General features: G+C 38.6%; 2 protein-coding genes across 2 annotated transcripts; one reads left to right on the top strand and one right to left on the bottom strand.

The window, feature by feature from the left end:
• Positions 1-64,925: 64,925 nt before the first annotated feature.
• On the top strand, positions 64,926-77,889 carry BOLA1 (bolA family member 1). Its single transcript, XM_053695945.1, has 2 exons — positions 64,926-65,018; positions 77,334-77,889. Exon 2 carries the CDS (start codon positions 77,351-77,353, stop codon positions 77,786-77,788), a length of 438 nt encoding a protein of 145 aa, XP_053551920.1. The 5' UTR covers positions 64,926-65,018; positions 77,334-77,350; the 3' UTR covers positions 77,789-77,889.
• A 14,743-nt stretch (positions 77,890-92,632) lies between these two features.
• SV2A (synaptic vesicle glycoprotein 2A) lies at positions 92,633-256,227 on the bottom strand. The gene is made up of 12 exons (XM_053705415.1): positions 255,648-256,227; positions 181,480-181,660; positions 175,564-175,715; positions 174,869-175,002; positions 173,484-173,573; positions 172,343-172,453; positions 171,137-171,225; positions 153,105-153,269; positions 141,429-141,562; positions 137,421-137,624; positions 93,284-93,443; positions 92,633-93,035 (listed from the first exon to the last, which is right to left on the bottom strand). The coding sequence occupies exons 1-12, from the start codon at positions 256,225-256,227 to the stop codon at positions 92,852-92,854; spliced, it is 2,184 nt and encodes a 727-aa protein (XP_053561390.1). The 3' UTR covers positions 92,633-92,851.
• Between the last annotated feature and the right edge of the window lie 32,131 nt (positions 256,228-288,358).

Genomic DNA, 288,358 nt, shown 5'->3' with positions numbered 1-288,358 from the left:
TGTTTACATGGCAGAAGATATAATCTTTTTTGTGTGTTCTGATTCTAGACCTAGTAGATTAACTAAAGTACCATTATCCTTACAGGTAGATATTTAATATTGAAAAATTGGAAAGATCATATTGCTCCGAGTTTTTCATTATTTATCAAGGAAATTCAATATCAGATATTATTTGAATCTCATTATACAAAGTTCTCAGCCGAATCTAGGATGAGATCTTTCTTAATGGACTGGTCCCCTATTATTAAATCTTTTCCATTACATATTCAAACACGTATATTATCTCCATTTTTAAAATCCATATCATTTCTAGAGTTAGTAGTGGCCAATCTTTTCCCAATATCATGGTTATCGTAGGACAATTACGTTATGGTTATGCTATAGTAGGATAAATACCTATGTAATTTAACTTATACAGGGAGTGCAGAATTATTAGGCAAATGAGTATTTTGAACACATCATCCTCTTCATGCATGTTGTCTTACTCCAAGCTGTATAGGCTCGAAAGCCTACTACCAATTAAGCATATTAGGTAATGTGCATCTCTGTAATGAGAAGGGGTGTGGTCTAATGACATCAACACCCTATATCAGGTGTGCATAATTATTAGGCAACTTCCTTTCCTTTGGCAAAATGGGTCAAAAGAAGGACTTGACAGGCTCAGAAGTCAAAAATAGTGAGATATCTTGCAGAGGGATGCAGCACTCTTAAAATTGCAAAGCTTCTGAAGCGTGATCATCGAACAATCAAGCGTTTCATTCAAAATAGTCAACAGGGTCGCAAGAAGCGTGTGGAAAAACCAAGGTGCAAAATAACTGCCCATGAACTGAGAAAAGTCAAGCGTGCAGCTGCCAAGATGCCACTTGCCACCAGTTTGGCCATATTTCAGAGCTGCAACATCACTGGAGTGCCCAAAAGCACAAGGTGTGCAATACTCAGAGACATGGCCAAGGTAAGAAAGGCTGAAAGACGACCACCACTGAACAAGACACACAAGCTGAAATGTCAAGACTGGGCCAAGAAATATCTCAAGACTGATTTTTCTAAGGTTTTATGGACTGATGAAATGAGAGTGAGTCTTGATGGGCCAGATGGATGGGCCCGTGGCTGGATTGGTAAAGGGCAGAGAGCTCCAGTCCGACTCAGATGCCAGCAAGGTGGAGGTGGAGTACTGGTTTGGGCTGGTATCATCAAAGATGAGCTTGTGGGGCCTTTTCGGGTTGAGGATGGAGTCAAGCTCAACTCCCAGTCCTACTGCCAGTTTCTGGAAGACACCTTCTTCAAGCAGTGGTACAGGAAGAAGTCTGCATCCTTCAAGAAAAACATGATTTTCATGCAGGACAATGCTCCATCACACGCGTCCAAGTACTCCACAGCGTGGCTGGCAAGAAAGGGTATAAAAGAAGAAAATCTAATGACATGGCCTCCTTGTTCACCTGATCTGAACCCCATTGAGAACCTGTGGTCCATCATCAAATGTGAGATTTACAAGGAGGGAAAACAGTACACCTCTCTGAACAGTGTCTGGGAGGCTGTGGTTGCTGCTGCACGCAATGTTGATGGTGAACAGATCAAAACACTGACAGAATCCATGGATGGCAGGCTTTTGAGTGTCCTTGCAAAGAAAGGTGGCTATATTGGTCACTGATTTGTTTTTGTTTTTGAATGTCAGAAATGTATATTTGTGAATTTTGAGATGTTATATTGGTTTCACTGGTAAAAATAAATCATTGAAATGGGTATATATTTGTTTTTTGTTAAGTTGCCTAATAATTATGCACAGTAATAGTCACCTGCACACACAGATATCCCCCTAAAATAGCTATAACTAAAAACAAACTAAAAACTACTTCCAAAACTATTCAGCTTTGATATTAATGAGTTTTTTGGGTTCATTGAGAACATGGTTGTTGTTCAATAATAAAATTAATCCTCAAAAATACAACTTGCCTAATAATTCTGCACTCCCTGTAAGGTTAGAATAGAGGAATAGCGGAGAAGGGTTTTGCAAAAGGGATTTTGCAAGTAAGTGTGTGTGGGGGGGGGGGGTATGGTGGAGAAGGGCAGTGATCTAGGAGTAATTTTTCCCCTTTTTTTTTTTTTTCTCTCTCCTTGTACCACCCGGTGTTAGAATGTTTTAATGTTGAATTTGTTTATGTATGAAAAAAAAAATGTTAAAATTCCAGCAGATTATACAGCGTAGTTCTGAATATAATTTAAGCGCATAACGCCCCATTATATTAATAATATTCCAGTGCCCGTATACCTTTCTGTTTATATTGTCTGTTATTAATATGCATTATCGGGCCCTGTGAGGTGCATGATGTTCAAAATGTGAATGGTATCGTTTTGTCTGCTGGTGGTAAATAAAGATTAAAAAAAAAAAATAACAAACAAATTATCAAAAATAAAAAAAGATATTCCTATTCTAATACCCATAAAAAACACCCCAAAATAAAAAACCTAATCTAGAATAAAATACCAATGGCTCTTAAAAGAGCCTTTTGTAGGGCATTGCCCTAGAGATATCAACTTTTTTATTGAAAAAAAAAAAAATACAAAGACCCACTAACATTACAAACCCCCCAAACCCACAAAATTAAAAAAAAAAACTATCTAAAAAAACCTAAGCTACCCATTGCACTGAAAAGGGCATTTGTATGGGCATTGCCCTTAAAAGGGCATTTAGCTCTTTTATTGCCCAGACCCTAAGCTAAAAAAAAAACCCAACAAATAAACCCTTAAAAAAACCTAACGCTAACCCCCTGATGATACACTTACAGTTTTTGAAGTCCCGCTTGAAGGATCTTCATCCAGCCGGCGAAGTCCTCATCCAGGCGGCAAAAAAGTCTTCATCCAGGCGGCCTCTTCTATCTTTATTCAGCTGGCGCGGAGCAGGTCCATCCTGAAGACATCCGGCGAGAGCATCCTCTTCATATGGTCACCGCCGTACACTGAATCTTCAATGCAAAGGGACGCGATTCAAGATGGCATCCCTTGCATTCCTATTGGCTGAAAATCAGCCAATAGGATTTAAGCAACTCTCATTTTATTGCGCCGTTTAGTCAATTCAAATATAAAGTGTTTATATTATCTGACGCAGTTAGGAAAAAACAGTCTGTGAGAATAGTTGCTGTAGAGAGAGATCAAAGTTTTTAATAGCGAAACATCGTCTGTTGTCTACTTTTTTAGCAATATTAGCTTTTTTATCCCAAAAGCTTTTTTAAAAGCAATAGAAAAGCCTGCTGATTTTTTTTTAAAAGTTTTTTTAAAGCTTTAGTTGTCATCAAAAAGAAAAAAAAAACGTTCGTAAATGTCATCTCAAAAGCTTTTTTAAAAGCTACACAAAAGCAAGCAAATTAATTTTATAAAGCTTTTTTTAAAGCTATAGTACTTAAAAAAAAATTTGTCTGAATAGTGTGTTGCTACATAAGTAGCTTAGTTATATAATAGAAATATTTTTAATTTAGATATATAAGATATACTTATTTTTTTTGTAATTTAAGAACAAATTAGTGTATATTTAGGAAAGTAGTCTGTACAAATTGGTTGATATTTCTACTGCAGTTGAATTTATATAAGAAAGTCTTTGCAAATAGGTGTTGCTACATCTGTAGCTTATTTATATTATATATAGATTTATATATATTTTTTAAAATATATATATATTAAGGACAGTAGTCTGTCCAAATATGGTCTATTATTATATATATATATATATATATATATATATATATATATATATATATATATTTATTGAATATTATATATATATATATATTTATTGAATATATTTAGGACATCAGTTCATCAAAATAAGGTGTTTCTACACCTGTAGATTAATTTATATATAGATAAAAGCAGTTTTTCCAAATACATTGATGCTACTTCTGTAGCTTTATTATATAAATAAATATTGTTGTTACACCTGTAGCTTTATTATATATAAAACATATTTTGGATATATTTTGGATAGCAGTCTATCCAAATAAGGTTGTTGCTATACCTATAGGATATATATATATATATATACATATTTTAAATAAGTCTGGCCAATTAGGGTGTTGCTACACCTGTAGATTAATTATATAATATAGGACAGCAGAGCAATCAAATAGGGTGTCACTACACCTGTAGCTTAATTTATATATAGATAAAAGCAGTTTTTCAAAAAACAGTGTTGCTACATTTGTAGTTTAATTATATAAATAAAATATTGCTATATTATATATAACATATTTTGGATATATTTAGGACAATAGTTCATCCAAATAAGGTTGTAGCTACACCTGTAGGTTACATATATATATATATATATATATATATATATATATATATATATATATATATATATAATTCATTAAAATTATGGGGGGAGATAAAAAACTAAAATTAAAATCCTCCATGTCTCAAAATTAAATCAATGTGAATATTTGCATAGGAAATTAGCACATCTAGGCAAGATTCCCCACTCGCTTTTCTCCAGAAATACCTCATATACAATGTTACCAATGCACAAGAGAGTTCTGGGTAAGATATGAGTTTCATTCTTTTTGGAACTCATCAGTAGGAGATAGATTTCTGGTTGCTGCATTGGTAAAGCTATTTTCAAGGTTAAACCAAAATTCATTAAAATGATGGGGAGAGATAAAAAATTGAAATTAAAATCCTCCATGTCTCAAAATTAAATCAATGTAAACATTTGCATAGGAAATTAGCACATCTAGACAAGATTCCCCGCTCACTTTCCCCCAGAAATACCTCATATACAATCTTACCAATGCACAAGAGAATGCTGGGTAAGATATGCAAATTTGATATGCAAATTCTCAGTTTTTTTGCTTCAAAATACTGTTTTAACACAGCTATCCTTTTAACAGGATTATTGCAGCAAACTAGAAATCACTCACTAGACAGCCTGTTTCGTTCTTTTTGGAACTCATCAGTAGGAAATAGATTTCTGGTTGCTGCATTGGTAAAGCTATTTTCAAGGTTAAACCAAAATTCATTAAAATTATGGGGGGAGATAAAAAACTGAAATTAAAATCCTCCATGTCTCAAAATTAAATCAATGTAAATATTTGCATAGGAAATTAGCACATCTAGGCAAGATTCCCTGCTCGTTTTCCCCCAGAAATGCCTCATATACAATGTTACCAATGCACAAGCAAAAAAACTGAGAATTTGCATATCTAATTTGCATATCTTACCCAGAATTCTCTTGTGCATTGGTAGCATTGTATATGAGGTATTTCTGGGGAATCTTGCCTAGATGTGCTAATTTCCTATGCAAATATTTACATTGATTTAATTTTGAGACATGGAGGATTTTAATTTCAGTTTTTTATCTCCCCCCATAATTTTAATGAATTTTGGTTTAACCTTGAAAATAGCTTTACCAATGCAGCAACCAGAAATCTATCTCCTACTGATGAGTTCCAAAAAGAACGAAACAGGCTGTCTAGTGAGTGATTTCTAGTTTGCTGCAATGATCCTGTTAAAAGGATAGCTGTGTTAAAACAGTATTTTGAAGCAAAAAAACTGAGAATTTGCATATCTAATTTGCATATCTTACCCAGAATTCTCTTGTGCATTGGTAACATTGTATATGAGGTATTTCTGGGGAAAAGCGAGTGGGGAATCTTGCCTAGATGTGCTAATTTCCTATGCAAATATTTACATTGATATATATACCCCTTATAGATTAATTATATATAGGACAGCAGTCCATCCAAATATGGTGTCACTACACCTGTAGCTTCAATATATATATTAAATAACTAATAATATTTTTAAAAAACATGCCCCCTAAAAGAAAGTTATCTTTAGAAGAACAATCTTATGCAAAAAGGAGGTGAAATCAGAGGGATAAAAATGACTGTTAAGTGACCATTTTAAGGAAGCAAAAGCAGTTCAGAAAAGAAAAGAGAGAGCAAATATGACAGAAAATCAGAGACATAAAGAACAACAAAGAAACACATTTGCTCATAGAAAAGCACGTGCAGAAAATGAACGATCTCAAACAAAAAAACAGCTCAGCATAAGCAATACACAAAGGGAACGTAAAAGCAAACTTATTGCAAGTCGTGTTCAATGCCATTGTACATATTTTGCAAAACATACTCAACTCATTGCAGCAATTGTGAGATATGATGATTCATTTGATCATCATAACTTTGGAGAGCTAAATTTTATATGCACCAACTGTGATGCAGTACATTTTCCAAAAGAGCAGCCATCAGACAAACTATTTAGTCAATGCTGCAGCAAAGGAAAAGTAACTATTGAATCTATTAAAGTCGATTCTTTAATACAAAGCCTAATGACAGGAACTCAAAAACATTTAAAAAACCTTCACAAAAACATTAGATCTTTAAATAATTCTTTAGCATTTGCTTCAATGGGGGATATCACAGAACTGGATCACTTTATCCTTCCAATGAGAATAACCGAAAGTTTGCACAACTATATATTCTTGATCCTGATGAGGCTGCACAACAGCGCCTTATGATTAATTAAAATGCAAATTGCAACCCTGAACTAATGACTGAGTTGAGTTCTTTTATGGCTTTAAACAATCCTTTTGCAGAAGCATGTAAAATGTTGTATGAATTAGAACAGGAATGCTTAGAAGATGCATCTCAAAATGGTGTTATACCTGCAACTGTGACCATGGCAATAGTACAAGATCGTAAAAATGATCAGCGTAGATATAATGCTCCTCTGTATAATGAGGTAGCTATTATTTTTCAAAATGCAGATGGTGAACCTCCTCTTGAGCGAGAACTTATTATTCATTGTCGAAGTCCAAACAATGAAAAAAAAAAGAAAGGATAAGTATTTTAGATCCAAATTTGGAGTCAATGTTGTATCCACTTCTTTTCCCTTTTGGGGACCAAAGTTGATCATCTAAAATGAAACCTAATTACAACCCTACTACTGTAACAAACATAAGAAGTCAATCTTTAGCAAAGCCAAGTGAAAGGGTTGCACAAATGCAATTTTATGGGTACATGCTTTCCATCCAACACAAGTTTAACCCATTTCTGAGTGCTGGCAAATTGACCCAGCAGTACTTTGTAGATGCATACGTTAAGACAGAAGATAATCGTTTAAACTATGTTAGAGAAAATCAGTCTTAATTGAGGATTGAAAAGTACACAGGTCTCATGGACCATCTTCAAAGTGCAGCTGCAGACCAGGGCTTACTTCCAGGCAAAGCAGTTACACTTCCATCTACATTCCAAGGTAGTCCAAGAAACATGGTACAGAATTACCAAGATGCCATAGCTATTGTTAGAAAGTATGGGAAGCCTGATTTTTTTCATAACCATGACATGTAACCCAAAATGGTCTGAAATTGTTGTTAATCTCAAAGAAGGTCAAGCAGTTGAATTTCATCCTGATTTAGTGGCAAGAGTTTTTAATTTAAAACTTCAAGAACTTCTTGATGATATCACAAAAAAACATGTTTTGGGTAAACCAGCTGCCAGAATTCATGTAATTGAATTTCAGAAACGTGGATTACCTCATGCACCTATTTTGCTTATTTTATCTGCAGAAGATAAGTCTAGAAAAGCTGAAGTAATTGATTTTTATTATTAGTAGTATAGCGCCGCCAAATTCCGTAGTGCTGGGTACAATGATAGCTGATGATGGTACAATTGATAGCTTTATACAATAATGGTACATTTGATAGCTTTATTTCTGCTTAAATACCTGACATTCAAGTCACACCGGTTACATGCAATTTTTACCAAGCACATGATGCATGGGCCCTGTGGGGAGCATAATCTAAGATCTCCATGTATGGTTGATGGTGTTTGCTCTAAGCAATTTCCAAAATCCTTCTAGGAAAAAACTTTGATCAATGTAGATGGTTATCCCCATTACAAGAGATCCAAAAAAAACTGTTTCTATTGAAATAAATGAAAATGAATAACTCTTGGGTTGTACCATACAACCCATAGTTGACATTAAAATACAACTGCTATATTAACATACAAAACAGTGCTTCCATAAAAAAGTGTAAAGTACATATTCAATTATATTTATAAAGGGCATGACTGTGCTAATATTGCAATTAAAGAACATGAAACTCTTCTTCATGGTGAGATAACTTCCTTTATGGATTCCAGATATCTTAGTTCTCCAGAAGCAGCATGGTGACTTTTTGGTTTCCATATGCACCATCAATCGCATACCATTGTGCGATTACAAGTTCACCTTCCTGGAGAACAGCCAGTATATTTTACTGAAGATAATATTGGAACTGCTGTAGAAAGAACACAATTAAGAGACACAACTTTGACTGCTTGGTTTAAGTTAAACCAAGAAGATTTGTCACCTCATGCATTTCTTTACACTGATATTCCTCAGGATTTTGTTTTTCATCAAAAGACAACAAAATGCAAAAAAAGAGTACAAGATTGAGCAAATTACTCTATTGGTCGCATGTACTCTGTAAATTTAACTTCAGATGTTGAGAGATTTTGTTTATGATTACTTTTACTCCATGTTAAAGGAGCAACTTCTTTTGAAGATATCCAAAACAGTTGATCAAATTCAATTTTACACATTTAAAGAAGCAGCTCAAAAACACTGTCTTTTTGTAGATGATCAATCATGGGACTTAACTCTGCATGAAGCTGCAAGTGAAATGATGCCTCGACTGCTTAGAGAGCTTTTTGCTCATATTTGTGCTTTAGCATCTCCACCAAATGCTAAAGAGCTTTTTGAAAAATACAAAGAAAAGCTCTTTGAAGACTTTTCAAGACACCCTGGTCACACACCAGAGTGTCAAAATTGTTTAAATTATGCTCTTAGAGATATTCAGGATACCTTGATTGTTAATGGCAAAAATTGTCAGGATTTTGGTTTACCAAATCCTCTAAACAATTTACCAAAAAATCCCATAGACCTCTAGGATGCTTCTTTTGAAAGTTATACTGGAGTCCAAATGAAGGCATCTTTTAATGATCTTCAAAGATAAAATTTTGAAGAAATAATTTCTGCATCAGAAAATGACACTTTACCACAAAGTTGTTATTTCCTTGATGGTCCTGGTGGTAGTGGTAAAACCTACCTATATTGCTGAGGACATTTAGAGGAAACAGTGAGGTAGCATTACCAGTTGCTTCAAGAGGTATTGCGGCAAATTTGCTTGAAGGTGGACGAACATACCACTCGCAGTTTAAGTTGCCAGTTCCTTTGTTGGATACTTCAACCTCTTCCATGAGGCAAACCTCTAATGATGCGCAAATAATCCATACAGCAAAGATTATTATTTGGGATGAATCTACCATGTCTTCCAGTGATGCACTCAGATGCGTCAACAAACTCCTTCAAGAGTTGATGAATAACAACAAACCTTTTGGAGGAAAAACAATTCCGCTCGGAGGTGATTTCTGACAAACTCTTCCTGTTGTTGCACATGGAAGTAGATCAGCTATAGTTGAAGTCAGCATACAATTCAATCCACTCTGGCATAAGTTTAAGGTTTTGAAGCTGACAAATAATGTAAGATCTGTTGATCCTGAGTTTAGCTCTTGGTTTCTAAAGCTTGGATATGGAATACTCACAAACGAGCATAGCTTTCATGAAGATATCTTTGAAATTCCACCTCAAATGATCTGCAAAGACTCCATTGTAAAGGAGATTTTTGGTGAACAGTTAAAAGATTCTGATGCTTTTAAGTTTGCCAAAATGGCAATTTTATGTCCAAAAAATAGTGATGTTGACAAGATCAATGAAGAAGTTCTTAGTTTGTTAGAAGGTGAAACCTCTACTTATTTAAGCATTGATTCTATTGATGATGAATCACAGGAAGACAGGGATAATTTCCCAGTTGAGTTTTTAAAATAATTGTCTCCTTCAGAAATGCCAGTTCATAAACTCAATCTTAAAATTGGCAGTATTATTATGCTTTTGTGTAACCTTAATACTAAGAGAGGTCTCTGTAACGGCACCAGATTGGTTGTGAAAGCTTTACGGAAAAACTTAATCATTTCTCAAGTACTAACAGGTACCGCTGAAGGGCAAAATGTCTTTATTCCTCGAATAGACTTAGCCCCAAATAATACAGAACTTCCTTTTATATTACGAAGAAGACAATTTCCAGTTAAGTTGGCATTCGCTATGACTATTAACAAGTCTCAAGGTCAAACTTTAGATAGAGTTGGCATCTATTTGCCTGAACCTGTTTTCAGCCATGGTCAGCTTTATGTAGCTTTCTCTCGAGTAAAAAGCTCTTCTGATGTAGTCATAGATGGACAAGAACAAGGTTACGTATTAACAGGAAGTGATGCCTGTTTTACAAAAAATGTGGTCTACAAAGAAATATACTCAAAGTAGACATAATTAGAAGAGCATCAATTTTGGATATATTTAGGACAGTAGTCCGTTCAAGTTGGATGTCGCTACACCCTGTATCTTAAAAAAAAATAAATATATATATATATATATAATATATATAAATAAAATAAGTGTGACCAAATAGGGTGTTGCTATACCTGTAGCTTATTATATATATAAAATATTTTTATATATTTATTACAGCAGTCCATAAAAATATGGTGTTGCTACACCTGTAACTTAAATATTTATGTAAAAGCAGACTTATCAAATAGGGTGTTGCTACATCTGTAGCTTAAAAAATAAATAGACTGCCCTCTGGGCAGGCTTATCGCCTAGTTATCCAATAAAACAAAACCAGAAAGAGCAGGCAAATTGTAAGGTATTTTATGGTACTGTTCCTTTAACTATGCACCTTCCTCCCTATTTAAGGCTGCCCTTCAGTAACTGCCTTGCTGGCTTATTGAAGATGAACCTGCCTATTACTGATCTGACTGACTGAATTTCAGAGCTATTCTCCAGTACTCCCTTCTACCCTACTCTGTTAGTACCTGTGTCTCCCAGGCTGTCTCGATCGGGTTGCTGACATCATCAGCTATGGACCTGGAGTCTCTCACATTCTCCCTGCAGGTCATGGACACAGCAAACAACTCTTCTGTTCCAGCTTGGCCTGGATTCTTAGGTACGACACCAGCCTCACAGTTTGACTTATGCCTGCTATGCCTGCAGACCCCACTTGACACAGCCTCCATTGGCAGCCTGTATTTATGGAGTGAATACTTTCAGCCTTCTAATTATATTCTACAGGTACACTCGCCTTCCCTGCTGTTGTGTGTGAATTAACAGTGTTTACACACGCTGTCAGGTAAAGGCAAAACTAAGTCACAGAGTTAACCCTACAGCTTCAACCTAGGTTACCTCTGTGACACAAATAACAGTTTATGTCTAATGTGTACTTAGTTTCTATGAGGCTATCACAACAGGTACTCCAAAAGGTATATTTACATATTTAGCGAAAGCAACTTAATAGCTGAGTGTGATTTCAGTTTATTACATATTCAGTTTATTACATAATAAGCCAGCCAGAACATTTAGGTCTACGAGATAACCATGCACTCACAATAGACAGTATACATAATTATAGTCAAACCAATCCAATAATATGGATCCTACTCTTATCACTAATCAGATACAAAGTTTATCCAATAGGATAGATATTTTAACTAACTTGTTTCATGAGTTACAGGTGGAGAATTAGGCCTTAAAAGCCTGTCTAAGGGAGGTGCTCTCATCTAAAACTCCACCTGCAGATACTCACCCAGAACCACTAGTATCACGACCAGAAAAATTTACTGGTAACCGCTCCCAGTTTAGGGAGTTCAGGAATTCTTGTACGCTAATGTTTGAATTAAAGCCCAAAACCTACCCTACAGACAGGATAAGGGTTTTGACAGTGATTTCCTATCTCAGAGGTGAGCCTAGGGCCTGGACGGACTCTTTCTATGAACAGCAGACTTCTATCCTAGGTTCTCTAGATGTTTTTTTCTGAGATGTCTATTCTATATGATGATCCCTTCAAGCAGATCTCTGCTGAAAACTCTCTTAGATCTTTGAGACAGCAGAAGAACCCAGTGGAGTCATACATTGCTCAATTTAAAATTGCTGCCACAGATTCTATGTGGAATCATGTTTCATTAAAGAATCAATTCCGTTTGGGGTTGTTGGAGGAGATTAAAGATGAGCTCTCTCGTACCGGCATTCCTGACAGTCTTGGACAACCAATGGAGAAGACCAGAAGGAAGACTCTAAACTTATGCATGTACCGTGCATCCCCTGCACATGTGGTTAGGGAGTGCCCTGTCCTATCCAAACAAAAGATGGGTAAGAGATCTAATCTCCATCTCAATTCTGATGTTGAAACTACCACAACCACTTATATAACTGTGCCTCTTCTCTTACAGTGGGAGCATCACAAGATTAAGGCCACTGCCATTATCGGCACAGGATCTTATGGAAATGTTATGCACTTGGGTTTTGTGAAGAGAAATAAAATACCACTTGTCACTAAGCAAAATCCTGTCTCTGTCAAAGTCATTGATGGTAATTTACTTATATCAGGTCCAGTCACACATCAAACTACCAAACTTCATCTCATTACAAACGCAGGTTATTCTGATAAGTTATCTTTTGACATAATAACTTCACCTCTGTTTGACCTTATACTGGGCATAAATTGGTTATGAGCACACAAACCCTCTATTAATTGGATGACCCTTAGTCTCGTTTTCCCCACACCTCCTCCTGAGGGGGCTTGTAACGTTAATCCTACCATTTCACAGGGAACTGACAATATTTTACCAACACATTACACACAGTTCTCTGATGTCTTCAATAAAAAGGAAGCAGAGACTCTGCCCCCCCCCCCCCCCCCACAGGGCTTATGATTGCCTGATTGATTTACTGCCTGGAGTCTCTATTCCTTTTGGGCATATCTACCCCCTCTCCAAACCTGAGCTAGAACATCTAAAGAGTTACATTGACGAGAACTTGAGGAAGGGTTTCATCAGGCCCAGTACATCCCCAGCTGGAGTCGGCATCTTTTTTGTCACCAAAAAAGATGGTTCCTTACGCCCTATCGTGGATTATAGGGAGCTCAACAGACGCACAAAAAAGAATAGGTATCCGCTCCCCCTTATCCCTGAGTTAATAGAAAGATTACGTGGTGCCTCTATTTTTACCAAGTTGGATCTTAGAGGTGGTGCATACAATCTTATCAGAGTAAGAGCTGGAGATGAATGGCTTACTGCCTTCAGGACCAGATATGGCCTGTTCGAATATATGGTAATGCCTTTCGGTTTATGTAATGCTCCCGCTACATTCCAATGTCTCATCAACGACATTTTCAGAGATATTCTGAATGTTTACATAGTTGTCTATTTAAAACTGTAGCAAAAAAGAGAGAAGCGCAAGACACCAGATCTCCGTGCAGTGTTAAAAACACTTTTAATCAGCTCCTAACATAAAGTAATACACTCATAAGATAAAAAACATATATGTGCTCTTAGTGCATTGATGTGCACAAACATATGTGGAAGTACAGGTACATCTATTTTTACATTGAAAACTTTTTGATCTATCTGCATTCCTTGCTAATATGAGGACACGTAACACAATTCTTGATCTTACATTTGTAAAGGCCTGGGGATGCACTTAACCATTGTAACGGTTCTTTAGCCTTTTTAAGTCCCCTTAGTTTCGTAGGTGCTAAATAATTTTTAATATCCTTATTTTTTCTAAATCTAATTTCTGGTTGGGGTCCTAGAGTTTTCTTGAGGATAGGATCTAAACTTAAAACCTGCCAATGTTTTTAAAGTATATTTTTTTTCTGATAATGTTGGGCATTATATTTTGTTACAAATTTAGGTACAGATTTATTCTCCAGGGGCTTATTTTTCTTTTTATCTGAATTTTTGATGAGGTTTGCTCTTGTCATATTGTCTACTTTTTCTTTCATGTTTTTGAGTAATTCCTCATCATATCCCTTTTCTTTAAATTTATTTGTTAAAATTTCTGCCTCCTTATCAAAATCATCTTTTTCAGTGCAGTTACGTTTTACTCTCTGATATTGGCCTAGGGGTATGTTACTCTTCCATTGTTTGAGATGCCCACTGTAAGCATTCAATAAGCCATTGCGGTCAGTTTTTTTCCTATAGTTCTTCACTGCTACTGTATCGGTGTTATTTAAATTCTTGTTCCTAAAAAGCTTTAGATATAAAAAGTCAATTGAAATTTTGGAGCAATTATGGGTAAACTTCAGATTATAATCATTATTATTTAGATATTTAATTAGATTCTCAATTTCATCAGGTGGCCCCTGCCATACCATTATAATATCATCAATGTATCAAAAATACAGAACACTATTTCTATTATATGGATTCTCAGACCAAACATATTCATCCTCAAATTGTGACATGTATATATTTGCGTATGATGGGACAAAAGTCGTCCCCATCGCAGTTCCCTGTATTTGTTTATAATATACATCCTCAAAAAGAAAATAATTATGATTTAAAATGAATTTAATACTATCCACAATGAATTTAATTTGGTTCATGGGAAGCTTACCTTTTAAACATTCTAATTCTATTTTTGCTTGACCTTTATCATGGGGAATGCTCGTATATAGAGCTGAGACATCGCATGTTACCCAAACAAAGTTTTCTTTCCATTCCATGCCTTCAAATTTATTAATAGTGTATATAGTGTCTCTCAAAAATGATTTTGTTTCCTTGACTAAAGGTTGTAAAAAATAGTCAATGTATTTCGAAAGATTGTCGCATAGCGAACCAATTCCAGAAACAATTGGTCTTCCCAGGGGATGCGAAGGATCTTTATGTACTTTCGGCAAGTGATAAAAGCATGCGATTTTTGGATACACTACATATATGTAGTTAAATTAATTTATATTAAGTATCCCCTGATCCTTCGCATCCCTGAGTAGATCCCATAGTTCCTTTTTATATTGGGTAGTGGGGTCTAATTTTAAAGGTAGGTATGTAGTACTATCTCCAAAGTATAGGCTTCTTTAAGGTAATCTTGCCTATCTTGTACTACTATCCCACCCCCCTTGTCTGCACTCCTATAAACTACATTGGTATCTTCAATAAGGGTGTTTAGTGCTTTTCTTTCTCCAGGATTTAGATTATCTCTAAAAGATTTTTTGTTTGATTCAATATTTTTAGCAAACATTTTTTCCAAATCTTCACATATTAGTTTATTATACATTCTGATCTATTCACTTTGGGTATTTTGAGGATAAAAAATAGACTTACATTTTAAAGGGCAGTGTTCTATTTTTTTATCATCTTCCTCATATATTGATAAATCCAAAGGTATTAATTCTGAGCAGACAATACCTATTATTCATATAGGGTTTGGTTCCGCAGGGTGTTGCATGTTACTTTCTTCTTCAGAGTGGCTTTGTTAAACAAATGTTTTTATATGTGTCATCTGGTATTCTAGAGAAGAATTGATAATTAGTAACTGATAATAATAATAAAAAATCTTCCTGAAAAGAGTGCTGAATTCCCTTTCTTTTACACATAGACTCTCATATCTATAGTGTCTTTCTTTTTATTTTTAAAAAAATATTTACTATTGGGTCTGCACCATTAAGATAATGATAAGGTAAATAATCAAGGTATACCAAATAGTAGTTCTTGAGCTTGCTTACTGTACATTAATCCTCTTCCAGTGGTAGACTAACCTAGGTATTCCAGACAACCACTTTTTCTAAGCATATGCTCCCTTGAATAATTATAAAGTTGTGGATATCCAAGTAATTGTATCCATATTTTCATATTTATATATATTTCTTCTCTGGGGTACTAGGGCTGCCTTGCTGTCGGCATTGCAATCATGGCGTTTGTTTTGTCTGATGAACAATGGGAAGCAGATCTGTCTGAAACATTATCTAGCAATGTCAATATTTTTTCCACAGAAAGTGGAAGTGAGCATCCAATTAACATACATCAAAGTTTTAAAAAATATAGAAATTTGTTGGTGAAACAAGTCAAGATTCAAGCTGAAACTTCAAGCTTGGAGAATTATGTCAAAAATAAAATAATCCCCCGAGGTCTACGTTTACATTTGGATCTAGGTACTGGATTGAGAGAGGATGATGGGGGTGACATTTTTCTCAAAGATTGGAATCAAAGTCTATCAGACTGCTCTTTAATTTTGATGGGTAAAATGGTAGATAGGAATAAAGTTAGATTGGAAAAAATAAAGAATGAAGTAGATGTTTCCCTGAAAGAGGTTAATTTATTTAAAGGTGACAAGAATTTTGTAAAACTGAATGACAATGTCAAGGATGTCATAGGTAGATTGCAAACTGATATTAAGTTACGAAAGAGTCGCAAACTAGCAAGAGACTAGGATGATTTCAAGAAAAATAAGGTGTACTCATTTTGTCATAAAAATTTTATGACAAATGATTCTGGAACAGATTCCTATGATTCTGGAATGATTCATATGATTCTGGAACAGATAATTCTGATGTAGATACTGACCTAGGGTCAAAAAAACGACAAACGACAAAGTGGAAACGAAGGGGAGGTAGGAGACGAAAAGAAAAAAAGTGTAGATATACATTCACAAGAGAGGAGATACCAAACTCGGTACAGCAGAGCGGGTTATCAAGATCAGAATCGGATGAGAGGTCAGGGTTAAAGGAGGAGAAGAGGGAGACAGAGGGAGTTTTAGAAAACCAAAAGAGGGAAAATAAACTTCAGATTGTCAATTTATCATCCTTTGCACTTAACTTAGCTCACATTGAATTGTTGCAAAAAGGGCTTTCATTTTGTCCTAAAAATTATTTTGATAAATTTGAATTTCTTAAAGATTTACAGTGTTACGCAAGAAAGATAATCTCACAAATATATAAAAGTAAAAATAAAACACATTTTTTAAATGCTGCAGATTTGGATGAGGGAGATTCTGCAGCTTTAAATAATTTACAGAGTCTTCTAGAAGAAAACTCTGAAATCTTGGAGGAGGCTGTTGAGGTTGATGAATTACCAGTAAAGACTCATTCAAATTTTAAAGTTAAATCAAAATATATGCCTCCTCTTTCGCTAGTACCAGCAGTGCAACATTTTGTTAAAGCTGTAGAGAAAGACATTGATAAAATTGTATTTACAGGAGTATTGAATGACAATCTAAGTAAAAGAGAGAGACAAGCTCTGATTGAGCTTGAAACTGCACCTAACTTAATAATAAAGCCGGCCGGAACTTAGTTTTATTGGATTAAATAAAACGACAATTATCTGATAGAGAACAATATTTAAAATTACCCTCTAATCCCATTAAAAAGGTACAATCCAATTTATTTATGATGTTAAATGAGGCAAAATCAAATGGTATCATCAACATTGATGAGTTTAAGTATTTATACCCTATTTATCCTATCATGCCGGTTTTATATTGCATTCCTAAATTGCATAAAAATATAAAGAACCTCCCTGGGAGACCAATAATTGCTGGTGTAGGCAGTTTGACGGAAAAAATTGGTATTTATGTTGACTATTTCTTGAGACCTTTTCTTGATACGTTACCTTCCTTTGTCCTAGATACACCAGATTAGCTAAGGAAATTGGATGGGTTAAATATAGGGGATGATACTTTGCTAGTTTCACTAGATGTAGAAAGCCTATATTCTTCCATTCCTCACAAAATTGGACTTGAAGCCTGTGGCTATTTTTTAAATAGTCGAGGAGTAGCCTATAATGCCCATACTAAATTTGTACTTCAGCTAATGGAATTTGTATTAAATAATAACATCTTTCTTTTTGATAATCAGGTATGTAAGCAAATACGAGGGACAGCAATGGGGGCAACATGTGCCCCAACGTATGCCTGTCTCCATCTTGGAGTCTGGGAAAATCAGATAGTTTTTGAACAACATAGTGAATTTACTGACAAATGTGTACAGATCTGGCTCAGATATGTGGACGATATTTTCATGCTTTGGAATGGTCCAAAAGATGACTTGTTGGCATTTATTGACATATTAAATCATAATGATAGGAATATTTTATTGACATGTCAGTGTGATGTCAGTGAGATTATGTTTCGAGACATTAAGATTAAGAAAGAAAAAGGTCTGATTAACACTGAAAATTATAGGAAACTGACTGCCACTAATAGTCTTCTCCTAGCCTCCAGTCATCACCCAGAGGCTTTGAAACAAGGAATCCCAGTGGGTCAGTTTCTTCGAATTCGAATAAACTGCTCAAGTAAATCTACCTTCGAGAGACATGCTATTGAAATGAAGGATAGATTTAGAGAAAGGGGTTATTCAAAGAGATGTATCACAAAGGCATATAAAAGAGCAAGTAGTAGTAACAGGGAAGTTCTACTATATACTAGACATGATAATCTTATTAAAAACAAAGAAAATATAGATGTTCCGAGGCTGGTTACCAAATTTAATTGTCATTGGAACACAATTCAAAAAATATTGAAAGATAATTGGAAACTATTGATTGCTGACGAAAGAGTTGCAGAAGATGTTAGTCAATTTCCAGTCTTGACTGCACGACGAGCACCAAATCTCAGAGACATATTAATACACAGTAACTACATAGCATCACAAATAAACTGGTTATCAAGGACAAAGATTACAGGTAGTTTCCCACGTGGAAGGTGTGTTACTTGTGAATTTATGGAAAGGTCCAAGAAATTTTCTGTTGATGGGAAAAAGTTCTGCAACATAAGGTTTTTCTTTAATTGTAATACTGAGGGTCTAGTTTATTTTCTCCACTGTTCTTGCCCCCTATTTTATATAGGTAAAACAAAGAGAAAATTCATAGACAGAGTAAGGGAACATAGGGACAATGTGAAAAATAAAAATATGGATAGCAGTGTAGCTAGGCATTTTTTAGATTATCATGAATGTAATCCTGAGTCACTTAGATTTATTGGGATTGATAAAGGTATCACCAATGGAAGAGGTGGTGATGATGATAATTGCCTTTTAAGAAAGGAATCAAGATGGATATATAATTTACAAACTTTATCACCCAGAGGTTTAAATGAGAAAATAGATTATTCTTGCTTCCTAGGGTCCAAACTTTTAGATGTAAGAGGATAAATGAACATATTGTATACTTAATTAAAATGATTATATGCGTGCCTAATATTAATGGCATTATTTCTTCGTTCTTCTTTTTCTCTTTTTTTAAAAAAGAATGATTATCTTTCTTTTATATATATATATATATATATATATATATATATATATATATATATATATATATATATATATATATATATATATATTCATGCATAGATCCCAATATAATTCCTGACCAGACAATACCTATTATTCATATAGGGTTTGGTTCCGCAGGGTGTTGCATGTTACTTTCTTCTTCAGAGTGGCTACGTTAAACAAATGTTTTTATATGTGTGTTTTTTGGCACTGATTAACCCCCTTTTTTCACTTTAGGGCCTAGATTTGGAGTTTGGCGGTAGATGGGCTGTTAACGCTCCGCGGGCTTTTTTCTGGCCACACCATAAATTTAACTCTGGTATCGAGAGTTCAAACAAATGCTGCGTTAGGCTCCAAAAAAGGAGCGTAGAGCATTTTTACCGCAAATGCAACTCTCGATACCAGAGTTGCTTACGGACGCGGCCAGCCTCAAAAACGTGCTCGTGCACGATATCCCCATAGGAAACAATGGGGCTGTTTGAGCTGAAAAAAAACCTAACACCTGCAAAAAAGCAGCGTTCAGCTCCTAACGCAGCCCCATTGTTTCCTATGGGGAAACACTTCCTACGTCTGCACCTAACACTCTAACATGTACCTCGAGTCTAAACACCCCTAACCTTACACTTATTAACCCCTAATCTGCCGACCCCGCTATCGCTGACCCCTGCATATTATTATTAACCCCTAATCTGCCGCTCCGTAAACCGCCGCAACCTACGTTATCCCTATGTACCCCTAATCTGCTGCCCTAACATCGCCGACCCCTATATTATATTTATTAACCCCTAATCTGCCCCCCACAACGTCGCCTCCACCTGCCTACACTTATTAACCCCTAATCTGCCGAGCGGACCGCACCGCTACTATAATAAAGTTATTAACCCCTAACCCGCCTCACTAACCCTATCATAAATAGTAATAACCCCTAATCTGCCCTCCCTAACATCGCCGACACCTACCTTCAATTATTAACCCCTAATCTGACGACCGGAGCTCATCGCTACTATAATAAATGGATTAACCCCTAAAGCTAAGTCTAACCCTAACACTAACACCCCCCTAACTTAAATATAATTTACATCTAACGAAATTAATTAACTCTTATTAAATAACTTATTCCTATTTAAAGCTAAATACTTACCTGTAAAATAAATCCTAATATAGCTACAATATAAATTATAATTATATTATAGCTATTTTAGGATTAATATTTATTTTACAGGCAACTTTGTAATTATTTTAACCAGGTACAATAGCTATTAAATAGTTAAGAACTATTTAATAGTTACCTAGTTAAAATAATAACAAATTTACCTGTAAAATAAATCCTAACCTAAGATATAATTAAACCTAACACTACCCTATCAATAAATTAATTAAATAAACTACCTACAATTACCTACAATTAATCTAACACTACACTATCAATAAATTAATTAAACACAATTCCTACAAATAAATACAATTAAATAAACTAGCTAAAGTACAAAAAATAAAAAAGAACTAAGTTACAAAAAATAAAAAAATATTTACAAACATCAGAAAATTATTACAACAATTTTAAACTAATTACACCTACTCTAAGCCCCCTAATAAAATAACAAAGACCCCCAAAATAAAAAATTCCCTACCCTATTCTAAATTAAAAAAGTTAAAAGCTCTTTTACCTTACCAGCCCTGAACAGGGCCCTTTGCGGGGCATGCCCCAAGAATTTCAGCTCTTTTGCCTGTAAAAAAAACACATACAATACCCCCCCCAACATTACAACCCACCACCCACATACCCCTAATCTAACCCAAACCCCCCTTAAATAAACCTAACACTAAGCCCCTGAAGATCTTCCTACCTTGTCTTCACCATCCAGGTATCACCGATCCGTCCTGGCTCCAACATCTTCATCCAACCCAAGCGGGGGTTGGCGATCCATCATCCGGTGGCTGAAGAGGTCCAGAAGAGGCTCCAAAGTCTTCCTCCTATCCGGCAAGAAGAGGACATCCGGACCGGCAAACATCTTCTCCAAGCGGCATCTTCGATCTTCTTGCATCCGGTGCGGAGCGGGTCCATCTTGAAGCAGGCGACGCGGATCCATCCTCTTCTTCCGCTGTCTCCCGACGAATGACGGTTCCTTTAAGGGACGTCATCCAAGATGGTGTCCCTTGAATTCCGATTGGCTGATAGGATTCTATCAGCCAATCGGAATTAAGGTAGGAATATTCTGATTGGCTGATGGAATCAGCCAATCAGAATCAAGTTCAATCCGATTGGCTGATCCAATCAGCCAATCAGATTGAGCTCGCATTCTATTGGCTGTTCCGATCAGCCAATAGAATGCGAGCTCAATCTGATTGGCTGATTGGATCAGCCAATAGGATTGAACTTGATTCTGATTGGCTGATTCCATCAGCCAATCAGAATATTCCTACCTTAATTCCGATTGGCTGATAGAATCCTATCAGCCAATCGGAATTCAAGGGACGCCATCTTGGATGACGTCCCTTAAAGGAACCGTCATTCGTCGGGAGACAACGGAAGAAGAGGATGGATCCGCGTCGCCTGCTTCAAGATGGACCTGCTCCGCACCGGATGCAAGAAGATCGAAGATGCCGCTTGGAGAAGATGTTTGCCGGTCCGGATGTCCTCTTCTTGCCGGATAGGAGGAAGACTTTGGAGCCTCTTCTGGACCTCTTCAGCCACCGGATGATGGATCGCCAACCCCCGCTTGGGTTGGATGAAGATGTTGGAGCCAGGACGGATCGGTGATACCTGGATGGTGAAGACAAGGTAGGAAGATCTTCAGGGGCTTAGTGTTAGGTTTATTTAAGGGGGGTTTGGGTTAGATTAGGGGTATGTGGGTGGTGGGTTGTAATGTTGGGGGGGGTATTGTATGTGTTTTTTTTACAGGCAAAAGAGCTGAAATTCTTGGGGCATGCCCCGCAAAGGGCCCTGTTCTGGGCTGGTAAGGTAAAAGAGCTTTTAACTTTTTTAATTTAGAATAGGGTAGGGAATTTTTTATTTTGTGGGTCTTTGTTATTTTATTAGGGGGCTTAGAGTAGGTGTAATTAGTTTAAAATTGTTGTAATAATTTTCTGATGTTTGTAAATATTTTTTTATTTTTTGTAACTTAGTTCTTTTTTATTTTTTGTACTTTAGCTAGTTTATTTAATTGTATTTATTTGTAGGAATTGTGTTTAATTAATTTATTGATAGTGTAGTGTTAGGTTAATTGTAGGTAATTGTAGGTAGTTTATTTAATTAATTTATTGATAGGGTAGTGTTAGGTTTAATTATATCTTAGGTTAGGATTTATTTTACAGGTAAATTTGTTATTATTTTAACTAGGTAACTATTAAATAGTTCTTAACTATTTAATAGCTATTGTACCTGGTTAAAATAATTACAAAGTTGCCTGTAAAATAAATATTAATCCTAAAATAGCTATAATATAATTATAATTTATATTGTAGCTATATTAGGATTTATTTTACAGGTAAGTATTTAGCTTTAAATAGGAATAAGTTATTTAATAAGAGTTAATTAATTTCGTTAGATGTAAATTATATTTAAGTTAGGGGGGTGTTAGTGTTAGGGTTAGACTTAGCTTTAGGGGTTAATCCATTTATTATAGTAGCGATGAGCTCCGGTCGTCAGATTAGGGGTTAATAATTGAAGGTAGGTGTCGGCGATGTTAGGGAGGGCAGATTAGGGGTTAATACTATTTATGATAGGGTTAGTGAGGCGGATTAGGGGTTAATAACTTTATTATAGTAGCGCTCAGGTCCGCTCGGCAGATTAGGGGTTAATAAGTGTAGGCAGGTGTCGGCGACGTTGAGGGGGGCAGATTAGGGGTTAATAAATATAATATAGGGGTCGGCGGTGTTAGGGGCAGCAGATTAGGGGTACATAAGGATAACGTAGGTGGCGGCGCTTTGCGGTCGGGAGATTAGGGGTTAATTATTGTAAGTAGCTGGCGGCGACGTTGTGGGGGGCAGGTTAGGGGTTAATAAATGTAATACAGTGGTCGGCGGGGTTAGGGGCAGCAGATTAGGGGTACATAGGTATAACGTAGGTGGCGGTCGGCAGATTAGGGGTTAAAAAATTTAAATCGAGTGGCGGCGATGTGGGGGGACCTCGGTTTAGGGGTACATAGGTAGTTTATGGGTGTTAGTGTACTTTAGGGTACAGTAGTTAAGAGCTTTATGAACCGGCGTTAGCCCAGAAAGCTCTTAACTCCTGCTATTTTCGTGCGGCTGGAGTTTTGTCGTTAGAGCTCTAACGCTCACTTCAGAAACGACTCTAAATACCAGTGTTAGAAAGATCCCATTGAAAAGATAGGATACGCAATTGACGTAAGGGGATCTGCGGTATGGAAAAGTCGCGGCTGAAAAGTGAGTGTTAGACCCTTTAATCACTGACTCCAAATACCGGCGGTAGCCTAAAACCAGCGTTAGGAGCCTCTAACGCTGGTTTTCACGGCTAACGCCAAACTCCAAATCTAGGCCTAGGTTATGGGATATATGTATTTGTGCTTTGCTGACGGCATGTGTCGTCGGGTATTCTAGAGAAGAATTGATAATTAGTAATTGATAATAATAGTAAAAAATCTTCCTGAAAAGAGTGCTGAATTCCCTTTCTTTTACACATAGACTCTTATATCTACAGGGAGTGCAGAATTATTAGGCAAGTTGTATTTTTGAGGATTAATTTTATTATTGAACAACAACCATGTTCTCAATGAACCCAAAAAACTCATTAATGTCAAAGCTGAATAGTTTTGGAAGTAGTTTTTAGTTTGATTTTAGTTATAGCTATTTTAGGGGGATATCTGTGTGTGCAGGTGACTATTACTGTGCATAATTATTAGGCAACTTAACAAAAAACAAATATATACCCATTTCAATTATTTATTTTTACCAGTGAAACCAATATAACATCTCAACATTCACAAATATACATTTCTGACATTCAAAAACAAAACAAAAACAAATCAGTGACCAATATATCCACCTTTCTTTGCAAGGACACTCAAAAGCCTGCCATCCATGGATTCTGTCAGTGTTTTGATCTGTTCACCATCAACATTGCGTGCAGCAGCAACCACAGCCTCCCAGACACTGTTCAGAGAGGTGTACTGTTTTCCCTCCTTGTAAATCTCACATTTGATGATGGACCACAGGTTCTCAATGGGGTTCAGATCAGGTGAACAAGGAGGCCATGTCATTAGATTTTCTTCTTTTATACCCTTTCTTGCCAGCCACGCTGTGGAGTACTTGGACGCGTGTGATGGAGCATTGTCCTGCATGAAAATCATGTTTTTCTTGAAGGATGCAGACTTCTTCCTGTACCACTGCTTGAAGAAGGTGTCTTCCAGAAACTGGCAGTAGGACTGGGAGTTGAGCTTGACTCCATCCTCAACCCGAAAAGGCCCCACAAGCTCATCTTTGATGATACCAGCCCAAACCAGTACTCCACCTCCACCTTGCTGGCGTCTGAGTCGGACTGGAGCTCTCTGCCCTTTACCAATCCAGCCACGGGCCCATCCATCTGGCCCATCAAGACTCACTCTCATTTCATCAGTCCATAAAACCTTAGAAAAATCAGTCTTGAGATATTTCTTGGCCCAGTCTTGACGTTTCAGCTTGTGTGTCTTGTTCAGTGGTGGTCGTCTTTCAGCCTTTCTTACCTTGGCCATGTCTTTGAGTATTGCACACCTTGTGCTTTGGGGCACTCCAGTGATGTTGCAGCTCTGAAATATGGCCAAACTGGTGGCAAGTGGCATCTTGGCAGCTGCATGCTTGACTTTTCTCAGTTCATGGGCAGTTATTTTGCGCCTTGGTTTTTCCACACGCTTCTTGCGACCCTGTTGACTATTTTGAATGAAACGCTTGATTGTTCAATGATCACGCTTCAGAAGCTTTGCAATTTTAAGAGTGCTGCATCCCTCTGCAAGATATCTCACTATTTTTTACTTTTCTGAGCCTGTCAAGTCCTTCTTTTGACCCATTTTGCCAAAGGAAAGGAAGTTGCCTAATAATTATGCACACCTGATATAGGGTGTTGATGTCATTAGACCACACCCCTTCTCATTACAGAGATGCACATCACCTAAAATGCTTAATTGGTAGTAGGCTTTCGAGCCTATACAGCTTGGAGTAACACAACATGCATAAAGAGGATGATGTGGTCAAAATACTCATTTGCCTAATAATTCTGCACTCCCTGTATAGTGTCTATCTTTTTATTTTTTTAAAAATATTTACTATTGGGTCTGCACCATTAAGATAATGATAAGGTAAATAATCAAGGTATACCAAATAGTAGTTCTTGAGCTTGCTTACTGTATATTAAAAAAGTGGTTATTTCCATATTATCTCTTTCATCACTTTGTACTCCCTCACTGCTTAAACTTTTTAAGATCTGTAAGGTACCTGAATCATTTTCATTAAGAGATTGTATTTCATTATTTCTGGTAAAATAACGTTTCAGGGTTATATTTCTTATATACCGTTGAACGTCTATGAAAATCTCAAATTCATTGGGGGAGGTTTGAGGTGCAAAATTGAGACCTTTGAATAATAATGATAGTGAAATTCTTTTTAGATAAATTAAAAATTTGTTTTAAATTTTCACCTAATTCCACCTTTTTCTGTCTCTTTTCTCTAAGTTTCCTTCCTCCTCTATTTCCTCTGTGTTTTCTAGAGGTCTTTTTGGTTTCCTCGGTGTTAGTGGGTATGATTGTACATGTTGAGGGGTATGTTGTTTTCTGATGTAATAGGGATTGTCTCCAAGGAGGAGTCTCTAAAAAACTATTCCTAGAGTTATTTCCTATATTTTTAGAGGTATTAGTTTTTGTGTTAACAAAAAGTACATAAGAGCAAATAAAATATTACGTAAGTGAAAGGAATAAATGGTTCTTCAAAGAAAAAATATATATATATTAGTAACATATCATATAATCTAAGAGAGGAAACATGAAGTATGCATATAGTATGCATACTTATTATCAATGTATCAAGTTGATTATCAAAGTTTTGTATGTCTTTGCCTAATTCTCTGCTCCAAGTTACACAATGTAAGACCTCTTATGTTCTATATGCATACTTCATGTTTACTATCTTAGATCATATGATATGTTACTAATATTAATATATATATATATATATATATATATATATATATATATATATATATTCTATGAAGAACCATTTATTCCTTTCACTTACGTAATATTTTATTTGCACTTATGTGCTTTTTGTTAAGACTTTATAGCTAGATGTGATAGGCATTTAATGAGATAATTAGTGTTCAGGTGATAATCTGAGAGGTGTGTTTTGTTTTAACCAATTAGCAATGAGCTGTTATTTTAAATAGTGTGTGTTAGGCATACCTAGTCAGGCTATGAATACGGCTACAAGCCGAAACGCGTAAGCCATCTGGTAAAAGCTTCTCTGTATCATTTTTGTTGCTGTGTACTCCATTAGAAGTTATGACTTTTAAGGAACTGGACTTTCCTCTTTACTTACCTATATACACATATAAACACATAAATATATATGTATATATTCAACATACATATATTTAAACTTTGCTGCACTAGGTTCTGTGCTGTGTCTTCAGCATCAGAACGAGGCTCCCATTGGAGCCTATGGAAGCGCGCTCTCGTTGGCGCAAAGTTTCCCTGCAATTGCGCTTTACTTTTAATACCAGCGCACATTTGCGTGCACTGGTATCACAAGTGGAGCCGAAATATAGTGCTTGCGAAAGTGCCATTTTGCACTCCACTTGTAACCTGGCCCTTTGATTGGCTGTGGTTTCAAAGAGCAAATATAGTTATTTATTTTGCAAAAAGAAGCATAAATGTGCAATTTCTCATACATTTTATATGCTGCAGCTGGTATAACGAGTTATGGGTAACACATCTAGGGAAAAAATATTTTACAGTTAACTGTCCTTTTCAGAGACATGAAACCCAAAAAGTTGATTTCATGATTAAGTACATATACTTTTAAACAACTTTCCAATGTACTTCTATTATCAAATCTGCTTCATTCTCTTTGTATTCTTTGTTGAAGAAGCAACAATGCACTGCTGGGAGTTAGCTGAACACAGAGGGTGAGTCAATGACAAGAGGCATATATGTTCAGCTACCAATCAGCAGCTAGCTCCCAGTAGTGCATTGCTGCTCCTGTGCCTATCTAGGTATGCTTTTAAACAAAGGATACAAAGAGAAGCAAATTCGATAATACAAGTATATTTAAAAAAAAATAAAAAATTTGTTTATAGACTGTCCCTTTAAGCCTGACATTTTAATTAAATTATAACAAAATTACAATCTTTGGTTAGCAAAAGTAATCTATCCCATGTACTGAAAAGTACTATAATATTCCACACTATGGCCTAGATTACAAGTTGTGCGTTAGCCTTAAAAAGCAGCGTTGAGGTCCTAACGCTGCTTTTTAACGCCCGCTGGTATTACGAGTCTTGCAGGTACAGGTGTACCGCTCACTTTTTTGGCCAGACTCGGAAATACCGCAAATCCACTTACGTCAATTGCGTATCCTATATTTTCAATGGGACTTGCATAGCGCCGGTATTACGAGTCTGACCAAAAGTGAGCAGTAAACCCTCTCATGTCAAGACTGGTACCGCATTTAAAAGTCAGTAGTTAAGAGTTATACACTAAAACTAGCATAAAACTCTTAACTAAAGTGCTAAAAGTACACTAACACCCATAAACTACCTATTAACCCCTAAAACGAGCCCCCCCCCCCACATCGCAAACACTAAAATAAATTTTTAAATATTATTAACCCCTAATCTGCCATCCCTAACATCGCCACCACCTACCTACATTTATTAACCCCTAATCTGCCGCCCCCAACGTCGCCACCACTATAATAAAGTTATTAGGTGTTAGGTTTTTTTTCAACGGGCTCTCCCCCATTGATTCCTATGGGGAAATCGTGCACAAGCACGTTTTACTTGCTCACCGCTAACGTAAGCAGCGCTGGTATTGAGATGAGATGTGGAACAAAATTTTGGTCTTCCCTCACTTTTTTGCGGCTAACGCCGGGTTTGTAAAAACCCGTAATACCAGGGCTGTCTGTAAGTGAGCGGTGAGCATAAACTGGTCGTTAGCACCGCAAAGCCTCTAACGCAAAACTCGTAATCTAGGCGAAAGTATTTAGCCATGGTAACATGTTTGCCCATGAATTGGTTTAAAAGAACAAAACATACAAATATGTCATTCATATTTTCAAGAAAATTCCTGTCATGTTCATGATTCAAAGCATATTTTTGAGAAGAAAGTTGTTGGCAGAAAGGAAACAGTATACAGGGCTCCAACTACCCAATAGACAGAATGTAACCCTATATTTTTTTATAAAGTACATACCTTAAAGGGCCATAATATCCAACACCTAGATTACGAGTTTTGCGTTAGAGGTTGTGCGGTGCTAACGAGCAGTTTATGCTCACCGCTCACTTACAGACAGCGCTGGTATTACGGGTTTTTACAATCCAGACAAGAAGTGAGCGTTGAGCAAAATTTTGCTCCTTACCGCACTCCAATACCAGTACTGCTTATGTTAGCGGTGAGCTGGTGTAACGTGCTCGTGCACGATTTCCCCATAGGAATCAACGGGGAGAGCCAGCTGAAAAAAAGTCTAACACCTGCCAAAAAGCAGCGTAAAGCTCCTTAACACAGCCCCATTGATTCCTATGGGGAAATACATTTTATGTCTACACCTAACACCCTAACATGAACCCCCGAGTCTAAACACCCCTAATCTTACACTTATTAACCCATAATCTGCCGCCCCCGACATCGCCCCAACCTACATTATATTATTAACCCCTAATCTGCCGCTCCGGACACCGCCGCCACCTACATTATACTTATGAACCCGTAATCTGCTGCCCCCAACATCGCCGACACCTACATTATATTTATTAACCCCTAATCTGCCGCCCCAACATCGCTGCCACCTACCTATATTTATTAACCCCTAATCTGCTGCCCCCAACGTCGCCGCCACTATAATAAACATATTAACCCCTAAACCGCCGCACTCCCACCTCATAAACATTAGTTAAATATTATTAACCCCTAATCTGCCGGCTCTAATATCGACGCCACCTACCTACATTTAGTAACCCCTAATCTGACACCCCCAACGTCGCTGCCACTATATTAAAGTTATTAACCCCTAAACCTAAGTCTAACCCTAAACCTAACACCCCTAACTTAAATATAATTAAAAGAAATCTAAATAAAATTACTATAATTAACTAAATTATTCCTATTTAAAACTAAATACTTACCTGTAAAATAAACCCTAAGCTAGCTACAATGTAACTAATAGTTACATTGTATCTAGCATAGGGTTTATTTTTATTTTACAGGCAAGTTTGTATTTATTTTAACTAGGTACAATAGTTATTAAATAGTTATTAACTATTTAATAACCACCTAGCTACAATAAATACAAAAGTACCTTTAAAATAAAACCTAACCTAAGTTACAATTACACCTAACATTACACTACAATTAAATTATTTCCCTAATTGTAACTTAGGTTAGGTTTTATTTTACAGGTACTTTTGTATTTATTTTAACTAGGTGGTTATTAAATAGTTAATAACTATTTAATAACTATTGTACCTAGTTCAAATAAATACAAACTTGCCTGTAAAATAAAAATAAACCCTAAGCTAGATACAATGTAACTATTAGTTATATTGTAGCTAGCTTAGGGTTTATTTTATAGGTAAGTATTTAGTTTTAAATAGGAATAATTTACGCCTAGATTTAGAGTTCTGCGTTAGCCGTCAAAACCAGCGTTAAGGGCTCCTAACGCTGGTTTTGGCTGCCCGCTGGTATTTAGAGTCAGTCAGGAAAGGGTCTAAGGCTCACTTTCCAGCCGCGACTTTTCCATACCGCAGATCCCCTTACGCCAATTGCATATCCTATCTTTTCAATGGGATCTTCCTAACGCTGGTATTTAGAGTCTTGGCTGAAGTGAGCGTTAGAACTCTAACGACAAAACTCCAGCCGCAGAAAAAAGTCAGGAGTTAAGAGCTTTATGGGCTAACGCCGGTTCATAAAGCTCTTAACTACTGTGCTCTAAAGTACACTAACACCCATAAACTACCTATGTACCCCTAAACCGAGGTCCCCCCACATCTCCGTCACTATAATAAAAAATTTTAACCCCTAAGCTGCCGACCACACACCGCCGCCACCTACATTATCCCTATGAACCCCTAATCTGCTGCCCCTAACATCGCCAACACCTACATAATATTTGTTAACCCCTAATCTGCCCCCCCCCAATGTCGCCGCTACCTTACCTACACTTATTAACCCCTAATCTGTCAACTGGACCTCGCCGCTACTCTAATAAATGTATTAACCCCTAAAGCTAAGTCTAAACCTAACACTAACACCCCCCTAAGTTAAATATAATTTTTATCTAACGAAATAAATTAACTCTTATTAAATAAATTAATTCTATTTAAAGCTAAATACTTACCTGTAAAATAAACCCTAATATAGCTACAATACAACGAATAATTATATTGTAGCTATTTTAGGATTTATATTTATTTTACAGGCAACTTTGTATTTATTTTAACTAGGTACAATAGCTATTAAATAGTTATTAACTATTTAATAGCTACCTAGTTAAAATAATTACAAAATTACCTGTAAAATAAATCCTAACCTAAGTTACAATTAAACCTAACACTGCACTATCAATAAATAAATTAACTAAACTACCTACAATTACCTACAATTAAATCAACTAAACTAAATTACAAAAAAAAAACACTAAATTACAAAAAATAAAAAAAGATTACAAGAATTTTAAACTAATTACACCTACTCTAAGCTCCCTAAAAAAATAACAAAGCCCCCCAAAATAAAAAAAATGCCCTACCCTATTCTAAAATAAAAAGTTAACAGCTCTATTACCTTACCAGCCCTTAAAAGGGCCTTTTGTGGGGCATGCCCCAAAGAAAACAGCTCTTTTGCCTGTAACACTAAGCCCCTGAAGATCTTCCTACCTTATCTTCACCCAGCCGGGTATCACCGATCCGTCCAGAAGAGGGTCCGAAGTCTTCATCCTATCCGGGCAGAAGAGGACATCCGGAAAGGCACACATCTTCATCCAGGCGGGATCTTCTATCTTCTTCCATCCGTCGCGGAGCGGGACCATCTTGAAGCAGCCGACGCGGAGCCATCCTTCTTCACCGACGGACTAACGACGAATGAAGGTTCCTTTAAATGACGTCATCCAAGATGGTGTCCTTCGAATTCCGATTGGCTGATAGGATTCTATCAGCCAATCGGAATTAAGGTAGGAAAAATTTGATTGGCTGATTGAATCAGCCAATCAGATTCAAGTTCAATCCGATTGGCTGGTTGGATCAGCCAATCAGATTGAGCTTGCATTCTATTGGCTGATCGGAACAGTTTATGGGTGTTAGTGTACTTTTTAGCACTTTAGTTAAGAGTTTTATGCTACGGCATTGTAGTGTAAATAAAACTACTGACTTTAAAATGCGGTACCAGTCTTGACAGGAGAGGGAGTACTGCTCACTTTTTGGCAGACTCGTAATACCGGCGCTATGCAAGTCCCATTGAAAAAATTGGATACGCAATTTACGTAAGTGGATTTGTGGAATTTCCAAGTCTGGCCAAAAAAGTGAGCGGTACACCTGTACCTTCAAGACTCGTAATACCAGCGGCCGTTAAAAAGCAGCGTTGGAACCGGCCAACGCTGCTTTTTAAGCCTAACGCACAACTCGCAATCTAGCCGCAAGTGTTTAAACACTTGAAAGTGATATAGTATAGCTGTAAAAAGCTGACTATAAAATATCACCTGAACATCTCTATGTAAAAAAGAAAGATATTTTACCTCAAAAGTTTCTCAGTAGCCACATCCCATTGTAAAGGACTTCTAAGCAGCAAATCAGTATGTCTGTCCCGGACAGCTAAGGGAGTGAGCTTGCATGCACACTCATTTTATTTACCTATTCGGCTTAAGGAAGTTTACAATGAAATCGCATGAGAGTTAAGTCAAATCTCATGAGATCACAGTTAAAGAGTTCATGACCTCAGCACTGCTGATGCTGATTGGCTGCTGTTCATTTCTTCAATTTTTTTTATTTATTTTTTTACCTGCAGCTGGGCAGCAGCTGAGTATAACTTTTTACACAGAACTTACTCTGCTGAGCTGAGGAGATAGTGAGGTAAAATATCTTCCTTTTTTACATAGAGATGCTCAGGTGATATTTTCCTGTCAGCTTTTTACAGTTATACTGCATCACTTTCAAGTGATTTAGCATATGAGTATTATGTCCCTTTAAGTAATATAAAATGCTGCAGATGTTGTGCCTAAAAGTGTATCTGTAAATGTATGGGAGTGGGAGAGCTCCTTGGGGTGTACAAGTTTGGATAGTGCTCTGTGTGTTTCTGGATAAGGGAAAAAAAAGCATCTGCTAAAAATGAGTAAAAAAGTGTTAGAATGCCTGGTGGGTCTGCACAAGTGTAGGAAAGCACCTGGGCATGTGCATTTAGGTGGGAGGAGCTCCTGTGCATGTGTGTGTTAGGGAGGAGCTCCTGTGCATAAGTGTGTTAGGGAGGAGCACCTGTGCATGTGTGTTAGGGAGGAGCTCCTGTGCATGTGTGTGTTAGGGAGGAGCTCCTGTGCATGTGTGTTAGGGAGGAGCTCCTGTGCATGTGTGTTAGGGATGAGCTCCTGTGCATGTGTGTGTTAGGGAGGAGCTCCTGTGCATGTGTGTGTTAGGGAGGAGCTCCTGTGCATGTCTGTTAGGGAGGAGCTTCTGTGCATGTGTGTGTTAGGGAGGAGCTCCTGTGCATAAGTGTGTTAGGGAGGAGCTCCTGTGCATGTGTGTGTTAGGGAGGAGCTCATGTGCATATGTGTGTTAGGGAGGAGCTCCTGTGCATGTGTGTTAGGGAGGAGCTCCTGTGCATGTGTGTTAGGGAGGAGCTCCTGTGCATGTCTGTGTTAGGGAGGAGATCCTGTGCATGTGTGTGTTAGGGAGGAGCTCATGTGCATGTGTGTGTTAGGGAGGAGCTCCTGTGCATGTGTGTGTTAGGGAGGAGCTCCTGTGCATGTGTGTGTTAGGGAGGAGCTCCTGTGCATGTGTGTGTTAGGGAGAAGCTCCTGTGCATGAGTGTGTTAGGGAGAAGCTCCTGTGCATGTGTTAGGGAGGAGCTCCTGTGCATGTGTGTGTTAGGGAGGAGCTCCTGTGCTTGTGTGTGTTAGGGAGGAGCTCCTGTGCATGTGTGTTAGGGAGGAGCTCCTGCGCATGTGTGTTAGAGAGGAGCTCCTGTGCATGTGTGTGTTAGAGAGGAGCACCTGTGCATGTGTGTGTTAGGGAGGAGCTACTGTGCATGTGTGTTAGAGAGGAGCTCCTGTGCATGTGTGTGTTAGGGAGGAGCTCCTGTGCATGTGTGTTAGGGAGGAGCTCCTGTGCATGTGTAATAGGGAGGAGCTCCTGTGCATGTGTGTGTTAGAGAGGAGCTTCTGTGCATGTGTGTGTTAGGGAGGAGCTCCTGTGCATGTGTGTGTTAGGGAGGAGCTCCTGTGCATGTGTGTGTTAGGGAGGAGCTCCTGTGCATGTGTGTGTTAGGGAGGAGCTCCTGTGCATGTGTGTGTTAGGGAGGAGCTCCTGTGCATGTGTGTTAGGGAGGAGCTCCTGTGCATGTGTGTGTTAAGGAGGAGGTCCTGTTCATGTGTGTTAGGGAAGAGCTCCTGTGCATGTGTGTGTTAGGGAGGAGCTCCTGTGCATGTGTGTGTTAGGGAGGAGCTCCTGTGCATGAGTGTGTTAGGGAGAAGCTCCTGTGCATGTGTGTGTTAGGGAGGAGCTCCTGTGCATGTGTGTGTTAGGGAGGAGCTCCTGTACATGTGTGTGTTAGGGAGGAGCACCTGTGCATGTGTGTGTTAGGGAGGAGCTCCTGTGCATGTGTGTGTTAGGGAGGAGCTCCTGTGCATGTGTGTGTTAGGGAGGAGCTCCTGTGCATGTGTGTGTTAGGGAGGAGCTCCTGTGCATGTGTGTGTTAGGGAGGAGCTCCTGTGCATGTGTGTGTTAGGGAGGAGCTCCTGTGCATGTGTGTGTTAGGGAGAAGCTCCTGTGCATGTGTGTGTTAGAGAGGAGCTCCTGTGCATGTGTGTGTTAGGGAGGAGCTCCTGTGCATGTGTGTGTTAGGGAGGAGCTCCTGTGCATGTGTGTGTTAGGGAGCAGCTCCTGTGCATGTGTGTGTTAGGGAAGAGCTCCTGTGCATGTGTATTAGGGAGGAGCTCCTGTGCATGTGTGTTAGGGAGGATCTCCTGTGCATGAGTGAGTTAGGGAGGAGCTCCTGTAAATGTGTGTGTTAGGGAGGAGCTCCTGTGCATGTGTGTGTTAGGGAGAAGCTCCTGTGCATGTGTGTGTTAGAGAGGAGCTCCTGTGCATGTGTGTGTTAGGGAGGAGCTCCTGTGCATGTGTGTTAGGGAGGAGCTCCTGTGCATGTGTGTGTTAGGGAGGAGCTCCTGTGCATGTGTATGTTAGGGAGGAGCTCCTGTGCATGTGTGTGTTAGGGAGGAGCTCCTGTGCATGTGTGTGTTAGAGAGGAGCACCTGTGCATGTGTGTTAGAGAGGAGCTCCTGTGCATGTGTGTGTTAGAGATGAGCACCTGTGCATGTGTGTGTTAAGGAGGAGCTCCTGTGCATGTGTGTTAGGGAGGAGCTCCTGTGCATGTGTGTTCGGGAGGAGCTCCTGTGCATGTGTGTTAGAGAGGAGCTCCTGTGCATGTGTGTGTTAGAGAGGAGCACCTGTGCATGTGTGTGTTAGGGAGGAGCTCCTGTGCATGTGTGTTAGAGAGGAGCTCCTGTGCATGTGTGTGTGTGTTAGGGAGGAGTTCCTGTGCATGTGTGTGTTAGGGAGGAGCTCCTGTGCATGTGTGTGTTAGGGAGGAGCTCCTGTGCATGTGTGTTTTAGGGAGGAGCTCCTGTGCATGTGTGTGTTAGAGAGGAGCTCCTGTGCATGTGTGTGTTAGGGAGGAGCTTCTGTGCATGTGTGTGTTAGGGAGGAGCTCCTGTGCATGTCTGTTAGGGAGGAGCTCCTGTGCATGTGTGTTAGGGAGGAGCTCCTGTGCATGTGTGTGTTAGGGAGGAGGTCCTGTTCATGTGTGTTAGGGAGGAGATCCTGTGCATGTGTGTGTTAGGGAGGAGCTCCTGTGCGTGTGTGTGTTAGGGAGGAGCTCCTGTGCATGTGTGTGTTAGGGAGGAGCTCCTGTGCATGTGTGTGTTAGAGAGGAGCTAATGTCTGTGCATGTGTGTGTTAGGGAGGAGCTCCTGTGCGTGTGTGTGTTAGGGAGGAGCTCCTGTGCATCTGGGTGTTAGGGAGGAGTTCCTGTGCATGTGTGTGTTAGGGAGGAGCTCCTGTGCATGTGTGTGTTAGGGAGGAGCTCCTCTGCATGTGTGTGTTAGGGAGGAGCTCCTGTGCGTGTGTGTGTTAGGGAGGAGCTCCTGTGCGTGTGTGTGTTAGAAAGGAGTTCCTGTGCATGTGTGTGTTAGGGAGGAGCTCCTGTGCATGTGTGTTATTGAGGAGCTCCTGTGCATGTGTGTTAGAGAGGAGCTCCTGTCTGTGCATGTGTGTGTTAGGAAGGAGCTCCTGTGCATGTGTGTGTTAGGGAGGAGTTCCTGTGCATGTGTGTGTTAGGGAGGAGCTCCTGTGCATGTGTGTGTTAGGGAGAAGCTCCTGTGCATGTGTGTGTTAGAGAGGAGCTCCTGTGCATGTGTGTGTTAGGGAGGAGCTCCTGTGCATGTGTGTGTTAGGGAGGAGTTCCTGTGCATGTGTGTGTTAGGGAGGAGCTCCTGTGCATGTGTGTGTTAGGGAGGAGCTCCTGTGCATGTGTGTTAGGGAGGAGCTCCTGTGCATTTGTGTTAGGGAGGAGCTCATGTGCATGTGTGTATTAGGGAGGAGCTCCTGTACATGTGTGTGTTAGGGAGGAGCTCCTGTGCATGTGTGTGTTAGGGAGAAGCTCCTGTGCATGTGTGTGTTAGAGAGGAGCTCCTGTGCATGTGTGTGTTAGGGATGAGCTCCTGTGCATGTGTGTTAGGGAGGAGCTCCTGTGCATGTGTGTGTTAGGGAGGAGCTCCTGTGCATGTGTATGTTAGGGAGGAGCTCCTGTGCATGTGTGTTAGGGAGGAGCTCCTGTGCATGTGTGTGTTAGAGAGGAGCACCTGTGCATGTGTGTTAGAGAGGAGCTCCTGTGCATGTGTGTGTTAGAGATGAGCACCTGTGCATGTGTGTGTTAGGGAGGAGCTCCTGTGCATGTGTGTTAGGGAGGAGCTCCTGTGCATGTGTGTTCGGGAGGAGCTCCTGTGCATGTGTGTGCTAGAGAGGAGCTCCTGTGCATGTGTGTGTTAGAGAGGAGCACCTGTGCATGTGTGTGTTAGGGAGGAGCTCCTGTGCATGTGTGTTAGAGAGGAGCTCCTGTGCATGTGTGTGTTAGGGAGGAGTTCCTGTGCATGTGTGTGTTAGGGAGGAGCTCCTGTGCATGTGTGTGTTAGGGAGGAGCTCCTGTGCATGTGTGTGTTAGGGAGGAGCTCCTGTGCATGTGTGTGTTAGAGAGGAGCTCATGTGCATGTGTGTGTTAGGGAGGAGCTCCTGTGCATGTGTGTGTTAGAGAGGAGCTCCTGTGCATGTGTGTGTTAGGGAGGTGCTCCTGTGCATGTGTGTTAGGGAGGAGCTCCTGTGCATGTGTGTGTTAGGGAGGAGCTCCTGTGCATGTGTGTGTTAGGGAGGAGCTCCTGTGCATGTGTATGTTAGGGAGGAGCTCCTGTGCATGTGTGTTAGGGAGGAGCTCCTGTGCATGTGTGTGTTAGAGAGGAGCACCTGTGCATGTGTGTTAGAGAGGAGCTCCTGTGCATGTGTGTGTTAGAGATGAGCACCTGTGCATGTGTGTGTTAGGGAGGAGCTCCTGTGCATGTGTGTTAGGGAGGAGCTCCTGTGCATGTGTGTTCAGGAGGAGCTCCTGTGCATGTGTGTTAGAGAGGAGCTCCTGTGCATGTGTGTGTTAGGGAGGAGTTCCTGTGCATGTGTGTGTTAGGGAGGAGCTCCTGTGCATGTGTGTGTTAGGGAGGAGCTCCTGTGCATGTGTGTGTTAGGGAGGAGCTCCTGTGCATGTGTGTGTTAGAGAGGAGCTCCTGTGCATGTGTGTGTTAGGGAGGAGCTCCTGTGCATGTGTGTGTTAGGGAGGAGCTCCTGTGCATGTGTGTGTTAGGGAGGAGCTCCTGTGCATGTGTGTTAGGGAGGAGCTCCTGTGCATGTGTGTGTTAGGGAGGAGGTCCTGTTCATGTGTGTTAGGGAGGAGCTCCTGTGCATGTGTGTGTTAGGGAGGAGCTCCTGTGCATGTGTGTGTTAGGGAGGACCTCCTGTGCATGAGTGTGTTAGGGAGAAGCTCCTGTGCATGTGTGTGTTAGGGAGGAGCTCCTGTGCATGTGTGTGTTAGGGAGGAGCTCCTGTGCGTGTGTGTGTTAGGGAGCAGCTCCTGTGCATGTGTGTTAGGGAGGAGCTACTGTGCATGTGTGTTTGTGAGGAGCTCCTGTGCATGTGTGTGTTAGAGAGGAGCACCTGTGCATGTGTGTTAGGGAGGAGCTCATGTGCATGTGTGTGTTAGGGAGGAGCTCCTGTGCATGTGTGTTAGGGAGGAGCTCCTGTGCATGTGTGTGTTAGAGAGGAGCTTCTGTGCATGTGTGTGTTAGGGAGGAGCTCCTGTGCATGTGTGTGTTAGGGAGGAGCTCCTGTGCATGTGTGTGTTAGGGAGGAGCTCCTGTGCATGTGTGTGTTAGGGAGGAGCACCTGTGCATGTGTGTGTTAGGGAAGAGCTCCTGTGCATGTGTGTTAGGGAGGAGCTCCTGTGCATGTGTGTTAGGGAGGAGCTCCTGTGCATGTGTGTGTTAGAGAGGAGCTTCTGTGCATGTGTGTGTTAGGGAAGAGCTCCTGTGCATGTGTGTTAGGGAGGAGCTCCTGTGCATGTGTGTTAGGGAGGAGCTCCTGTGCATGTGTGTGTTAGAGAGGAGCTTCTGTGCATGTGTGTGTTAGGGAGGAGCTCCTGTGCATGTGTGTGTTAGGGAGGAGCTCCTGTGCATGTGTGTGTTAGGGAAGAGCTCCTGTGCATGTGTTTTTTAGGGAGAAGCTCCTGTGCATGTGTGTGTTAGAGAGGAGCTCCTGTGCATGTGTGTGTTAGGGAGGAGCTCCTGTGCATGTGTGTGTTAGGGAGGAGCTCCTGTGCATGTGTGTGTTAGGGAGCAGCTCCTGTGCATGTGTGTGTTAGGGAGGAGCTCCTGTGCATGTGTGTTAGGGAGGAGCTCCTGTGCATGTGTGTTAGGGAGGAGCTCCTGTGCATGTGTGTTAGGGAGGAGCTCCTGTGCATGTGTGTTAGGGAGGAGATCCTGTGCATGTGTGTGTTAGGGAGGAGCTTCTGTGCATGTGTGTGTTAGAGAGGGGCTCCTGTGCATGTGTGTGTTAGGGAGGAGCTCCTGTGCATGTGTGTTAGGGAGGAGCTCCTGTGCATGTGTGTGTTAGGGAGGAGCTCCTGTGCATGTGTGTGTTAGGGAGGAGCTCCTGTGCATGTGTGTTAGGGAGGAGCTCCTGTGCATGTGTGTGTTAGAGAGGAGCACCTGTGCATGTGTGTTAGAGAGGAGCTCCTGTGCATGTGTGTGTTAGAGATGAGCACCTGTGCATGTGTGTGTTAGGGAGGAGCTCCTGTGCATGTGTTTTAGGGAGGAGCTCCTGTGCATGTTTGTTCGGGAGGAGCTCCTGTGCATGTGTGTGTTAGAGAGGAGCTCCTGTGCATGTGTGTGTTAGAGAGGAGCACCTGTGCATGTGTGTGTTAGGGAGGAGCTCCTGTGCATGTGTGTTAGAGAGGAGCTCCTGTGCATGTGTGTGTAAGGGAGGAGTTCCTGTGCATGTGTGTGTTAGGGAGGAGCTCCTGTGCATGTGTGTGTTAGGGAGGAGCTCCTGTGCATGTGTGTGTTAGGGAGGAGCTCCTGTGCATGTGTGTGTTAGAGAGGAGCTCCTGTGCATGTGTGTGTTAGGGAGGAGCTCCTGTGCATGTGTGTGTTAGGGAGGAGCTCCTGTGCATGTGTGTGTTAGGGAGGAGCTCCTGTGCATGTGTGTTAGGGAGGAGCTCCTGTACATGTGTGTGTTAGGGAGGAGGTCCTGTTCATGTGTGTTAGGGAGGAGATCCTGTGCATGTGTGTGTTAGGGAGGAGCTCCTGTGCGTGCGTGTGTGTGTTAGGGAGGAGCTCCTGTGCGTGCGTGTGTGTGTTAGGGAGGAGCTCCTGTACGTGTGTGTGTTAGGGAGGAGCTCCTGTGCATGTGTGTGTTAGGGAGGAGCTCCTGTGCATGTGTGTGTTAGAGAGGAGCTCCTGTCTGTGCATGTGTGTGTTAGAAAGGAGCTCCTGTGCGTGTGTGTGTCAGGGAGGAGCTCCTGTGCATGTGGGTGTTAGGGAGGAGTTCCTGTGCATGTGTGTGTTAGGGAGGAGCTCCTGTGCATGTGTGTGTTAGGGAGGAGCTCCTGTGCATGTGTGTGTTAGGGAGGAGCTCCTGTGCATGTGTGTGTTAGAGAGGAGCACCTGTGCATGTGTGTTAGGGAGGAGCTCCTGTGCATGTGTGTGTTAGGGAGAAGCTCCTGTGCATGTGTGTGTTAGAGAGGAGCACCTGTGCATGTGTGTTAGGGAGGAGCTCCTGTGCATGTGTGTGTTAGGGAGGAGCTCCTGTGCATGTGTGTGTTAGGGAGGAGCTCCTGTTCATGTGTGTTAGGGAGGAGCTCCTGTGCATGTGTGTGTTAGGGAGGAGCTCCTGTTCATGTGTGTTAGGGAGGAGATCCTGTGCATGTGTGTGTTAGGGAGGAGCTCCTGTGCGTGTGTGTGTTAGGGAGGCGCTCCTGTGCGTGTGTGTGTTAGGGAGGAGCTCCTGTGCGTGTGTGTGTTAGAGAGGAGTTCCTGTGCATGTGTGTGTTATGGAGGAGCTCCTGTGCATGTGTGTTAGGGAGGAGCTCCTGTGCATGTGTGTTAGAGAGGAGCTCCTGACTGTGCATGTGTGTGTTAGGGAGGAGCTCCTGTGCATGTGTGTGTTAGGGAGGAGTTCCTGTGCATGTGTGTGTTAGGGAGGAGCTCCTGTGCATGTGTGTGTTAGGGAGGAGCTCCTGTGCATGTGTGTGTTAGGGAGAAGCTCCTGTGCATGTGTGTGTTAGAAAGGAGCTTCTGTGCATGTGTGTGTTAGGGAGGAGCTCCTGTGCATGTGTGTGTTAGGGAGGAGCTCCTGTGCATGTGTGTGTTAGGGAGGAGCTCCTGTGCATGTGTGTGTTAGGGAGGAGCTCCTGTGCATGTGTGTTAGGGAGGAGCTCCTGTGCATGTGTGTTAGGGAGGAGCTCATGTGCATGTGTGTGTTAGGGAGGAGCTCCTGTACATGTGTGTGTTAGGGAGGAGCTCCTGTGCATGTGTGTGTTAGGGAGAAGCTCCTGTGCATGTGTGTGTTAGAGAGGAGCTCCAGTGCATGTGTGTGTTAGGGAGGAGCTCCGGTGCATGTGTGTTAGGGAGGAGCTCCTGTACATGTGTGTTCGGGAGGAGGTCCTGTGCATGTGTGTGTTAGAGAGGAGCTCCTGTGCATGTGTGTGTTAGAGAGGAGCACCTGTGCATGTGTGTGTTAGGGAGGAGCTCCTGTGCATGTGTGTGTTAGGGAGGAGCTCCTGTGCATGTGTGTTAGAGAGGAGCTCCTGTGCATGTGTGTGTTAGGGAGGAGTTCCTGTGCATGTGTGTGTTAGGGAGGAGCTCCTGTGCATGTGTGTGTTAGGGAGGAGCTCCTGTGCATGTGTGTGTTATGGAGGAGCTCCTGTGCATGTGTGTGTTAGAGAGGAGCTCCTGTGCATGTGTGTGTTAGGGAGGAGCTCCTGTGCTTGTGTGTGTTAGGGAGGAGCTCCTGTGCATGTGTGTGTTAGGGAGGAGCTCCTGTGCATGTGTGTTAGGGAGGAGCTCCTGTGCATGTGTGTGTTAGGGAGGAGGTCCTGTTCATGTGTGTTAGGGAGGAGATCCTGTGCATGTGTGTGTTAGGGAGGAGCTCCTGTGCGTGTGTGTGTTAGGGAGGAGCTCCTGTGCGTGTGTGTGTTAGGGAGGAGCTCCTGTGCATGTGTGTGTTAGGGAGGAGCTCCTGTGCATGTGTGTGTTAGAGAGGAGCTCCTGTCTGTGCATGTGTGTGTTAGGGAGGAGCTCCTGTGCGTGTGTGTGTTAGGGAGGAGCTCCTGTGCATGTGGGTGTTAGGGAGGAGTTCCTGTGCATGTGTGTGTTAGGGAGGAGCTCCTGTGCATGTGTGTGTTAGGGAGGAGCTTCTGTGCATGTGTGTGTTAGGGAGGAGCTCCTGTGCATGTGTGTGTTAGAGAGGAGCACCTGTGCATGTGTGTTAGGGAGGAGCTCCTGTGCATGTGTGTGTTAGGGAGAAGCTCCTGTGCATGTGTGTGTTAGAGAGGAGCACCTGTGCATGTGTGTTAGGGAGGAGCTCCTGTGCATGTGTGTGTTAGGGAGGAGCTCCTGTGCATGTGTGTGTTAGGGAGGAGCTCCTGTGCATGTGTGTGTTAGGGAGGAGCTCCTGTGCATGTGTGTTAGAGAGGAGCTCCTGTGCATGTGTGTGTAAGGGAGGAGTTCCTGTGCATGTGTGTGTTAGGGAGGAGCTCCTGTGCATGTGTGTGTTAGGGAGGAGCTCCTGTGCATGTGTGTGTTAGGGAGGAGCTCCTGTGCATGTGTGTGTTAGGGAGGAGCTCCTGTGCATGTGTGTGTTAGGGAGGAGCTCCTGTGCATGTGTGTGTTAGGGAGGAGCTCCTGTGCATGTGTGTGTTAGGGAGGAGCTCCTGTGCATGTGTGTTAGGGAGGAGCTCCTGTACATGTGTGTGTTAGGGAGGAGGTCCTGTTCATGTGTGTTAGGGAGGAGATCCTGTGCATGTGTGTGTTAGGGAGGAGCCCCTGTGCGTGTGTGTGTTAGGGAGGAGCTCCTGTACGTGTGTGTGTTAGGGAGGAGCTCCTGTGCATGTGTGTGTTAGGGAGGAGCTCCTGTGCATGTGTGTGTTAGAGAGGAGCTCCTGTCTGTGCATGTGTGTGTTAGGGAGGAGCTCCTGTGCATGTGTGTGTCAGGGAGGAGCTCCTGTGCATGTGGGTGTTAGGGAGGAGTTCCTGTGCATGTGTGTGTTAGGGAGGAGCTCCTGTGCATGTGTGTGTTAGAGAGGAGCTTCTGTGCATGTGTGTGTTAGGGAGGAGCTCCTGTGCATGTGTGTGTTAGGGAGGAGCTCCTGTGCATGTGTGTGTTAGGGAGGAGCTCCTGTGCATGTGTGTGTTAGGGAGGAGCACCTGTGCATGTGTGTGTTAGGGAAGAGCTCCTGTGCATGTGTGTTAGGGAGGAGCTCCTGTGCATGTGTGTTAGGGAGGAGCTCCTGTGCATGTGTGTGTTAGGGAAGAGCTCCTGTGCATGTGTGTTAGGGAGGAGCTCCTGTGCATGTGTGTTAGGGAGGAGCTCCTGTGCATGTGTGTGTTAGAGAGGAGCTTCTGTGCATGTGTGTGTTAGGGAGGAGCTCCTGTGCATGTGTGTGTTAGGGAGGAGCTCCTGTGCATGTGTGTGTTAGGGAGGAGCTCCTGTGCATGTGTGTGTTAGGGAAGAGCTCCTGTGCATGTGTTTTTTAGGGAGAAGCTCCTGTGCATGTGTGTGTTAGAGAGGAGCTCCTGTGCATGTGTGTGTTAGGGAGGAGCTCCTGTGCATGTGTGTGTTAGGGAGGAGCTCCTGTGCATGTGTGTGTTAGGGAGCAGCTCCTGTGCATGTGTGTGTTAGGGAGGAGCTCCTGTGCATGTGTGTTAGGGAGGAGCTCCTGTGCATGTGTGTTAGGGAGGAGCTCCTGTGCATGTGTGTTAGGGAGGAGCTCCTGTGCATGTGTGTTAGGGAGGAGATCCTGTGCATGTGTGTGTTAGGGAGGAGCTTCTGTGCATGTGTGTGTTAGAGAGGGGCTCCTGTGCATGTGTGTGTTAGGGAGGAGCTCCTGTGCATGTGTGTTAGGGAGGAGCTCCTGTGCATGTGTGTGTTAGGGAGGAGCTCCTGTGCATGTGTATGTTAGGGAGGAGCTCCTGTGCATGTGTGTTAGGGAGGAGCTCCTGTGCATGTGTGTGTTAGAGAGGAGCACCTGTGCATGTGTGTTAGAGAGGAGCTCCTGTGCATGTGTGTGTTAGAGATGAGCACCTGTGCATGTGTGTGTTAGGGAGGAGCTCCTGTGCATGTGTTTTAGGGAGGAGCTCCTGTGCATGTTTGTTCGGGAGGAGCTCCTGTGCATGTGTGTGTTAGAGAGGAGCTCCTGTGCATGTGTGTGTTAGAGAGGAGCACCTGTGCATGTGTGTGTTAGGGAGGAGCTCCTGTGCATGTGTGTTAGAGAGGAGCTCCTGTGCATGTGTGTGTAAGGGAGGAGTTCCTGTGCATGTGTGTGTTAGGGAGGAGCTCCTGTGCATGTGTGTGTTAGGGAGGAGCTCCTGTGCATGTGTGTGTTAGGGAGGAGCTCCTGTGCATGTGTGTGTTAGAGAGGAGCTCCTGTGCATGTGTGTGTTAGGGAGGAGCTCCTGTGCATGTGTGTGTTAGGGAGGAGCTCCTGTGCATGTGTGTGTTAGGGAGGAGCTCCTGTGCATGTGTGTTAGGGAGGAGCTCCTGTACATGTGTGTGTTAGGGAGGAGGTCCTGTTCATGTGTGTTAGGGAGGAGATCCTGTGCATGTGTGTGTTAGGGAGGAGCTCCTGTGCGTGCGTGTGTGTGTTAGGGAGGAGCTCCTGTGCGTGCGTGTGTGTGTTAGGGAGGAGCTCCTGTACGTGTGTGTGTTAGGGAGGAGCTCCTGTGCATGTGTGTGTTAGGGAGGAGCTCCTGTGCATGTGTGTGTTAGAGAGGAGCTCCTGTCTGTGCATGTGTGTGTTAGGGAGGAGCTCCTGTGCGTGTGTGTGTCAGGGAGGAGCTCCTGTGCATGTGGGTGTTAGGGAGGAGTTCCTGTGCATGTGTGTGTTAGGGAGGAGCTCCTGTGCATGTGTGTGTTAGGGAGGAGCTCCTGTGCATGTGTGTGTTAGGGAGGAGCTCCTGTGCATGTGTGTGTTAGAGAGGAGCACCTGTGCATGTGTGTTAGGGAGGAGCTCCTGTGCATGTGTGTGTTAGGGAGAAGCTCCTGTGCATGTGTGTGTTAGAGAGGAGCACCTGTGCATGTGTGTTAGGGAGGAGCTCCTGTGCATGTGTGTGTTAGGGAGGAGCTCCTGTGCATGTGTGTGTTAGGGAGGAGCTCCTGTTCATGTGTGTTAGGGAGGAGCTCCTGTGCATGTGTGTGTTAGGGAGGAGCTCCTGTTCATGTGTGTTAGGGAGGAGATCCTGTGCATGTGTGTGTTAGGGAGGAGCTCCTGTGCGTGTGTGTGTTAGGGAGGCGCTCCTGTGCGTGTGTGTGTTAGGGAGGAGCTCCTGTGCGTGTGTGTGTTAGAGAGGAGTTCCTGTGCATGTGTGTGTTATGGAGGAGCTCCTGTGCATGTGTGTTAGGGAGGAGCTCCTGTGCATGTGTGTTAGAGAGGAGCTCCTGACTGTGCATGTGTGTGTTAGGGAGGAGCTCCTGTGCATGTGTGTGTTAGGGAGGAGTTCCTGTGCATGTGTGTGTTAGGGAGGAGCTCCTGTGCATGTGTGTGTTAGGGAGGAGCTCCTGTGCATGTGTGTGTTAGGGAGAAGCTCCTGTGCATGTGTGTGTTAGAGAGGAGCTTCTGTGCATGTGTGTGTTAGGGAGGAGCTCCTGTGCATGTGTGTGTTAGGGAGGAGCTCCTGTGCATGTGTGTGTTAGGGAGGAGCTCCTGTGCATGTGTGTGTTAGGGAGGAGCTCCTGTGCATGTGTGTTAGGGAGGAGCTCCTGTGCATGTGTGTTAGGGAGGAGCTCATGTGCATGTGTGTGTTAGGGAGGAGCTCCTGTACATGTGTGTGTTAGGGAGGAGCTCCTGTGCATGTGTGTGTTAGGGAGAAGCTCCTGTGCATGTGTGTGTTAGAGAGGAGCTCCAGTGCATGTGTGTGTTAGGGAGGAGCTCCGGTGCATGTGTGTTAGGGAGGAGCTCCTGTACATGTGTGTTCGGGAGGAGGTCCTGTGCATGTGTGTGTTAGAGAGGAGCTCCTGTGCATGTGTGTGTTAGAGAGGAGCACCTGTGCATGTGTGTGTTAGGGAGGAGCTCCTGTGCATGTGTGTGTTAGGGAGGAGCTCCTGTGCATGTGTGTTAGAGAGGAGCTCCTGTGCATGTGTGTGTTAGGGAGGAGTTCCTGTGCATGTGTGTGTTAGGGAGGAGCTCCTGTGCATGTGTGTGTTAGGGAGGAGCTCCTGTGCATGTGTGTGTTATGGAGGAGCTCCTGTGCATGTGTGTGTTAGAGAGGAGCTCCTGTGCATGTGTGTGTTAGGGAGGAGCTCCTGTGCTTGTGTGTGTTAGGGAGGAGCTCCTGTGCATGTGTGTGTTAGGGAGGAGCTCCTGTGCATGTGTGTTAGGGAGGAGCTCCTGTGCATGTGTGTGTTAGGGAGGAGGTCCTGTTCATGTGTGTTAGGGAGGAGATCCTGTGCATGTGTGTGTTAGGGAGGAGCTCCTGTGCGTGTGTGTGTTAGGGAGGAGCTCCTGTGCGTGTGTGTGTTAGGGAGGAGCTCCTGTGCATGTGTGTGTTAGGGAGGAGCTCCTGTGCATGTGTGTGTTAGAGAGGAGCTCCTGTCTGTGCATGTGTGTGTTAGGGAGGAGCTCCTGTGCGTGTGTGTGTTAGGGAGGAGCTCCTGTGCATGTGGGTGTTAGGGAGGAGTTCCTGTGCATGTGTGTGTTAGGGAGGAGCTCCTGTGCATGTGTGTGTTAGGGAGGAGCTTCTGTGCATGTGTGTGTTAGGGAGGAGCTCCTGTGCATGTGTGTGTTAGAGAGGAGCACCTGTGCATGTGTGTTAGGGAGGAGCTCCTGTGCATGTGTGTGTTAGGGAGAAGCTCCTGTGCATGTGTGTGTTAGAGAGGAGCACCTGTGCATGTGTGTTAGGGAGGAGCTCCTGTGCATGTGTGTGTTAGGGAGGAGCTCCTGTGCATGTGTGTGTTAGGGAGGAGCTCCTGTGCATGTGTGTGTTAGGGAGGAGCTCCTGTGCATGTGTGTTAGAGAGGAGCTCCTGTGCATGTGTGTGTAAGGGAGGAGTTCCTGTGCATGTGTGTGTTAGGGAGGAGCTCCTGTGCATGTGTGTGTTAGGGAGGAGCTCCTGTGCATGTGTGTGTTAGGGAGGAGCTCCTGTGCATGTGTGTGTTAGGGAGGAGCTCCTGTGCATGTGTGTGTTAGGGAGGAGCTCCTGTGCATGTGTGTGTTAGGGAGGAGCTCCTGTGCATGTGTGTGTTAGGGAGGAGCTCCTGTGCATGTGTGTTAGGGAGGAGCTCCTGTACATGTGTGTGTTAGGGAGGAGGTCCTGTTCATGTGTGTTAGGGAGGAGATCCTGTGCATGTGTGTGTTAGGGAGGAGCTCCTGTGCGTGTGTGTGTTAGGGAGGAGCTCCTGTACGTGTGTGTGTTAGGGAGGAGCTCCTGTGCATGTGTGTGTTAGGGAGGAGCTCCTGTGCATGTGTGTGTTAGAGAGGAGCTCCTGTCTGTGCATGTGTGTGTTAGGGAGGAGCTCCTGTGCGTGTGTGTGTCAGGGAGGAGCTCCTGTGCATGTGGGTGTTAGGGAGGAGTTCCTGTGCATGTGTGTGTTAGGGAGGAGCTCCTGTGCATGTGTGTGTTAGGGAGGAGCTCCTGTGCATGTGTGTGTTAGGGAGGAGCTCCTGTGCATGTGTGTGTTAGAGAGGAGCACCTGTGCATGTGTGTTAGGGAGGAGCTCCTGTGCATGTGTGTGTTAGGGAGAAGCTCCTGTGCATGTGTGTGTTAGAGAGGAGCACCTGTGCATGTGTGTTAGGGAGGAGCTCCTGTGCATGTGTGTGTTAGGGAGGAGCTCCTGTGCATGTGTGTGTTAGGGAGGAGCTCCTGTTCATGTGTGTTAGGGAGGAGCTCCTGTGCATGTGTGTGTTAGGGAGGAGCTCCTGTTCATGTGTGTTAGGGAGGAGATCCTGTGCATGTGTGTGTTAGGGAGGAGCTCCTGTGCGTGTGTGTGTTAGGGAGGCGCTCCTGTGCGTGTGTGTGTTAGGGAGGAGCTCCTGTGCGTGTGTGTGTTAGAGAGTAGTTCCTGTGCATGTGTGTGTTAGGGAGGAGCTCCTGTGCATGTGTGTTAGGGAGGAGCTCCTGTGCATGTGTGTTAGAGAGGAGCTCCTGTCTGTGCATGTGTGTGTTAGGGAGGAGCTCCTGTGCATGTGTGTGTTAGGGAGGAGTTCCTGTGCATGTGTGTTAGGGAGGAGCTCCTGTGCATGTGTGTGTTAGGGAGGAGCTCCTGTGCATGTGTGTGTTAGGGAGAAGCTCCTGTGCATGTGTGTGTTAGAGAGGAGCTTCTGTGCATGTGTGTGTTAGGGAGGAGCTCCTGTGCATGTGTGTGTTAGGGAGGAGCTCCTGTGCATGTGTGTGTTAGGGAGGAGCTCCTGTGCATGTGTGTGTTAGGGAGGAGCTCCTGTGCATGTGTGTTAGGGAGGAGCTCATGTGCATGTGTGTGTTAGGGAGGAGCTCCTGTACATGTGTGTGTTAGGGAGGAGCTCCTGTGCATGTGTGTGTGTTAGGGAGAAGCTCCTGTGCATGTGTGTGTTAGAGAGGAGCTCCAGTGCATGTGTGTGTTAGGGAGGAGCTCCTGTGCATGTGTGTTAGGGAGGAGCTCCTGTGCATGTGTGTTCGGGAGGAGGTCCTGTGCATGTGTGTGTTAGAGAGGAGCTCCTGTGCATGTGTGTGTTAGAGAGGAGCACCTGTGCATGTGTGTGTTAGGGAGGAGCTCCTGTGCATGTGTGTGTTAGGGAGGAGCTCCTGTGCATGTGTGTTAGAGAGGAGCTCCTGTGCATGTGTGTGTTAGGGAGGAGTTCCTGTGCATGTGTGTGTTAGGGAGGAGCTCCTGTGCATGTGTGTGTTAGGGAGGAGCTCCTGTGCATGTGTGTGTTATGGAGGAGCTCCTGTGCATGTGTGTGTTAGAGAGGAGCTCCTGTGCATGTGTGTGTTAGGGAGGAGCTCCTGTGCATGTGTGTGTTAGGGAGGAGCTCCTGTGCATGTGTGTGTTAGGGAGGAGCTCCTGTGCATGTGTGTTAGGGAGGAGCTCCTGTGCATGTGTGTGTTAGGGAGGAGCTCCTGTTCATGTGTGTTAGGGAGGAGATCCTGTGCATGTGTGTGTTAGGGAGGAGCTCCTGTGCGTGTGTGTGTTAGGGAGGAGCTCCTGTGCGTGTGTGTGTTAGGGAGGAGCTCCTGTGCATGTGTGTGTTAGGGAGGAGCTCCTGTGCATGTGTGTGTTAGAGAGGAGCTCCTGTCTGTGCATGTGTGTGTTAGGGAGGAGCTCCTGTGCGTGTGTGTGTTAGGGAGGAGCTCCTGTGCATGTGGGTGTTAGGGAGGAGTTCCTGTGCATGTGTGTGTTAGGGAGGAGCTCCTGTGCATGTGTGTGTTAGGGAGGAGCTCCTGTGCATGTGTGTGTTAGGGAGGAGCTCCTGTGCATGTGTGTGTTAGAGAGGAGCACCTGTGCATGTGTGTTAGGGAGGAGCTCCTGTGCATGTGTGTGTTAGGGAGAAGCTCCTGTGCATGTGTGTGTTAGAGAGGAGCACCTGTGCATGTGTGTTAGGGAGGAGCTCCTGTGCATGTGTGTGTTAGGGAGGAGCTCCTGTGCATGTGTGTGTTAGGGAGGAGCTCCTGTGCATGTGTGTGTTAGGGAGGAGCTCCTGTTCATGTGTGTTAGGGAGGAGCTCCTGTGCATGTGTGTGTTAGGGAGGAGCTCCTGTTCATGTGTGTTAGGGAGGAGATCCTGTGCATGTGTGTGTTAGGGAGGAGCTCCTGTGCGTGTGTGTGTTAGGGAGGAGCTCCTGTGCGTGTGTGTGTTAAGGAGGAGCTCCTGTGCGTGTGTGTGTTAGAGAGGAGTTCCTGTGCATGTGTGTGTTAGGGAGGAGCTCCTGTGCATGTGTGTTAGGGAGGAGCTCCTGTGCATGTGTGTTAGAGAGGAGCTCCTGTCTGTGCATGTGTGTGTTAGGAAGGAGCTCCTGTGCATGTGTGTGTTAGGGAGGAGTTCCTGTGCATGTGTGTGTTAGGGAGGAGTTCTTGTGCATGTGTGTGTTAGGGAGGAGCTCCTGTCTGTGTATGTGTGTGTTAGGGAGAAGCTGCTGTGCATGTGTGTGTTAGAGAGGAGCACCTGTGCATGTGTGTTAGGGAGGAGCTCCTGTGCATGTGTGTGTTAGAGAGGAGCTCCTGTGCATGTGTGTGTTAGGGAGGAGCTCCTGTGCATGTGTGTGTTATGGAGGAGCACCTGTGCATGTGTGTGTTAGAGAGGAGCACCTGTGCATGTGTGTGTTAGGGAGGAGCTCATGTGCATGTGTGTGTTAGGGTGGAGCTCCTGTGCATGTGTGTGTTAGGGAGGAGCTCCTATGCATGTGTGTTAGGGAGGAGCTCCTGTGCATGTGTGTTAGGGAGGAGATCCTGTGCATGTGTGTGTTAGGGAGGAGCTCCTGTACATGTGTGTTAGGGAGGAGCTCCTGTGCATGTGTGTTAGGGAGGAGATCCTGTGCATGTGTGTGTAAGGGAGGAGCTCATGTGCATGTTTGTGTTAGGGAGGAGCTCCTGTGCATGTGTGTGTTAGGGAGGAGATCCTGTGCATGTTTGTGTTAGGGAGGAGCTTCTGTGCATGTGTGTGTTAGGGAGGATATCCTGTGCATGTGTGTGTTAGGGAGGAGCTCCTGTGCATGTGTGTTAGGGAGGAGCTCCTGTGCATGTGTGTGTTAGGGAGGAGCTCCTTTGCATGTGTGTGTTAGGGAGGAGCTCCTGTGCATGTGTGTGTTAGGGAGGAGCTCCTGTGCATGTGTGTGTTAGGGAGGAGCTCCTGTGCATGTGTGTGTTAGGGAGGAGCTCCTATGCATGTGTGTGTTAGGGAGGAGCTCCTGTGCATGTGTGTTAGGGAGGAGCTCCTGTGCATGTGTGTTAGGGAGGAGCTCCTGTGCATGTGTGTTAGGGAGGAGCTCCTGTGCATGTGTTTGTTAGGGAGGAGCTTCTGAGGTAACTCTTGTTCTATCCAGTGAGACTACTTTACCCTAATAAAACAGAGAAGCAAATATTTTTTAATCACAAACATTTATCCCATGTGTTTCTGAAGTGTCGCAGTTAAAATTATGATGTGCCACGTAAAGTGCCATGAAACTCAAATTTTTTCTTTCATGATTCAGATACAGAATACAATTTTAAAGAAACTGTAAATCTTTCCCCCTCTATTACAATATTAGGTAATCATTAAAATCTTAACGATTTGAACTTAGTTTGCAGAGTATAAGCGCTACGGAAGCGTTTTAAAACAGGTTCAAATAATTACCTCTTTCAACATCCACTATCCGCCCATGCAGCCGCTCATTCAGATACACAGAATCTCAATGCACAACGAAGCATTGAGATTCTGTGTATACGGCTGAAGACTGAGATGTAATGCGCACGTGGAGAGGGAACGCGCGCTGTCAAAATTGCAGAAGACGGACGTTCGCTCCACTGTTGGCTGCAGGGGCTATGACGGTAAGTATTAAAAAAAAAAATATTTAAAAAAATAATTGAATTTGTCGGTGGATCGAAGATGCGTTATTTGGGTAAGTATAAAATACTTTTTTAAATGCTTCCACTGCGCTTTTGCTCTGCATAGTAAGAATATTCAGTATATTAACTTGTATATTTTAATTTAATGGGAACTAGAGTTAAAGGTTTACTGTCCCTTTAAGAAAATTTCCAATTTGCTTTTAATATCGAATTTGCATTCTTCTCATGTTATTTTTGGTTAAATAGATATCTAGATAGGTAGCGTGCACGTGTCTGCATCACAACATGACATTAAATAGTGCTGCCATCTAGTGCTCTTGCTACATGCTCCTGTGCATGTGTGTTAGAGAGGAGCTCCTGTCTGTGCATGTGTGTGTTAGGGAGGAGCTCCTGTGCATGTGTGTGTTAGGGAGGAGCTCCTGTGCATGTGTGTGTTAGAGAGGAGCACCTGTGCATGTGTGTTAGGGAGGAGCTCCTGTGCATGTGTGTGTTAGGGAGAAGCTCCTGTGCATGTGTGTGTTAGAGAGGAGCACCTGTGCATGTGTGTTAGGGAGGAGCTCCTGTGCATGTGTGTGTTAGGGAGGAGCTCCTGTGCATGTGTGTGTTAGGGAGGAGCTCCTGTTCATGTGTGTTAGGGAGGAGCTCCTGTGCATGTGTGTGTTAGGGAGGAGCTCCTGTTCATGTGTGTTAGGGAGGAGATCCTGTGCATGTGTGTGTTAGGGAGGAGCTCCTGAGCGTGTGTGTGTTAGGGAGGAGCTCCTGTGCGTGTGTGTGTTAGGGGGGAGCTCCTGTGCGTGTGTGTGTTAGAGAGGAGTTCCTGTGCATGTGTGTGTTAGGGAGGAGCTCCTGTGCATGTGTGTTAGGGAGGAGCTCCTGTGCATGTGTGTTAGAGAGGAGCTCCTGTCTGTGCATGTGTGTGTTAGGAAGGAGCTCCTGTGCATGTGTGTGTTAGGGAGGAGTTCCTGTGCATGTGTGTGTTAGGGAGGAGCTCCTGTCTGTGTATGTGTGTGTTAGGGAGAAGCTGCTGTGCATGTGTGTGTTAGAGAGGAGCACCTGTGCATGTGTGTTAGGGAGGAGCTCCTGTGCATGTGTGTGTTAGAGAGGAGCTCCTGTGCATGTGTGTGTTAGGGAGGAGTTATTGTGCATGTGTGTGTTAGGGAGGAGCTCCTGTCTGTGTATGTGTGTGTTAGGGAGAAGCTGCTGTGCATGTGTGTGTTAGAGAGGAGCACCTGTGCATGTGTGTTAGGGAGGAGCTCCTGTGCATGTGTGTGTTAGAGAGGAGCTCCTGTGCATGTGTGTGTTAGGGAGAAGCTCCTGTGCATGTGTGTTATGGAGGAGCTCCTGTGCATGTGTGTGTTAGAGAGGAGCACCTGTGCATGTGTGTGTTAGGGAGGAGCTCATGTGCATGTGTGTGTTAGGGAGGAGCTCCTGTGCATGTGTGTGTTAGGGAGGAGCTCCTATGCATGTGTGTTAGGGAGGAGCTCCTGTGCATGTGTGTGTTAGGGAGGAGCTCCTGTGCATGTGTGTGTTAGAGAGGAGCACCTGTGCATGTGTGTTAGGGAGGAGCTCCTGTGCATGTGTGTGTTAGGGAGAAGCTCCTGTGCATGTGTGTGTTAGAGAGGAGCACCTGTGCATGTGTGTTAGGGAGGAGCTCCTGTGCATGTGTGTGCTAGGGAGGAGCTCCTGTGCATGTGTGTGTTAGGGAGGAGCTCCTGTGCATGTGTGTGTTAGGGAGGAGCTCCTGTTCATGTGTGTTAGGGAGGAGCTCCTGTGCATGTGTGTGTTAGGGAGGAGCTCCTGTTCATGTGTGTTAGGGAGGAGATCCTGTGCATGTGTGTGTTAGGGAGGAGCTCCTGTGCGTGTGTGTGTTAGGGAGGAGCTCCTGTGCGTGTGTGTGTTAGGGGGGAGCTCCTGTGCGTGTGTGTGTTAGAGAGGAGTTCCTGTGCATGTGTGTGTTAGGGAGGAGCTCCTGTGCATGTGTGTTAGGGAGGAGCTCCTGTGCATGTGTGTTAGAGAGGAGCTCCTGTCTGTGCATGTGTGTGTTAGGAAGGAGCTCCTGTGCATGTGTGTGTTAGGGAGGAGCTCCTGTGCATGTGTGTGTTAGGGAGGAGTTCTTGTGCATGTGTGTGTTAGGGAGGAGCTCCTGTCTGTGTATGTGTGTGTTAGGGAGAAGCTGCTGTGCATGTGTGTGTTAGAGAGGAGCACCTGTGCATGTGTGTTAGGGAGGAGCTCCTGTGCATGTGTGTGTTATAGAGGAGCTCCTGTGCATGTGTGTGTTAGGGAGAAGCTCCTGTGCATGTGTGTTATGGAGGAGCTCCTGTGCATGTGTGTGTTAGAGAGGAGCACCTGTGCATGTGTGTGTTAGGGAGGAGCTCATGTGCATGTGTGTGTTAGGGAGGAGCTCCTGTGCATGTGTGTGTTAGGGAGGAGCTCCTATGCATGTCTGTTAGGGAGGAGCTCCTGTGCATGTGTGTTAGGGAGGAGATCCTGTGCATGTGTGTGTTAGGGAGGAGCTCCTGTACATGTGTGTTAGGGAGGAGCTCCTGTGCATGTGTGTTAGGGAGGAGCTCCTGTGCATGTGTGTGTTAGGGAGGAGCTCCTGTGCATGTGTGTGTTAGGGAGGAGCTCCTATGCATGTGTGTGTTAGGGAGGAGCTCCTGTGCATGTGTGTTAGGGAGGAGCTCCTGTGCATGTGTGTTAGGGAGGAGCTCCTGTGCATGTGTGTTAGGGAGGAGCTCCTGTGCATGTGTTTGTTAGGGAGGAGCTTCTGAGGTAACTCTTGTTCTATCCAGTGAGACTACTTTACCCTAATAAAACAGAGAAGCAAATATTTTTTAATCACAAACATTTATCCCATGTGTTTCTGAAGTGTCGCAGTTAAAATTATGATGTGCCACGTAAAGTGCCATGAAACTCAAATTTTTTCTTTCATGATTCAGATACAGAATACAATTTTAAAGAAACTGTAAATATTTCCCCCTCTATTACAATATTAGGTAATCATTAAAATCTTAACGATTTGAACTTAGTTTGCAGAGTATAAGCGCTACGGAAGCGTTTTAAAACAGGTTCAAATAATTACCTCTTTCAACATCCACTATCCGCCCATGCAGCCGCTCATTCAGATACACAGAATCTCAATGCACAACGAAGCATTGAGATTCTGTGTATACGGCTGAAGACTGAGATGTAATGCGCACGTGGAGAGGGAACGCGCGCTGTCAAAATTGCAGAAGACGGACGTTCGCTCCACTGTTGGCTGCAGGGGCTATGACGGTAAGTATTAAAAAAAATAATTGAATTCGTCGGTGGATCGAAGATGCGTTATTTGGGTAAGTATAAAATACTTTTTTAAATGCTTCCACTGCGCTTTTGCTCTGCATAGTAAGAATATTCAGTATATTAACTTGTATATTTTAATTTAATGGGAACTAGAGTTAAAGGTTTACTGTCCCTTTAAGAAAATTTCCAATTTGCTTTTAATATCGAATTTGCATTCTTCTCATGTTATTTTTGGTTAAATAGATATCTAGATAGGTAGCGTGCACGTGTCTGCATCACAACATGACATTAAATAGTGCTGCCATCTAGTGCTCTTGCTACATGCTCCTGTGCATGTGTGTTAGAGAGGAGCTCCTGTCTGTGCATGTGTGTGTTAGGGAGGAGCTCCTGTGCATGTGTGTGTTAGGGAGGAGCTCCTGTGCATGTGTGTGTTAGGGAGGAGCTCCTGTGCATGTGTGTGTTAGAGAGGAGCACCTGTGCATGTGTGTTAGGGAGGAGCTCCTGTGCATGTGTGTGTTAGGGAGAAGCTCCTGTGCATGTGTGTGTTAGAGAGGAGCACCTGTGCATGTGTGTTAGGGAGGAGCTCCTGTGCATGTGTGTGTTAGGGAGGAGCTCCTGTGCATGTGTGTGTTAGGGAGGAGCTCCTGTGCATGTGTGTGTTAGGGAGGAGCTCCTGTTCATGTGTGTTAGGGAGGAGCTCCTGTGCATGTGTGTGTTAGGGAGGAGCTCCTGTTCATGTGTTTTAGGGAGGAGATCCTGTGCATGTGTGTGTTAGGGAGGAGCTCCTGTGCGTGTGTGTGTTAGGGAGGAGCTCCTGTGCGTGTGTGTGTTAGGGGGGAGCTCCTGTGCGTGTGTGTGTTAGAGAGGAGTTCCTGTGCATGTGTGTGTTAGGGAGGAGCTCCTGTGCATGTGTGTTAGGAAGGAGCTCCTGTGCATGTGTGTTAGAGAGGAGCTCCTGTCTGTGCATGTGTGTGTTAGGAAGGAGCTCCTGTGCATGTGTGTGTTAGGGAGGAGTTCCTGTGCATGTGTGTGTTAGGGAGGAGTTCTTGTGCATGTGTGTGTTAGGGAGGAGCTCCTGTCTGTGTATGTGTGTGTTAGGGAGAAGCTGCTGTGCATGTGTGTGTTAGAGAGGAGCACCTGTGCATGTGTGTTAGGGAGGAGCTCCTGTGCATGTGTGTGTTAGAGAGGAGCTCCTGTGCATGTGTGTGTTAGGGAGGAGCTCCTGTGCATGTGTGTGTTATGGAGGAGCTCCTGTGCATGTGTGTGTTAGAGAGGAGCACCTGTGCATGTGTGTGTTAGGGAGGAGCTCATGTGCATGTGTGTGTTAGGGAGGAGCTCCTGTGCATGTGTGTGTTAGGGAGGAGCTCCTATGCATGTGTGTTAGGGAGGAGCTCCTGTGCATGTGTGTTAGGGAGGAGATCCTGTGCATGTGTGTGTTAGGGAGGAGCTCCTGTACATGTGTGTTAGGGAGGAGCTCCTGTGCATGTGTGTTAGGGAGGAGATCCTGTGCATGTGTGTGTAAGGGAGGAGCTCATGTGCATGTTTGTGTTAGGGAGGAGCTCCTGTGGATGTGTGTGTTAGGGAGGAGATCCTGTGCATGTTTGTGTTAGGGAGGAGCTTCTGTGCATGTGTGTGTTAGGGAGGATATCCTGTGCATGTGTGTGTTAGGGAGGAGCTCCTGTGCATGTGTGTTAGGGAGGAGCTCCTGTGCATGTGTGTGTTAGGGAGGAGCTCCTTTGCATGTGTGTGTTAGGGAGGAGCTCCTGTGCATGTGTGTGTTAGGGAGGAGCTCCTGTGCATGTGTGTGTTAGGGAGGAGCTCCTGTGCATGTGTGTGTTAGGGAGGAGCTCCTATGCATGTGTGTGTTAGGGAGGAGCTCCTGTGCATGTGTGTTAGGGAGGAGCTCCTGTGCATGTGTGTTAGGGAGGAGCTCCTGTGCATGTGTGTTAGGGAGGAGCTCCTGTGCATGTGTTTGTTAGGGAGGAGCTTCTGAGGTAACTCTTGTTCTATCCAGTGAGACTACTTTACCCTAATAAAACAGAGAAGCAAATATTTTTTAATCACAAACATTTATCCCATGTGTTTCTGAAGTGTCGCAGTTAAAATTATGATGTGCCACGTAAAGTGCCATGAAACTCAAATTTTTTCTTTCATGATTCAGATACAGAATACAATTTTAAAGAAACTGTAAATCTTTCCCCCTCTATTACAATATTAGGTAATCATTAAAATCTTAACGATTTGAACTTAGTTTGCAGAGTATAAGCGCTACGGAAGCGTTTTAAAACAGGTTCAAATAATTACCTCTTTCAACATCCACTATCCGCCCATGCAGCCGCTCATTCAGATACACAGAATCTCAATGCACAACGAAGCATTGAGATTCTGTGTATACGGCTGAAGACTGAGATGTAATGCGCACGTGGAGAGGGAACGCGCGCTGTCAAAATTGCAGAAGACGGACGTTCGCTCCACTGTTGGCTGCAGGGGCTATGACGGTAAGTATTAAAAAAAATAATTGAATTCGTCGGTGGATCGAAGATGCGTTATTTGGGTAAGTATAAAATACTTTTTTAAATGCTTCCACTGCGCTTTTGCTCTGCATAGTAAGAATATTCAGTATATTAACTTGTATATTTTAATTTAATGGGAACTAGAGTTAAAGGTTTACTGTCCCTTTAAGAAAATTTCCAATTTGCTTTTAATATCGAATTTGCATTCTTCTCATGTTATTTTTGGTTAAATAGATATCTAGATAGGTAGCGTGCACGTGTCTGCATCACAACATGACATTAAATAGTGCTGCCATCTAGTGCTCTTGCTACAGTATAACATTGTTGCAAAAGCACTGCCATATAGTGCTGCAGACACGTGTATACTCATGGATAACAAGAAAATTAAGAACATTTGATAATAGAAGTAAATTGGAAACTTATTAAACATTGTATGCTCTATATGAATATTGCATTTTCTGCTTCAGAGAACAGGAAATGCACCCTGTTTACTTAAGACTCACCCAATTGGTTTTAGCAGATAACAAATGCAAAACAATGCATTTTATCTTAACATAATGACCATGGTTGCCTTGTCAGCTGGGTACTCAAGCTCAGATTGGCTCATCCAGTTAAGGCTGGTTGTGGGTGGAGTTTGGCTATTGAAAGACAATTGCAGCAAACAAATGTTTAGACTTCCGCTGATCTGGCAGTTTTTCACCACTTTCTGTTGAACGTTTGTTATTATTGCTTGTTTTTTGTTACTCTCTGTTCTCTCTTGCATTTTGTATGTTTATGTAAAAATCTAATAAAGTTTAAAAAAAATAAAAGTTTAGACTTTGCTGATAACAGAAATGTCTTGTGTAGGTATTAGGGTCCCTTTAAAAATGAACCCCCTCTGCATTGTTTGTTTATCTAATCTAATGTCTTTATCAGGTTGTTCTATATATGGTCTGGAAAATAAAAAGCATGACCTTCCAGTGTTTATTGACCTATCATGTCATGTGCCCATAATACCAAACCAAACATCACTTGGATATGTGTTTTTAAAGTGAGGTATTTGCTTGTGATTTGAAATTACTCCTCTACCTCTCCCAACAACACACACAGCTCTAGCTATGAGAATTATTTATAAAGCTCAAAGCTGATGTCAAAAGAAACTCCTTCTTTTCTCCAAAATTGACATTTTTTTGTTTTTTTTCAGGAAGTCTAATTTATAAGTTACTAGGTCTAGAATGATGTATATGTAAGTTTGTGACACTTGTGCAGACATTGGCACCCTTTATAGGCTTGTCCAACATAAGGAACAGGGGCCACAGAGTGGCCCTCTATAACACTTTATCTTGCCATCAAATATAGAAGAATAGTATAATCTAAAAATAAATACTAAAATCACTATGCAGTAACCATTGCAGCAAACAGTCTCTAAGATATTCCAATGTTTTCTTTCATATCCCTGTTGCCTGTATTATGTGACAGCAATCAGCCAATCACAGACTCATATATGTATATACTATGAACTCTTGTACATGCTCACTAAGAGCTGCTGCCTTAAAGGGACAGGAGAGTCAGAATAAAACTTGCAGGATTCATTATGCAATTTTAAGCACCTTTCCAATTTACTTCTAGTATCTAATGTGCTTTGTTTTCTTTGGAATCATTTATTGAAAAGTGTACCTACTAGGTAGCCTAAGATGCAGCATTGCACTATTGGGTTCCAGGAGCTGATTAGTGGCTGCACATATATACCTCTTGTCATTGGCTCACCTCGTGTATTTAGCTAGACTCCCAATAATGCATTTTTTTATCCATCCACAAAGGATCCCAAGAGAATTAAACAAATTTGGAAACAGAATTGAAAAGTTATTTAAAGCGACATGAAACCCAAACATTTTCTTTCATGATTCAAATAGAAAATACAATTTTTAGAAAGTTTGCAATTTACTTCTGTTGTCAAATTTGCTTCTTTCTCGTGTTATTTTTTGTTGAAGAGATACCTAGGTCGGTAGCGGGCACATGCCTGAATCACTACATGACAGGAAACAGTGCTGCCATCTAGTGCTCCTGCTAATGTATAACAACATTCTTATAAAACTGCTGCCATATATTGCTGCAGACACGTGCACTCTCCTGAAATTACCTTTCTGCTTTTAAACAAAGGATACCAAGAAAACAAAGAAAATTTGATAATAGAAGTAAATTGGAAAGTTGATAAAATTGTATTCTCTATCTGTATCATAAAAGAAAAGTTGTGGGTTTCATGTCCTAACTGTGCACAATTATTTAATGTCATGCTCTATCTAATTCATGAAAGTTTAATTTTTACTTTCATGTCATTCCAAGCAGAATACTGTTTGTGCTTAAGCCAGGAAGGATTTTTAATTAAAGGGACAGTCTACTTGAATTTTGTTATTGCTTAAAAAGAAAGATAATCCCATTATTACCCATTTCCCAGTTTTTCATAACTCACACTATTATATTAATATAATTCTTACCTTTGTGATTACTTTTGCAGACTGCACCATTATCTCAGAGCTTATTACAAACTTTCGTTTTAGACAATTAGTGCTGGCTCATGCATAACTCCACAGAAGTGAGCACAATGATATCTATATGGCACACATGAACTAACACTTTCTGGCTGTGAAAAGATAATAAAATGCACTGAGATATGAGGTGAACTGCAGGGGCTTAGCTTTTTAAAGTATATTAAAATAACAATGTCGGTTGTGCAAAGCTGGGGAATGGGTATTAAAGGGTCAAATATCTTTATAACAATAAAAAAAACTTAAAATGCTGATGATTTTCCTCTAACACTACAATAAAAGAGAGGCATCACAGCACCATACCTCCAAGCAAATAGTGATACTTGCAAATATAAGTTTGCACATTTGAAGGTCATTTACATAAAATAAAATACAAAGTGTAAGAACTTTTGGTGTCAATTATTACAATTTCTAAAGTATGCACACCAGCCCTCATAGTGAAGTCAAATCTGGTGTGAAAATGTTGAACACGCAGATATAAAAGTGTATCATTTTATTTTATTTTTTCCAAATGGCAGATTTGATTAAAGTGTGTTTACTTTCTATATAAATGATATAATATAATCAAATCTCTATGACAGAAAGAATTTAAGGAACAATATGGTAATCAAAGCTCAAATTTCTACATACAGCTATGGATTTGGGTCACTAAAATGTAATGAACCTTTCCAAACCTAGCACATCAGTGGAACTGGAAAACGAAACAATTAGAACGTTTTTTTTGTTTGTTTGTTTTTTTTTTTGGGGGGGGGGGGGGGGGGGTTTAACTCACTTATGAGGACATTATAGACCTCTAATGTATTTGTTACAAAATTGTACTTTATCCCACACCCATAGAGAGACCAAAAGCACAATATTTCACGAAAGCAAGACGTTTTTTATGCGCTTTTAAGAATATAAACCACTCCTCATGAATGTAGTCTCTTTTTTAATAGCCACTTTATAGTGCTGTATAAAATAATAATTGTAGGTTACTCTCCTATTAGTAATAATCTATTCTTTTAATCGGAGTACCTTTAAATATGAAGATTTATTTTGAATCAATAAAATGATTCTAAATATGTCCCCTTGTTAGAAACTTTACAAAATGAACTCAATACTTACATTTTATCTGCAAAAATGTTTTACTTTATCCTAAGATGCTAATCACAGAGAGAAACTCTCAGCACTCCACTTGCTCACAACCTCCTCACTAGGGACAGCAAACTGTGATACTCCTCCTACAGACACAAAGCAAGCTGCTGACTGAGTAGGGAGTAGAATACATAGCATTTCTTTTGTTCGCCAACAATGTGTGTACTGAACATGCTTCTTATATTGTCCACAAATGTTTTTGTTATATAATCTTTACACAAATATGCTGTGCTCTTTTAAATGCAAGATTATCAAAATACCTTTCTAATTTACATTGCTCTATTCCAGTATTGATCAGATTAGATAGTTTTATAGATGATAGATGATAGATAGATAGATAGATAGATAGATAGATAGATAGATAGATAGATAGATAGATGATAGACAGACAGACAGATAGATAGATAGATAGATAGATAGATAGATGATAGAAAGATGATGATAGATTAGATAGATAGATAGATAGATAGATAGATAGATAGAAATATAGATATATGATAGATAAATAGATTGATAGATAGATAGATAGATAGATAGATAGATAGATGGATAAATAGATAGATGATAGAAAGAAATATAGATATATGATAGATAAATAGATTGATTGTTAGATAGATGATTAGAGATAGATAGATAGATGATGATAATACATATAGAAAGGCATACAAAAATAAATTTCTAATTTAAATTGTACTATTTCAGTATAGATCAAATTAGATAGATAAATTATACAGATGATTGATAATAAGATAGATGATATATAGATAGATAGATAGATAGATAGATAGATGATAGATAGATAGATAGATAGATAGATAGATAGATACACAAATAGATAGATAGATAGATAGATAGATAGATAGATAGATAGATAGATAGATAGATAGATAGATAGATAGATAGATGATAGATGATAATACATATACAAAGGCATACAAAAATAAATTTCTAATTTAAATGGTACTATTTCAGTATAGATCAAATTAGATAAATAAATTATTATTAATTACAGATGATGGATAATAAGATAGATGATAGATAGATAGATAGATAGATGATAGATAGATAGATAGATGATAGATAGATAGATAGATAGATACACAAATAGATAGATAGATACACAGACAGATAGATAGATAGATAGATAGATAGATAGATAGATAGATAGATAGATAGATAGATAGAGATTGATAGATAGATAGATAGATAGATGATACACAGAGACATTCAAAAATATCCAGATATGTTTCAAATTGACATGGTACTATTTCCGTATAGATCAAATTAGATATATAAATACAAAGGGATACATTAAAACACAAAACTAATTCATTTACATTGTATGATTTCATTATTTCGCTACAAATTATGCTGAGTCCATCTGTCACATCTACAATTGCCTAAATTTAACATCCTCCTAAATACACTTTCTGCTCTTAAACTACAACCCCTATCTGTAACAGTTACACTTGGGATTAAATGAATTAATATTTTGTAATATAGCAATGTAATACTCAATTGAACTGCAAGAAACTGACTTCAGATGTCTGGTGACTTCATCATAAGAATATAAACATTATACATTTAATTTAATGAATAACAGAAATGAGCTCATTATTAAATTGTATATTAATAATTACATAATATAAAACAAATTCAATTTTAATCAAATTCATTTTATTTGAATAACAATGTATATGGAAGAAAATCAAATTACTTATTCTTAAAACAACAGTAGATATTTTTCATGCATCGTATCCCTATTTATTTCTAATGCAATACGACAAATTAAGGTTTACATTTATATGGTTAATGGTTTCGTGTATGGTTTGATGATTAATTTGTAAATGCTATGTTGTGTATATAATTAAGTTGAGTTGCCTGTATAGATATTGAATCAATTTTTATCTAACCCAAAGATTAAAAAATAATAAGAATTTTGCATTGTGGAACATTACTGGACTGTTATATATTTAATTTGTATGGGGAAAAAAAACTTTTGTTTTAATTATTTTAGTGCATTTAATTAATATACAAATGCTTTTATTAATTAATTAATTAATATATATATATATATATATATATATATATATATATATATATATATATATATATATATATATATATATATATATATATATATATATATATATATATATATATATATATATATATATTAAAACATAACTCCTTTTGCTTCAAGGGTCAGTTTCGCCAGTGATGAACAAATTTGCTCACAAAATGCAGAGATATTGTGATATTCACACGTTTCTGAAGATTCCCAGTGAAGTGTATAAGGTAACGGGGATTTAGGAATGCATTGTTGGCACTTAGGCATTTTAGCTGAAATGAAAAAAAACTATTTAGTACAATGTGTATTATTTTGTAAACCTGACTTAATATGACATTTTATATAAAAGTCCAAATATTTATGTCATAAATATTAAGCATTTTATATAATCCTATTTTATTTAATAAACTTTTACATTACTATAACATAAAACATCATCTTAAACATTTCTCAAAAAAGTAACTGTAATTGTTACATAATAATTAATCTATCTACTGTTCTACTCTACACACAAATATATATATATATATATATATATACATACATACAGACACACACACGTATATATATATATATATATATATATATATATATATATATATATATATATATATATATTATAATATATATACATGATACACACACATATATACACACACTCACAGTTTTTTAATATGAAGGGGAAAGTGATGTAAATGCCATATATCAATTAGTATACATGAATTTCTCTGTTTTCTATACGATGTAGGTGTATCTGGCTGTATTTAAATATAACATAGCACTAATAAGTCCCAGCTGCCTTAGATCTCTCTCCCAGGCAGAGTTTGAAGTCATTTTGATGAATGAACAGGTTTCCCAGAATAGAATTTTATTGGGTAATGGTTATGGACCACACATGCTTGGTACAAGTAAAAATAGGAACAAATTCATGTACTTAGATTTTAGATAAGAATTTTTTTCCACTGAAGAATTTCAGAAACATATAATAATATATTTCATTTGTCAATGCACTGGAGTCCTGGACAGTTCTAAACCTTCTCTCATTTTGTCTAAGTTGTATCTATCCGTCTGACTATCATCTATCTATCTATCTATCTATCTATCTTTATGTATCTTATATATCTGTAAAAAATATTACTTTTTAAAAATAAAGTATTTTTAGCCTCTAAACCTTTTTTTAATCACTTGCTTCGTTGTGAAATAATCTGCACACACCCTAAATTTCCCTGCAATTATAATTGTATTTGACATCTAATCTAGTTTTGTTATAAAAACAGGAAGAATCAGAATTGTCATCCTTGTTTTGCAGAAAAGCTCAATAACATTAAGTGCATCAAATCATTGAAACCATTTGCTAATAAATGTTGGTGTGAAACTCGTTTATAAATATTTGTTCTATCTCTAAAATGTAAAAATACTAATATTACTATAATTATTGTACAAACCTATGTAGTTCAAGGCGTTATGCACAAATGTAGTTACAGATATTAAATGTGTATATGGTGTATATGGCGCTAGAAACCAGCAGGGATGCTGTCTATAGGGTACAAATACCCTTGTATATTTGTTTTATATATATATATATATATACAATATATATATATATATATATATATATATATATATATATATATACACACACACACTAATAATAATGTTCAATTATATTGGACTTTAGACTTTGGTTTAATGTATTATCACTTACAGAAATAATACAAGGCAGAATTATACTTGGATTAAAATTCTGTTTAGGGAAGTCATCTCTTTAATATAAAATGTCAAATTATCTAATAAATCTGACAGTGTAACAGGAAGGTAGCAACAGGGTAACGACAAAAGGTAATAGAAAGACAAACTTGATACAATTCCTGTAAAAGTGATAGGAATAAATACAATAAGAACAGCCTCTGTGCCTATGCTGTGGAATGAGCATGGAACACTTTTTGGGTACAAAGTGAATGGACATTAGACAACCTAATTAGGTCTGTTCGGTTCCCTGCCGCCCCGTTGTATTTTGCAACAAAATATACAGTCATTTCTGAAAATCAACTATTTAATTCGCATGCAATAGCACTATACCGAATCATACAGTGTAATGGAATATCAGGGTCGAAAAATAAAGATAATTTTACTCTTCTCCTAATAATACTCATAATGGGACAACATAGTAATGAGGCAACTGACAATGTCCCATAGAAAACTCTATAATAACGAAATGTACTCAGGCAACTAGATAAAAAGACGTTTTGACATTATATGTACAATGCTGCCATCTAGCGGGAACTAATACAAACGCACACATTAAAAAATATTCTAAGGTTTGTACAAAACTGCCTGCGAAATTATACAGTTCTACGAATCTGATTATTATGTAAACGCTACAAATATAAACAAAAAAGTAATTAAGCGTGAATGCAGCAAAAACAGTGACTTTCAATCTGTCATGTGACCTATAGGGGTGCATGATGGAAGCTGAAGTTTTTCTAGCGCTGCTGGATGCGTTCGCTCATACCTAATGCTGAAGAATTTGACTACATTTCCCAGCATCCTTAGCAACTTCCTATACAATGAAGGACATGAGAAGTGAAGTGCGTGGTGCTGTTTCCATTTGAGTCAGAGAAATTGGCTGCAGTAAAGCCGCTCAGGTACAGTGCAGTAAAGTTATAATGTATGTACAGAACCGCTGTAGTGACCACACGCCTGAATAATCTAAAATACGCGGTCAGTAACCAATGATTGCTACTGAAATACATTTTGCAACCGTATTTTAACCCTATAAATTTGGGCTTAATTTTTTTAAAATTAAAAAATGGCAGATACAATGCTCGCTACAATGTGCTAAACCTCTGCTCAGACTGCTCTTTTCTGTGTACCTCTGTAGGTGAGGAGTTAAAGATGCTAAAACCATTGCTGGCGCATTATTGGTTACACCAGGTGCCAAACATGCAGGAGCTTTCAGCTTACAGAGAAAATGCTTCTAGTAAACCTGTGCATTCAACCCACTCAGCATTTAGCAGTTTGTTGTGTTAAAGGGACACTGAACCCACATTTTTTCTTTTGTGATTCAGATAGAGCATGACATTTTAAGCAACTTTCTAATTTACTCCTATTATCAATTTTTCATAATTCTCTTGGTATCTTTATTTGAAATGCAAGAATGTAAAGCTTAAATGCTGGCCCATTTTTGGTGAACAACCTAGGTTGTCCTTGCTGATGGGTGGATAAATTCATCCACCAATCAAAAACTGCTGTCCAGAGTTCTGAACCAAGAAAAAAGCTTAGATGCCTTTTTTTTTTCTTCAAATAAAGATATCAAGAGAATGAAGAAACATTGATAATAGGAGTAAATTAGAAAGTTGCTTAACATTGCATGCTCTATCTGAATCACACAAGAAAAAAAATTGCGTTCAGTGTCCCTTTATCTACCTCCTAATTATGATTCACTATATTTTTAAATATCCAAATTATACTATATTAAATAATATGGTAAGCAGTGCTCCCTCTGAACAGCATTACAGTATTATGCCTTCAAAAATAGGGTTGGTACAAGGGACAGTAAACACCTTGATATTTTAAAGTGATGGTAAAGTTTCCAATTTGTATAATCATATCCGTAATGGAAATAATATTTAGATCAACTTTAAAGGCTGTGACACACTGCAAGCGATGCGGCGCAAGGCGAAGCAGATGCTTCTCATCGCTTCTGATGTTCAGATATTTGATCTCTGAGCGCTCAGCTATGCGACCTGATGCAGCAGAGTGCTCAGAGATTAAAAGGCAGGACACACTGAGCGCGCATAGCTGCATGTACAGTGTGTCACAGCCTTTATTCACGCTCAGGCCACCCACTTCAAAACTGTTTTCTTTTTGTGTGAGCTAACAGTTTGAACTGTAATCCAATTGGCACTCTAGCTACAAAAAAATTGTTTGTAGTACCTGTCATGAGATGCAGGACACAGCAAAGATGGTACAATTCTATTTTATTGTAGAGCATGGAAACACACATCTGGTAGCATTGATTTCACTAAGTAGCTGTGACACAGACCAACGGACCTAAGCTCCTCCCCCAATCTTGTGACGTCACTTCCCACTCTCATCACATCTTCCCCCTTTTTCAAAGGACGAAGCATACATTTTTTTTTTCCCCCATTTGAATATAACAAATAACAAGGTATACAACAACAGTTTTGTATAGTATATAACAAATAAGTTACAGAAAATATAAACAACATGAATTACATCCTGACTTGAACATCGGGGTAGACTACCCTAGTCCACAGTGACCATGGGATTATTCTGCCCATACTTCCGGTCGCTGTTCTAACTAAAGTTAATCCCGATATCGGGCCATAAGTTTCACCACTCTTCCGCTTTATGTAACTCTACATGAACTGTCCTCTGATACAGAAGAAGGTGATTGAGAGTCTGCTGGAGGCAAAGACATATCCCCGCTGTGATCTTGCTGAGGGGAAGGCACCCCTTTTAAAACAGGGGATCCCACCGGCGGTGGTACTGAGGCATCCAGTTCCAAACTATCAGGTACAGGCTGAAGATGTTTTCGATTACGGCGTGTAACTGTCCCTCCATCAGTAAGGACTGCATAAGACCTTGGTTCTGGAGAGCGTCCAGTTACCGTAGCAGGCGTCTTCCATTTCTTCTCATCATCCAGTTTAATTCTGACACTTTGCCCCGCATTCAGCTCCTGCAAGGGCCTCACAGAATGTCTCCTGTCGTAGAAGAATCAATAGCCCCTTTTTCCCTCTTCATCCCTCCTAAGGACTTCATCCCGAGGAATAGAACTAGTTGGCTGGAAGACACCCACAGAGGGTAAGGTGGTGTGAATCTGGCGTCCTAGCATCAACTGTGCCGGGCTAAACCCCGTGGCTTGAATGGGAGTCACCCTATAGGACAAGAGGGCCAGGTACGGCTCAGATTACTTCAAAATGAATTTTGTTGTTTGAACTGCCCTTTCAGCCATTCCATTAGCCTGCGGGTAATGTGGACTTGACGTGGAATGTATAAAATCATATTCTCTGCTGAAAGAACTGAACTCTGTTGAAGCGAACTGCATTCCGTTATCACTCACCAACCCCATTGGTATGCCCCACCGGGTGAACAAGCTCTTGAGACGAGTGATTTCATTCAAAGGTGCAATTTCCAAATACCTGGAATAGTAGTCGATCACGACTAGGAACGTTTTCCCGTTCAGTTCGCACAAATCAGCAGTTATTTTCTGCCACGGGCCTGCAGGCAGCGGAGTAGAAATCAAGGGCTCCCTTCTCTGAGTAGGCCGGCGTTCCCGGCAAAAGGCACATTTAGACACATGACTTGCAATGTCGGAACTGATTCTAGGCCACCATACAGCCGTAGCTGCCCTTTCTCTGCACTTTGTAATGCCAAAGTGGCCATCGTGAATCCTGTTTAACATCTGCCTCATGCTTACAGAAATAACGATGCAGTCCTGGAACAGCACCAACCCATCCAGCTCCGTAAGCTGCGACCTCTCTGACTGATAAGAACTTAAAGACATCCAGGCTGCCCGACTCTCGGGCCAACCTTCTTTTATGTACTTTATAACTTCTTGAAGGTCTGTATCTAAATATGTCTCTTTCTTTATTTGTTCTAGTTTCCCTGAAGAAATGGACTTAGAGGCCAGAAGTGAATCTACATACGCTTTTACATCCGATTCCGTTGAAGGCTCTTCAGCAGCAGCCAGAGGGAGCCTGGACAGTGTATCCGCCACAACCAGTTGTTTCCCCGGCACATGCACTGCCTGAACGTTGAACCTGAGCAGCCTCATTTGAAGTCTCTGACATCTTAGGGGTGTTTTGTCAATATCATAGGAGTTGATTAGAGGGACTAGCGGTTTATGATCAGTCTCCAGACTAAATTTCTCTAAACCCACTAGGTAACGCTGAAAGCGCTCACAGGCCCAAACTGCAGCCAGGCACTCTTTCTCAATTTGAGCATATTTTGACTCAGCAGCCGTCAGTGTGCGGGAACAGTAGGCGATGGGCTGTAGTTTGTTTTCATTCAGCTGCAGGAGGGCTGCCCCTAATCCATAACTGCTTGCATCAGCACTAACCACAGTCTGGAAAGATTGTGGAACCCCAACACTGGGACAGACCCCAGCAGGGACTTGACCTGCATAAAAGAGTCTTCCTGTGAAGGTCCCCAGGCAACATCTTTCTTTAGCAACTCTGTGATAGGGTGTAGTATTGTGGATAAATCTGGAAGGAACCTGCCCACATAATATGCAAGGCCCAATATTTGTCTCAGCTCATGTACATCAGAAGGACTTTTCATCTGTTCAATAGCACAGATTTTCTCGGGGTCTGGCTTGATGCCATCACCATTGATGATATGCCCAAAGTAACATAACTCAGCTTTCCTAAAATGGCATTTCTCTTTGTTTAACGTCAGCCCGGACTCTCTGATAGTCTGCAACACACAGCTCAATCGCTGATCATGTTCCTCCAATGTAGACCCATACACTAAGATGTCGTCCATGACGACTGCCGTGCCCACGTGGTCTCTTAGGAGAGAATTAATTTCTCTTTGGAAGATTTCAGGAGCAGAGGATATCCCGAAGGGGAGTCTGCAAAAGCAAAACTGACCTACCGGTGTAATGAAGGTAGTCAGTTTGCGGCACTTTGGATCTAGAGGTATCTGCCAGAAGCCACTAGAAGCATCCAATGTAGAGAAGAACTTCGCCCCAGCCAATTTCGGAGCTATGTCTTTAAGTGTCGGCAGCACATATCTCTCTCTCTCTTCACCACCTCATTCAGCCTTTTCAAGTCTACGCATATGCGTACCTTCCCGTTTTTCTTCGCAACAGGCACAATGGGGACACACTAGTCAGTTGCTTCAACAACCTCTTCAATAACCCCCATATTCTTCATACGCAGAAGCTCCTTCTCCACTTGAGGCATGAGCGGGAACAGAATTCTACGGGGAGTGGTAATGCTGTATGGGACTGTGTCACCTTTAAGTGATATACGGACTGGGTTGCAATACAGTAGGCCCAATTCACCAAACATATATCGTCTGAGATTTCATTCACTCTGGCTACTAGGCCCAAACCACAGGCTGCTTTTCTGCTCAATAAGTTGTTAACACACTGACCCCTAATCACATGCACCCACATGGTGAATTTCCTTTGCTTGTACACACAGCTGGCAAGAAATTTACCTGCACAATCAATGCGGCCACCAGGACTACAGACTTTTGTTGTAACTTTCGCCAGCTGGGGCTGTCGAGGCAGTTTCATGAATGCTGCAAGAGACATTACAGTGATGTCTGGTCCTGTGTCAATCTTTAAGGCAACTTTGGCTCCCTTTGCAGTAAGAGTAACCCTCCAATCATCTCTCTGGACCCGGCCGTTCAACAACAGACCCCACAAAGGACATTTCTTGACCCTCCTGGTCGCTATCCAACTGCATCTCCTTAATATATTCAGTCTTACACACCACTTCAAAATGGCCCATCCTGTTACATTTTCTACATCTTTTGTCTTTAGCAGGGCATATGACACTTTGATCATGGGCACGGTTGCACCGTGTTCATCGGGCATCTGCTGCCCTTGATCTACCGCTCACACTGTGCCTTTCACTAGCAGCTCTCCTGAACTGCTGCACTTCATCCACAATACTCTCAGACCTCAGATCAGCACTTTGCTTTTTCACCAGTTCACTCTGGCGGGCCATCCTAATAGCCCCATCTAATGTTAAATCAGACTCTTAACTGTAGCTTCAGTGAGACTTCAGCATCTGCAATTCCTATGACTATTCTGTCTCTGATTTGCTCTTCTTTAGTAACACCAAACTCACAGAATTCAGCTAGTTCATACAGGCTGCGCACAAATGACTACACAGATTCTCCCACATGCTGAGCACGTTTGTGAAAACAAGCTCTCTCATGAATCACATTTCTTTTGGGCACAAAGTGGGCTCTGAGTTTATTCATAACTATTTCAAAGTCAAATTCTTCCCCTTCTTGGAAAGTAAAGGCATTGAACACTGGCTCCACATCTTTCCCCATAAAGTATAAAAGAAAATTAACTTGTACTTCACCACTCTCCTTGTCCAGCTTGGAAGGAATCCTGAAGCGCTGAAACCGCTGACGCCATGTGGGCCAAGCTGCAGGCTGTGAGAAATCAAAAGGCTCAGGTGGGGTAAACTTTGACATCGTCATCGATCAGGAAACAGAAGCGCAGGCAAGAACTTCTGACACCATGCCATGAGATGCAGGACACAGCAAAGATGGTACAACTCTATTTTATTGTAGAGCATGGAAACGCACATCTGGCAGCATTGATTTCACTAAGTAACTGCGACACAGATAAACGGACCTAAGCCCCGCCCCCAATCTGATGACGTCACTTCCCACTCTCATCACAGTATCGTATGACTAGAGCGCTGATTGGAGATAATTTCAAACCATTAGCTCACCAAAAATAAATATTTTTTTAAGTAGGCCGCCGGAGCGCAGAGTATTATCATTTCATAAATTATATATAATTTTTTTTTTATTATTTATTTAAAATAACATATCCAGTCTTTAAGCATGCAGCAGGTACCAGTTTTAAAGGAGTATCCACCACCAGTGTTTCGTTTACTGAGCAACTGGGAGGACCCAGCCTGCCCCGTCGTTCATTGCTCCTACTGTAAGGCAGGCCACTCTATATTTTTCTCTAGCTACAACACACACACCTGGCTGGCTGGATGCTGGCTCCTAGATGTTGAACATTTTTGTTAAACCCTGCAGTTCCCTCACATTGTTTTCGCTCAGTTCTTCACAGAACACTCTTTCATTGTAACTGTGGTGTTCTAACCTTTCCTTATACTAGTTCTCTATTATGGATTAATATTGGCATAACATTTCTGCAGAGAAGTCACTCTGCGGCTTTGTGGTTCACTTTTTTTCACAAAAATTGCAGAATGCTGAGAGAGCGCAGCCATTTTTTTCATAATCTGCAGTACCGTATGCAAGCTTTTTACATTTACATAGTGTGCTGCGGTATTTTCAAAGAATAGATGACGGTTATTTAGATATTGTCACAAAACACAACGGCAATAAGACTGAGGTAAAATACATTTGTAATACATTTATTTTCATAACTAAGGCTTTCCAGAAATTAGAGAATTTACATTTTTATTCAGACTAATATATGCTTAAAACCTGTTTATCTGATTGTATTGGCTGCAGTATTTCAATTTAAAAGTGCACCCAGTGTTCTGTCGAAATTTGCTACCTTGATTTGCGCATGCGCACAATTACGTAATCACACTCCACATATTTTTCAAAAGAATGTGTGGAATGCGATTACGTAATTACAAGCATGCGCACATTGTTGGGTAGCAAATTTCGAAGGAGGATGAAATTAGTCCTCGCTTTTCCATGTGGCCTCAGAATCTCCTAGGTTTGTTATGGCAAAGCTCAGTCGGGGTAGCAAATTTTGACAGAACACTGGACCCCTGCTAACTTTACTGTCTCTATTGAAGTTTTCCTTTCCAGCTAACTCCATTACTTTGTATAGGAGGTATCTTCCAACTCTCTTAGAGAATTCCCTGAGAGCAGCCCCTGTAAGTGTTGACAAGGCTTTTCATGTTCCATCCAGCAAAGTTTTTCATCACATCCTTGGCTCATCAATGTTACCTTTCTGCTCCTTCTATTTACCTAGTTATTTGCACAGAGACTATAGGTGATGATGAACGAGAGTATGGTCTGATATTTATATAGTTAGGACTAACATTAAAGGGACAGTAAAGTCAAAATTAAACTTTCACGATTCGGAGAGAGCATGCAATTTTAAAGAACTTTCCAATTTTCTTTTGTTATCAAATTTGCTTAGTTCTCTTGGTATCTTTTTATTGAAGAGTAAAACTAGGTAGGCTTATAAGAGCTCAGGAGTGTGCACGTGTCTTTATTACTTTATGGCAGCAGTGTTTTGCAACATTATTTGTAGCTCTGTTATACAATGTTGCAAAACACTGCTGCCATAGAGTACTAAAGACACGTGCAGACTCCTGAGCACTTACAAGCCTACCTAGTTTTACTCTTTAATAAAATACCAAGAAAAAAAAGCAAACTTGATAACGGAAGTAAATGGGAAAGTTGTTTAAAATGGCAGCTCTACCCGAATCATGAAAGTTTAATTTTGACTTTACTGGTGTTTCTTTAATATTAGTTATAGCTGGTTGTTTGCCATGGTCTCAGTTGTGCCTCTTTTTTTGTTTTTCCTTGCAACAACTGGCGATAGACACCATAAATGAATATTGTTTTGGAAGGCAAAGAGGGTACTTGAAGGCTTTTATAATAGGTTCAGATGGCAGGTGTTGAAACAGGGAAAGAACTCCCTTGCTCCATAGAGACATATTTTTTTTTACCCTTAATAGTGTTCTCCCCACAACCTTTTACAGTGGGTATTGAAAATAATCACATTTTGTTGCTTTGCAGCCTGAAATAAAGACAGACACAGTTTTGGTTTATTCAGTTGTAATTCCTCAGTGCAACTTATAACATCCAAGTGTAAGAAATAACACCAACATGTCAGGCAAAAATAAAGACAATTTGGGGGAACTTCTGGGCAGCGGCCATGATCATTCGCATAGCTGCATGCTGCTATAGCTTTTCTTTACAAATTCATCCCTCAGCATATTGATTAATGTAACTTTTTGCAAAAGCTGTTTTACGTTTTGGAAGCTATAACTTTTTTACCTAGAATCACAAGAATTGCTGCTGGCATCGGCGCCTGGAGCCGTTTCAAGAACTCGGTCTTCACTATACCCCTGGCAGGGCGCTTTTGGCCCTGTCGTTAAGCTGCACTGTGTGTGTCTTATTTAATACTGTACCAGTCCAATATATATTCAACAGGGATTTCATAGCTATATAGATTGGTTGGAGCCCAGAGAAGCCATTCTACTTAAAAGGTCAAAATAATTGCGAGCAAACATTTCTCGCGGGTTGAGAGTACACTAGCCGCAGCCTGGAGTAATGACGGCGATACAGAACAGCATGGTCAATGTTACCTTAGTAGCACCTATATTGGAATCCACCAAAGAGAGTGAGAAACTTTCTGTTACATTGCAGACTAACATACCACAAGTGGACAAACATCACCTGGATAGAGCACTCGCAACAACTCTGCCTGAGAACCACGTGGAGACTGAGGGTCAAAAATCTATACATAAATCTAAAATAGGCTTGAAGTCTGGCCCAATCAAATTGTTGTAAATATTCAGTACCCTTCCTAGTAGGCGTAAATCTAGAAATCCAAACACTAAACAATTCTGGTTGCTCCTGTGTAACAAGACGGTGCTGTTATCCACCTATACTGTATAATTATTTACGTAATGTGAACCAGGCCAACTTCAATTTTACTTACCCAAGCCTCTTTACTGATTCACATCGCAAAATGTATATAATGTGAATAATGCTGTAAAGGTTAATACTATTTGTGACAGTTTATTGGTATGCTATGATAACGGCAGGGTAGAACAGTGGGTGATATGAGAGATTTTTGTGGAGATACATGTTTGTATTATGTGCCGTATAGGGACGTATAACCATCTGCTTTTACACTCTGCAGTTAGATGGTACTGGTAGGAAGAGACCGTGGCGATATAGGTTTGATGTTTATATTTGCTGACCATAAGATAGAGACAAGTTTTGATGACAACAGAACGATTGGGGGTGTTGTCAGTACTTTTTGATATATGATTGGTGATCGTGCAGTAAACTATACGTGTCTTCTTGCTCCACCAATAATACATGGGGGAGGCTTCCAGGAAGTGGAGGCTTAGGATGAACCTTTGATGATTGGTTAATATCGGGGGGGGGGGGGTTGAGGTCCCCCTTTGTGATTGGTCCTTAGTTACAGAATTGGAGTTTGCAATAATAAAGGTGTTTGTTATATTAAGTTTTATGGGATTAGGATTCCCTGCAGGCCTAGCGATATTGATATACACATTTACACTAGTTATTTTAGCAATTGGGTACACTCTCATTATATTATATATTATTGTTTTAGATCTATGAACACATTGTTAGCCTATCAGAACCATTGTTTTTTTCTGTCTTTGCACACGGACAGCCAGGATTGGCTGAGCTGAAGGGGAGGGTTTTCACTTGCCTTTAAAGGTTTGTCATTTTTCACAGTTGTTTGTCAGAGGAAGGGACTGTTTGTCCCGAAACGTCACATAAATAAATACTTTAACACAGACGGCTGAAGACCAGTGAGTGCTTAATGTCTGAACCTATATATATATATATATATATATATATATATATATATATATATATATATATATATATATATATATATATATATATATATATATATAAATATACAGGGAGTGCAGAATTATTAGGCAAATGAGTATTTTGACCACATCATCCTCTTTATTCATGTTGTCTTACTCCAAGCTGTATAGGCTCGAAAGCCTACTACCAATTAAGCATATTAGGTGATGTGCATCTCTGTAATGAGAAGGGGTGTGGTCTAATGACATCAACACCCTATATCAGGTGTGCATAATTATTAGGCAACTTCCTTTCCTTTGGCAAAATGGGTCAAAAGAAGGACTTGACAGGCTCAGAAAAGTCAAAAATAGTGAGATATCTTGCAGAGGGATGCAGCACTCTTAAAATTGCAAAGCTTCTGAAGCGTGATCATCGAACAATCATGCGTTTCATTCAAAATAGTCAACAGGGTCGCAAGAAGCGTGTGGAAAAACCAAGGCGCAAAATAACTGCCCATGAACTGAGAAAAGTCAAGCGTGCAGCTGCCAAGATGCCACTTGCCACCAGTTTGGCCATATTTCAGAGCTGCAACATCACTGGAGTGCCCAAAAGCACAAGGTGTGCAATACTCAGAGACATGGCCAAGGTAAGAAAGGCTGAAAGACGACCACCACTGAACAAGAAACACAAGCTGAAACGTCAAGACTGGGCCAAGAAATATCTCAAGACTGATTTTTCTAAGGTTTTATGGACTGATGAAATGAGAGTGAGTCTTGATGGGCAAGATGGATGGGCCCGTGGCTGGATTGGTAAAGGGCAGAGAGCTCTAGTCCGACTCAGATGCCAGCAAGGTGGAGGTGGAGTACTGGTTTGGGCTGGTATCATCAAAGATGAGCTTGTGGGGCCTTTTCGGGTTGAGGATGGAGTCAAGCTCAACTCCCAGTCCTACTGCCAGTTTCTGGAAGACACCTTCTTCAAGCAGTGGTACAGGAAGAAGTCTGCATCCTTCAAAAAAAACATGATTTTCATGCAGGACAATGCTCCATCACACGCGTCCAAGTACTCCACAGCGTGGCTGGCAAGAAAGGGTATAAAAGAAGAAAATCTAATGACATGGCCTCCTTGTTCACCTGATCTGAACCCCATTGAGAACCTGTGGTCCATCATCAAATGTGAGATTTACAAGGAGGGAAAACAGTACACCTCTCTGAACAGTGTCTGGGAGGCTGTGGTTGCTGCTGCACGCAATGTTGATGGTGAACAGATCAAAACACTGACAGAATCCATGGATGGCAGGCTTTTGAGTGTCCTTGCAAAGAAAGGTGGCTATATTGGTCACTGATTTGTTTTTGTTTTGTTTTTGAATGTCAGAAATGTATATTTGTGAATGTTGAGATGTTATATTGGTTTCACTGGTAAAAATAAATAATTGAAATGGGTATATATTTGTTTTTTGTTAAGTTGCCTAATAATTATGCACAGTAATAGTCACCGGCACACACAGATATCCCCCTAAAATAGCTAAAACTAAAAACAAACTAAAAACTACTTCCAAAAATATTCAGCTTTGATATTAATGAGTTTTTTGGGTTCATTGAGAACATGGTTGTTGTTCAATTATAAAATTAATCCTCAAAAATACAACTTGCCTAATAATTCTGCACTCCCTGTGTGTGTGTGTATATATATATATATATATATATATATATATATATATATATATATATACACATACACATACACATACACACACACATACACACACACACACATATAAACGCCATTTCTGCCAGATATATGTAGAAATATTTATTTATGAATAGATAGAACATATTCTGCTAAAAATTTGAATGGAAATTGGAATGTGACATATTTATATTTTCATGTGATTGGGTTTGCGCATGAGTAGGGTGTTTGTTTTTTCCCAACTATTTTTTTTTGTTGCTACGTTGACTTGTGTGGAAGAATACGTTATCGCACACATGATAATCTAAGTTGAGCTTCTAACACGTGTAGAGCGAGCAAGCTAAAACAGTTTACTTTCAAATTGTAATACGAGCGCTGTCTGATGCGTGCAAAAAAATTATAGCGGAGTTAGTGCTCGAGCGGGAGAGTTAAATACCACTCCACTTGTAATTTGGCCCTTAACGGGCACACCACCAGGCTAAAATTTAAGCTAATATTATGCTACAATTAGGTAATATTCCCCCCCCCCCCCCCATGTTTGTTGCACACATTATCATTAAAACACTGTATAATAAATTATGCAATCGAGGTGTGCTTTGGATATCTTAAAGCAGCGCTTCCTAATTTTTTATTTTTTTTCACGTGCGACCCGTATTTATAGTGTTGCAGGTTTTTTTTTTTTTTTTTTTTTTTTTTTCTGTAATAGTCCAAATCATGAGACACAATTTGCGTTTTTTTTCTTGTCCCTTTTAAACCTTTAAGTAACTTTAATAAATAACAGAAATACAATATTGCATAGTATTACACGGCCCCCACCTGGCTACTTCATTATGCCACCCGGCTGGCAACTTTTTTTTGGGAATAACACTGCTTAATACGATAAACCTATTGCTGTATTTATTCTCATCTTTGCATTGAATATATTATTATTATGGCTTGCATTTTGCTAAGTTTAGTTTCCCTTTAAAGTGGGAAATTTTTCTGTTCTGTGAGATTAGTTTGAATTAATTATGCATTTCTCTCTCTTACAGCTTTGCTACCATTTCCAATGCTGCCTTTGCGTCTCCTACAAGCTAACAGACAGGTTCCTCGGGCGGTAGTTGCTTTTCAGTATTCTATGTCACAGTGTAACATGGAGAAGCCGGTGGAATTGTCCATCAGGACAAAACTGACTGACAACCTGGAGCCCACACACCTAGAAGTGCTCAACGAGAGCTCCATGCATGCTGTGCCCAAGGGGTCCGAAACCCACTTTAAAGTTATTGTTGTTTCTGATGTGTTCAAAGGGAAAAGTCTGATCCAGAGACACAGACTTGTGAATGAACTTCTAAAGGAGGAGCTGGCCGGCCCTGTACATGCATTGTCCATCCAAGCAAAAACCCCTCAACAGTGGGAAGAGAATCCGAGCATTAGCACAAGCCCAGCTTGTATGGGGGGCTCCAAACATGACCCTGAAATGAGCAAGAAGCTTAGTAGTCAGGTGTAACTTGCTGTTTAAACCGCTAAGCCAACAACATGAGCAAGTTTAAAAAGTAGCTGTGATTAAGTGGATGTGGCTGTTACTGGATAATAAATTAAGTATTATTATTTCTTTTCTTTGGTTTTATCTGACATCTAAGGATGTGCCCAGTTGTTTTGCTCACTAATGGAACTCAAAATACTTCTTTTTCTTCTTTGCTGCATCTGAAATTGGATATTTTAAGAAGTATTACAGTTTTTGGAAATACATTAGTTTCTTTTTTGAGCTATAGGGGCTTTTTGCTCTCAGCCTGTACAGCTATGTGAGCTGTCATTGTTAACCATTAAAGTCAGAATTACACTTTCATGATTCAGACACAGAATGCAATTTTAAAGGGACATGAAACCCAAAATTTTTCTTTCATGATTCACATAAGAGAATATAATTTTAAACAACATTCCAATGTACTTATTTTATTTCATTTGCTTCCTTTTCTTATTAACCTTTGCTGAAAGGTTTATCTAGGCAAGCTCAGGAGCCGTAAAGAACCTAGGTTCTAGCTGCTGATTGGTGGCTGAATATATATACAGATTGTCATTGGCTCACCCATGTGTTCAGTTAGAAACCAGTAATGCATTGCTGCTTCTTCAACAAATGATACCAAGAGAATTAAACAAATTAGATAATAGAAGTAAATTAGAAAGTTGTTTAAAATTGTATTCTCTATCTGAATGAAAGAAAATGTTTGGGTTTCATGTCCCTTTAAATGACTTTTTAAATTATTTATATTATCAAATTTGTTTTTTTTTCTCTTGGTATACTTTGTTGAAGTGTAGGCTCAGGAGCAGCAGTGCACTACTAGGAACTAGCCAGCCATTGGTAGCTGCACATATATGCCTCTTGTGATTGGCTTACCTGATGTGTTCAGCTAGCTCCCAGTAGTGCATTGCTGTTTCTGAACCCACCTAGGTTTACTCTTCTACAAATGATACCAAGAGAAAAAAGCAAATTAAATAATCGAGATTAACTGGAAAGTTGTTTAAAATGGGAAGCTCTAGCTGAATCATGAAAGTTCTATATTGAGTTTGCTGTCCCTTTTAAGCATGAAGATTGTAGTTTGCAGTGCACACACATGTTTCCTGCTAGTCTCAAAATAAATAATTTATAGGCATGTGCATCCAGAAGGAAACCAATAGTGAAGATAACAGCCGCTAGGGACCTTTGGCTCTTTTTGGAGCCTTTTTTTTTTTCTTGTGGAAGTGCAATACACTAAGATATGGATTTGCACATATCTTAGGGTGCTGCACTTTCACAAGAAGAAATGCGGCTCTGAAAATAGCCAAATGCTGCCGGCGGCTGCCATCTTCCTTATTAGTTTCCTTCTGGATGCACGTGCCTAATCATTTTAGTTATATATGTGACAATGTTTGTTTTCTTTATTTATGTTTTAAATAATTTTTATTGAAACATTTCGATTTTAATACAACACGTCTAGTCATTCCTTACGTATAAACATAAGTATCAGATCATATAGCACTTAATACAATTTGAAGTCCATGTTGCAGTACATAAAGCCACCTATCTCCATGACCTCTTGTCTTGTCTTCAAGGCCCATAATGAGCTCTTGGTGCATATTGTCCAGATACTTTTTAACGTTAACGTTTGTCTCTTTGTATCAAACTACGTTAGCATCCAAGTTAACATAGTCCACATTAAAGAGGATGACTGCATAAATTCACATCTTAAGGGATGGGGGAAATCGGAGAACTAAATAATAGTAACTATAAAAAATAAAAATAAACAAAATTTGGATGTTAAAGACTCAGTAAAATTTATGAATCAATATACAGAATACCTTGGAAGCTTCCACATACTGCCCCCTCCTGTAAGTGTCATATATCCATCTGTCGCTATCTACGTGTCTAATTGGAGTAACTCATTCCATTTCTAAGATTCCAATAAAACCACACCTCATCATTGGATTCCGTAGTACCCATCGACCAGGCCGCAGCATCATACATGGAGTGTGTGAGTTGGATGTTGTTCTTTATTTCATTCCATGGATGGGTACCCACCTTCCAGTATTTTGCTATACATGTTCTTGTTGCGGTACATAACATTTTAATAAAGGTATTAATGGGTCTATTAAACTCTCTAATACGATCATGAAGTAGGGCTTGCCTAATGGTGAGTTGTATTTGTTCCTCTAGTAAGTAGCTGATCATGGAAGAAAGTGATCCCCAGATCTTTTGAACTTCCCCACAATCCCACCACATGTGCTTGTATGTTCCTATTTCACCGCACCCTCTATAATACAGTCTGGACTTTATTTGGCGTCGTATGCAACATTCTCACAGGGGTCAGATACCATCTAAATATCGTTTTCAGGGAGTTTTCTCTTAAATTTGCACTCACTAGACCTCTAGTGGATGAGATGAAAACATCATACCATGCTTTTTTTTCTATAGTGAACTCCAACTCTGTCTCCCACTTGTGCGTTATTTAGTTTTTGTATGCATCTACTAGACTTTGTGTAGCTATATATAGTTTGCTTATGGCTTGTTTTGGTCTAGTTTGTGCACAAATGTTTTCTAAGATGGATCTAGATCCACTGGCCACTGTTTTGAGGAATTTATGCAAGGAAGAGGAGAATTGGAGCTATAAATACCAATGAATTTTAATAGGGGACCCCTTTTCCTGGATCTGAGAGAGTGTCATTATTTTATTTTTTATTAGAATATCTGCTACCCTATACAAGCCTTTATTTTCCCATTTACCTACATCTTTTCGAAAATCCTCCTTCAGTAAGTATCTAATTGGCATCAGATTGGACCTGGCTGGCCACAGTCCCCTTCTTCGATGCAAACTCTAACCAGATATGCCTAGTGAAGTCTGTCACAGGAGTTATATACATTCCCAATTTTCAAGTTGGAGGTTTGTCCTCCCATATAATTGCATCAGGAGTATCCCTACCTCCCAAATCCACCTCTAATTTTATCTAGATGGCATCCTGCTTTGTTTTACCTAATAGCGCATCTTGAGCCATTTCTGCAGACCTGTATTAATCGATTAAATTAGGTACTCCCAGTCCCCTTATGCTTAGGTGTGTTTCATCATATTTTTATTAGATATTCTCGTTGCGTTTTCCCCCCTGATAAATGCTAGTAGTTCTGTTTCTAGGGCTACAAGATCAGCGTATATGAGCTTGATCGGAAGGGCCCTAAAAAGATACAGCAGACAGTGCAAAATATTCATCTTGACTGCTGATATTCTCCCCAGCCAAGAAAAGTTGTGACTTTTCCATTTCTGGATGTCTTTTTTATATATATAGTTTTATAAAGTGGTGTGTTGTTAAATTTGTATAAATGTTGGGTCTGGGTTGTGAGATGTACTCCTAAATATTGAAGAAATTGTTTATTCTGGTGTAATTCAAAATTGATTTCCAGAAGTTTTTTTCTTGATGGGTGATCTCTATAGGTAACATCTGACATTTATCTAAATTAATTTGATATCCCGAAATTCCTGAAAATTTATTTAGAACATCATATAAATTGGGAAGGGACAAGAGCGGTTTAGTGATAGTGAGCAGAATGTCATCCGCGAAAAGAGTCAACTTGTATTCCGTGTTCTTCATTTTAACACCCAGGATGTCTATGTTAGCTCTAATTCTTGCCGCAAGGGGTTCAATACAAAGCGCAAATAATAAAGGGGATAGCGGGCATCCCTGTCTCGTGCCATTTATTATTGGGAACAAAGCAGATCTATAACCGTTTGAAGATACCTGGACTGTTGGAAAAGCATATATTGCTCTCAAAGCATCTACAAAAGGGCCCCCAAAGTTCATGTGGTTTAGTGTCGTCGTCATATAACGCCAATCTATTCTATCAAACGCCTTCTCCGCATCCAACGAAAGGAGCAGAGAAGGCGTTTTTGATTCATTCAAATAATGAATTATATTTACCAGGCGCCTAATGTTATCCGGGGCTTCCCGATCTTTAATAAAACCCACCTGGTCCATGTGGATCAGTCCAGGTAGCATATGTTTAAGTCTGTTGGCCAGAATTTTGGTGAGAATTTTCAAATCTTGATTTATAAAGGAAATTGGGCGATAATTTGAGCACTTCTTAGGGTCTTTGTTTGGTTTAGGTATAACCACAATTTTGGCCTGTAGCAGTTCAGAAGGGATCGGATGTCCCTCCATGATATAGTTACAGAACTTAGTTAGGTCAGGTATGAGATTGTTTCTAAATAGTTTATAATATTCACCAGGGAAGCCATCTGGGCCTGCCATCTTTCCTGGTTTTAAGAGCTTTGATTGCTAAAACTACTAATTTCGTTATGGGAGCATTTAGGTTTTAACTATCTTCCTCCGATAGCTTCTCTAAGGGAGTGGTTTCTAAAAATTCCCTTGTGGATCTCTCCAATTCTGGAGTATGGTCCACCTTCTTCCCATTATATAATTTTCCATAATATTATGCAAATGTGTCTACTATGGCTTGGGGGTGAGAAGTTAGTGATTTATCAGATTTTTCAATAAGTGGAATGTTTACAGTTTTATTGCGTTCCCTAATTTTGTGAGCTTAGAATTTGTCTTGTTTGTTGGCGTAAATGAAATATTGCGCTTTCAGTTTTGTGATAGCCCTACACGCCTGGGAGTTCAAAAGTTTAGTTAGAGATAGTTTTTTTTTTTTTTGTTTTTTTTGTCGTGTCTGTAAAATTGAGTCTTGTCTGGTGAGTCTGTGCTGTGGTTCTAAATGCTCTATATCTTTATATAGTTGAGTCATGTGATTTCTCGATTGTCTAATGTGGAGACTTTTTTCCTGAATTAGTAGTCCTCTGATGACTGCTTTGTGGGCCATCCAGGTATAAAGTGGGTTATCAGTGGATTCTACATTTATGTTCCAGTATTCAGTAAGATGTTGAAAAGTTTTAGCATATTCCACCGGATCCTTATGAATCACTGGGTCATATGGCCACGATCTAGCCCTGTGATAGTCGCAGACCCCCTGTAATTGTAGTGAGACTATGGAATGATCCGACCATACGCAGGAGTGTATAGAGGAAGAGATAAGAACTGGTTGTAAAATTTGGCTGCAGTAAATATAGTCAAGTTTGCCGTAGTTATGTGCTGCAGAATAGAATGTGGTGTCATTTGTGTAACCATTTAAAGTGACCCAAGTATCTATCAAAGAGTGGGACCTTAGGGAGTGTTGGACAGATTTAATCATTCCATTACGCCTTTGGTCTTTATTCGATAAAGATCTGCCCTTCTTAGCCTGTATTGTAGACATGGGGATGTTAAAGTCGCCTGCTAACACAATCTTAAATTGTGACCATTGAGTCAATACATGTGCTATATGGTTAAAAAATGTATGCTGGTTTTCGTGGGGCGCATATATATTGCATAAGATTATGTCTCTGTTATTTAGCTTCCCCTTCACTATAAGGTATTGTCCCTCTGCTTATGTAATTGTGGATAAAGTTTACTGAGGAGTGAATGAGTATAGAAACACCTCTTTTAGTCCCTGCCGTTGCATGATAGTGTTGTGTATAACGTCTAGCCCAGTAGAAGGGAATCTGAGTTGCAACAAAATGAGTTTCCTGCAGAATATATTTGCTTTGAGTAGTGTATTGATTAAAAGCGGTGCAACGCTTAACATCTGTGTTGAGTCCCCTAACATTATGTGAGATAATGTTTAAATTACTTAACATTTTGAAGTGGGGTAGAGTTTTCTAATGTACCTTGTGGTATGAGGGATGTATTCCTGAACAAACATTGAAGGATCCTGTGATAACCTTTATCGTTAAAGTCTAGTGGTGAGCTTCCTTTAGTCTTGACATCCACTAACATACTATAAAATAAATTATTTAAAGGGACAAACAACCCAAAAAAAATCTTTTCATGATTTAGATAGAGCATACAATTTTAAACAACTTTACAGTTTACTTCTATTATCAAATTTGTTTAATTCTCTTGCTGTCATTTGATGAAGGAGAAGCAATGCACTACTGGTTTCTAACTGAACACATGGGTGAGCCAATGACAATTGGTATATGTATGTCTGTATGTATGTGTGTATATATATATATATGTGTGTGTATGTATGTATATATATAATGTGTGTGAATTAAATAATAGAAATAAATTGGAAAGTTGTTTAAAATCGGATCCTCTGTCTAAATCATGATTTTACTGTCCCTTTAAGAATCAGTACATTTGGAACATTGCTAAATCTTTATTTGTAGAACCAGTGTCAGGAGTTAGATTTTTCTTGTCTGACGTTATCAGCAGGGGACTTGTTTGATACTTTGTCCTGTTGCTTTATGTATACACAGGTACAAATAAAATGCTGTTCATTAGATTACATTCTGACCAGATTTCATAACAAAGCAAGAGCCTATTAGTCTGGTAAAGCCTTAAAGGGATATGAAACCAATTTTTTTTCCAATGGCATGGAGAGTCCACGAATCCATTCTAATTACTAGTGGGAATTCAACTCCTGGCCACCAGGAGGAGGCAAAGAATACCACAGCAAAGCTCTAAGCATCCCTCCTACTTCCTACAATTCCCCAGTCATTCTTTGCTTTTGTACATCATGGAGGTGTGCAAAGATGGTGTGTGAAGAAATTAGAGTTTTATCCTTTAATGGGTAGTTTCCCTGCAAGCAAGGCTTAGGGTAAATCATGTGACAGCCATCAGCCAATCTCAAAATGCATATATGTATATACTGTGGATTATTGCACATGCTCAGAAGGACCTAGTCCCTCAGAAAGTGTGCATATAAAAATATTGTTTAATTTTGAATTTAGTGTTATGTGGATTAGTGTGAGCTCTAGCTTTGCAAACAAACACAGACCATATGACTTCACATTTGTGTACATTTATTTTATTCATATTGTTGCTCTCACTGGAATTGATCATTGCACAATGGAGGATACCGATTTCCAGAGAGCGAGGAATCTCACACAAACCTTGCACAGCACCGTTTCAGCATGACAATAAAATAACTCTCATATAACTATTCACTTTTTTATAGACAAAATGGATCTTTTTTTGTTTTTTTCAAGACGACAATTGTATTTTTTTTTTCAAATCTCTTTGTTCTTTACAAACAGCTAAAAACTACATCACAGTACAGATTGCAAACAGACAGAACTACATATGAGAGGACCAGCTACGACGAATAATGGATATGGTACAAAAATAGTTATTAGAGACTGGAGGAGTACTGTGGTAGAGAGGTTATTATTTGTGCTCAGAAGTACTCTGTCTGTGATAAGATTAAAAAACCAATGTGCAATATAGGCCTTCATTATAATTGTGTGCTAAGAATGCTCACGTGAATATCACTTTGCTTAACTTTTGTTTGGGTTGATCTACATATTTTTATATACAAACACCATTGCATCCCAACATTTGTGACTAGGTATTAGGGACTCAGGAGGTTGGGGTGAGGGGACATTGCTGTTTGAAGGCGTGGCTATTTGGGAGGAGGTGGGGTCTTATGTGGATAGTGGACTGGATCATGGGTGTGTCTAGTTGGTCTGTAGGCGTGTCTGGAGGCTTATGGGTAGTCTGTGGGTGGGACTATTTTGCAAATAGGGACATATGGGTGACAGTGGGACAGAGCTTAGAGTTAGGGACTGTTTCTCTAAAATAGAAAAAGTTGTGTGGTCTGCCATTGTCTGCATCTTAAAGGGACAAGGAAGTCAAATTTAAACTTTCAACTACAATTTTTTTATTTTATTTTTAAATAGCATGCTCTGTACGAATCATGAAAGTTAAAGGGGCATGAAACTCAACATTTTTCTTTTTTGATTCAGACAGCATACAATTTATAAAAAGATCCAGTTTACTTCTATTATTACTATGTTAAAGAGATATCTAGATAGATAGTGTGCACATTTCTGGAGTGGCACATGACAGGAAACAGTGCTGCCACCTAGTTCATAGTTATGAAACTGCTGCCATATATTGCTCCAGTCACGTGCACGCTCCTACAGCTTCCTGCCTTTTTTTACAACAAAGAATAGCAGAAGAACTAAAAAAAAATGATAAGTAAATTAGATTTTTTTTTTAAATTACACTCTGAAACATGAAAGGACATTTTTGGGTTTATATCCCTTTAGTTTTGATTTCCATGCCCCTTCAAAAAGAGTGTCTGACTACAAAATTCTCCTACATTTAAAATAAATGTGTCAACCCCTAATTTAAAATTGAATTATTCATGTATTAAGAATTCTTTACTGCATGCTTCATAGTAATCTGATTTACACTCTTGTAGCAGGCGATTCTATTTTAATAAAATGTGTTTTGTAAGAGTAGCGGTGTCTATGAAGCACTGGTATTCTCCTGCACAATCTTACTTGGTCAGAGAGAGAAGATACATTTGGATTTCAACTTGAAACAAACTTTTTAATATAGGGAAAAGTATTAAAAGTTACAATTTATTAGTTTAAAGTCTATCTATTGAAAATTATCGTCTATTAAAACCCTAGTAGAGAGAATATTAAAAAGGCACAATAATTTGTATATTTTATTCAAATGGCACCAATGTATCTGTCAGTGGAATCATTTGGCACTTATGTGGGATGTATTATTTGTTGCAAAATGAAGAAGCTCCACAGCACAGTGAAATTCAGCTCACTTTATTCCAGAGTGTGAATCCAACAGACAGCAACGCTTCGGGCTCTCAACCCTTACTCATGCTATATGAATCAACCATCGTTATATACACTTATATAGCACACTAGTACCAATATGTTCCTTAGTTACCTATTCAAATTTACCTGTACACATTCCAAACTGTACCACCTAGTGTACCTTTAAAAACATCACATCAGTTTAAATCAGTGACTCATAGTATACATATATATGTATAATATGATTCACTGATTTAAACTGATGTGATATGTTTTTAAAAGTGCCACTAGGTGGCGCAGTTTGGAATGTGTACAGGTATTTTGTACATGTAAATTGGAATAGGTAACTAAGGAACTTGTTGGTACTAGTGTGCTATATAAGTGTATGTAATTATGGTGTAATCACATAGCATGAGTAAGGGCTGTTGGATTCACACTCTGGAATAAAGTGAGCTGAATTTCACTGTGCTGTGGAGCTTCTTCATGTTGTGATATTTGAGGCCTGCAGTGGTTCTTTTGCTTTCCATGTGCACTTGCATTAAAAAAAGGACTTAAGCTAATTCCTATTTATAATTTGATTTATTATTTGTTAACTATGCCTCTTTGACTATGCATAAAATTCACACTCTCGTGTAATATCACAGTACAGATTAACTTGAAACTCATTCAGTATACATTGAAGCAAATATTTGAGTATAATAATACATGTTGTCCCTTCTGGAGTGTCTCTTTTGTACATTATACAAATATAGATATTTATATTATGGATTTAAAGGGATATGAAACCCAATTTTTTTTTCTTTTGGGATTCGACAGACCATACCATTTTTTTTTTAAAGTTTCCAATTTACTATTATCACATTTGCTTAGTTCCCATGGTATTCTTTCCTGAAGAGATACCTAGGTAGGCATCTGGCGCACTACATGGCAGGAAATAGCGCTGCCATCTAGTGCTCTTGCAAATAGATACCATACTTGCAGAACTGCTGCCATATAGTGCTCCAAAAAAACAAGCTCCTAAGCATATATCCCTGTTTTTCCACCAAAGATACCAAGAAAAATTGATAATAGAACTAAATTAGAAAGTTCTTTACAATTGCATGCTCTATTTAAATCATGAAAGATAAATGTTAGACTTCATATCACTGTAATTTAATTCTTAGTACTGTTTGTGAGAAAATCTCTTCATTGTTCTAGTAAACATGGATATTTTAAAATTTTATTAATTTTCCTTATTTGTGAGTACTATGTGATCCTTTCACTTTAACCATTGTTAGTATAGTCTGATTGGGTAATTTCAAATGAGTAGTATTTTTGTTTTCTGGCAAATTTCAAAGTTTGTTTCACCCCCCACCCCGTATCATGTGACAGCCATCAGCCAATCAAAAAACACATGCATATACTGTGCATTCTTGCACATGCTCAGTATGAAATGTTTATTTTAATTGTATGCACTTTCTGTATCATGTGAGTTTAATTTTGACTTACAGTGCCTTTAAAAATGAACACTGTTCATAATAGGATGCATATAAGTGTAAGAATAAAGTTTGTTTGTTTTTAGTGATAATGAAATTTCTTTGGAAGGGAGGGGGGGGGGGGTACGTTGTTAACAGCCAGAGAGCTTCCTTGAGATGCAGGGAGCAGATTTTTCTCTTTTGTATTCATAATCTGTTTTTTTTATAATCCTCTGAACCACTGTACCTCTCCATCTCTATTACAAATGATACCCCAAAACACGGCTAAAACTATTGCATCATCAGTTATTGAAGAACACATTGTTACAGCGGAGACAAAAAAAAAAAGTATAAAAATATTTGGCAATAAATGACAAGGTGACGTATATACGACACAAACTGATTGTCACAATGTTGTTCATGACAGGCTGATGACAATTGGTGCGGTTTATCTTGCTTATTTCGATAGTTTTTTAGTCACTGCTATTTTAGTCCATTCCAAGCAAGACATTTATTTTCCCTTTTTAAATCAACAGGATCTAATGTAAAACTTCAAGACATGTCTGATCTTGAGTTCATACACCGTGTCATCAGTGACGCAAAACAATTAGGCAAAGAAAGGTCAGTCCGTAGTCTCCAAACCATAAATATGCAGTATTTGCACATCCATGTGCATTTTGTTTATTTACAAAACTGGTAAAGATGAATGCATTGCCACACCATATTACAAGATTTCTATATGTTCCGGATACCTGTAAATATTGTGTTGGATTGCATTGTGATTATTTGTTGATCCCAGTTCCAGGAACCTGTTACTCCATAAATATTTTGTAATGTGTTTAACATTTGGCTACTACAAAAGGACTGACATGTATTGTGAATCAATGCATTGCAGGCCTTATTGGCAGCCATTTTGTTGTAAAGAGTAGGTTTAGATATCATTTATTACATGGATTTACTAGCAATACACCAGTCTTTTAAATGAATGGAATTCAACAGAATACACCTGAAATTTAAACATATTACAACCATGTTTTTATTTATGTTGATACAATATTTGTCTATATAGGGTTATGATAAATCTGTTAATGTACAGAAGTGTTGATCACATCAGAGAAGCAGACAGATTGATGTCAGCCACGGGCAGTTGTAAACACAGACATGTTTGGGTAACCACAAGGCAAATAGTTAATTTTTATATACTGTTCCCAATCTTCTCTTCAGCAAAGACACAACTATTGTAAACTGACTTCTGATTCTCCAACATACCAATGTTTTGCTAGACAAATAAAGCTTTTATTGAGCTGCACTGAAGAAAACTCAGTGAGTCAAATATTAAACAGCAGGTGGCAGCAGCGAGTCCTGTGTACAACAATATCTGATAAAGTTACCTTTCTAACATCATTTTATTTTAATGGGCGCATGTTAACCAATAAATAGTACAGTTCTAATATGCTAACATATATTAACTATATTAAAGATCTTTGCACTAGAATGTGCTTTATTACATTTAAAAAATAACACATAATTACATTTTTGTTTTGTTTACCCTAAATTTAAGAGTGGATATGTAATAGAGAGGTGACATTTAATAAATCATTTTATATGCAAGTTATATATCTCATCCAAAAACTGAATGTCAGACTAACTCAGAGAGAACTGAAAAATACAGTTTAAATTAAAGGGATACTGAACCCAAATTTTTTTTTCTTTCATGATTCGGCTAGAGCATGCAGCTTTTTAATTTACTCCTATTATCAATTTTTCTTCGTTCTCTTAGTATCTTTATTTGAAAAAGCAGGAATGTAACGCTTAGGAGCTGGCCCATTTTTGGTTCAGACCCTGGATAGCACTTGCTGATTGGTGGGTACATTTAGCCACCAATAAGCAAGCTTTACCTAGGTGCTGGACCAAAGATGGGCTGGTTTCTAAGCTTACATTCCTGCTTTTTCAAATAAAGATATCAAGAGAATGAAGAAAAATTGATAATAGGAGTAAATTAGAAAGCTGCATGATCTATCCGAAACATGAAAGAAAAAAAATTGGGTTCAGTATCCCTTTAAGTTTCAGTTCTCCAATAAAAAAAAAGCTTCCTCATGCCTTCTGATTCATTCCTGGTCTGCATTACTGGCTGATAAAATCCAATGTCTGCTGATGTGAACTGCCATGTATACTGCAATGATAAACCTACAAAGCATATGGTATTTCTATATAGGATTCCTACTAACTACAGTTTGCTCGCTACTAAGTAGTGCAAGATACATTAGCTTAATACCTACCATTAAAAAATAATTATCTCATTGTTTACATTTCTGTACAGGTCAGTACATTATTTTGCTTTAAACTACCGACATATATATAATTATAGATGACTTATTTAGATTTGCAGTCAATGCATAGCCGCAATGCAATATAATAAAGTAGAAGGTGAAGCGAGGAAGGTTGCAAAATGCTATCCTTAGCGCTTCCTGTTTTTATTAAAATTACAACCCATATTCTGTTTGTTGTTGTAAAGAATTTCTATACTTGTCAGTCGCCCTCAGTTTCTATGGAAAAAGAGTAATAAAATCCCTATGCTATGCAATTAGAAATATCTAGTATGACTGTGCTGTACATAGAAGTATTAACATTATATTGAAGCCAATATGGGCTGTTTGGAGAACATCAGGTTATGTTTTTTACTATCTCATCTTCTATTGGTAAAATTGATTCAGCATTAGAAAATATTAACAAAAGATTGTAGAATGGCCATTTTACATTTTCACTGTAACTTGAACATATCTACCCATCCAATTTGCTAAAGCAGATGTGCTCAAGAGATAGGTTATATCAGGGGTGTCCAAACTTTGCTCTCCAGAGGTTTTGGAACTACATTTCCGATGATGCTCAGCCAGCATTTTATCTAGCTGAGCATCATGGGAAATGTAGTTCCAAAACCTCTGGAGAGCAAAGTTTGGACACCCCTGGGTTATATGATCTATCAGAGGATCTCTAAGGACCAGAAGATCACAAGATCATTGTGTGGTTTCCTATTTTACCCCCCTCATTTTGTAGAGATAATAATGTGTCATCTGGTTTGCAGAAATGTGCCTTAGTCAAGTATATTCTATAGTACTACACTGCCTTTGAAGAGAAAAAAATAGGTGTTTTGCATAATAAGCAAATATTATGTAAAATATATCTGCATAGCACAAAATAAATTCCCTTATGTTCATCACATGACAAAATTTATAGAAACGCAGATACCATGTCCGTCGAGTCTTGGTATCCCTGTCCGTGAGGAAATACAGAGTGACACAAAAGATGTTGTAATATAATTGTGTTCAGATTTTAGAATGTTTAATAAAAGGCGTAGTTAAAAAATGGAGAGGGCAACACTACACCAGAAACTTTTTATATCAAATGTGCAAGTTATTATAAGTTTAAGTTTCTTTATCTCTGTACAGGTGATTCAAAATAATTTCACCTCAACACCTAGAAGTTAATAGCAAATAAGAGCCAGCCTATACTTAATAAACCACCTAACTATGTTGGTTTTAAAGACTATTTGTTAATTTGATGTCTTATTATTTTATTATGGACAGTTTTACACATCCAACTACATTTCCTGCTAGATTTAATACTCTCTGTCGTAATTCTATTATTCATGCATAGCGGTGGTCTTGCAATACAAGTAATGCAGTATTCCAAAAATATATCACAATTCTGGTCTTCAATGGATCATAATAGGACAGCCTTTAAAGAACTATTTTCTTAATTACTAACAAAATGGCTGAACCAATGATGAGCAAAAACTCACATAAATGGCTTCTATCTGACTAGAGATGTTAGATTAACATTTAATAAGAAGCTTTTGGCTACAATTCTACTTCAAGTGAAGCCCTCTTTTTCAATGTATATATTAATATTTTGAGTCACAAAATAGTCACAATTTTAGTGTGTGCACGATATGCTTAAAACAAATTAAACTTAATAAATTTATAAATAAATAATAAGTTGGTCCACAATATTTTTCTACAACCCTAACAGTGAAAAATATTATTTTCTATATATTGATTACTTTTTTCTATTGTTCTCTTGTGCACTGTTATTTATTTTTTACCTTGGTTTTTAGAAAGCTTTTTTATTATTAATTGATGTCCACCCTTGCTTTGTGCTTTCGAGACGCAAAGGACAAGTGTGTGGACTAAAATTTATATTTAAAAAAGTGTGCCAAAGTTTTTAGGAATGTTAAGTCTATTTCTTTTTTAATTGTTTTTTTGTTTGTTTTTTTCTGTTATGTTTTGCTGGCAATTTGGTCCCATTTGTCTTGTGCACAAACAATTGTAATAAGTTAATTTTAAAGTTTTTAAAAGGTGCCAGCTAAAGAATCGTTTTTTTATCTATCTATTTTTACTGCCCATAGTCTTATTAATATGTTTTTTTATACCATAAACAGTTTAAAAATCTTCATAATTAAGTCTTTTTATGGTGAATTCATGGACAGGTACTGCTGTCTACCATAAAAATATGGTGACGACATAGGATAAATATATTTTTTCTGTATGCTGGTATGAATTGTGTGTAAACATGTGGAGACAAAGACTTTCCAAAGTATTTATATTAACTTTTTAAAGATGGCATTTTGGCATCAAGTTTGTGCTTGATTAATTATAAAGGAGGTGGTGTTTGAAATTGCTATGTAGATATGCAATAATTCCATATGAATTCTATATTTCTAACAGCAAATTATATCTCCAGTTACTGTAGATTGCCTGAAATATATGCCCCAAATACTATATAAGCATTACTTTAATTGAAATTTTGGTAAACCATCATACTGTCATCTGTCAATCATCATCGTTAATTCAAATAATCCTTAAAGGTGCCCAACAGCTAAGAATAGACTCATACAATTTTTTTGGGAAGAGGGTATGGGGAAGGACCCCACAAAGAAAATTAAAAGACATTTCACAGTGTCTACAAATCTAATCCTTTTTATAAAGTTGACTCTCACTGAAGCACCTGGCCTCGTGTCTCCGGAAGTTTGAGGGCTAGAAAGCTGCCAAGTGCCAAAGCAGCGGATGCCAGCAGAATGGGCACTGCCTTGGTCACACCAACAAAGGAGGCGAAGATGCTTATTCCCAACACAGCAGCCAGTTTGCAGAGGGCATTCAGGAACCCAAAGGCAGTTGTCCTGGCAGGGGATATAGCAAATAAATATTAGAAAGTTTCTTGAAATAAAGGAAAATAAATATGTGCTGTGTCGTGCCTGTTTGTGTGATGAGAGTGAGATAAATGTAACAGTAGCGTATATTAAATCTGGGGACTAACTGTCTCAGACGTGACTTTCTTGTTGACATATGTATACAATGAATTACCATATTGGGGCATATTTTGTGTGACGTAATTTATCCATGTGAAATTTCCAATGACAGTTTGTACCTCTTGTCAGATGGGTAGAGCTCCACCGTCAGTACATCAAGTGCATTCCAAGAAGCAATACTGACTCCCCCAAAGAGACAGAGCAAGGCAATCATGGCCGACTCACTGTTCCCAAAGAATAGGAAGAAGCAGCTAATACATGACATGACACTGGACCCAGCTGAGGACACAAATGCAGTTAAATTAGTTATTAAGCTAAACCTAACATGGAAAAAACTTATTTCTGTCACTATAATAAGGCAGGAAACATTTCTGTGGTGCTTTATTTAAACAACAGAGTGACATTCAGAGAGAGTTTGAGACTGAAAAAGGTAAATATAGAGATTAGAAGGTTCAGATAAACCAATACAGAGATAAAGAGACCGTCTACTCCAGAGTTTTTATTGTTTAAAAAAATAGACAATTCCTTTATTACTTATTCCCAGTTTTGCATAACCAACACAGTTACATTAAAGGGACAGTCAACACCAAAATTGTCATTGTTTTAAAAGATAGATAACACCTTTATTACCCATTTCCCAGCTTTGCACAACCAACATTGTTATATTAATATACTTTATAACATTTAAACCTCTAAATTTCTGAATGTTTCTAAGCTACTACAGGCAGCCTCTTATCTCATACCTTTTTATTTGCTTTTCACATCTAGAGACTGCTAGTTCACATGGGCCATATAGATAATATTGTGCTCACACCTGTGGGTTGTGGATGACACTGCACTAATTGGCTAAAGTGCAAGTCAATAGATAATAAATAAAAAAGTCATGGGATAAGGGTTGTCAGAAGAGGCTTATATACAAGGTAATCACAGGGGTAAAAAGTATATTAATATAACCATATTGGCTGTGCAAAACTGGGGAATGGGTAATAAAGGGATTATATATATATTTAAACAATACATGTTTTTGAGTTGACTGTCCCTTTAATATACTTTTTACCTCTGTGATTACCTTGTATCTAAGCCTCTGCAGACTGCCCCTTATTTCATTTATTTTGAAAGACTTGCATTTTAGCCAAGCAGTCATAAATAACTCCACAGGAGTGAGCACAATGTTATCTATAGGGCACACAAAAGGGAAACGTTCATACGCAAACGTGGCCGCAGAGGGCAAGGTAAATCTACCAAAGTGGAGAGACTTAAGAGATTAAGCAAGGGAATTTTTAATCTATCATCCCACAAACTTTCAAATGAAGAAATTGCCATTTTAGGCAGAGGCCTTTCTTTTAGTCCGTCTAACAAACATAATTTTTTTGAACTATTTGTTGATTTAAATAGGTTTGTAGGTAAACTGTCCCTGCAAAAATATTTTTGGAATAAAAAATCCAATGATAGGAGTAGTATTCCCATTCTGATGGACAATATGAATGAAAGACTGAGATCAGAGGATATATTGACATGTGATCCAAATGACCTATCTGAACACCTGTTTGAAGGATATATACAGACTGATCTCAAGCTTCCATCTGAATTCAATCCCCCTAATAACTGCCCATCACTACAATTATTTCAAACACTCGTCCTTAAAGACTTCAATGAGATCCCTAAAGGTATCTCAGGAAGATTGAATCTAAACTGTTTCGAGAAAAGAGCATTAAATTGATTGGTGTCCAATAAAGAGATCATTATAAGAGGAGCAGACAAAGGTGGAGGAGTAGTCTTACAAGACAGATAACCATATACTTTTAGATAAGGAATACTATAAGAAACTGACCATTGATCCAACTACTAATTTTATGAAAAAATGATTAAACTTATAGATGGGGCTTTTTTGGAAGGAATATTGAACAAAAAAGAATGTGAATATTTAACACCCTCCAAACCTAATACAGCATATTATTATGACCTCCCTAAAATCTATAAGATTTTAACATGTCCCCCTGGTAGACCCATCATTTCGGGCATTAGTAACCTTACATGCAAACTTTCTCAATGTATTGACTATTTCTTGAAAAAAATGGTGGTGATGCTTCCTTCCTACTTAAAGGATTCCACAGATCTAATAACCAAAATCTCAAAAATTATGAAAAACTATTAGAATTTATTATGGTTATCATGTGATGTTTCTGCTCTCTATTCAAATATCCAACACACATTAGGTTTAGAAGCGATTAGTTGTTATTTGGACTCTGACATTTACATGTCTGACAAACAAAAGTTTTTTTTTTGCTGGAAGTGATTAGATTTGTGCTCCAACCCAATTATTTCATATATCAATAGCAGTTTTTCCTGCAGATCAAAGGTACTGCCGTGGGCACCAGGTTTGCCCCGAGTTTTGCTAACCTTTTGATGGATTCATATGAAGATAAATACATCTACTCTTCTAACTACTGCGTTAACCTGGTGTACTATGGCAGATATATAGATGATCTGATTTTTATTTGGGAGGGTGGAAATGAATTAACCAACACATTTGTGGAACATCTTAACAATAATGATATTTTTTTATCATTTACTGCTAAGATAGAGGCACACCAAACAGACTTTTTGGATTTGGTGTTATATTGGAACGATGATGGTCATGTTGCAACCAAAACGTTTTTCAAGGAAGTCGATAGCAAAAGTAATCATCACTTACCCTGGAAACAGAATATTCCCTTCAACCAATTTTGTAGAGTAAGAAGAAACTATTCAGATTTGAAGTCTTTTGAAGAACAGTCTTAAATATTAAAAGAGAGGTTTTTAGAGAAAGATTATCCTTTAGAACTTATAAGTCAGGGGTATCACAAAGTTCATAATATGGAAAGGCACAAACCTTTGCTTTTCAAAAACAGAAATTGCAAAAATGTACATATCGCTTTGAATAAAAGATTCATCACCAAATATAATAGCAATCATCAAATTATTAGGGACATTCTGAACAAACATTGGTTTGTTCTTACTTTTGACTCTACTTTTCGGAAAATCCTCAAAAAAAACCTTTAGGTATTTTTACTAGGGCACTGATCTTTAAAAATATACTAGCCCCTAGCAAGGTAGTTACTAGAATCATGTGGGATCATCTTTTCACTAAAAAAAAAAATTGAGTAGCGCAATTGTGTGTTTTTAATTTGCAATCAATTTTGAGCCAATGAAAAGTTTGTATCTGCTTTTAAATAGCAGGAGTGAACACAGCACTATAGGCTATGACTACGGCTTAACCGCCGAAACGCGTAAGCCCAGTGCTGCGCTCACTCTGCTAAGCTGTAAGGATCTCCTTATTTGCAACTGTTTGCAATTTTAACCGAAGAAAATAAAGGTCAAGTTTTACTTTTACTTTTGGTGTGGATGATTTCTTCCTTTTGATGATCTATCTTGTTATCCTGACATCCACTGCCTATATTGCTGTATAATGCACTTCCTGCTAAACAAGCCATTCTGCAAGACCCGGAAAACCCGCTGACGTCACCCGGAACTACCGGGCCACTTGTAGAGCACTTCCGGCTGGAGACGCTGAAGGAGGCGGAGGGTACTGAGGAGCAGTTTTGCCCGTGAGAAAAGCAGTCCCTCGTTCTCGGAAGCCAGAAGACATAGGTGAAGGGTAAGAAAGCACGCATTCAGTGCTAAAATTGCCGTATTTCAGTTCAACATAAAGACTAGTCTTTTCAACTGGCGAGTAACTGACATTCATTTGGGGTTTGTGCACTTTTTGGCTGTTCGTATGTTTATATTCAGGATAAGCACTGAAGTTGCTAGTTCATTGATTTGATTCGCACTCTTTCTTTATATTGTATATATATATATATAGATATAGATATATAGGACCCGTCCAGGGCCTCTTTTTGGTTTTTCAATAGCTGTCATTGCTGTTCACAATAGTTCGTTCTACGAACAATATTTGTTTCGATCTATACCTTGGTTTGACATCAGTTTTGCAAGTGTAATACCTCTAACCGAGTTTGTTTATTTTATTATTATAATTTTTTTTATGTTACTAAGCAGATACCGCCATCTTTCTGGCATATATTGGGATAATTTCCAATACTGTACATGCCGATTATTGTTGCCTCTTCTCCTAGTTTTGGATATAGGTGTTTTAATGAGTCATTTACAGATATATCCCTCAAACGAGAGCATATTTTGATTTGCATCTCTACTGTCCATGCCAGTCCCTAGTTGTACAGGCTGTGATTGGATGCATTTTGGACATGTTCTCTAATGGTTAATGGACGCCGGAGAGGGGTATTTAAGTCTCAGAACAGATAATGAAACGGTAAATCTGAGAAACGCGTTGTGAGCTTTTTATTCAATTTGTTTTAACTTGTTTTTAATAAAATACCTGTTTTTACAATTTCTCACTGTTTTGAGCCATATATGAGAATGAGACTAACGGAGCACTGATTGGTTTGGGCTACCTATACCTTACTAGTTCTCTGCTCGCATATCCGTTTGTTGCAGCTGATAACCCAGGAGAAAAAGTTTGCTAGGCGACTTCCAATGGCCCAGTCTGCCAAATTTGCACATATATGCTTTGGAATCTGTGAGTGTGTTTCTTCACTTATCAGTAAATCGTTACTGGAAGATATCACACCATTGGGGTGCCCTCTTCTTTTGTGTTTTTCACACATGGACTAGCGCTGTCTATCTGTGAAAAAATGGACTGAGATAAGAGGTGGCCTTCAATGGCTTAGAAATCAGTTTATCAGCCTACCTATGTTTAGCTTTCAGCAAAGAATACAAAGAGAACAAAGCAAATTTGATGATAAAAGTAAATTGGATGGTTGTTTAAAATTGCATGCCCTATCTGAATTATGAAAGTTTAATTTTGACTAGACAGTACCTTCAGCATATTATTCAAGAAATGTAATGTCTGTTCATTTCAAACATCTTTCTTTGTACTAACATGAAATATATCTTTTTAAATTAATATTCCTAGACACAGTGTTAAAAAACAATATAAAATACAAAGTCAAATGTGATTATATTGTACTCAGTAAAATGACAGTTTTATTCACTTTGAATGGCAGAATATGAATGAATACAAACTGAAATGACTGAATTTATTATATATATATTGAAGCCTGATGAAACAGACAGCAGTCTGAGAAACGCGTTGCTTGTTCTTTTAATATCTAGTGTCATGAGACACTGAGATTTTTATTTTATTAATAAAATTTGGTTTTATGTAAACCTCTTTGTGAGAGTCTGAGCTCTGTCAGTCCGGCAAGACATTGGAGAAACCAGTTTCCTTGCAGTGTCAGTGAGCTGGGACACTGTGAGATCCCAGTCTGTTTGATTTAGCACAATTGGGTTCTGCTCCACTTGTGAGTACCTTTTTGATTACCTAACAAATCTCTTTCACCAACTGTATTACACTAGGAGGCGCCTTTGTCTTTTTGTGATTTTTTTCCCAGAGAAAACTTGCTCTTAGATCCTGATTTCCCTGACAAAGCAGCTGACTCCAGTCATCATCTGTGTTCCTGATCATTGATCATCCTGGTATTTGATCACATTCATCATTTGGGACTATTCCCACCCCAATTGGGACATTTACCATCTATATAACATTGCAGAAGAAGACAGCATTTCCAGATAAGAACCTTTCAGGAATTTCTTATTACTGTATTTGCTATTATTTGTGTTGTATCCTATGTTTCTCATAGTCCCATATTTATAAGAATTGTTTCTTTTTTGTTTACATTATTCTGTATAGTATATTTTATTATAGTTATTATATGTAATATCTTGTTCTCTTCTCTCTTAGCCCATTTACATAATAATCATATAAGGTCCTGTGCGCCCCCTAGTAGTAACACACCCTTAGTGTTACTGATTGTTTCTTTTGAATTTATTATAATCTGTTTTCTTTGCTGTGTTAAATTCAATAGGTTCAGGCTGAATATTGTATTCTTTGGGAGCGTTTAATGTTATAGTCATGCTATAAAAAGCCAGAGAGGTTAATTTGTGTAGATATTTTTAGAGCTTTTGATCATATTTTGTCCATTTTTATTTTTTTTAGATCAGTTTATAGAATAATACTTGCAATCAATTGCAAACAGTCCCTGTATATATTTCATATAATATACATCTATAAAATTTATATACTATCATTTAAAACTGACCACAACTAGCCACAGTAAAGGAGATAAGATTAATATATTCAGGAGTATTTTCAAAGAGTATGTCCCTGGACTGCAAACTTTGCTAACAAATTTCCAGTTAAAATGCTTTCAACCACCAGGTCATTTTCAGTTGAGTGTTTAATTGCTGATATATACTATACTTTTACTGTATATAAATAAATTACTGTTATTTCCTTTTAACCCCTTAATGACCACAGCACTTTTCCATTTTCTGTCCGTTTGGGACCAAGGCTATTTTTAAATTTTTTGCGGTGTTTGTGTTTAGCTGTAATTTTCCTCTTACTCATTTACTGTACCCACACATATTATATACCGTTTTTCTCGCCATTAAATAGACTTTCTAAAGATACCATTATTTTCATCATATCTTATAATTTACTATAAAAAAAATATAAAATATGAGGAAAAATTGAAAAAAAATACACTTTTTCTAACTTTGACCCCCAAAATCTGTTACACATCTACAACCACCAAAAAACACCCATGCTAAATAGTTTCTAAATTTTGTCCTGAGTTTAGAAATACCAAATGTTTACATGTTCTTTACTTTTTTTGCAAGTTATAGGGCCATAAATACAAATAGCACTTTGCTATTTCCAAACCATTTTTTTTCAAAATTAGCGCTAGTTACATTAGAACACTAATATCTTTCAAGAATCTCTGAATATCTATTGACATATATATATATATATTTTTTAGTAGACATCCCAAAGTATTGATCTAGGCCCATTTTTGTATATTTCATGCCACCATTTCACCGCCAAATGCGATCAAATAAAAAAAATTGTTCACTTTTTCACAAATTTTTTCACAAACTTTAGGTTTCTCACTGAAATTATTTACAAACAGCTTGTGCAATTATGGCACAAATGGTTGTAAATTGTTCTCTGGGATCCCCTTTGTTCAGAAATAGCAGACTTATATGGCTTTGGTGTTGCTTTTTGGTAATTAGAATGCCACTAAATGCCACTGCGCACCACACGTGTATTATGCCCAGCAGTGAAGGGGTTAATTAGGGAGCATGTAGGGAGCTTTTTGGGGTAATTTTAGCTTTAGTGTAGTGTAGTAGACAACCCCAAGTATTGATCTAGGCCCATTTTGGTATATTTCATGCCACCATTTCACCGCCAAATGCGATCAAATTAAAAAAAACGTAACATTTTTCACAATTTTAGGTTTCTCACTGAAATCATTTACAAACAGCTTGTGCAGTTATGGCACAAATGGTTGTAAATGCTTCTCTGGGATCCCCTTTGTTCAGAAATAGCAGACATATATGGCTTTGGCGTTGCTTTTTGGTATTTAGAAGGCCGCTAAATGCCGCTGCGCATCACACGTGTATTATAGCTAGCAGTGAAGGGGTTAATTAGGTAGCTTGTAGGGAGCTTGCAGGGTTAATATCACATTTAGAGTAGAGCTCAGCCTCCCACCTGAAACATCAGACCCCCTGATCCCTCCCAAACAGCTCTCTTCCCTCCCCCACCCCACAATTGTCCCCGCCATCTTAAGTACTGGCAGAAAGTCTGCCAGTACTAAAATAAAAGCTATATTTGGTTTTTTTGTGTGTTTTAAAAAAACCATATTTACATATGCTGCTGTGTACTATCCCCCCTTAGCCCCTAACCTCACTGATCCCCCCCAAACAGCTCTATAACCCTCCCACTCTAACTTAATCTGCGCCATCTTGGGTACTGGCAGCTGTCTGCCAGTACCCAGTTTAGAAGAAAACATGCTTTTTTTTCATTTTTACTAATTTTTTCTGTAGTGTAGCTTCCCCCCACACCAAACCAACCCCCCACCCCTCCACGATCTCTTTTTGTGCTTTTGCACAAACAAGATTTGGGCATTTCTTATTAAAGATATTTTCCGTAGTGTAGCGGTTCCCACCCGCTCCCGCCCGTGCACGCGCCCGCCCGCCACCCTCCGTGCACGCGTGCGCGCCCGCGCGCACCCCCTAACGTTCCCGCCCCCGATCCCGCCCCCCTTGACTTCACAACACACACCGATGGCCGCCCACCCGCCTCCCAAGCCGGCTCCCACCCACCAACGATACCGGCCATCGATGTCCGGTGCAGAGAGGGCCACAGAGTGGCTCTCTCTGCACCGGAAGGCCATGTAAGGTTATTGCAGGATGCCTCCATATCGAGGCATCACTGCAATAACCGGAAAGCAGCTGGAAGCGATCAGGATCGCTTCCAGCTGCTTTCCACACAGAGGACGTGCAGGGTACGTCCTCAGGCATTAACTGCCTTTTTTTTGAGGACGTACCCTGCACATCCTCGGTCATTAAGGGGTTAAAGGCTCAAGGGTAAAAGACCAATTAATGTGACTCAATGGGCTCAGCTATCAAAAAAATAACTTTAGAAAATAATCTACTGACTGTCTTTGAATTATGTTTTTAGTAAAAGGTAGAAACCACAAAAAAACTACCCATGTAACATCAAATATAAATAATAGGTTGTTTTGTATTATGGGGATTTAATGTCACCTTGGGGTTCTTGCAAAAGCACTAGAGCTACATAACAATGTGAATGTTTACAAAGTCCATCACGTTATGCCCTCATTCTTATTACATGCATCACACCCATCACTCAGTTCCCACATTAAGTCCCTATAATCCTGTATCCACAGGATACACCACAGAAACGTCTTTAACTTTAATGTTAGTTGTTTCCCGCCATTGCAAGAAATTCTTCCATTCCCTAAAATTCTAAAAGCGCTTTCCATGTTTTAAAGGTACAACTACAGTAGTATGGTTACTACTCACCATGCTATTGTTTTCCCTCCTGTATCTGTAGCTCTCTTTAAACTCATTACAAAATACAGTTGGTAAAACTCTGCATTTTATACTGGGCGCCGCCATCTTGTAGCTCACATATTGTTGCATCCTGTGATAGGAGCAGTGCACTTTCACAGATCTGCTTTTTGACAGCTGTACCTTGCACATCAGTTTAGCTCACATTATAGAGAGAAGAAGTGTTACATTTTTGCAATTTTTTTGCACAGTTTAAAAGTTACATAACAAATAAGCTCAAAAGGAGAGAGAGGATAAAAGAAACCCTCAAGATTGGGGTGTGTTAGCACTCATTCCTACTAAATAGTAAAGTTTTAAAAAGTTGAATTTTTATTAATTTCAGTTTTAAAAACCCCCACACATATGTAATGTGATTAAATGTATGAGTCAGGGAGGCCTTATATATAGAAAATTACCTATACAACTTACAAACTAAAGTCACCTTGCCCCCCTGTTTCCTGGCCGATAACTGCTTCCTCGGCTTCAGGTGACAGGGACAAGAGACCATAAACTAAAAGTTAAAAAGTTAAAACCAAAAATAGTGCACCAAGGTGCTTACTATTTACACAACAAACGCGTTTCGGCTGTTAGTGGCAACCTTTTTCAATGTAGCATAGACAAGCCGAGGCCCGGGTGCCACCCATTCTTATAGTCCTGAGCAACCGATGAATTGACCAATCACGCACAAGGGACGAGATACGCCCCGTTAATCACCAATGGCTGACGCCTAAGAGAAGGCTTGTATTCTATAAGGTATCTGATTGGTTATGACTCTGGTATGAATATCCTACGGTCATTGTAATACTAGCATCGTTACGCTAATGATTTAACCCATTTATTTACGATTGCACATCAGATATAATAATCTTATAGTAAGTAGCCTACATAATCATGTGAGACATTCTCCTTGTGGCGTCTATTTTAAACGAGCAGAGATTTGACTAGGTTGTCATTTATCACATTAATAATAGTTTGTGCCTGTACCATAAGTTAGCCAATGGATGCGCTTCTCTCATTCACTCATGTTCTCTACGCACTCCTATTGGTCTTAATGGAAGACATAAGACGATTTTAGGGCTATAATTGTGTAGAAATGTCCGTTTGTGATCAAAGTATTACAGATATAACATATAAACCTTATAAAGCTTATATTTTACCTAGAACTTGGAGGTACATTTCCCACACATTATACTGTGGCGCAAGTGAGAAAGGTCCCTGTACAAATGAACATGTTGTGTTATTAAGTTGGCATCAGCAGTATTGAGCTAGTGTTTGGTGCTGTAGTCATGGTAATGAAAGACGCTATGGGAACACCTTGGGGCAGTACCACAAAATTAGTATGAAAATACATATAAATATGGTGTGTCCTTAAGTTAAGTATTACCCTAAAGCTGACATAACCATGGATTGGTCACATGAATGTATAAATTATACATTAATGCGGTTGGCTGGGGGTACTATGGGCGGCACAAAGATTATATTCCAATCTTTATTTTGAAAGTAAGATGAATCAAAAATGATATAGGATTTATCTGTGAATTCGCATATAGATACAAATTCACACACCATCCAATTAATGCTATTACCTGGCACTAGAGTTCAGTTGTCCTAGGGATAACATTGGTGCTCTATATCATCATATTCAGTAGTAATAAAGAATTAGAATAATTCAGATCCAATTAGATATTATATGACATACAAAAATTCATCCATAATTTGGTTGTTATTATAGGAATACCCAATAATTGTTTGCTTCATTCATACCATGAGGGGTAACTGAATTTAACCTAAAAATCCAACCTGTTTCTTTTCTTAGTAACACATTTTCTGTATCACCTCCTCTAATACCTGGTTTAACCCTTTCAAGGCCCCAGCATCTAAAGGAGTTTGGTTTTCCAGAATGTTTTATCAAAAAGTGTTTGGCCACACTAGTTATCTGTTTGCCCTTAAGTTGATCTTTTTCTGCATTGCGTATATTGCACAGATGTTCTGTGATTCGTGTTCGTAATTTGCGGGTAGTCATCCCAGTGTAAATTAAATTACATGAACAGGAAAGGCAATAAATTACGTTATCACTCTGGCAATTTATGTGAGTCTTTATTTTCCATTTTTTGGAAAACCTATCAGTAATGCAGTCTTTTCTGATCATGTATTGGCATGTTTTGCAGTGACCACACGGGGTGGATCCTTGGTGTATTGGTTTCTTGTTCCTATTTCTGTCAAAATGACTCATGGTAAGATTGTCCATAAGGTTTCTACCTCTTCTAAAAGTTAGAGATGGTCTGTCTGGTATCAGTTTTTTTAGACTTTCATCACTTTGTAGTATGTGCCAGTGTTTATGGACAATAGAACTGACTTGATTATTCTGTGTGTTGTATGTCGATATGAATCTGATAACATTGGATTCTGAATCACATTTAATGTTAGGTTTTAAAAGTTCTTGTCTATTTTTGTTTAAAGCTTTATTATATGCTCTGGCAAGTGATCTCCTAGAGTAGCCCCTTTTGAGTAATCTGTTCTTCAAATCCTGTGCTGACTCCTTGTAGGCAGAAATATCTGTGCAATTTCTCCTTAGTCTTAAATATTCTCCATAAGGGAGGCTCTTTATAGTGGAAGGATGATGGTTACTTGATGCGTGTAAGATGTTATTAGTGGCAGTGGCTTTTCTGTATGTTTCTGTCACTAATCTATTATCACACTTGGAAATAGTTAAATCTAAAAATTCAACTTTTTCTGTACTCTCACTGTGTGTTAGATATAGACCAAATGGGTTGTCATTAAGCATCATGAAAAATTCTCCCAATATTTCTAATGGGCCTTCCCAAACCAAGAGAATATCATCTATATACCTGGACCAGTGGGAGATGTATTGCGTGTACTGATAGTTGTTATCACTGAACACAATCGTCTCTTCCCACCAGCCCAGGTATATATTCGCGTAAGTCGGTGCACAGGATGTGCCCATTGCGGTTCCACAAACCTGAAGAAAGAAATTATCATTGAACACAAAGTAGTTGTGTGTTAATATGAACTTGAGTAGTCTGATGATAAAATCTTTCGTTTGTGTGTCCATATTTTCTTCCTTTTGTAAGAAATAAGCAATAGCTTTTATACCCCATTCAGTTTTTATGCTCGTATACAGGGATTCGACATCACAAGTGACAAGTGTTGACTGCTGTGTTATTTCCAGTGTTTGTATTTTGTTTAAGATATGCATAGTGTCTCTTGTATACGATGGTAATGCGACTACTATGTGTCTTAATTTTATCAGCCAGAGCAGTATTAATAAGTTTACAGTTTTGTGTCGGGTTTCCCAGTAATTTCTTGTAATTGGTTTTATTACATAGTTGTTTCATGGCTTCCTCTACGTACATAGTGGTTGGCCATATTACTATGTTACCCCCTTTATCGCTGTTTTTAATTTGGACATCTGTCCATTTGGTCATTTCTTGTAATGCTTCTATTTCTGCTTGGTTAATGTTACCTGTGGAATATCCACTGTCTTTTATAGTCAAAATGTCATTACAAACTAGATTCAGGAATGTAATGGCCTGAGGAGAAATATGGCTGGGTGGGACAAATTGAGATTTGGTTTTTAGTATTTCCCTCCAGTTATTATTACTGGATTGATCAGTGTCTTCACTTGTCGTATTTATATTTTCCTCTAACAAAGCCATTAGGTCATTTAAAGCTGTTTGATCAGCAGGGGATAAAGTACTGGGATCTTCTGTATTTGCAAAATACTTTCTGAGTAAGATCTTCCTAACAAAAAAATGTGTGTCTTTAATGGCCTCAAACTTATTAATTTGGTTAGAAGGTACAAAGGATAACCCTTTCTTTAGCGCAGATATATGTGCAGATGTGAGTACTTTATTAGATAGATTTAAAATATTCAAATTATCAGCTGCATCATTATGTGTTATTTCTTTTTGTATGATTGGTTCTTGTGAACTTGCGGTTTCTGGTTGAAGTGGACCTGTCTCCTGGTTTGCGGATGTTTTGCCTCTACCTCTCCTGGTCCTACGTCTAAAGGGAGCTTATTAATGTTAATGTGTGGTTTAGGTTTCTGTTTATTCTTATTCACAAGGATGGACTTAGGGAGACCCTCAGAGTCTGATGCTTCTGTGTCTGGAGATTCATATTCTATATCAGTATTTTCTGAATCTGATGTTTGGTTACTTCCCTTTTTCCATGAATACACTTTCCCTTGGGAATAATCATTTAGATCCCTGTCAATCTTTTTCTCTTTCCTTTCAGAGATAAATTTGGCAAATCTCTCCACATCATTTTTTATTTTTTTGTAAGATTTCTGAAAATCCTCTCTTGTTTCATATAGTTTGAGATCCTCACTAAGCTTATTGATTTCCTGCGTTACAGAACCCAATTTTTCAGTTTCGTGTTCTATCAAATAGCCTATAAGCTTAAGTGAGCATTCAGTTAGTGCTTGCTCCCATTTGGTCATCAACTCTGGTTTCAGATTGTAAAAAGAAGGGGATAATTTAAGGCGTAGACCTCTGGGTATGACATTATTTTTATGATAAAAATCATACATTCCTAGGTTCCATTGGCCTTTAATTTGTTTCTTCCTTATCTTTTTTAAATCTTTTAAAGGTTGTGACCATTCACCAGATACCTCTCTTTCAATAGTACTTTTATTATTCAGGTCAGAGGTAAGTTTGTCTATGTCCTCTGACCATCTCTGCATTTCTGCGGGTCTCCCTAAGTCCATCCTTGTCAATAAGAATAAACAGAAACCTAAACCACACATTAACATTAATAAGCTCCCTTTAGACGTAGGACCAGGAGAGGTAGAGGCAAAACATCCGCAAACCAGGAGACAGGTCCGCTTCAACCAGAAACCGCAAGTTCACAAGAACCAATCATACAAAAAGAAATAACACATAATGATGCAGCTGATAATTTGAATATTTTAAATCTATCTAATAAAGTACTCACATCTGCACATATATCTGCGCTAAAGAAAGGGTTATCCTTTGTACCTTCTAACCAAATTAATAAGTCAGAGGCCATTAAAGACACACATTTTGTTTGTTAGGAAGATCTTACTCAGAAAGTATTTTGCAAATACAGAAGATCCCAGTACTTTATCCCCTGCTGATCAAACAGCTTTAAATGACCTAATGGCTTTGTTAGAGGAAAATATAAATACGACAAGTGAAGACACTGATCAATCCAGTAATAATAACTGGAGGGAAATACTAAAAACCAAATCTCAATTTGTCCCACCCAGCCATATTTCTCCTCAGGCCATTACATTCCTGAATCTAGTTTGTAATGACATATTGACTATAAAAGACAGTGGATATTCCACAGGTAACATTAACCAAGCAGAAATAGAAGCATTACAAGAAATGACCAAATGGACAGATGTCCAAATTAAAAACAGCGATAAAGGGGGTAACATAGTAATATGGCCAACCACTATGTACGTAGAGGAAGCCATGAAACAACTATGTAATAAAACCAATTACAAGAAATTACTGGGAAACCCGACGCAAAACTTTCTTGAAATCTATTGTAAACTTCTTAATACTGCTCTGGCTGATAAAATTATCGACCAAAAAGAATATAAGTACTTAACTGTCAATAACCCTAAAGTAGCCACAATGTACCTACTGCCCAAAGTCCATAAAAATATCTCCTGTCCACCAGGGAGACCCATTGTCTCAGGTATAGGGTCACTCACAGAGAAAGCAAGTAGATATGTTGATGCTAGGTTAAGACACATAGTAGTCGCATTACCATCGTATACAAGAGACACTATGCATATCTTAAACAAAATACAAACACTGGAAATAACACAGCAGTCAACACTTGTCACTTGTGATGTCGAATCCCTGTATACGAGCATAAAAACTGAATGGGGTATAAAAGCTATTGCTTATTTCTTACAAAAGGAAGAAAATATGGACACACAAACGAAAGATTTTATCATCAGACTACTCAAGTTCATATTAACACACAACTACTTTGTGTTCGATGATAATTTCTTTCTTCAGGTTTGTGGAACCGCAATGGGCACATCCTGTGCACCGACTTACGCGAATATATACCTGGGCTTGTCGGAAGATACGATTGTGTTCAGTGATAACAACTATCAGTACACGCAATACATCTCCCACTGGTCCAGGTATATAGATGATATTCTCTTGGTTTGGGAAGGCCCAATAGAAATATTGGGAGAATTTTTCATGATGCTTAATGACAACCCATTTGTTCTATATCTAACACACAGTGAGAGTACAGAAAAAGTTGAATTTTTAGATTTAACTATTTCCAAGTGTGATAATAGATTAGTGACAGAAACATACAGAAAAGCCACTGCCACTAGTAACATCTTACACGCATCAAGTAACCATCATCCTTCCACTATAAAGAGCCTCCCTTATGGAGAATATTTAAGACTAAGGAGAAATTGCACAGATATTTCTGCCTACAAGGAGTCAGCACAGGATTTGAAGAACAGATTACTCAAAAGGGGCTACTCTAGGAGATCACTTGCCAGAGCATATAATAAAGCTTTAAACAAAAATAGACAAGAACTTTTAAAACCTAACATTAAATGTGATTCAGAATCCAATGTTATCAGATTCATATCGACATACAACACACAGAGTAATCAAGTCAGTTCTATTGTCCATAAACACTGGCACATACTACAAAGTGATGAAAGTCTAAAAAAACTGATACCAGACAGACCATCTCTAACTTTTAGAAGAGGTAGAAACCTTATGGACAATCTTACCATGAGTCATTTTGACAGAAATAGGAACAAGAAACCAATACACCAAGGATCCACCCCGTGTGGTCACTGCAAAACAGCCAATACATGATCAGAAAAGACTGCATTACTGATAGGTTTTCCAAAAAATGGAAAATAAAGACTCACATAAATTGCCAGAGTGATAAAGTAATTTATTGACTTTCCTGTTCATGTAATTTAATTTACACTGGGATGACTACCCACAAATTACGAACACGAATCACAGAACATCTGTGCAATATACGCAATGCAGAAAAAGATCAACTTGAGGGCAAACAGATAACTAGTGTGGCCAAACACTTTTTGATAAAACATTCTGGAAAACCAAACTCCTTTAGATGCTGGGGCCTTGAAAGGGTTAAGCCAGGTATTAGAGGAGGTGATACAGAAAATGTGTTACTAAGAAAAGAAACAGGTTGGATTTTTAGGTTAAATTCAGTTACCCCTCATGGTATGAATGAAGCAAACAATTATTGGGTATTCCTATAATAACAACCAAATTATGGATGAATTTTTGTATGTCATATAATATCTAATTGGATCTGAATTATTCTAATTCTTTATTACTACTGAATATGATGATATAGAGCACCAATGTTATCCCTAGGACAACTGAACTCTAGTGCCAGGTAATAGCATTAATTGGATGGTGTGTGAATTTGTATCTATATGCGAATTCACAGATAAATCCTATATAATTTTTGATTCATCTTACTTTCAAAATAAAGATTGGAATATAATCTTTGTGCCACCCATAGTACCCCCAGCCAACCGCATTAATGTATAATTTATACATTCATGTGACCAATCCATGGTTATGTCAGCTTTAGGGTAATACTTAAATTAAAGGGACATGAAAGCCAATTTTTTTCTTTCGTGATTTAGAAAGAGCATGTAATTTTAAACAACTTTCTAATTTACTTCTATTATCTAATTTGCTTCATTCTCTTGATATCACTTGCTGAAAAGCATATCTAGATATGCTCAGTAGCTGCTGATTGGTTGCTGCACCTAGAGGCCTTGTGTGATTGGCTCACACATGTGCATTGCTATTTCTTCAACAAAGGATATCTAAAGAATTGAGCAAATTAGATTATAGAAGTAAATTGGAAAGTTGTTTAAAATTGCATGCCCTATCTGAATCATAAAAGTTTAATTTAGACTGGACTGTCCCTTTAAGGACACACCATATTTATATGTATTTTCATACTAATTTTGTGGTACTGCCCCAAGGTGTTCCCATAGCGTCTTTCATTACCATGAGTACAGCACCAAACACTAGCACAATACTGCTGATGCCAACTTAATAACACAACATGTTCATTTGTACAGGGACCTTTCTCACTTGCGCCACAGTATAATGTGTGGGAAATGTACCTCCAAGTTCTAGGTAAAATATAAGCTGAGGTTTATATGTTATATCTGTAATACTTTGATCACGAACGGACATTTCTACACAATTATAGCCCTAAAATCGTCTTATGTCTTCCATTAAGACCAATAGGAGTGCGTAGAGAACATGAGTGAATGAGAGAAGCGCATCCATTGGCTAACTTATGGTACAGGCACAAACTATTATTAATGTGATAAATGACAACATAGTCAAATCTCTGCTCGTTTAAAATAGACGCCACAAGGAGAATGTCTCACATGATTTTGTAGGCTACTTACTATAAGATTATTATATCTGATGTGCAATCGTAAATAAATGGGTTAAATCATTAGCGTAACAATGCTAGTATTACAATGACCGTAGGATATTCATACCAGAGTCATAACCAATCAGATACCTTATAGAATACAAGCCTTCTCTTAGGCGTCAGCCATTGGTGATTAACGGGGCGGATCTCGTCCCTTGTGCGTGATTGGTCAATTCATCGGTTGCTCAGGACTATAAGAATGGGTGGCACCCGGGCCTCGGCTTGTCTATGCTACATTGAAAAAGGCTGCCACTAACAGCCGAAACGCGTTTGTTGTGTAAATAGTAAGCACCTTGGTGCACTATTTTTGGTTTTAACTTTTTAACTTTTAGTTTATGGTCTCTTGTCCCTGTCACCTGAAGCCGAGGGAACAGTTATCGGCCAGGAAACAGGGGGGCAAGGTGACTTTAGTTTGTAAGTTGTATAGGTAATTTTCGATATATAAGGCCTCCCTGACTCATACATTTAATCACATTACATATGTGTGGGTTTTTTTAAAACTGAAATTAATAAAAATTCAACTTTTTAAAACTTTACTATTTAGTAGGAATGAGTGCTAACACACCCCAATCTTGAGGGTTTCTTTTATCCTCTCTTTCCTTTTGATTAATTAAAATTGTGGGGTTAGCACCGGAAATACTTTTCCTTTATTCCACTAGCTTACTTTATCTAGTGCCAGTTCTCGACTCCAAATATAATAACACATAAGCTGCAAGATGGCGGCGCCAAGTGTGAAGATGCAGAGCTTCACTAACTAATACTTGTAAGTGGTTTAAATAAGATAATTACTTTGAAGACAGCTGCAAGCACAGGACAAAACAATAGCATAGTGAGCAGAAGTCATGCTACTGTATTTGTACTCAGTTTAATGTCCTTTTAAATGTTTTAAGATGACCTAAAAATCACTGTTCCTCCTCTTCATTAAGATAGTAGAGCCCTAAACTTTGTGGAGTGTTAATGCACCTGATCCCATCGTCAGTCTTTTCCATTGAGGGTTCCTTGTAAAAATCCTCCATATAGCAGTTAGAGACACTGAGAAATGTCCTTGAATTTCTAGATTTTGGTGAAAATGCTGATTGTTTATGGTTTCCATGGAGAATGAACACTGCATTGTAACAATTAAAATAGAATAATTTGACAAATCCAGAGAAAGGTTTAAGGTGGTATATTTTTGAGCAGTTATTAGTTTGACAGTTGCTTTTAAAGTGTCCATTGGCAGGAACTCTTTGTGGCAGTGGGTTATGGTGGGAGGGAGTGGAACCCACAGGCCTAGATTTAGAGTTTGGCGTTAGCCGTCAAAACCAGCGTTAGAGGCTCCTAACGCTGGTTTTGGGCTACCGCTGGTATTTAGAGTTGTGTAGGTAAGGGTCTAACGCTCACTTTCCAGCCGCGACTTTTTCATACCGCAGATCCCCTTACGTCAATTGCATATCCTATCTTTTCAATGGGATCTTTCTAACGCCGGTATTTAGAGTCGTGGCTGAAGTGAGCGTTAGAACTCTAACAACAAAACTCCAGCCGCAGAGAAAAGCCAGGAGTTAAGAGCTTTCTGGGCTAACGCCGGTTTATAAAGCTCTTAACTACTGTGCTCTAAAGTACACTAACACCCATAAACTACCTATGTACCCCTAAACTGAGGCCCCCCCCCCACATCGCCGCCACTCTATTAAAAAAATGTAACCCCTAATCTACCGACCGCACACCGCCGCCACTTACATTATCCCTATGTACCCCTAATCTGCTGCCCCTAACACCGCCGACCCCTATATTATATTTATTAACCCCTAATCTGCCGCCCCCAACGTCGCCTCCACCTACCTACAATTATTAACCCCTAATCTGACGACCGGACCTCACCGCCACTATAATAAATGTATTAACCCCTAATCTGCCTCACTCCCGCCTCAATAACCCTATAATAAATAGTATTAACCCCTAATCTGCCCTCCCTAACATCGTCGACACCTAACTTCAAGTATTAACCCCTAATCTGCCGACCGGACCTCACCGCTACTCTAATAAATTTAGTAACCCCTAAAGCTAAGTTTAACACTAACATTCCCTAAGTTAAATATAATTTAAATCAAACGAAATAAATTAACTCTTATTAAATAAATTATTCCTATTTAAAGCTAAATACTTACCTGTAAAATAAACCCTAATATAGCTACAATATAAATTATAATTATATTGTAGCTATTTTAGGGTTTATATTTATTTTACAGGCAACTTTGTATTTATTTTAACCAGGTACAATAGCTATTAAATAGTTAAGAACTATTTAATAGCTACCTAGTTAAAATAATAACAAAATTACCTGTAAAATAAATCCTAACCTAAGTTACAATTAAACCTAACACTATACTATCATTAAATTAATTAAATAAAATACCTACAATTAAACCTAACACTACACTATCAATAAATAAATTAAATACAATTCCTACAAATAACTACAATGAAATAAACTAACTAAAGTACAAAAAATAAAAAAGAACTAAGTTACAAAAAATAAAAAAATATTTACAAACATAAGAAAAATATTACAACAATTTTAAACTAATTACACCTACTCTAAGCCCCCTAATAAAATAACAAAGACCCCCAAAATAACAAAATGCCCTACCCTATTCTAAATTATGATATACCTGTAAATTTTAAAGAATTTGTTTCTGATTCTATTATGAAGGCTTTGTCTGCATTTCCACCTTCTAATAAACATAAAAGGTCTTTTAAAACTTCTCATTTAGCTGATGAAATTTCAAATGACCAACAACATAATAATTCATCCTCTTCTGATGAGGATCTATCTGAAACAGAAGATCCTTCCTCAGATATTGACACTGACAAATCTACTTATTTATTTAAAATAGATTATATGCGTTCTTTATTAAAAGAAGTGTTAATTACTTTGGATATTGAGATAACCAGTCCTATTGACGTTCAGTCTAATAAACGTTTAAATGCTGTTTTTAAACCTCCTGTGGTTTCCCCAGGTGTTTTTCCCATTCCTGAGGCTATTTCTGATATGATTTCTAGGGAATGGAATAAGCCAGGTACTTCCTTTATTCCTTCTTCAAGGTTTAAGAGATTGTATCCTTTACCAGCAAAATCTATAGAGTTTTGGGAAAAGATCCCCAAAGTTGATGGGGCTATTTCTACTCTTGCTAAACGTACCACTATTCCTATGGAAGATAGCACTTCCTTTAGTGATCCTTTAGATAGGAAACTTGAATCTTATCTAAGGAAGGCCTATTTATATTCAGGTCATCTTCTCAGACCTGCTATTTCTTTGGGTGATGTTGCGGCTGCATCAACTTTCTGGTTGGAAAATTTAGTTCAACATGAATTGGATTCTGACATATCTAGCATTGTTCGCTTACTGCAACATGCTAATCATTTTATTTGTGATGCCATTTTTGATATTATCAAAATTGATGTTAGATCCATGTCTTTAGCTGTATTAGCTAGAAGAGCTTTGTGGCTTAAATCTTGGAATGCTGATATGACATCTAAATCTAGATTACTATCTCTTTCTTTCCAAGGTAATAATTTATTTGGTTCTCAGTTGGATTCTATTATTTCAACTATCACTGGAGGAAAAGGAGTTTTCTCTTGTTAAGTGTATCCAGTCCACGGATCATCCATTACTTATGGAATATATTCTCCTTCCCAACAGGAAGCTGCAAGAGTCCACCCACAGCAAAGCTGCTATATAGCTCCTCCCCTAACTGCCATATTCAGTCATTCTCTTGCAAGCCTCAACATAGATAGGAGGTTGTGAGAGTCTGTGGTGCTTTCTACTTAGTTTATTCTTCAATCAAAAGTTTGTTATTTTTAAATGGCACCGGAGTGTGCTGTTTATCTCAGGCAGTATTTGGAAGAAGAATCTGCCTGCGTTTTTCTATGATCTTAGCAGACGTAACTAAGATCCATTTGCTGTTCTCACACATTCTGAGGAGTGAGGTACTTCAGAGGGGGAATGGCGTGCAGGTTTTCCTGCAGATAAGGTATGTGCAGTAAAATATTTTTCTAGGAATGGAATTGACTAAGAAAATACTGCTGATACCGAAGTAATGTAAGTAAAGCCTTAAATGCAGCGATAGCGACTGGTATCAGGCTTATTAATAGAGATACATACTCTTGTAAAAATGTGTTTTAAAACGTTTGCTGGCATGTTTAATCGTTTTTTAACATATGTTTGGTGATAAAACTTATTGGGGCCTAAGTTTTTTCCACATGGCTGGCTTAAATTTTGCATAGAAACAGTTAACTGAAGCTTCCCACTGTTGGCTGTGGCAGTTTGTTGTGTCTGTTTTTAAAAACGTCTATGTCATTTTTTTATTTTTTTTTTATCTGTTTTTTGCATTAAGGGGTTAATCATCCATTTGCAAGTGGGTGCAATGCTCTGTTACCTTATTACATGTACTGTAAAAATTTTGTTTGTTTTACTGCCTTTTTTTTTCACTGTTTTTCAAATTTTGACAAAATTTGTTTCTCTTAAAGGCACAGTAACGTTTTATATATTTGCTTGTTAACTTGATTTAAAGTGTTTTCCAAGCTTACTAGTCTCATTATTAGTCTGTTCTAACATGTCTGACATAGAGGAAGCTCTGTGTTCATTATGTTTTAAAGCCATGGTGGAACCCCATCTTAGAATGTGTACCAGATGTACTGATTTCATGTTAAACAATAAAGATCATTTTTTGTCTTTAAAAACATTATCACCAGAGGATTCTGTCGTGGGGGTAGTTATGCCGACTAACTCTCCCCACGTGTCAGACCTTTTGACTCCCGCTTTAGGGACTCACGCTCAAATGGCGCCAAGTACATCAAGGGCACCCATAGCGTTTATTTTACAAGACATGGCAAAGGTGGTGAATAATATTCTGGCAGCAGTATTAGTCAGACTACCTGAAATTAAAGGAAAGCAGTTAGCTCTGGGGGTAGATACAGAGCATACAGACGCTTTAAGAACCATGTATGATACTACCTCACAATATGCTTAGTCTGTGGGTGATTTTTTTTTTTACTCAGGGAAGATGATTTAACCTGATTCTGATATTTCTACATTTAAAATTTATGCTTGAGAACCTCCACTTGTTGCTCAGGGAGGCTTTGGCTGCTCTGAATGAATGTGTACAATCGCAGGGCCAGAGAAATTGTGTAGACTGGATAAATAATATGCAGTGCCGGTGTGTACTGATGTTTTTCCAATACCTAAAGAGGTTTACTAAAAATTTTTTAATAAGGAATGGGATAGACCAGGTGTGCCGTTCTCTTCCCCTCCTATTTTTTAGAAGAATGTTTTCTAATAGTTACCACCACACGGGACTTCTGGCAGACAGTTCCTAAGGTGGAGAGAAGAGTTTCTACTCTAGCTAAGCTTACCACTACCTCTGACGAGGACAGTTGTGCTTTTTAGATCCAATGGATAAAAAATGTTTATTCAACAGGGTTTTATCCTGCAGCCCCTTGCATACATTGCTTCTGTCACTGCTGCTGCGGCGTTCTGGGTTGAGTCTCTTGATGAGGCTTTACAGTTAAGCGACTCCATTGGATGAATATATTTGACAAGCTTATGCTAGCCAATTCCTTTGTTTTCTGATGCCTTGTTCATTTGACTAGACTAACGGCTAAGAATTCTGTTTTTTACTATACTGGCGCGCAGAGCGCTATGGCTTATATCATGGTCAGCTGTCGTGACTTTAATAAATAAGCTACTTAACTTCCCTTCAAGGGGCAGACCCTATTCGGGCCTGGTTTGAAGGAGATTATTGCTTATATCACTGGAGGAAAAGGTCATGCCCTTCCTCAGGATAGGTCTAAATCAAGGGCAAAAAAAAAAAAAAAAGTCTAATTTTCGTACCTTTTAAAAACTTCAGGGCAGGTGTGGCATCCTCTTCCTCTAAGGCAAAACAAGAGGGAATTTTTGCTCAGTCCAAGGCGGTCTGGAGACAATCGGACCTGGAACAAAGATAAGCAGGCCAAGGAGCCTGCTGCTGCCTCTAAGGCAGCATGAAGGAACGGACCCCTATCCGGTAACGGATCCTATAGGGGGCAGACTTTCATTCTTTGCCCAGGCGTGGGCAAGAGATGCCCAGGATCCCTAGGCATTGGAATTTATATCCCAGAGATATCTTCTGGATTTCAAAGATTCCCCCCCAAAAAAAGGGGAGATTTCGCCTTTCACAATTATCTGCAAACCAGATAAAGAAGGAGCCATTCTTACATTGTGTACGAGATCCATCCAGTTCCAAGAGAGGAACAGGGACAGAGTTTTTACTCAAATCTGTTTGTGGTTCCCAAGGAGAGGGAACCTTCAGACCTATTTTGGATCTAAAGATCTTAAACAAATTCCTCAGAATTCCGTCATTTAAGATGGAAACTATTCGTACCATCTTAACTATGATCCAGGAGAGTCAATAGAGGACTACAATGGATTTGAAGGATGCTTATCCTCACATTGTGATGCATAAAGATCACCATCGTTTTTCAGGTTTGCCTTTCTAGACAGGCATTACCAGTTTGTAGCTCTTTCCTTTGGGATATCTACAGCCCCAAGAATCTTTATGGAGGTTCTGGGGTCGCTTTGGCGGTCCTTAGACCGCGGGGCATAGAAGTGGCCCCTTATTTAGACGACATCCTGATACAGGCGTCAAACATCCAAATTGCCCAGTCTCATACGGACGTAGTACTGGCATTTCTGAGATCACATGGGTGGAAAGTGAACAAGGAAAGAGTTCTCTATCCCCAATCTCAAGGGTTTCCCTCCTAGGGACTCTGATAGATTCTGTAGAAATGAAAATTTACCTGACGGAGTCCAGGTTGTCAAAGTTTCTAAATTTCTGCCGTGTTTTTTTCATCCCATCCGCGCCCTTCGGTGGCTCAGTACATGAATGAAATCGGCTTAATGGTAGCGGCAAGGGACATAGTACCGTTTGCACGTCTACATTTCAGACCGCTGCAACTATGCATGCTCAGTCAGAGGAACGGGGATTACACAGATTTGTCCCCCTGTTAAACCTGGACCAAGAGACCAGAGATTCTCTTCTCTGGTGACTATGTCGGGTCCATCTGTCCAAGGGTATGACCTTCCGCAGGTCAGATGGGACAATTGTTACAATAGATGCCAGCCTTTTAGGTTGGGATGCAGTCTGGAACTCCCTGAAGGCTCAGGGATAGTGGACTTAGGAGGAGACCCTCCTTCTAATAAATATTCTGGAACTGGGAGTGATATTCCATGCTCTTCAGACTTGGCCTCAGTACATCATACTCAGTCGGACAATATACACGACTGTGGCTTACATCAGCCATCAAGGGGGAACAGAAGTTCCCTAGCGATGTTAGAAGTCTTACAATAATTCACTGGACAGAGACTCACTCTTGTCTATCAGCTATCCATATCCCAGGTGTTGAGAACTGGGAGGTGGATTTTCTAAGTCGTCAGACTTTTCTTCCGGGGGAGTGGGATTTCCTCCGGAGGTCAAGACCAAGCAGGAGAGGGCTTTGGTGTTTTTGACAGCGCCTGCGTAGCCACGCAGGACCTGGTATGCAGATCTGGTGGACATGTCATCCTTTCCATCACGGTCTCTGCTTCTGAGACAGGTCCCTCTACCTCAGGGTCCTTTCAACCATCTAAATAGAATCAATCTGAGATGGACTGCCTGGAGACTGAACGCTTGATGTTATCAAAGCATGGCTTCTCCGAGTCAGTCATTGATACCTTAATACAGACATGAAAGCCTGTCTCTAGGAAAATTGAACATAGATATGGTGTAAATATCTGATTGTTATGAATCCAAGGGTTACTCATGGAGTAAAGTCTGGATTCCCAGGATATTATCTTTTCTCCAAGATGTTTTTGAGAAAAGGGTTGTCAGCTAATTCCTTAAAAGGGGACAGATTTTTACTCTGTCTATTTTTTTGCACAAGCGTCTGGCAGGTATTCTAGACGTTCAGGCAATTGGTCAGGTTTTGGTTAGATCCAAGCCTGTGTTTAAAACTGTTGCTCCGCCATGGAGCTTAAACCTGATTCTTAAGGTTCTTCAAGAAGTTCCGTTTGAACCTTTTTTGTTCCATAGATATCAATCTTTATCTTGGAAAGTTCCTTTTGGGTAGCTAATTCCTCGACTCGTAGAGTCTCCAAGTTATCTGTGTTACAATGTGATTCTCCTTTTTTTTTTTTTTAACTTTTTATTTATATCCAACAGAGTATACATTTATATGTATTTACATATCTCAGCTCCATACCGAGCAATACAGTAAAATTAACAAACAAAAGCCAATCAATACACAGTTAGGTAGAATTAACATTGATAATGGTATATTAAAATAAACTCTTCTACTGTTCTACTAACTGCTACCAATAGATTATCATCTGTAGTATAGTTGTATACAATGTTGGGGTTTTTTAGGAGAATTTCTCACACATAGAACATAGAAAACGCAAAACAGAGAAAAAGAAAAAGGGAAGAGAGAGAGAGAGAGAGAGAGAGAGAAAAAAAAAAAAAAAAAAAAAGAAACACCAATAACCTCCGAGCCCGCAAGGCTCCCTCTTAGGGATGATAGCTCATAAATTTATGGAATATCTCTAAAATTCCTTATCCATGATCCTGGAAATACTTGAAGCAGGACTAACTCAGCAAAACTAATGGAAGAAACAAATGGAGACAAGATCAGCTGCTGAAGTTGCAATGTATAAGTTTTAATGATTGGTGCCCAATCTGTCAGAAATATCTTAATTTTTTTCTCTGTGGCTTGTGATAGATGAAAAGATTCATATAAAATTTGAGATTGAATCCCTTTAAGAATTACCCCTAAACTAGGGGACTTCTTAGCGATCCAGGACTTAAAGATGTTATATCTAACAATTAGAATAATGGTATTCAAAATCCGACTTTTGGAGTCTGATATGGGATCCCTTATCAAGCATATAACCTCTTGCAGAGATAACAAATAATCCCCATTATAAAGCCTATTAAACCAAAACTGGACTTTCTGCCATAGTTGTTTTATTTTAGGGCAGCTCCATAACATGTGAACAAGATCTGCTACACTGTATAAGCACCGCGGGCAATCGGCCTTCTTAAGAGGGTAGAATTTCGCTAGCCTGGCTGGGGGTAGATAAAATTTATTCATTAATTTAATATGAGATTCTTTCCAGTTTACCGCTATAGGATATTTAGCTACCAATTTACAACTACCTGTAATCATCTCTTGATCAATTGTAGGGATAGAATTGATCCATGAATTAACCAGTTTTTCACTCAGCAGAGTGCCCTGCTTAGCAAGCATTATATCATAAATTAATGAAATTGAAGTATCTCCAGCTATAAATTTTTGAATAAAGATTTTAACCTCGGACCACCCAAACCTAATTGAAGAATACCAGCTTTGAGAGGTAATATAATGACGGACCTGGAAATAAGCAAACCGATTCCCTCTTCCTAATGAATATTTTGATAGAATGGTTTCCCATGGAAGGATCTGGCATTGATCGTCCAATAACTGGACAATATCCTTAAGGCCTCTGTCCTGCCATTCCAGAAATACTTTTTGATCTATTCCTGGCAAAAAACACGGGTTAGCTCTTATAGGTAAGAATTCAGAAAAAAAGGGATTCAATGCCAGTATGGTACAAAATTTCTGCCATGCGCTTATCGGGTTTTTAAAAGATTGTAATAGAAAAACTTCTCGTGGTAGTTCTTTTAGTGGACAATGTAAAAGTGCCTTCAAAGACCAAGGATGGATCAATCTAGATTCCGACTCAAGTGAAGTAACCCTATTTGTTTGTGCTATCCAATCTATAGCTATTTTGGACAAGGTTGCAATATTATAATATCTGATGTTAGGGAAAGCTAACCCCGCATTATCATATTTTTGAGACAATTTTTCCAATGATATACGTGGTTTTTTGGCTTTCCAAATGAACTTGGAAAACCAAGAATTCAATCTATTTAAGTCTTTATTTGTAAGAATTAAAGGAAGATTTTGTAAGGGATATAGAATCCGTGGAAAAATTATTGTTTTGATCAGATTAATAGATGCAGCGATAGATAAAGGGAGAGCCCTCCATAACTCAAGATCTTCTTTGATCTTCTGGAAAAGTGGATCAATATTGGCTGAGTACCAATATTTGGGATTTTTATGAATCTCCAAACCCAAATATTTTATAGCAGAGACTGTGCGGAACATTGAATTAGTTTGTCGATTAGCCTGCTTGCCTAGCCACATAAACTCACTTTTATCCAGATTAGACTTAAATCCCGCGAAGGAGCTGAACTCCTCCAATATATTTATAACCTCAGGAATTGTGTCTCTGGTGTTCTGTAGACATATTAAAATGTCGTCCGCATATAGTAAAACTTTTAGGTTTGGGTCTAGATCTGGTATTCCCGGAAGGGTTTCTCTCAATCTAATTGCCAACGGCTCAAGAGCAATATTGAACAAAAGGGGCGAGAGCGGGCAACCCTGTCTCGTCCCTCTTTCCAATATTATCCTAGGGGAGAGCGTCCGATTGACCAATAAGTAAGATTCTGGTTTCCAGTGGATTTTCTGGATGAAGTATAAGAACTTATCTGCAAAGCCAAATTTCTCTAAGGTTTTAAACAGATGGGCCCAAGCTATACTGTCGAAAGCCTTTACTGCATCCAAAGTAAGGACTGCATTATCATTTGACCTTTTTCTATCTTTAAACTGATCGCTATTCCAACTAAAATCAACCAACGTGATTAATCTCCTAATATTTTTAGTAGAATTTCGTGCAGACATAAATCCGACCTGATCGGGATGTATAAGTTTGTCCAGGCACCCTGTAAGTCTAGTAGCAACAATAGACATTAAGATCTTATAATCCGCATTAAGGACGGAAATTGGCCTATATGAAGCTGGATCTTCTGGGTTCTTCCCTTTTTTCAAGATTAATGAAATATTTGCCGCTGTAAACCGAGCTGAGATTGGTTGATTAGAGATATAGTAACAGTTAAACAGTTTCTCTAAGACTGGAGATACTTCAGCCGCTAAACATCTATAGAACTCCGCAGGAAACCCATCAGGGCCTGCGGCTTTCTTCAGTTTAGATGCACTAATAGCTTTTAATATTTCTTCAGAAGTAATCGGGGCATTCAAAGATTCTAAATCTTCTTGCTGTAACTGAGGAAGGATAACCTTATCCCAAAAATTAGCTTGATTAATGGAGTTACTTTCCTGTTTAGAATATAAACGTGTATAATACTTAAAGAAAACTTCACATATCTCTTCTGTATTAGTATATCTTTTATCGTCTTCCTTAATACAAGAAATCAGGTTTTTCTTTTTCCTTATTTTGACTAATCTAGCTAAATTTCTTCTGTTATGTGTGATCAGTCCACGGGTCATCATTACTTCTGGGATATAACTCCTCCCCAACAGGAAATGCAAGAGGATTCACCCAGCAGAGCTGCATATAGCTCCTCCCCTCTACGTCAGTCCCAGTCATTCTCTTGCACCCAACGACTAGATAGGATGTGTGAGAGGACTATGGTGATTATACTTAGTTTTTATGACTTCAATCAAAAGTTTGTTATTTTAAAATAGCACCGGAGCGTGTTATTACTTCTCTGGCAGAGTTTGAGGAAGAATCTGTCAGAGTTTTTTTACTATGATTTTAACCGGAGTAGTTAAGATCATATTGCTGTTCTCGGCCATCTGAGGGAGGTAAAGGCTTCAGATCAGGGGACAGCGGGCAGATGAATCTGCATTGAGGTATGTAGCAGTTTTTATTTTCTGAATGGAATTGATGAGAAAATCCTGCCATACCGTTAAAATGACATGTATGTATACACTTCAGTATTCTGGGGATGGTATTTCACCGGAACTACTCTGTTAAGGGTCACTAATCCTTTTTAATAACTATTTATCATGTTAAACGTTTTTGCTGGAATGTAGAATCGTTTACATTGCTGAGGTACTGTGTGAATAAATATTTGGGCATTATTTTCCACTTGGCAGTTTTTTTGCTTTAATTGTGACAGTTTCGTTTCTCTTCACTGCTGTGTGGGAGAGGGAGGGGCCGTTTTTGGCGCTCTTTGCTACGCATCAAAAAATACCAGTCAGTTACTTTTTTTTTTTCCTGCATGATCCGGTTCATCTCTGATAGATCTCAGGGGTCTTCAAACTTCTTTGAAGGGAGGTAAATTCTCTCAGCAGAGCTGTGAGAATTCTTATAGTGACTGTGAATAAAACGTTGCTTTGTATTTTTTATGTCAAATTTAATTATTGTTATTTTACTAATGGGAACAAACCTTTGCTAAAAGTTTTGTTATTTTAAAGTTTGATGCTATAACTGTTTTTCAGTTCATTATTTCAACTGTCATTTAATCGTTAGTACCTCTTTGAGGCACAGTACGTGTTTTGCTAAAAAAGATTATAACCAAGTTGTAAGTTTTTTGCTAGTGTGTAAACATGTCTGACTCAGAGGAAGATATCTGTGTCATTTGTTCCAATGCCAAGGTGGAGCCCAATAGAAATTTATGTACTAACTGTATTGATGCTACTTTAAATAAAAGTCAATCTGTACAATGTGAACAAATTTCACCAAACAGCGAGGGGAGAGTTATGCCGACTAACTCGCCTCACGCGGCAGTACCTGCATCTCCCGCCCGGGAGGTGCGTGATATTTTGGCGCCTAGTACATCTGGGCGGCCATTACAGATAACATTACAAGATATGGCTACTGTTATGACTGAAGTTTTGTCTAAATTACCAGAACTAAGAGGCAAGCGTGATCACTCTGGGGTGAGAACAGAGTGCGCTGACAATGCTAGGGCCATGTCTGATACTGCGTCACAGCTCGCAGAGCATGAGGACGGAGAGCTTCATTCTGTGGGTGACGGTTCTGATCCAAACAGATTGGACTCAGATATTTCAAATTTTAAATTTAAATTGGAGAACCTCCGTGTATTACTAGGGGAGGTCTTAGCAGCTCTCAACGATTGTAACACCGTTGCAATACCAGAGAAACTGTGTAGGTTGGATAAATACTTTGCGGTACCGGCGAGTACTGACGTTTTTCCTATACCTAAGAGACTAACTGAAATTGTTACTAAGGAGTGGGATAGACCCGGTGTGCCGTTCTCACCCCCTCCAATATTTAGAAAGATGTTTCCAATAGACGCCACCACTCGGGACTTATGGCAAACGGTCCCCAAGGTGGAGGGAGCAGTTTCTACTTTAGCTAAGCGTACCACTATCCCGGTGGAGGATAGCTGTGCTTTCTCAGATCCAATGGATAAAAAATTAGAGGGTTACCTTAAGAAAATGTTTGTTCAACAAGGTTTTATATTACAACCCCTTGCATGTATCGCGCCGATTACGGCTGCGGCAGCATTTTGGATTGAGTCGCTTGAAGAGAACCTTAGTTCATCTACGCTAGACGACATTACGGACAGGCTTAGAGTCCTTAAACTAGCTAATTCCTTCATTTCGGAGGCCGTAGTACATTTAACCAAACTTACGGCTAAGAACTCAGGATTCGCCATACAGGCACGTAGGGCGCTGTGGCTAAAATCCTGGTCAGCTGATGTTACTTCTAAGTCCAAATTACTTAATATACCTTTCAAGGGGCAGTCTTTATTTGGGCCCGGTTTGAAAGAGATTATCGCTGACATTACAGGAGGTAAGGGCCACGCCCTACCTCAAGACAAAGCCAAAGCTAAGGCTAGACAGTCTAATTTTCGTCCCTTTCGGAACTTCAAAACAGGAGCAGCATCAACCTCCACTGCACCAAAACAGGAAGGAGCTGTTGCTCGTTACAGGCAAGGCTGGAAGCCTAACCAGTCCTGGAACAAGAGCAAGCAGGCCAGGAAACCTGCTGCTGCCCCAAAGACAGCATGAACCGAGAGCCCCCGATCCGGGACCGGATCTAGTGGGGGGCAGACTCTCTCTCTTCGCCCAGGCCTGGGCAAGAGATGTTCAGGATCCCTGGGCACTAGAGATCATATCTCAGGGATACCTTCTAGACTTCAAATTATCTCCCCCAAGAGGGAGATTTCATCTGTCAAGGTTGTCAACAAACCAGATAAAGAAAGAAGCGTTTCTACGCTGCGTACAAGATCTGTTAATAATGGGAGTGATCCATCCGGTTCCGCGGTCGGAACAAGGACAAGGGTTCTACTCAAACCTGTTTGTGGTTCCCAAAAAAGAGGGAACTTTCAGGCCAATCTTAGATTTAAAGATTCTAAACAAATTCCTAAGAGTTCCATCGTTCAAAATGGAAACTATTCGGACAATCTTACCCATGATCCAAGAGGGTCAGTACATGACCACAGTGGATTTAAAGGATGCTTACCTTCACATACCGATCCACAAAGATCATCACCGGTATCTAAGGTTTGCCTTCTTAGACAGGCACTACCAGTTTGTAGCTCTTCCATTCGGATTGGCTACGGCTCCAAGAATCTTCACAAAGGTTCTGGGTGCCCTTCTGGCGGTACTAAGACCGCGAGGGATTTCGGTAGCTCCATACCTAGACGACATTCTAATACAAGCTTCAAGCTTTCAAACTGCCAAGTCTCATACAGAGTTAGTTCTGGCATTTCTAAGGTCGCATGGATGGAAAGTGAACGAAAAGAAGAGTTCTCTTTTTCCTCTCACAAGAGTTCCATTCTTGGGGACTCTTATAGATTCTGTAGAAATGAAGATTTACCTGACAGAGGACAGGTTAACAAAGCTTCAAAATGCATGCCGTGTCCTTCATTCCATTCAACACCCGTCAGTAGCTCAATGCATGGAGGTGATCGGCTTAATGGTAGCGGCAATGGACATAGTACCTTTTGCACGCCTACACCTCAGACCTCTGCAATTATGCATGCTAAGTCAGTGGAATGGGGATTACTCAGATTTGTCCCCTACTCTGAATCTGAATCAAGAGACCAGAAATTCTCTTCTATGGTGGCTTCATCGGCCACACCTGTCCAGGGGGATGCCATTCAGCAGGCCAGACTGGACAATTGTAACAACAGACGCCAGCCTACTAGGTTGGGGCGCTGTCTGGAATTCTCTGAAGGCTCAGGGACTATGGAATCAGGAGGAGAGTCTCCTTCCAATAAACATTCTGGAATTGAGAGCAGTTCTCAATGCCCTTCTAGCTTGGCCCCAATTAACAACTCGGGGGTTCATCAGGTTTCAGTCGGACAACATCACGACTGTAGCTTACATCAACCATCAGGGAGGGACAAGAAGCTCCCTAGCAATGGTGGAAGTATCAAAGATAATTCGCTGGGCAGAGTCTCACTCTTGCCACCTGTCAGCAATCCACATCCCGGGAGTGGAGAACTGGGAGGCGGATTTCTTGAGTCGCCAGACTTTTCATCCGGGGGAGTGGGAACTTCATCCGGAGGTCTTTGCCCAAATACTTCGACGTTGGGGCAAACCAGAGATAGATCTCATGGCGTCTCGCCAGAACGCCAAACTTCCTCGCTACGGGTCCAGATCCAGGGATCCGGGAGCGGTTCTGATAGATGCTTTGACAGCACCTTGGAACTTCGGGATGGCTTATGTGTTTCCACCCTTTCCGCTGCTTCCTCGATTGATTGCCAAAATCAAGCAGGAGAGAGCATCAGTGATTCTAATAGCGCCTGCATGGCCACGCAGGACTTGGTATGCAGATCTAGTGGACATGTCATCCTGTCCGCCTTGGTCTCTACCTCTAAGACAGGACCTTCTGATACAGGGTCCATTCAAACATCAAAATCTAACTTCTCTGAAGCTGACTGCTTGGAAATTGAACGTTTGATTTTATCAAAACGTGGTTTTTCTGAGTCGGTTATTGATACCCTGATACAGGCTAGGAAGCCTGTTACCAGAAAGATTTACCATAAAATATGGCGTAAATACCTATACTGGTGCGAATCCAAACATTACTCATGGAGTAAGGTTAGGATCTCTAGGATATTGTCCTTTCTACAAGAAGGGTTAGAAAAGGGTTTATCAGCTAGTTCATTAAAGGGACAGATTTCAGCTCTGTCCATCTTATTACACAGGCGTCTGTCAGAAAATCCAGACGTCCAGGCCTTTTGTCAGGCTTTAGCTAGGATCAAGCCTGTGTTTAAAGCTGTTGCTCCGCCATGGAGTTTAAACTTAGTTCTTAACGTTTTACAGGGTGTTCCATTTGAACCCCTTCATTCCATTGATATAAAATTGTTATCTTGGAAAGTTCTGTTTTTAATGGCTATTTCCTCGGCTCGAAGAGTCTCTGAGTTATCAGCCTTACATTGTGATTCTCCTTATCTGATTTTTCACTCAGACAAGGTAGTTCTGCGTACTAAACCTGGGTTCTTACCTAAGGTAGTTACTAACAGGAATATCAATCAAGAGATTGTTGTTCCATCCTTGTGTCCAAATCCTTCTTCAAAGAAGGAACGTCTTCTACACAATCTGGATGTAGTTCGTGCCCTCAAGTTCTACTTGCAGGCAACTAAAGATTTTCGCCAAACTTCTTCCCTGTTTGTCGTTTATTCTGGACAGAGGAGAGGTCAAAAAGCTTCTGCTACCTCTCTCTCTTTTTGGCTTCGTAGCATAATACGTTTAGCCTATGAGACTGCTGGTCAGCAGCCTCCTGAAAGAATTACAGCTCACTCCACTAGAGCTGTGGCTTCCACTTGGGCCTTTAAGAATGAGGCCTCTGTTGAACAGATTTGCAAGGCTGCAACTTGGTCTTCGCTTCATACTTTTTCCAAATTTTACAAATTTGACACTTTTGCTTCTTCGGAGGCTATTTTTGGGAGAAAGGTTCTTCAGGCAGTGGTTCCTTCTATATAATGAGCCTGCCTATCCCTCCCGTCATCCGTGTACTTTTGCTTTGGTATTGGTATCCCAGAAGTAATGATGACCCGTGGACTGATCACACATAACAGAAGAAAACATAATTTATGCTTACCTGATAAATTCCTTTCTTCTGTTGTGTGATCAGTCCACGGCCCGCCCTGTTTTAAGGCAGGTAAATATCTTTTAAATTATACTCCAGTCACCACTTCACCCTTGGTTACTCCTTTCTCGTTGATTCTTGGTCGAATGACTGGGACTGACGTAGAGGGGAGGAGCTATATGCAGCTCTGCTGGGTGAATCCTCTTGCATTTCCTGTTGGGGAGGAGTTATATCCCAGAAGTAATGATGACCCGTGGACTGATCACACAACAGAAGAAAGGAATTTATCAGGTAAGCATAAATTATGTTTTTTAGCGGAACTACCATGGAAGCTTCTGAAATATAGATTAATTTTGGTCTCGTCTTCTAGATGTTTTTGAGCTATAGATATATCCCTTTCCTTTCTTATCGCTGTATAGTTATCCCAGTTCCTAGTAGATCGATCTCCATGGTATTTTTTATAGGCATTTTGGACCTGTTTAGTAATTTGTAGATCTCGTGCACGTTGTTTCTTGTTTTTAATATCTAGAAATGACATAATTTCACCACGTAATACCGCTTTTGAAGCCTCCCAAAAGGTTTCAATCTTGTGAAAGTAAGAGATATTACGAGTACTATAATCCTTCCATGCCTGTTTTAACCAATGAATATATCTAGGATTATTATAAAGATAACATGGATAAAAAAATGCCCTAGGCATTTTATTTTTATTATTATCATGGGATTTCAGAGTTAAAGATATAATTGAGTGGTCCGAGGTCACAATCTCCCCTATTCCAGCCTCCAATTTACAAATTGAAAGTGATTCGGAAATTAAAAATAAATCTATCCTGGCAAATGTCCTGTGTGCCTTAGATTCACACGTGAAACCTAATAAGTCCGGATTAAGAGATCGCCAGATATCGGTAAGGTGTAATTTATGGCAAAATTTGGTGAAGTATTTAGAGCTTCTCCTATTCTCAGGAAAATTCTTCCCTGAGAATCTATCAATTTCTGGACACATAACCAAGTTAAAGTCTCCGGCTATTATAAGGTTCTCGTTTATAAAAGGGAACAATTTAATTTTAATACTCTCCCAAAAGTCTCTGCAAAATTTATTCGGGCCATAAACATTACAGAGCACATATTTAATTTTATTAATAATAATTTGAATTAGCATAAACCTTGCAGCTGTATCTGTCTCCATCTGTATAACCTTATACTCCAGGGCTTTATTAATCAAAATAGCTACTCCACATTTTCTCCTGCTCGAAGAGGACGCAAATACCTCTCCCACCCATTGTATCTTAAGTTTAGCAACTTCCTGCTCTGTGAGATGAGTCTCTTGAATAAAAGCAATATCTGGTTTTTGTTTAGCCAATAATTTAATAATCAACTTACGTTTCATAGGAGAGACAATCCCCCCTACATTCCAAGATAGAAATTTAATATCCATTACCGAGCCTTAACTACCAGACAGATAGAGGTTCCCCTTGCGGGCCCGTAGGAAAAGAAAAAAAAGGAAAAAAGAGAAAAGAGAGAAAAAAAAAAAAAAAAAAAAAAAAAGATAACGATAAAAAACCAAAGAGCCTGATTCTTTTTCAGTAATGCATTCAAAAAACGAAAATAAAGGACTTTATCTGCTAATACACTCTTCATTTATACGGGACCAGGTAACCGCCTGAACTAAATAGGTGGTATGTTATTGTTCATTTAAAAAATTTTTAACCTCTCCCTTCTCTCGAAAGATTTTTCTTGCACCATCCTGTTCAACAATTACACTGGCTGGATATACCATCCACGCATTATAGCCTTTATCAATGAGTTGCGAGCAGAATGGTGCCATTATCTTTCTTTTTAGAGAGGTTTCTGCCAAGTAATCTTGAAATAATAAAATTTTGTTATTTCCAAACATAAGTGGTTCGGTTCTTTTTTTAAATAATCTAAGAAATTCAACTTTATCTTGATAATTCAAGATTCTGAAAATACACATTCTGTTTGAACGAGATCCCTCAAGATGGGGTTTTTTTATGCCTGTTCTGTGGGCTCTTTCTATAACTATGGGAAGCCTCTGTTGTGGAATACCTAGAGCCTGAGGCAGAGTAAAGGATGTAAACTGATATAAATCTTGAAATTCTGGAATCTCAGGTAGACCAATAATTCGAATATTATTGCGTCTGGAACGATCTTCCAGGTCGTCCAGACACGATTGTAAATTAGTAATTTTAGAGCTCTGTTTAGATATAATATCAGTTTGGCCATTAGCTTGGTCTTCTAGCTCAGATACTCTGTTCTCCATCTCTAGCATTCTATTAGAAAATTGTTTCACTTCTATGGATAGATTAGAAATTACTGATGAGATTGTGCCTAACTCGGCCTTTATTATTTCAAATTGTGGTGTGAATAAATCAGTTAAATGAGAGATTAGCATCTGCGTGTCATTTATATTAGAGAGTGTCTCGCTAGAGCTATTTAAACTAGGGTCGCCCTGTCTAGTTTTTTTGTCTTTGGCTTTAGCCGGCATCCTAGGCGAAGATGCTTTAGCTTGGGTTACAAATTTTTCCATAAAAGGCAAGAGAGAGAACAAGAGGGGAGAAGGGGGGTGTATGTGAAAAGGTGCGAATTGACTATTACCTGTTGGGAGAAGTGAAAAAACACAAAAAAACAGGGGAGAGTGAGAGTGAAAAGGTGAAAATTAACTACTTTCTATTGTGAAAGGTGAAGATATCGTGAAAAGAAGAAAAAAAAAAAAAAAAAGGGGAGTGTGAGTGAAAAAGTGAAAATTAACTACTTTCTATTGTGAAAAGTGAAGATATCGTGAAAATTTTTTTTATCTGCTTCCGGTTGTGAGGAGTGAGAGTATTGGGGAAAAGAGAAAAAGAAAATGAAAAGGGAGGAAAAAAAAAAAAAAAAAAAAAAAAAAAAAAGCCCCTACAAGAACCCCCCAAAAAAAGCGCTCCAATTGAGTGTGTTACCACCAATGGTAGTGATGTGTAGGAGAGAAAAGAAGAAAGCTATCTACAACTTTCGATAACTTTGAAAAACACAATTAGTGACGCGTGTTATGAGACATGTGATATTTCCCAAAGGGGAACAAAAAATTCGAGTATGTGAAGAAGTTTTCACCCCTTTCCCCCCCTCCTCCCTCCCCCAACCTCTCTCCTCCTTTTTATATGTATATGGATATATACCTAAGTAAATGAATGTGGTTAGAGAAAGGAGAAAATCTTAGATACCTAATTTTAGCAGCTGTATAGTAAATTTTGGTAAAAAACTGTATAAGAGGTTTCAATATTAGAGTATATCGCCAGTCCTAATTTAAACACCTTCTTTAAGAGAAGATATTTCAAAGCTATAACCTTGATTTTATATAGACCAGGAACAATCAACAACAAAAAAAAAAAAAAAAAAAAAAAAAAAAAAGGAGAGAAAAAAACACAATAAATGTCCTTTCAAAGGATTGATTCCTCAGTAAGTCCTTCTGCAAAGAAGAATTTTTACAGTTCCAAGTGGTTAAGTTGCCTTGATATTTTAACAAAGAGGCACTGTAAAGCAGTAATCTAAATAGAATGATCTTTATATGAGGGTAGAGAACTGTCTTTTCTTGACAAATGTCCTGATAGTCTCTTGACAACTTAAATCCAGGGATATCCGAGTAGTCTCACTTCAGATTTAAATGGCAATACAGGATATTAAAGAAACAAAAACAACAGTACCTTGGCTTCACCAGTCACTTCGAGGACGGTTATCGTTGCAATAGTAAACAACCTGACAAGAGCCTGGCTAGACGATTTCCTATTCCTTCCACAGTTGCCCGATAGGAGAAATCCCCTTAGCGTCAGCAGCGGAGATTGGGCGAATAAAGAGGCACAATTTCTTGTGTTTGTTTTAATTCAAGCAAAAGTAATACTTTGAGTTTGTTTCAGGGCAACAAGACAACAAACTCTTATCCATACAGCAATTGTGAGTGCACTGCCAACCACCAAAAAATAGACGCACTGAGGTTTCACAATTGCTTGCTTCTCTCTTATCCCCTTCAGATCGGATTATGTCTAGCCGTTCTCTTATCGACCCAAACAGGCTCCTGTAATGCTCCGCAGATCTACACGGGTCTGTGCTTGCTCCGATCGTTCTCCAGAGCGTAAGGACCCGGCCTTTACACACCTCTACTTTCTTATTGGGTAAAAGAAAGGAGGCTCGACCTTGATACTGATGCCGGACTGGCCCACGAACTTCAACTGCTACAGACCTGTTTATCAAGTGCCGGTCGCTGTAATCCTGTGTAACCCTGGGATATTTCTGGCCTTACGCGTTGCCCTAGGGGGCACATCTACCCCACAACGGCATACTCCTTCCTCTTGGCTTGTCTTCATCCCGGGTCACCACGCTGCTCCTCGCACACTGCAGCGCCGCAAAACACCTGTGCACCCCACCGGCTGCCTGTTACTGCAGCCTGGGTCTCCGCTTTGTATAAGGTAAGTAGCAAGTCCGGGTATTAGTAATGAAAAAATCCTTAGCAGCGTAGTGAAATTGTGGCTCTGACCACGAGCCGAAAATAAGGTCAGTGGAGAGTTTTTTCCTGCCGGGGCCCGATAGAATCTGCCCTGCTCCCTAGGGTGCTTGACCGCACCAACAGCGGGAGATTGGCCACTGGGAAGAGATGGATAAGGCTGTCTGTGCACCGTGCTCAATACACCACGCCAGGTTCAGCGTGCTACAACACACAGCACCTCCCACCGGAAGACTCTCCTCGCAGTTTGTCCTTAGAGAGAGTTCGCCATGTGATTCTCCTTATCTCGTCCTTCGTACGGATAAGGTAGTCCTGCGTACCAACCTGGGTTTTTTCCTAAGGTGGTATCTAACAAGTACATCACTCAAGAGATAGTTGTTCCATGCTTGTATCCTAATCCTTCCTCAAAGAAGGAACGTCTATTACACAATATTGGACGTGGTTTGTGCTTTAAAGTTTTACTTACAAGCTACTACAGTTTTCATCAAACGTTCACCTTGTTTGTTGTCTATTCTGGACAGAGGAGAGGTCAAAAGACTTCAGCAGCCTCTCTGTCTTTTTGGTTAAAAAGCATAATTCATTTAGCTTATGAGACTGCTGGACAGCAGCCTCCTGAAGGGATTACAGCTCATTCTACTAGAGCTGTGGTTTTCACTTGGGCCTTTTTTAAATGTGGCTTCTGTTGAACAGATTTACAAGACGGAGTCTTGGTCTGCGCTTCATACTTTTCAAATTTAACAAATTTGATACCTTGCTTCTTCTGAGGCTATTTTTGGGAGAAAGGGTTTTTTACAGGCAGTGGTAACTTCCGTTTAAGTACCTGCCTTGTCCCTCCCATCATCCGTGTACTTTAGCTTTGGTATTGGTATTCCATAAGTAATGGATGATCCGTGGACTGGATACACTTAACAAGAGAAAACATAATTTATGCTTACCTGATAAATTTATTTCTCTTGTAGTGTATCCAGTCCACGGCCCGCCCTGTCACTTTAAGGCAGGTAATTTTTTCATTTGAACTACAGTCACCACTGCACCCTATGGTTTTTCCTTTCTCTGCATGTTTTCGGTCGAATGACTGAATATGGCAGTTAGGGGAGGAGCTATATAGCAGCTTTGCTGTGGGTGGACTCTTGCAGCTTCCTGTTGGGAAGGAGAATATATTCCATAAGTAATGGATGATCCGTGGACTGGATACACTACAAGAGAAATAAATTTATCAGGTAAGCATAAATTATGTTATTTTAGTACTGGCAGACTTTCTGCCAGTACTTAAGATTGGGGTGACAATTGTGGGGTTGTGGAGAGAAGAGAGCTGTTTGAGAGGGGTCAGGGAGGGATCAGGGGGTGGGATGTGTCAGGTGGGAGGCTGATCTCTACACTAAAGCTAAAATTACCTCTACAAGCTACCTAATTAACCCCTTCACTGCTGGGCATAATACAAGTGTGGTGCGCAGCGGCATTTAGCAGCCTTGTAATTACCAAAAAGCAATGTCAAAGCCATATATGTCTGCTATTTCTGAACAAAGGGTATCCCAGAGAAGCATTTACAACCATTTTTGCCATAATTGCACAAGCTGTTTGTAAATCATTTCAGTGTGAAATGGTGGCATGAAATATACCAAAATGGGCCTAGATCAGTACTTTGGGTTGTCTACTTAAAAAAAAATATATACATGTGAAGGGTTATTCAGGAATTCCTGACAGATATCAGTGTTACAATGTAACTATCGCTAATTTTGAAACAAAAATGATTTGGAAATAGCAAAGTGCTACTTGTAGTTATTGCCCTATAACTTGCAAAAAAAGAAGAACATGTAAACATTGGGTATTTCTAAACTCAGGACGAAATTTAGAAACTTTTTAGCATGGGTGTTTTTTGGTGGTTTTAGATGTGTAACAGATTTTGGGGGTCAAAGTTAGAAAAAGTGTATTTTTTTTATCCAATTTTTTTCATCATATTTTATAAAAACAATTATAGTAAATTATATGATATGATGAAAATAATGGTATCTTTAGAAATATCATTTAATGGTGAGAGAAACGGTATATAATATGTGTGGGTACAGTAAAAGAGTAAGAGGAATATTACAGCTAAACACAAACACTGCAGAAATGTAAAAACAGTCCTGGCCCTTAATGGTAAGAAAATTGAAAAATGGTCTGGCCACTAAGGGGTTACAGGGAAAATCTAGTCAAAATGAAACGCTCGTGATTCAGATAGGTCAAGCAATTTTAAACAATTTTCCAATTTACTTTTATCATCAAATTTGCTTTGTTCTCTTTGTATTCTTTGTGGAAAGCTAAACCTAAGTAGGCTCATATGCTAATTTCTAAGCCGTTGACCTGACTCTTATCTCAGTACATTTTGACATTTTTTTGGCAGTTAGACAATGCTAGTTCATGTGTGCCATAGATACCATTGTGCTCACTCCCATGGACTTATTTAAGAGTCAGTACTGATTGGCTACCATGAGTGTCTGTTAAAATAACTGAAATAAGGGGGCAGTCTGCAAAGGCTTAGATACAAGGCAATAACAGAGGTAAAAAGTATATTAATATAAAAGTGCAATTACAGGGGGGCGGAGCCTATAGCTGTTGCGGTAGGACGTGTGTCTGTGAAGCTCCTGGTCTTTCAAAGTTATTTTAGAGATATTTTTTAACTATAACTTAATTTACTATTTTGGAACCATAGCTATATTCTTCTGTGTTGTCCAAGCAGAGACTAGAGGCACCTTACACGTAACAGACTACCTATGCTCTTCAGCTGACTACACTGCAGCTAGCCACAAGACTGAGAGGCCTCTCTAGACTGATAGTGCCGTCAAAGCTGCCGCACATATACCCCCCCAGGACCCTGGGTTATCAAACCAGTTCTATAGTAACTGGACAGTTCTTAGATCCCTGTAATATCTAGCTTCCTTTCACAATGGCGACCGGCACTCATGGTATGCTGTTGGAGATTGAGGCCCTTCTACAATCGCACTTTGAGGAAATCACTAGAGTTTGGGATACTGAAGTAGAGAAGCTGCATTCTCTTACAAGATCTATCGCTTCTAAGACAAGTAAAAGTAACACGGTTGAGTCGCTTGGAGGCGAAAACCAAAAAGAGTCAAGTATTACGCAGAAAATTTTGGCATATCCGCCATTGAGGATTGCTGATACAAATACCATTTCCATGCATGCCGGAGAGGCTGTGGAGGAACAGAGGACACAAATAAGCAGAGCCACTGTACAGATCATCCAGCCTATCCCCCGCCACTACGAGAGATTACAAATGAATGCGCAGGCACCATGCCCTCCTAATACCACCATGAAAGAGACCTTTGAAAGTGAGCAGAATGCTGAACTGCAGAACAGTAACAGCGAGGACAAACTTATCCCTGACCTAAGTGCTGGGATTGAGCAGTATTGTGTTGGGGAGGCAATAGAAAGATCAGCACAGTACTTACCCAAAGATGTTGTTACAATCCAGCGATCCCTATACAGCCATGCCCCAGACGCCAATGACATTACACCGCCGTTACCGGAGGTGGCCAGCCAGCCTCATTTAGCCTGGCCGAGACGTGCAGAGGAGGGCGGTGGGCTCAACCGTAGTCATGGCTTCCTAGGTTCTCCAGAGGCAGCGGATCTGCATGTGTGTAACAGAAGGCATGTCCCGGCACTTACTCCTAAGCTTGAAAACGGAGAAGTGAGTAGAGAGAAGCTCCCAACATCACTGTCAAGGCATCAAGGCCTGTCGCCCACCGGAGTGATAAGTGCGCTCTATCATCTGCATCTTGCTGGGAGTGGTAGGCAGAGCACTTGCAGGGGGAACACGGCAGCATTTTTCTCCTGCCCTGGAAACTTATTTTGCAAGGTCAGCACCTTGGTCTTCGAGCGGAACGGAGTTGGGTAAGCTGAATCAAGTCAATCCGAATGACAAGCCGCTTCAGGCTCTGCATACCCCTGCACCCATTGGATTTAAACATCCTGTTTGCCCCTTTATTTAGCGATAGCTATGGTATAGCGAAAACTTACCCCAAGTCACAGGATGACAAGCAAGATATTTCCTGACCAAAACGGTTGGTGGGCGCTGTTGGTGCTCCCTTCCCCCATAAACTGCCCCATGACTATTGGACTTCCAGCTGGCCCATTGACTCATGAATGCCATAGCTCTCTATTATATTTACTTGAGATGCATGTTGTGTATAAAATGGTTAAAGTGCTTATTAGTGTGTAGTAACTGTCATGTTCATTTGTGCTAATACCTAGTGAGTGCAGTTTTTCTGTTATAGATCGCTATAAGCCATTAAATTCATATATCCCCATACCCCTTAAGCCCTTTATAGGTCCCACTCATTTTAGTAGAAGGGCTAGGAGTAATGCGATTTCAATATCCCTATAAGTCTGCCTATGTTATAGTATGTTGACTCGCTGACCTTAACACATTAATTTTGCTGACTAATTCTCATAACTGCTTAGCCTTGCTGTCTTGTTACCTATATAAGTATTTATGCTAGTCACTCCACATAGTTTACTATTAGATGCGATCAAGTAGAACATAGTCTGAGAATTTGGGACCTCTATATACGTACCACCTCTATATATTCATCTTTAATGGTAGACGTACTTTAAATCCTCTTTAGGTATTTTAGGTTTTGGTACCTCATTATTCATGTTATGATGTACACATAGTTAAATGTTAAGGACTAGCCTACAGCTGTATTATACAAAGCTAGTTGTCTAGTGATTTATATGCTCGATAGTACTTGCATGTATATAACTTAACTTTTTGTTCTAATGTCCTGTTGAAATGTTTAGTATGATCTGACCTCTACACTATACCGTTAACCCTGTTAATTATGGTACCCTTACTGCCGTTGCTATTATCTAGTTTGCAAAAACAGGGAATATGATGTATTATAATCATGGCCCAAAAGTGGCCTTCGAGATTTATTAGCCCCCCTTCTCTATGTCACACGAATATGTATAGGCCCAAGAGTGGCCTTTTGTCTAATGGGGGAACGCTAAAATATAAAAGCGAGGTTTAATTTAGGTTTGTCATATACTTTACAGACACTGTTTTGTGTCCTGGAATACTGGACAATATTTTGTATTGGATGTTATTTTCTTGTATGTCATTATCATATTTTTTCATTGATCGTTTATTATTTCTCTTGAAACCTCAATAAAAACTTTTTAAAAAAAAGTGCAATTACAATTCTGGAGTAGGCTGTCCCTTTAAGTTGTGTAAGGGGCATATATGTGTTTAAAGACATAGTTATAAACAATCAACATTGCAATAATAAAATGCTCTAACACATTACAGTGTTTTCGTTTTGTACCTTTATGCTCCTTCAAGTCTTTAAAATGATGTGACAGGTAGCCATTTTGTTTTCTGAAAAAAAAGGTTAAAACTACTTACCCAACATACGCAGTCGGCCAATTTTATCCATGAGCAGAGCAGACACAATATTGCCTGGTAGGACTGCCAAGGTGCCCAGAAAGCTCACAAAATAGATCATGTAGGCATTATTATCATCGCTGAAGTCCAGTTGGCACCCTTCCTTGCTGTGTAGAAACGTGCAGTTTGTGACATTGCTGTTGATGAATTTGTACTTAAATAAGTCTGCAATTCAAGAATAAGTTATGAATATTATTTAGATGTTCTTAAATGTGCAAAATATAATATTAATGCATTGGAATTAAAGCAATTATAAATCCCCATCTAAAATCTACCTCATGGAAACTAAGGGTACTGCAAGAAATGAAAAGATAGAAAAAGCTGATCCTTCTTGCATACCTTACAGCATTTGTCAGCTGGTATATCAGATGGGGGGGTGGTAGGGGGCAGAGTTGGAATGGCATGGAGGGAGGGAGGTTGGTCTGTGTAACTCAGAGGTAGAGTTAACGTGGTACTGGTTGACGGAGTCAGAATAAGAGTAAGTTGTGGGCAAGGGTGTGGCTGTTGAGAGGGTATGAATAGGTATCCTTGGAATCACATGGCAATATTTTTTGTATTTTAAATACATGGGTCAGCCCTGCTGTGTGACCAGTTATCTGATTTCTACCCATAATAGTAAATTGCGTAAATTATTTTAAAATATCCAACCAATACCACTATCCTATAGTGGGCTAGATTATGAGTGGAGCGCTATCTTAACATGTGCCCATACAGGGCACACGTTAAATAACCAGCCATTTCAAGTGGTTGGTAAATGCTTCAGAGAGCTCGCGGTTTCACTTTACACTTACGCAATTAACTAGAGGTTAAACCTCTGGTTAATTAAAACAGTTGCCCCAATTCCCCCCAAATAAAGAGGATAGTTATTTAAAATAAATAAAAAATATGAGCATCTTTATTTTTTTTATTTTTTTTAAACTGCACAAAGCTGTTATAAGGGGTTGAAGTGAGGGGATAGAGGTGAATGGGGGACTGTGTTTTTACTGTAAATATATATGTATATGCTTATATAAATATATATTTATGTGTTAATATGTGTATAGACACATATAAACACATAAATATATATTCATATACATATATATTTTTATTTTGCTGCGCTAGGTGGATTACCGTGCCTGACGGCATGGGAACGAGGCTTGCATTGGAGCCTGTGGAAGCGCGCTCTCGTGAGCAAGTTCATGTTTGCATCGGGCCTGACTTGTAATAGCAGCGCACATTTACATGCGCTGATTTTACTGACTGGTGCCCAAATATCATGCTCGCGAAAGCTCAATATTGCACTCCACTTGTAATCTAGGCCAGTATGTACATGCCTTAGTATTGTGAATAGGGAAGTGTCTGATGGTCATTTAGCATACCAAGCATTCAGGTACATATCTTTACAGATCAGTAAACTGTATACAACAGTAGTTTTTGTTAAAGGGACAGTACACTGTAAAATTGTTTTTCCATTAATGTATTCAATTCAATGACTTGTTATGCCAGATGCAGAATATTTGAGAAATTGCATTTTCGGGTTTATATGTGTATATGAAGTAGCTGGTTTGTGCTTTGAAACCACAGCCTATTACAATGGGTTGAAGTTAAGGGTAATATCAGATCTCATTATGTTATAACTTTGTGTAAAGGAGCTAGTCGGCAGCTAGATAGACCAGAGAGAACGGAGTTGCAGTAGTCAAAGCGGGAAAGGATGAGAGAGTGGATTAAAATCTTATTTGTGTCTTGTGTAAGGAAATGTCTAATTTTAGAGATGTTTTTAAGGTGGAAGCGGCAGGCTTTAGCCAAGGACTGAATGTGAGGAGTGAAGGAAAGGTCTGAGTCAAGTGTGACCCCAAGACATCGGGCATGCGGGGTAGGGGTAATGATGGCATTATCAACAGTTATAGAAATTTGGGGTGGAGATTTTGGAAGAAGGGGGAAAAATAAGGAGTTTAGTTTTGGAGAGATTTAGCTTAAGGTAGTGAGAGGACATCCAAGATGAGATATGAGAAAGACAGTTGGTGACACGGGTTAATAAGGAAGGAGGTAGGTCTGGTGCAGAGAGGTGGATTTAGGTGTCATTGGCATACAAATGGTATTGAAACCCATGGGACTTTATTAAGGAACCTAATGATGACGTGTAGATTGAAAAGAGAAGGGAACCGAGGACAGAGCCTTGAGGTACCCCAACAAAAAAGGGGTAACAGAGCAGAGGATGCTCCGGAGAAGGCTACACTAACGGTACGGTTAGATAGATAGGAAGAGAACAACTAGAGAGCTATGTTGCAGAAGGATTGGAGGGTTTGGAGCAAAAGAGGGTGGTCAACAGTGTGAAAGGCTGCAGACAGATCAAGGAGGATAAGCAGAGAGATGTGGCCTTTGGATTTTGCTGTAAGTAGGTCATTGGTAACTTTGACAATTGCTGATTCTGTGGAGTGATGGAGACGAAATCCAGATTGCAGTGGGTCAAGAAGAGAGTTTAGTGTAAGGAAATTGGATAGACATGCATATACTAGCTTTTCAAGGAGCTTTGAGGCAAGACGGAGTAGGGAAATAGGGTAGTGGTTGGATGGGGAGGTTGGATTGAGGGTGGTTTCTTGAGGATAGGTGTGACCAGTGCATGTTTTAGAGATAAGGGAAATATACCAGTGCTGAGGGAGAGGTTGAAAATGTGTGTTAGTATGGAGGTGAGGGTAGAAGAGCGGGAGTAGCTGTAAGGGGATGGGGTCGAGGGGACAGGTAGTGTGGTAGGAGGACAGTATAACGGCAGAAACGTCTTCCTCAGTAACAGGGGCAAAAGAGCTAAATTTATGGGTATTTGGGTTTTGGATGATTGTGAGCTTTTGAGGGGGTGGGAGATTGGTAGTATGTTGAGAGCTGATTTAATTTCTGATGGAGCCAATTTTGTTATTGAAGTGGCTGTCAAAATCTTGAGCTAAGAGAGAAGTTGTATTAGAAGGTGGGGGTGGGCGGAGAAGAGTATTGAACGTGAAAAACAGACGTTTTGGGTTAGAGGAAAGAGTAGAGATAAGATTAGAGAAGTATTGTTGCATATAAAGATTAAGGGTAGAATAGTAGGAGTTCAAGATGAACTTGTAGTGAAGAAAGTCAGCTGAACTGCCGCTCAGCAGTACGGGAACATCTGCGTAGGTACAGTGCCTGGGAGGAGGATGAGAGTGTGGTTTCTGAGCTATGGTAGGAGGGGCCAAATTGTCAATGAACGATGTATGGTTGGAGTTATAGTGGCAGATAGATTAGTCAGGGCAGGAAAAGGAGGTGATGGAAGAGAGAAGAGTTTCAAGAAAGCTAGTGAGCTGCTGCTGATCTAATGACTTAGTGCTTCTGTGAAGTTTGGTGTGAGGGGTAGAGGGAGGGGGAGTTGTAGGGAGGGAAGGGATGTTGCAAGTTAGGAGATGATGGTCAGAAAGAGGAAAAGGGGAGTTTGTGAAATTTGAGATAGTGCATCAATAGCATATACTCCAGTGTCTAAACTTTCAGTATAGGTGGCTATAACACAGGCTAAATCAGCTATTTCAAATGCTGAAATAGGAGTAAAGGAGCTACTTGTAAACAATATAATACACTCTAGCAGATAAAATGGATCATTGGGAATAATTTAAAGGGGAGAAATTTTTTTGGGTGAACTGTCCCTTTAAGCAGATGCTATGTAAATTAAGTTAAAAGATAATGTATGTGTATGTAAATGAGACTAATGTTTACTGGCTAAGAAAGACAACTCTCATAACTCTAATAGGGGAAAGAGACAAACTTCCACACGTCTGACAAGAAAAAAGCATTTAATTTTTTTTTTAAGTACTATACTGTAATACATTTTAAAATGATGTCTGTTAGATGTGACAAAGAAATATAGTATTTTCCATTAATTGGTGCAATTAACACATTTATCTGTGTTAATATTTAGGCAGGAATATCAGCAATGTTTACTGAAAATAAATTTAAAACTAGACCGTCAGGAAGCACAATTACCTGTGTTGAAGAACATTGATGAAACAAAGGTACAGTTTTTGAAGAAAGTATTACTGGATGTTATATCTTCAAAGAAGCAATCTGAGAACAAGGAATCTTCAAATATGACGGATTTCATTTTCAGGCCAATAAATCTGTGGAGAATAAGAAGAGCTTGTTATGATCGATTTATGCCATGGTTTTATAGAGAAAAAATTAATATTCTGAAGCTCTGCAGACAGAAAAAATATTTAATAACCTAATTTTGATTTCCTTTGTTTTATGTCTGTATTTACTGCAAGTAGATTATCTGCTTTTTCACAGCACTGTTATTTTATTAGTGACTTATAATAGTATTGGTTATTATTAGAAAATTTAAATCAGTAATATATCATACATATTGGGCCAGAGCTAAAAATGCAAGCAGTATATGGAGTGTTTGTTTGTGCTAATACACTGCTAGATTACGAGTCTTGCGTTAGGGTTAAAAAGCAGTGTTGGCCGGTCCCAACGCTGCTTTTTAAAGCCCACTGGTATTACGAGTCTTGAAATGACAGGCTCACCGCTTACTTTTTTGTCCAGACTCGGAAATACTGCAAATCCACTTATGTCAATTGCATATCCTATATTTTCTATGGGACTTAAAGGTTCTTGCCTGGGTGACCTGCGGCTTTAGGATAGTGGTAAGTGTGCAAAAGTTTAGTTCACAGATTCTCAGGAACAAAACACTTACCACAAGTTTTTTCAGGAGGTGCATTGGTTTGTGCAGCCAGGATCTCCTCCCCCAAGGGAGAAGTCAAATTAGTACGTATGGTAGCCAAAATATGGTCAGGAGGTATAACAGGAGAAGGTACAGACTCCTCCTTGGACAAAGGCAGGTAGGAGACCACATAATTAAACCGAGACAAAAATAGCGCCCATCTGGCCTGTCGGGGCGACAAACGTTTTGCTTCAGATAGATAAGTTAAATTCTTGTGGCCAGTAAGAATGAGCACTGGCACGCTAGTACGCTCGAAAAGATGCCTCCATTCCTTGAGTGCCAAAATTATGGCCAGTAATTCCCTGTCGCCAATTTCATAATTGCACTCCGCTGGAGACAATTTCTTAGAGAGGAAACCACACGGATGCAAGGAACCGTCAGGCATAGGACGTTGAGACAAGAGGGCACCTACTCCAGTCTCAGATGCATCAACCTCAAGAATGAAAGGCAGGACAGGGTTAGGATGAGCCAAAACTGTAGCGGCAGCAAAGGCAGTCTTAAGACTATCAAAGGCCTTAATGGCAGTAGGGGACCAATGGAGTGGATCATTCTCTTTACGGGTCATGTCTGTGATAGGTTTGACCAAGGAAGAAAAGTTTTTAATAAACTTTCTATATTAATTGGCGAACCCCAAAAAACGTTGAATAGACCGAAGACCAACTGGGCATATAACGTGTCAGGATCCATGGAGAACCCTGCAACGGAGATAACATAACCTAGGAAGGTTACTTGAGTCTGATAGAACTCACATTTCTCGAATTTACAAAACAGGCCGTTCTCACGTAGTCTCTGAAGAACCCATGTAACATCAGAACGATGAGCCTCAAGTGTGGGTGAGTGTATGAGCATGTCATCTAAGTACACCACAACACACTGTTGCAACATATCTCGTAGGACATCGTTAATAAATTCCTGAAAAACAGCAGGAGCATTACATAGGCCAAAGGGCATTACAAGATACACATAATGCCCGCTCCTGGTGTTAAATGCTGTTTTCCATTCGTGGCCCTCCTTAATCCTAACGAGATTGTACGCTCCTCTAAAATCAAGTTTAGTAAAGACCGTAGCGGAATAGGGTAAGCATTCTTAATGGTAAGACGATTAAGACCCCTATAATCGATGCATGGTCTTAACTCGCCACCCTTTTTCTTCACAAAGAAGCCAGCCCCTGCAGGAGAGCAGGATTTGCGGATGATCCCCATGACAGAGCATCGGCAACATACTCCTCCATAGCACAATTCTCTGCAACAGACAGAGGGTACACCCGGCCCCGAGGAGGAATGGCTCCGGGTTGCAGGTCTATGGCACAATCGTAAGACCGGTGAGGAGGCAATGTACCAGCACACACCTTGTCAAAAACGTCTAGCAACTCTCGGTACTCCTCTGGCAATTGAGATACTGAAGAAGTGCACAAGACTTTAACTGGTTTCCGAAGACAAGTGGAAATACATTGCAGGGACCACGACAAAATTTCGGACCTGCGCCAGTCGAGACTGGGATTGTGCTTTTGGAGCCAGGGATAACCCAGAACAACCGGAAAATGCGGAGAGTTTATCACCTGGAACTGGAGGGTTTCAAAATGTAGAGCCCCAACAGCCATGGACAACGGAGCAGTTTCATGAGTAACGAGTGTGGGCTGAAGGGGCCTGCCATCAATGGCCTCAATAGCAAGCGGAATGGACCGAGGCAAAACAGGAATGGAGTGCTTTGATACAAAAGCACTGTCAATGAAATAGCCCGCAGCACCGGAGTCAACAAGAGCCTGAGTGACTATGGAGGCGTCCACCCAGGAAAAGATAACCGTGACCAAAGGTTTCTCCTTAAGCGGTTCCAGGGATGAGGATAAACCACCCAAGGTCTGCCCCTGACAGGACCTTAGGTGTGAGCATTTCCCGGCCGTGTAGGACAAGACTTTAAAAGGTGGCCCTGTAACCCACAATAGAGGCAGAGCCCCTCCCTCCTCCTAAAGGCCCTCTCCGCCACGGAGAGACACGTGAATCCCAACTGCATCGGCTTAGCAGTACCTGGTGACTCGGGACCAGGAGGCATGGGAGGAGAGGGAGGCATGGGTGGGAACGAACACGTAGGAGACAAAGGAACAGGAGGCTTCCGCAAGCGCTCCTTGAATGAGGGCCTCTCTCTGAGTCTGATGTCAATTAGGATCAAAAAAGACATCAATGCCTCGAGATCCTCTGGTAAATCTCTAGCAGCAACTTCATCTTTAATCGCATCAGAGAGCCCATGAAAGAAGGCGGCAACAAGGGCTTCATTGTTCTAACCTACCTCTGCGGCAAGCGTACGGAACTCAATAGCATACTGAGCAACAGATCTTTTACCTTGCTGAAAGCTTTCGAAAGGAGGCCACAAATTCAGGGTAATTTGAAATCACAGGTTTATTAGTCTCCCACAAGGGATTAGCCAGGCAAGAGCTGTGTCAGAGAGTAACGAGATGAGAAATCCCACCTTAGCTCTGTCAGAGGGAAACGTCTGAGTTAACATCTCAAAGTAAATGCCCACTTGGTTCAAAAACCCTCTGCACTGAATAGGATCGCCTCCATATCGCTGAGGTAGAGGTGCAGAACCGGAAATGCTCCTGGTAGGCATAGGTGCAGCAGCGGAAACAAGAGCAGCCATAACTTGCGGGACACTTTGGTCCAAATGTGCAGTGTGAGTCAGCAGGGTTTGCGGTGATCCTGTACATCCATCCTGGTAATGATGGCAGGTAAAGGTGGATAATTAGCACCATCAGGATTCATGGCCTTTGCGTAATGTCAGGGTGCCAGGAATCAGACTGAGACGAGAAGTGCAAAAATAATCACACCTTTATTAATAGCAAAAAATAATAAAAAGTCCACAAGTCAAATAACAAGCCAGGAGTCAAAACCAGAGCTGGTAGTCAGACGAGCCGAGTCAGGAGCCAAAGCGAATAGTCAGACGAGCCGGAATCAGGAACAAGGAAAACAGCAGAGTCAGGAACAAGCCAGGGATCAGGAACCAGGAAGGACGTCAGGCAGCCAGGTAATACACAGGAACTCTCAAAAACAGGTCTGAGACAACGCAAAGGCAAAGCATACTGAACAGAGGCCCTTTAAATAATGAGTGATGACATCACAATTCTGAGACTGCATCCTGTCTCACATGGATGATGCACACCAGTCTGGCCATAAAAGGAAGTACAGGAAATGAGCAGCATCCCCCACAATGCACCATAGTCAGGAAGAGAGGTGAGGAAAATGACTGCCAGCAACACACAGGGCAAACAAACAGGGAAAAAACCCTGACAATTCTGGGACAACAGCCATGCAGACCAATTTGATGCAGTGTTCGGCGATGCTGACAGCACTCATATGTCTATTTCCCAAAGACAACCTCTGGATATGACGCTGAGCACGTGCACTCAACTTCTTTGGTTGACCATGGAGAGGCCTGTTCTGAGTGGAACCTGTCCTGTGACACCACTGTATGGTCTTGCCCACCGTGCTGCAGCTTAGTTTCCGGGTTTTGGCAATCTTCTTATAGCCTAGGTCATATTTATGTAGAGTAACAATTCTTTTTTTCAGATCTTTAGAGAGCTCTGTGCCATGTTGTACTTCCAGTGACCAGAATCAGAGAGTGTGAGAGCGATAACACCACATTTAACACACCTGCTCCCCATTCACACCTGAGACCTTTTAATACTAACGAGTCACATGAAACCAGGGAGGGAAAATGGCTAATTGGGCCCAATTTGGACATTTCCACTTAGGGGTGTACTCACTTTTGTTGCCAATGGCTTAGACATTAATGGTTGTGTGTTGAGTTATTTTGAGGGAACAGCAAATTTACACTGTTATACAGGCTGTACACTCACTACTTTACATTGTAACAAAGTGTCATTTCTTCAGTGTTGTCACATAAAAAGATATAATAAAATATTTACAAAAATGTGAGGGGTGTACTCACTTTTATGAGATACTGTATATATATATATATATATATATATATATATATATATATATATTATATTTATAGTATAAGTAGGAACTGCACTCACTGAATTTAGAAAACCATAGTACCTTTTAATTCATGGTGATGTTTCAGTGTTTGCAGACCCCTTCCTCAGATCAAGCAGTGAACAACTATATATATATATATATATATATATATATATATATATATATATATATATATAATAGAAGGGCTGCAGCACTCCATATAAATATTTTAGTGATTTATTTTCAAGCAGAAAAACATAGGCAACGTTTTGGGCTTTGCCCTTTCTCAAGCCAAGTGATTAAACACATAATTAATGCCTACAATATATAGGCTGTGAGTAAACCAAAATACAGGTGGAAAACATTCAAGTGATTGACTTTTAAAGAGACAGTACTGTTTATAACCCACATTGTGTACTCATTAATTACATTTGTCCTGTGATAGTATATATCATAAAATAATACAATACTTTTTGTCTCAAATGTGACTATATAGTATTAACAAATTACAGTTAAATTCTATAATTATGTTACTTTGTTTGTTATATGTGAATTTGTGTACATATATTTTTATACAAAAAAAATAAAATACATTTTAATATTATACTAACAAACAATTTTTTAATCTTTAAGAGATGTTACCTATATGATGGATGACAAGAAGGGAGAAAAATTATAAAATCATCACTAACCAAGAATATTTATGGAATGACTTCTATGAAATGTGATAAAAAAAAAAATTTGAGCAAAAATAGTAACTTGATTGCATTTTTTTGATATAAATGAAATAGATTTTAAAGTAAAAAAAAATGTATGTTTATTTTTGTCTTATTAATGAAATTTTCCTACAGTTATATCTAATCATTACCTTAGAGAAATGCACTTTAAGACGTAGGCTTCTAAAGAACCTATAAAGTTCAATATCCAAGTCCAAATTATTGAGTGTGTTACTGGGGCAAAATCCCAAGCCTCTATTTAATAAGTCCATTTGACTTTCTGTTAAGGTTATTTGTGATATATTTATCACTAAGTTCTTTACCCTTTTATGCGGCGACCTCTTGGCAGTCGACTTGCGACTTTGTTGGTGTTTGCGGCCGCCCCTCCGCCTCCGTCTCATCTGACTACCTGTGGGGAAAAAGATGACTGGGACTGAAGTGTTGTTCCTGCTGAATTACTTCTGGATGTATCACTTGCATCGGATCGTGCTGAGCGATCTCTTCCGCGACGACTCTGGCATCTGATGTCACCTCTGTATCCTCGTGTCTCGCGAGATTCCCATTTGTACATGTGACCATTCAGATAGTCATCAGCGTCACGAGAAAACTTGTTACATTTGCGATCCTCATTGGTCTTACGGAACTCCTCTATATTGGCATCCACTTCTGCTTTCAAAGTAGTAAACTCAGTGAGAGACAGTTTATCTTTAAAGCCAACTTCTAATGCTTGTATCTTTTGTTGATTTACTTGTATTTCTTTCTGGATATGTTGTATGCTCAATATCATTAAATCAAATTAACATTTGTTAAGAATTTTCTCAAAAGTAGAACAATATTCTTTGTCTTCCATAAAGAGTGTAGGTCTCAATGACACTCTAAACCCTCTAGGGATTCTGCGTAATCTGTGATATTCAGCAAGGGTAGATGAATGAAGTTCCCAATTCACTTCTTTTTTCTTTTCTCTCTCCCATTGTTTAGAGTTTATTTCTGTATCTGGAACAGCCAGAAAATACCTTGGGCCTCTTACCAAAGTAGCGATGGCAGCAGCCTCCACATCGGTAAAGGTAAACACATCTGGTTGAACTTCCATAGCTTGATGTGAAAAACAAATTGCTTGAAATTGTGCAAAGGACGGTGAAACAATGTCAATAGCAAAAAAAAAATCCTGCACCAATTTCAATTTGTATGATTTTTGGGTGCAAGCTGCCTCTGTCCCACCAAGACAGATCAATATAGAATAGAAGAAAGGGCTGCAGCACTCCAAATAATTATTTTAGTAATTTATTTTCAATCAGAAAAACATAGGCGTCATTTCGGGCTTTGCCCTTTCTCAAGCGAAGTGATTAAACACATAATTAATGCCTACAATATATAGGCTGTGAGTAAACCAAAATACAGGTGCAAAACATTCAAGCGATTGACTTTTAAAGAGACATAACTGTTTATAACCCATATTGTGTACTCATTAATTACATTTGTCCTGTGATAGTATATATCATAAAATAATACAATACTTTTTGTCTCAACTGTGTCTATATAGTATTAACAAATTACATAATTATGTTTCTTTGTTTGTTATATGTGAATTTGTGTACATATATTTTTAGACAAAAAAAAAATAAAATAAAGTTTAATATTATACTAACAAACAATATATTGTTATCTATGAGTGTTATTGAATAGTATATATATATATTGTTATCTGTGAGTGTTATTGAATAGTATAATATATATAGTTAGCGACTTTTTCTACTTTGGGGACACGATGATTTTATGATATTTGCATTTGGAGACCATTTGACAACTTTATGGATACATTTGCTTCTAATATTTAATTGGATGAAATAAAAAACTGCTTTGTTAAAGACCAGTGAGTGCCTTCTTTCAAACCAGGAATCTACATATTTTATCTGGAGTGCACCCTGGCTGATGTGGTATTGTAAGACTGTGCTTATCTCTGCTTGGAGGATTTATATATATATATATGTGTGTGTGTGTTTATTTATCTATTGTGAGGCAGCCCCTTCTTGCTCTGATGCACATATTTGTAGAACAGAAGAAATAGACACTTATAAAACTCAAGATGTCACTTTAACAGAGGATCCCTCCTCTATGTAATAAAAGTTATCAGGTAACAACCCCATGTGGAGATAAACAGTTGCGGGGTCTGGGACTGAGCTCTTTAAAGCCTAAGTATATGCAAAAGAACAGGTTTTTCATGAGGGGGAACCACTTTACATACAAGAGTTGATTATCCCCTGCTGGGTTGGGTACACAGGATCTCATGTTTACCAGGCTTGGTGACAACTTAGATTTTAAATAGCATAATGTATACTTAAAAAGTCATATATAAATGATTTGTCTATAATTTTCAAATCTATTTAAAATACTCAAATAACATACATATATATACATATATATATATATATATATATATATATATATATATATATATATATATATATATATATATGAACCTGGGAGATGTGTCTAATGCATAAGAAACCTTTAAATCTAAAGTGAATATATAACTGTTTATTTTAAGTGTTTAACCAACTTGCTTAATAATAACAACATTGTTTCTTTCATTTCAGACCGAGGAGAAAACAGTAAATTGTCCCAGAAATGATATATAAAGTGTGTTTTTCATGCACTTAAAATTACATTATCAAGAGATGTATTGCATGTGAAATGTGCTGTACTTGTATTAATATGGGATAATAATCAAATGCAACTTTAAAGGCATCTTCTAAATTATTATGAGAAATATATCATATTTAGTCTTGAAATACTCAGGGTAAATAGTATGACATAATCCAATACACATGGAACATGCGGTTTGTTAATACTGGAAATTAAAGTATATTTAATAAACATTTTAAAGTGAGATATTTAAATGCAGCAATATTTGATGGTGAGACTGCATTTCTGGTTGTTTGCTACCATCTAGTGGTTTATGCAAGAATTACAACCAAAGGGAATTATAGTATCAAATAACCATATGTTCCCAGTAAGCCAATCAAACGTTCAGCTCGAAGGGCCTATCACAGACAAACTTCGATAAGGGCCTATCAAAAGACAGTACCATGGAGCGTATCCAAAAAGGTTCACCAATGATTAGAATAAAAAGGGTTGAGGTGTATCATGTGATATAACCTCATACAAGGGAATAAAAGGGGTCTTTGCTTGCTAAAATTTTGACTAATAACCTTGCTGCCTTTTGGGACACAGTCACTATAAAGAAATTGGGCTACCTTTTCTTATCCATATTGCAAAATACCTCTTATTTTATGAGGTGAATTGGACTTATCTGAAAAAGCTGAAGCATTCATTTGGTTAACTGGTAAAGTACAGGGAGTGCAGAATTATTAGGCAAGTTGTATTTTTGAGGATTCATTTTATTATTGAACAACAACCATGTTCTCAATGAACCCAAAAAACTCATTAATATCAAAGCTGAATAGTTTTGGAAGTAGTTTTTAGTTTGTTTTTAGTTCTAGCTATTTTAGGGGGATATCTGTGTGTGCAGGTGACTATTACTGTGCATAATTATTAGGCAACTTAACAAAAAACAAATATATACCCATTTCAATTATTTATTTTTACCAGTGAAACCAATATAACATCTCAACATTCACAAATATACATTTCTGACATTCAAAAACAAAACAAAAACAAATCAGTGACCAATATAGCCACCTTTCTTTGCAAGGACACTCAAAAGCCTGCCATCCATGGATTCTGTCAGTGTTTTGATCTGTTCACCATCAACATTGCGTGCAGCAGCAACCACAGCCTCCCAGACACTGTTCAGAGAGGTGTACTGTTTTCCCTCCTTGTAAATCTCACATTTGATGATGGACCACAGGTTCTCAATGGGGTTCAGATCAGGTGAACAAGGAGGCCATGTCATTAGATTTTCTTCTTTTATACCCTTTCTTGCCAGCCACGCTGTGGAGTACTTGGACGCGTGTGATGGAGCATTGTCCTGCATGAAAATCATGTTTTTCTTGAAGGATGCAGACTTCTTCCTGTACCACTGCTTGAAGAAGGTGTCTTCCAGAAACTGGCAGTAGGACTGGGAGTTGAGCTTGACTCCATCCTCAACCCGAAAAGGCCCCACAAGCTCATCTTTGATGATACCAGCCCAAACCAGTACTCCACCTCCACCTTGCTGGCGTCTGAGTCGGACTGGAGCTCTCTGCCGTTTACCAATCCAGCCACGGGCCCATCCATCTGGCCCATCAAGACTCACTCTCATTTCATCAGTCCATAAAACCTTAGAAAAATCAGTCTTGAGATATTTCTTGGCCCAGTCTTGACGTTTCAGCTTGAGTGTCTTGTTCAGTGGTGGTCGTCTTTCAGCCTTTCTTACCTTGGCCATGTCTCTGAGTATTGCACACCTTGTGCTTTTGGGCACTCCAGTGATGTTGCAGCTCTGAAATATGGCCAAACTGGTGGCAAGTGGCATCTTGGCAGCTGCACGCTTGACTTTTCTCAGTTCATGGGCAGTTATTTTGCGCCTTGGTTTTTCCACACGCTTCTTGCGACCCTGTTGACTATTTTGAATAAAACGCTTGATTGTTCGATGATCACGCTTCAGAAGCTTTGCAATTTTAAGAGTGCTGCATCCCTCTGCAAGATATCTCACTATTTTTGACTTTTCTGAGCCTGTCAAGTCCTTCTTTTGACCCATTTTGCCAAAGGAAAGGAAGTTGCCTAATAATTATGCACACCTGATATAGGGTGTTGATGTCATTAGACCACACCCCTTCTCATTACAGAGATGCACATCACCTAATATGCTTAATTGGTAGTAGGCTTTCAACCCTATACAGCTTGGAGTAAGACAACATGCATAAAGAGAATGATGTGGTCAAAATACTCATTTGCCTAATAATTCTGCACTCCCTGTATAAGCAATTGTTAAGTATATATAATATTTAAATCAAAGGTATGCTATAGCTATAGTTTAATTGCAGCTGGTGATTTAAAAGGGCACTGTGTATTTTACATTTATATCCAAAGTCCTGTGTAGTTTTAACTAGTCACATTAATGCTAGATAATTTTACTTGCTAGATAAAGGTCTTTTGTATTTTATATCTTTAAGTCAGGCTTCTTATTGCAGTTAAATTTCTCTGGTGTATTAAGTTATTTGTAGTCATTGTGATATATTTTAAAACTTGTTTTATGGTAGCTAAATAAGAGGTTATTTCAGATCAGACATATTGACATATACATTGGCTTTTTGCATTAATAATATATACAATTTCTGGTGTTTTTAATTGAAGTTATATATTACTTGTCTAAAAGTAATCTTAAATCTATTGAGATCCAGTAAGATTTGTGTGAAGTATCTTGTTATATTGTTTAACTAAACACTGTTAAGTTAGCGGTCCATATTCTGGTATTTTATTGTGGTATTTTAATGCGATTCATTGTGAGTAAAATTAATTTTAAAGGTATAGTTTTTTATGATCTGTTGTATAGAATATTGTAACGGAATAAACATGTGTAATTGATTAATAAGATAGTCTCTAGTTAATATATTTCAATGTGTTTATAAATTTAACTAATCTCAAGAATATTATTAATTTCAATTGTTTTGTATATACATTTTAATTGGCGGTTATTTTAAATAGTAATAATAATAAATAAATTGTATTATAACCCTGGTATATACTGACAATATTCAAGAATTATTATGTGTTTGATGTACATTTTTGTTTTATAACTCTTACTCTTTATGTGCAAACTCGACACGCACTAATTTAGTTTGTGCTCGAGTGAACACATTTACTTTAAGCTAGTAATACATGGGCAAGTTATCCAGACCCACTACTTGTAATCTAGCCTAGTATATTTTAATTCTTTTTTTTTTCTTCTTTTTTTCCCCCAGAATAATACAAAAACTGTGAATTTGGTGTATCTTGATAAAATACCTTCAACCACAACCTTTACAAAAAGATCTGTTCAGATTAGCTAAATATCCTACATATCAAATTAAAAAATGTTATCTCTGAAAATGTGATTTAACTATTTATTTGTATATATTGTGAGTCTTACTTTTTTATTACATGTTCCAAAAAATTATTTATTTTATTGATTTGTTAATAAAAATTATTTTTTTTCTTTAATAGAACAGCATTACTCTTCTATATCTAGAGGTGTTATAGCATGAATAATCAAATCTTGTAGGTTTTTAAATATATTTTACTTTACATAAGTGCTTGTTACTCAGCTTACTTGTCATTGTGGTATGCCCCATTTTTGTGGATCTGGTTTTCAAGGGTGAAGTTAAAGGTAAAATCCTTCACATTCTCATTTGTGAAGACTTTAGTCCGTGAGGCGTATTCAATATTCTGCAGATGTTTGATCATATCAGGGAACCAAACTGTAAGCCCGTAGTAGCTAAGGACACAGAGGGAAAAAGCATGTAAGTCCACAACTGCAAACTGATCAAATGTATTCACAAACAGACAAGAAACATTTGTACTGCATTTTATAGATGTGTCTAGTCATTAAATGGCAAGTTTACATTACTAGTATTTCCATAGTCAACTGTTCTTTACATTAGATACATCTTTTACATGTATTTAACTTTTTCTAGCTGTAATAGATTTATATTTGAGTGATATTTTCTGTATAAAGATAAGGCCTAGTATAAGTAAACTATTATTCATTAAAGTGGCGGTCTCTCTAGGGGTAGGGAGCTGTAACCCCAAGTGTGGAGCAGCATAGCCCCAGGTCTCAACAATGCTACCCCCCAGGTAAGTGGGGTACAGATCCTGAATAACCCTCCCTGAGATTGCTTCTCCACTGACTACTGAAGCAGACACAAGGGGAGATGGTGGTGGGCCTGGAGTAGACTTTTCCAGGTCACAGAGTTTCCTGGAAAAGAAATGGAGAAGTATGGGAGGAATTGCTTCATAGGAATATAGAGAGGTAATTGGTGTCTGTGTGTCTATACCTGGGTGTATGTGTTTATATATGTGTATCTGACTACCTGTGTGTGTTTCTATCTATATGTGTATTTGTGTATATGTGTGCCTGTGTAAGCTTTTATGTAAATATATATGTGTGTGGGTTTGTATGTGTTATGTCTGTGTGTGATTGTGTGTCTATGTCTGTGTCTATGCCTGTGTGTCAGTCAGGGACCAACCAGGGCCCCCTGGCAAAAATGTGGGAAGAGCTAAACAACTCTAGAGACAAGATTTCCTCTCCAGGAATAGGGCAAACCCTCTGCTCACCCTTAACTGCTTAGTTATTTCTAGTGCAGCTTGTCAGCACTGTTCTAGCTCCTGATCATCTGCTGCTGCCCAAGTTCACAAACACTAGCGCACCTGTCCCAAACTAAAATGCTACCCACTCTCTCACAGTCACAACCGCTAGAAAAGCTCAACTGTCGCTGCTGCGGTAGCTCATTTAACAATATGTAAATGTGAAAATAAGCCGCACACTAGGAGCCCCCACTTGGGACCCGCTTTACATGCTAGGCCCTCGGTCCAGGCCCTATTATCCAACTGCTCAGTCCCCCCATGATTATATGTGATGACACCGGCATCACTGGATTCCACATCCTTAACTAAGGGCCCGATTATGTAAAATTCTTAAACATGAAAAACCTTGCAAACTCTCACAGGGGCAGCCCTCAAGGACTTCTCTTTAAAACAGTGTCTGTCTCTGCAAGTTGCAAGATGCTTCCCATAGAAAGTAGCCTCTGACCACACCTGCAAAATGCCCCGGAATATTCATAGCCAGATGGTTGCTCATATCTGCAAATTTTCTTACACATTGTAACATTTAAAATTACAATTTACAAAGATTTTCATAACACATTCTATAAGCGTGTTGCTAGCGGTTATTGTATTGCTAGCGGTTCTTATATGCTGTGCAAAATCTCTTTGCATTTCACACAACTATATGTGTTAATGACAGGAAAGCACACTACTAAAGCTCTAGAAAATCTAAGTGGAGCAAGCCTTAAAGGGATATGAAAGTCAAAATGAAACTTTAATGATTCAAATAGATCATGTGATTTTAAGACACATTTAAATTCACTTCCATTAGCAAATTGACTTTGTTCATTTGGTATCCTTTGTTGAAATGCATATTTACATATGCCCAGCAGCAGTAATGCACTAGGATCTAGCTGATAATTGGTGGCTACACACATGTGTCTCTTGTCATTGGCTCACCATATGTGTTCAGCTAGCTCCCAATAGTGTACTGCTACCCTGGAGTTCACTTTAACTATAAATGTAACCCCTATGCAGCGCATTTTCATATAATGTTAATGAATTCTCTGTGTTTATATCTCTGCCTGAAATTGTCCCATGTAAATAAAATGACAAATAGCTTTTTCATGTACTATGGCAATAACAAATGGCATCTCCTTAGTGAGAGACAATTGATATATTGTCACCTATCTGGCCAGCAAGTGACAGTTTAAGTTTTGTACTTTTTCCTTCTAAGCCAGTTTTTTTGAGGGTTAAGCCACTTTTTATGTTATAATGAAGAAGAGTAGTTTGTATTTGCCTATCACCGTTATCTGGATGATATCCATGTGCACAATTTATCCACTACTAGACAATTATTGCCATTAACAAATGCACAGAAACTACATCTGGTAGTGATATCATTAAAGGTGCATCTACCTGTAGTAATAACAACTTAGAGCATTTCATAATTACAATAGATTGTCCCTTTAACACAGCCTGTAGTGTGTGTGCCACGTGGATAACGTATAGAATCCTAATAAGGCATCTGTGCTCTATCAGTCTAGTTATGACTTGTACAGTATGTACTGTACCAAAGGATCATTTTCATTTATCACATTTATTCCCATTCAGATTTTTAAAGCCCTTTTTTGCAGGATTAGTGGGAATTTGCTCAATTTTAACTACCTGTAAAAACTGTTTTCAAGTATTTTATAATTATTATAATTATTATTATTACATTTACTTGCAAAGTTTTGGATTTCCGGTTTATGTTATATCAGACTAATGCCCCCCCCCCCCAATTAAAAAACAAACTTCATTCAGTTGGTTAGATCTTTGTTAGATCAGGTTTGATCAATTGTTATTTTGTTACATCTAGCACACAAGGAGCGTAATTAACAATTATTTGGAGGGGGGCTAACCCGTCATCAGCCCCCCTTATCAAAAAAATTTGACTACATTTTATTTTAATTGATAGATATTTGTTAGATCAGGTATGATCAGCTATTTGTTTTGTTAGATCTAAAATATTTACAGAGTTATTAGGTATTAAATTAGGGGCACTGCCCCCCCCCCCAAAGAAAAAAATGATGATCAAAATTTCAGCTAAAAGATCATTCAGGCTAATAGATATTTGTTAAATCAAGTTTGATCAAGTGTTTATAACGTCATATCTAACAAGTTAAAGCTGGTATTAACAATTATTTGGAGGGGGGGGTAATCTGTCATCAGCCCCCCCCCTTATCAAAAATTGGGCAAAAATGTATTTAATTGAATAGATATTTGTTAGATTTGGTCTGATCAGCTATTTGTTTTGTTAGATCTAACATAATTACAGAGATATTAGGTATTAAATTAGGGGTGCTGCCCCCTACTCCAATCAAAATTTCAGTCAAAAAATCATTCAGGCTAATATATATTTGTTAGATCAGGTTTGATCAAGTGTTTATTATTACATTAACAAAAATTAGATGAAAAGTTTGATAGATATTTGTTAGATCAGGTATGATCAGTCAGTTGATTTGTTAGATCTAGCATAATTACAGAGATATTAGGTATTAAATTAGGGGGGTCTGGCCCCCACCCAAATCAAAATTTCAGACAAAAAAATCATTCAGGCTGATAGATATTTGTTAGATCAGTTTAGTTCAAGAGTTTAAAATGTTAGAGTTAACTTGCAAAAGGTGGTATTAATAATCATATCATGGGAGCTTCTATGTATTTAGTGTAGGCTTTAGTATAGCTCCCATAATAAAAATTGGACAAAAAGTTCTATAAGTTGATAGATGTTTGTTAATTCAGGTCTGTTCTTTTGTTAAACCCAATATAATTATATAGATATTATGTATTAAATTGGGAGACTAGCTCTTCACTTATGTTTATTATGTTAGATCTAACAAGCAAAAGTTGGAATTAACAATTATTTGGTGGGGGGGGGGGGGGCTAACCTGTCATCAGTCCGCCTTAAAAAAATTGGACGAAAAGTATGATCAGTCAGTTGTTTTGTTAAATCTAACATATATACAGAGATATTAGGTATTAAGGGCCAGATTACAAGTGGAGCCAATTTTACCCCCAAAATACTGCCTAGTTCAGTTATTTTATTAATTAATTAAGATGCTGCTATCTTTATTTTTTAAGATAATTCACTACACTGCATTCTAGGGGCACTTGTAATGGCTGGCTAATTATCATGCGCCGAAGCTCCCATGATTTTATTATTAATACCACCTTTTGCAAGTTAGATTTAAAGGGACACTGAACCCCCATTTTTTCTTTAGTGATTCAGATAGAGCATGCAATTTTAAGTAACTTTCTAATTTACTCCTATTAGCAAATGATCTTCATTCTCTTGGTATCTTTTTTTGAAAAGCAAGAATGTAAGTTTAGATGCCAGCCCATTTTTTGTGAACAACCTGGGTTGTTCTTGCTGATTGGTGGATAAATTCATTGACCAATAAACAAGTGCTGGACTTTCTTTTTCAAATAAAGATAGCAAGAGAATGAAGAAAAATTGATAATAGGAGTAAATTAGAAAGTTGCTTAAAATTTGATACTCTATCTGAATCATGAAAGAAAAAAATTGGGTTCAGTGTCCCTTTAACATTTTAAACACTTGAACTAAACAGATCTAACAAATATCTATCACCCTAAATGATTTTTTGTCCTTATTTAATATATAATATCTCTGTAATTATGTTAGATCTAACAAATCAACTAACTGATCATACATGATCTAACAAATATTAAGCAGAACTAGGTAACAAATATTAAATTAAATAACTTTTCATCCAATTTTTGTTAAGGGGGGTTGATAACGGGTTATCCCCCCTCCAAATAGTTGTTAATACCAGCTTTAGCTTGTTAGATCTAACGTTATTAATACTTGATCAAACCTGATCAAATATATAAAAGCCTGAATGATTTTTGATTGAAATTGTTATTTGGGGGGCCAGTCCCCCTTAATTTAATACCTTATAATGCTGTATTTATGTTAGATCTAACAAATCAACTGACTGATCAGACCTGATCTAACAAATATCTATCAAATAAAATAAAATGTTGTCCAATTTTTTGATAAGAGGGGCTGATGACGTGTTAGCCCCCCTCCAAATAATTGTTTATATCCTTGTATGCAAGATCTAAAAAAAACAACAATTGATCAAACCTGATCTAACAAAGATCTAACAAACTGAATGAAGTTTGTTTTCAAATTTTAATTTGGGAGGGGGGGGGGGGGGCTAACCCAGCCCAGATGAATAATGCAACAAATAAAATAATACAATCAGAAACATATTTCCCCCAGAAATGTTATTAGTCTCTTATTATTTGTAATATGCAAGTCATATAGAGAAAGTACTTGCAATCATTTTACAAAACTACCAAGCAAAATAATCAACGTACATTTGTCTTTGGGAAGCACTTTGGAAATAAAATATATTTAGAAATGAATCCTTGATTAAGTGGTAATGCTTCTTTTACAATATATGTGAGGCATTTACTTTTCTTCTCTTTTTAAAAAAAAAAAAACTGCAGTATACAAACAATTACTATAATATACAATATGGAATCTGGATAATTTGTATCTAATTTAGTAGCACCATATCATTGTGAGAAGGTACTTTCTGTCACATCAGTTTTTTGGGGCCCTTAGAGACAGTGTAAAAACTTATCATAACAATTAGTTCTCCTAATTAAGGGTGAATAAGGAAATAATATAGTGCAGTATTAATCCCATGTAAGGAAACTGTGTAGAGTTATAAATGAAGTAATGCATCAGTGTGAAGATGATATACTTAATCTGTATGCTGCTGCATGATTTGTAGTTATCTTATGTCAACCCCTGCTGAACTGGGTTTAATTCAGCTATCATCTGCAAGGAATTTCCCCTGGACCCCCAGTATATTGTCTGTCGCCTCTTTTATCATGTTATATATAATATAAATAAATATATATATATATATATAACACACAGAGAAAACCCAGCACTCACTTACAAGCTCTCAGCTAAGATTTAAAAGCAAAAATGGAAAGGTTAGTCACCGCATTTGGCCAAATGGGACAAGCTCAGGTACCACGTCAAGGTCCTCTCCAATACCTGAGACCCTAAAACAGCCACACAATGCAAGCTTTCAAATCCAAACAAACTGAAAACAAGGGAAGGGTGCACAGGAATATGTAACCACCCTAGACATATACAAAACACGGAAGGGAACTACACTCTCATACCGGACCGGGTACACATCCCATGACCCTGCAACATGCTCAGCCCTGGGTGCCAAGCCACACAATGCAAGCTTTCAAATCCAAACAAACTGAAAACAAGGGAAGGGTGCACAGGAATATGTAACCACCCTAGACATATACAAAACACGGAAGGGAACTGTTTTAGGGTCTCAGGTATTGGAGAGGACCTTGACGTGGTACCTGAGCTTGTCCCATTTGGCCAGATGCGGTGACTAACCTTTCCATTTTTGCTTTTAAATCTTAGCTGAGAGCTTGTAAGTGAGTGCTGGGTTTTCTCTGTGTGTTGTATTAATTTGTTTTGTAATTTTCCCTATGGTTCTTGCACCCAGACCTGTCTGGGGTTAACTGCTTGTGGCTCTGGGGACAGCACAGCTTCCTGTGAGTGCCAGTGGCACCCAGGGCTGAGCATGTTGCAGGGTCATGGGATGTGTACCCGGTCCGGTATGAGAGTGCAGTTCCCTTCCGTGTTTTGTATATGTCTAGGGTGGTTACATATTCCTGTGCACCCTTCCCTTGTTTTCAGTTTGTTTGGATTTGAAAGCTTGCATTGTGTGGCTGTTTTAGGGTCTCAGGTATTGGAGAGGACCTTGACGTGGTACCTGAGCTTGTCCCATTTGGCCAGATGCGGTGACTAACCTTTCCATTTTTGCTTTTAAATCTTAGCTGAGAGCTTGTAAGTGAGTGCTGGGTTTTCTCTGTGTGTTGTATTAATTTGTTTTGTAATTTTCCCTATGGTTCTTGCACCCAGACCTGTCTGGGGTTAACTGCTTGTGGCTCTGGGGACAGCACAGCTTCCTGTGAGTGCCAGTGGCACCCAGGGCTGAGCATGTTGCAGGGTCATGGGATGTGTACCCGGTCCGGTATGAGAGTGCAGTTCCCTTCCGTGTTTTATGTTTGTATATATATATATATATATATATATATATATATATATATATATATATATATATACATACACACTATATAGAAATGGTAAGGCACTCACCGGGTCTTTTTTAATCAATTCCTTTATTGTAGTGACGTTTTGGGTTTTACCCCGTTTTCAAACCAGCAACATTGCTGGTTTGAAAACGGGGTAAAACCCAAAACGTTACTACAATAAAGGAATTGATTAAAAAAGACCCGCTGAGTGCCTTACCCTTTCTATATAGTGTATACATATTTTGTTTGTGCACCCTGGGGAGAAGATTTATTTATTCATCTAATATCGTTACTGTGAGTGCTGTACCACCAAGGAATGTCTATATATATATATATATATATATATATATATATTGTATATACTCACACAGTATATGTCTATCTCATTTTGACACGTTTTTTTACTGATTGCTTTACTGTAATCCCACAAAATTTATATAATCATGAAAAATGTATATCAAATCTAAATTAAATTCAATATAGAGGCCCAGCACTCATACCCAGGCAAGTAGATGCACGCTGTAGGGACCCTGCAATAGTCCCCTAAATCAATCCAAAGATAGCAGAAAGCAGCAGCACCTTCTTAATGCAAAAAGGATTTCTTTATTTGTGAGACATCACAGCATGTAAAAACAAACTTTACTCATGTTGTTACAATTGCAGCACCCCAAACAGGGGTAGCTGCCCATCCGTGGATTTGTAATGAATGTTTGTCTATATCCTTTCTCAGGGCCAATATCAGCTCTGACCAGAGTATCCCTCACAATCTTGCACCTCCTATATGCTGGCATCGGGGGCTCCTGAAATTATTTAATATGTTTATTAAAGGGACAGTAAACCTTAAAAATAATGTTATATAATTCTGCACATAGTGCAGAATTATATAACATTATTTAGGTGCTATAGCCATAAACGCCTTTTTTACCTTTTAATTTGCTAAAAATATGGCACTTTTACAGACCCACTCTCTGCTGAGCGGGTCTGTTATTTTTAGTCAGCGCATCGGGCCAGCTGTATAGTCACAGCCCGTCCCGACCGCGCCATAGCACTAAGTGCAGCTCGCTCCTGTGACAGGAGCGAGCTGCACTTAGTCTTATGGCGCGGTCGGGCCGGGCTGTGACTATGCAGGCCCGATGCGCTGACTAAAAATAACAGACCCGCTCAGCAGAGAGCAGAGAGCGGGTCTGTAAAAGCGCCATATTTTTAGCAAATTAAAAGGTAAAAAAGGCGTTTATGGCTATAGCACCTAAATAATGTGCAGAATTATATAACATTATTTTTAAGGTTTACTGTCCCTTTAAGGTTTCTTACTACTGGCCAATGTTTCCTAATGATACCATTTATTCTCCTGCTTAGGGGTTAAACTCTGTAACAAACACAAGTCTATCCCTTTTTTGTTGATATTACCATCATTGAGAGCAGATTCCCTCTGGGTTAATTCAATCTCTCTAACTTGTTGTTCAATAAGGGATTGTAGAAAACCCCTCCTAAGGAAGCAAGTACCCATTTCTCTAAGTCTACTGGTCACTTTAGTTTCATCAGAAACAATCCGCTTAACGCGTAAAAGCTGGCTCTTAGGTAGACTTCTAATTAATGAAGGAGAGTTTGCACTGTCAAATCTTAAAAGACTGCTTTTGTCACTCATCTTCTTATATAAGTCAGTCTTTAAAAGTCTCCCCTCTTTAATTACCAGGGTATCTAAAAAAGCCACAGATTCCTCACTTAAATTTAATTTAAATTTTATATGCCGTGTGGAAATATTTAAATCTGCTACAAACTCATATTAGGAGTCAATGTCGCCCCCCCCATATATGCCAAACACATCGTCTATGTATCCAAACCAACACAGTCCATACTTTTAGAACATGTTATTGGTATACACAAATCTCTCCTCATAGATATTCATATAGATGTTGGCATACGTGGGGGCGACATTTGACCCCATAGCAGTCCCCTGACGTTGGATGTAAAACTGGTCTTGAAAAAGAAAATAGTTACAGCATAAGACTAACTGTAATAATTCCATAACGAATTCACTTTAATTAGTTGTCAATATAGCACTGGATGTAATAGCCTGTCTTGTCGCATCAAGACTACTATTGTGTGTAATTATCAAATCTAAATATCAGGGGCGTAAAAACAGGTGTCTCAGAGATCTCATTAAGAACGGGCCACACATCTATGCAATAAGTAGTGGCACCACTCTACCTGTATCATGTCTTGCCCCTCTCTGTACCCTTCTGCAAATCTGGCTCATAGTTTAAGGAAAGTGTATGGATTTGCCCTAACAATATGGTGGCAGGGTTTCCAAGATGGCAACGCCAGTGTTGAGCTAATTTGCCACCATATATGTTCAGGAAGGCTGTGCATATCCTCTGGTACAGTGTAACTAAGGGGATGGATAACTGACATTTACAGAGAAATAGCTACTCTTTCTCCTATGTAGCAGCCTACTCACCTGTTACCAATTGCAAACAGACAAAAAGGTAAGATGTTAAATTAGGGAGGGGGGCAATGCCACAGCTTTTGCTCTGGACCCAGCATGTTCTAGTTATGCTCCTGTTTAATTTCTCAATTAATTCCCTAAATTAAATTCTTTGTTTGACCTCAATGGTTAGTTTTGGTAACACATTCTTACAACATACTTTTTACTATTTTAAATTACTTTAAACTATATCTTGTAGGTTTGTCATCTTTCACAAATTTATGTTTGAGAATTTAAAAGATTGTATCTTGGTACAAGACAGCTTAACAGTGGTGTCTTGTCATTTATTGATGTGAATTCCCAAGTTATGATGAAAACAGCTTCCTTTTTACTGAGAAGAAAAACCAATATGCACAAGGATTAGAGTTAAACCCATACTCTTTATAGTACTTGTATCCAGTGTCGGCTGGAGTGTTGTAACACACACTGCCACTAAACTCTGGAGCAGTAAAAAAAAAGTGGTCTCTGGAGTGATGAATCACGCTTCATTTGCTGGCAGTCTGATGGAAGAATATGTGTGTGGCAGATGCCAGAATAATGCTAACGGCAAGAATCCATAGAGCCTACTGTAATGTTTGGTGGATAACAGATATAGGTCTGGACCTGTTCTCTAGGGTTTCGGCAAAGCCCCATAGTTTCAGTGAAGGGTAATCTTAATGCTTAATCTTAATGCTACAGAATACAAAGACATTTTAGACAACTGCGTGCTTCCATCTTTGTGGCAACAGTTTGGGGAAGGTCCTTTCCTGTTTCAGCATGACTCTGGCCTCAACCCTATTGAACACCTTTGGGATAAATTGGATTGCAAATTGTGAGCTAGTCCACTATCAGTGCTTGACCTCACACATGTTCTTTTAGATGATTGGACACAAAATCCCACATGCCCACTCCAAAATGTTGTGGAAAGCGTTCCCAGCAGAGTGGCAGCTTCATCTTTTTGGAATGGGATGTCCAGTAATCTTATATTGGTGTCACGGTCAGGTTTGTTAAAATAAAAAAAGGTGCTTGTACTCACTGATTATTGATTGATATATTGTGCTCACTTACTTTGAGAAAAGCAAAGGGACAAAGTTATTTACAATGCTTGATATATTTTGTAGCCCCCTCTTGTGAAAACTAGAGTATTTACATGATGATTACAAATATTACCTGTTATGAGATGGTAGAGGTGGTGATACTAGGTACCGGTGAGTACCCCCACAAAAAAGCTCTGTGTGTGTGTATATATATATAGATAGATATATATATCAAAATAACAAGAGTATTGCATTGAGCAATGATACTTTTTTATTGGACTAACTATACATTTATAAGTTGACAAGCTTTCGGAAGAGTTCCTTCCTTTATCAAGTCTGAAGCAATACTGACCCAGTCCAATAAAAAAGTATCATTGCTCAAAGCAATATTCTTGTTATTTTGATATCTAAATCTCTGGACTAACACGGCTACTCCAATCAACGTATATATATATATATATATTTATATATACTATTAAGTACAGCAAGGCACTCACAGAACATATGGATTTCCTTCATTGAGATTGTTAAATAGCAAAAACCTATACAAGACAGTAGTTTTCATCAGCTATTCACAGAATAACACAGAAGCAAAGACAAACAGCCAACAGGAAAGGACAATGTCAAAAACGGATTTATTGTTATTATTATTATATTGTACTTTTATAAAAACCTCTTTATAGCCACTAAAAAGAGTAAGGATAATTTTCTGTTGCTGTAAACACCTAATATCAAGTCTAGAGCTAGTTAGATGCTAGGTTCTCTGCCAGCACAAAGTAACGTCTGCATTTTTCTAATCAGGAGAGAGGCTTCCAAATTGATTCCTCCAAATAACAGTTAATAAAAACTGTCAGTAAAGTAATTAAAAAGCCATATTCCCAGTAAGTGTTTTTACGTTCCTCAGCTGCACATTAAAAGCGGCAGGGATCAGTTACTAATTAAGTTATCTTGTGGTCGATTCTGCGCGCACTAACAAGAATAAATAGCTGAAAAGTAAATAAACATAACGTTTTCTCAGATGAATATACAACTAAGGCACTAAACATATGTTTTCTAGGAAGAGAGATCATGTATTAAAAAATATTTACCTGAAGTAACTGGTCACATGCAATTATTATAACATTTAATTTTTTTCAATACAAATACCTGAGGAAGAGAGGAAACTCTTTTGCTATATAATGTTAGTCCAATAAAAAAGGTATCTCTGAATACTGCAATACTTATTTTGCTAATTAAAATACATAATAATGAGATAACCTATGTAATGTTGTGATTCAATTTAACACATTTTCAAATGAACAATGTGCAGCTGATGGCAATAATGTTAATTATCAATACTTGTGTGACTGTATTAAAGGGATATGATGGGGAAATATTAACGTTTGAATACATATTATTTCACAAATGCTTGTCTGTATCTGTGTGTTTAACATTAAGGGCTTTAATACTTAGTTAAATGGGGAATGGAAATTAAAATGAAACGTTCATGGTAGATATTTATGATAGAACATGCAATTTTATAACATTTTTCATTTTACTTATTATTAAAATGACTTTGCTTTATTGGTATCCTTTGTTAAAAAGCATAACTAGGAAAGCTCAGAAGCAGCAACACACTCCAAGAAGCTAGCTGGTGATTGGTGGCTATGCACATATGTCTCTTGTTACAGGGTCATCAGATGTATTCATCTAGCTCCCAGAAGTGTATTGCTGCTCTTGAGTGGACTTTAACTATGTGTTTAACCATTTTTCAGGGGTTAAGCACATAGTGATATGTAAGCAATAGTGCAATTATGAAATGCTCAAAAAATTAGAGGATTTTCATCTTTAATATCACTTTAAATTGCAGAAAAGGGGGAGAAAATAATAAAATACATTGTTCACTATGCTTAATTAAACATTTAATCTAGTGTTCCAATTTATGTTCATGTCCCTTTAATATTATCTGTGAATAACAGGTCAGTGGATATCTTGTTGTAAATAAGTTGTGAAAATACAAAGTAAGGGGGGAGATCCTTACTATATACAAGATGTATTTAGCTAGGTTCCAATAGTGCATTTTTGCTCTAGAGCTGGCATTAACTATGCTTTTAACTCATGTGCAGAGGTTAAACACATAGTTATATGCAAGGAAACGTGCAATAATAAAATTCTCTAACACATGTCCCTTTAAATCTGCTCAGGAGCTGCAATGCATTGCTGCTTCTGAGTAGGACACGGATGGTGAGCCAATCTGGAAAATCATATGCATATATCTTCCAATCCCTGTTCATGATCTCATCCACTTGCTGGATATTAACCATATGCCTAATGCGACATTCCGGTCAAAATTTAAATGCACATAGATTAATTTCATCTTTAACCCCTTAATGACCACAGCACTTTTCCATTTTCTGTCCGTTTGGGACCAAGGCTATTTTTTACATTATTGCGGTGTTTGTGTTTAGCTGTAATTTTCCTCTTACTCATTTACTGTACCCACACATATTATATACCGTTTTTGTCGCCATTAAATGGACTTTCTAAAGATACCATTATTTTCATCATATCTTATAATTTACTATACAAAAATTATAAAATATGAGGAAAAATTTGACCCTCAAAATCTGTTACATATCTACAACCACCAAAAAACACCCATGCTAAATAGCTTCTAAATTTTGTCCTGAGTTTAGAAATACCCAATGTTTACATGTTCTTTGCTTTTTAAAAAAAAATTAGCGCTAGTTACATTAGAACACTGATATATTTCAGGAATCTCTGAATATCCATTGACATGTATACAGGTAGCCCTCAGTTTACGCCGGGGTTAGGTTCCAGAAGGAATGGTTGTAAATTGAAACCGTTGTAAATTGAAACCCAGTTTATAACGTAAGTCAATGGGAAGTGAGGGAGATAGGTTCCAGGCCCCTCTCAAAATTGTCATAAGTAACAGCTAATACATTATTTTTAAAGCTTTGAAATGAAGACTTTAAATGCTAAACAGCATTATAAACCTAATAAAATAATCACACAACACAGAATATATAATTAAACTAAGTTAAATGAACAAAAACATTTGCTAAACAGCATTATAAACCTAATAAAATAATCACACAACACAGACTTCACTTGCATTTTTATGCAAACAGTTCGTTCTATGCATTCCAATCTGGACTGATTTATAGACAGGAATATCTTGTTCCTTTGAAATCTGCTCGATAGCTCACGTCTGGTTAAACTGATTAATTTCAGCTTGCTTGGCTTTGCTGCAACACAAGCGGACAGCTCCACCTACTGGCTATTTTAATAAATGCACTGCTTCTCAATGCTTTTCAATAGCAGTCACATGACTGGAAAAAAAGGTTGTTATTCTGAAACGGTGTAAATTGAACCGTTGTAAAACGAGGGCCACCTGTATATATAATTTTTTTAGTAGACAACCCAAAGTATTGATCTAGGCTCATTTTGCTATATTTCATGCCACCATTTCACCGCCAAATGCGATCAAATTAAAAAAAACGTTAAATTTTTCACAATTTTAGGTTTCTCACTGAAATCATTTACAAACAGCTTGTGCAGTTATGGCACAAATGGTTGTAAATGCTTCTCTGGGATCCCCTTAGTTCAGAAATAGCAGACATATATGGCTTTGGCGTTGCTTTTTGGTATTTAGAAGGCCGCTAAATGCCGCTGCGCATCACACGTGTATTATGGCTAGCATTGAAGGGGTTATTTAGGTAGCTTGCAGGGTTAATATTAGATTTAGTGTAGAGCTCAGCCTCCCACCTGAAACATCAGACCCTCTGATCCCTCCCAAACAGCTCTCTTCCCTCCCCCACCCCACAATTGTCCCCGCCATCTTAAGTACTGGCAGAAAGTCTGCCAGTACTAAAATGAAAGCTATATATTTTTTTAAAGCATATTTACATATGCTGCTGTGTACGATCCCCCCTTAGCCCCCAACCTCACTGATCCCCCCCAAACAGCTCTATAACCCTCCCACTCTAACTTAATGGGCGCCATCTTGGGTACTGGCAGCTGTCTGCCAGTACCCAGTTTAGAAGAAAAAATGTTTTTATTTTTAATTTTGTAAGCTTTTCTGTAGTGTAGCTTCCCCCCACACAAAACCAACCCCCCACCCCTCCACGATCTCTTTTTGTGCTTTTGCACAAAAAAGATTAGGCCACTTATTACTTAAAAAAATTTCCGTAGTGTAGCGGTTCCCACCCGCTCCCGCCCATGCACGTGCCTGCCCGCCACCCGCCGTGCACGCGCGCGCGTCCGTGCGCGCCCCCCGACGGTCCCGCCCCCGATCACGCCCCCCTTGACGTCACACGGCACACCGATGGCCGCCCACCCGCCTCCCAAGTCGGCTCCCACCCACCAACGATACCGGCCATCGATGTCCGGTGCAGAGAGGGCCACAGAGTGTCTCTCTCTGCATCGGATGGCCATGTAAGGTATCACTGGCATCACTGCAATAACCGGAAAGCAGCTGGAAGCGAGCAGGATCGCTTCCAGCTGCTTTCCACACCGAGGACGTGCAAGGTACGTTCTCAGGCGTTAACTGCCTTTTTTTGAGGACGTACCCTGCACGTCCTCGGTCATTAAGGGGTTAAATAGAAACATATTTGCAATATAAATTTATTGGCAAAAATGCTTCTAGTAAATGTTATCACTGTTTTAGTTTTAACATTTTTCTCTGCACGTGCACGTGCACGTGAAGCATAGCTAGATATTGTCAATGCATCCACATTTTAAATACTGCAGCTGCTCAAATCATCAGTGGGGCTTGTATCATGTCAACAATTAACAAATTGAGTCATTAACAGATGCACAAAGACATAGAAGCATTTTTTTCTAATGCATATAAATTACAAAAAATGCTTCTGTTCAATACCGAAATTCTTCCCATGTGGTTTCCAATTTTGTCTGGAATATCCCTTTAACTTAACCTCTATGTGGGGATAAAATACTCAAATACAGCCATTTTGAGTGATAATAAAATGTTGTAACTCATTAGATCGTTTTATTTCTGAACTAATATGTCCTTTTAAGGAGGATTGTAAATTAAAAAAGTATTTAATGCAATAAAGAAAAAAACATCAATCTGACTTTCAACTATTGTTTCAGACGGAAGGATGGTTCTATCATTTAGTATTTGTACAGGTTTATTAAGGTTATATTTTACTTACATCTTATTTTCAATAACAGGAACACAGTGAAGAAAAGATGACTAATTTGTTCTTTTTGCGGTTGCAATTTTAGTTGGGTCTCCATAATGGTAAAATACAGGAGGTTCCAATCAATTGAATGTCATATATGTTACGGGTAAAGTCAGATATCGGGTAAAACGAACATTACCCAAGTGGCTGTGGGTAAAGCCTGATGTACTGTAATTCCCCCATCTACACTATTTCCGCCCTGGGGGGTTGAAGGGGGGCACCACGCCGATCCTCTGGCATCCACCCCAAGTAAACCTTGAGGAATGAGATTTACAAGGAGGGTGGCAAAAAAGATAGTAAAGATAGGGGAATTACAGTGCATCGTAGATATGTTTGATGTGGTGACTCAATGAAGCTTGGGTAATGTCCGTTCTGCCCAATATCTGACTTTACCCATAACATATATGTAGAAATATGTATATATGAATAAAAAGAACATATTCTGCTATGTAAAGAACATTGGAATCTGAAATATTCATATTTTCATGTCTGTTTAGCAAACTTAAGAATATGCGATCGTGTTTGCAAATAAGTAGGGTGTTAGTTTTTTTTCCCCAATGTTTTTGCTCCATTGACTTCTAAGGGGGAATACGTTATCACGTGCAGTTTAGTGTGCAAGTGAAAACAGTTTACTTTCAACTCGATACGAGCGCAACCCGACCAGCTCAAAAAATCTTACTTCTTGCCTAGTTAACACTCGAGTGGGAGCGTTAAATAGCGCTCCACTTGTAATCTAGCCCAAAATGTTTAATAAGCTAAAATATATCATAGCTATATATATTCATTAATGATTTTGCTTGCTTTTGCTGTAAACTACCTTGAAAATTGTGCTTGTTTTAATCTTTCAGAGAGATTGAAGCTCAGATTCCGTACTTAAAGGGACATGAAACCCAAACATTTTCTTTCACGATTCAGATAGAGCATACAGTTTTAAAATAAAGATCCCAATGTAGTTCTATTATTACATTTACTTAGTTCTTTTGATATTCTTTGCTGAAGAGAATGCCTATGTAGGTAGCGTGCACGTGTATGGAAAACTATATAACAGATGTTTTGCAATAATGCTTTTAAGCACTAGATGGCAGCAGTGTTTTCACAATGTATAACTGTTGAACGCATTTTTGTAAAACTGCTGCCGTGCAGTGCACCAGACATGTACATGCTCCTGAGCCTACCTACCTGTTTTTTTAAATAAAAAAAAGAACTATACCAAGAGAACAAAATAAATGATAATAGATATTCATTAGATTATTATTTTTTTTATTGCACAGGCTTTACGTCAGTTAAAGAATGCTGCAGTTTGGGTGACTTGGCTAAATGCTACAGAGTGATTTCATACAGAAGTGCACACACTAATTTATAGCTAGCCCTAATTGGTCAAAATGAAATTAGGTAAGTTAAGCATGCTCACCAGGGTTTTCATGTGCTGTACTCCTGTACTGCTCTTGATTTGCAAAGACTCGCACACTGAGCTAACAAAGTTACAGTTTTACAGTTTTGCTAGTTTGTAGATATTTTGCAATGTAGTACTTAATTGTTGAGATAAATAAATAAATATATATATATATATATATATATATATATATATATTGATCAAAGAGAGCACTAACAGTAAACCTAATCCTGCAACCCCCTATTAAGCCAATCAAATACAAAAGTACAGGCACCGTCCCAATAAGAACAAATCAGCTTATACATCACACTCATATTGAGATAAATCAAATGAATATTTATTAGGGCAATAAAAACAAACAAATTCAACTGAGCCTATATAAGGGATCTCTGAATAAATGTTACCGGTATAAATGTTGCAACTTAAAATGTATCATAGCCATATAATTTTTTGTAGCAAAGTGTCATTTCTTCAGTGTTGTCATATGAAAAGATATAATAAAATATTTACAAAAATGTGAGGGGTGTACTCACTTTTGTGAGATACTATATATACATATATATATATATTTATATTAATATTATTTATTTATTTAAACGACTTTAATGTCCCTTTAAGAAGATTTTGCTCACGCTAAATTATTGCACAAATGAAGTTCAAAATATCAAAAACTCGTAAAAAAAACAAACAAATACAGAACTATACTGAGTAAAAATGATATTTTAGTGTAAACAAAACATTTGCTTACTGTACAACAAATCTTTGGCATTCATAGTGCATGAACCATACCTGAAGGACATTGTGAACCATACAGCCATCATCATGAAGGTGATACGTCGGTACTCAGGGGCAAAGCAATCATGGAAGTTAGCCCAGACCTGGAAGCACAGAACTGGAGGTGTCACACAGAGAACAATTAGCTGACAACGCTTATATATTGAGGATAAGACAAGAGCCATCAGCTATAGAAAATGAGAATCAGAATATAAATGTTTGTTTTTTTTGTCTCTCTGTGTTATGTTTTGCAGTAATCCCAGACTGTTACTTTATAATAAAACCACAGATCAACACCACTAGAGGGAGCATCAGAGGAAGGCACTTGCTATTATTTATTCAATAGAAGATTTGTAGCTGTAGATACAGTTTATTTCTAGGGGATTTAGAGGAAGAGAGAATTATGTAAGGTGTTTAAAAAAAACAGGACTGGGGGAGAAACATAATAGAAAAAGCATAGAGCGGCTAATGTGATAAAAGTATGTTGGGGAGCATGATTTAGGCTGGATTGGCAGGAGAGATATAGAAAAGGCACAAGAGGTAAAAAAGACAGTTCTACAAGGCTGCATAGCCTCAAAAATATCAGCAGCTAAAAGACAAACAAAAAAAAATAGCTAGCAAAGCAGGAAGAGCTTTAAGAAAGGGCTAAATGTGTATTCCTCAAATGAGGGCAATGTGTTGCACCTCTCCTAGGCAGTCAAGGGGTTAAACAGTGTAAGTTAACCCAGAGAAACATAAAACCTAAATGCGGAGGGACAGTAGACACCTTGTAATTACAAGACATTTCTGTTGTGTTCCAATAGAATAACATAATCAGCCTTTTTACTGCAATTAGTTTTCAATAACCAAACTCCGCCCATTATTTGCCTTATTTGGAGGGGACCAATCTGGGCTTTAGTCCTCAGACAGCAAGGCTAGCTCTGGTCATAAAGGTCGTATTAAATGCATTGTTTTGTTGTTATCTGATCCAATTTGGGATAGGTTTATAGCAGAATTTACATTGAGAAGTCAGCAGGGTGCATTTCAATGTCTGAGTATTAAAAAAAATGCTCAGTTTTCAAAGCTAGATTACATTTAAAGGGGCAAAGTAAATACTGAAAATATTTTGCAAAGTTGTTTCATTATGTATAACTAAACATTTTATATAAAAATATCAAGGTGTTTACTGTCCCTTTAAGTTTCTATCATATGATCTTTCCTGCTCCGCCAATCCTGTCCTACCTGCTGTAAGAGGTTGAGAAGCCGGATCATCCAGCGCTTGTACCAGGTCTCAGTACCTGCCTGGATCTCAATGAGTTCATCCTCTTTCTTTATAGTCTTTATTTGTGTCACCTGAAAAAGCAGTTACAGGTAGGGAATTGATTGTCATGTTGTCACAGTTCTACAGACTACATCAAACCTTATGATAAGTGTTAACAGCGATAGACCTTGGTTGTACTAGTTCAGCTAATTATTTATCAAATATGTTTGATTTAAGACAATAGGAATTAGCATTGTTAAAGCGATCACTTTAATATAATCTTATTTTATTCTCAGAACTGAGTAAAAGCTGCATCTCAGTCTTATTTTCCAAATGTGTCATTTGAACGACATTTATAACTTTCTAGTAATGAAGAACAGACCAATGTATAGCACGTCTTTGCATTTTTCCACAGAAAGTCTTAGTAGTCTGTGTTCCACTAGAGCAGGGGATTCTGGGTAAGGATATGCAAATGAGTTTCAAAATGCCTCACCTTTTTGTGTGCATTTTAAACATGGACTCCCCCTACTAGTGCAGTGTAACTTTAGGCAGCTATAATGCATAGGAGGCTTGGAAGACTACAGCATGATAACTCACATGTGAAAAGCTTCTTCTTCCAAGTTTTCTACTTGCTGTATAGAGACGTTAGTCAAGAGTTAGTATTGGGCATCCAAACCAGTGTCAAAATAGGTTATGGTGAGTAAAACGATGAGGGGGAAACTGATTTCTTCCTTATCATTTTACTCACCATATCTTATTTTGAGATCAGTCTGGATTTAACTTATTAGTGACGTGAACTGAGCATTCACAAAACAGCTTGAAAAAGGACAAAATTTATTTTTTAAGAAGCCAATGTTGTTGGATTAGTCAAAAAAGTCAATAAAGCTTTTGGTAAAGTGGTTTTGATGGATTGTAATACCAATGCATTTAAAAAGCTAATGATAAGTGGGTTATCTCTGAGTTGTAAAATTGACTGGAATAACTTCTAATCTGAGAACCCTGCAAAAAGTCATGTGGAACTTTCTGTGGGGATTCTGATTGACAGCAATGGACCGCTGTGTGCTAAAATAGGACTCATTGGTTATAGTAAACCACCAAAGAGATAATGGGATAGCAACTTACAGAAAATACTCTTTCTGGATGGCCTTTGGCCCTCATGTTGGTGTCATGGACTTGCTTGAGGACCATCCAAGCTTCATCATGTTTCCCATTCTAGAAGAAAATAGGGAGACACAATATATTAAAAATAAAAAGGAACGCAGACTTCTGGGTAATAAAAAGCATTATAGAAAGCCGAGGAAACAATAAAATATTCTTAAAATTATTTAAAAAGCTTAGTCCTCCAACCTTTTTCTCCTGTCTAAGATTGCATTTTGCTTTGGGCATCCACAGCTTGAAAATCTTATGCCCATTGTGGTGATTCCTCATTTATAACTTGTCACAAAATAAACTTAGAATTTCTGAATGATTGGAAAACTCATCTGCATCATATCAACACCACCAATGACAACTCATGGACATCAGCACCAGCTGAGTAATAATTGATGTCACTAACATTCAGTTCACAACAAATTATGATATTTGTCATCATAGAACAGGGAAATTTATAGGCTATACCAAAAATATGATATTAAAGGATCAGTGAATACAGTAGATTTGAATAATCAACAAATGCATAATAATAAAAAAACAATGCAATAGCACTTAGTCTGAACTTTAAATGAATAGTAGATTTGTTTTCTGACAAATTTCAAACTTATGTCTATTTCCTGTCCTCCTGTATCATGTGACAGCCATCTGCCAATCAAAAATGCATTTACGTATAGTCTATGAATTCTTGCACATGCTCAGTAGGATCTGGTGACTCAAAATGTGTAAATATAAAAAATACTGTGCACATTGTGTTAATGGAAGTAAATTAGAAAGTTGTTTAAAATTACATGGTCATGAAAGTTTAATTTTGACTTGAGTGTCCCTTTAAGTAAATATGAATTTGAATCCTGAAAGTTTAATGTTGACTTGAGTGTCCCTTTAAGTAAATATGCATCTGTATTCTCAACACAAGGTCTATTGGTCAGATATATAGATGCCATGTCAATACAATGATGGCAATAATGAGAGGTCATGGAATTTCCACCAAAAAGATGCTATGGGTATATTATAAAACTTATTAGATAATAGACTGTAATACATGCACAGAGATATGACGTACTTGCAAAAGGAAAATTTCTGAATAGTATATTGGGACCTTTATTTGTGAGATAGGGATTAGCTAAACAAACTCTGAAACTAAACAGGTGTACAGTAAGTGAATGCACAGAATACGTTCCCTTTCCCTTGAAGAGATGGTGTTGGCAATTACAGTAACAAAATGCAAACAATAAATATGATTTTAAAACACAGATGAAACTAGGCAGCTTTGGCTTCTCAGTTACCATCAATACGGTGCTGCAATCAACAGAAGTCTCCTACAGTGACATAGGTTGTGTGACTCATGGTGGCCTTACCTCTAAGTAGAATCGTGGACTCTCTGGCATGGTCGTTAGAGCCCCAATGGCAAAAACCGATGGAAACGCACAAACCAGCACAAACACCCTCCAGCTATGGAACTGGTAAGCAGAACCCATCTGGAAACTCCATCCTGCAATAAAACATGTACAGTATAACATATGCAACATACACAAGACATTCATTTTGCCAGATAACTTGCACTTTTACTATATAAACCTCAGACTTTATTTCATCCTTGTATGATCTGTCTCCTCTTATGCTTGCTGTATTTTCATTTGGCTCTCATTTGTCTATCATATCCTCAACTGCCTCTTTGTCCTTCAGCTGCCTCCATCTCTTTCCCAGTATGTGCCTCTGTATACCAGGTTGCTTGGCTATATCCATCTCTATCCTCCACAGCCTTCCTCTACCCTGCCTATTTCTCCCAAGCTGTCTCTATTATACAGAGGACAGGTTCCATATTGTTGGTTTCTGACCAGCAAGTAATAAAAAAACAGAATGTATTTAACTGTTTTATTTGTAACCTGAGCAGGACTTTAAACCACTTACGTGATGACTTTGGTACTTTCTGTAAAGATATCTATGCTGATTACAATATATTATAAATGGGATACAAGCTCATGCTAAATAAATACATGTTAAATAATAAAAAGCAATCAGCATGTAGACTTTGAAGCTATTGTTTTCTCACCATAGTGAGGTATGATTGCCCAAGCCATGGCTGAAGCATAAATTCCACCGATCATCCAGAACATGCAGAGCCAGCTCAGATGCTCTCCGCGCTTTTCCTGGGCCAGAAACTCCGAAAAATATGAGAAAACAATAGGGATGGATCCACCGATGCTGAAAAGAAGACAATGGTCTCTTATTAGTATTGGTTAGTCCTCAGGAAACAGTAAGGTAGAACGAGAGGTGTTATGCTATAGCACAGGGTTGACCACTCTTTTCAAATAAAGGGCCATGCTATTTGTTTTTAATTTCCAGGGCTGGGGAACATATCTATAAATCAAAACAAATATAATTATATGTCCTCAGCGTCGAATCTTGTACTGTTTTAAAAAGTAGCCTCAGAGGGAAATATATACTACATTTCAATTTTAGTTTTTTTGCTTAGATTATTAGTGTAGATTAAACAGTAGATAAATATAACTATAAGCACACACACATAAACAAAATGGGACACTATTTTATTTTCCTGAGGGCCACAAGGGAGCGTAATATGCATCAGTTGTCAATCACTGTCCTAAGGCCTTCATTTATCAAATCATTATTTTTATCTTGATTAAAAGAAACATTGCATGATTTCCTGTTCTTTTCTCTGTGGCACATATTTAAAATATCACACTGTTAAATAGAATCATTGATGATGTTTTATTTGGTTAAACTACAAGGAGGGTACAGGAAGAAAAGTTAAAGGACATAGAACACATTTGTAATATATTCATAGGGCTCCATTTATGAAACGGACGTTAAGAAGTAGCAGTCACCGCTGCTCCTTAAACTGTCCGCCACCTTTTAGGTCACAATTGTGACAACTGACAGCTGCTGCTAGCAGCATTGGGGGCGGCATTGCACAAGTATTTCACTAGAAGCTATAGCAAATCATTTACGCTCAACATTTAGTAAATCTTCCCCAGAAAATTAATACATGATCATTGATCAATCAAAAATTGGCTGAAATATTCAAATCAGCCAATAGGATGAAAGCTGCTTACATCCTATTGGCTGATTTGATCAAAGTCAAATCAGCCAATAGGATGTAAGCAGCTCTGTTCATATTGGCTGATTTAAATTTTTTAGCCAATAGGAATGCAAGGGTACACTCATTACACTCAGTGTGTGGCTAGAGGACCTCCGTGTCGCCGATTACCTCCGCCACCGGGATGAAGATAGAAGATGGACCCGCGGCCGGGATGAAGATTGAAGAACATGGTCCAGGGATGGATGAAGATGGAGCCACCTGGATGAAGACCTTTCACCGCTGGGATGAAAATGGGTCGCCGCACTTCATCAATGGTGAGTACCAATTTTGGGGTTAGTGTCAGTTTTATTTGTTTTTTTGGGGGGTGTTTTTTTTTTTTAGATTAGGGCGTTTTTATTTTTAATGAGCAGAAAAAGAGCTGAAAGCCCATACAAACGCCCTTTTCGGGGCAATGGGTAGATTAATTTTTTATTTTATTTTTGGGGGTTGTGGAGGTGGGAGGTTGTAATGTTAGTGGGCAATTTGTTTATTTTCTTGGCAAAAGAGCTGTTAACTTTAGGGCAATGCCCTACAAAAGGCCCTTTAAAGGGGTATCGGTAGTTTATTTATAGATTTTTTTTATTTTGGGGTGTTTTTTTTTTAATGGGGGTATTAGAATAGGAATAACTTTTTATTTTGAATAAGTTTGTTATGTTTTGTAATGTTAGCTTTTATTATTTTTTGGCAGGTTATTCTATTTTCTGTAATGGTAGTTTTTTTTCTGTAATGTTAGGGCTTTTTGTAAATAAGGTTTTTAATGTTTTGTATTTTTTTTTATTTTTAATGTAGTTGGTATCTTTTTAATTTTATTTAAGTGTATTTTAATTGGGGTTAATTTAGGGGGTGTTAGGTTAGGGGGATTAGTTATTAGTTTACTACTTTGCGTGGTGGGGGTTGGTAGATTAAGGGTTAATAGATTAATTAGGTAGTTTGCCTTGTGGGGGGTTGGCGGTTTAGGGGTTAATAGTTTATTTAGTTGATTGCGTTGTGGGGGTTGGCAGATTAGGGGTTAATAGGTTAATTAGGTGGTTTGCCTTGTGGGGGTTGGCAGTTTAGGGGTTAATAGGTTAATTAGGTAGTTTGCCTTGTGGTGGGTTGGCGGTTTAGGGGTTAATAGTTTAATAAGGTGATTGCATTGTGGTGGGTTGGCGGTTTAGGTGTTAATAGGCTAATTAGGTGTATGCATTGTGGGGGGTTGGCAGATTAGGGGTTAATAGGTTAATTAGGTAGTTTGCCTTGTGGGGGGTTGGGGGTTTAGGGGTTAATAGGTTAATTAGGTGTTTGCTAGTCTTGATAAAGGCCCAGTTCTTAGGGCCGAAACGCGTTGACATATATGGTAAGCTTCTTTTCAATTACTGACTAAGTTTGAATAGCAGTTTTGCACTATGTTATATTTGTTTTATTACAGGTATATCTTTGAATGAATTGATCCCTGAGACATAGGATCCATTTCTGTATTTTTTCATCGTTTACACACAGGAATAACTTTTTAGGAGCATCTCTTCACATCTTGTATTCACATAAGGGTCACTTTATAAGTGTGTTATTCACTTTAACACATCCTAAATATTCATTTGGATTATTTTTTCACATTTTTTCCTTTTTCTTTTTTCATTTTTGAGTACACACATTTTTGATTATTCACGCCCACTTCATCACATCATCTTTTCAGGATTTTTTGGATATTCACAATAATTTTTGAAATTTGATTTGAAAACCACTACGTTTTTCTTTTTTACACACTTCATCAATTCACCGTTTATCGAGGGATATATAAGGATAACTGTTTTAAAATAGAATCTTCATATTGGACATTCACTCTCTGGAAAGAATTTAAAGTTTGGGACCTACATATTTATGGACACCTACTCAGTAAATTGATGTTTTTATATATTTATATTTTTTTATCCAACCATCAACAGCTGTTTTATTGTAATTTATTTTGTGATTAAGATTGTATATTGTTGTGGTTTTTAACCACAATTGTATTGTTTTTTATATAGATATATGCATATTTTATTGTTAATTTTAAGTGGATCCACTTTTGTATCTTGTTTGTATATTTTAGCTATAAGTAGCTTATAAAATATTTTATATACCCCTATAGAATTTCAATATATTTGTTATTTAAATAATCTTGTCACTACTAGTGTCTTAGCCTTTTAGGAGGCGCTCTGTGTATTTATTTTTAGCACTAATAAGGTGTTTGCATTGTGGATGGTTGGCGGTTATAGGTGTTAATAGGTTAATTAGGTGCTTGCGTTGTGGGGGTTTGGCAGATTAGGGGTTAATAGGTTATTAAGGTAGTTTGCATTGTGGGGGGTGGCGGTTTAAGGGTTATTCGGTTTATATAGTAGTTTGCGTTGTGGGGGGTGGGGGTTTAGGGGTTAATACATTTTAATAGTGATTGTGATGTGGGGGGATGGCGGTTTAGTGGTTTTGACGTGTCGGTTTAATTATTTTTTTCCGGTTTAGATTTTTATGTGTGAATTCAACATTTTTTATTTTTTTTAGTTATGCGTGCAATATGATATACGTTACTGGTGACGCCAGAAATGTGTAGTTCGCATCAGGGATAGGCACAGACAAAGGCTGTGGCGGACATTTTCCAAAGTACAGACCTTAGTGAAGGACACCAAGGTACATTTGAAATTAAAAACATTATGTTATAGTGCTTAGTGTTATTATACTGATGCAGATACCACTGATCCTATAACCAGCCCTCCTCTAGCTATACCCATGAGCCAGTGTCACTATTGTGTCATTATATAGTGCTTAGTGTTATTATACTGATGCAGATACCACTGATCCTATAACCAGCCCTCATCTGGTTATACCCATGTGCCAGTGTCACTACTGTGTCATTATATAGTGCTGGGTGTTATTATACTGATGCAGATACCACTGATCCTATAACCAGCCCTCCTCTGACTATACCCATGAGCCAGTGTCACTACTGTGTCATTATATAGTGCTGGGTGTTATTATACTGATGCAGATACCACTGGCCCTATAACCAGCCCTCCTCTGGCTATACCCATGAGCCAGTGTCACTACTGTGTCTTTGTATAGAACTGGGTGTTATTATACTGATGCAGATACCACTGATCCTATAACCAGCCCTCCTCTGGCTATACCCATGTGCCAGTGTCACTACTGTGTCATTATATAGTGCTGGGTGTTATTATACTGATGCAGATACCACTGATCCTATAACCAGCCCTTGTCTGGCTATACCCATGTGCCAGTGTCACTACTGTGTCATTATATAGTGCTGGGTGTTATTATACTGATGCAGATACCACTGATCCCATAACCAGCACTTGTCTGGCTATTACACATGTGCCAGTGTCACTACTTTGTCTTTATATAGCGCTGGGTGTTATTATACTGATGCAGATACCACTGATTCTATAACCAGCCCTCCTCTGGCTATACTCATGTGCCAGTGCCACTACTGTGTTATATAGTGCTGGGTGTTATTATACTGATGCAGATACCACTGATCCCATAACCAGCCCTTGTCTGGCTATACCCATGTGCCAGTGTCACTACTGTGTCATTATATAGTGCTGGGTGTTATTATACTGATGCAGATACCACTGATCCTATAACCAGCCCTTGTCTGGCTATACCCATGTGCCAGTGTCACTACTGTGTCATTATATAGTGCTGGGTGTTATTATACTGATGCAGATACCACTGATTCTATAACCAGCCCTCATCTGGCTATACACATGTGCCAGTTTTACTACTGTGTCATTATATAGAGCTGGGTGTTATTATACTGATGCAGATACCACTGATTCTATAACCAGCCCTCATCTGGCTATACACATGTGCCAGTTTTACTACTGTGTCATTATATAGAGCTGGGTGTTATTATACTGATGCAGATACCACTGATTCTATATCCAGCCCTCCTCTGGCTATACACATGTGCCAGTTTTACTACTGTGCCATTATATAGATCTGGGTGTTATTATACTGATGCAGATACCACTGATTCTATATCCAGCCCTCCTCTGGCTATACACATGTGCCAGTTTTACTACTGTGTCATTATATAGATCTGGGTGTTATTATGCTGATGCAGATACAACTAATCCTATAACCAGCCCTTGTCTGGCTATACCCATGTGCCAGTGTCACTACTGTGTCATTATATAGTGCTGGGTGTTATTATACTGATGCAGATACCACTGATCCCATAACCAGCCCTTGTCTGGCTATACACATGTGCCAGTGTCACTACTGTGTCTTTATATAGCGCTGGGTGTTATTATACTGATGCAGATACCACTGATCCCATAACCAGCCCTTGTCTGGCTATACGCATGTGCCAGTGTCACTACTGTGTCTTTGTATAGAGCTGGGCGTTATTATACAGATGCAGATACACATCCAGTATTTCACTCAGGCTTTATTTATTCCATAACTTATCACCCAATATCGCTAGGAGTCACTAACTTTATTCACACTACATATTTTTTATTCCTATTATTTAATCAGAAAGAAAAGATATACTAAGGTTGTGGCGGACACTGCAAGGGCTAGTCACGGACACCTTGCCTATCCCTGGTTCGCACATCTCTGAACCTGGCCAGTTTTTCAGACTTACGGACGTTTATCATATGGCGGCGCGTGTTATGTGATTCATCTGATGTGCGAGGTGAACTTACGTGCAACGTGGTTTTCAGCAGTTGCACTGAAAAATACACCACATATGTAATCTCGCCCCTTGTTGGAAATAAGTTGTAAAAATACAAAGAGATCCTTGGCTATATAAGTATCATATAAAAAGGGGCTGTTCACATATAACAGTGGGGATTTGTAAAACAAACAAAATTCTGAGAAGCTGCTTACCCGACACCAGACAACAATCTGCAGAACAAGAAGGTCCCATATCCCTGCACAAATGAGGAGAAGAAGGCAAACACACTGTTTACAGACAGGGAAATGAGGAGACACTGTTTGCGGCCAATGATGTCAGACATTCCTCCCCATAGGAACGCACCCAGCATCATTCCCAGGTAAACGATGAGACCTGCGGTCAAACAGAAGAAAAATCATTTGCTCAGTCAATGTATTTATGCATCAGAAATGAGTCACTGCACTGAAAAAAGATCTGCATGTAAAATAGAAGTTGTAAAAACATTTAGAAATATATGCCTGTTTTGCAATCTTATGATACACCCATTGAAAAGTTTGTTAAATTATGTTTATCTAATTCCTTTGCTGAAGCCAATTAGGGTTGTCACCTATGTGAAGGATATTGGAATGTTAAATATTTACAATAAATACACAGTAAAACACATATAAAAGTCGAAAACGGCTCCAAAGTAAATGTATATGTGTGTATAATATAAATACACATCTATACACACATATATATATATATATACATACTATACACACACATATATATATACTGTATATAAAAAACATAGGCAAAGGCACTCACCGTTTGGAATCAAATCAGTCAGTTTATTGTGATGTTTTGGGTTGGTGCCCCCTCCGCAGACAGACATACGTATATATACACACATACATACATACACATTTTATATATATACAGTATATATCTAGTAAATTGTTCTCTTGGTATCCCTTGTTGAAGAGCATATCTGGATATGCTTAGGAGCATGGATGTGTCCTGAGCACTATATGACAGCAGTGTTTGCAACAATTTATAACATTTTATTTATCACACCTTATATTTTTATACTTGGAGAATTGTTTGTTTCGTTGTTGGAGTCTGACAGAAGTCTTTGTAATAGAGCTAGTGCAAATAAGCAAAAGAGGGCCCTGGTATAACGTTTGTTTGGGCCCCCATAGTAAGCAATAGCAATAATATACATGCTGTTCTGTATAATGATTTTGAGGATAGATAGACCAGAATCTGCACTAATAAAAGGCTCCCCTGCATTAGGCTTGTACACATTCTGCACACACCTATATATAGACTGGCTGTTATCGGCCCCCTCCCGCACTTGGGCCCTGGTGCCGCTGTACCCGCTGCACCAATGGTAGTTCTGCCCTTGCAAATTGTAAAAGGAGAGTTGCTCATTCTCAGAAAAGTGCATGTGGCATTATATGCACACTGTCTGGGGCATTAACATCAGCTCCTATTGAGTATGTACAAGAGTTCACAGAATCGTACATTAAATTGGATATGCTTTATCTGAATAATTAAATAAAAGTTTTGGGTTTCATGTTGCTTTAAAGAAAATTAAAAAATGCTGACAAAATTTTTCAGTATTCATTTGTTTTCTTTAAATTACCTTTAAGGGGTTAAATACTTACCTCTAGTGCACTGGAGAGTCGCGCTAACCTGGTCCTCTTCTTCACAGAGCCCCAGCCGCGCTAATAGGAGGCTTAAAGGGACAGTATACTATAAAAACATAATTTATGTAAGAATTTACCTGATAAATTAATTTCTTTCATATTGGCAAGAGTCCATGAGCTAGTGACGTATGGGATATACAATCCTACCAGGAGGGGCAAAGTTTCCCAAACCTCAAAATGCCTATAAATACACCCCTCACCACACCCACAATTCAGTTTAATGAATAGCCCAGTATTGGGGTGATAAAGAAAGTAGTAATCAACAAAGGAATTGGAATAATTGTGCTTTATACAAAAAAATCATAACCACCATAAAAAGGGTGGGCCTCATGGACTCTTGCCAATATGAAAGAAATTAATTTATCAGGTAAATTCTTACATAAATTATGTTTTCTTTCATGTAATTGGCAAGAGTCCATGAGCTAGTGACGTATCGGATAGCAAATACCCAAGATGTGGAACTCCACTCAAGAGTCACTAGAGAGGGAGGGATAAAAATAAAGACAGCCAATTCCGCTGAAAAATTAATCCACAACCCAAATCATAAGTTTTAATCTTATAAAGAAAAAGAAAAAAACTGAAATTATAAGCAGAAGAATCAAACTGAAACAGCTGCCTGAAGAACTTTTCTACCAAAAACTGCTTCTGAAGAAGAAAAAACATCAAAATGGTAGAATTTAGTAAATGTATGCAAAGAAGACCAAGTTGCTGCTTTGCAAATCTGATCAACTGAAGCTTCATTCTTAAAAGCCCAGGAAGTGGAAACAAACCTAGTAGAATGAGCCGTAATCCTCTGAGGCGGGGACTTACCCGACTTCAAATAAGCATGATGAATCAAAAGCTTTAACCATGAAGCCAAGGAAACAGCAGAAGCCTTCTGACCTTTCCTAGAGCCAGAAAAGATAACAAATAGACTAGAAGTCTTCCTGAAATCTTTAGTAGCTTCAACATACTATTTCAAAGCTGTCATCACATCCAAAGAATGTAAGGATCTTTCCAAAGAATTCTTAGGATTAGGACAGAAGGAAGGGACAACAATTTCTCTACTAATATTGTTGGAATTCACAACTTTAGGTAGGAATTTAAATGAAGTCCTCAAAACCGCCTTATCCTGATGAAAAATCAGAAACGGAGACTCACAAGAAAGAGCAGATAATTCAGAAACTCTTCTAGCAGAAGAGATGGCCAAAAGAAACAACACTTTCCAAGAAAGCAATTTAATGTCCAAAGAATGCATAGGCTCAAATGGAGGAGCCTGTAAAGCCTTTAAAACCAAATTAACTCCAGGGAGGAGAGATTGATTTAATGACAGGCTTGATACGGACCAACGCCTGTACAAAACAATGAATATCAGGAAGTTTAGCAATTTTTCTGTGGAATAAAACAGAAAGATCAGAGATTTGTCCTTTCAAAGAACTTGCAGACAAACCCTTATCCAAACCATCCTGAAGAAACTGCAAAATTTTAGGAATTCAAAAAGAATACCAAGTGAATTTATGAGAAGAACACCATGAAATGTAGGTCTTCCAAACTCAATAATAAATCTTTCTACAAACAGATTTACGAGCCTGCAACATAGTTTTAATTACTGAGTCAGAGAAACCTCTATGACTAAGCACTAAGCGTTCAATTTCAATACCTTCAAATTTAATGATTTCAGATCCTGATGGAAAAATGGACCTTGAGATAGAAGGTCTGGTCTTAACGGAAGTGGCCAAGGTTGGCAACTGAACATCTGAACAATCCGCCTACCAAAACCTGTGTGGCCATGCTGAAGCCACCAGCAGCACAAATGATTGCTCCATGATGATTTTGGAAATCACTCTTGGGAGAAGAACTAGAGGCGGAAAAATATAGGCAGGTTGATAACTCCAAGGAAGTGTCAACGCATCCACTGCCTCCGCCTGAGGATCCCTGGACCTGAACAGGTACCTGGGAAGTTTCTTGTTTAGATGAGATGCCATCAGATCTATCTGAACAATTTGAAAAAACACATCTGGGTGAAGAGACCACTCTCCTGGATGTAAAGTCTGACGACTGAGATAATCCGCTTCCCAATTGTCTATACCTGGGATATGGAGCGCAGAAATTAGACAGGAGCTGGATTCGAGATACTTCTTTCATAGCTTGGGGACTGTGAGTCCCACCCTGATGATTAACATATGCCACAGTTGTGATATTGTCTGTCTGAAAACAAATGAACGGTTCTCTCTTCAAGAGAGGCCAAATCTGAAGAGCCCGGAAAACTGCACAGAGTTCCAAAATATTGATTGGTAATCTCGCCTCTTAAGATTTCCAAAACCCTTGTGCTGTCAGAGATCCCCAGACAGCTCCCTAACCTGAAAGACTTGCATCTGTTGTGATCACGGTCCAGGTTGGATGAACAAAAGAGGCCCCTTGAACTATATGGATGGTGATCTAACCACCAAGTCAGAGATAGTCGAACATTGGGATTTAAGGATATTAATTGTGATATCCTTGTATAATCCCTGCACCATTGGTTCAGCATACAAAGCTGAAGAGGTCTCATGTGAAATCGAGCAAAGGGGATCGCGTCCAATGCTGCAGTCATGAGACCTAAAACCTCCATGCAGATAGCTACTGAAGGGAATGACTGAGACTGAAGGTTCCGACAGGCTGCAACCAACTTCAAATGTCTTTTGTCTGTTAGAGACAAAGTCATGGATACTGAATCTATCTGGAAACCTAAAAAGGTTACCCTTGTCTGATGAATCAAAGATTTTTTTGGTAAATTGATCCTCCAACCATGTCTTTGAAGAAACAACACTAGTTGATTCGTGTGAGATTCTGCAGAATGTAAAGACTGAGCAAGTACCAAGATATCGTCCAAATAAGGAAACACCGCAATACCCCGCTCTCTGATTACAGAGAGAAGGGCACCGAAAACCTTTGAAAAGATCCTTGGAGCTGTTGCTAGGCCAAAAGGAAGAGCAACAAATTGGTAATGCTTGTCTAGAAAAGAGAATCTCAGGAACTGATAGTGATCTGAATGAATCGGAATATGAAGATATGCATCCTGTAAGTCTATTGTGGACATATAATGCCCTTGCTGAACAAAAGGCAGAATAGTCCTTATAGTCACAATTTTGAATGTTGGTACTCATACATAACGAGTCAAGATTTTTAGATCCAGAACTGGTCTGAATGAATTTTCTTTCTTTGGGACAATGAACAGATTTGAATAAAACGCCAGACCCTGTTCCATGAAAAAGAACCGGCACGATTACCCCAGAAGACTCCAGGTCTGAAACACACTTCAGGAAAGCCTGTGCTTTCTCGGGGTTCACTGGAATGCGTGAGAGAAAGAAACTTCTCACAGGTGGTCTTACTCTGAAACCTATTCTGTACCCCTGAGAGACAATGTTCTGAATCCAATGATTTTGGACTGAATTTATCCAAACATCCTTGAAAAAATTTTGTCTGCCCCCTACCAGCTGAGCTGGAATGAGGGCCGCACCTTCATGCAGACTTGGGGGCTGGTTTAGATCTCTTAAATGGCTTGGATTTATTCCAGACTGAAGAAGGCTTCCAATTGGAGACAGATTCCTTAGGGGAAGGATTAGGTTTCTGTTCCTTATTCTGTCGAAAGGAACGAAAACGGTTAGAAGCTTTAAATTTACCCTTAGATTTTTTTATCCTGAGGTAAAAAAGCCCCCTTCCCCCAGTAACAGTTGAAATTATAGAATCCAACTGAGAACCAAATAATTTATTACCTTGGAAAGAAAGAGATAGCAACGTTGATTTAGAAGTCATATCAGCATTCCAAGATTCAAGCCATAAAGCTCTTCTAGCTAAAATAGCTAAAGACATATATCTAACATCAATTCTGATGATATCAAAAATGGCATCACAAACAAAATTATTAGCATGTTGAATTAACTTAACAATGCTATACATAATATGGTCTGATACTTGTTGCGCTAAAGTTTCCAACCAAAAAGTTGAAGCAGCTTCAACATCAGCCAAAGAAATAGCAGGCCTAAGAAGATGACCTGAACATAAATAAGCCTTCCTCAGATAGGATTCAAGTTTCCTATCTAAATTATCTTTAAAATAAGTACTGTCTTCCGTAGGAATAGCAGTACGCTTAGCAAGAGTAGAGATGGCCCCATCAACTTTGGGGATTTTCTCCCAAAACTCCAATCTTTCAGTAGGCAAAGGATACAATTTTTTAAACCTTGAAGAAGGAGTAAAAGAAGTACCCAGTCTATTCCATTCCTTTGAAATCATATCTGAAATAGCATCAGGAACTGGTAAAACCTCTGGAATAACTACATGAGGTTTATAAACCGAATTTAAACGTTTACTAGTTTTAGTATGAAGAGGACTAGACTCCTCTATATCTAATGCAATCAACACTTCCTTCAATAAAGAAGGAATATACTACATTTTAAATAAATACGAAGATTTGTCAGTGTCAATATCTGAGGCAGGATCCTCTGAATCAGACAGATCCTAATCAGAGATAGATAAATCAGTATGTTGTCGGTCATTTGAAAATTCATCAACTGTATGAGAAGTTTTAAAAGAACTTTTATGTTTATTAGAAGGCGGAATGGCAGACAAAGCCTTCTGAATGGAATCAGAAATAAATTCTCTCAAATTGACAGGAATATCCTGAACATTAGATGTTGATGGACCAGCAACAGGTAATGCAACACTCCTGATGGAAATATTCTCTGCATGTAAAAGTTTATCATGACAACTACTACAAACTACAGCCGGAGGAACAGTTACTACAAGTTTACAACAAATGCACTTAGCTTTGGTAGAACCGATATCAGGCAGCAGGATTCCAGTAGTAGATTCTGAAACAGGATCAGATTGAGACATCTTGCAATATGTAAGAGAAAAAACAACATATAAAGCAAAATTATCTATTTCCTTATATGACAGTTTCAGGAATGGGAAAAAATGCAAACAGAATAGGTCTCTGACAAAGAAAAAAAGCACCAGAGGCAAAAGGAAATGAAGTCTTAAATAATGACAAACAGTTTGGCACCAAGTATGACACCCACAACTGAAAATATTTTTTGGCGCCAAAAACGTCCGCAACAAACATGAGCGTCATAGATGACGCAACCTCGTGGAAAGACTCGGCGTCAACTAAGACGCCGGAAATGACGAATTTGCGTAAACAAACGTAATTCTCGTGCCAAAAAAGTCTCGCGCCAAGAATGACGCAATAAGTTATAGCATTTTGCGTTCACGCGAGCCTAATACAGCCCGCAATTTAGAAAAAAGAATCAATTCGAAAATTTCAGGTAAATTTTTTTTTTTTTAATGCATTTCCCAAATATGAAATTGACAGTCTGCATAAAAGGAAATATGCTGATAAACCTGAATAATGGCAAATATAAGTATAAACATATATTTAGAACTTTATATACAAAGTGCCAAACCATAGCTGAGAGTATCTTAAATAAATGAAACATACTTACCAAAAGTCACTCATTCACATATAGCAGATAGCCAAACCAGTACTGAAACAAGAATCAGTAGAGGTAATGGTATATAAGAGTATATCGTCGATCTGAAAAGGGAGGTAGGAGATGAATCTCTACGACCGATAACAGAGAACCTATGAAATAGATCCCCATTAGGATGACCATTGTATTCAATAGGTGATACTCTCTTCACATCCCTCTGACATTCACTGTACTCTGAGAGGAATCAGGCTTCAAAATGCTGAGAAGCGCATGTCAACGTAGAAATCTTAGCACAAACTTACTTCACCACCTCCATAGGAGGCAAAGTTTGTAAAACTGAATTGTGGGTGTGGTGAGGGGTGTATTTATAGGCATTTTGAGGTTTGGGAAACTTTGCCCCTCCTGGTAAGATTGTATATCCCTACGTCACTAGCTCATGGACTCTTGCCAATTACATGAAAGAAAAAGTTTTCCCTTAATGTGTTTCCAATTACTTTTTTTTACCAGCTGTATAAAATGTATGAGATTTGCATTTTAAGGCTTATTTGTGTATATGAATTAGCTGATTTTGTGTTTTGAAGCCACAATCTAATAAAATGGGTTGAGCTTGTTGGCATAATCAGCTCTCATTACTTTATCACATTGTGTACATATACCTGCTTCTTTATTTTATAATCTGTCTGTAAACCAATAACCAATACTTGGAGAGAACAATGGAAAATTAACATTTTATTACCTTATCTCTTCTATACCCCACTGGGAGTGTAATTTCTTATACTGGCTGTGTTTACACAGCTTGGCCTTGAGGCCAAAAACTTTCAGGATGGGTGGAGATACCACAGGCTAAATAATTTATTTCAAATGCCAATATAAGAGTAATGGAAATACTTGTAAACAATTTAATACACACTAGCAGGTAAAGTGGATCATTGTGAACAAATTAAAAGGGAGAAAATTTTTGAGTATAATGTCCCTCTTAAGAGAAGGTCCTTTAGTGGTGGCCCTGGGAGTTGCCACAGTAAGCCTCGTATTAGCATGATGAAGAGGAGGAGCGGGTTAGCATAGCTCTCCAGCAGTATAAAGCTAAAAGTGAACTTTTTCACCTGTAGCTTTAGAATATGTAAATGTTCTATGAATATTCAGTATTCATTTAGTTTAAAACAAAACAAATACAGAATAGTGCAGCCAATAAATATACACGAATATTCGTTCCGAAAGACCTAGTAGCAATATTATACATAATGCAAACACTGTTGCCACCTGGTGTTTAAAACGTGTGTATCATTGTTAAAAGCATCTTTAAAGGGTCAGTCTAGTCAAAATTAAACTTTCATGATTCAGATAGGACATGTAGTCATTTTAAATAACTTTCAAATGTTATCTTCAAATTGCTAAACCTGGGTAGGCTCATATGCTAATGTCTAAGTCCTTAAAGGCTGCCTCTTATTTAAAGCATTTGACAGTTTTCACAGCTAGTGGGAGTTAGTTCATGTGTGCCATAAAGATAACATTGTGCTCACACCTGTGGAGTTACGTATGAGAGGGCACTGATTGGCTACAATGCAAGTCTATCAAAAGAACTGAAATAAGGGGGCAGTCTGCAGAGACTTAGATACAAGGTAAAATCCTCTAAATTTCTGCCTGTTTCAAAGGCTCTATTGACAGCCTCTTAATCACATGCTTTGCATTTGCTTTGCACAACAGGAGACTGCTAGTTCATGTGAGCCATATAGATAACAATGTGTTCACGCCCGAGAAGTTATTTAAGAGTTAGCACAACACAATACTAAATGCAAGTCAATAGATAAATACAAAATCATGTGATCAAGGGGCTGTCAGAAGAGGCTTAGATACAAGGTAATCACAGAGGTAAAAAGTATATTAATATAACAGTGTTGTTTGTGCAAAACTGGGGAATGGGTAATTAAGGGATTCTTCAACAAAGGCTACTAAGAGAATTAAATACATTTGATAAAAGAAGTACATTTTAAAGTTTTTAAAAACGGCATGCTCTATCTGAATCATGAAAGAAAAATGTGTTTCAAGTTGCTTTAATTAACCCCTAGAAGTTTTTTTTGTTTTTTTTGTATATTCCAAGCATTCTATCAAAAGCCAAATCATTTTGGTGACCACTTTGAAAAAGTAGTAGCTGAGATCGTTCCATTTTAAAACACTTTCTTTTTGAGACACGAACACATTTGCTCACAGTTGGTGTCGCCTTACTTTCAGCTACATACAGTTATTTTGAAGCTGCACAAAGGTTAAGAAAGATGTAAGACCACAGGCTACACGCAGGGAAATCATTTTGTCGAAGAGAAAAGGTTATATTTTATTTTCTGAAACACAGAATTACACATAGAAAAATTATTTTGCTGCCTTATGATGTTAAAAGAACCATTAAAGGGAAAATGTTCTTTTGTGATTCATACAGAATATGCTATTTTAAAAAGGTTTCCAATTTACTTCTATTATGAAATTTGCTTTGTTCCTGTGATATTCTTTGTTGAAGAGATACCTAGGTAGACATCTGGAGCACTACATGCCAGGACATAGTGCTCTTGCAAATGGATAATATTCTTGCAAAGCTGCTGCCAAATAGTGCTCCAGAAATGGGCAGGCTTCTAAGCATACGCCTCTGCTTTTCAACAAAAGATACCAAAAGAACAAAGAAAACTGATTATAGAAATAAATTAGAAAGTTATTTAAAATCACATGCTCTACCTGAATTATGAAAGAAAAATGTTTGGTTCTATATCCCTGTAAACACAGAATTGCAAAATGAATGCATGTATAATAAAAAGACAATGCAAAAACACTTACTTCAAATTTCAAATGAGCAGTAGATTTTTTTTTTTGGCAGCAAAAAGTAAAATTTTCCCCGGTTCCCTGTATCATGTCACAAATAGCAGCCAATCACAGACTCATATAACTATATTTATTTTCTTCATTCTCTTGGTATTCTTTGTTGAAAATGATACCTAGTCAGGCTCAGGTGCTAGGTGCTAGCTGCTTATTGGTAGCTGCATATATATGCCTCTTGTCATTGACTTACTAATGTGTTCAGCTAGTGTGGCCCCTGGATGCGGGCAGGGTGTAGCAGGAAGGGGCCTTTGACCTGGGGAGGAAGAGCCCCCGGGTTGGTGGAAATGGGGAAGGGGTGGAGTGGAAGGAGGCATATTTAAGGGGCTGAGCGGGAAAAGTAGCAGATCACATCATCTCCCTCCCGCCCAAACTTTTGTTTGTACTTGTTCCACCGGTTTTTGTCTTGATGGTGGGGGTGCTAATTCTTTTGCAGTTCTTAACAGGATATGGCCAATGGATAGCTTTGAAATTTTGCCTCCCCATGGGGTGGGGGTGCATGGGGCGGAGCTCTAGGGACAAGGGGTTTCTTAGAGTCAGGTGTTAATACTGGTTTAATGGGCTCAACAAGTGCAAGGTTGTGTCCAGAAGAATGACGGCCATATTACTAGCACCACTTGCTGGCTTAGTTTCTAAGATGTTTTATCAATGGATTTTAATCACATTCGGCTAGATTACAAGTTTTGCTGTACAGCTATACCGCTTAAACATTGGCCATTGCGCGTGGAATGGTCGGGAATGCATATTACGAGTCGCGGCGGTATAGCTATACGCAAGCATTTTAGCCTGTAACGCAACGTCCATTCCGCACTCAAAAACGTGCGGGATTTTCATTGTACCTGTATTCAGCCAATTCAAATCAGCCAATAGGATTTCAGTAGCTCTCATCCTATTGGCTGATTTGAACAGACAATAGGATTTCAGAAGCTCTCATCCTATTAGAATCAAATCAGTCAATAGGAATGCAAGGTACGCGATTTTGAAACGGGTACCTTGCATTCAACTTCAGTGTACGGCGGTGACCATATGAAGAGGACGCTTCGTGCAGGATGTCATCGCCCTCCAGGATATCTCTGCTCTGCCGGGATGAAGATAGAAGACGTCCCCGGGATGGATGAAGGTGTTGCCGCCTGGATGAAGATGGATGTCCGGACTTCAGGAACCGTGAGTAGATTTTCTGGGGTTAGTGTTAGGGTTTTTTGGGGTGTTTTTTTTTTTAGATTAGTGCTTTGGGCACTTGTAAAAGAGTTGAATGCCCTTTTAAGGGCAATGCCCATACAAATGCCCCTTTAGGAGCAATTGGTATCTTAAGATTTTTTAGAGTTAGGTATTTTTATTTTGGGGGGGTTGGTTGGGTGGGGAGTTTACTTTTAGGGGGGGACTTGGTAATTTTTTAAGGTAAAAGAGCTGTTTAACTTAGGGCAATGCCCTACAAAAGGCCCTTTTAAGGGCTATTGGTAGTTTATTGTAGGTCAGGAGGAGTTTTTATTTTGGCCGGATTTTTTATTTTTATAGGGCTATTAGATTAGGTGTAATTGTTTTTATTTTTGATAATTTCGTTTATTATTTTTGTAAACTTAGAATTTTTTATTTTTCGGGATTTAGTGTTTATTATTTTTTGTAATTTTAGATTTTTTAAATTTTTTCGTAATGTTAGGATTTTAAATTTGTAAATTAGATTTTTTAATTGGCATTTTTTTATTAGAATAGTTATGTTAGGTTAATTTATAGTTTAAACTTAGTTTTTTTTTTAATTTCACAGGTATGTTTTTATTTTTCTAACAATAGTTATATTGTAATTTTAATTTAAAGTTAGGGGGGTGTTAGGTTTAGGGGTTAATAGTTTAATTTAGTGTTTTGCAATGTGGGGGTCCAGCGGTTTAGGGGTTAATAGGTTTATTTTAGTAGATACAACGTGGGGGGCTGGAGGTTTAGGGGTTAATAGGTTTCGTTTATTAGTTTTGATGTGGTGGGGCTGGAGGTTTAGGGGTTAATACTTTATTATAGTGTTTTGCAATGTTTTGGCGGTTTAGGGGTTAATAGGTTTATTTTGGTGTCGGCAAAGTTGGGGAGCGGCGGATTAGGGGTTAATCACTTTATTTAGGTGTTGGCGATGTCGGGGGTGGCGGATTAGGGGTGTTTAGACTAGGGGTTTATGTTAGGGTGTTAGGCTTAAACGTAACTTTCTTTTCCCCATAGACATCAATGGGGTTGCGTTATGGCGATCTCCATTCCGCAATCACCCTTGGCTTTTGTGCTGTATGGAGCTTAACGCACCGTACCGCACAGCAGAAGGAGGCTTTTCAGTAACTCGTAATGGCAGCGATATGGAGAGTGCAATAATGCAAATTTGTTGGCGTTATTTTCGCACCCTGTTTAGCGCAAAACTTGTAATCTAGGTGACTGTTATTTATATGGTTATATATATATATATATATATATATATATATATATATATATAATTTTATTTTTTTTCCAAAAATAATGCACTCTCAGGAATTTTGCAAAAGCAAGGTCAACTTTATTAGATAAAGTTTTAGGGAACTCAAGTCCCTTTCATCAGATCAAAAAAATGTGAAATGTAAAAATTGGTTCACATTTTTTGATCTGATGAAAGGGAACTGAGTTCCCTGAAACGTCATCTAATAAAGTTGACCTTGCTTTTGCAAAATTCCTGAGAGTGCATTATTTTTGGAAAATATCATCTGCTTTACTTGCACCCAGGTGGCTGTATTTGGTGGGGGGATTCGTTTTGTGGCTACTATATATATATTTAATAAAGGAGCTGCGGCCCATTTGTACCAAAGTTTTTATTAAATGGGGTTAACGGTTGGAAAAAGGTGGGTTTGAGGGGTTGATTGGGCTGGAACTTGACAACTCAAAAGGTCAAGCTCCACTGTATTGCTACAAAGCAGAGAAAAAGGGCCCCTCCTAGTGTAGCCAATATATCACAAGTAATATATTAAAGATACATACATACTCACAATATGTAAAGGCAGAGATAATGCCGAGGAAAACGGTCTGGGAACTCCACAGTGTCCCAGCCAACTGTGCACCATACAGGGGCTGCTCCTCCCAAAATCAGAATGGGAATCTGCAGTCTGGAGGAATGTGAAAAACAAGAGGGCGACCCCTAGTGCAAATCAATTGAGGAGATAAATATATATCGGCTTATGATGACAAAGGAATACTCACAAATTCAATTGCACACTGTAGTGCAAATGGAGCGTACTAGGTATATTAAAGTGACCTAGTGCACATATAAACCCAGGTGATGCTGCTACAACTGTAGATGGGCTCCAGGTGAAATGATGATAAACGTCAAAAAAAAGTTTTACCTTATCTACAACCATCAACTATATTAGTAAACAATATATTAATTCTATGTATTATGCTAGATTCAGTTCAAACTCTTGAACAACAAGTCTAATAATGAAAGTACATGCTCCGTGATTTTACACATGCACATTCATCAGTTAAGATACAGAGTTAAGTCACATGTCCTTACGTCATTATGCACACACCCCCTATCAAACACACGTAGGGATTACACACCCCCTATCAAACACACGTAGGGATTACACACCCCCTATCAAACACACGTAGGGATTACACCCCCCCTATCAAACACACGTAGGGATTACACACCCCCTATCAAACACACGTAGGGATTACACACACCCTATCAAATACACGTAGTGATTACACATAGAGACCTGTCATACACAGGTTCATAGTTACCGGGACAAGATACAAAGTATCAAAAGATAAAAGTTTATTCAGTTACGATACTATTAGAACCAAAGTCATTAGTATATCATTGATAAAGATGAGGTATGTTATCGATCGTTATATTTAGTTCAATTGCGGATTTCTCGCAAATGTTGTCTCGCTATTTTGTCCTTCAATATAGAAATTGCGAATATATGAATCCTAACGGGTTTAACCAGAGTATCCCCATTGGTCAATCTGTACACACCCCCATGTATTTAGCCTCGTTCTGTTTAGCTATAAAGTAGAGACAGATTCCTTTATTTCTATTAGTCTACACATTAAGTATTACTACATTTAAAGTATGTTAGTTTACCATATAGGTTTATATTATATGTATCCTTCAGTATTGCAACAAACATCATATATCAGCATAAGTGGATCTTATATGGACATTAGTCGGATGGTTCACAATATTTATGATCAGTATATGTATTTTGATTTATTGTATCCACTCTCTGTATCATCATAGTAGAATTGCTAACTACTATATTTTATCTGGGATTGTTTATTAGAAATGAAAAAATTGTATTTTGCATTGTTTTATACATTGTAAGTGACTTACGCAATTAATTGGTGCAGCACCTGTGCAATGAAATTCAGCTGGTTAACATTCAGGGTTTATGGGTATTTATATAGGAGACTCCAGTTCAGTTAGTATCATTTGCCTGAGGAAAAAGCGTGGTTAGCGCTTAGAAACGCGTAGCATTTTATCACAGGTTTATTGTTAGATCTGTGCATTATCTTTTATTATTTTTTAATTAAATATTATACTTCTTTTATATACACTGGAGTCTTCTTCTTTTTTTGACGTTTATCATCATTTCACCTGGAGCCCATCTACAGTTGTAGCAGCATCACCTGGGTTTATATGTGCACTAGGTCACTTTAATATACCTAGTACGCTCCATTTGCACTACAGTGTGCAATTGAATTTGTGAGTATTCCTTTGTCATCATAAGCCGATATCCATTTATCTCCTCAATTGATTTGCACTAGGGGTCGCCCTCTTGTTTTTCACATTTCTCCACTGTATTGCTGTTCCTTCAATAAAGGATACCAAGAGAATGAAGCAAAATGATAATAGAAGTAAATTGGAAAGTGTATGTTCTATCTGAATCACGAAAGAAACATTTTGAGTGTCATATCCCTTCATTTAAATATTTGTTTAGTTAAAACTAAACAAAACCAATGCACATCACTAATTGCTATAAACATTCTTGCAAAATTGTTGCTATATAATACTCCAATCATGTGCTTGCTATCAACCTATGTGTGCTCTTTAATGAAAGATACCAAGAGAATGAAATATATCATAAATTTGGTGGATTAGATTAAAGGGAACCCAGTTTTTTTCTGTAATGATTCCAATAGAGCATGTGATTTTAAATATCTTTCCAATTTACTTCTATTATCTAATTTGTTTTGTTCTATTGGCATCATTTGTTGAAAAGCATACCTAGGTAGGCTCAGGAGCTACTGATTGGTGGCTGCACATATATGCCTCATGTTATTGGCTTACATAGTACATTAAGCAAGCTCCCAGTAATGTACTGCTGCTTCTTCAACAAAATATACCAAGAGAATTAGGCAAATGAGATATAAGAAGTAAACTGGAAAGTGTTTTAAAATTGTATTCTTTATCTAAATCATGAAAGAAAAAATGTGGGTTTCATGTCCCTTTAATTATCTGTCATCAACACAGGTTACTCTAAGGGCCCTGATCGGTTGCAGGCTCGCTCATTTGAGCCTGCAAATGATATTTACGAAGCAGCCATTTAAACCGCTGCTTCATAAACCCTGTCCGCCAAACTGGAGTTGGCAGTTGAAAATGACCCTGGATTAATTTGACCGGGGTAATTGACAAGCCCTACTCTCACCCAATTGGTTGCGTGAGGGTAAGGGGGTGATATTGCACGAGTGTTCCCTCTTGCAATGATAAATATAGGGAACACATTTGTACCACATTTTGCGATAACATGAGGACAGTTTCACTTTGTGTAAATCCTGTCCGCTCGCAAATTGATAAATGTTGCCCTAAGTGTATCTGTAAACATTTCAATAGTATCTGGTTTGTCTTCAGAAAGTATTGCACTGCTTGATGGTCTCAGTCTTCAACCAGCGAAGCAGCAGTAATGCCGTTGCACATTTTAGTTCAAATTAAGCTATAAAAAGAGTTCTTACCCCTGCTCCACAGGAGTGCGACAGAGCTTTGTGTACATCCTAACTTCATCTTTATTCCTAGCTCATCAAACGCCTAGTTGTTTCATTTCCCCCTAGAATTGGCCTTGTTATGACTATGTTATTATATTTAGCATTTGATCTCTGCCCTTATACTGTTGCTGAATGCTCAGAGCAGCACAATTTTTACTGAAGGACTTGACTTTCAGCCAGAAATGGAGTGGCTTTATAAGGACTCACTGAAAAAACACTTTGCATACATTTGTGCCTAATATTTTGTATGGATTTCTCTAGAGATTACATTATTTACCTATTCTTGAAATTAAAAAGGATTGTTCTTTCCTTCTTCATTTCTAAAAGGTTGGATTATTATCAGTGGTGGTAAAACTCACAATATGCCTAACCAGTTAATTTTATTAGTAGTGAACTTGATAATAACACCAACTGTACACACACATGCTTCTTTATCTTATCTATGTCTGTATACAAAAGCCAAATACTTAGAAAGAACAAATGAAAATTAACATGTTATTGCTTATCTCTCCTACCTCCCACTAGGAGTGTAATTTCTTCTGCTGACTATCGGCTAGATTACGAGTTGTGCGTTAGGCTGAAAAAGCAGCGTTAACAGGTCCTACCGCTGCTTTTTTCACTACCGCTGGTATTACGAGTATTGCAGGTTTAGGGGCACCGCACACTTTTTGGCCTTACCACAAAACGACTTACGTAAACTTTGTAAAGTCTTTTTTCTATGGGACTTCCATAGCACCAGTATTACAAGTCTGTCCTGGAAGGCCAAAAAGTGAGCGGTACACCCTCTACCTCCTAGATCCCTAACACATTTTAAAGTCAGTAGTTAAGAGTTTTATGGTACAACGCTGTAAAATAAAACTCATAACTAAAGTGCTACAAAGTACACTAACACCCATAAACTACCTATTAACCCCTAAACCGAGGAGCTCCCGCATCGCAAACACTAAATTAACATTTTTAACCCCTAATCTGCCGCTCTGGACATTGCCGCCACTAGAATAAACATATTAACCCCTAAACCGCCGCACTCCCGCCTCGCAAACATTAGTTAAATATTATTAACCCCTAATCTGCCGTCCCTAACATCGCCGCCACCTACATTATACTTATTAACCCCTAACCTGCTGCCCCCAACATCGCCGACACCTACATTATTTTTATTAACCCCTAATCTGCCACCCCCAATGTCGCCGCAACCTACCTACACTTATTAACCCCTAATCTGCCGTCCACAACGTCGCCGCCACTATTCTAAATTTATTAACACCTAAACCCTAAGTCTAACCCAAACACCCCCTAACATAAATATAATTTAAATAAATCTAAATAAAATTACTATCATTAACTAAATAATTCATATTTAAAACTAAATACTTACCTATAAAATAAACCCCAAGCTAGCTACAATGTAACTATTAGTTATATTGTAGCTAGCTTAGGGTTTATTTTATAGGTAAGTATTTAGTTTTAAATAGGAATTATTTAGATAATAATATTAATTTTTATTTAGATTTATTGTAATTATACTTAAGTTAGGGGGTGTTAGGGTTATACTTAGGTTTAGGGGTTAATACATTTAGTATAGTGGCAGTGAAATTGGGGGCGGCAGATTAGGGGTTAATAAATGTAGGTAAGTGGCGGCGATGTTAGGGACGGCAGATTAGGGGTTAATATTTAATTACTGTTTGCGAGGCGGGAGTGCGGCGGTTTATGGGGTTAATATGTTTATCATGTGGCGGCGATGTCCGGAGCGGTAGATTAGGGGTTAATAAGTATAATGTAGGTGGCGACGATGTCGGGGACGGCAGATTAGGGGTTAATAAAAATAATGTAGGTGTCGGCGATGTTGGGGCAGCAGATTAGGGGTTAATAAGTATAATGTAGGTGGCCGCGGTGTCCGGAGTGGCAGATTAGGGGTTAATAAATATAATGTAGGTGTCGGCAATGTCGGGGGCGGCAGATTAGGGGTTCATAAGTGTAAGATTAGAGGTGTTTAGACTTGGGGTTCATGTTAGGGTGTTAGGTGTAAACATATCTTTTATTTCCCCATAGGAATCAAAGGGGCTGCGTTAATGAGTTTTACGCTGCTTTTTTGCAGGTATTAGACTTTTTCTCAGCCGGCTCTCCCCGTTGATTCCTATGGGGAAATCGTGCACGAGCACGTACGACCAGCTCACCGCTGAATTAAGCAGCGCTGGTATTGGAGTGTGGTAAGGAGCTCAATTTTGCTCAAACGCTCACTTCTTGCCTTTTAACGCCGGGTTTGTAAAAACCCATAATACCAGCGCTGCAGGTAAGTGAGCGGTGAGACAAAACTGTTTGTTAGCACCGCATAGCCTCTAAACGCAAAACTCGTAATCTGGCCGTATGTCTAAACAGATTTTCTATAACCTATACTTAAATATAGAAACTTTCAGTATAGGCAACGATACCACAGGCTATTTCAAATTTCGATATTAAGGTAAAGGAGCTATTTGCAAACAATTTAATAAACTCCAGCAGGTAAAATGGATAACTGGAAACAAATTAAAGGGGGGAATAAAATAGGGTAAACAGTCCCTTTAAAGGAACAGTCTACAATAGAATTGTTATTGTTTAAAAAGATAGATAATCCCTTTATTACCCATTCCCCAGTTTTGCATAACTAACACAGTTATATTAATATATGTTTACCTCTGTGATCTAAGCCTCTTATGGCAGCTCCCAGATCAGATGATTTTGTATTTATTATCTATTGACTTGCATTTAGTACTGTGTTGTGGCAACTCTTAAATAACTTCTCAGGCGTGAACACAATGTTATCTATATGGCCCACATGAACTAGTAGTCTCTTGTTGTGAAAAGCAAATACAAAACATGTGATTAAGAGGCTGTCAATAGAGCCTTTGAAACAGGCAGAAATCTAGAGGTTTAAATGTTATAAAGAATATTGATCTAGCAATGTTGGTTGTGCAACGCTGGGGAATGGGTAGTAAAGGCGTTATCTATCTTTTTAAACCATAACAATTTTAGTGTCCCTTTAAGTCTTTTGCAGGGGATAACCTGTTATGTCCCTTTAAAAGATCTTTTTTGGTACATGAGCTATAAAAATCTTTGCCAAGTACTAATGTGAAGGCCGTCCCAGAGGAGTCCCAGGCAGCCAGTGTACTCATTTAATATTACTGTTTCCTTGTTGCCACTTTACTGTAAAGTAATTAAGAAAAATTAGTAGCAGCTCAGCCAGAACTAATTCAGCTTATGATGAAGTCACATATAACAGATGGCAAAAGAGAGTTCCATTATGAATTTAAATTCTACTCAGCTATTTACAGGTCTCCTGATCCCAAATTCTCTGCAGTACACAAGCAAATGTATTTACACCAATGGAATATTGAACACCATTACAGGGAATGCACCATTATGGCACAAAGAGAGAGGAAAATTAATCTGTTTATATAGTTTCTGTTATATTTAGCTACGTAGTTGATCAATAAGTATTTCACATACAAATAGTTTTCATCTAATCTATATGAATCACAAAAGTTTAATTATGACTTTACTGTCCTTGTGTGATTATAATCTAATTTTATTTTAGCATACGTGTGAGTATAAGGTAAGCGCCCCCAGCAAATCCTACACAAGGTGAGTAGTGCTCCATATAACATATTCAACAATAGCAAAAAGAAAGAGAAACTCCAAAAAAAGGTAAAAAAAAAACCTTCCATATAGGTAAAGTATAATTATGATGTATAATTATTTATTCAGATCAAAGGGACAGTCAATACCAGAATTTTTGTTGTTAGATAGTTTTGCATAACCAACACTGTTATAATAATACACATTTTACCTTGTATCTGAGCCTCTGCAGACTGCCCCCTTATTTCAGTTGTTTTGACAGACTTGCATTTTAGCCAAACAGTGCTCACTCCTTGGTAAATTCACGTGCCTGAGCTCAATGTTATCTATATGAAACACATGAACTAACGCCCTCTAGTGGTGAAAACCCTGTCAAAATGCATTTAGATTAGAGGCGGCCTTAAAGGGAAATGAAACCAAATTTTTTTCTTTCGTGATTTAGAAAGAGCATGTCATTTTAAACAATGTTCTAATTTACTTCTATTAACTAATTTGCTTAATTCTCTTGATATCACTTTCTGAAAAGCATATCTAGATATGCTCAGTAGCTGCTGATTGATTGCTGCACATAGAGGCCTTGTGTGATTGGCTCACACATGTGCAGTGCTATTTCTTCAACAAAGGATATCTAAAGAATTGAGCAAATTAGATAATAGAAGTAAATTGGAAAGTTGTTTAAAATTGCATGCCCTATCTGAATCATGAAAGTTTAATTTTGACTAGACTGTCCCTTTAAGAAATTAGCATATGAACCTCCTAGGTTTAGCATTCAACTAAGAATACCAAGAGAACAAAGCAAAATTGGAGATAAAAGTAAGTTGACTTGACTGTCCCTTTAACACTAATTTGCATGGCTGCTGGTATTGTTTACCCACAAATGTGGTAACCCTATAAAGTATTAATATACTGACAGAGAATGGATTTGAAAAGTAACCTGATATAGCTTTATTCTTCAAATATTTTCTGATTTGTTTTTCAATAGCTGCTTTTTGTTCTGTTAATAATCCTGTGTTTTTGACAACTATTTATCAGGAACGCCCCCTGGAATCTTAGTATCAAGCTGGGTAAGCGACTGGAACTAGAACACACAAAAGACATAGCAACTGAGACCTCGGCATAGCAACTGCAGTCACAGCGAAAATAAAGAGACCAGAAAATCGATTATTCTGTATATAAATCCTTGGCTTTTAATTTCAGTCATGCAGAGAATAGGTGAATTGCTCCCACATGGATACTAACAGAGAAACATGAAGTGGTGTATTGCAGGTTTTTCCTTCAATGGAATACCCATTCGTAGAATTATATAAATCAACATTGAAAATGATTTCGTAGTCTCTTCTAATTTACATATCTGATGTCATTGCAGAAATAATCTACTGCAATATAAAAATCACTCAACTTCATTTACATTCGTACATTAACTCCTTAACTGCTAAGCCATTTCCACCCATGTGCTGAGCTGTTTTGAAATTTGAAGGTGCTGCTCAAATTTAATCCCCACTGTAGGCAATTTTTTCAGTGATAAACCAAAATATATTACATAGTGGGGGGTTTTGGCAGACCCAGCTGATTTAAACGACACCATTATTTTAAAGTGATGGTAAATCCTAGCTTTTGTGAAACGCTAGGATTTACTATTGGAACAAATAAAGGGGACTTTCAGTTATGAAGTATAAAATGCTTCATGCTGAAAGCTCCTTTATTTGTTTGCAGCGTTGACCACACTGAGCTGCTAAGGCAGCTGATGGCAGAAATCTATGTGGCTGAGAGGTGACGTTTCCACCTCTTAGCCATTAGCCGTATGGGAAATCTGGCGCCACATAGCGCCAAGCTAGGATTTACCATCACTTTATGTATATATCATGACATGTGAAGACTCATGTAGATAAGGGCCTTCGAGTATAGTTATACAACTTTGATCTGCACATAGAGCCTCCCATGAGCCTCTACTCAAATAAAGGCATATTTGTTGACACCAAGTGATCGCTGTTATCGTAGTGATCACCTGGCAATTAAAACTTATATAGGGGCTTTGTTTTAGTGCTTAGAGACCACTCAATAAAAAATATATATTACAATTTTAAAAAACAAGGTTCTAAACAAATTGTGTTTCTTGTTCATTCTAAATTCTATAATGAAAAGAAGAAATGTTTATATCCTAATATAAACTATGGCCTTTTGTCATATTTATATAACTTTGATCTGCACTTAGGGGCTCCCATGAGCCTCTCTTTAAATAAACGCATATTTTTCCATGAGGGTGATCACTATTACCACAGTGATCACCTGCCTATTAACACTTATATAGGGGTTTATTTTAAAGAGGGGCTAATGGACTTTAAAAGAAGGGGACATGTATGTCTTGATTGCATGTTATAGGCACTTAGACCCCCTTCCTATAAAAACAAAATTTATGCTTACCTAATAAATTTCTTTCTTTCCAGATATAGAGAGTCCACAACGTCATCCAGCAGCAGGAGGCAAAGAGCACCACAGCAAAGCTGTTAAGTGTCACTCCCCTACCCATAATCCCCAGTCATTTGACCGAAGGGAAATGGAAAAGGAATAACACAAAGGTGTAGAGGTGCCTGAGATTTAGTAAAAAATAACTGTCTTAATAAAGGGTGGGGTCGTGGATTTTCCATATTCCGAAAGAAAGAAATGTATCAGGTAAGCATAAATTTTGTTTTCTTTCCTAAGATACGTCATTCAATTACTAGTGGGAACCAATACCCAAGCTAGAGGAAAAGAGAAGTAGCAGTAGCCTTTTGACCCTTACGCTTTCCTGAGAAACAAACAAACAGGGCAGAAGTAGGGTTGCCACCTCAGCCATGTTTTCCTGGACACTTATGAGATATACATGCTGCAGGGTGTGCAGAGAGGAACATGAATAGAGCAGTTCAGTGTCACTATTTGTGTGCTGTCCAGGGTTTAAATTCATGTTTCTTCCTGCATACCCTGCAGCATGTATAACTCATAAGTGTCCAGGAAAACATGGCTGAGGTGGCAACCCTAGGCAGAAGACTGGCGAAAATCCTTAGTCGCCTGTAAGTAGAATTTTAGAGCATGCACAACATCCAAGTTGTACAACAGATGTTCTTTATGAGAAGAAGGATTGGGACTGAGAGAAGGAACAACAATTTCCTGATTATCACACCGATTGAAACCTGATAAACCGGGCTAAGGACAATTGAGGCCAAGCCATTGGAGCATTGTAAATCGCTCTCAATTCCAAGATGTTTATGGGGAGAGCAGACTCCTACCAAGTCCATAGTCCCTGCGCCTTTAACGAGTCTCAGACTGCTCCGCAGCCTAGCAGGCTGGCGTCCATGGTCACAATCACCCAGGAAGGTCTCCGGAAGCGTGTGCCCTGAGACAGATGGTCCTGAGAATGCCACCACGGGAGAGAGTCTCTTGTCGACTAGTCTAGATATATCCTCTGAGACAGATCCGAATGGTCTTCGTTCCATTGTCTGAGCATGCATAATTGCAGAGCTCTCAAATGGAATCCAGCAAAGGGAATGATGTCCAAGGAAGCGACCATCAGACCAATTACCTCCATACATTGAGCCACTGATGGCCGAACAGTATACTGAAGAGAGAGGAGAGAATTTTGGATTTTCTGACCTCCGTCAGAAAATATTTCATAGATAGGGAATTTATTATGGTCCCTAAGAAAACCACCCTTGTAGCTGGAACAAGCGAACTCTTTTCCAGATTCACTTTACAACCGTGGGAACGTAGAAAAGACAACAAGATCTCTGTATGAGAGTTTGTTTGTTGAATGCCTGAACCAATATGTCATCCAGGTATGGCACCACTGCAATTCCTCGAGACCTGATCACTGCCAAGAGAGCACCCAGAAACTTTGAGACAATTCTAGGAGCTGTGGCAAGGCCAAACGGAAGAGCCACAAACTGAAAGTGTTTGTCTAGAAAGGCGAACCTTGGGAATTTGTGATGATCCCTGTGGATGGGAACATGAAGATACACGTCCTTCATGTCTATGGTCGTCATGAACTAACCCTCTTGGACCAAAGGAAGAATGGAACAAATGGTTTCCATTTTGAAGGACGGTACCCTGAGAAACTTGTTGAGGCACTTAAGGTCTAAAATGGGTAAAAAAGTTCCCTCTTTTTGGGCACCATGAACAGATTTTAATAGAATCCTAGACACTGTTCCCTTACTGGAACTGGAACAATCACTCCCAGGGAGGAAAGGATCTGAACGCATTACAAGAATTCCTCTCTTTTTACCTGGTCTGCAGATAATCTTGATAGGTGGAATCTGCCCCTGGGAGGTAAAGTTTTGAATTCTATTTTGTAACCCTGAGATACTATGTCCACAGCCCAAGGATCTGGGACATCTCGACTCCATGTTTGACAAAAAAGGGAAAGTCTGCCCCCCATTCTATAGGGATAATAGTTCTTTTAGCCAGAGTAGAAATGGAATCCCTGGCTTCTCCCATTCCTGTGAAATAATCTCCGTCACACGGTCCTGGGACAGAAACAACTTCCACAGAGGAAGGAACATCATAGTATTTATTAAGTTTACTAGACTTCTGAGGGTTGACAACGACAGAAGCATTGGAGTCATCCAAAGTAGCCAATACCTCCTTTAACAGTACACAAAGGTGTTCAAGTTTAAATCTGAAGTTTACTTCTTCAGTATCAGATGAAGGAATAATACTGTCCGAATCTGAGATTTCACCCTCAGAGGCTACCGGCGTAACCTCCTCATCATACTTTTGAGGGAGGGCAACCTGCCTAGCAGTAGGTGGAATAGAAACCTTACTATCTGAATGTCTAATTTTCCTCTTGCGTTCTCCCAGCATAGGAAAAGCAGATAATGCCGCAGATACCGCAGAAGATACCCATGCAGCAAAATTTGCAGGCAAATAAACTCCTCCAGGAGGCTGAGAAGAACTGCAGGGCACTGTATGTGACGCCATAGAGGCTTGGGACGTTTAAAGAGAAAGCTGTGGCATTGCCTGAATAGCATCATCCTGAGAGACATTGGGCTCAGAGGGCAAGAATTTGTCTTTAAATGGAAGTGTTCTAGCTAAGCATGCAGCACAGAATTGCATAGGCAAAACAATTTGTGCCTCTAGGCATAACAAGCATTTGTCAAAAAACACAGAGTCTTGGTCCATGTCCATAATACTAAATAAAAAAATTCCCCAAATTGTAGAAATTTTTTAAAAACACTTTCACTTTAAGAATTTTTAATACCACAATTTGACTGCCAGAAGTCTCTTAAACGATCATATAGTAGATAGACACTGAAGAGACTAAATTCAATGACGCCGCTCTGCTCCATGAATATCCAACAGCAGAGAGAAGTCACATGACCGGCAGAGAGAGGAAACTAAGCAGCAAGTAAAAGGCGCATGTTTCCCTCTGCCTACAACATAAGATGCAAGTAGCTGCAGCTGGTTTCAAACCCAAGCAGTTTGTCAGTTAGCCTGTTCTAGCTAAGTAAGCAAAGAAAACCAACTGCCAGATTTTAATTTTATACATAAATCCATGTATAAAACATAAGCCACACAAATACTAATAAAGTATTTAAACAAAATTAGCCCAAAGAGGAAAAAACGTCCCAATAAAGGGACGATTAACCCCTAGTCTCAACATACATAATGTGCCAGCCCACTGCCAAAGAAAATCCTGTATAAAGGATTTTAAAAATGTTGCATATGACATATTCTTCTGAAGCGCAAGTCTCCAAGACCTAGAAGACAAAAGCACTTACCTGCAGTCTAGCTCACAAGGCATGAAAGGACACATACTCCTTACAGAGACCTGTAGAAAAAGACCAACTCTGGCTTTCTGTACTATGGGCAGCAATGTGTTAGGAAACAAAGCAAGGACTACCTTACAACTTCCTAACTGCTTAAAAGCCACCACTACTCTACTGAAGAGATTGACATGGACTCAGCTAAACCCAAATCCTTGAATGCAGGGAAAAGTACCCGAAAAAGGAATTAATTTCTTGAGACACCAAACTTCACCTCCTCCATTGACAGAGGCAAAGAGAATGACTAGGGATTATGGGTAGGGGAGTGACACTTAACAGCTTTGCTGTTGTGCTATTTGCCTCCTCCTGCTGGCCAGAAGTGATATTCCCACTAGTAATTGAATGACGTTGTGGACTTTCCATATCTTAGGAAAGAAATATATATTTTTTAAATATAATTTTTAATAAATGTTTTCTACATTTTACTCTCCCAATATAAATGAAAAGGGCAGTCGATTACCTTTCCAACAATGTGTCTTGGGGGCTTATTATCACCACACTCAAACATGGTGATGTCACATCCCTGGAATCCCCCAAATGAGGCATAACCCAACGTCACCTCATAAGTCACTTAAGACTGCAGTGCAGTCACAATCAGCTCTGAAAGCACCCCCCTCCCAGGATGACAGCACTAACGGTATTGTGTGGATGACAACCATGTGTCATCTTATCTATGGTTAAAGGCTTAATAGAATATAATGTTATTTAAGATTTAATTTTACCCATTTACATAGGTCAATTTATTATAACATTAAGAAATTGTTTTATTTATTTATTTTTTATAATTTAAAAAGACATACAAGTGCAAAAATAAATGTTCTAATGTGCTAAAGCATATTATTAATGCCCTGTTGCTTACATATACAAACTAAGGTGTGCTACTGAAACGGAACATGGTCTAAAAAAGATAACTTACAAAGAATCAATGATTTAAATATGTATAGCTTGAAGGAGAGATGGGAGAGTAATAATAAAATAGAATCTTTCTAGTATATTAGGAGGCTTAAAGGGACACTAAACCCACATTATTTCTTTCATGATTCAGATAGAGCATGCAATTTTAAGCAACTTTTTAATTTACTCCTATTATCAATTTTTCTTCGTTCTCTTGCTATCTTTATTTGAAAAGCAAGAATGTAAGCTTAGGATCCAGCCCATTTTTTGTTCAGCACCTGGGTTGTGCTTGCTGATTGGTGGCTAAATGTACCAAAAATGGTCTGGCTCCTTAACTTAGATTCCTGCTTTTTCAAATCGATATTGCTATAAGAGACACATTATATATACCTGCAATGGTGAGAGACAAAAAGATAAATCAAACCAAAAGACTTTTATGAAAGTGTGACTTTCATAACCCATCTAAATCTGTGCATATTCTTCTTATAGTAGTGTCTATTACATGCAGTTATATGAGATTTGGTGTACACTGTCCCTTTAAAACGGAGGCTGACAAAAAGGGCAAGACCAGAACAAGGGGACATGATCTCATGCTGAAGGGTAGCAGGTCCAGGAGTTATTTGACAAACCACTTCTCCACATAAAGGGTTAATTTAAGGAATAAACTTCCATTAGAGGTGGTAAAGATAAACACTGTAGGGGCTTCAAGCAAGCCTGCAATGGGGCCTATCTATCAAGCTCCGAACGGAGCTTGACGGCCGTGTTTCTGGCGAGTCTTCAGGCTCGCCAGAAACAGCAGTTATGAAGCAGCGGTCTAAAGACCGCTGCTCCATAACCCTGTCCGCCTGCTCTGAGCAGGCGAACAGGAATCTCCGGAATTCAACCGGATCGAGTACGATTGGGTTGATTGACACCTCCCTGCTGGCGGCTGATTGGCCGCGAGTCTGCAGGGGGCAGCGTTGCACCAGCAGCTCTTGTGAGCTGCTGGTGCAATGCTGAATACGGAGAGCGTATTGCTCTCTGCATTCAGCGAGGTCTTGCAGACCTGATCCACACTGTCGGATCAGGTCCGCAAGACCTTTAATAAATTGGCCTCAATAAGTCTAAACTATCCCATGAAATATAGGACTTGTTAAGCCTATGATTCTTATGTGCTGTCAGAATGTTTGGTTGTATGTTTTTATATAACGGTGTGTTTAACCCCCTATAAAGGGGTTAAAAAGCATGTACTCTTATTAAGTTAATCATTTTGATGTATCTGACAGTTTAATGTCTTTTCTCCCGCTGTGCCTTAAATGAGAAATAGAATTCACGGATTTGCAGAAAGTTCTATTAAGCTAGACTGTGTGAGTAAAGATGATTTGTGTGACGGATTTGTTGTACCAAACTGTATCAAATTCTAAAATAAAGTGGGGTTTTTTCAGTAACTATTGTATAATTTGTCAATTTCCTACATGAAATTTGTTGATTTCTTATTCTCCCTTATTTTATTCAAAAAAAGTTGCCAACCCCACATGCAGCTACTATCTAAACAACTACTGATATATTTTTTTTTCCTCTACTGTTCACTTTCTTTCTTCAGCACTAGCATTAAAAAATTACTTTTTTACCATACCCAAGAACTAATACTCACACTATTTTAACTCTCTCTTAAAGGGATATGAAACCCCAAAAAAATCTTCTGTTATTCAGACAGAGCATATCATTTTAAAAAAGAGCATTATATTGTACAGTATGTGCTTCTCCTACACACACAGAACACTGGTCAGCGAGATACACAGCTCTCAAGCTAAAATTTGCCCTTCCAATTTTTTTTTGAGGGACTTTTTTTAGATAATCTTACCATACCAGACAGCGTTAGAGAATTGGTCCCTGGGAATCTATGCACATGTTAGTGTTTACCAAGACATTTAATGAACAGTTCCTGTTTCTGTGCGTTTCCCATTATTATATATTTTATCTTCTGTTTGGATTTCATTTCAATTATATTTTCAATTTACTAAATGTAAAATGCAATTAGCCTCATTGTGTGCAAAGGGTCATTCTCGTAAAATGTTTCCGTAGCTATTTTTAGATTTGCCTTATTAAAACGATGTTTTAATATAAAAAGATGGAGATAATTGAGCCGTGTTATTTAGTCAACCTCTAGGATCAGCTTAATTGTTTTTTTAATGTTTTCCAAGGATAGTTTGTTAATAAATTACAGATACATTTTAAAGGGAAATCCAAGATTAACACCTCCCTGTAAAATGTTGTTCAGGCAATAAGCTATTGATGTGCGTATCCCTGGCTTACCACACACAAGAACATATTTATTTGAAATAATTTTTATTGATTTTAAGCAGTAATACAGAGTTCTATTGATTTACACGAACAAGATAAAATCTTTTTGATACAAATCCGTAACTTCTGTCATGTAAACAGTGTGATACAAAAAAAGAAACTGTACATCAATGGCCTAATCCAGGCCCCTCTGCATTCTGCCATTTTTGGGCGTTTACAAACATATATTAAGAAATTTAACTCCCCAACCTTTAAAACTCAACCCCCCACCCCCCTTCTTCCAGGCTGTTACAACATGTCTCCCCCCCTCCAGAGGGATATTATGTTTCTCTAACCTTCCTCATAACTGCCCCTTACTAAACGGGAAATGTCACCTTTACCTATACTACCAACTTTCTCTACATCTCGCAATCTCTACCACTTGTCCTCTCATAGTCCACCCTGTACTCATAGGTTCTGTACTTCGCTCTTCCCTAACATCCAATAAAACCATATCTTGTTAAACTGCTCCAGCTGACCTTGTGACCATGCTGCCACCTCTGATAAGTGGAAGGTGTCTGCTATTTTATCTGTCACTTCCTGCCATGTGGGTGTCCCTGCCTTCCAGTGTCTTGCGACACATATTCTCAGGCACGTGCAAAGGATTCTAATGAAGCTATTGATTGAATTGTTGAAGGGTTTCACCCTATCATGTAGCAATGCCTGTGATATTGTAAGTGTAACTCTTTCATTCAGAAGCTGGCTCACCAGTGTTGACAGTTTAACCCAAAGTGTCTGGACCCTGGGGCAGTCCCACCACATGTGTCTAAATGTCCCTTTCTCCCGACATCCTCTATAGCAGTTACCATCAAATGTTGGCGCATAATGCGCCGTTCTGGTAGGCGCAAGATACCATCTAAATGACACCTTGATAGTATTCTCTCTCAGGTCAGCGCTGATTAAACCCTTTCCTGCATCCCTCAATAAGACCTCCCATTCATCCTTTTCTCTAACTTCGCCAATATCCCTTTCCCATTTCTCCATTAAGGGTGATTTAGTCCGGCCCCTTGCTCCTTGCAGTAGTAAATAAATTCGGGAGATCAGTTTTTTCCCCCTGAATGGGGCCCCTAACATTCTCTCCAAATCAGTAGGTGGTGAATACCGTTGTGTTGACATGTAAGTGTGTATGGATGAACTAACCTGTAAGTATAAGTACCAATGGAGGGGTTCTGGCTCTAATTTGTCTCTGATCTGATTATATGTAAGTAGTTTTGAATTCTGTAGGTAATCTGCCACTCTGTACAAACCTTTGTTTTCCCATTTTCTCACAGACTTCCTCAAGTCTCTAGGTATCAGAAATTTAATGGGTTTCAACAATGACCCTGGTCTACATAACTGTAATCCTCTCATGGTTTTCATCCATAAACTTAATGCCTCCCTTGTGACCGGTGATTTATATTCTTTAGCTTTCAAAAGCCTCTCTTCGTCCCATATGATATCTGCTGCTCTGTCATTTCCTGCTATTTCTGCCTCTATCTTAGGCCAAATTAGTTCATTGTCACTCTTCCCCATTACAACCAACTGAGCTAGCCGAGAGGCCCTATAGTATTCAGCCAGGTTTGGAACCCCCACTCCCCCCAAGTGTCTGTGTTGTTTTAACACCTGTGCCGCTATCCTAGTCTTACCGTCCCCCCTTAAGAATTTTATTAAATCATCTTGTAAGGTCTCCAGGTCTTTATTTGGGACCCCAATGGGTAAAGCTCGGAAAAGATACATTAATCTTGGGAGTAGGTTCATCTTGATTGCCATCAATCTGCCGTACCATGAAAAGTTCCCTTTTGTCCATTTTACCAGGTCCCCTCTAATGGCTCTGTAAATTGGGAGGTAATTTAACTTGTATAAGTCTGATAAGCTATCGCTCAATTTGACCCCTAGATAGGTGATATGTTTTTTCTCCCCCGCAATATCGAAGTTTAATTCAATTGTCTTTTTCGTGTGTGCTGGTAGACAAATATGCAGTGCTTCGCACTTGGTTGTGTTAATCTTGTACCCCGAAATTGAAGAAAACTCTTCCAGGGTTTTGTATAAGTGTGGGAGTGAATGTAAGGGTCTGGTCAAAGTTAGTAGTACGTCATCCGCAAACAACATTAATTTATATTCTGATTCTGCCACCCTTATTCCCGCGATGTCTGTCTCATTCCTGATATAAGAGGCCAGTGGCTCTATGCAGAGGGCGAATATCAGTGGCGACAATGGGCAACCCTGCCGTGTCCCATTTAGGATTGTTATTTGCCTGGAAGTGTGACCCGCCGCCCCTACAACCGCTGTTGGGCCAGAATAAATGCCCCTAAGTGCTTGTACAAAAGTCCCCTTGAACCCCATATCCGTCAGTACTTTAAACATGAAACTCCAGTCTACCCTGTCAAACGCTTTTTCTGCGTCTAGTGACAGGAATAGAGCTGGAGTCCCCACTGCGCTCACATAATCTATCAAAGTGATAGCTCTTCTAACGTTATCTGGGGCTTCTCTATTTTGTATAAAACCCACCTGATCTTGGTGGATCAATGTGGGTAAAATCACCTTTAATCTATTTGCCATTATTTTGGTAAAAATTTTAATATCATGATTTAATAGGGAAATCGGCCTGTAGTTCTGACAAAACTTGTTGTTTTTCCCCCCTTTTGGAATCACTATAATTTTTGCCTTGAGTGTCTCCCTAGGTATCTCCCATCCATCCATTATCCCGTTACAAAAGTTGACTAAATGGGGTACTAGCTCTGTTTTAAAAAGTTTATAATACCCCCCTGTCAGTCCGTCAGGACCTGCAGCCTTACCAGATTTTAAATCCATAATTACCTTCAAAACCTCTGAGCTATTTATTTTCTTGTTAAGACTCTCTAATTCATCCTCCGTGATTTTTGGCAGTTTCGCTTTTTCTAAGAAATTTCTCGTCTTAGTGGCTATATCACCTAAACCTAATTTGTTCCCATCGTACAGTTTCTCATAATACTTTGCAAAGCTATCTGTTATTTTTTGTGGGTGTGCGGTGAGTTCTCCCTCATCTGTATAGAGCTTAGGAATGGAGAAAAATTTATTCCTTTCTCTCAATTTATATGCCAGAAATCTGTCGGGTTTCTTGGCATAGACAAAATAGTGAGCCCTCAGCCGCAAGGCCGCCCTAACAGAGGCGTCATTTAAAATCTTTGCCAACTCCCTCCTCTTTGTCGTTAATAGTGTGTAATTGTGAGTGGTTGTGTTGCGTTGGTGATTCCTCTCTAAGTTTTCAACTTCTCTTTGTAGGTTATCAACCAATTTTGCTGTCGCTTTAGTTTTAATTGACTTTTCTTTTATAAACAGACCTCTAATATATGGCTTATGTGCCTCCCAAATCACCAGTGGGTTATTAACCGAACCAGTATTCACGTCCCAATATTCCTTGAGTGCCCTCTGTGCCTTCCTAAAAATCTCTGGATCCCTTAATAATACCGGGTTGTATGTCCATGAGCGCTGTCTAGTGAAGTCAATGAGGTTCGTCAGTTCTGCATAGACCAAGGAATGATCTGACCACACACAAGCTTGAGTGCCCACCCTCACTAATGAGGGCGATATAATTTGGCTAACATATATGTAGTCTAGAGTGGTGTAAAGTTTATGTGCTGGGGAATAATAAGTGTAGTCATGATCTTGTCTGCTTACCGCCTCCCAAGTGTCCACTAGACTATGTTCGTCAAGTGCGTTTTTAATGGATTTAACTATGCTATTGTGTCTGTGTTGTTTGCTTGTGAGTGTGGTTTTCCCTGTTCCTTCCTTAGCAGACAATGTAACGTTAAAGTCCCCGGCCAGGATCACTCTAGTCTGTGACCATTGTGTAAGCAGAGAAGATATTTTGGTGAAAAAAGCATTTTGGGTCTCGTTAGGGGCATAAACATTACATAACGTCATATTTGAGCCCTGAATTGTCCCCTGCACTATAACATACCGTCCGTCTTTATCTGTAATTACCCTATCAGTTACTAGGTCAAGAGATCTATGTATCAATATCGTGACCCCTCTTTTTTTCGAGTCAGAAGTTGAGTGAAAATGATGGGGATAATGATGCGACCAAAATTTAGGGATAGATGACTTCACAAAATGGGTCTCTTGTAAGAATATGATTTTGGCCTTAACTCTAAGATATTGGGCTAAAGCAGTTCTCCTCTTAGTGTCCGTGTTCAACCCCCTAACATTGTGAGTAAGTATAATTGTGTTGTTTGGTGTCATTTTACAATACCTTCTCCTCCCTGTCTTTTCTCATCCCCTATAATCCCTAGTCCCTCAATTTGAACATCACATTTACCCCTAGGAGACCCAGCCTGGAAGAATAAAAACAAAAACAAACAAAAACATTTTAAAAAAACAGTAAATATGCCAGTCTCACTTAAATAAAACATTAAGATAGACTTAAAAACAGCCAAACATTTCTCTACTATATTGAACCTTAATGGCGCATATTTCAATATAGTCAGTTCCATAGCCTTATTAGAAGTGACCTTTTAATGATATGAGGAATATAGTCTTTTTCAATATCCCAGCTTAGTTCAATAATAAATAACATTTTCCTTCGGAAATAAAGTCCTCAGTCCAACATAAACAATTAACACAACCTGCAAGAAAAACATAACGTTAACAACTGTGAATACTCATCTGTCTGGCGCTCTTGCCCCAGCATGTCCTTCCCATCCTAGTCGTGCAAGTCCCGCACGGCTATGCTGAAAAGCAGAGCATCCTAAAGCTCAAAACAGCCTGCACACTGTAATACTGAGACAGGAAAAGGAAAAGGAAAAAAGAAAGGTTTTTGTCTCATCATGTCTTCCTTTTCTTTTCGGGAACCCGTGTCCATTTCCTTTGAGCTGGTATTCTGTTACCCTCTTCACCCCCTGCGGAGGGTCTTTGCTGTTGAAAGGATGGCGGGTCCAATTTCATCTTTCTGCAAGTTTCTAGAATCTCTGCTTGGTCCCTTATTGAAATGATTTTGTTTTCCCAAGAAATGTGCAAGGCAAATGGGAATCCCCATCTATATGGGACTTGATTTTTCCTCAATAGGGCTGTGAATGGACGAAGTGCTCCTCTCCTCTGTAGTGTCCTAAGACATAAGTCCTGAAAGAACTGGACTACGTTGCCCTGATGCTTATATGTCGGGTTTCTGCGTGCCGCCGCCATTATTTCCTCTTTTTCTTGGAACCTGAGCATCCGAATTATAATATCCCTAGGCGGGTCATCACCTTTAGGTTTCGGCCTGAGTTGCCCTGTGAGCCCTTTCAATTTGGAATTTTTCTTCATCTTCAACCCCTGTAATACCTTGGAATAGATTGAGTAGATACATATTTAGATCTTTTGGGGTCACCGATTCAGGGACACCTTTCAGGCGTATATTGCAGCGGCGGCTGCGGTTTTCGAGATCTTCGAGTTTGTCGTGTATATCATCCAATTCTTTCTGCTGAGCTGTTGTTTGAGTTGTAATATCATTCAGGCCTTCCACTAGTGCTTCTCCGCTTTCTTCAAGAGAGTCCACTCTAGAGCCTAATTCACCTACTTCCTGCCTAAGCTCCGTCAGACTGCTAGTGACCGTGTTCTGGAGTGTTTCAATTTTCTCAAGAAGTCTCTCAAAATTTGTTGAAATGTCTTGTTTTGACACCAATTGTTCCAGGTCAGCTCTGGTTAGGGGTTCGTGGTGACCCGCTCCCCCGTGGGGGTTTGTGTCACTCTCTCCATCTCTGTCTGATTGAGGTGAATGTTGTTCTGGCGATTTCTCCCCTCTGTTAGCTTTGAAAAAGAGGGGCGCCGTAGTCTGCTTGGTAACAGGTGTTGCTTTAATATTCCTTTTGGAGGTCATTATCACGGCTCCCCAGAAGTCTGGCAAAATCCCTCTTTTGTAGATTCCAGCTATTACACCTACAACAATCTTTTAATCGCTTCAGTACACCTTGTTATCACACTCAGTGTTGTTCATAATAAAGTAAACATATATATCAGCTCCTCCTGTCTACTGCAGGCAGTCAAAGTAGTATACAGTCCCTCTTCTGGCCCTCTTCAGGTATTTAGTGTCACATTCATTGTTTTGTGTTTCTTCCTAGTACTCACTGATGAGAAGCGTCAAATCTGTTCATTTTTCTCCCTGCAGCCCCTTTACATTATTCCTCAGTGTGCTCCCTGCTGGTTCTTAGCAGCTGTCGCCCTTCCATACTAGATGCAGGTCTCCCTGTAAACCTCCGTCTGCAGCGAGGTCACCCATAACCTTTGCGGTGTTTACCGCTAATCAAATTGGCCCTTACTTTGTGGTCCCACGTGTGGGCACCCACTCCCTCTCAGGCAAACATCGCCATTAACTTGCGGCGGTCACCGCTACTCACTTCTTCCCTTTTCGGCTTAGTCCGGCACCGCTTTGCAAGCAGATAGTTGATTCAGGTCGCCACGTGGCCTTTTATCATGGCCGCTGTCTCCTTGTATCTGTTTCACTTCTTGAGCGTGTTTCCCTGCCGGGTCTTATGTGCGGTTCACCGCCGCAAGTCTCACTCTGCTCTGACCTTCTGGGCTCACCTCCGGTCCTCTTATAGCCTGCTCACATGAGGCTATCTGCTCAAAAACGCCTGTCAGCTTACTTGGCTGTCTGGAGCTTCACCTTTATGCGGCCATTCCGCTCTCACTCCAGGCTCCGCCCCCCACAAGAACATATTTAACCCCTTAACGACCAAGGACGTACGCCACACGTCCTCAAAAAAAAGTCAGTTAATGACCGAGGACGTGTGGCGTACGTCCTTGGTCTGGAAAGCAGCTGGAAGCGATCCTGCTCGCTTCCAGCTGCTTTCCGGTTATTGCAGTGATGCCTCGATATGGAGGCATCCTGCAATAACCCCCCTTGGCCATCCGATGCAGAGAGAGCCACTCTGTGGCCCTCTCTGCACCGGACATCGATGGCCGGTATCGTTGGTGGGTGGGAGCTTACGTGGGAGGCGGGTGGCGGCCATCGGTGCGCTATGTGGAGTGGAGGGGGGCGGGATCGGGGGGCGGGGGCTACGGGGGCGCGCACGGGAGCGCGCGCGTGCACGGGGGTGGTGGGCGGGCGCGTGCACGGGGCGGGAGCGGGTGGGAACCGCTACACTACAGAAAAAAAAAAGTTAAAAAGTTGAAAAAAAACCAACTTAAATGCAATCTAAGGGTCCTGGAAGGGGTTGGGGGTTGGTCTCGGTGGGGGGGGAAAGCTACACTACAGAAAAGGGAATTAAAAAAAAAAAAAGGCACATTTTGTTACAAAACTGGGTACTGGCAGACAGCTGCCAGTACCCAAGATGGCGCCCATTATTGCAGAGGGGAAGGGTTAGAGAGCAGTATGGTGGGGGATCAGTGAGGTTGGGGTCTAAGGGGGGATCCTACACATCAGCATATGTAAATATGCTTTTTTTTAAAAAAAAAAAAGGGCCAAATACCTTTTATTTTAGTACTGGCAGAGTTTCTGCCAGTACTTAAGATGGCGGGGACAATTGTGGGGTGGGGGAGGGAAGAGAGCTGTTTGGGAGGGATCAGGGGGTCTGATGTTTCAGGTGGGAGGCTGAGCTCTACACTAATGCTAAAATTAACCCTGCAAGCTCCCTACAAGCTACATAATTAACCCCTTCACTGCTAGCCATAATACACGTGTGATGCGCAGCGGCATTTAGAGGCCTTCTAATTACCAAAAAGCAATGCCAAAGCCATATATGTCTGCTATTTCTGAACAAAGGGGATCCCAGAGAAGCATTTACAACCATTTGTGCCATAATTGCAGAAGGTGTTTGTAAATAATTTCAGTGAGAAACCTAAAATTGAGAAAAAATTAACATTTCTTTTAATTTGATCGCATTTAGCGGTGAAATGGTGGCATGAAATATACCAAAATTGGCCTAGATCAATACTTGGGGTTGTCTACTACACTACACTAAAGCTAAAACTACCCCAAAAAGCTCCCTACATGCTCCCTAATTAACCCCTTCACTGCTGGGCATAATACACGTGTGGTGCGCAGTGGCATTTAGCGGCCTTCTAATTACCAAAAAGCAACACCAAAGTCATATATGTCTGCTATTTCTGAACAAAGGGGATCCCAGAGAAGAATTTACAACCATTTATGCCATAATTGCACAAGCTGTTTGTAAATAATTTAAGTTAGAAACCAAAAGTTTGTGAAAAAATTTGTGAAAAGTGAACAATTTTTTCTATTTGATTGCATTTGGCGGTGAAATGGTGGCATGAAATATACCAAAATGGGCCTAGATCAATACTTTGGGTTGTCTACTAAAAAAAAATATATACATGTCAATGGATATTCAGAGATTCCTGAAAGATATCAGTGCTCTAATGTAACTATCGCTAATTTTGAAAAGAAATGGTTTGGAAATAGCAAAGTGCTACTTGTATTTATGGCCCTATAGTTTACAAAAAAAGCAAAGAACATGTAAACATTGGGTATTTCTAAACTCAGGACAACATTTAGAAACTATTTAGCATGGGTGTTTTTTGGTGGTTGTAGATGTGTAACAGATTTTGGGGGTCAAAGTTAGAAAAAGTGTGTTTTTTTCCATTTTTTGCTCATATTTTATAATTTTTTTTATAGTAAATTATAAGATATGATGAAAATAATGGTATCTTTAGAAAGTCCATTTAATGGCGAGAAAAACGGTATATAATATGTGTGGGTACAGTAAATGAGTAAGAGGAAAATTACAGCTAAACACAAACACCTCAAAAATGTAAAAATAGCCTTGGTCCCAAACGGACAGAAAATGGAAAAGTGATGTGGTCATTAAGGGGTTAAAGGGACACTGAACCCAAATTTTTTCTTTTGTGATTCAGATAGAGCATGCAATGTTAAGCAACTTTCTAATTTACTCCTATTATCAATTTTTCTTCGTTCTCTTGATATCTTTATTTGAAAAAGAAGGCATCTAAGCTTTTTTTTTTAAATTCAGAACTCTGGATAGCACTTTTTCATTGGTGCATGAATTTCTCCACCAATCAGCAAGGACAACCCAGGTTGTTCACCAAAAATGGGCCGGCATCTAAACTGACATTCTTGCATTTCAAATAAAGATTCCAATAGAATGAAGAAAATTTGATAATAGGAGTAAATTAGAAAGTTGCCTAAAATGTCATGCTCTATCTGAATCCTGAAAGAAAAAAATTGGGTTCAGTGTCCCTTTAAGTGAGAATTTGGTTTATAAGCTGACAGCAGTGTATTCAATATAGGCATACAAGAAATGTGTGTAATAAAAATGCAAAGCAATGCATAGAAAATTTATATCCAAACACATGTGTCTAAGGGACTGAAGAAAAAGAATAATTTCTGTAATTATGCAGAATTTACAAAATACTATGGGCTAGATTACAAGTGGAGGATAATCGATAACACAGGGTGTATTATCTTGTGCTCTGACCCATGTTAAAGGGACAGAACCCCCCCCCCAAAAAAAACATGTCTTGATTTGTATAGAACATACAATTTTAAGCTATTTCTTTTATCAAATTTGCTTCATTCTCTGGTTTTCCTTTGCTAAAAGAACAGCATTGCACTACTGGCAGCTAGCTTAAAACATCTAGTTAGCCAACCACAAGAGACAAATGTGTGCAGGCAACAATCAGCAGCTAGCTCTCACTAGTGTAGGATATGTGCATATTTTTCTTTTTTTTTCAACAAGGGATACCAAGAGAACGAAGCACATTTGAAAATAGAAGTAAATTTAAAAGTGTCTTAGAATTACATTCTCTATCTGAATCATACGAGTTTAATTTTGACTTTCCTATAACTTTAAGAATAGAGTACAGTCTAGTATAATAAGTGGATGGTAAACATTATTAACCAGATAATCTTAACGCGGCAAACATTTTGTGCGCTCTATGCCATACCTCCCAACATTTGTGGCTGAGAATGAAGGACACATGAGGTTGATAGGAGCCTGCCACTATTTTGTGGGTGGAGCAGTGTTGGGAGGGGAGGGATCATGGGTTATTTGTGTGTGGGATTATGGGTTTTGGGAGGAAAGGGATCATGGGGGATTAGTGGGCCAAACTGTGGCTGTTTCTGGGTGGTATGTGGGTGTGTCAGGGCAGCTTGTGGGTGTGTCAGAGAAATTTTGTAAAGACGGACATAGGTTTGTCTCAGAGGGACAGAGCTCAGAATCAGGGACTGCCCCTCTCAAATAGGGACAGTTAGGAGATCTGCTATGCTTGTTATGGATAGTTTAGGGCACACTATCAGCACTTATATTACAAGTGGTGAGTTGTGCTGCTCTCACGCTCAGCACAAAATAGGGCTGAAAAAAATTGCGCTTTTAGAGACCTGAGGTAAATATTTTAACAGTGAAATAAAAAGATATAGTATATGATAAATTGCTGGACTGGGAAGGGTTCAAAGGTGTATGTGCATGTATTCGTATGTTTGTGTATACATGTATGTCTTTATGTATATATGTGTATGTATGTGTGCAGTGGTTTAAACCTACATTTCAATACAACAGCATAACTGCCAATCACTGGCCATATTCAGCTCACAAGAGTGTTTGCCAGTGCCACTCTAGAGCTGACCTTAAAGGGACATTAAACACTTTGAGATGGCTATATAAAATGATAAATCGTATTTATAAAAAAAATCTGTAATATACTTTCATTATTTATTTTGTCCCCTTTTCCTGTAATTCTATTTTGAAATTGTGAGCTTTTCAGTTCCTGTAGAAAAGAAAGTGCAGAACACTGTTATAATCCACACAGCGATTGGCTGCACAATCTAGTGAACTATTTGTAACTGCCCCTAATTGGCCACAACAGAGAAGGTAACCTAAGTTACAACATGGCAGCTCCCATTGTTTTATAGCCACTGCAACTTTACACTTATTTTGTCAGTATTAAAACAGCTAATAAAACTTTAAAAAAAAATACATCTACGTTAGTCTCAGAGCATTTACTTTGAATGCTAGCTCCCAATTGTGCATTGCTGCTCCTGAAACTACCTAGGTATACTTTTCAACAAAGGACACCAAGAGAAGGAAGCAAACTAGATAATAGTAACTTGGAAAGTTGTTTATAATTGCCTGCTCTATTTGAATCATGAAAGTTTAATTTGAGGGACAGTGAATACCTTGTAATTACAACATATTTCTTCAGACTTCCAATAGATTATCAAATCAGAGCCTGGACATTATTAAGATGTATGGTCAGACTCACAAAATCTATATTCTCTATAGCTCTATTATTTGGCTTCAGTAGAAGTGGTAAGATAACAGGCTGCATATTAGATACATATGTGCTCTTTTAGTTTTCAGGACTGGAAAATCCACAATTTTTAGGAAAAAGGGAAAAACTAAGCATATATTTGTGGTGTGCTGGTTGCCAGTGGGAGCAGGGACTTCCTGGTTGCAGGAGGGAAGCATTCTGGTGTAGAACTGCTAACAGCCAGGAAGTAAAGTGTGTGGAGCTGTAGCTGAAGAAGGAATGAACTCACTTCAGAGAAACTATTTGTACAGCAGATAGCAGACAGGACAGTGGAAACCAGCTACAGATAACAGACTATGGATGTTATTACTAAATGACTGTATAGCATGCTTATGACACAGACAGCAATATAGAACTGTCATTGTTGGAGCCCTTAATAAATCAGTTATTCTTTGAGCTGGAGTCCTGGGATTGGGAACAATTATAGCAAATATCAAACTCAACTCTTGCACCTGTGGCTGCATCTACATATTACCCAGAACTCTACAGTTGTGACAAGGCTGCTGAATCTATGGCACTGATTGGCACCCTGTGTAATTTTGATCCAGACATTGAATCTTGGAGCTCTTGGGTGGAACGTTTTGACCAGTATGTATCTGCTAATGAGATTTCTGATTCTAAACAGGTGGCAGTGTTCCTCACAGCAATTGGAGCTAAGGTGTATAACACACTCCGAGATCTGCTGCATCCAGAAAAACCTGCAAACAAACAATTAGCAACTCTGGTTGCTTTACTGACTGCTCATTATCAGCCACATCACATTGAGATAGCTGAAAGATTTACATTTTACAAAAGACATCAAGAACCCAGAGAACCAGTTTCATCCTTTGTTACAGCTCTCAGGAAGTTGGCAAGCACCTGTCAGTTTGGAGAATATTTACTTACAGCTCTCAGAGACCAGTTTGTGATGGGGTTACACAGTGAAGCTACAATAAAGAGACTTCTTACAGAGACAGATCTCACCCTACACAAAGCTGTAGATATTGCTACCATTATGGAACAAGCTGAGAGGATAGTGGCAGCCAGCCACAGATAATAAACTATAGAAGTTATTACTAAAGGACTATATGGCATGCTTATGACACAGACAGCAATAGAGAACTGTCATTGTTAAAGTCTTTAAATAGGCAGTATTATAGAATGATGCATTTAAAGAAGAAATTAGTCTGATAATAACATGTAGATTTATTTAAAAAAAAAAATTAGCTTTGTAAATATTGAAAAAATTAGTGTAAAAATGTAGTGTCTGTAAAACAATGGGAGCTGCCATTTTGTAACTTAGGTTACCTTCTCTGCTGTAGCCAATGAGAGGCAGTTATAAATAGGTCACTAGAGTGTGCAGCCAATGGCTGTGTGGCATATAATATTGTTCTGCACTTCCATTTCTAACAGGAGCTGAAAAGCTCACAATTTCAGAGAATATAATGGAATTACAGGAAAAGAGGACACAATAAATAATTAAAGTATATTGCAAAGTTTTTTTCTATATATGATTTATCATTTTATATTACCATCTCAAAGTATGTATTGTCCCTTTAATAAACCAGTTTATGTCTTACTGTGTTAATCCTTTTAAAAAAAACACCCCTAATTTAGATAACTATTTATTCACAGCACTTAGTCATGTTTTAGCATGTGTAGCTACAGAATGATACTAACATATTTTATTTGTTTCTGGTCTTAAGCTATTAAATCTTTTCCTCAATAAAGATATCTCAAGGCACATGATAAATATTACATTGAAGTGTACTACACTTATGTTAATGCCATTTAACATAAACATTCTCTACTAAACAGAAAAGTGCCAAAGGATTTTGCAATGATTATCCAATCAGGACGTTAAAATAATTATATAAGCACATAAATTATCATTATTATATACATAATAATAATAATACAGTTCATATCTTTTAAGCCCTTATATGCTAAACACTCTGGTAGCAGAATGGTGCTAAGGAGTTAATGGTGGCATTAGTATGCATTGTGTTGTGCTAGGCAAGTTTACGGACCCAGAGGCGACCAGCACATTCTGAGTCAGCAGCAGTTTCACTGTGAACTCTTAGCCCTACTACGTTCTGAGACAAGCAAAGAGAAAAAGAAAAAAAATCCCAGAGAGCAACCAAATTCTTAGTACCAGGGAGCATCAGAGGCAGTCAGAGTAGCCTTACCAATCTAATGATGCCTAAAGCCAAATAGAAGCTTAAAAACCCCTGTAATAAATGTACCTGTATCTCTATCCTTTGTTGAAATGTAGTTCATTTCTATAAAGCACAAAGAGGAGAAGAGCGCAGACTCAAATGTAGAGTAAGAACTTTAACGTAGACACGCACACTAATAATGACAACTCACAAGATGTCAGATTAAAAACAGAATATCACTCAATGTATCTCATACGTGAAAGACTTATCCCCAATGCAAATAACTAGACTCTGGTTCCTCAGTCTAATGCAGCCCCATAAGGTGAAGGATATAACAGAAAAATATATGGATATTATGTCCTCTTAGAATTGATAGCTCTTTCAAATCAGACCGGGAGACCACTTAGAAACAACCTACCAGCGTATTAGATATAGCAGAGTTTCCAGGAGTTCCCCTCTTGAAAGAGGCAGTACAGCGCTTTTATAAGCAAACACATCCTATAGGTAAGTAAATAATCCGCTGCTTACCTTCGACTTCCACAGCTCAATTGAAGTGACTGTGCCCTGTAGACTACTCGGAGTGATCCTCTGTATATCCAGATATAGATCATATCCAAACAAATGTTGCTACGATCCTTTAGCACTTCACCTCTCAACACTTGGCTGTCCGGGAAAACGATTTCTCACCCATCTTTGCACCATAGATGCTTCAGGTCTCCCTAGTCTGACGTCACAAAGAACCTCCTAGTAAGCGGGTGCCTCAAACCCTCAAGTTACAAAATTTTAAAAAATGGGGATAGGCGGATACAAATTTAAGAAATTACTTTATTTTATTAAACATATTAAAAACCAGGTTATTATAAAACCACAGCATTAAAGGGCTGACGCGTTTTGGCATCCATGTTTGCCGTAATCGTAGACCAAACATGGATGCCGAAACGCGTCAAACCTTTAATGCTGTGGTTTTATAATAACCTGATTTTTAATATGTTTAATAAAATAAAGTCATTTCTTACATTTTTATCCGCCTATCCCCATTTTTTGAAAGGATATAACAGAACATAAGTCCGGATTTCAAACTGTTCTTTACCACTGCTGGAAGATCCAGTACACCCGCTCCGGGATGAAGTCAAACAAAGCACACACCTTCGGCTCTACCCAATAGAATCCTCAATGCAGACGAGGATCTACGGAAACCTCACTGGGTCTAAAATATTCAAGTAGGTTCTACGTGTTTTGTCCCGATCAACGGGACTTTCTCAAGAATACCTATTAGGCGGTGCTGTGCTCTATATGAATGGTATTGGAAGCACACACCCATAATTCCAGAAATGTCATTGGTAGTTGGGGAGAAGGTTAATTAATACATAGCACAACATACGCTCCCCCACAGCACAAAAGACAATCAATATAGAGTAAAAATTCATATACAATGATACGTTATAAAACTATCTGAAAATGATGATATACAAACTACCATAATTACATCTAAAAACATTAATTCATACAATCTTAAAAACTATACAACTGTAAAATACATTTGTGCAATAAAAGTAATTCGTAGTGAAAAATTCATAGAATAAAAAAGAATATAAAAATGAACAGACCGAGTGTAAAATTCACAAATATAATTTTAAACCCATTATAAAAATGCCTGAATGTCAATCTCAATATTTAATTCTTTTGGTTCCAGGCAATCTAAAGTTTTTATTCAAAAGGTTTCCCTTTGCCTGAGTCTCAATTATCTATTTATATCCCACACATTGGGTGCAACCCATTCTACAATTTTTATACTTGGGGATTTTGATTATGAAATATTTTAAAATGGTATGATACATTATGGTTTTCAACCACTGATTCAATATTTCTGATATGTTCTCTCAATCTGTATTTGATTTTTCTTTTGGTTCTCCCAATATAAATATGGCCACACTTACAGGTTAACTGGTATACTACATATGTAGTTTGGCCGGTACATCTACTTTTACATTTATATGTTTTACTGCCATCAGAATTTGTGAAAGAAGCACTATTGTGTCCTATGCGTGGACACATTATGCATTCCTTAGTTTTACATGGATATAAACCCAAAAGTGCTCTACACCAATTGGTTAGATGTCCAGATTTAACAGGTTGTCTCAATTTTGTGGGTGCTATGAAATTCTTGATATCTTTACTCTTCCGAAATATTACCTCTGGTTTATCCCCTAGCACTTTATTCAAAACAGGATCCAATTTTAGCACATTCCAATGTTTGTTAAGAATATTTTTTATTTTATAGTGCTGGTTATTAAATCTGGTTACAAATTTGGGATTATTCTCTTTCATGTATCTCTCTTTTTTGTTATCTCTAAATTGATTGTTAATTAGAGTTTATCTATCCATACACGCTACCTTATTTTTACTATCCTCCAAAAGGTGAGGACTATACCCTTTTTCCAAGAATTTATTAGTTAAAATATCAGATTCTGTATTGTAATCCTCTATGTTAGTGCAATTGCGCTTAATTCTTTGATATTGCCCTAGTGGTATGGTCTTAATCCACTGTCTTAAATGGCCACTTTTGGCATTAAGGAAACTATTCCTATCTGTAGGTTTATGAAAAAATGTATTGATACAGTATTGGTACTTGTATCCCAATATAGGGTAAGACATGGGAGAATTTTCATGGGTAACTTTCAAATTGTAAGCATTACCATTCATATAAGTCATGAAGTTAGTAATCTCCTCTATCGGGCCTTGCCAGATAAGTAAAATATCATTGATGAAACAATGATATTTAATAATATTATGTTCAAAGGGGTTGTTATTCCAAATCATACTATCCTCAAAATGGAACATATATAAATTAGCGTACGATGGGGCAAAAGTAGTCCCCATCGCAGTACCCTGTAGTTGTTTATAAAATATGCCCTCAAAGATGCCTGTATCAGTAAAGAAAATCATAAACCTACAGATAGGAATAGTCTCCTCAATGCCAAAAGTGGCCATTTAAGACAGTGAAAGAAGAACATATAACTAGGGCAATATCAAAGAATTAAGCGCAATTGCACTAACATAGAGGATTACAATACAAAATCTGATATTTTAACTAATACATTCTTGAAAAATTAGAATAAATAACCAGCACTATAAAATAAAAAATATTCTTAACAAACATTGGAATGTGCTCAAAATGGATCCAATTTTGAATAAAGTGCTAGGTAATTTTTAGGAAGAGAAAAGATATCAAGAATTTCATAGCACCCACAAAATTGAGACAACCTGTTAAATCTGGACATCTAACCAATTGGTGTGGAGCACCTTTGGGTTTATATCCATGTAAAACTAAGGAATGCATAATGTGTCCATGCATAGGACACAATAGTGCTTCTTTCACAAATTCTGATGGCAGTAAAACATATAAATGTAAAAGTAGATGTACCGGCCAAACTACATATGTAGTATACCAGTTAACCTGTAAGTGTGGCCATATTTATATTGGGAGAATCAAAACAAAAATCAAATACAGATTGAGAGAACATATCAGAAATATTGAATCGGGGTTTGAAAACCATAGTGTATAATACCATTTTAAATTATTTCATAATCAAAATCCCCAAGATCTCAGTATAAAAATTGTAGAATGGGTTGCACCCAATGTGTGGGATATAAATAGATTATTGAGACTCAGGCAAAGGGAAACCTTTTGGATAAAAACTTTAAATTGCCTGGAACCAAAAGGGTTAAATATTGAACTTGACATTCAGGCATTTTTATAATGGGTTTAGAATGAAATGTGTTCATTTTACACTTGGTCTGTTTGTTTTTATATTCTTTTTTATTCTATAAATTTTTTACTAAGAATTACTTTTATTGCACAAATGAATTTTACAGTTGTATAGTTTTTAAGATTGTATGAATTTATGTTTTTAGATGTACCGTAACTATGGTAGTTTGTATATCATCATTTTCAGATAGTTAGTTTTTATTAGTTTATAATTTATCGATTAAGAATATAATTTATGTATTTATGAATTAGGATTGTTGCCAATATTATATAACGTATCATTGTATATGAATTTTTACTCTATATTGATTGTCTTTTGTGCTGTAGGGGACCGTATTTTGTGCTACATATGAATTTACCTTCTCCCCAACTACCAATGACATTTCTGGAATTATGGGGTGTGTGCTTCCAATACCATTCATACAGGGCACAGCACCGCCTAATAGGTATTCTTGAGAAAGTCCCGTCGATCAGGACGAAACGCGTAGAACCTACTTGAATATTTTAGACCCAGTGAGGCTTCCGTAGATCCTTGTCTGCAGTGAGGATTCTATTGGGTAGAGCCGAGGGTGTGTGCTTTGTTTGACTTCATCCCGGAGCGGGCGTACTGGATCTTCCAGCAGTGGTAAAGAACAGCGGTGAATAACAGTTTGAAATCATTTCGGGGATTTTGTACCTAAATGCACCTGCTCCCCGGGCCGTGATGGGAGAGAGCAGAGTTGGGGCTACTCATTTTATTTTTAAAATCCCCCTACTGCCGCAAAGCAGAAACCTCAAAAAAGATGCAGAGTCTGTACAAAGAAGGGGCAGAGAAGGGACACCACCTTTCACTGTCCTGATTGCCTAGGGCAGCCTGGACTCTGCATTGGGGACTGCTTCAAGTGGTATCACACACTGGTAATTTATTTAATTTTTTTTACATTTGCCGTTGTGTGTTTTTTTTTGGGGGGGGGGTTGCTTATGTTTACTGTTACTGAGTTTATTTGTTTTTGTTTTTTACTGTGCCAGAGTTTTACATTTCACTGTTCTATTTTTTCTAAAGTTCTAAAATTGGTGCTGTATTTTACCAAACCTATGCATGGGGGGCATGGGTGTACTCAGGGGGTCTTGCAGAAAACAACCTGGAGTGTTTTCTTGCAATAACTTACAACAAGCTCTCCTAAATCATAGTCAAAAAGCAATGTGTGTGTAAAAATAAAAATTTATAAATAACCACCATACACTTTCTCCATTTTTTTTTAGCTAAAATGGTTGCATCAAAGGCATCAAAGCACTCCATATACAATACCCTGGGGTGTCAATGTTTCAAATATATACACTTTCATGGCAATAAATAAAACTGGGGTATGCAATAGGCCCCAAACTAAAGATAGGCCTATCAGAATAAATACTCTCACTTTCAACTCAAATTACAAGTCATACAATTGTAACTGAACCTTCCCAAAATCCTGGCAAATCTATGCATGGGGGGTATAGGTGTACTCAGGAGGTCTTGCAGAAAACAACCTGGAGTGTTTTTTTGCAATAACTTACAACAGTCTCTCCTAAATCATAGTCAAAAAGCAATGTGTGTTGAAAAATTACCACCATACATTTTCTCAAATTTTTTGGGCTAAAACGGTGGCATCAAAGGCAGCAAAACACTCAATATACAATACCTTGGGGTGTCAACTTTTCAAATATATGCACATTCATGGCAAGCAAATAAATTGGGGTATGTAAAAAGGCCCCCAAAAAGACGATAGGCTAAGAAGATATGTTAAATGTGAAAAAAAATCCCAAACACGTCAGACATTTGGCATTGCACCCCCCCAAACAAGCCAACAAACCTATGCATAGGTGGTATCACTGTACTCAAGAGATGTTGGTGAACACATATTGGGGTTTTCTTTGGCAGTAACACATAACAGGAGCTGAGAATCCATGCCTATAAAGTACAATGTGTGTGAAAAATAACACAAGAAAATTACTACCCAATAGTTTGACAAAGACTGGTGGTTGAATTAGTGCATGGAAAGTGTTAAAATACCAGCATTTGAAATACCCTAGGGTATCTTCTTTTCAAAAATATATGGTTTGATGGGAGTAAATTACATTGGCCAGCTTCAGAAATGTCCCAAATAGGACATGGGTGCATGATGACAGATGTGAAAATTCTTAGTCGAAAAACTGGAATGCGTCCCCTAAAAATAAGGCCTTTTAGCCCCCAGAGAACCCGACACACCTATACATGGGTGGTATTACTGTACTCAGGAGATGATGTTGAACACATATTGAGGTGTTTTTTTGTCAGTAACACATAAATGGAACTGAGAATCCATGCATAAAATACAATGTGTGTGAAAAATAACACAAAAAAATGACTACCCAAAAGTTTGAAAAAGACTGGTGATTGAATTAGTGCATGAAAAGTGTTAAAAAAACAGCATTTCAAATACCCTAGGTTGTGTACTTTTCAAAAATATAAGCTTTGATGGGAGTAAATTACATTGGCCAGATTCAGAAATGTCCCAAATAGGACATGGGTGCATGATGACAGATGTAAAAATTCCAAGTTAAAAAACTGGAATGCGTCCCCTAAAAATAAGGCCTTTAAGCCCCCAGAGAACCTGACACACCTATATATGGGTGGTATCACTGTACTCAGGAGATGCTCCTGAAGACATATTGGGGTGTTATTTGGCAGTAACCCTTAATGTTCTCAGTACAAAAAAACAATTATGGGGTTCAAATGGGTAGATGGCCCTGCCAAGAGTCGCACTGTTGTGGTCAGCTCTTAAGAAGGTGATCTACAAACAGCTGGACTCTTAGGCTTACATGCTAAGGGGGTTCAGGGGATAGTAATGGAGGAGAGGAACTGGTATAAAGAAAGGTTAGTGTAGGTTGTATGCATCCCTGAACAGTAGAGTCTTTAGAAAGCACTTGAAGCTTTCAAAACTAGGGGAGAGTCTTGTGGAGTGAGGCAGAGAGTTCCACAAGATGGGAGCCAGTCTGGAGAAGTCCTGTAAACAAGAGTGTGATGAGGTAACAAGAGAGGAGGAGAGTAGGAGGTCATGAGCAGAGTGAAGGGGACGGGTGGGAGAGTATCTGGAGATATATGGGGGAGCAGTGCAGTTGAGGGCCTTGTATGTCAGAGTGAGAATTTTGTGTTTAATCCTAGAGGCAAGAGGTAGACAGTGAAGCGATTGGCAGAGAGGTGTAGTAAATGAAGAGTGACGTGTAAGGAAGATGAGCCTGGCAGAGGCATTCATTATGGATTGTAAAGGAGCTAGGCGGCAGCTGAGGAGACCAGAGAGGACAGAGTTGCAGTAATCGAGGCGGGAAAGGATGAGAGTGAATGAAAATCTTAGTTGTGTCTTGTGTAAGGAAATGTCTAATTTTAGAGATGTTGGAAGCGGCAGGCTTTAGCCAAGGACTGAATGTGAGGAGTTAAAGAAAGATCTGAGTCAAATGTGACCCTGAGACATCGGGCATGCGGGGTAGGGGTAATGATGGAGATGTCAACAGTTATAGAGAGATTGGGGGTGGAGATTTTGGAAGAAGGGGGAAAATAAGGAGCTCCATTATGGAGAGATTTAGCTTGAGGTAGTGAGAGGACATCCAGGAAGAGATGTGAGAAAGACATGACTGAACTGGACACTGAAAACTCTCCATTTTTGGACTGCCATTTGATAGTTCAATATATCTATACAGGTGGCCCTAGGTTTACAAAGATTCAATTTGCACCGTTTTAGAATAACAACCTTTATTTCCAGTTGGTGGAGTTGTCCGCTTGTGTTGCATCAAAGCCAAGCAAGTGAAGTCTGTGTTTTGTGATTATTTTATTAGGTTTATAATGCTGTTTAGCAAATGTTTTTGTTCATTTAACTTAGTTTCATTATATATTCTGTGTTGTGTGATTATTTTATTAGGTTTATAATGCTGTTTAGCAAATGTTTTGGTTCCTTTAACTTAGTTTCATTATATATTCTGGTTGTGTGATTATTTTATTAAGTTTATAATGCTGTTTAGCATTTAAAGTCTTCATTTCAAAGCTGTAAAAATAATTAGGTGTTACTTATGACTATTTTGAGAGGGACCTGGAACCTAACTCCCTCACTTCCCATTGACTTACATTATAAACTGGGTTCCAATTTACAACGGTTTCGATTTACAACCCTTCCTTCTGGAACCTAACCCCGGCGTTAACTGAGGGCTACCTGTATATACTTTTAAATGGTATAGTTTTTCATATAATTGTCTATTAGTATTGGAACTTATATATTCATTTATTTATGTTTCTCTGTGAACAGTGATTAGGATTCACTTTTTATTGTGATTTTTATATATATATTTGTGCATATAAACACACTATTAGTTTTATTTATTGATATAAACAGCGCTACTTGATGTATTTTATAAATAATTTTTCAATTTGTGCATAGTTCGTTTCTATGCTTTCTATGCCTTTCATACTGAGATAGGCTTTGGAATGTGTATGTATAACATTGTTAGAAACATTATTGCAAATATTTCTGCAATATAGTGCTCAATATCTGTGCACACTTCTGAGCCTACCTCCGTATGCTGTCATGCCACTTGTCTACAATATCATAACAAAAAAGTAAGGTTGATAACAAAGATAAAATTAAAAAATTCTCTTTTTAACTTTGACTTCCATGTCCCTTTAAATGGGCATTAAACAGTTACCGTACATATTACTAATAAATAGAACCACTTACTTATCAAATACTGCAAAATCACTACTGCTTCATATATATATTTACATTATATTTATGATGTTTTCTCTTGTTTTATTCTTACAGAGCATATAATTTAATACAGTACCATACGAGTTGAGGAAAATCTGGAGGTGCCAAAGCTTAGTTGAATATGGTATAGTGAAATGGACTGTATGAACTGCATAATGCAGTTTTCCATGGTTTACACCTTTGCGTCTTAAAATGGGGATCGTGACTGTACTGTCCACAGAAAGACAAGAAGGTTCCCTGGTACAATGGTAGGCTAAGTTGCAATTATTAACCAAACAACAGCAGTGACGCAATTAATCATAAAAGAATAGGAGGTTGCTGTTGATCCCCACTTGTTCTTCAAATATATGTTTTTGTTTTGTTTATTTGTCAAAATGTTTTCAATTTTTCACGCAGCCTTGTTCACAAAGCACAATTAATGCAGATAAACCTGTACTTCAGAGATTGGAATATATTGCACTGCTGGCGATGTATCCCAATCAAAGTGAAGGTTACTCCTCCTGGAACGCCCGACTAACTCCCAGAGGCCTCCTACACCTATGTCATACTCTAGCTATACTCCCCCTGGAACGTCCAGCTAACTCCCTAATATTGCCTACACCTACGTCATGTGTTAGCTACACTCTCCTAAAATGCCCAGCTAGCTCCCACAGACCACCTACACTTATGTCCTGTCTTAGCTACAGTCCCGCTGGAATGCCCAGCTAACTCCCACAGAACGCCTACATCTATGTAAACGTCTGTCATCTACCTAATAAAGTATACAGAAAAAACTCTCTAATATAATGCTACATCTTGGAAGATGGACGACAGAAGATGGAAGAAGAGGACCACCGCTATGAAGATGAAGAGGTCCGCCCCAGAGGACCGCCGCCATGACAAAAGAAGAGGAGCACCGCCAGAGTCAAGTTGGTTAGTACAAACTGGGGTTTAGTGTTAGGAATTTTTGGGGGGCGGGCTTTTTTATTTTTAAGCTTAGGGTTTTTTTTCCCCATTTTTAGTTTTTGTTTTTTAGTTTAGGATTTCTTTGGAATATGGCTTTTTTTACATTAGTTTTTTTTAGAATAGGTTTTTATTTTTTTGGACAGCAAAGAAGCTGTAATTTCTTTAGGGCACTGCCCAAACAAATGCCCTTTTCAGGGCTATTGTAATAGTAACTTTTAGTGTTATTTTAGTTTTTTTTTTTTTTTTTTAAAGGGGGCCTTAGTTTTAGTATAGGCAGGGGGTATAGGGGTTAATAAGTTAGGAAGTTTATTGCGGTGGGCTATTGGCATTATAGAGGTTAATAGGTTAGGAATTTTATTGTGGTGGGCTATTGGTGGTATAGGGGTTAAATAGTGTAGGGGGTGTTAGCAGTGGGGATATTGGTGGTATAGGGGTTATGAAATGTATTGTGGTGAGCTATTTGTGTTATAGGGGTTAATAGGTTAGGAGGTTTATTATGATGGGCTATTGGTGATTTAGGGGTTAAGTTGTGTAGGGTTAGTTTGCAGTGGTACGTTGTCAGTTTAGGAGTACATAGGTATATTTATTAGGCACAGTGCTATATATTTAAAGGGGATCCTTTACATCGCCAATGTCGTTGCCAATGCTGCTTACAATATTTCGGCAGCATCGTCACCCTTTGTGATGTATAGTTAAACACCTCTCTGTGACGCTGCCTTTAAAGAATAATGTCGCCACTTTTGATCATCAGGGCCAGTATTTCTTAAGGACAAAATAAACATGACCACTACAACCAGTGAACACGCTGCACGTGTGAAGTGGGCTAGTAAAGATGTTGGTACCACTCAACAGAATTGACAGGCTGTCAATAATTGTAGGAAGAAATGGGACAGGATAGGGCATGGCAAATCAGGCTCAATAATGAGATCAGAAGAAGGAAAATGATAGTGACAGGGAAGAGAGGGGAGGTAACAGCTCTCTCATTAAGTGACGCTCACAATGAAAACAGGAACACACGGTAGTTAATGAAAAGACAGAGCTTATTTAAGACTAATAACAGAAGATCTACTACAAAAGAATACAAAAGGTGTGATATGATAATAAAGACAAGTAAAAAAGAGCATCACATCACTCATAGGGGCCCATTTATTAAGCTCTGAATGGAGCTTGTGGGCCCGTGTTTCTGGCGAGTCTTCATGTAAATGTATAGCAGCACGCTCCCGTGCTTGGAACTCTGTTATCAACTTGAAATGCGCATGCGCTACTCCTTGCGCTTTTTGCGCAACAGAAGAAGTAAATTTGCTTTCATAATCCTTTCGATTGATTGACAAACTCACCAAAGAATAGATAAAATATTGGTGGAGCATGGATACTACACGTGCTGATATCCTCGCAGATGGATCCAAGTGAATCGCAACCAGTAAAGCAAATTCACTTCTTTTGTTGCGCAAATAGCATAAGGAGTAGCGTATGTGCATTTCAAGTTATTGACAGAGTTCTAAGCACGGGAGCATGCTGCTATACATTTACATGGGGTGCATGGTGAGGCTCTGATTGGCTAGAAGAGCTGCCACTCAAATAAGCATAATAAAAAATTGTAGAGAGAAGCTGCATTCATTGAGGTAATGTAGCAGGAAGAAAACGAACATTATTTAGTGTACTGATTACTTTTGTAATAAATAAGCATATCTATATGCTAGATAGGAGAAGACCTTTCCAAATATGTGGAGCAGTTTGGGCAAACTTACCATCACTTTAACACAACGGAACCGTTTTTGCCAGCTCCTGTTACCCTACTTGACTTCAGCCATCAGTGATGACGTCACCACAGCGCCCACAGTAGATCTGGCCAGCTGCAACGCCAGACACCTGGACAGTGAGAGGAGAAGAAGTTAAGCTTCTAGTGTACCGCATGAAAAGCGGATCTCCTCTGCAGCAGAGTGTTTGGGCTTACATGCAGATGACTACAGTCCGGAGGGCACACAAACCATACCTAGTGTGGATGTATGTCAATTAAGGAAACACTCTACAATTTGTTACTAATCTTATGCACTTGGTCACTAATCTGTTTCTACTTCCCAGATGTTGTAAAGATTTATAGCAAGTACATTTTTGGTTGACAAAACATAATTTAAAAAAAAATTCAAATGGCGATAAAGCGTTGAATTTGTAAAAGTATTTTTTTTTTGCCAAACTAGCAATAATGGTGGTTTTGGAGCCCTACGATCAAATGCAAACAGGTTCACAATATGTTAATCATGTCTGTTTGCAAATTGATAAATCTTGCCCTGAAAGAGACAGTATACACCAATTTCCATATAACTGCATGTAATAGACACTACTATAAAGAAGAATATGCACAGATACTGATCTAAAAATCCAGTATAAAACCTTTTTAAAAACTTACTTAGAAGCTCCTAGTTTAGCACTGTTGATGAGGTTGAGAAAGCAGAAACAGTAGCCCCTCCCCGTTCCCCTGCATATGAGAAGACCCGTTACACAAACAGGAGCAAGCAGGACTCTGTAGACATCAGTAAACATCTGATACTTTGGGGCTTGGTTAAGAGTCTGAAAATCAGCACAATGTTATAAAAAAAAGCAAAACTATATATTGTTACAAAAACATGCCCAGATGGGATATATAAATGGATCATCTACAAAACATTTATGCAAAGAAAAATCTAGTGTACAGTCTTCCATTTAATTGCTTACCAATGTGGTATCCACCAATACTACTTTCATGTTTTGTATTAAAAAAATATGTTTACTGTCTCTTTAAGTTCAAATTAAAATGTAAAGTTAAAAAGATGCATTTACCGTGATATAAAAAGTTATAACCAGTATACATATTTTTTTTTCACAGCACATCAACCAAACAGTAGCATTTCACCAACTATCAATTTATTTGGATAATGAGCTTTAACAAGCTGCTTTGTTGGCGACATTGATAGCAAAAGGCTGTTAGTGACAAGTCCTAGTTTTTTTCCTTTCAAGCTCTAAAAAAAAAAATCACAGTAATCAGTTTTTCCATTCTTCATTTTTCAGAGCCAGAGTTGCTGCTGAATCACTAACCAAGTCATTGCCTCTGGGGTGTGGGCTTTGGTAACAAACTCAGCATCTCCTAGAGGATTCTAATTACCCAGTGAGTTAATAATCGTACTTCTAGCCAGCATCATGGCCACTTGCTGTCCTCACAGCATTCCCCTCTCATACAGATTTGCTATGTTTGCCTGTTTGTGTTGGTTCTGCTTATTACCTGCTTGGCACAGAATTTCCCAATAGATTTAGAAGGGTGATATGGAAAATATGTGTATGAAGTTTCCTTACCCTGACATTGTTTTAAAATGAAACAGATTTTTGTTGTCTTGATTTTCAAAGTCATCCATCTTATTTATACAAAATGCTCTCTTTGAGCTCTTGTTGAGGGGACATGGATTTTCTTAAATTTGTTTTATTATGGATATTACAGTAAAAGCAATTTATAAGTAACCTAACTTAAAGGGACAGTAAACTTACAGAAACATAATTTATGTAAGAACTTACCTGATAAATTCATTTCTTTCATATTAGCAAGAGTCCATGAGCTAGTGACGTATGGGATATACAATCCTACCAGGAGGGGCAAAGTTTCCCAAACCTCAAAATGCCAATAAATACACCCCTCACCACACCCACAAATCAGTTTAACGCATAGCCAAGAAGTGGGGTGATAAGACAAAAGTGCGAAAGCATAAAAAATAAGGAATTGGAATAATTGTGCTTTATACAAAAAAATCATAACCACCACAAAAAGGGTGGGCCTCATGGACTCTTGCTAATATGAAAGAAATTAATTTATCAAGTAAGTTCTTACATAAATTATGTTTTCTTTCATGTAATTAGCAAGAGTCCATGAGCTAGTGACGTATGGGATAATGAATACCCAAGATGTGGATCTTCCACGCAAGAGTCACTAGAGAGGGAGGAATAAAATAAAGACAGCCAATTCCGCTGAAAATAATCCACACTCAAAATAAAGTTTAAATCTTATAATGAAAAAAACTGAAATTATAAGCAGAAGAATCAAACTGAAACAGCTGCCTGAAGAACTTTTCTACCAAAAATTGCTTCAGAAGAAGAAAACACATCAAAATGGTAGAATTTAGTAAAAGTATGCAAAGAAGACCAAGTTGCTGCTTTGCAAATCTGATCAACCGAAGCTTCATTCCTAAACGCCCAGGAAGTAGAAACTGACCTAGTAGAATGAGCTGTAATCCTTAGAGGCGGAGTTTGACCCGACTCGACATAAGCATGATGAATTAAAGATTTCAACCAAGATGCCAAAGAAATGGCAGAGGCCTTCTGACCTTTCCTAGAACCGGAAAAGATGACAAATAGACTAGAAGTCTTTCAGAAATTCTTAGTAGCTTCAACATAATATTTCAAAGCTCTAACTACATCCAAAGAATGCAATGATCTCTCCTTAGAATTCTTAGGATTAGGACACAATGAAGGAACCACAATTTCTCTACTAATGTTGTTAGAATTCACAACCTTAGGTAAGAATTTAAAAGAAGTTCGCAACACCGCCTTATCCTGATGAAAAATCAGAAAAGGAGACTCACAAGAAAGAGCAGATAATTCAGAAACTCTTCTAGCAGAAGAGATGGCCAAAAGAAACAAAACTTTCCAAGAAAGTAATTTAATGTCCAGCGAATGCATAGGTTCAAACGAGGAGCTTGAAGAGCCCCCAGAACCGAATTCAAACTCCAACGAGGAGAAATTGACTTAATAACAGGTTTTATACGAACCAAAGCTTGTACAAAACAATGAATAACAGGAAGACTAGTAATCTTTCTGTGAAAAAGAACAGAAAGAGCAGAGATTTGTCCTTCAAGGAACTTGCAGACAAACCTTTATCCAAACCATCCTGAAGAAACTGTAAAATTCTAGGAATTCTAAAAGAATGCCAAGAAAAATGATGAGAAAAACACCAAGAAATGTAAACCTTCCAGACTCGAAAATATATCTTCCTAGATACAGATTTATGAGCCTGTAACATAGTATTAATCAGAGAGTCAGAGAAACCTCTATGACTGAGAATTAAGCGTTCAATCTCTATACCTTCAAATTTAAGGATTTGAGATCCTGATGGAAAAAAGGACCTTGTGATAGAAGGTCTGGTCTTAACGAAAGAGTCCACGGTTGGCAAGTGGCCATCCGGACAAGATCTGCATACCAAAACCTGTGAGGCCATGCTGGAGCCACCAGCAGAACAGACGAGCACCCCTTAGAATCTTGGAAATTACTCTTGGAAGAAGAACTAGAGGTGGAAAGATATAGGCAGGATGATACTTCCAAGGAAGTGACAATGCATCCACTGCCTCCGCCTGAGGATCCCTGGATCTGGACAGATACCTGGGAAGCTCCTTGTTTAGATGAGAAGCCATCAGATCTATTTCTGGAAGTCCCCACATTTGAACAATCTGAAGAAATACCTCTGGGTGAAGAGACCATTCGCCTGGATGTAACGTTTGGCAACTGAGATAATCCGCTTCCCAATTGTCTATACCTGGGATATGAACCGCAGAAATTAGACAGTAGCTGGATTCCGCCCAAACCAGAATTCGAGATACTTCTTTCATAGCCAGAGGACTGTGAGTCCCTCCTTGATGATTGACATATGCCACAGTTGTGACATTGTCCGTCTGAAAACAAATGAACGACTCTCTCTTTAGAAGAGGCCATGACTGAAGAGCTCTGAAAATTGCACGGAGTTCCAAAATATTGATTGGTAATCTCACCTCCTGAGATTCCCAAACCCCTTGAGCTGTCAGAGACCCCCAAACAGCTCCCCAACCTGTCAGACTTGCATCTGTTGAAATCTCAGTCCAGGTTGGAAGAACAAAAGAAGCCCCCTGAATTAAACGATGGTGGTCTGTCCACCACGTCAGAAAGTGTCGAACAATCGGTTTTAAAGATATTAATTGAGATATCTTTGTATAATCCCTGCACCACTGGTTCAGCATACAGAGCTGAAGAGGTCGCATGTGAAAACGAGCAAAGGGAACCGCGTCCAATGCAGCAGTCATAAGACCTAGAATTTCCATGCATAAGGCTACCGAAAGGAAAGATTGAGACTGAAGGTTTCGACAAGCTGAAACCAATTTCAGACGTCTCTTGTCCGTCAGAGACAGAGTCAAGGACACTGAATCTATCAGGAAACCTAAAAAAGGTTACCCTTGTCTGAGGAATCAACGAACTTTTTGGTAAATTGATCCTCCAACCATATTCTAGAAGAAACAACACTCATAAAATACTGGAAAGGTTCTTTCTAGTGAAAATGATCAAAGGGAATTGAATCCAATGCCGAGGCCATAAGACCTAAAACTTCTATGCATATATAGCAACTGAAGGAAATAATAGAGACTAAAGGTACCGACAGACGGAACCCAATAGAATTATCCCTTGTCTGATAGAGACAAAGACAGTGACACAAACTTTCTGGAAACCTAAAAAAGTTGACCCTTGTGTGAGGAAAAAAAGATCCTCTAACTATGTCCTGAAGAGCAAGTGAATCATATGAGATTCCGCATCCTCAGAAAATAATCTGAATGAAAACAGAAAAATGAAAATATGCATTTATTGTATCTAATGAAAACAAATAATCCTATCAATGACCATAAAAAGGCAAAAAAGTTTGAATAAAACTCCAAACCCGGTTCCTAAAAAAGGAACTGGAAGAAATACCCCAGAAGATTCCAGGTCTGAGCAGCGCTTGAACCCCATGAGTGCCTAGCCATGCTTCAACAGTACCCAAAATATATAGGACAGAAACACACTTAAAGGGACACTGTACCCAAATTTTTTCTTTTATGATTCAGATAGAGCATGCAATTTTAAGCAACTTTCTAATTTACTTCTATTATCAATTTTTCTTCGTTCTCTTGATATCTTTATTTGAAAAAGAAGGCATCTAAGCGGAGGAGCCAGCAAATTTGTGGTTCAGAACCATGGACAGCAATTGTTTATTGGTGCTGCCCAATCAGCAAGGACAACACAGGTTGTTCACCAAAAATTGGCCGGCATCTAAACTTAAATTCTTGCTTTTCAAATAAACATACCAAGAGAATGAAGAAAATTTGATAATAGGAGTACATTAGAAAGTTGCTTCAAATTGCATGCTCTATCTGAATCACACAAAACATTTTTTGGGTACAGTGTCCCTTTAAAGAAAGTGTTAGCCTTACTGGAATAAAATCAAAGAAAATTTGGACAAAATAGAACCAAATAAATTTCAAAGAAGTCTTAACCTGCCCCTTACCAGCCAAGCTGAAATACGGCACGTACATCGCAATATTAGGGAGCTGATTTCGAACCCCAATTACAAACATGTTACTTGGGAAAGAACTCAGGAATTCATTCCTTAATAAGAACAACTAAACTAGTATAAGCTTAAAGTTTTAGTCTTAGAACTCAATCTTGAAGCCCAGAGTAACAGTTAAGAATTGAATCCAATTATAAAACAAATAATTGATTATCTTAGAACAAAATTCTTCTAGCTAAAATAGCTAAAGACATAGATTAACCCTCATTTACGAAAATATTCAATAAAATGAAGGCACAAATGAAATTATTAGCATGATAGTCCAGTTTAAAGGACCAGTCAATACAGTGGACTTGCATAATCAATAAATGCAAAACAACAAGACAAATGCAACAGCACCTAGTCTAGTAAATGTTGTCCTTTAACAATGCTAAAATAAATCATAATCTGATACTTGATCCTAAAGTAAACAGAAAAAATGAAGCAATTGCAATATCCAAATAAATCACAGGACCAAGAAAAGTACCTAAAACTAAATAATTTTCCATAAATAAGATACAACTATCTAAAGGAAAATAAATACTATTTTGCTATAGAAACAATAGCATAATTAGTAGAAGTAGAGATAGCCCCAATAAATTGGAGAACCCTCCAAATTGAATTTAACTGCTGGCAAAGAATATAGTTTAAAACCTTTAAAAAAGGAATAAAAGAAAATTCTCAGCCTATTCCATTCCCTAGAATGGGGAATTGGAAAGAAAACCTCTGAAAACACAGAAGAAATAAATAGGCAGAAATAGTGTCAGCTAGTCTTAAAGAACTAGTTACCTTAATATCCAAAATAATCAACACCTCTTCAACAAAGAACAAATGTACTTTAATGATAGAAAAATAATAAAAAAGTAGATTTGTTAGTGTCAATATCTGATGAAGAAAATTTCTGAAAGAGAAAAAACATCATCAGAGAAGGATAAAACAGTATGTTGTTGGTAATTTGAAACTTCAATAAAAAAAAAAAAAAGAAGTGAAAAAGACCTAAAAATTTTATTAGAAGGCACGAAGTCAGACAAAGCCTTTAAAATAGAATCAGAAAATATTTCTTATAAATCTTCTAAATATTTCTTGTACATAAAATGTAAGAATGGAAATATATAAAGCATAAACACTAATGGATTCTGCATGTAAAAGTATATCATAATACCTTATTACAAACCTTAGCTAAAGATAAACATTTATAACATTTAAAATAAATGAACTTAGCTTTGGTAGAACTGAAACTCAGTTAAGCGTTTTTCCAGAAGTGGCTTCTGATTCAGGGACAATCTGAGACATCTTGCAATATGTAATAGAAAAAACAACATATAAAGCAAAAAAGATCAAATTCCTTAAATGACAGTTTCAGGAATGGGAAAAAAATGACAATGAGCAAGCTTCTAGCAACCAGAAGCAATAAATAATGAGACTTAAATATTGTGGAGACAACAATGACGCTCAAATTTTTTAGCGCCAAAAAAGCCGCCCACATTATTTGGCGCCTAAATGATTTTGGCGCCAAAAATGGCGCTACATCCGGTAACGCCGACATTTTTTGGCGCAAAAACGTCAAAAAAATTACGCAACTTCCGGCGACACGTATGATGCCGGAAATGAGAAAAAAAAATTTGCGCCAAGAAAGTCCGCGCCAAGAATGACGCAATAAAATGAAGCATTTTCAGCCCCCGCGAGCCTAACAGCCCACAGGAAAAAAGTCAAATTTTAAGGTAAGAAAAAAATTATTTATTCATATGCTTTAATCCCAAATATGAAACTGACTGTCTGAAATAAGGAACGTTGAACATCCTGAATCAAGGCAAATAAATGTTTAAACACATATATTTAGAACTTTATATAAAAGTGCCCAACCATAGCTTAGAGTGTCACAGAAAATAAGACTTACTTACCCCAGGACACTCATCTACATGTAGTAGAAAGCCAAACCAGTACTGAAACGAGAATCAGTAGAGGTAATGGTATATATAAGAGTATATCGTCGATCTGAAAAGGGAGGTAAGAGATGAATCTCTACGACCGATAACAGAGAACCTATGAAATAGACCCCGTAGAAGGAGATCATTGAATTCAAATAGGCAATACTCTCTTCACATCCCTCTGACATTCACTGCACGCTGAGAGGAAAACCGGGCTCCAACCTGCTGCGGAGCGCATATCAACGAAGAATCTAGCACAAACTTACTTCACCACCTCCACAGGAGGCAAAGTTTGTAAAACTGATTTGTGGGTGTGGTGAGGGGTGTATTTATAGGAATTTTGAGGTTTGGGAAACTTTGCCCCTCCTGGTAGGAATGTATATCCCATACGTCGCTAGCTCATGGACTCTTGCTAATTACATGAAAGAAATAATCTTATATAATCATGCATCAGCGCTGCGGAATCTGTTGGCGCTCTACAAATACCTGATAATAATAATAATAACAATAATGCAGCATTATATAACATTATCTTAGCAGTAACTTCATAAATTACAAGCATTGCCAGTTTTTTTTAGTCTAAAGTTGGACTCCGCTCCAGGCTGTACTGAACAAGTCTTGGATTTCCAAAAACGCTATTCGCAGGAGTGCTGGTTAGTCACAGCAAACCCATCGCACTATTGGATTGAATGTAGTTCACTCCCACTCTGGTCTTGTAGCGAGAGCGAGCTACATTCAGTCCAATGGCATACCCCCCAACTGTCCCGATTTTGGCGGGACAGTCCCGATTTTAGGGGTCTGTTCGCTGTCCCGGGTTGCTAGCCATCTGTCCCGCATTGCCCCATGCATTTGAAAAATATATATATATATTTTTTTTAATTCTATTGGGCACATACTCAGAAGCAGCTGGATTTTCTCTCCCAGGGTTATATACCTGTTAGATTCCTTGTGGAAAAGTAATGGTGTGTGGGTTAAGCAGGAGTAAGAAGGCTGTATACCCTCTAACCTCAGGTAATGGTGACCTCTAACCCCTGGTAATGATGACGTCTAACCCCTGGTGATAATACTAGCATGCCTTCAGTTTTATACGATGAGCAGTGCTAACACCAGGGTAGCGAACAGTGGCAGCCTCAGACTGCCAGCTAATGTGCTTGCCAGCCCCAGGACTCCATACAATGAGTTATAGATACCCATATATGATGTAGTGTGTGTGTCTATCTGTATCTATAAGTGTGTGTGCGTGTATCTGCATGTATTAGTGTAAGCTGTGTAGTGTGTGTGTGTGTATCTGTATGTATAAGTGTAAGCTGTGTAGTGTGTGTGTGTATCTGTATGTATAAGTGTGTGTGTGTATCTGTATGTATAAGTGTATGCTATGTAGTGTGTGTGTCTGCATGTATAAGTGTATACAATGTAGTGCGTGTGTATCTGCATGTATAAGTGTATACTATGTATTGTGTGTGTATCTGCATGTATAAGTGTATACTATGTAGTGTGTGTGTATCTGCATGTATAAGTGTATACTATGTAGTGTGTGTGCATCTGCATGTATAAGTGTATACTATGTAGTGTGTGTGCATCTGCATGTGTAAGTGTATACTATGTAGTGTGTGTGTGTATCTGCATGTATAAGTGTGAGCTATGCAGTGTGTGTGTGTGTGTATCTCCATGTATAAGTGTATGCTATGTAGTGTGTGTGTATCTGTATGTGTACGTGTATGCTATGTAGTGTGTGTGTGTATGTGCATGTATAAGTGTATGCTATGTAGTGTGTGTGTGTCTGTATGTATAAGTGTATACAATGTAGTGTGTGTGTGTATCTGCATGTGTAAGTGTATGCTATGTAGTGTGTGTGTGTATCTGCATGTGTAAGTGTATGCTATGTATTGTGTTACTGTGCATTTTTGCTAACTTTAAAGGCCAGAATCTAGAATATTAATGAGGAATGGAGAGAGCAGTTTTAAAGAATCTTATTTAGCACTGTCTCTGCAAGGGTTAATTAAATACAGAGCTCAGATAGCTATACCAGTGGTTTGAGCTTGTGTTTGATTTGCTGCCTAAGAGTATTAAAAGATATGACTTTATTTAGAATTTTATTTATATTACTTTGGTCTTATGATTTTTTTATGTCCCGCCCCTGCTCCTTCCCACCACATTTAAAATTTTCACCACGGGGGGGGGGGGGGGTCCCTCTTTTGAATTTTGAAATGTTGGGAGGTATGCAATGGCACGATCGGGCGTTTACTGTCCCTTTAATGGTATCCATTAGCTCGTCATAATGCTGTAGCACTCTTTCAACAATAATATAATTCTGTGGATGCATGAACTGAACATTTCTTCCATTTTCAATAGTGACAAAATCCATAAAAATATGTTCTGTAAAAGGGTGCAAAAATACGATAGAAATAAAAGCAAAAAAATAAATAAAATGCTGTATTTTTGTAAGCAAGATTTACACATAACTAGAGATTTAGCTTTTTTCAAATGATGAATTAAGAATATATTCTAATTCTACAAGAGAAATGTATCATTACTTGGCCTGATCTCGCCTTCAGAAAAGCGCAAGACAACACTAAATTTTTTTGAGAAATTTGGGCACACAGATGCGTTTCTACAAAAGCACTCTGAGGGGAACACATAGGATAATATAAAGGAGAATTCTGATAGCGCTTGATAAATCTTGCCTGGCCTTCTAAACGTCACAAAAAGATTCCTACACTTTACTAATTTATCACATAGGACACAACTAAAAACAAGCCTTTGAGATATTTGTTTTAAGGATTATTAGAAGTGCAAAATAAATATATATATATATATATATATATATATATATATAAACATCTGGTACTTACTTTATACTGTTCTATCTACAGTTGTTTTTTGTATACATATATATATATTTACTAATTTAATTTCTTTTTGAGCACTTCTGATGACACACAAATAAAATACCTTGGCATATACTGGAATGAAGCAGCAGGGTATTGCATTTTATAGATATTGACCTACTTTTTATATGCCAGCAAATACAGTCATTATAATCAGCACATTTTCACTGTTCCACGTCCACTCGATTTGCAAAGGTTGCTTTGGTTTGCTAGTCACTTAGATTAGTGTGTGGGTGTGCGGATGGGTTCATTCTTGCCTGCAGCCGGCAGGAACTTTCCGAGCTGTTGAACGCACTCCCAGCTAAGCTGCCTTTTGAGCTTGCTAACTGGAAAGAGGACACAAAATGAGTTGTGACTGACTTTTGCCAGCATGCTGTGCTTTCTATTCTCAGTCTATTTGCTGTGGCTGATCTATCTGAAGGGCTCTGACTTACATTTTTAATTCCATACCGATAAGGCAGCAGGGTGACAGAAGAACATTTTTTTTTGTATTTGTCTAAATTAGTCGTATGCAGCGTTTCCAGATGACGCTTTTTGTTTTGTTTTTTGGTATTTGCCCTATGAGCAAATTCTAGCAATTAAACAAAACAGCACTAAATATCTATTTTGTACATTTAAAGGGACATAAAACAACTTGTAATTACAAAACCTTTCTGTAGTATTGCAATATTTTAACATACCAGCAAAGTGAGAAATAATTTAGAATACATTAACATCTTGTTTTATGCACTTGTTTTTAAAGAATAAGCTTCCACAACACTTCTTATTTGGAGCAGCTAATCGGGATTTGCCAATGGATAAGACAAGACTAGCCACTGTCAATTTGTTAGTAACATTTGCATTATTTTGCAATAACTTATCTTATCACTTTTGCTGGGGCCAATTTAGCAGTTTTAGGCTTGTAAAATCTGTGCATTTTCGGTGTTTAGATTTGTAAAACCCACAATTTTCATAATTAAGTTAAAGAAAATGGGACAACATAAATAATGAGTATTTTGCAGGGTTTTTGTTTTTTTTTTGCATAATGAAACATTTTATATTGCAATCTCAAAGTTTATCATGTCCTTTTTTCCACCCACCACCTCTCATCACTATTTGCATAACAGGAATATTTTCCAGTCTGTTAAACAAAACATATTCTAATAGGAACAAAATAATCTTCCACTTTATTCACAACACCCAATCCTTACAGCTGACTACAAATAGCCAACACCGCCATCCATAAACCCACAAACCTAAAACTAACTCCTTTGTGCCTGATACAGAAAATGAGATATTCTATATTTTTCCCATCCAATTACCTTACCGCCTGAGCCTCCTCTATGCATCTACTATCCCGCAATACTGTCACACCATTCCTTGCACATAGCCAAGAAGAAAAAACTGCTGCAGACAAGAAACTCCTTGCACCTACCTTCCATCTCTACGTACAAACAAGAACATTCACCTTGAATATGTATAAATCATATTTACCCTTAGTTGATCCAGCCTCCCTCATCCTAATCTCTCTACTTTCTTCCCTCAGTATGTTTAAAACTGTCAAACACCCACTCCAGATCCAAACTTTTGGGTAGATTTATCATAGTACGAGCAGCGTATCATGTCCGCTGCACATCAATAAATGCCGACAGCATACGCTGTCGGCATTTATCATTGCGTAGCAAATGTTAGAATGAAGGAGCGCCTCAGAGTGAGGCTTAAGTATACTTTAGAGAATAAATTAATGGAAAATGTAAGTATACGAAAAGCAAATCTAGTACAGATGAACTAAATGCAGTATGGTTAAACTGCAATAGCTTAAGCTGCGATTATATAGCAATTAGATAAAGCATTGCAACAATAGTTGCAACAAGTTGCTATAATAAACACGTTAAATTGGATACTAGGAAATGCATCAATAAGATCAAGGTGATAAAATTGACTAAAAAATAAATAAATGAGGATAGCAATTTTAGCAAACAGCACTAATAGTGGCTGTGCATATTTTAGTAGTGAGGTTGTGTTATTTCCCTGTGTGTTCGTATAGGTTTGAGAGGATGCTAATTACATGTAAAAATCTGATATTTAATAAATTAACACTGGCTTAAGCATACCTTATAAACGGATAAAACATTTACAAATAATACAGGCACGGATAGAGTCGTGCAATGGAAAAGATTGGCCAATCTGAAAAATTAAAATAAAAAAGGAGGCAGAAACACGAGAACCAATAAAAGTCAGGAGTCCCAAAAAAAAGGGGATATAGTGGAGCTGAATAGTGTCCCAAAACAAGTTCTTAAGTGCGGAGTGAGTAAGGTATCCCAAACTTAAAATCCGAGTGGGGTGTCCCCAGTATAGGGAGGTGGTCGGATCCAAAGTATATCACGGACAAAGATAAATTAAGCAGTCCGTTGGATAGATTGAGTGTGGTCCAAATGTTGAGATCCAAAGAAAAAAATAGTGGTAGAACCTGTGAAAAAAAGGACAAAAAATACTGCACGGAGCAATCACAGTAAGGAAGCAAAAATTAGAAATGTGCTCACCGTATTAAAACAGAAACTCTGGCTGGTATATCATTCACAACGGATGTCTACACGTTTCAGCCTACAACAAGGCCTTTGTCAAGACTATTTATCATTTCCACTTTAAATAAATAACAGTAAAATAAATCTATCCTACTAAAGTTTTATACAGTCATATTTAATTAAAAGAATATAATAGTCAAAATCAAAATGTGAGTTATTTACTTATCACTGTTTCATGGTCATATGTAAATATGCTGCAGAAACAATATAACCACATTTAAACCTTGAGCTGGCGTTTGTTGTGTATCTTGTTAGCAATTAGTTAGTTTGTCTCATACAAACACAACAGGAGGCACTAAGCATATTTGCAAATTCCCCTGAAACAATAACTTTTATTAGAAGTATTTTTGCTAACACAAGTATAAAGTATAAAAATCCTTCTATTAAAAACTGAGTTATGCACTTTTCAATGTTGACTATTATGTCCCTTTAACTCTTGATTGCCTGAAAGAATCCTGCTTACATTTTGATAGGTGAGCTCAGAGTACAAGCTCTAGAATACGATGTAAATCATTAAACTCCAGTCAGTAGATTTGGAGATAATAAAAATCCGGCCTATGGATTTTTATTGGGAATGTTAAGTAGAACCTTTCAGCATGAGTTTTGGTTTGTTTTTCTTTACTTTTGGTAGTCAGAATACTATGGCATTGGGCATCAGTACTAATGTACCAAAAACAGAACTACACTATAAATTTTCATCCCTAAACCACCCTACTGCAAGACTAAGGGGTAGATTTACCAATGTCTGTCTGACATGATACGCTGTACAGGGAACAAGGGCCATTTGGCCCTTGTTAAATCGACCCCTTAGTATATGAATGGATTTTCCAATCAGGTGTATAATGCTGGTCGATGCTTTGACCCATCAGTGCAGTAAACCCCCTCCCTGCAAAATTCATACGTTTAGTAAATTTTGTTTTTGTTCTGGATGACTGAGATGACTTCAACAAAATAGATACTAATTCTTCATTCTGAAACCTCGTGATTACAATGCTCACATAGAATTCTATTTCCGGCATGTAAACCATAACTTGCATGTTTTTCCCTTCTTTTTTGGCTTTTTTTCCCTTACTTTTTTTGTCTCTTGTTTTTAAATTACTTACTATAATATCTAATTTACATGACTCCCACTGGACATCAACACCACCAATTTTATTTCAGATTCAGATTGATCACTATTTCTCCCCCCCCCCCCCCCCCCGCCTATGGTCTTCTTGTGCATTTGAAAAAAAGGCGTATATAAATGCATTATGTTGCAATTCCCAGAATACTCTTTGATTGATACAATTTCTACAGAAACATAAATTAATGTTCCTGTAAGCCTAAGCTTGCACTTATAATTAATTGCTTGCGCACCAAGGTCAAAACATATATTTACTCATTATTATAATGTTTCCAATTACTATTACATACAGCAAATGTGTCAAACCTTATATTGTTTCCTTACTTCATTCTACTTCCCTTAATTGTAGTTACTAGCTTCTTAAAGTGACACAAACCCCAATATTTTTCTTTCATGATTTAGAAAGAGCATGATATTTCAAACAACTTTCCAATTTACTTCTATTATCTACTTTGCTTAATTCTATTGATATCCTTTGTTGAAATGCATATCTAGATAGGCTCAGTAGCTGTTGGTTGGTGGCTGCACATAGATGCCTTCCATGTGCATTGCTATTTCTTCAACAAAGGATATATGAAGAATTAAGCAAATTAAATAATAGAAGTAAATTGGAATGTTGTTTAGAATTGTATACTCTATCTGAATTATGAAAGAAAAATGTTGGGTTTCGTGTCCCTTTAAAAAACCTAAACCTTCTATATTTTCTTATTTACCTTTTTATTTTTTTAACCATTATCTGTCTTTAAAATCAGCCCCTCTCATTTGTCTTTATCCTCCCTCCATTTGCATGAAAATGGAATATTTGGGTGTAGAAATTGTAAATTGTACCTTGTTTTTATACTTTTAGCAAAATACACCCTAACAAGTCACTCAGTTGTGCGTTGTGTCGGAAACTCACTCTCTGTCTAAAGCAATCATATTACTCCATCAACTGTTGGAACCATAAGCTTCAAGAAAACATTTCTGCTCCTTCATTCCCAATGATTATTACAGCCAAGCGTTTCATTATTTATCAGTTGAGTATTGCTGAAGCAGGTAAAGAATTCACAAGTTGGTCTATGTCTGAGCTTTTGGACAGGCAGATTTTTCAGGGTTTCCCAGTTGAATCTTAACAGCAAAAAATCAATAAATACGACTGCTTGTAATGGAGATTCCTGGTTGAAATCCCAGACAGATCAATTTATCTTTCTTTTTTCAGAGCTTAGCTTGCAGATTTCAGTGGTACAGATTTGAAGGTCACTTGAAAGTTAGACATCATAAATATTAGAAAGGACTCCAATACGTGATTAACAAGAATTCTGCATATCTGGACCACGAAATCTACCTGACATGGGGCTAGATTACAAGTGTAGCGGTAATTATCGCTCACACTCACGTGCTAACTCCGCTAGAAGTAAGTTTTTTTGCGCCCTTAGGATGCCACATCAATTACAAATTGAAAGTAATATGTTATATATATATATATATATATATATATATATATATATATATATATATATATATGATTTTTGTTTGGTAAAATATATATCTACACCTATATATATATATTTATATATATATATATATTATATATAGGTATAGATATACTGTATATAGATATATAATATATATAGGAATATCTATTTAAAAATACAAAAAATATGTGAAAAACATTAGAATGTGAAATATTTACAGTACATACACAGTTAAACACTTTATGAAAAATGAATATTGCATAAAAATGATTTTACATGTTTTCAGCTACTTAACTGCAAAGGGCTCCAATGCAAAAAATAAATAAATAAATAAATAAATAAATAATAATATAAATGATTAAAAATGAATATACATACTGTAAAATATGTAGATATACTATATGGATTATTTAGAATATGTTATGGTGTGTTTATTCATTTTTAATCATTTATATTAAATTATTTAATATTTTATATGTAATATTTAAATAACGTGCCTTAAGAATACCAAGTTATCATGTGCATGTAACCCGACCACGGAAAGATCTAAATTGAGAAAAGAAATGCACAAAACGCATATTTTACATTCCTATGTTCTTCACATAGAAAATATTGTACTTTTTATTATTAAATATATATTTCTATATATCTGATACTGTTCATGTAAAATACATATATATACCTATATATCTATAGGAATGAATATTCAAATATAAGTATATACACACACATATATAGAAATATGTATTTAAGAATGAAAAGGACATTATCCTGTAAATGAAGAACACTGGATTGTTAAATATGTACAGTAAAAATACAGTAAAACACATAAACACATATGTACACACATCTTTTCATATATACATATATATATATATATATATATATATATATATATATATATATATATATATATATATATATATATATATATATATATATATATCTAGACATGTGAATGTATGTATATCTATGTTAAAGTCCTTTGCAGCCTTTTTTTTCCTAACACCTCAGACCTCATATCTTGAAGTCTTTATAACTTTTTTATGCAACATCTTCTTTAATATTTTTATCAGTGTTATTATGAGTTTAACTGTATTTTTAAATTTATTTTTAAAGTTTTTTGTGACACTTTTTATTCGAGCTTAACGGTTAATCAGACCTCTGAAGTTGCGATAACCTAACGCGCGTTAAATTAACAATTGTGCTTGAGCGAACGAGTTTACTTTCAACTTCCAATCCTCGCAAACACCCATGATAGACCCGATATCGCTTGCATGCAAAATTTAGCATGCCACTCGTAATCTGGCCATTAATTGGTTAATTACCTACATTTCACTTTCCCCAGAGAAAGTGGCAGCTAAATAAAAATTAAATGAAGGATCAGCTGCAAAGCAATTTCTATTTCAAGAAGCATCTGAAAAATTGTATTGAATGTCTGGTAACACATTTATTTCAAGGTTTATACCTGGGGTTTCAACATTAGCCTTTGACATAAGATAACAGACTGAGGCAATATGTTAATGGAAAACATATTTGTGGCAAATACATATTGATAGTACCTAGAGAAGTATTATAGGTTTGTCCCTAAGTAACATGAGATTGGACATTGAGTTAGTGCCCAGAATCAAACTAATATATTTTTTGTACAGTTCTTATTAATAGATCACCAAGATGTTCTAACGAGAACATGTAATATATTTGTAATGTAAGTGGTAGAACATAGGCCATATTATGTTAGCTGATGATTGGTGTCTACTGCACTTGTGTAAAGATATATCTGATATGTTTCCATAGCGATGACTTTGAGACTACCAAGAAGCAACTTTGGATAAATGAGACCATAAAATTGTATTCACTTGATAAACATAATTTTTTAAGCCATCTGTGGGTAACTTGTGTTGAACTTCTAAACCAGTGCTTTCCAAACTGTGTGCCGTGACACATTAATGTGTCGACGCCAATGTATAGGTGTTTCCCAGCTTCAGCACTAACTTTTTTAAAACTAAACTATTCCCATTGGTGGCTTTGGTGGAACATTGGATCGTGACTGCTCGTGTAGTCTCCTCAATCGGCTCCTGACTGCACGTGTAGTCAGTGAGTGGGACAGCAATGTGTTTGCAGTGCGGGCAGCAGTCAGTCAGACTCACAGAGCTCTGAGGGCGGCAGCTTAAACGCTGAGCTGAAGTCAGAAGTCAAAGTGTTTTTGTTTTTTTTGCAGACTCCCCAGCAGTCCACCTTTCCAAGGTTTAAGCACAACAGGCCTAAGATTGTGAGAGGCATTTTTACTCTATGTATGTTAATAATTATGTGGGAGCAGTGGGAGCTGCTTCCTAAAAAGGCTTGAAATTGAATTTAAAATTCTAAGAAAGCTTCTCAGAGTCAGACGGAACAATCTTAAAGAGTTCTGTTGTCAATTCCATTTCCATTCCTTTGTCTTATGATTATCCTTTACTTTAGAGAACAGTACACAATGTTTAAATCTATTGGTATGGTATTATTGTATAATCACATAGACCTTATTAAGTAACTGTCGCCCTTCAATGTTCTTCCTATCACAAATTCTTTGTAATCTAGTGAAGGGATTCATTCAATGGTTCTTCTGGCTTTTGGCATTTTGGGGAGATTTGTTTGCTTGCACCCCTTGGGGAGAGGGAAATATGGGCAGCCACAGTACAGAACATGAGAAAAAATTGTTTAATTGTTCCTTTGAATAATGTGGTGCATTTCCCCTGATCTGGCACTGACTGGAGTGGAAGGAGACATTGCTTCTTCTTTAACACATACAACTGACATAAGTAAGAAGCTGACGTCTATAAATCACAATAACTGCTGCTAAGACTACATAATACTTAAAGGGACACTAAACCCAAATTTATTTTTTTCGTGATTCAGATAGAGCATGCAATTTTATGCAACTTTCTAACTTACTCCTATTATCAATTTTTCTTCGTTCTCTTGCTATCTTTATTTAAAAAAGAAGGCATCTAAGCTAAGGAGCCAGACAATTTTTGGTTCAGACACTGGACAGCACTTGTTTATTGGTGGGTGAATTTATCCGCCAATCAGCAAGAACAACCCCGGTTGTTCACCAAAAATGGGCCAGCATCTAAACTTACATGCTTTCTTATCAAACAAAGATATCAAGAGAATAAAGAAATTTGATAATAGGAGCAAATTAGAAAGTGGCTTAAAATTGTATGCTCTATCTGAATCACAAAAGAAAAAAATTGGGTTCAGTATCCCTTTAACTTTCATACACACTGCCACTAGCAATAGTTATACAGGAAACATAGCTTGTGTCTAACAGGGAATGCCACATTTAACAGTTTAAGGCAGTTCAAGCTTATTTGAAGATGATGGTTTATTTAAAGTTGTGTTCCATTTTAAAGGGACATGAACCCCAATATTTTTCTTTCATGATTCAGATAGAATATATCATTTTAAAGCAACTTTCCAATTTAATTATGTTATTAACTTTGCTTCATTCTTTTTGGCATCATTTGTTGAAGGCAGTAATGCACTACTGGGAGCAAGCTGAACATACTGGGTGAGCCAATGACAAAAGGCATGTATGTGCAGCTACAAGTCAGCATCTAGCTCCCAGTAGTGCACTGCTGCTCTTGATATATGGGTAGGAAGTATAAGCTTAAAAATGCTTGATGATGAAATATCTAATATTCCACCAAATATTCAGAAATTGTGTTCATCCCATCAACCTCATACATCCCATTAAAATGGTAAGTAGTTATTGGTGGTATTAAACATTTTTTTAATTCTTGCACTTACATACTGTTACGTGTAAATACATTTTGTTATTATTTAATTTATGTATGTGTCCATATCTCTTAAAACAAGTTAGTTTAACCTCCTGTTTGCTAGTACAACTGAATTACTGTGTCGCGAAATTATGTAGACCTAAAAATGTGTCACCAACATGAAAAGTTTGGAAAGCTCTACTCTAAACAATATGACTAACTGCAGCTGACTGCCTTGAAAACTCCTCTCTCTGACTTACATTTATGTGTAACATTTCTGCTCATCCATAAAAAAATGGCGCTTGAGAGGTGATATGATTACTTTATACAAATGTATTCAAGGCCCCTATACAGATATGGCAGAAGCACTGTTTATTCCAAGGCAATTGTTTGTGACAAGAAATGATAGTCTAAGGCTAGTAGAAATGAGATTTAATCTCCAGCAATGTAAATAGTTTTTTTTCGGAGAGCTATCAAATTGTGAAACTCATTCCCTAAGGAGGTTGTGACTAGGGATGGGCAAATGTTTTGCGACATTCGAAAATTGAAATTAATTTTAACACATTTAGTTTGTTCGTTTGTCTCGAATTTCGATTGTTTGCACAACATTCTAACATTCATTTTATGTAATAGTATTTCTAAGACTTTCTTTAAATGTAATATTCAATTTGAATTTTTCTAATAATTCGATTCGAATTATATAGAATATTTGAATTTGAAAAATGTAAATCTATATATTTGTAATAGTATTTCTAATGCTCTCTTTAAATGAAATATTCAAATTATGCAATATTCAAATTTGAAAAATTAGAATCTATATATTTATAATAGTATTTATAATGTTGTCTTTAAATGTAATATTGTAATTATGTAATATTCGAAATATAAAAATTAGAATTTATATATTTGTACCTATTATGTATCAATTTACTAAATTCCCTACCACATGAACTATTGAACTTCTGAATAGTATTTGTTAAATCAAATGTTACATTTGAAATTTCGAATGTGAATATTCGATTTCATTATGAACATTCAAAACTAAAGTAACATTTGATTACCGAATTTTAATGGATTTCATTCGTATCAACATTCGATTGTCCAAAACGAATGTCCACAGGACTTTTCGTTCTACCAAACGAATTACACTTTCAGCACATTCACCCATCCTTAGTTGTGCCAATACCTTAGATACATTTAAAAATGTCTTAATTCCAATTTTGTCTAAAAACAGAATTCATGCCATGGCCTCTATTTATCAAGGTCTGGTGGACCTGATCCGACAGTGCGGATCAAGTCCGCCAGACCTCGCTGAATACGGCGAGCAATACGCTTGCCGTATTCTGCATTGCACCAGCAGCTCACAAGAGCTGCTGGTGCAACGCCGCCCCTTGCAGACTCGCGGCCAATGGGCCGCCAGAAGGGGGGTGTCAATCAACCCGATCGTACTCGATCGGGTTGATTTCCAGCGATGTCTATCCGCCTGCTCAGAGCAGGCGGACAGGTTATGGAGCAGCGGTCTTTTAATGAATGCTTGTGTTAAATTTTTAGTTTTTCTAATTATATTACTGTAAGTTCATTTGACAGCTTCTTTATTGTAAATCAGGTAGGGTCTGTATTGGTTAAACTCAATGGACTTTTGTCTTCTTTCAACATCTGCTAGGTTACATATAAACAAAACATCAGGTAACTGAGCATAAAGGCAGTTGTGTCACAATATGAGAGGCAACCAGAAAAAAAGTTATATATGTCTTTAACTTTTTTTTTTTAAACAGATTTTTTTTTTTGTTAGATAACAAATATTTTGAAGTGCATACCAAACCAATATCTAAAATTAAAAAAAAAAAAAATCTATCAGGTGATACAATATTCAGCAAGGGACTTACCTAACATGCCTTTGTTAGAATCAGACAAGCACATGTCCTTCTCAGCACTGGGTAGTACAAAACCCACAACAAAAATTTCAACTCCATCAGCCATAAGAGCAAGTCCAAGAACAAAATAGAGTGTCCACTGGAAACGGCCATGACCACATTCTTGAAGAATTATCTCATACTGTTGGGCCAGCTCCTCTTTGTCCTTCTTTCTTTGCGCTGCAATGTCTTCAAAATCCTTGATCTCTGTAACAACTTGTCTATTGTCTGTAAGGTGGTCTCCTTTCATGGAGTCAGCGCGAGGAATGCCTTGATATTCCCCTTCGTAGATCTCATCATCCTCATCATGGCCTTCTGTGGCATCACTGGAAGCTCCTTCCTCATCAACTGTGTCACCCCGGTAATAGCCATCTGGTGGCTGATAGTCATCGTCATCATCTTCTTCAAAGCGTGTGTAGGATCTTTTTGTGTATTCATCCTGCACCTTGTCTACACCCTTCCCAACCTTCTTGGTTGCATGTCTTTTAACTTCTTTAGCAATGTCTTTAGCTCCTTGAATAAAGGCAGTCCGATCTCTGAAAGCTTCATCCATGGTGTTTTATTAATGTATATGGAGCTGTAAGAAATGCAGACTTGATCCTCTAAGAGTTATTGTTCTAAAACTTAGATTTAATACTTTACTGCTCGCACAGTAAGCAGCTATTGTTTCCGTACTATTGTATGTGAACAGCTCTTATCTGTTAATGTTAGTAGAACCATATCCTGCGTAAATAAGGAAATCTTCAGAAGTCAAGACAGATTTGAAGTTGCTAAAATCTCATGCTTTTAAGAAAAGGTAGGTTCCATCCAGTAGATTTGAAATATGCTCCTAAAAAACAAAAGGCAGAGACACAAACTATGAGATCAAAACCTATGAAGTTTATAAAGATATTAAATAAAATATATACTTAATTGAACTAAAAGTTATATATTCTGCTGGTAAAAGAGACAATATTTTTTTTAATATATTTTACTGTATGTGCCCTTTAAACGTATTTCAGGCCAATGTTGTACTTAAATGGACATTATAGTGTAAAAATACAGGGTCTAATTATATTACAGTATTTTACTTTCAAGCAATTATCCTTCTTTTACCAGGATGTTCACTGCTTCAAATGGGCAAACTCTTTCAAAATGGCAAAATGTTACTCCTGGAACACCCCCATTCTGTTTCAGATGAGGATATGGCCAGTACCTGGTGCATACACATGTATGTCTGCTTCCGATCTCCTCACCAGCTGTATCCTCATCTGCATACTATCAGAAACACAACATTCACAATGTATTTAACTTGTTCACAGGAGATAGAATAACCAAATAAGATGATTATTAGCTGGCGGTTTGGATTAATTACATTTCCACATCCTCTTTGCATTTTCCTGAAATGCTTGTCTTTGCAATTTAGTGGTTTTCCCACTTCCAATCACCTTTCTACTCTCCCAGTTTCTCTCATTCTCCTTAAAACAATATAAAGCAGCCACAATTCGTTGTATGACAGCACCATTTACTCTGCAATTGTAGAAATTCTACAAGAATACACTTCCCATGCACTCCACCACCCCTGCCCTAATATTTACTCTATTATAGACTGGTTAATTGCAATTAGATGCAGCTGTCATGATCAGACTGCAAGAGCAACATATAAACGCACCTACTTTCTCAGGCAGTTACCTTTGATTTGTTGTGTTCCATATTCTTAGGGTTGCCATATTGACGCTTTAAGAGGGGACACATATGAAAAATTCATATGTTAGGATTCTTAGGCCTAGATTTAGAGTTCGGCGGTAGCCGTCAAAACCAGCGTTAGAGGCTCCTAACGCTGGTTTTGGGCGCCCGCTGGTATTTGGAGTCAGTGATTAAAGGGTCTAACGCTCACTTTACAGCCGCGACTTTTCCATACCGCAGATCCCCCTACGCCATTTGCGTAGCCTATCTTTTCAATGGGATCTTCCTAACGCCGGTATTTAGAGTCGTTTCTGCAGTGAGCGTTAGAGCTCTAACGACAAGATTCCAGCCGCCTGAAAATAGCAGGAGTTAAGAGCTTTCTGGCTAACGCCGGTTTATAAAGCTCTTAACTACTGTACCCTAAAGTACACTAACACCCATAAACTACCTATGTACCCCTAAACCGAGGTCCCCCCACATCGCCGCCACTCGATTAAAATTTTTAACCCCTAATCTGCCGACCGCCACCTACGTTATACTTATGTACCCCTAATCTGCTGCCCCTAACACCGCCGACCCCTGTATTATATCTATTAACCCCTAACTTGCCCCCCACAACGTCGCCGCAAGCTACTTAAAATAATTAACCCCTAATCTTCCGACCGCAAATCGCCGCCACCTACGTTATCCCTATGTACCCCTAATCTGCTACCCCTAACATCGCCGACCCCTATGTTATATTTATTAACCCCTAATCTGCCCCCCACAACGTCGCCGACACCTACCTACACTTATTAACCCCTAATCTGCCGAGCGGACCTGAGCGCTACTATAATAAAGTTATTAACCCCTAATCCGCCTCACTAACCCTATCATAAATAGTATTAACCCCTAATCTGCCCTCCCTAACATCGCCGACACCTACCTTCAATTATTAACCCCTAATCTGCCGACCGGAGCTCACCGCTATTCTAATAAATGTATTAACCCCTAAAGCTAAGTCTAACCCTAACACTAACACCCCCCTATGTTAAATATAATTTTTATCTAACGAAATAAATTAACTCTTATTAAATAAATAATTCCTATTTAAAGCTAAATACTTACCTGTAAAATACATCCTAATATAGCTACAATATAAATTATAATTATATTATAGCTATTTTAGGATTAATATTTATTTTACAGGCAACTTTGTAATTATTTTAACCAGGTACAATAGCTATTAAATAGTTAAGAACTATTTAATAGTTACCTAGTTAAAATAATAACAAATTTACCTGTAAAATAAATCCTAACCTAAGATATAATTAAACCTAACACTACCCTATCAATAAAATAATTAAATAAACTACCTACAATTACCTACAATTAACCTAACACTACACTATCAATAAATTAATTAAACACAATTGCTACAAATAAATAAAATTAAATAAACTATCTAAAGTACAAAAAATAAAAAAGAACTAAGTTACAGAAAATAATAAAATATTTACAAACATAAGAAAAATATTACAACAATTTTAAACTAATTACACCTACTCTAAGCCCCCTAATAAAATAACAAAGCCCCCCAAAATAAAAAATTCCCTACCCTATTCTAAAATACAAATATTACAAGCTCTTTTACCTTACCAGCCCTGAACAGGGCCCTTTGCGGGGCATGCCCCAAGAATTTCAGCTCTTTTGCCTGTAAAAAAAAACATACAATACCCCCCCCCAACATTTACAACCCACCACCCACATACCCCTAATCTAACCCAAACCCCCCTTAAATAAACCTAACACTACCCCCCTGATGATCTTCCTACCTTGTCTTCACCATGCCAGGTTCACCGATCCGTCCTGGCTCCAAGATCTTCATCCAACCCAAGCGGGGGCTAGACATCCACTGAAGAAGTCCAGAAGAGGGTCCAAAGTCTTCCTCCTATCCGGCAAGAAGAGGACATCCGGACCGGCAAACATCTTCTCCAAGCGGCATCTTCTATCTTCTTCCATCCGATGACGACCGGCTCCATCTTGAAGACCTCCAGCGCGGATCCATCCTCTTCTTCCGACGACTAGACGACGAATGACGGTTCCTTTAAGGGACGTCATCCAAGATGGCGTCCCTCGAATTCCGATTGGCTGATAGGATTCTATCAGCCAATCGGAATTAAGGTAGGAATTTTCTGATTGGCTGATGGAATCAGCCAATCAGAATATAGTTCAATCCGATTGGCTGATCCAATCAGCCAATCAGATTGAGCTCGCATTCTATTGGCTGATCGGAACAGCCAATAGAATGCGAGCTCAATCTGATTGGCTGATTGGATCAGCCAATCGGATTGAACTATATTCTGATTGGCTGATTCCATCAGCCAATCAGAAAATTCCTACCTTAATTCCGATTGGCTGATAGAATCCTATCAGCCAATCGGAATTCGAGGGACGCCATCTTGGATGACGTCCCTTAAAGGAACCGTCATTCGTCGTCTAGTCGTCGGAAGAAGAGGATGGATCCGCGCTGGAGGTCTTCAAGATGGAGCCGGTCGTCATCGGATGGAAGAAGATAGAAGATGCCGCTTGGAGAAGATGTTTGCCGGTCCGGATGTCCTCTTCTTGCCGGATAGGAGGAAGACTTTGGACCCTCTTCTGGACTTCTTCAGTGGATGTCTAGCCCCCGCTTGGGTTGGATGAAGATCTTGGAGCCAGGACGGATCGGTGAACCTGGCATGGTGAAGACAAGGTAGGAAGATCATCAGGGGGGTAGTGTTAGGTTTATTTAAGGGGGGTTTGGGTTAGATTAGGGGTATGTGGGTGGTGGGTTGTAATGTTGGGGGGGGGGTATTGTATGTTTTTTTTTACAGGCAAAAGAGCTGAAATTCTTGGGGCATGCCCCGCAAAGGGCCCTGTTCAGGGCTGGTAAGGTAAAAGAGCTTGTAATATTTGTATTTTAGAATAGGGTAGGGAATTTTTTATTTTGGGGGGCTTTGTTATTTTATTAGGGGGCTTAGAGTAGGTGTAATTAGTTTAAAATTGTTGTAATATTTTTCTTATGTTTGTAAATATTTTATTATTTTCTGTAACTTAGTTCTTTTTTATTTTTTGTACTTTAGATAGTTTATTTAATTTTATTTATTTGTAGCAATTGTGTTTAATTAATTTATTGATAGTGTAGTGTTAGGTTAATTGTAGGTAATTGTAGGTAGTTTATTTAATTATTTTATTGATAGGGTAGTGTTAGGTTTAATTATATCTTAGGTTAGGATTTATTTTACAGGTAAATTTGTTATTATTTTAACTAGGTAACTATTAAATAGTTCTTAACTATTTAATAGCTATTGTACCTGGTTAAAATAATTACAAAGTTGCCTGTAAAATAAATATTAATCCTAAAATAGCTATAATATAATTATAATTTATATTGTAGCTATATTAGGATTTATTTTACAGGTAAGTATTTAGCTTTAAATAGGAATCATTTATTTAATAAGAGTTAATTTATTTCGTTAGATAAAAATTATATTTAACTTAGGGGGGTGTTAGTGTTAGGGTTAGACTTAGCTTTAGGGGTTAATACATTTATTAGAATAGCGGTGAGCTCCGGTCGGCAGATTAGGGGTTAATAATTGAAGGTAGGTGTCGGCGATGTTAGGGAGGGCAGATTAGGGGTTAATACTATTTATGATAGGGTTAGTGAGGCGGATTAGGGGTTAATAACTTTATTATAGTAGCGCTCAGGTCCGCTCGGCAGATTAGGGGTTAATAAGTGTAGGCAGGTGTCGGCGACGTTGTGGGGGGCAGATTAGGGGTTAATAAATATAACATAGGGGTCGGCGATGTTAGGGCAGCAGATTAGGGGTACATAGGGATAACGTAGGTGGCGGCGGTTTACGGAGCGGCAGATTAGGGGTTAAAAGTGTAATGCAGGGGTCAGCGATAGCGGGGGCGGCAGATTAGGGGTTAATAAGTGTAAGGTTAGGGGTGTTTAGACTCGGGGTACATGTTAGAGTGTTAGGTGCAGACGTAGGAAGTGTTTCCCCATAGGAAACAATGGGGCTGCGTTAAGAGCTGAACGCTGCTTTTTTGCAGGTGTTAGGTTTTTTTTCAGCTCAAACTGCCCCATTGTTTCCTATGGGAGAATCGTGCACGAGCACGTTTTTGATGCCGGCCGCGTCCGTAAGCAACTCTGGTATCGAGAGTTGCATTTGCGGTAAATATGCTCTACGCTCCTTTTTTGGAGCCTAACGCAGCATTTGTTTGAACTCTCGATACCAGAGTTAAATTTATGGTGCGGCCAGAAAAAAACCCGCGGAGCGTTAACAGCCCTTTTACCGCCGAACTCCAAATCTAGGCCTTAGAATGGAACATTATTCAAAATTTCTTTAAACAGCCCGGGCCTGACAGATGTATTTTTCATAAGTGCCCTCCCTTAAAGTGGCAATATGACAACCCTGGGGTTGTCTACTAAACTATTCTCACTACTTCATATCAATATATTCTATCTTCAGTCTCTTGCTTTTTTGTAAAAATTGTGCTTGTGCCTATATGGGCCCAAAAGCAAAACCCATAACCTAGGTTTTGTTTAAACTGCTGCAAATCAATAGGTTTAGTCAATTTACAGCATTTGGAAGAAATCTTAGGTTCAAGAATTTGTTGTGTGGTCTCTCTTGGGAACATGGGAAATGCACAAATTCTACACAAAAGCAATATATATTATTGTTCCTTTAATACATTCTCTTCTATAATTTATTCATGATGTATACATCTCCTTTTAAGGAAATTAAATTGCACAAAGAAAAATGTTCTAATCATATTAAAAACAAAACAAATTTTTTTTTCACAAAAACAACAAATGGTTGTAAAAGCTTTCTGGGATCCCCTTTCTTCAGAACTAGCAGACATGCATGGCTTTGCCATTGCTTATTGGTAATTAGAAGGCTGCTAATTGCAGCTGTGCACCAAACTTCTAATGTTCCCAGCAGTGAAGGGGTCAATCAGGTAGCTTGTAAGGTTTAGCTGTTGTGTAGAGATTACTCTCCCACATGACAACTCCCACCCCCCTGATCACTACCTGAACCCTGCCAAACAGCTCTCGTCCCTCCCTTACCCCCACTGGTCACCACCATCGAAGGGAATTGTTTTAAACAAATATTATTATTTTTTCACTGTATTGATCCCTCCTCAACCCCCCCACTTCCCTGATCCCTCCCAAACAACTCTCTAACCCTCCCCCTCTCACTAGAAGCTGCCAACTTAGGTACTGGAAGTACCCAATGTGTAATATTTGTCTTTTTTTATTAATTAATAACTTTTTGTTCTGTAGTGTAGGGGTCCCCCTCCAAACGATCATCTGATTATCAATAGAGCCCACCTACCCCCTGTCATATCACTTTTCTGTAGCATAGTTACACATCTCTCCCTCTCCCTCAGCAAATATTTTTTCTGTAGCATAGGGAATCCTCCCCCTCCAGTGATGCGCTGCTCGCCCACCTCCCTCCTTCTCTCTCACACCTCCCATGGTATCACCGCAAACCGAAACAGATAGTGACACACAGTAGTCTGTATCAGCGATCTAACTTCATATGGTAGAGGGAGCATGATCAGTTCTCCCTTACGATATGAAGGCAGATGCCTTCTGCCCCTAGCTGCAGGCTTTACTAGGCAAAGTACACTGACGCAATAACTATGTCCATTTGGTTTAAAGGGTTAAAAGGACAGTGAAGTAAAAATGTTTTGATCATGCATGTGAAATGACAACAATTAAAATAAGTATGTACATATAAACTGTAGGGGGGGGAGCAATATACTTTAAGTAATACAACAAAATAATAATGTGCTAAAGCATTTTATTGTTGCACTGTTGATTGCTAGCAAATGGGTTAAACACATAATTAAAGGGAGCTCCAGATTAGAAATGTACTGGTTCAGACTTGAACATGGCCATTTAGCCAATCAGGGGCAGTATATGTACATAGATCATTTTATTATTGCTTATTTATAAGGCTGTTTATATTTATTTTGAAACTAACAGGAAATACATGTTTGAGTACAATTGATACTCAAGGATCCATTGCTCACTGACTGATTAAGACAACTCCTACAACTGTATTGGTGTATTGAGACAAGAATCCAAAAGCAACAAATGTTTCAGTAAGCAAATGAGCATCCATTTTTCAAAACAAGAACCTAATACATTTGAAAATATCATCATTTAGAAGCTACAAATGAAAACAAAGCCTTTAATATCCTTTCAAACAAAATGCCAATAACTCACAAATAAACTACATCAAAATAAGACAATTTAAATTTTCAGTAGTTTTAGGTTTTTGTTTTATGTTGCTTTTGCAGATCTGAATAGCTTGGTTACTTTAGTATTGAATTTTAATTGCATTGGTGGAAACGCAAATTGAATTCATTTGTCAATGTCTTCTATTTCAAAACACTGCACCAAATTCATTTAACATAGCTAAAGGAATATCATGTTTGCTTATTTGGTAACCAGTTGATAAATAAGATAAATACTCTGGGGTATATCCAGTAAAAATGGAATATGATTCAATAAATTAGGGTGTCTTAATGCATAAACATTGTTATTTATTTAAAAAAAAAAGATAATTTCTGATATATTACTTCACAGAGTCTCTACCCTCCAATATTATCATCTACGTATTGTCCCTCCTTTCTGTCCACTCTATTTCAGCACATAGAGAACTGTCCAGCTTATGAGATAGATGCATCTACAAAACAACTCAAGAATGCCTGAAATATATATATATATATATATATATATATATATATATATATATATATATATATAGAAATATAGCAAAGAAGCACTCACTGAACTTACTCCAACTGTGAAAAAAGTTTAATGCAAAATAGTGACAATAGTCCCTTCCTCTGACCAGTTAACAATGTGAAAAAACAGCCCTTAAATAGGCTCCAAATTACCCTCCCCACATGATTGACCAATCACGGCCAAAAAGATTCAACACACCCCTCATAGTGAACAATAGCAATCAACAATAGAAAGCCAAATGTGCATATCGTGAAAAATGTGTATATCAAACAATCATAAGTACCGTTTAAAATAGGACCCTGAATCGTCAATACAAAGGGGCAATCTCACTCCAATCAAGTGCAGAGATAGGCAAAGAAAACATTAAAAGTAAAAGTGTGAGTAAAACAACAAAATTGGAGATCGCAATTCCACCAATCAGAAACGACCTAACACTCATAGCTCAACACGTCATCGCTGTGTAATCATAACAAACGCCCCCCTGTCGCTAGGGACGCACGCATCTCCAAAATTGAACTAAAGTATTCACACTGAGTCACATCAAACACTCTCTCAGACCACTAAACGGACAAGACTTCTTGAACTGTGTTAAAACATAATAACCAATTCCACGATCGATCTTAATCTCTGTCGGCAAAAGCCGTCACAACATAATATCTCACAAACACCAAAAACAGATCTATAAATATATCAAATTTGATATATATTGCAGTGACCCAAAAGAATCCCATAGGAATCATAAATCATCTAGTCTCGATTAGCTAACACAACTAGTGCCGCACACTATCACCCTATGGAGGCATTATCCCTCATCACTTAGGTAAACAAAGTGGCGAGGATCATCCAATCGGGGACAAGTCCGCCCACAACTAGGCGTGTCGTAGTGCCGCAAAGATTTAATAGGTTATCGGCAACTCAATAGAGATAATAGGCACTCCCACCACCAGCCTTAATTCCAGCCTTAGCTATGTAATATGTATAACGGTGTTATTTCACCAAACAAAGGCTCCGATTCTTAAAGGTTTATCCACATCCAGTCTTCATAGGTAGCTCATCAGAAATAGATGTGAGTTGCTCCAAAAGCATACCAAACGTGAACCGTGCAAAATCACCTCAAAACACAATCCCCATAAAAATATTCCTATAATCAACAGTCAGTATTGACCTAACTCACAAAAGTAACACTATGAAGACTGGATGTGGATAAACCTTTAAGAATCGGAGCCTTTGTTTGGTGAAATAACACCGTTATACATATTACATAGCTAAGGCTGGAATTAAGGCTGGTGGTGGGAGTGCCTATTATCTCTATTGAGTTGCCGATAACCTATTAAATCTTTGCGGCACTACGACACGCCTAGTTGTGGGCGGACTTGTCCCCGATTGGATGATCCTCACCACTTTGTTTACCTTAGTGATGAGGGATAATGCCTCCATAGGGTGATAGTGTGCGGCACTAGTTGTGTTAGCTAATCGAGACTAGATGATTTATGATTCCTATGGGATTCTTTTGGGTCGCTGCAATATATATCAAATTTGATATATTTATAGATCTGTTTTTGGTGTTTGTGAGATATTATGTTGTGACGGCTTTTGCCGACAGAGATTAAGATCGATTGTGGAATTGGTTATTATGTTTTAACACAGTTCAAGAAGTCTTGTCCGTGTAGCGGTCTGAGAGAGTGTTTGATGTGACTCAGTGTGAATACTTTAGTTCAATTTTGGAGATGCGTGCGTCCCTAGCGACAGGGGGGCGTTTGTTATGATTACACAGCGATGACGTGTTGAGCTATGAGTGTTAGGTCGTTTCTGATTGGTGGAATTACGATCTCCAATTTTGTTGTTTTACTCGCACTTTTACTTTTAATGTTTTCTTTGCCTATCTCTGCACTTGATTGGAGTGAGATTGCCCCTTTGTATTGACGATTCAGGGTCCTATTTTAAACGGTACTTATGATTGTTTGATATACACATTTTTCACGATATGCACATTTGGCTTTCTATTGTTGATTGCTATTGGTCACTATGAGGGGTGTGTTGAATCTTTTTGGCCGTGATTGGTCAATCATGTGGGGAGGGTAATTTGGAGCCTATTTAAGGGCTGTTTTTTCACATTGTTAACTGGTCAGAGGAAGGGACTGTTGCTGTCCCGAAACGTCACTATTTTGCATTAAACTTTTTTCACAGTTGGAGTAAGTTCAGTGAGTGCTTCTTTGCTATATTTCTACAATTACCTTCACAGCACCCTGACAAGTTGCAAGAGTTGGTGAGAGTGCACTTACACCAATCTTTGAAAATATATATATATATATATATATATATATATATATATACACAGTATATAAAGCTATAGAAATGCAGACAAGATGGATAGGATCTATTTATTTATTTATCTATTCATATTCAGGAGTGCACATTTGACTGTTGAAAGACTAGAAGATGGAGGAATCCACTAAATTAATTGGTCTTATAGGCAGATCAAACATGGCCACTGACTAGAGAGTTCTCTTGGTAAACTAGATGGGTCTGTTTGGTAAACTAAAAGTATCTGTTTATAGCCTTAATAGGTCTATTAGAGAGACCAAACCTGTCTGTTGACAGTCTAGACTAGACTGGCCATAGGGCATGCAGGGCAAATGCCCGGTGGGCCGGGAACTTATGTGGGCCTTGCTGCTATATACCACCCTCTCTTAATATGGGTAACAATAGGAAACCTGTTACTGCCTATTTTGTAAAGCAGTAAGTACATTTTCTGTATGGCTGTTAAGCAGAGGTGCTGCAGGACGAGAGATCTGGTGCATTATGGCTGCCTAGCTGACAGAGATCTAATTGATATGGCTACTTTCCCTTTAAATGCCTGGGCCTATTTTCGGTCCCAGTCCGGCCCTGGTCTAGACAAGTTTAGATTAGCCTGGTTTGTTCACACTATAGACCCAATGATCTAAAGCTCTCTGCTCTGGAAAGATCTAAGAAATCCAGTCAGTACTGTGAGATCCCTCAAATAATTGTAGAAAGGTAAATTTTAGCTTGAGATGTAAAAGACACATGCATTGCAATATAATGCTTGAAAAAGCTCCTAAAATGTTTGCGTGATTACTCTCTATGCTGGTGAGATTTTGATCATCAGTCTATGGGGCCAATTTATCAAGTGCCGGGCAGACGCGACCACTCCTTCTAAACTTCGGGCAGATTCCGCAGCATCCGCTGCTTGTTAAATCCGGCCCTATGAGTCTATGAGATATACCTGATATGTCAATTGACTAGAGAAGTTTTGGGATAACCTAGATCACTGGTTTTCAAACCTGTCCTCAGGCCAACCTAACCAATTTTCAGGATTACCTTTGATGATAGAAGTTAAAATAACCATTGGCTAAATTACGAGTTTTGCGGTAAGAGGGGTGCAGTGCTAACTTGCACGTTATTGTCACCGCTCACTTACCTACAGCGCTGGTATTACAGGTTTTTATAAACCTGGCGTTAAAAGACAAGAAGTGAGCGTAGAGCAAGCTTGTGCTCCATACCGCACTCCAATACCAGCACTGCTTAAGTCAGCGGTGAGCTGGTTGTACGTGCTCGTGCACGATTTCCCCATAGACATCAATGGGGAGAGCCGGCTGAAAAAAAGCCTAACACCTGCAATAAAGCAGCGTAAAGCTCAGTAACGCAGCCGTATTGATTCCTATGGGGAAACAAAATTTCTGTTTACACCTAACACCCTAACATGAACCCCGAGTCTAAACACCCCTAATCTTACACTTATTAACCCCTAATCTGCCGCCCCCAACATCAGAGACACCTACATTATACTTATTAACCCCTAATCTGCCGCTCCGAACATCGCCACCACTATAATAAACATATTAACCCCTAAACTGCCGCACTCCCGCATCACAAACATTAGTTAAATATTATTAACCCCTAATCTGCCGCCACCTACCTACATTTATTAACCCATAATCTGCCGCCCCCAACATCGCCACCACTATACTAAAGTTATTAACCCCTAAAACTAAGTCTAACCCTAACACCCCCTAACTTAAATATAATTAAAATAAATCTAAAGAAAACCTACTATTAATAACTAAACAATTCCTATTTAAAACTAAATACTTACCTATAAAATAAACCCTAAGATAGCTACAATATAACTAATAGTTACATTGAATCTAGCTTAGGGTTTATTTTTATTTTACAGGCAAGTTTGTATTTATTTTAACTAGGTAGAATAGTTACTAAATAGTTATTAACTATTTACTAACTACCTAGCTAAAATAAATACACATTTAATTACCTGTAAAATAAAACCTAACTTGTCTTACACTAACACCTAACCTTACACTACAATTAAGTAAATTACCTAAATTAAATACAATTAACTAAATTAAATACAAATACCTAAATTACAAAAAAAGCAAAACAATAAATTACACAAAATAAAAAACAAATTACAAGAACTAATTACACCTAATCTAATAGCCCTATCAAAATAAAAAAAGCCCCCCACCCAAAATAAAAAAAACCCTAGCCTAAACTAAACTACCAATAGCCCTTAAAAGGGCCTTTTGCGGGGCATTGCCCCAAAGAAATCAGGGCATTTGGATGGGCATTGCCCTTAAAAGGGCATTTAGCTCTATTGCTTCCCAAAGTCCCTAATCTAAAACTAAAACCCACCCAATAAACCCTTAAAAAAACCTAACACTAACCCCCGAAGATCCACTTACAGTTTTGAAGACCAGACATCCATCGTCAACGAAGCCGGGAGAAGTCCTTAAAGGGACATGAAACCCACATTTTTTCTTTCATGATTTAGAAAGATAATGTAATTTTAAACATCTTTCAAATTTACTTCTATTATCTAATTTGTTTTATTCTCTTGATATTCTTTGCTGAAAAGCATATCTAGATATGCTCAGTAGCTGCTGATTGGTTGCTGCACATAGAAGCCTCGTATGATTGGCTCACCCATGTGCATTGCTTGTTCTTTAACTAAGGATATCTAAAAAATTTATCAAAATAAATAATAGAAGTAAATTGTAATGTTGTTTAAATTTCTATTCTCTATCTGAATCATGAAAGAAAGATTTTGGGTTTAGTGGCCCTTTAACGAAGCGGCAAGAAGTCCTCAACGAAGCCGGGAGAAGTCTTCATCCAAGCCGGGAGAAGTGGTCCTCCAGACGGGCAGAACTCTTCATCCAGATGGCATCTTCTATCTTCATCCATCCGGCGGGCGGAGCGGGGCCATCTTCAAGACATCCAGCGCGGAGCATCTTCTTCTTACGACGACTCCCGACGAATGAAGGTTCCTTTAAGTGACGTCATCCAAGATGGCGTCCCTTAGATTCTGATTGGCTGATAGAATTCTATCAGCCAATCAGAATTAAGGTTGAAAAAATCCTATTGGCTGATGCAATCAGCCAATAGGATTGAACTTCAATCCTATTGACTGATCCAATCAGCCAATAGGATTGAGCTTGCATTCTATTGGCTGTTCCAATCAGCCAATAGAATGCAAGCTCAATCCTATTAGCTGATTGGATCAGCCAATAGGATTGAAGCTCAATACTATTGGCTGATTGCATCAGCCAATAGGATTTTTTCAACCTTAATTCCGATTGGCTGATAGAATTCTATCAGCCAATTGGAATCTAAAGGACGCAATCTTGGATGACGTCACTTAAAGGAACCTTCATTTGTCGGGAGTCGTCGTAAGAAGAGGATGCTCCGCGTCGGATGTCTTGAAGTTGGACCTGCTCTGTGCCGGATGGATAAAGATAGAAGATGCCGTCTGGAGGACCACTTCTTCAGGCTTGGATGAAGACTTCTAATGGCTTTGTTGAGAACTTCTTGCCGCTTCGTTGAGGACTTCTCCCGGCTTTGTTGACGATGTATGTCCGATCTTCAAAACTGTAAGTGGATCTTCAGGGGTTAGTGTTAGGTTTTTTAAGGGTTTATTGGGTGGGTTTTAGTTTTAGATTAGGGACTTTTGGGCAGCAATAGAGCTAAATGCCTTTTTAAGGGCAATGCCCATCCAAATGCCCTTTTCAGGGCAATGGGGAGCTTAGGTTTTTTAGTTAGGGTTTTATTTGGGGGGGTTGGTTGTGTGGGTGGTGGGTTTTTACTGTTGGGGGGTTGTTTGTATTTTTTTTTACAGGTAAAAGAGCTGATTTCTTTGGTGCAATGCCCCGCAAAAGGCCCTTTTAAGGGCTATTGGTAGTTTAGTTTAGGCTAGGGTTTTTTTTTATTTTGGGTGGGCTTTTTTATTTTGATAGGGCTATTAGATTAGGTGTAATTAGTTTAAATATCTTGTAATTTGTTTTTTATTTTGTGTAATTTAGTGTTTGTTTTTTTTGCAATTTAGGTATTTGTATTTAATTTAGTTAATTTTATTTAATTTAGGTAATTTATTTAATTGTAGTGTATGGTTAGGTGTTAGTGTAAGACAGGTTAGGTTTTATTTTACAGGTAACTTTGTATTCATTTTAGCTAGGTTGTTAGTAAATAGTTAATAACTATTTAGTAACTATTCTACCTAGTTAAAATAAATAGAAACTTGCCTGTAAAATAAAAATAAACCCTAAGCTAGATACAATGTAATGATCAGTTATATTGTAGCTAGATTAGGGTTTATTTTACAGGTAAGTATTTAGTTTTAAATAGGAATTATTTAGTTATTAATAGTAGGTTTTCTTTAGATTTATTTTAATTATATTTAAGTTAGGGGTGTTAGGGTTAGACTTAGGTTTAGGGGTTAAAAAACTTTAGTATAGTGGCGGCGACGTTGGGGGAGACAGATTAGGGGTTAATAAATGTAGGTAGGTTTCGGCGATGTTAGGGGCGGCAGATTAGGGGTTAATAATATTTAACTAGTGTTTATGAAACAGGAGTGCGGCGGTTTAGGGGTTAATATGTTTATTATAGTGGTGGCGATGTCCGGAGCGGCAGATTAGGGGTTAATAATTTTATTTTAGTGTTTGCGATGCGGGAGCACCTCGGTTTAGGGGTTAATAGGTAGTTTATGGGTGTTAATGTACCTTTTAGCACTTTAGTTATGAGTTTTATGCTACAGCTTTGTATCGTAAAACTCATAACTATTGACTTTAGAATGCATTACGAATCTTGTGGGATAGGCTGTACCGCTCACTTTTTGGCCTCCAAAAAAAAGCTTGTAATATCGGCGCTATGGAAGTCCCAAATTGCGTAAGTTAATTTGCGGTACGGCCAAAAAAGTGTACCTACAAGACAGCGGTAGTGAAAAAGCAGCGTTATGAGCCTTAACGCTGCTTTTTTACTCATAACGCAAAACTTGTAATCTAGCCGTATGTTTACTAATCAGCTGATTATTTCACATGTCCTCTAGTTCAGATATCCTCAAAATATGACCTGTTAGGGAGGCCTGCGGACAGATGTAGACAAAATGGGCCTATAGGTAAACTTTACATCTATTAAATAGAGGGCCTAATGACAGACTGGCCTGTTATGTAGACTTGGTTGTTCAGTTTCCAGATGAGTCAGGTAGAATGCATGTGCATAGCTAGCTGTTTACAACAATAGTTGTAACAATGTTGTGCATTGTTTCAAAGACCGCTGACATATAGTACCCAAGAAATGTGCATGTTCCTAACCTGATCTAGGTATCCTGTCATGGGAAGGGCCTAAGTTTTAACAAACGATAATGTTATATAATATGTGTTATTAGCCTATTGCTGCAGTTTTATGAGACTCGTTTTTCTAACATATACTTGTCACATAGTTTTCAGTTTTGTTTGCAAGTAAACCCACATGATATTAAAGGGACAGTCTACAATATAATTTTTATTGTTTTAAAAGATAGATAAACCTTTATTACCCATTCCCCAGTTTTGCATAACCAACACAGTTGTATTAATATACTTTTTACCTCTGTGATTACCTTGTATCTAAGCATCTTCTTTGCATACAAAGAGAGAAGCACTAAGCATCTTCTGACAGACCCCAGATCCCATGACTGTGACTAGTTAAAATCTATTGAGTTGCATTTAGTACTGTGTTGTGCTAACTCTTAAATAACTTCCCGGGAGTGAACACGTTGTTATCTATATAGCCCACTTGAACTATCAGTCTCCTGTTGTGAAAAGCAAATACAAAAGCATGTGATTAAGAGGCTGTCAATCGAGCCTTTGAAACAGGCAGAAATTTAGAGGTTTAAATGTTGTAAAGTATATTAATATAACAATGTTGGCTGTGCAAAGCTGGGGAATGGGTAGTAAAGGCGTTATCTATCTTTTTAAACAAAAACAATTTTTGTGTAGACTGTCTCTTTAAGTCTAACAGAAATGACTATCCCTATTGTTGTTTATTTTCTGCTAATCTATCTTTTGTTCAGCCTCTTTTAGTGATGTAGTGTGGTGCAATACCACCCCCTGCAGATTCGCGGCCAATCGGCCGCTAGCAGGCAGTGTCAATCAACCCGATCGTATTCGATCAGGTTGATTTCTGTCCGCTGCCTCAGAGCATCATAACTTCTGTTTCCGGCCAGCCTTCACACGGGGCATCAGGCTCCGTACGGAGCTTGATAAATATGCCCCTAAGTATCAAAGTCCTCACACGTAGCAAGAGCTCACTTCTCTTTTCTTTCTTATGTCTGTCTATAAGAGAAGTCCTGCTAGCAGTTAATAAAAGGACCACCCTTAAAGGGGTTTCTCATTGTCTGAGATATTTTGGTCTGATCTGCAATATTTTTCTCCTCCTGGTAAGAACCTAATTTGGGCTAAATTTCCACGACTATTCCAAGAGAAAAATGTAAATTTGACAAAATATCTCAATTGAAAGTTGTTTAAAATTGCACGTTTTATTTAAGTCACAAAACATTTCATTTTCATGTCCCTTTAACTGTGATTTATAAATCTGCATGTTTTGGGGTTTTTTTTGGGGGGGGTATAAATACTAAAAATCTCAATTAATTTCTTCTGTTGGATATGTTCATCCGTATGGCCAAATAAACATAGATCTGAAAATATATTCCTGGCATGTCAGCAGGAAAGCCAAGAGCGAAAAATGTAATCATTTTAAATAAGCTGAGAAGGATTCATTTCACCAGGAAAATTCAATATGTGAAGATAGAAAATGAATTTGTTTCCTAGTGCAGAATTAAATTGTTCCTCACTATACAAAATAAAGTAAAATAAAAACAATATAATATAAATAAAGTATTAAAGAATTAAAGCATCCAAAATGTAATAAAATGTTAAAGGACCATTGTAGTCTATACATGGCATGCTTTAATTTGTTAGAGCATATAATGTTAAAGCCAACGACCCTGCAAATCTATGTGCTTCATCCCTGCTAAGTGGTAAAATACATATTTAAAGTACTGCTCAGGAGCCACAGAGCACAGCAAATTAGAGCATATAATTTTTTTTACTATAATGGTTTTCTTAAATCAAATCAATAGAAATAATAATTAGTATTTTTGCCATAAAGGTTAAAGTGATGGTAAATCCTAGCGTTTTTAAAACTCTGAAAGTTCCTTTATTTGCGTGCAGTTTATGACGAGCTAGAGCCTCCAGCTGCCCGCTGCCAAACGCTATTTTTTCAATGAGGTGGTGTTTCCACCTCCTAGCCAATAGCTGTGCTTGCCCTTCGGCATTATGCTGGATGGCTAGCACACTTTTATATTCAGTCAAATTGTACTTAAAGGGCCATAATACCCAAATGTTTAATCACTTGAAAGTGATGCAGCATAGCTGTAAAAAGCTGACTAGAAAATATCTCCTGAACAACTATATGTAAAAAAGAAAGATATTTTACCTCAAAAGTTCCTAAGTAGCCACCTCCCATTGTAAAGGATTTCTAAGCAGCATTTTAGTGTGTATATCCCGGGACATCTGAAAGGATGAGCATCGTGCACTCTCATATTATTTCACCAATCAGGTAAAGGAAGCTTACTATGAAATCTTATGAGAGTTAAGTCAAATCTCATGAGATCACAGTAAGAGTTCATGACCTCAGCACTGCTGATGCTGATTGGCTGCTGTTCATTTCTTCATTTTTTTTTTTATTTTTACCTGCAGCTGGGAGCAGGTGAAGTATAACTTTTTACACAGAACTTACTCTGCTGAGCTGAGGAGATTGTGAGGTAAAATATCTTCCTTTTTTACATAGAGATGCTCAGGTGATATTTTCCTGTCAGCTTTTTACAGTTATACTGCATCAGTTTCAAGTGATTTAGCATATGAGTATTATGTCCCTTTAAGTATAAGAGAACTAGAGCATTGTTTCAATTATGTGCTTCTCCACAGAGTTTATATAGATTACTTAAAACATTGAACTACCTGTATGACAATTTAAAGAGACATTGTCATTTTTTATTGTTGCTTCAGAAAGGATTCACTGCATTTTAAAGAATTTCATGCAAAATAAACGTTTTAAAAGCATTTAAAACGGTTATTTTGTTAGTAAAATAAGCATTGTTTTCCAGGCCTATGACTTTTAAATGTTTATTACCTTACTTCCTTTGCAATGGCCAATTACAGACAAATATATATTAGCTGCTCTACATATCAACCAATTACTGTGCAGCATTTAGGAGTAAGGGTTCAGCATTCCACGGAATGCACTTTAGCCTCTCTGGAGGAAGTGGACATTTTCAGAGTTGCATTACAATTCAAAGGGACTACTTGAATTTTTATTGTTCATAAAGATAGATAATGCATTTACTATCCATTCCCCAGCTTTGCACAACCAACATTGTTATATGAATATACTTTATCACCTCTAAATTTGTCTGTTTCTAAGCCCCTTATCTCAGTGCTTTTTATTAGCTTTTTAAATCTTGCACAACTAGACAGTGCTAGTTCATGTGTGCCATATAGATAACATTGTGCTCACTCGTGTGGGGAATGTTAATGGTTATACAAAAACTTGCCCTGGTTGGCTAAAATACAAGCTTGTAAAAAGCACTGAAATAAGGGGGCAGTCTGCAGAGTTGGTTATGCAAATCTGGGGAATGGGTTATAAAGGGATTATATATATTTGTAAACAATAACAATGTTAAAGTAGACTGTCCCTATCTGATGGTTACCACACTAAAACACCCAGTGTAAATTGCACACAAAAAAAAATATTGTATTTAATATAACCTGGGTGTAAACTGCAGGAGAATCAGATATCAGTTTACCAAATTAGATATATCCTGTTATTATTCTACTGTTCTATTGTAAAGTAAATAAATACTGGACAATCTGTAGGCAACTGGGCACAATGGTCTATGGTCACACAATGCTCTGTCCCACCAAAGCTTTACCTTAGACCCCACTCTTGATCCTACTGTGTATATGTTTCACAATGAGGCAGTCATTTTGCCACTTGGCTGTCAGTAACATACAATAGTTGTACCTCATTTGTTGCCAGTAACGCACATGAACAGTAGAGATTTGACCCCCTTGAAAACAGTATACCTGGCAACCATAGTTATTGCCATATCAACCAGAAATGACCACTGGAAACAATCCACAAGTGTAAAGAACCTAATTCCTGAGCGAAATAGAAAACATGCAGTCACAGTGTCATAAAATTCCTGTACTACACCTGTACAAAATTGATGGTCCAGTGCGATTCAACATAACTTACAACAGATTGATTGTAAGGCCGATTTCAGGGTATTGCAGCGATGTCTCGATATTGAGGCATCGTGCAATACCCTTTTTTAAGCAACTGATGCAGAGAATGCCACTCTGTGGCCATCTGTGCATCGGCCAGCGATGATGCCGATCGTTGGTGGCGTGGGAGGGATAGCAGGGAGGCGGGGGCGGCCCATCGCTGGAGCAGTTCCGGTTTCAGATGCAGAGGTCAGGTCGCGCGTGTGAGGGGCGGGAGCGCGTGCCAGGGGGTGGGAGCACGCGTATATGGGGCGGGAGCGGTTGGGACCACTACATTATGGAAAAATTTTAGTGAAAGGGAAGTGAGAGGGGAGGGGTTAAGTGTTGGGAAAGGGATCTGGGAGTGGTGAGCGTAGGGTATTTAGGGGGATAGCTACACTACAGAAAAATTGGGGGGGGGGTTTGTTTTGTTTTTTAAAAAGCCAATTTTTTAGCAAACTGGGTACTGACAGACAGCTGCCAGTACCCAAGATGGTGGCAAATATGTAGAGGGGGAGGGTTCGAGAGCTGTTTGGGGGGGATCAGGAAGGTTGGGGAATCCAACACTGCAGAATATATATATATATATATATATATATATATATATTTATAAAAAAAAAGGTCATTTTTTTTATAACTAGCAGACTTTCTGCCAGTATTTAAGGTGAGGTGGGCGAGGGAAGAGATCTGTTTGAGGGGGATCAGGGGTGGGGTGTGTCAGGTGGGAGGCTGATCTCTACACTAAAGCTAAAATTAACCCTACAAGCTACCTAATTAACCCCTTCACTGCTGGGCATACTACAATTGTGGTGCGCAGCCACCAAAAAGCAATGCCAAAGCGATATATGTCTGCTATTTATGAACAAAGGGGATCCTAAAGAAGCATTTACAACCATTTTTGCCATAATTGCACAAGCAATTTTGTTTGTAAATAATTTCAGTCAGAAACCTAAAGTTTGTGAAAAAGTTCATGATTTTTTTAATTTAATCGCATTTGGCGGTGAAATGGTGGCATGAAGTATACCAAAATGGGCCTAGATCAATACTTTGAGTTGTCTACTAAATAAATATATATATATATACATGTCAAGGGATATTTAGGGATTCCTGACAGATATCATTGTTACAATGTAACTATCGCTAATTTTGAAAACAAAATGTTTTTGGAAATAGCAAAGTGCTACTTGTACTTATTGCCCTATAACTTATTGCCTTATTGCTACTTGTACTTATTGCCCTATAAAATGAACATGTAAACATTGGGTATTTCTAAACTCAGGACAAAATTTAGAAACTATTTAGTATGGGTGTTTTTTGGTGGTTATAGATGTGTAACAGATTTTGGGGGTCAAAGTTAGAAAAAGTGTGCTTTTTTCATTATATTTTATAAAAAACATTTTATAGTAAATTATATGATATGATGAAAATAATGGTATATTTAGAAAGTCCATTTAATGGTGAGAAAAACGGTATATAATATGTGTGGGTACAGTAAATGAGTAAGAGGAAAAATGTAAAAATAGCCCTGGGGCGCGATCCGATATACGGCGCAGGTTTCGGCGCAAGCATGGAAACCTGCGTCGCCAGTAATTTCACCTCGCACATCGGGGTATTACATATAGAGAGCCGGCATTTCCTAAGTGCCGTAAATCGGATAAACTAGCGATGTCCAGATATAAGTGTAAGTACAAATTTCTGGAGTCGCCAGTGACTTACGACACTTTAGAAACTGCCGGCGCCTAAGAAAACTAACTAAAATTTTAAATGTCCCGTAACTGTCTAACACGCCTCCCAAAAATATGCCCCCCACGTATACCCCTATATCCGCAATCCCCCCTCTTACTCCTAATAATAAATGTATTAACCCCTAATCCGCCATAGCCCATACCGCAATAAATCTATTCTATTATTAACCCCTAAACCGCCATAGCCCACACCGCAATACTCCTATTTTAGTATTAACCCCTAAACCGCCATAGCCCACATAGCCTATTAAATATATTAACCCCTAATCTGCGGCAGCCAATGTCGCCGCCACTATAATAAAGTTATTAACCCCTAAACCTAAGTCTTACCCTAACCCTAACACCCCCCTAACTTAATTATTATTTAAATAAATCAAAATAATATTACTATTATTAACTAAAGTATTCCTATTTAAAACTAAATACTTACCTGTAAAATAAACCCTAAGATAGCTACAATATGATGAATAATTACATTGTAGCTATTTTAGGATTTTTTTTTATTTTACAGGCAACTTTGTATTTATTTTAACTAGGTACAATAGCTATTAAATAGTTAATAACTATTTAATAGCTACCTAGTTAAAATAATTACAAAATTACCTGTAAAATAAATCCTAACCTAAGTTACCATTACACCTAACACTACACTATCATTAAATTAATTAAATAAAATTAACTAAAATTATCTAAAATTAAATACAATTAAATAAACTAAACTATAGTACAAAAAAAACAAAACACTAAATTACAAAAAAAAAAAAATTACAAGAAGTTTAAACTAATTACACCTAATCTAAGCCCCCTAATAAAATAAAAAAGCCCAACCAAAATAATAAAATGCCCTACCCTATACAGTACTAAATTACAAATAGCCCTTAAAAGGGCCTTTTGCGGGGCATTGCTCCAAAGTAATCAGCTCTTTTACCTGGAAAAAAAAGAACAACCCCCCCATCATTACAACCCACACACCCCTACTCTAAAACCCACCTGATCCCCCCTTAAAAAACCTAACACTACCCCATTGAAGATCACCCTACCTTGAGCCGTCTTCACCCAGCCGGGCCGAAGTCTTCATCTGATCCGGGCACAAGTGGTCCTCCAGCCGGGCAGAAGTCTTCATCCGATCGGGGCAGAAGAGGTCCTCCATCCGGCAGAAGTCTTCATCTAAGCGGCAAATTCTATCTTCATCCTTCCGGCGAGGAGCGGCTCCATCTTGAAGACATCCGACGCGGAGCATCCTTCCTGCACAACGACTACCCGACGAATGGCTGGTCCTTTAAATGACGTCATCCAAGATAGCATCCCTCGAATTCCGATTGGCTGATAGGATTCTATCAGCCAATCGGAATTAAGGTAGGAAAAATCTGATTGGTTGATTTAATCAGCCAATCGGATTGAAGTTCAATCCGATTGGCTGATTGGATCAGCCAATAGAATGCGAGGTCAATTCTATTGGCTGAACCAATCAGCCAATCGGATTAAACTTTTTTTGGAAGGCATTTTAGGGAGTTACTGGGCTCCAATACTCAGCGCAAGGCTTGCTACGGCTGCTTTGTATGGCGAGGTGAAAATGGAGTAAGATTTCTCCATTTTCGCCACGTAAGTCCTTGCGCTGGATATTGAATACCAAATTGCGCGTCTTTTATATGTTAGTCTATGGGTAAAAAAAACTACGTCCGACGGGTGAAATATACGTGCCGCATTTATATGCGGCGCTGTATATAGGATACCAAAAACGCGCAAAAACAAGCGTCGCCGGCATTTGCAGGCGACGCCGCATATGTAATGGGGCCCCTGGTTCTTAACGGTAAGAAAATTTAAAAATGGTCCGGTCACTAAGGGTTTAATAGAGATACCTATTCTTACCAACAGTTTACACTGTGTACAACAATAGAAAGTAGGCCTATGACTTGAGAAAACATTATTTACAAAAGGGCATTGACAGAATATTACGGCTTCCATTAACCACTTATCAGGGCAATCCTCAGAGCACTTCTAATGTGGTTTATCAGGAATAACAGTAACCAAATGAAATATCAAGAACAGCTTGCAAAAATGACAACTAGTGGATTACTCACTGAATTAAAAAAGCGGTCTTTTATCAAGCAACCACTGCTTGATAAATGGAGCCCTATGTATGAATTTCTAATGAATAGTCATTTTTTTAATAGCATATTGCAAAGTTATTGAATTTTTTCCCTGCCATGTCACAGCCTTCTTACGATCACAAACGCATACGTGTATATACTGGCAATTCTTGCACATGCTCAGACAGAGCTGGTATCTCAGAAAGTGTGCATATAAAAAGACTGTGCACATGTTTATAAGGAAAGTAAATGTAATGGGGGTTTTTAATAGCATGTTCTATCTGAATCAGGAAAGTTTACTTTTGACTTTAGTGCACCTTTAAAATAGTAGGTTTTATCTGTTGAAACTGCTACAGATACAGAAGATATAAATATTGCAGTATAGTAAGTTATGTACACAAGAGGCAGCTTCAGAAATCAACCTCCAGTGGAAGCCATTTGCAAGGATTAAACAAATAGATATAGACAAGATTTCCTTTAGCTTAAAGGGACAGTCTACCATAGAATTGTTATTGTTTTAAAAGATAGATAATCCCTTTATTACCCATTCCCCAGTTTTGCAAAACCAACACAGTTTGTATCTGGGAACCTTCTTCCAGCCCCCTGATCACATGACTGTGACTGTTTATTATCTATTGTCTTACATTTAGCATTGTTTTGTGCTAAATCTTAAATAACCCCCTGTGCCTGAACACAGTGTTATCTATATGGCCCATGTGTACTTTCTGTCTCTTTGTGTTGAAAAGAGATTTAAAAAGCCTGTGAGGCAGCCCTCAAAGGCTTAGAAATTAGCATATGAGCCTACCTACGTTTAGTTTAAACTAAGAATACCAAGAGAAAAAAGCAAATTTGATGATAAAAGTAAATTGGAAATTTTATTAAAATTAAAAGTCCTATCTGAATAATGAAAGTTTAATTTATACTAGACTGTCCCTTTAACATCCCTGTACTCAATTGCAGACACAAGAACAAGAATAAAATATAATCACGCAGGGCAGAGCTGTATAACTGCATGATCACGTTATATTTATATTCTCTAAGCAGGTACATTCACAAACACAAATGATAGCCACCTGCCAGTAAAATACAAAACAATGTTCTTCATTATTTAATTACAACAATATATTTCAAGGGAAATGCATAGATAAAATGAGATAAAATGATTGACACTTTATTTATGCATGGTTTTGCAATACAGTCTGTCAGTATGAATTAAATAAGCCCAGATAATAGTCCTTTCCAAAGTATTATTCAACCTGTGAGACTTCATTAAAGCTCAGATTCATTTCCCAAGTACTGTTATGTTTCACTGCATTGTATCATTATATACAACCCTTTATATATTTATATTCTCTGCCTTTTAAATATATTGTTGCCTGTTTCATTTTTTTTTTACCTCTAGTTGAAATTGATTTAATCATCCCAATTATATGCGTTTGTTGTGCTGCTATAATTAAAGGGACGATACACAAATTGTTTCTCTTATGATTCAGACACAATTAATTAAACAACTTGCCAATTTATTTCTATGATAAAATGTGCTTCATACTCTTGGCATCTTTTGTTGAAGGAGCAACAATGCATTATTGTCAGCTAGCTGAACACATCAGGAGAACCAGTGACAAGGGTTATATGTGTGCAGCCATGATTCACCAGCTCCCAGTAGTGCATTGTGGCCCCCTGAACCTACCTAAGTTTGCTTTTCAACAAAGGATACCAAAGGAGGAAGCAAATCAGATAAAATAAGTAAATGTTCTACCTGCAGGGGCAGAACTACCATTGATGCAGTATGTGTAGTGGCACCATGGCCCAAGTGCTTAGGGGGTTGGGCAGGGGGCGGCCATATACATGAGCATGTGCAGAATGTGTACAATCCTAATGCAAAGGAGCCTTTTATTAGTGCAGACCCATCTATCTATCTATATATCTATCTATCTATCTATCTATCTATCTATCTATCAATCATTTATCTATAAATATATCTAGTGTTATATTAATATACTTTATAACCTCTAAACCTCTAAATCTCTGCCTGTTTCTAAGCCCTTGAAGACCGCCTTTTATCTCAGTGAATTTTATAAGCTTTTCACAGCCAGACAATGCTGGTTCATGTGTGCCATATATATATAATATTGTGTTAAAATGTAAGTTTGTAAAAAGCACTGAGATAAGGGGGCAGTCTGCAGAGGCTTAGATACAAGGTAATCACAGAGGTAAAAAAAGTATTAAGATAACAGTGCTGGTTATACAAAACTGGGGAGTGGGTAATAAAGGGATAGTAGACTGCACCTTTAATTTAGAGGCTGTGGCTAAATTGCTGTCATGTTCATCATATTACATTATATTGTTAGGGCTTGAATGTACACAGAAAAAGTCAATGACCCAGCAAGGAAGAGATAAGTATAAGCTTGTACAATGTATAAACCTATATTTCACATACATATCACAGATGAAAAATAGCCTAGTGTATTTGTTTTTGGAGGCATTTTATTTCCTGTATTTTCTGAACTTGGCTTTAAAGACTGAGCAGAAGGTGAGATGAGGTGTGTGCAGTGGACCTGCCAGCAGACCACAGTCTTTCTTGCCTCTTTCAATCATATCTCTCCCTGCCAGATCGGGGTGTCTGCCAGTGTTTGTGTTTTGTGAGCTATATAGACTGTGCTGCTCTGCTATACATACTGTGTATATATATATATAATATCCACCGTCACTGTGGATGTTGCAGAAAATCCCCCACAAGCACCTGTAAATCTTTCAGAGAATAAAAACATATGTGAAGAGTAGTTATTTGAAATAACAGAAAAAGGTTATCTGTTGGAGGCTGACACCTAAAAACCACTTGACTTTATTTTTCAGATAAGTTCATCATTTAAAGGGAAATTAAACCCAAAGTATATATGCTGCAAATTAAATCTTTAGCTATTTTAGCACAATTAACATGGTTTTGCAAATCAAGACCAATTCAGAGTGGCTTTTTTATGCTCTCCTTTGTTGTGAATAGTTGGGAACAGATGTAAATGATCCTGTGATATGAGAAAGCAATCACTGTGTACATTTTAGAGGAATTGGGTAATTTTGTTCATTTTTAAAGGGACAGTATATTGTAAAATACCCCCTCTCCCTTTAATGTGTTCCTGCATTTAGCCACCAATCAGCAAGTGCTACCCATGTTCTGAACCAAAAATAGGCCAGCTCCTAAGCTTAGATTCCTGCTTTTCAAATAAAGATAGCAAGCAAACAAAGAAAATTGATAATAGGAGTAAATTAGAAAGTTGCTTAAAATGACATGCTCTATCTGAATCATAAAAAGAAAAAAATTGTGTTTAGTATCCCTTTAAAGAAATATGAATCAGTTCTTCTTTAGTAAAAACAAATATGTTTAATCAAAGTAAACATAAAAAGAAACAGTAAACAACTTACATGTTTTCTTGCAAAAATAGTTGCAATTTGAGCACTTGCCCTCAGAGACACAAGAGAGGAGACATCTTTTGAACTTAACTTGTATTCTGCCTCTTCTGACATGAATAAAACAGACTTACTGTTTCTTTAGCAATATCTGAATAGTAAACCAGCTCATGTTACTATAGAAGGTTTATGAAATCAATCTATATAAGCCTTCCTGTAGAGACACCCTTGTAGAGCTGTGACAGGAAGTAATGGACGCTGCACAAATTAAGTACAAAATAATAATAAAAGGTAAAATCCTTTAACAATGATGAATAATACATATTGCAATTATTTCTTAACATAATGCATAGTGCTTTGTATTACAATAATAAAACAGACTGTTTAATATCCCTTTAATGAGATCACCACAAAACCAATAATGATTGCACAAGACTGTTGCAGAGATAACGTTTCTCACGGGCCAGCTCAATAAATTACACTGATAATGTGCTGCCTGGGTCTGACAATAAAATGGCACCTGTAACTCTCTTTCCACTACAGTCTAAACCCAACCATTGTACATCATTCCAAAGGCAAAATAGATACATAGCTATATACAAGTGACTTTGGCACTTTTATATAACAGGTAGAAACCCTTTATCCAAACTGCTTGAACCCCAAAAGATTTGGATTCCGTAATAGTTTGGATTTTGGAATATTTTTTATCTTTAAAATGGGACAGTGTCTTATGTAATTTAGGCAATATTTAAGTCATAATACAGCATATACATATAAGCTAAATGTAGTTTTATATGATTTGATATACTTTTGCACACATAGAACCCTCAGAAAGATAGTGCTGTACTGTAAACAGAAAGGTAATATTTATTGTCTTTAAATAACTATAGACGATTATTTTATTTACAAAATATTAATTAAAAAGTTTGGATTTCAGAATTAGTTTGGATTTTAGAATTTACTATTTGGGATTTGTACCTGTATTTATAGCAACCATATTATCACCACCATGTGCTGCACTGTTAAAGGGATATGAAACCCAATTTTTTTCTTTCATGATTCAAATAGAGCATGCCATTTTTAGCAACTTTCTAATTTGCTCCTATTATCAATTTTTATTTGTTCTCTTTGTATCTTTATTTGAAAAGCAGGAATGTAATCTTAGAAGCTGGTCCATTTTTGGTTCAGCACCCTGGGTAGCACTTGCTGATTGGTGGCTACATTTAGCCACCAATCATCAAGCGCTACCCAGATGCAGAACCAAAAATGGACTCGCTCCTAAGCTTGCATCCCTGCTTTTGAATCATGAAAGAAAACATTTGGGTTTCATATCCCTTTAAATGCTGCCTGGGTCCCATGGTCCCACAAGGATCCAATACAGAGCCGGCCCTGGCTACACATATAATAAATCACTAGAAAATAATGCGGCATATGTAAAAGATGTCATTTTTCACATTAGCAAGTCTGTGTCTACCATCAGTATACACATCCCATTGTCGAGGAAATGTAACCATCCAATCCAGATGTTTTGTTTACCATGTAAATGAATGTAAAATTAGTAGCTGAATGGTAATTGCTCACAGTTACTCTGGTGAGATGATCTTTATTTATTAATAAAGAAAAAGCTAATTATGTATTGTAAAACTTTTTCTTTCTCATAGTTGCATCAAGTTCAAATAATAATTGATGTCCCTTTGATTTGACAGTGAAATATAACTCTTATTTCTGTTCCCTTATGTAGCAGTATGTGTCAGTTTACACTCACATGCACATATACCCAGCTCAGTAACACAAATCATGAGATTAGCACGTGTCATTTACTGCAATTCTAAGGGAAGTGAGGGTGCAAATTAGAGCCGGAATAGGATATAATGAATATTTTGATGCTATACCAGCCTACACGGGGAAATATACGTAACAGGTTCCTGTTGAGAGCTGCTCATTTGCAGAATTTACTGAGCAGTTCTGTTCTACAGTTGTTAGTGACTTTAGTATGCCCGGTCATACAGTGTAAACAACTGTCAGCAGCAGGTAGTGGCCAAGTAGTTTCAAGAAAAGGAACATCAATGTCACAATTAAACTTTTATAATTCAGATACAGCATGTTATTAAAAAATAAAAAAAATGACTCCTATTGTCAGTTTGTGCACAGTTATGTTTTTTATATGCACACTTATGCACCAACTTCTACTGAGCATGTGCAAAAGCATGTACAGTGTATATATGTATGAGTCTACAACATTGATGCCTGTCACATGGTACAGAAGACACGGAAATGGAAGGAAATTTGTCAGAAAAAAAAAAATCTCCTGCTCATTTGAAATTCAGACTATGGGGCATATTTAACAATGTGTGAGCGGACATGATACGAAGTAGCGTATCATGTCCTCTGCACATCGCTGCCCATCGATAAATGCAGACAGCATACGCTGTCAGCATTTATCATTGCACCAGCAGTTCTTGTCAACTGCTGGTGCAATGCCGCCCCCTAACAGGAATATGGCCACCAGATTTTGCTTGTCTCTTCCTCAGTCTGTCCCCCCATTGTTTAAATCCTGCCTCGAAACTCACCTTATCAGATAAACCTATAACCTCACTGACACGAAAGAACAGTTCTCCACACCGATCACTTACTATTGTCATAAGACCCATCTAGAATCAGCTTCTACTCCATACCATGTCCCCCAGCGGTTACCTATAAAATTATAAACTTTCTAGTTAAACAAAACAGTATGGTTGGTTAATGGTAATGTGAGGACTTGAACTGACAAAAAAACATAAAAATGTATAAATAAATAAAAATAAAAAAGCCAATTGTTGTTTTAACATATTCAGTATTTGAAAAGTAAAAAATAATTTGAAAACTACTAAAAAATGTTTTGTGATTAATTGGAATGCTTAATTCTTATTTTTCCAATGCAAGGTATAAGTGAAGCTTTTGAACCCCAAACGCATTTGAAAAGTGTTAGATTATTGGGTTATTGTGGGGTTTTCAGACATTTTGGAATGGATTAAATTTCAGGCCTCTACACTGAAAACCTATGTGATGTCATTAAATTATTACGTGAAGGAACAATAAAGTCAAAATGAAACATTCATGATTAAGATAGAGCATGCTATTTTAAACAACGATTCACTTTACTTTTATTATCAAAATGTGCACAAAATCTTTGTATGTACACTTTCTGAGGCACCAGCTACTACTGAGAATGTGCAAGAATTCACAGAATATATGTATATGCATTTTTTTTTTTTGGTTTATGGCTGTCACATGATTCAGGGGGCTTCTCTAAGGGGCACGTAGGAATATATAATGTAATCATGAGGGCTACCAAAACTAGCTGCTGATATCCTTCTACCTTAAAGCTGACAGAACAGTACTACACTAGTAGGAAAGACTTTATGATCAAAACAGACAATAAAAGCAAAATGGTGAGGTATTGTGACTCTCATTTGCATATTTTTACCTATAACCCCCTGCTCCAGTGGGTTAATCCCTTTAAAATTGTACAATAAGCAAACAAATCTATCTATACTATAATCGCATTTGTAACGTGTCCGTCGCCGTCGCCAGTTGCGCACGCATCCTCAAAAGAATGTGGGCTGCGCGAGGTAGCCAAAATAATGTTGGCTGCGCGTGCAGCCAAAAGAATCTAACTGGATGCAGCGTAGACAAATGAAGCATTAAGAAAAAAAACATGCAACCGCCCACACAAAATAACAAAAAAACACATAACCACCAGCACGAAATAACAAAAAAACCTAACCACCCGCACAAAATAATATTAAAAAAACCTAACCGCCCGCACAAAATAATATTAAAAAAACCAAACTGCCCAAACGAAGTATAAAAAAAAACAAAGTATTAACAAAAAAAACTAAGCGGCCACAAGAAATATTAACAAACACCTAAACCGCCAACCCCCACATCGCAAAATAATAAAGTAATTAACCCCTAATCCGCAAATTAAACAATGCAAATAACATAATTAAAATATTAACCCCTAAACCGCCAACCCCCCACATCGCAATAAACCTAATTACCTATTAACCCCTAAACGACCAACCCCCCACATCGCAATAAACCTAATTAACCTATTAACCCCTAAACCACCAAACCCCCACATCGCAATAAAGCTAATTAACCTATTAACCCTTAAACCACCAAACTTCCACATCGCAATAAACCTAATTAACCTATTAACTCCTAAACTGCCAACCCCCCACAATGCAAATAACTAACACCCCCTAAATTAACCCCAATTACATAAACTAAGTTACAATTAAAATAAAAAATCCATTAATTGAAAAATAAAACCTTACATTAAATTACAAAAAATGTATCTAAAATTACAAAAAAATTAAAAAGTCTAAAATTACAGAAAAAAATAAACAAAATTATCAAAAATTAAAAATGAAACCTAATTCCTATGAAAATAAAAAAGCCCCCCCCCCCAAATAAAAACACCCCTAATCTAAACTAAACTACCAATAGCCCTTAAAAGGGCCTTTTGTGGGGCATTGCCCTAAGTTAAACAACTCTTTTACATTTAAAAAATTCTAAGTCCCTCCCTAACTGTAAACTCCACCCACCAAACCTCCCAAAATAAAAAACCTAACACTTAATAAACCTAAACTACCCATTGCAAGGGGCATTTGTATGGGCATTGTCCTTAAAAGGGCATTCAGCTCTTTTACAGCCCAAAAAACTCTAATCTAAGAAAAAAAAGCCACCCCAAAAAATAAAAAAAAGCCTAAGACTAAGCCCCAAATAGATACTCACCGTTCCTGAAGTCCGGCGGTGAAGGTCTCCTTCCAGGAGGCTCCATCATCTTCTATCTTCATCCGGAGCAAAGGCGGCGCGGAGCAGAGGTGCGGAGAGGTCTTCCCCGATGTGCGGATACAGAGCGGCGGTTCATCACTCTAGATGAAGATAAAAGATGATGGAGCCGCCTGGAAGAAGACCTTCACCGTTGGATTTCAGGAACGGTGAGTACCTATTTAGGGCTTAGTCTTAGCCTTTTTTTTTTGGGGGGGGGGTGGCTTTTTTTTTAGATTAGGGTTTTTTGGGCTGTAAAAGAGCTGATTGACCTTTTAAGGGCAGTTAAAGAGCTGAATGCCCTTTTAAGGGCAATGCCCATACAAATGCCCCTTTAGGGGCAATAGGTAGCTTAGGTTTTTTTAGACTTAGTTTTTTTTATTTTGGGGGGGTTGGTTGGGTGGGGGGGTTTTACTGTTAGGGGGTGATTGGTATTTTTTTTAAGTAAAAGAGCTGTTTAACTTAGGGCAATTTCCTACAAAAGACCCTTTTAAGGGCTATTGGTAGTTTAGTATTAGATTAGGGGGTGTTTTTATTTTGGGGTGGAATTTTTATTTTT

Source organism: Bombina bombina, chromosome 1 (assembly GCF_027579735.1).
Source record: "Bombina bombina isolate aBomBom1 chromosome 1, aBomBom1.pri, whole genome shotgun sequence".
NCBI lineage: Eukaryota > Metazoa > Chordata > Amphibia > Anura > Bombinatoridae > Bombina > Bombina bombina.
This window is presented reverse-complemented; position numbering and strand designations above follow the sequence as displayed.

What these genes read in the sequence shown, in the direction of transcription:
- BOLA1 (XM_053695945.1), top strand. Translation starts at nt 77,351, where the DNA reads ATGCTGCCTTTGCGTCTCCTACAAGCTAACAGACAGGTTCCTCGGGCG.
- SV2A (XM_053705415.1), bottom strand. Translation starts at nt 256,227, where the DNA reads ATGGATGAAGCTTTCAGAGATCGGACTGCCTTTATTCAAGGAGCTAAA. An exon ending in ATCCAGAAAGAGTATTTTCT is followed by an intron (nt 172,454 to 173,483) that starts GTAAGTTGCTAT and finishes CTGCTTTTTCAG; the next exon opens with GTGACACAAATAAAGACTAT. An exon ending in TGGTTCACAATGTCCTTCAG is followed by an intron (nt 153,270 to 171,136) that starts GTATGGTTCATG and finishes CTGTGTCCTTAG; the next exon opens with CTACTACGGGCTTACAGTTT.